This window comes from Melospiza melodia, chromosome 3 (assembly GCF_035770615.1).
Source record: "Melospiza melodia melodia isolate bMelMel2 chromosome 3, bMelMel2.pri, whole genome shotgun sequence".
NCBI classification, from domain to species: Eukaryota; Metazoa; Chordata; class Aves; order Passeriformes; family Passerellidae; genus Melospiza; species Melospiza melodia.
Genome location: NC_086196.1, coordinates 67,229,842 through 67,518,199, shown reverse-complemented (window position 1 = coordinate 67,518,199; position 288,358 = coordinate 67,229,842). Strand labels below are relative to the sequence as shown.

Here is a 288,358-nt window from a genome sequence, read left to right as displayed (position 1 = left end):
AGCTGGAAAAGCACGTGGTGGTAAACCTGGCATGATCATGAAGGAAGATAGTTAAAAGACAGAGCATATAAGTAGATCTTAGCTCAAGCAATTTCAACCTTAAAGGGAGCCTATAAGCTACATACCAAACCCTCAGACAGCTGAAAGCCACAGAACACACACCACATACCTATCAGAGGTGATAGGAAGGGCTCACAGGTGGCAATAACACTCAGGGGTTGTCCAGGAGTCCTTAGGCTCCAGCCTGGGAAGGTCTGGGCTCAACATGCATCTGGGAACTCTAGGACAACCTAGAGGATGACCCTGTGGCACCTGTTTATCAACAGCTGGCCATCAGATGCTCCAGCACATTTTGTCTGAGCAGCATCTTGTTGCTGGCCTCTTAACATGTCCCAGACATAAAAGTCTCAGTGGGAAAAGCTGTGTATGTGTGCTTGGCATTTAGCCAGCCCTAGTACACCTGACCACACCTTCTATCTTCTTTTCAGATAAAGAATTTTAAAAAGATCCTAAAGATGCAAAATTTTAATGTGTTGAAGAAGTGAAAATGTTTTCTAAGACAGTCATTGTGTTCCTTATGAGACAGGCCCTGAATCCAGTGGGTATTTTGCTGTCAGCTTCAGTGGAGCAGATTTGAGCCTGACACATCACTAAAAAATCTTCCCAAAAGGCTTGAGCAGGATGACTCTCCAGACTGTAGGACAATCTGGGAGAGCAGGATGGATTACAGGAGTTAACAGCAATACAGAGCAGAGTGTCTGAATGGGAGCTGTGAACACAAGCTTTCTAAGTATCCACTCTGCTAGGTCTCATCTTTATCCAAAAACCCCATAAATACATACATATTGTTAAGGAAATTGCAGGTCTGTTTGTGAAAGCTTAAATCACAGATGGGTTGGCCTAAACTGAGGGGGGAAAAAAGCAGATACTGTCCATGGATAGAATATTTTGTTGAGAGTAGACTATATTAAGCAGTGTGGTGTGCTTTGCTTTTTGCACTGCTTTAACTATGCAGTTCATCATATATTTCCTGTTCGAGGTTCAGAGAAGTCTGAGAACTGCTGAATGAAGTTGTTTTTCCTGGGTGAAAAGATGGAATATTTGAAATGCCTTGCAAGGTCAGCTAATATAGAAAGACATTCCCATTAAAAGATCAAATTCCATTCCACAGAAACTGATTTTCCCATTATAAGAGTAGGAAATAAATAAGACAGATAAGATAGACTGTGTGCAGTGAAGGAGGCTTCTCAGGGGCTGACAATAAGGCATCCCTTTTGCTTTGCTAGGATTGCTGTCACTTTTTTGTCAAGTAAGACAAAACAGCGCAGAAGAAAATGGGAAATACAACATGAGCTTTTTCTTCCCCTGTGATCCCTGGTCTGCTGAGGTATTCCCCCTGCTTGGGTTATCTTAGTTGTCTACCCATGCTAGCTACAGGTATGGTTCAGTTTTTTCAAAGCTGTCTAGGAGGAAAGAAATCACAGACCACCTGTGAGAAAGTATTGTTCCTTTTTCTCCTCCTGGAACTGCATTGCCTTTTCCCAGAGTATTTCCCTTCCCTGGATGGCCCATTTTACATCCCTCCAACACAAGCTCTGAGAGCCTTGACCACGGATGTACCTCTGGACTCTTTGAAAGACCGCAGTCATTCAGAAAATGCATTTTTCCTTTCATACACAGCTTTAAAACAAAATAGCAGGTTTTTCTCAGAGTGAAGCCAGATTTTTGTGCTTGTTTCTGGCTCCCTACCTATATACTCAGTCTGGCTTAGCTTATCCTCAAAACACAGGATTGAACTTGGGGATAGAATATTTGGCAGTTACATTTAAGATGTAATGAACAAATCAGTTTGTCATCAGTTTATAATGGTACAAACATTTGGAGTATTGCAAGACAGCTTGAATAATATTGTGCTCTCCAAAGTAAAATGTTAGCATTTGGTTAGTGGCAACAGTGGGTAAAAATGAATTCTTGTTGCTGGAATGTTACAGTTCTGTGAGGTTAACCACACTTTAGCCAGCATCAAGCCAGAAATTAGCCTCTCAGCTGCTAGGATGGCAGCCTAAATGTGCAGATTTGATAAAGAAACCCTCCACGGTTCCAGCTGTTTAAGCCCATCAGAGAAGGGATAAAGGAGTTTAGCATTAATTTAGATTTGATTTAACTAGGTCCAAAATTGCCCCCCGCTATGTTATTGATAGAAAAACATGGTACATCTGCTCATTATGATTGTATAACTTAATAAGAACCCAAATTCCTTCAATGAATTCACACAGCTCCAGGGAATGACAGCTGGAGTCAAGTTTGAGTGCAAGTGGTTGCCATCAGCTCTGCTCCTCAGGCAGGGCTTGCTGAACCAACAGGAGCTGGGGTTCCTGCATACCTCCCATTATAAGGACCAGTTTTTAAATATTTATGAATTTGCTAAATTTAAATCATTCAGGCAGAACAGCTTATTGTTGTAAAATTTGTTTCCACTTATACAGTTCATTTAAGCAACAAAGATTTGTGCACGAGTGTATATCTCAAAAAATCAGACCTTACTAATGACCCAGGCATGGTAACTAATTTTATGGTAAAGAAACATCTGTATTTTATCTGTTTCCTTTAAACATTTAAAGAATCTACAATAACTTTTTCCCCCTGTAACCAGTCACAACCAAGCCATGACAATACAAAAACTCTCCACATGCTTGCCACAGTATTCTTGAAGTCCTTCTGAGTCTCCAAAAGATGTTTTTGCTCTGATTGCTGAATTAAAAATTTTGTTTTAAAGGGAAAATAGTTCTTCTTTCAGCAAGATGAATCACAATAGTTTTGACAGAAATTTCTTTAACTCAATGAGAAAAATGGTTCATTTGTCATTGGCTTCTCAAAAAAAAAAAATAATATCCTTACAAGTATCTTAATGTTTGTCCCAGACAAATTCCTTTTTATCTCTGATTTCTATCAACTTATTTAAGAGCTTAATTATTTATGGGAACACAGATGTGAGTATTGTCCCAAATAAATTCTTACTAAATTAGGAAACAATACTGAGCCTTTTGATGCAAAAGAAGAATCTGTGATTCGATTTACTAGTTACAACAAAGGTTAGCAAGCCTTGAAGTGTTAATCTTGAGGAAAAGGTTTAAGAAGGTTGTCATATGAACACACTATTGATTTTTTTTGATTGCCCTTGTTTTAGCAAAATATACATTTGGTTTATTGATTATGAAAATAATCAGAATGCATGAGAAACTTTAATACATCATGAAGTATGCCCATTATAGGAAGGAAGGAAGGAAGGAAGGAAGGAAGGAAGGAAGGAAGGAAGGAAGGAAGGAAGGAAGGAAGGAAGGAAGGAAGGAAGGAAGGAAGGAAGGAAGGAAGGAAGGAAGGAAGGAAGGAAGGAAGGAAGGAATATAGACACAAGTATGCTATCTCACAAGAATTGCAAGGAAACATCTATAAATGTGACTGGAAAAGAATTGGAGAAGGGCATTTGCATTTAGCTTTTATACTTAGAAAATTCTATGGTATGGTTTTTGCATAGGTTTTATGGAAGTTTTAAGCAGGTCACAGAGATAAAAAATGAAATATGAACTAAAAGTGTTCTTTGAAAAATAAACAGCTAATTAGTAAAAAAGGCAATTGAATCTCCAGTGTGCAGCAATGCTTTGTGAAATCAAAATTGCTTTTGATTTCATGGGAGTCAATGGAAGGGAGGAAAATAAATTACTGATTACAAAGCCCTTCAAAAATTCAGGGCAGTTCTTGCTCCAAGTTAATTTGGAGCTTTGATTGTGTATGATTTTGCCCTTCATATGCAGCAAACAGGCAAAATTCCCCTGATCTGTTTAGACAGCTGTATACATAGTAATAAAAGAATAACCTCCATATTCAGACACTACCTACTGTCCATAACAGGATGCAAAATAAATTTCCCAGAGCACAGAGACTGATTTGAAAATGTGAATTTCTATCAGTATTAAGAAAACCTTTATTCAAATATAGATAACATGAGTATAGGATACACTAATGAACCCTGTCTAAAAGATGCCCTTTCTCAATAATTTTGGCTCAATTTCTAGGAGCAAGTTAAAAACATTCCTGTTTTGGTTTCAGCTGGGCTGGAGCAGATTTACCTCTCAGAGAACCAGCACCAACATTTGCCCTGGTGCAACCCAGAGTGGGGACACTGCTTCCCTGTGCAAAGGTGCTGCTGGCAGCCAAGGGTGGAACAAGAGGGAGGAAGGAACGTTTTAAGCTGGTGTCATCACTGAGTGTCATCACAGGTCCTGTGGTACTATTACACCAGGTCCCAGATAGTCTGTACTGTGCTGTGAGTTTGATATTAAGCAGCTAATAGGAGGTATATATTTTGAAATAGGACTTTCTCAGTTTAAGACATAAGTTTAAAGAAGTAACTCCTACCTCTTTCAACAAACTTGTAACAAAATCCTTCCCCCATTAATCTGTGATTGATTATAAACACAACTGTGTAAATAGCAATAGACTGCAAAAATCTCAGTTCAAAATGTTTGCATTCTCATTTTAAAAAGCATCCATTTCTTGTTGGTATGAAATGGAGTCATCCTTCTGCTCAGAGCTAGGAATCTACTCCGTGTCTTCCTAGACACTGGGATTATTTGTGCAGCAAACAAATACCCCGTGTGGAAGCACTCGTCCTGGTTTTAACCATGTGTTAGTCAGGCTCTGAGAGACATGAAGAATTATTATTTTCCCTCTGAGATTCTTAGTGTCACAGAATCTGGGTATTTCATGAGCATGACTGAATCTGTCTTTCAGCATTTATTAATATAAGGCAAAATGTTGTTTCTGTTTTAAAAATAGACATAAGCAGGAGTGGCTAAATACCTAAAAGCAGACAACTGGGAACTGACTTTTTGAAGTACTTAACATTTTATAGCAGGCTGTAGTTGTACATTTTTACAGCACAACTCATATTGACTCAGCTGCCTTTCTGAGAGCTCAGCACTTCTAAAAGTCAGACCTCAGGTATTTTTAACTGGGTGCTCAGATCTGAGGGAAACACAGTCAGTGACCACCTGTGAAAGTGCTGGTGCATAATTTGCCCACCACTGCCAGCAGCTCACCAGCAAGGCAAGGGACTGAATACAACTCACCAAAGAGGTAACTTGCTCTCTCAAGAACAAGATTTTCCATCCTCTTATTAAATATCTGTCTTACCTTTGGATTTATCAAGTTATGGACAGGAGTATTTTGTGATAGATGACTTGCAAACACTGATGGCCACTTTTGCTAAACAGTAAAAAATCAGTGTAGCTTTTCTGTATATTATTAGATAGACACAATAGATTTTGCAAGATGCTGAGACCTTTGTGCAAGAGAGGGGATGTTTCTACTTTCTGTAGTGCCTGACTTGTTGAATACGGCCTCAGTTGTGCTGACTGCAATTTTGCAACTTTCCATGCAAATCTCACCCCTCCATTTCACTTGTGCCAAGATTAAAGGAAGCCATATGGAAAGCACAAAGCAAAAATAAAAATAAGAAGTGGAATCATATCCTCTGTTACACACCAAGATATTTTAGTATTATGGGAAGTCATCCAGTGTTAAAATACTACATAAAATATTGACATGAAGCTGCAAAGCAGAGATAAAAGACAAATTCTGAAAATAGAGGTGACACAAACAGTATCCTACAGCTAAGCCCAAGGAAACTAGACTATAAATTCAAAAGCAACATTAGAAACATTTATGTGTTTTTCTTTTGAGAAAAATAAACAAACACATATGTGCAAACATATTATGAGAGAATTTGAAGTTTATGTTCTCCCTTTTTTCTTTTTGGTGCTTTTATTTTATTTTCTAGTATCCTATCAATAAAATAGCATTACTTCTATCATCCTTATCATTCAGACATCAATTATTACCTCATAAAGCCACCACACTTACATGGTCATGAAATGCTTTTTAGAATTGTTTTTCATGTATTAGAACTGACGATTCCTGTGTATAAGCTGGTTCAAATAAATTCGGTGCTCACTTTTAAGCCACTCTGACCAAAGCCTACATTTTCCCCTATGGTGTAAAATCTCTGATCTTAGTAACACACACACAAACACAAAGCTGTCCTGAGACACCAGGTCTGTGCCACCTGCAAAAACTGATCTGCCCAGAATAAGAAGAAACAGTCTTCTCTTTTTGTGACTGGTTTGGTGCTTGTCTGCATCCCTCCAGAATTCAACAAAGCCATGGCTAATATTGATATTACTGATTCTCAGCTTGTAAAGTGCTTTGTCCCCGCCAGAGAGCTGTTGAGTTAATCCCTTGCCTGAACAAATGCAGATAGTGTGAGATGAAAGCAGCGTGTGCTGGTGGAGCTGGCTGCAAAGCAACCTGCTCCCACTGTGGGAAGGGCGGGAGCGCTGCCTTCGGTGACAGCCCGCAGTCAGAGGGGCTTGGCCAATTGTGAAACCACAGCCTAAGCCTCCCTTTCTTCACTCCTGGCTGGGCCAGCCCAGAGCACAAAACCCCAAACCTTTACTAAAGATATATTGTGGCTGGGAAATGGAGCATGCACAGAAGTGTGGGTTTACACAGATATTGGTACGGTCCCAGCTCGGAAATTCACACAAGCTGCTGAGGAAAAGTGTAGCTGCTGTCTCATGGCCATTCCTGCCACAGCAGAAGATTCTGCTTTTCATCCAGAATCAGTGACCACATGTGAGTTAATTGCTGCAATAAGAAAATGCAGAAAATGCTTTTAAAATTTGAAAAAGTAAATCTTAAAAATCTGTGAAGTATAAAAGGAAAACGTTTCAGCACTAGTGATCATTTTTGCAAACATGCAGCTCAGCATTTAGTTTTCTTTTTTAGAGTGAGTTGCACATGGAACAATATCCATTGCTTTAAACCTCAAAATTACTGCAAGATGAAAGGGAAGAAGGAAGGATTTCCTACCCTGCTCTAGTCAGCCCCTTTCCTGACTGAGCTCTCTCTCTCTTCTGTTCCCAGTTTTGTGCAGCAGAGCCACACGAGGCTGAGTGTCCCAGCAGGGCTTCCCAGATCATTGCCATGGCATGCACGGGTAACCACTGTCCCCTTGCACAAACTCCTCTGGTGAGAGCCCAACTCTCCCTGGTCTGCTACAACCACTTGTCATGGAAGGAAAGATCCTTCCTATATGAGCTTCACTGTAAAGAGTTTATATAATTTTGTAACTATCCTTTAGTCACCTAACTTACTCACTGGTGACTAACTCACTTTGGTCACTTACAGCCCTGGAAATTGAACAGGATAATTTCTCAGAAGGGAAAATTAAGTTATTCAGTTCTGGCATGCCAGAGTATTGCAATAGCCAGTGATGAAACCCAAAATTCCCTGCTCCAAAACATGAATTCATGTCCCACTCATGCTGTGTCTCTGTTTTTAGCCCATTCTCTTCTTCTTTCTTTAATATTTAAATGATGGTAAGCATTATATATCCTAATTATATAAACCACTCTCTAATTTAATTTATGTGTCCCTTTCTATTACAGATACCTGTAAATAAATTTATTATTTACACTATTACAGCATTACCATTTAATACTGAGTTTTATAACTCTCTAAACCTACTAAGCCTATGACAACACTGCTCAAATAGCGCTAAAAATGCACCACAACAAAAAAGATGGGAACTTTTTTGCATTCTCTTCTAAGTGTTTCAGCTGTTTGGCCGAGTATTGGTAATGAGGAGACAACAAAGCTAAGAAGAATTGAATTTATGAAAATGCCTTCTGACAGACTGCATGTCAGTAGGAAATGTTTATGCTGTCATCAAGAAGAAAATATTTGGATATTTTTAATATTGAACATATTATGGTACATGGAGAGACAACAATAATAGCTGTTTTTATATATGTGATCTAACTAATAAAAACACACTTGTTATTTATGAAGCAGTAAAATAAGCCTAACTCTTCCCTGAGGTGATATTTTATTTAAGAGGTAAACTTATAAAACCATTTAGGTAACCATATAATTACTTTATAAGAAACCTGAGGGCTTCTACTCTGCTGGAAGTTTTGTATGCAGCCTTTCAATTTTCAAACCTTTGGGTTCTCCTCATAGAAAGACAGATCCTTTCTATCAGCAATAGCAGAAGAAGAGCACCCCAAGAACTGCTCTCTGAAGACTGGAAGGTGCCACCTTCATGGAACTCCATGGGGACAGAGGATGCTCAGCACCTTTCAAGTCAGCCCTGTCTCATAGTGTGTCCCCTGTCTCATTCTCTTCTATCCTGTCCAATTTATTAATCTAATCTGGATTCTGTGAATAAAATACTTATTCTGCAGTGCTTTAGGTGACATGCAGATAACACTTCTGTGAACAACTGAGCAGTCTAAACTAAAGTTTTTTAAACTGTTAAATCAGAAAAAAAAGGGTGTTATACCTTCTTGGAAGTACAATTTGAAGTCTCTGAAACTAAAACTATGGGTCTTCTGTGCACATAGGTGAGAGGAAAGGGAGTTTTCTCTTCAGACACAAAAGAGAGACAGAAGTATTTACTTACAACGTTGCACAGCCTTGTCTGTGCCCAGTTTGTTAGACTTACACCACAGGACACTTGACAGCATAATGATATAAAATTATATAAAATGTAAAGGAAAGCAAACACCTATTTTGAAGAAATACCCACTTAGCACTCAGTTCAAGTGCCTGCATCTCCAAGTTCAGCAATAACAAATTATTTCAGAACAAAGTATACATTCTGCTGGAAGGGCCATGATAAATAGTTCTATCACATTACATGCCTACCATCATGAATCTTAATCTTCACATTAAAGTCACAAGGGCTACTATTGTTCATATTCTTTGCATTTTCATCCCCCATCTGAATATGCTCTTCCATTTGGGAAAAAAAAAAGGCAAAATAAAAGGCCTTGACACATGCCTGGGCCCAGTGAATTTAAAAGAAAGAAGTTTGGTTGCTATTCCTCCCAGTTGTGAAACAGGAATTGCTTTTGTATGAGGCTGGGTCTAACAGAGTGAGACTAAACATTTATAAAATCAAGTAGGGTTTGAAATATAGCTTTGTGGTTACTAACATTTTGCAGCAGCATATCAAGTTTCACATTTCATCAGCTGAATAGAGTCTGTGTGCTGAGCTATTGTGGTTCAGTAGCTGACAGCAGTCAAGTAAGTGCTGCTCTCTTCCTGGCTTAATCATTTCTATTACACTCAGTGTCAAAACAATAATGTCAGTGAAATAGGCTTGCTGACATTATAGATTAGAATTGAGTGATTCTGAATGTCCTGTGACTGAATTGCATTTTATTTCTAGAAAATTACACATTACAATTGCAAATTAAAGAGCTTAGATCTCAACAGGCTGTATCAACAAATATGGAGCTGTGGACTCTGTACTGCTGGAGAGATGATCCATCATGAAATTCATGAGGTTTAATGTATCCTAACAAGAGAACAACTGCTGGAGTATTCGGCCATGTGTTGGTGAGAATCTGAAGAAAAATCTGTTTTGTTAGGAGGGATTAATTCAGCTACACAAGAGGCGAGAATCCCTGGGGTAATCTCAGAGATTTAAAGGATGGCCCAGAAGAAGAAGAAGAAAAAAAACCCTAGATTTTCTTTCTTCTATCCGTAAACCACCACAATATATGGAGACACATCTCCTGGGATGCACTTTAGCAATACATTCAGAGTTTAGAGAGCAGCCACAGTAGCAGGCTGCAGAAATTCTGAGTGACTGACAGCTACCAAATGACAAGAAGTAGCATTTAAAGACTGCAGTCATCAGGACACTCACTGAGAAAGAGCAGGGCATTTCTGTCGTCTGCCCTTTGGATGGCATGGACAGCAACTGTGGCCCATAACACTCTCCTACTCTAGTCTTATAATATCCAAATGTAAAACCCTTTGCCAGAATATGAGAAGCTTTGAAATACAAACCATATATTCTCTCTTAGAGTGTCCCTAGAAAATCAGCAAATCAGATATTACTCTTGAATTTATAAAATAATTTGAGGTTACCCACAAACAGTGAGTAAGACCAAGCTCAGGAAAACTGCAACAGTCAGTCACAAACACAGATAGAAATAACACTGACTATTTCTGATTTTTTGATCAGAGCAATGGGTCACTTTTGTTCCTCTAACTACCTTGTAACCTTCCAAAAATATCCTTTGTAAACATATGGAGCTTCTCAGATGACTAAAGATGGAAATTTCTAGTTATAGAAATTTTCTCATTCCACATTGTTTTGGTTTCCTTCTGTAGTAAACTTTCTTTAGCTATGCAGTCATAATTAGAAGATGAATTCCCAGGAGTTTGTATTCTATCAGCTAAGGCTAGAAAAATATTAGAAGATTTGTGTATTTGGTTTTATATGTATTCTTCTTAATGGGAAAGTACATTAATCTTGTCTGAGCAGGAAGTGAAATTTATTCACAGCCTACAAAAGTTCATATGAATTCAGTATATCATTTGCAAGTGCTGCCATACAGGGAGAAAATTAATCATATTGTTCATACATGGGATTGTTTACCTCCAGAAACCAAAGGAATAGGTCATCACATTCAAGGCTTTCTGAAAGCCCATTTAATCATTCACCAGAAATAAAACAATCAAACAATTAATGAGCTACAGATTCTCAAAGCAAAAACTAAGGAACACTTTACAAGTAAGAAAATATGAGTAGGAAATATATGATCTGAATGCAGTTCATAAATTACTAAAAAAATCTAACAGACACTCATGTGCCAGTGTCTTGTGAGTAATGGGGAAACAGAGAGGAGATCAAGTTTGTGGAATAAACTGTTCTCATCAATATCATGAAAAAATAACATTTGTGAAGAGCAATGAAAGAGAGCTGAGGAATAGAGCAAGACTCCATTAATTGACATAATCCATCGTATTATGAAATGAGCATCAAAAGTGAGTCATCTGTGTTGCATTGGAGAGCTTATTTAAGTTTTCAGCTAATTCTTAGTACTGTTGTTTTCAACTTGGTTTGAACAGGCATTGGTCAGTCAGCAAAATTATGAATTTATTTTTAAAAATGACCATGCTTTTATATCCTCTTCATTTACTTGATACTTTTTGACTAAAGAGTCTGCATGATGCGTTTTCAATATTTTACCTTCAATCAGTCATACACACTAGGCATTTATTTTTTAAAAATCAGCTTTTAGGTTAATCTGCTATTACAAGGTAAGATTTTTTGTTTGTGAAATTCCTGATGTAACTGAGAATGAGGGAGAATGAGAAATTCTAGTTTTCCTCTGAAGATGTCAGCTTCAATCCCACACATGTAAGGAATATATTAGTTACAGAAGATGTGGACACGTTTACCAACTGTGTTTTGACACGATTTTTGCAAAAGCTTCATTACTTTTGCTCCATGGATGATTACTGAGAAGCCACAGCTTTACCCAGTTATGTGACTGACAACCTCCCCTTTATAACTGAATGAGAAAGTTTGTCCTAATTTCATAGTTAGCAGAAAGTCAGTCACGCACGTAAAAAAAGTATAAGTTTTAGTAAGGAATAAAGAGTGCCAGAAATATAACTATTTGTTATGGATAATCCCAGAACATCTGTTGCTCCCTCCCCCTGGGTGGTCCAGCTCCAAAATATTCCTAGCTTTTGCCCCTTGTGCTCTGCAGATAAAGTAATGTTGTACAGTCTTTGGTTAGTGCTGCTTGCTGTTTCCCACAGGCTTATACTGGATTTCTGGGGGAACCATAAATTCTGGGTGAATCATAGAAACAACCACTTTAAGTTAAAAAGAGAAATTGCAAGAGCACACATGAATAAAAATACAGAACTTATCCTCCACAGCGGGTTTTGATTAATTTATGTTTACGGTTACAAATATGCTTTCTGCTTTTGTCTGTCACTGTTTTCCCAGTTCTTTGTCCAAAAAGCAATTCCTTTCTTCCTACTCTTACCCAGAGTGCTGGTGGTTCCTTGGGTCACAGTTAAACTGTTTGACTCCACAAGAGTAAGTGCAATACAATCTTTCAAATGGTCACTTACAGCATTTTAGCATCACCTCTGCCTTTCGTCTGCATCTGTCTTTTCCTCTCCTTGTCTCCCCCTGCCTCTCTCTCTTCCACACTCACAGGCTACAGGAGGACTCTTCTCACACTAAAGCTCTCTCCAGATGCTCCAATTACATCACAACCTGTGATTATCACTCCAGAAATGCGATGGAAGGACATTTCTTTATAAGGAATGTTCCCAATATTAAGCCTTTATTAATGTGAGGTGGTTCTTTTCAAGTTCCTATGGCAAACTCAGTATTAAGAATGAGAACAGAACGTGAAATAATAAGCTAAAACCCCCCTTGTTTGTGGACTGTAGACTGGAATGCTATTCTGTTATGGGAATGGGCAACAAGAGAGGCCTCTTGGATCTCTCAAAATCTGAAGTGCCTGGTTGCAGATGTGCAGAGTGACAGATTATGCACTTATTTTCAGCAAAGATCTACCAAACCCTCAAGCATTCCTCAAACATGTCTTTGCCCCTGTGGTCACTTTTACCTTCTTTTGACCCTCAAAGGTCAGTCAGTCCCCTCCTCCTGTCCATCTTCATTTTCATCACTTTTTCCACAAAGAACAGACACAATAAATTAAGTGGGCACATCAGGTAACTTTTGCAGTAAAGCAAATTATCTGCCAGATAGAGAAGCCAGAGAGAAGTAGAGATGCTGGGGACAAATTAAGGTGCTTGGCTTTAGCAGATTTTGGCACACCCAGAGGAAATGTAAAGGGCAGCTTTGATTTCCTCTTCCTCCTGCCCTCTCCCTGCCCAGGACTGGCTCTTTTCATTTCAGTGCAGTGGGAGGCATGGCTTGGGTGGAGTGCAGCTTCCTGGCCCCTCCTCGGACAAACCCATAGCTGTTGCTCACTGCCCAGCCCACCCTGTCCTTACACTGCCCAGGGGTGCTCACCACAGTGGCCAGAGGTCACCACCATGTCCCCGTGGCCTCCTGGTGTCCCACTGCACCACGGCTTGGCTCACCAGGTACCACTGAACACCCACGCAAGCCTTGGCAGGTGCTGTCCCCAGGACAGCCACCTTGGGACAGCAGCCCTGCCACTGTCACCTTGGGACCAAGAACATCTCCAAGGCCACCAGATGTCAAAACAAGCTGCAAAAACGCATTCAGGAATAAACCCTGCATCTTAAAGTGAAGGGGTTTTTACACTACAATAGAGCTTCTACTCTGCCATAAAGCATTGATCCACAAGCTAATCAACAGGTATGCTTTAAACAAGAATCCTAGGAAATCTATAAATTTTCCAGTCATTTCTGTGGGGAAAAAATAAAAATCAGATTTCATTTTCTGATAAAATATTATGACTGCATTTGTTTTCTTTTTCCTCACTTGGAATAAAAAGAGCAATGCTCTTTCTGAAAAGTGCTAATTAAGTCTGGGTATGTGATCTAGGAAATACAGAGCTGTGTAACCTGATGGAAACAATCATTTTCAATTGTCAAGACACTTCTGCTTCTTTTCACCCCAGTTTCAAGTACATCTGGTTTCCACCTGCTCTATATAAGATTGGTTCCTCCCTTTTTCAAATGTGTCATGCTCTTTGGTTTTGGCCATGACTCTCCAGCGGCATTTAACTCAAAAAAGTCAGTTCCACCTGGAATATGGATGCAGCAAGATGGGAAGGAGATGGATGTCACAGGAACTGTATTCTACTCATGAAGGGACATTACAAACTTCAAAAGGGGCAGTTTAGTTGGCACATGAATATACCAAGTCTCTCTGGTTCAAAATGTAAAATGCTTCGATTTTAAGAAGTAGATTTATATTTTGACTGTTGCCTTCTAAATATTTGTTTTGGTTGGTGTCCTTAAACTTTCATATCCTCTGCACGAGTTTTGCAATCTGTCTGACAGCATATATCCCATGTGACAGGAGATTTTCCAGGACAAAATATGTTTTCTGTCTCCATGAATATTTCCCAGAGGGTCTTCCCTTTCCCACCTGTAGTGGCATTAATTGAAGATTATTGCAATTTTGAGACCTGGTATGTAAAGATATCAATTTCATTTTAATTAGCCCTCATAAAAGCAAAAATTATGTCAATTTTAAATCCAGAACTGAATTCAGAACTGCAGCTGGAACATGAGAATTTCTCCTTAGATGTAAGGAAAACATTATTTACCATTAGGATCATTGGACACTGGGACAGAAGTTGAGAGAGGCTGTGGCCTCCATCCTTACTGATACATGAAACTCAGTGGGAGATAAAGTGCTGGGCACCCTAAGCTTTATGTAAGAGGAGAGAATTACAGACTTCTAGAAGCCCCTTCCCACCTACACATTTCTGTGATGTGATTTTCAGCATGGATTTTGCTCTATTAAGCAAAAATGTAACTACTGGGCAGACTGTGGTCTTTTTTTTTCTAATTTTTGCTTGGTCCTTTTCTTCCACCTGTAGCAGAAATATCTGCCCAGAGTCTGCAAAAGCCCCAGGAGGACAGGCAAAGCTCTTTAAAATATCAACCTGTAGATCCATCAATGTGTTCCAGCAACAAAACATTCAGCACTGTAAGGTTCAAGAAATAAGACAGATACCTAACACATCCAGGACAATTCCTTGGCCCTGTCCTAGAAATGAAGTTTTAATATCAGGTTCTTTCAGGCGAAACTGGATGTAATTGTAACACTAAAGAGGAAGCAGCTGTCCTCTGAGTATCATCTGGTAATGTGGAAGTCCCTGGAAAGAATCTTTTTCTGCTTCATATTGATATGATTGGGATGATTAGGGAAATCAATGTTTTCCCAGTGCAGCTGTGCTGATGCAACCACTGTAGCAGGCAAATTCCTGCTGTTTTCAAAATGCAGCTTAATCCTGATTCCCTGAAGTACAGGATAGTCCTGGAAAAATAGTCCATATAGCAGAGGTGTGTGATGCAGCTTTACAGTGTTACAAATACAGATAAAGTGCTGCTGCATCTTTGTGCAGATTGCTCTCCAGGTGCTTTTGCAAATCACAGCTTTGATGATGACACACTGAGGAATTTTTTTAAAGGACACTTCCTCATTTTATTTTTACTGTTCAGAGCATGATCTGTGCGCACTAATCAGAGTCTGGCTTGAATAAAAATGATTTTCAAGGCTGTCTGTGCAAGTCCAACACCAGGCAAACTGGAATGAATTTCGTTTCACACAACCTGAAGCAGTTCTGAAGGCAGCAGTGGCTGCAGCTGGAGTGTAGCTCTGGCTGATACCATGAGGACACCCATCACCCAGACACCCTCCCAGCCCTCACATCAGCCACACAGAGGGGGCACCAGGACCCATAACTGACTTGTCCAAGGCCAGGCAGGATGTCTGAAACCAAAACTGAATGCAGATACTTCAATTTTTAATCCAGTATTGGACATATGTTTCTATTTCTTCAGATTCTCCACTCTTTAGCCATTGTGCACATTTGGCACATTTGGAACATGTGGTACTGCCATGGAGTGAATGAGACAGTGTTTTTTCCTGGAAGAGACAAATACCTTGTGATCCCTTCAGTAAAAACCATATTGTAATGGTGTTGGATTCAAGGGTAGTGCAGTTACCTGGCAGGCTGAACAAAGACAATTTCCAGTATTGGGGTGATAAACATGGCAAATTTCAAGTTTCCACTACCTTTTGCAAAGGTGCTAGAACAATTAAAAATATCTTTAAACCTCTTTCATAATGTTAAAAGCAAAATGTCACCTTTTTTTGAAGCTATAAGCTATCTAGCCTTCCCTGACTTAAATATGGAAAATTGCACTTTATCTGGAAGCAGGCATGCTGCTGTGCAGCTGAAGCTTGGAGAAAAAATTAAATTATTTAAAGTAATTGAATTACAGCAATAATTCATTGCATATTAAGCAAATTACGCAGATAGAACACAGCAGAAAAGATCCCCATCACGGCCATGAGCTGTATTTGGTACCTCTATATTAGTATTTTATTTGTAGTCAAGACTATTTTTGAGAGAAAGGTTGCTCCCAGTCACTGTGCTTTAGTTTCACACCCTAGAATAGTCTTGGCATTACTATTGGTATGAAGTGGGTTTCTTGAGCTTCTTTTTGAAGATGTGCTGTAGGAGTGCACCTAATTTACTATAGCCAAGATTTGTCTTTTAGTCAATGGGAGCAGGCTGGAGTTAAAGTGAAATTAAGGATCTTTGAACATGGTTAGCTTGGATGTCAAGTGCCTGACATCCATTATTTCACTCTACACATCTACATTTGGTCCTTAATTTCTGCTAGTTAGAAATAGAAAAGACTGCTAATAAGTAATAAATGTACAATTATTGTGGATAAAGCCGCATACAGCATGATGGTACTATTCAAAATGCTTGGTATTATTTTAAAAAACTCAAACAACTGAGTTCCCATTGTAACACTGCTCCAAGTGAGTGCACAGGAATGATGAGTCTACAATGAAGGAGGCAGGAAGGAGATGCACCTGATTTGGTTGTCCTCTGATGACCTGGTGTGAGTAGTCAGATTCTGAAGTCATCACTTACAGAAGAGAGTTTCTATGTAATTAGACTGCTTAAAAGCATAGGAAATCTCTGAGCTAGAGTAAGAATCACAAACTGACTCTTCATTATCGCCATTTGAAAGTAAGAGTAGATGGAAAGTGTTGTCCAGAGATGTTGAACACAGCCTTCTGGATGCTCCCACCAGCATTTTCTGCCTGGGGTTACATAACCCCTGATGCTGGATGTGAGGCACTATTGGATCACAGCACAACAGATCTGACTGGTATCAGAAACAGGCAAATAATCACCTTTCTCTGGAAGTAACAAGAGAGGAAGTTTATTCAGAAACCCAGGTTTATGCTTTTATTCGAGCTGCACAAGGACATGGAACTTGTGTCCTGTGTAGCCCACTATTGCAAAGTTAACTCATCAAAAGTTACTGAACAAATTTGAAACAGCAAGTGAGTTCACACAGGATCAGCAATTTGCACTGTTTGGCTGTGGTATCTTTGTTCCAGTGCTATAAGTAATGGATTTATTATACCATGACTCTTTGGAGAATTCAGACTATTCGGAAAAATGTGCTCTCCACTAAACCAGCGGAAATCTCTGATTCACATCTGCTGTAGCAAGTGGTTATGTGTTTTATGGCATTATCGCTTTTCCTGCTGCCACCCGTGGGCCTCTGTTTTCTGCCAATAGCAGGCCATGGGGCCAGACAGCAGAGGAGGAGGTGCTGCACCTCAGCCTGTTTCTCCCTGAGGCTGCATCCCCCTGGAGGCTTGGTGGGGTGGCAAAGATTCCCGTGAGAGAGCTGAGGAGAGGCTGGGGACAGCCAGGCACACACAAGGTGGAATTGCAGATGTACCAGGCTGCCACAGCTGTAGGGGGCCACAGCCAGCCAGCCAGCCAGAAGGAGGACTGAAAACCAGATATATTCTAGAAAACCACAGGCTTTCTATGGACAATTTCCCCATGGACATGCCATGAAGAATGCTGAGTAAATCACTGCAAATTATTGGTTCTCTCAGATTTATGCCATCTCTGAAGCAGAAGACAGGAGGGAATATGGGACATTTCTGCTTTTTCCTTACATCAGATTTCAGGGTAGAGGAAGAGAAACTTGCTGACAAGATTTTATGTTTATTTGGTGAGAAGCAAATTGAAAGCACACTTAAAGAAAAAAACTAGGAAAAACAAAAATAAGGCAAAGTCAATCCAGCAGTTGCAACAGTATTTTTAGTCTGGAAAAATAAGTCCTGATACGCTCTAAGACTTTCATTGTTTCCATGGCTTGTCTATAAGTACACACACAAAAGAAAGACCCATCACCCAAATATATGAGAATATTTGTTCCCTCAACCTGATATTTGCTCATAATTAGCTGAGTCCTGTAACTCAGCATCATCTGGAAGGATGCCATTCCTCTACCTGGTCCAGTCAAGGGCTGTCACTGCTCAGCATGGCTTTGTGAGCATCTCTTCAGTCCTGATATGCATGAGTGGTGCTCCTTTTTTGGGTTTCTGGGAGGTTTTTGGGTCATAAGGACTCTTCTGGTGAGTTAACAACCGCTGTTATAAAAAGAACAGTTGCATTTCCTTTGTTTTGGCAATCTCACATCAATAATTAATTGCAGGAGGAGTGTATGTTAATGACTCCATAAAAGCCATTCCATAGTATGGCAGCAAGGCAAGTTTTATGAAAGGCTGCTGAAATGTTGTGGAATACATTCAAAGAAGTACATTATTTTACTTGGGAATGCAAGCACCATTTTAAATGAAAAGAAAACGTTTAACTGAATGTTTATTATTAATTAGAATGGACCTAATGATTAACTTTTATAAAGTTATTACGTCGCTCAGGGGCAAGCAGTATTACTTACAAATTCTCAAATGCACTTTCCTGTTGCCCTTCTTGCTGTGACTGAAACGAAATATTTACATCACATCTGGGGCCTCTTCTTGGCCCAGTCTACTATTTCTGTCATTGTTATGTTTCTCTTTTGGGGTGGGTGACCGTGCTGCAGAAGCTAGCTGGTGAATCCAAAATCCAGGTGGTACAGCCAAATATCATACACAAAGAATCAAAGCTAACCCAAGCATGAAGTCAGCTGAAATACATAGCCAGATCCTGATGATTAAAGTGGGATTTATACCATCAGCTCTCTGCTTGGCCTCCTTGGGTCTAAGAAAAGGTTTAAAGAGGAAGGACTGAAGGTGTAACACCATGTAATAAAAATTGTCATAAAAAGCATTTCCTCCACAGGAAGCCCTGAATTTCTGTGTCAACAGTAGTAAGCAAATACATATTGTGCAATCACTTAATTCTGCAATTTGGCACTTCTGTGTGATTATTTAAAAGATTTTGTAAGATCAGGTGAATAATTTACCCTTTTCCAAGTGGAAGGGCTGTGGATAATAATTTCAAAAACATCCCAATGCTTCAGAAAATCTTAGAAGTGACAGGCAATGCTTGCTAGCACAAACACAGTTTTTTTACTCAAGAGCAGCAAAATGTCTCTGAGCATTAAAGGAATGAAGTTCAAGTACAGCCTTGAAACAAGAGCATGGGAATGGGGGAAAACACTGAAAAGAGAGAGGATAATTACCCAGCAACACTGAAAGTGAAGATGAATAAATTGTAGCACGTGAAAGGCAAAAATAGTTCCTAAGCACCAAAAATGCAGAAATTCTGACATTCTAATGTTCACTCTTTCCAGGGATTGAAGGGGAAAGCAGTAGCCACAATGGGGAAAAACCTGTTACTAATAAAATATAGGCTTAAAATGCTTATTCACTGTACACACGTGCATATCTTGCTACTGCAAACCAAGATATTGTGAGGGAAAGAGGAGGAGCAGACACTGATCTCTTGTCTGTGGTGCCCAGTGACAGGACCCAGGGAGTGACCTGAAGCTGTGTAGGGGTAGGTTTAGGTTGGGTATCAGGAAAAGGTTCTTCCCCCAGAAGGTGTTTGAGCACTGGCACACTTCCCCCAGAGCAGCACCAGCCTGACAAAGCTCAGAAGGTGTTTGGACAATGCTCTCAGCCACATGGTATGATTCTTGGGCCAGGGTGTTCAGGGCCAGGAGTTAGACTTTGAGAGTCATTATGGGGCTCTTCCAACTTAGAATATTTTGTGATTCTGCAGTTTTGAAGAACCAGAGCAGCTGACATTGGAAACTCAGAGGTGGTTTAATCTTCAAATCTTGACCTTTCCTTGAGAAATGTTTTTCCAAGAGCTACCTAAGTCACTGGCATGGGGAAGACCCAGTCCACTCTGGAGGTTATGGAACCTTTGTGTCTTTAGGACCAGGATGGAGAAGCGTCCCCCTGATTTTGGAGTGGCTGATCTGACAATCAGAATGGGAGAAGAATAACTAACATATATTTGGTTCTTTCCAACTGGATTTTCTTCATGCTGCGTAGAGGTTTTAATCTGAAGTCATGCAAGGAAAAAAAATCATCTAATGCAACATTTAATGACTTCCACTACTTGATGAGTGAAATATTCATACTCGATACCTCAAAGCTTACTTTTTGTTGCTTCCATGTGCTGAAAGCCTGCTTCATACTGCAACAAAACTCAAATTATGTGTGTTCCAGTAAAGCAAAAACCCACTTTCAGCCTGTTTCAGAGGGAAGTGCGGGGCTGTTGGCTGCCTCCCGTGTTTTGTTGCTGGCTATCCCGCGGAATGGAGGTGGCAGGCGCTGGGAGGAGAGGCTCGCCAGCTCTCCGCTCCCAAAGCAGAGAGAGGATGCGGGGCCGGGAGGGGAAATGGAGTTTTTCCCTGCTCCAGCCGGGTTTAGCCGGGCAGCTGTTGCCATCTAATGGTGCAGGGCCGGCAGTGGCGCGTCCGGCGGCGCTGGAACCAAAGCGCTCCCGGGCAGGGCTGCAGGAATGCGGTGGTTCAGGGGCTCTCACACTTAGAGGTGGCATCCTGCAAACTCTGCCAGGCCTCTGGTGAGGACAAAGTGCGTCTAAAAGTTACACTGATGGGTGTGAAGCTCTATGTGGTTTTCAGTGCGGGATTTTTACTTCCAGCTAAGCTTCTCTTGAAAACACCAAACCAAACAAAAAAAAGACCTCAAAAACCTCCTACAAAACCCAAACAAACAAATAATAAAATACAGTAACAAAAGACACCGACAAAATCAAAAAGTCGAGCTCTCTTGGTCATTCTCTGGGAACTGACAAAGATTCCATTACATAATATTGTTATTTAAAGCTCAGAAGAATAATTGAATCAATCAGAAGTTGAAGAACTTCAAACTCAGATAAGAATACTAAATGAGATCAGTTCTCAAGGCCCATATGGCAAAGAGAAGATAAAGTGAGCCTTTTGCTGATGTTTGGCATATCTCCTGGAAATCAAAATCCACTCGTGGTCTCATCAGGCAAAACACAGAACTGTACCAAAACTGTACGGAGTGAGGTTAGAAAAACAATATAAACATGCAGACTCACCAACATACTCACTTCAGATTTATATCTTGATTTACACATTTGTATCTATTTATAGACTTATATCCAGTATATTTTTTTTTTCCTAATTGCAGCAGTTATCCTGGGAGTCTAATTGAGAACAGCCTCCCATGCATAGACAAGTTGGGAATGACCCAGGAACCCCCAGCCTGTCACCACAAACCCCCCACGGGTGCATGTGGTGATGCAGCCTCTCTGTGTGGCAGGTACAGTGTCTCTGCAGCCTGTCACTACAGAAAGCTGTGCTGGTAGATCGGGCTGCTATCTAAAGGCCACTAAATCTCCTGAAGACCCAGGAGCCGATGTCTCTTGTCCTCTGGGTCACTGACAGGAGCCCCAGCCAGACCACCTGGCCACGTGTGCGCTGGTGCCTGCATGCCGGCCGGATTAGGTGAACATGCACAGCTTGGTCTGGTGAGCGCGTGGGTGACAGAGTGTGAGTGAGTGAAAACAGTTTGGTCAGATTCCTCCTTCCCCAGTGTCTCATGGCTCAGCTTTCCATGTTGCTACTGTAATCCTGAAACTTTATTCCTACAGGGTTAACATAACTGAGTACACACCCTGAATGGTAAGAAGGGAAGTTTCTTTGATACTTCTCTACATCTTTAGGTGATACTCATGGGTGAAATACCTGCTCACTATGAAAGCAGTACAATAAAATGTATTGTGTAATAATTAGCCAAGAATGAGCCCTTAGACTAGATGTTATTCCAGAGAGAGGTGAAGCTCCAGAAACAGGTAATAATTGGATTGCTTTCCATCCAACCAGTTTTCTAGGCCTTTGGCTATCAATAAAAGTATTTCTGTACAAACATATGCAAACACACAAGAATAAAAGAATATGTTATTTGATTGTTGCTTCCAGGAATTCAATTACTCCTTGATTTAAATATAAAATTCAAGGTTAAATTTCAAGGCAAAATTCTAGGTAGTGTAAACTTACCTATAAGAACTGCCAAATGACTTATAGAGAACCTAAGCCATATATTTAAAAAAAAAAAAAGGGTAAAGTTTCCAGTAAATTGTTAAATGTCCTGTAGCTTTCTGCAGTAGTGCTGGAATTTGTTAGGATTATGCAAGACACTGGCAGGCTGTAGCATGCAGCATTTTCATTGAGTAACTCTAAACCCGAGGTTCTGAGCCCTCGGTGTATTATCCTGAGCAATGAGTGCCAAGTCGCAGCAGCCAGTGGCTCCAGCAAGGCATCACCAGCATTACACCCCCACAGACAACCTGTGGGACCTTGAAAAGCACAAACACAGGGGAAAACTCCAGGACTCTGCTTTTGTATCAGAATTATCAATACAGCCATATTCCAGGAAAAATCCTTTCTTTTGGATTTCAGGTTTGTGGCCTTTTTTTTTTCTGAGATTGGTAGATCCAGAGAAAGCTGCAGCTGGGCTGTACCTCCCCCCTCAGCCTGTGCCCACCAGGAGCTGACTTTGGGAATGCAGTCATACAGCGTGATGGCAGGGCAGAAGCAGCAGGGAAGAGCATAGCACAATGCTTATGCCCTTCCCTTGGCCTGTGTGCACCACTGGCAAGGATGCAGGGAGAGACGCTACAGGAATGGTGACTTGGTGACCTCCCTGGAGTCAACAAAGCTCAGAAATCCCTTAAAAACCTGGATGCTACCAGGATCCTTCCACTGCTTATTTCAAAAGCCAGTACATCAAGACAGGTAACAAGCTGGACTTTCCCTTGTTCCCTTGTTCCCTCCATTCTGCAGATCTTTGAGGGATAGCTGTGGCAGCAAACCCACATAACAGTGCTATACATATCAATATATAAACTGAAAACTGTCTGCATGTTTTGTTTCAGGCTGTTTGCATATCAGGAATCCTACAAAACCACCTCAGTTTGCTTGAGATCATAGAGTTATTGTGACAAATACCATGTCCTCTGAGTGACCCAGGATGTTTGTTTGTGTTGGCTACATGACAGCACATGGGAGACAGGGAATACTAACCACATTGTATGATTTGGTCCAGCTATAAAGTTCTCTTTTCTTTCTCTTCAGGAGAAGCAGAAAAGATTTTTAGAACTTTCACTTTATGGCAAAGACCTGCTGAGTTCAAACAGAAAAGGCAACATAAATTTAGTGAGATGACTGTCTTTTATCCACACCACTGGTATACTTGAAATAGTGTAGAGGTAATAAAATATGTAAAGAACATACAGTGTTTTTAAGAAAATTATCTTTTCACATATTTAAAAATGTTTTTCATTAAATGTCGTCATGTTGGGGTTTTTTGGGGAGGGGTTGGTGGGGTTTTTTTGGGGGGGGGGGTTGTTGTTGGGGTTTTTTTTTGCTATTGTTGTTAGTTTTTTTGCGGTTCTTCACTATCTTGAATTACACTTTTGATAATAATCACTACTGGGTATAGTTCTTTTACATGCAAAAACCTAAGATGGAATTTATTCTAAAATGACATCCATGGATGCTATATCCCCATTGCTCTTATTTAATAATTTACTCTTATCTAATCTGAAAGGTATCAAAAATTAATCTTGCTGAATCCCATTCATTTTTGCTCAATTGATATTCTTTTGTACTCTAAACACATTCCACTTGCATAAAAAGCACTGTGTCTGTCTCTCATTTTTATCTGTTTATCTGGTTCGCTTCTATAGTTTGAGACATTTACCGAATCTTTCTTGAGAAAATTACTAGCTCCAGATAATGTGATCTGCCCATGGGATTATTTTTTATATTACAAGCAGTCAAAACATGCTAGGGGTTTCTCCAAATGACTCACAGCAATGATTTCTGTCCCCAAAGCCTACAAGTTTGGGAAAGTTAATTTAGTGTCCAAAATGCAAGGCATGCTTGCATTTTGGACATTAAATGCAATGTTTTTGGACATTGGACATTTTTAATGTCCAATATTTTGGACATTAAATGTGCTGGGCATACCCACCACACAAGGGGATCTCCTTACATTTACAACTTCAGGGCCATCCTATCCACTCCTGACAGCAGATTAATCTGCTAGATAGTCTTAAGAAAGCCAAACCCAAACCTTAACTCCAAACCATCATCAATATATTTTAAGCTGAATGCATGAACTGGAGGGGGTAGGGAGAAGTCAGAGAACTTCAGACAGAAGCATTGTAGTATCAAACAGAGACCATTTGCTGACTTGGTAGCTCTGTGACCTTGTGGGCTACATCAAGCCATGTTCTCCACAGGATAATACTGCAGCAGCTTGCCTTAAAACTTGGCTTTAAATGCTTCTTTTGTTCTGAATGATGTGAGAAAGCAGAGGGGGAGAGAGGAGATAACACATTCTGAGGCAGAACTACTTTTTCTGCCCAGAGTCTAGTGAGTGCTCCCTGCTTTTCAGGTTTACAGAAAGATGGTAAATTGCATTACAAATAAATTCCAAAATACCATTCCCATTCCCATTCCCTGCCAGAGAATGATTGGAATAACATATTACCCCAGTCATTTGCAGGTTAATAACTGTAATAATTTTTCTTCCATGCTAATAAATATGCTGCCTGTATTTAAGTTTACAAAGTATATGCAGTAATAGCTTTGATTTAGAAATGTTATTTCTTAGGAGCGTGAACCTTAACTTTAAAGCTTTTTAAATGTTGCTTTGCAAATGATGCATCTACCCAGGGAAAGAAATGAATTGATTTTAGCTGTCTATGAAAAAAACCCCAGAATGAATCCATCCTTAGGACAGCTTTTGATGCTGTATTAAATAAATTGAAATAGATTATAGGGAAATTGTCATATTGGAGGTGAGTAGAAGATTGAAATCCAACTTTTAAATAGCAATTAGCCCTTGTTCACTCTTGAAAGTATAGAAATGCACCAGCATCTACCCAAGTCCAGTTTTCTAAAAAAAGTTATTGTTTTGGACAAAGAACTTCAGTATTATAATCTGAAAGGTGTCACAAACCCTTGCGAAGGTCTAAATTGGAATTCAAAAGCTCTTGATAAGTGGGGGAAGTAGCTTAAAATCTGCAGGCAACTCATAGTGGATTCTGGATTTAATGTGAGTCAGTGTGAGAGGCTACTGCAAACTGAGAAAAGTCATGCAACACATTATTGTGATTATTGTTAGTGTCCTCTCTGCTGGTCCGACCTGAGCTGCTGCTTTTGGCACTCCAATCAAAAGAGGTGGAAATAACTTTCCCTCTTGGGTGGTTTGTAGAGGAGCTTATCCCAATTTGGGGCAAGAACCCCAAGGAGAAAAGCAATATAGGGAGGGTTTAGCATACATGTAAATGAGATAGAAAAGCTGAAGGCTGCCTACCACATCTCTTCTGAAAGAGGAAACTGAAAGATTGCAAACTGACAACTTTCCGATGAGGAATACCACATGCTCACCTGTTTATCCTGACCACAGTGAGGATAAAAAAAAATCCTAATTTAATCAAAATTCAGTTAAATTAGCCATTAGAAAAATCTTGTCTGTCTGCAAAAATACTGGAGAGCATGAGAGGGCATGGATTTTCCAATTTTAAAATGTTTTCAATAAATACTAAACTATCACTGACAGATTTCTGCACTTGTAAGTTTGAGTTTATCCTTCTGCAGAAGTATAGACCAGATGACCTCTAGAGGTCTTTTCCAGTTCTTCACCTCTGTGAAGCTACAGGGAGCTCTGAGCTAGCAGGCAAAGGAAACTGCAAAAGCTACTGAGTAACAGCTCACTTGGTTGAGATTTTTTTTTTATTCCTGTCACTGGCACATATCCATATTTTGAATTTATTTGATGCTGAATTGCATCCAAATAAGTGTCTGCACATAGCTACAAATATGTCCTGCAAGCCAAAATAATTGTTTCTTTTAATATGAATCATCTTGAAGAGCATTTTATTATTATAAATGAGAAAGTTTCTAAAAATATATTATGCCCTATTTGGCATGGTATTATAAAAATACCATTGTATTAGATTTGAAAATGTTCCCTCCTTGCCAAGTCTTACCCAAGCTGACTTGTGTATCTGAGAGCAGAATTTGGCCTACTGTAATCGAATCCAAATGTTGCATCAGAGTTTAACTGATACAAGACTTGACTTTTTGATGTAAAGACAGTGGTAATAATTTTTTTTGTCTTTTTTTTTAGTGTCTTTGGACTGCAACAAGCTTTCCATAGGTTTTAATCGTGTGATGAACACGATACAAAGAAATGTGTCTGCCCAGCATGAAAGAATAGTGGGATTAGAAAGGTAGACTTTATAGCTAGAAGTGAGCTTTCCCTTTCTCATTCCTGCTCTGTGTTTATAAGGACCAGACCCTGATGCCAGCTGATAGAGAAGTTCACCTGAAATGAGTTGGTAATGCCCAACATGAATTCTGAATCCACATGTTCTTAGACATACTTGTCTGTCTCTCTAAGGGGAACTGCTGACCTAAAGTAACCCACTGTCAGTGGAACATACAAGGCTGTATTCTTCATCTTCTAAATTAATTTTGTGAGTCTTAAAAATTGGAATGGAATCTTCTTTGGGAAGTTTATCCCTCACTGTCATAAACCTTAGTGGTGCAATGCTGGCAGAAGGCTGGCATGGGATATCACTCCATCTTAGCCAGAAAGAGATTTTTTTATTCAGCATTACAAGAAAGGAAATAGATGAAGTAAGAAAATGAGGGCAGGGAAGAGAAAAAAATATGCAAAGGTAATGATAGGCAGGTAAGATAGGTAACAAAAGTTGAAAGAGTGAAGCTCTACTGTGTTACTTTTCCCACTTTCAACTAGTTTGAAATGCCTTAAATGTCTGACATTTTAAGCTAAAGCATAACACAGTAATTTAGAATAAGGGACGTCTTTTCCCTTTAATGTCTTTGCACCTGAAAAGAAACTTATTCTTAAGGATTTAATAGGACAAACTTGCTCTGAGTACAAAGAAAAGGGCAGATCCCTTCCATTCTACTGTATTTGCTTGTTCCATCAGTAGGGTTGAATCTGATGAGTGAATGAGGAAATCATCCCTAGGGACCATAAGACTTCTCATCAGAAATGGTATGTGCACATCTGCTTGGCACAGGTTGCCTATGGGGCTTTGTTATTGCCCTTACTGGGGAGTTTTCCCCAACCCTGTGGAGAACAAGAACAGGCTTGGTGCTGGTTGCCTAAAAGTCATTCCCAGCAATGCCATGGTTTGGGTTTGGCTCGAAAGAGCAAGTTTTAATGGGGCTGTCTTTTGAGAACTGCATGTTTATGGCAGGAAAAGTCTATCTGAAGGCATTACTTTTTTGACGGAGTACAGCTTTTGGAAACCATTTGGTCCAGGACAGAGCTCTCTTTTGCTGGCTTACAAAACCACTTTCCTCAGTACCCATGATGGGTGGCACATCAGGTAGAAGACTGTGGGATAAAAGTTGTAACAATTATACCACCTTGTCCACTGCAATTTTTGAAGGAATATTATAGGAATTGTTCTTTAAGCTAAAAAATAGATTCTGCTTTCAAAAGAGGTGTCAATTTAGCATTCAAGGGAGAAACAAAATAATTGTGAATATACTGTAACTGTGAAGAAAATTGAACTCACATGCTAAATAATAGAGAATATCTACAAAATCTGCTATATTGCATGCCATTTTTCAAAAGTAATCTATAACTTTATGATAATTTCATTTCATAGCTTGGGGAAAAAAAGGCTTCACAAGTAAATTAGTATGTTATGGAATGGAACGAGAATTGGATAGAATAGAATAGAATAGAATAGAATAGAATAGAATAGAATAGAATAGAATAGAATAGAATAGAATAGAATAGAATAGAACAGACTGCTTCAGCTGGAAGGAACTTAAAATGATCACCAGTACCACTGCAAAATATGAGCAAACCCAAAGGCAGCTATTCAAAATGTTTGCCTTTTCATGGATCACCTCTGTGTTTCAGAAACAGCCCAGATCATAAAACTTCATAAAAAAACTTCTGTCTGTTTTAATTGGTCCTGTATTAAAAATATTTAAATAGACTTGGCAGAACTAAGATAGCTGGCCTGGGATATTATTAGATGTACCCATTCATAGCAGAGTGAAGTAAGAAATTTAAATTACATTTACTTTTCTGTTTGCATTATTTATGAAAAGATCAAGTCCTCAGTCAAAAGAATTCTTCCAAAAAAAAACTCATGGGCAAAATTTTACAGGTAAAATATGGTTGCGTGGGAAAGAAATGAGCGACTCACACTAACAGACAATTAAATCCTAAAGATAAACAGAGACTGATATCAAAAACTGATAAGAGACTCTGACAAATATAGCAGCCCTCAAGAAATTCAAAAGAATTCCTGAATTCCCTGGATATATGTAAAAAGATACACTAGGCAATGTAGGGTGTCTATATCCCATACACTGAATTAGGAATGCTGCAAGATTGAAAGGGAGGGGAAGTGGAGGAGGATGAGAAGGTTCAGCAGTAGATTACATTAAGACTTGGAAAGATGCCTCTTCTGAGACATATTAAATACAGAAAAGGTCAGCATTTTTGGCATTCAGGCCAAATCTAAATGAGAAGGGTTCAGCGCTGCACAACCCCTGTAATATGCTGTCAGCTCTTTAGCAGCTAGAAAAGATGTTATCAGCAGAGGCATGAATGCAGAGGAATGTTCTTGGAGGCTTAAGGCAGATAAAAGAAAGGAATAAGATATCACTTTATATTTTTGTTTTCTGAAGTTAAAAAGATTTATCAAATACACAATTTTATAAAATAGGGTTCCTGAATAGAAAATGTTATTCTGAACGGAATGAAAAACAAAAGTTATGCCTTGAAATAGCTCCTCAGTCCATCAAAACTATTTACCTCTTGACCTTTTAGTCAGGATGCCAGTGACGTGCAGCATTAGTTGGTATAAATACAAGACTGGCCATGTGATATTCAGATATGATAGTCTAGTCACAGTAAATGGAGAAGTGGAAAGGATACACAGAAAAGTAGGACAGGATTAACAAAGCCCCCCAGACTTACCCTTTTGTGTATCCTTAAATGAAAATTTTATCTTTCAATGGCTCCTTTTTGCAAGTCTGGAGATATAAGGCAAAGTAACACTGTCAGCCCAAACCCTTTAGTAGGGCACGTGGAGATGTCTTGGTTCAAAATAACCAGCTAAGGCTCATTGAAAGAAGCAGCAATCATTGGATGTTCTTAACTAAGATAATAACACTCCTAATTAGAGGGGGGGATAAAAAAGGTATTTTTATATTTTCTAGTTAACATAAAAGTGGCCCAGAGTCTGGAATTATATTTCAGCCACTGCCCTTAATGGACTGCATAGTAGGTTACAACAGCTAAACCTTTGCTTCTATTTTATTGCCTCAGTCACAAGGTTTTAAGCTCTATTTACACAAGTGGTTTGAGTTATAAAACACACATTATTACTTAAAAGTAATTGAAAATAGCCTCCCAGACAAACAGAGATCTGGCCACCTGAACTGTAAGTTTGCCTAGGAAAACTATAATTTGATAGGTGTGCGACAAATGGTAGATATCCGGCACTAATTCTTCTGCTTGTCATTCGATACAAAGATGTAAGGAAAACAGTAGCAGAAGTATACACAGTTATTTCGAGTTTAAGTCACTAGGAAAATTATTGGGAAATTGCAAATGTCTCCCATTAACTTTTTAACTTTATTAGTATGTTTTCAATTTAGCTGACAAGCTCCTCCTTTGCAGGTCCTCCAGGAATGTGTAGAAAAATAAGGTACTGGATAAAATGTTTCCATGCAGAATTTGGTTTCAGCTATGCAGTAAAATGTACAGATTTAGGCTTTTTTATCTGGTGGAAACTGGAAATGTTAGAGAAAAGTTGTTTTGCTCATTGCAAGATAGGCTTTTTTAGTAATGCACCTTACATGTCTAAAGAGAAGCAAGTATGGAAACTAAAAGCTGCAAGAAGAAAGAAAACTAAACATACTAAAAGAGGTAAAGAAATTTCTGAGTCTTCTACTGACAAAAGACTCAGGACTTAATCCTGCTGTGGTTAAAGTCAAAGTAAATTATTTAAATCAAATTGGACCTCCTTCTAACACAGGAATAGGGCAAGTACATCTGGAGTTACTCGAATAAAACCTACTCCAAAAGGAATTTTCTGCGGCTAAAGAGGATCATGGCCAATTTTAAGTTGTTTCTAGTAAGCCTGAGTAAAACTTTCAAAATCAAATGAATGTCCTTGAAGTCTCACTCCTTCAAGAGACTTAGGCACTTCAGAAACTTTTACTCCATGCCTCTTTCCAAACCACTTTTGTGTGTTTGCCTCCAACATATGCCCTTTAAATTGATGCCATGAGTGCACTTCATACTGGAATGCAGCCGACAGTATAAATGGCTGCTCTGCTTAATTACAAAAGGAACATTGTTTTCTTCTAGAGTCCTTGCATCATCAGTATAAAAATCTTGTTTCATTAAATTTCAAATTCTGAACTTTAGCTGTTCACTTAAATACTTCCAGATATCTATTCTATCAGAAGTCATATGAATTTAGGATAAACATCAAAAAAGCAGTGTGTTTTCTTTGCTGCAGGAAGTGGCTTTCAGTAAAAACTGAGATAATAGATCTAAATCTCCATAATCAGCACAGTTACATGTCATGCTAGCAATTGTTCCCTTTCCCTTCCACTCCAAAGAAACAGCCTGCTTTCAAATTTTAGTCACTGTATTGCCCTCCCCCAGTTAATACTGCTGCCCATAAGTACTGTGGGCTGTACTACAGAGGGTGACCAGCAGCTCAGAGCAGCTTGGAAGGGAAATGCAGTTGTTGCTCCTTTACAGATGGTTGAAGAGAGTCAGAGAATGAGCTATATGCTTTTATGCTCTCCATCAGATCATCCTGCACACCACAGAGTTGACTTTTCTTATTTCCTTAACTCATTCACTGCATAATAGAATTTTGTGTGTATGTGCACACAGCCCACAAGCCCCTAAAACCTAATTAAGATGCTTTCACTGATAAAATAAACATTTTAAGTTTTGACCGTTCTAAGCATTTCTCAGTCTACAGGATGAGTGAAACTTGAGCAGGGTTTGGCTAAGCAACTACACTTGGCACTAACATGAACTTTATTCTGCCCTGTGGAAGCAGATTAACACACTATCCTCATCCCAGTATTATCAAGTGGATCTGGGAGTGACAGGCTGTTGCACAGAGCTTTTCCTGGGTTGAGGAATCTGTCCTGTTTGGAATTGCTCAGGCATGGCTCCAGCTGGCTGAAGTGATAGCATTGCCTGAGTCAGGGCTGCCAGAGTGTCCTTGTTCGTGAGACTGCAGCCACCAGCCCTGGCCAGCCCGTGTCCACAGCAGGCAAATGCCTGTGGTCTTCAGGACCACCAAGAGGGGCTTGGCAACAACGGCACTGCCGCAACGCGTGCCACACGCTGCTTTTAATTAGTCACAGGCAGACTTCTTCAAACAGAACAGGGTGAAAGTTTCCCTCCTGGAAAAAATGCAGAGAAGTTTAACATTTCAAAAAGGCTTTGGAGCCTCACTGAACTGCGGCAGATCAGACGTTTATAAGGTGTGGTTTTACTTCAGTATTGCAAACGTCTGAGACAAGGAGGCACTGAAGTTTGATTTCCAGACCAATTATTTCCCAATAAGGATCTGAATATGTTATTTGACCAAACTCTTTTAGGTTTTCAAAGTTTTCCCACCCATCCCTCAGCAGCTGTACTCTTCAAAGCCCCGTGGTTATTTAATCCAGTGGCATTCTGAAATCATGCTGGCAAAGCAGGGCAGTTATGGATTAGCCGCCACAGGGTGATCAAATCCTTGCTGAGCATGAAGGAACACACACCAGAACCACATTTTCTATTTGGGGCATTCTGTTTCTGAAATCCAACTGTGTCATGGTGCTCAGTCTCCTATCATCAGTACCTAAACTTTAAGAAGACTGAAATGGTCTGGACAGCTCTGGGCAGCAGAGTCGGGTTCACACCATGCTATGCAGCCGGCACCTGGGGACAAGGGCAGCCAGGGCGAGGGCAACTGCACCTCTGGGGCTGAAGTTCTTCAGCAAGCTCTAGGTCTCTGCTGCTGAAGAGTGACCATAATTTGGATCCTCTGGAAATTGGGACTCTTCAGATATTGTAGCTATCATTCTGTATTCATTTTGTAGTCAATAAAGAAAAATATTTACTTTATACTACAATTTCATGAGGGTATTAACCATGCCCTCAGAGTACCTCTTCTTCTTTATTGTCCATAAAGTCCATGATTAGTTCACATGCAGGCAATAAAAACATTTTCTTTCAAAAATACTATCTTTCTAATTTTTTTTTTTTTTTTAGAATAGACTAGCAAAATAAATAGGAAGAATTAATGTAAAAAAGAAACAGGAAGTAGTAAAGTTTAGTTATGAGTGAAGAATATGCCCTTTCTGAGTGATCTACTGAGAATGCCCCATTGAGGAGGCTGAGCTGACCAGTTCAGATGCTGACACCTATACTGAAGATGTTAGATTTAGCTAGATTAGTCCATTCCATTTTGGCCACATTCACCACTTTTCCTCATCAACCACTATCCTCACAGCTCCTCCTTCCAGTTTTTCTTTCCCCAGCTCAAAACTCCTCCTCCTGCTCAGGAAGCACAGATTACATATGCATGTTATTCACCTGCTGTTGTTGTCAAAACCTCTTCCTTTCCTCTGTCAGGCTTTTATCTCTGGGGATCTCTGAACTTCACAAAAACTCTCCAAGACCTCATCTCTTGTCAGTCTCTTACCCATGGAGTGCCATGTCATATAACACTTTGGACCAGTTTGGACTGTTATTAGTGAGCATTTTCAGCTATTCAAAATCTTACAAACTCACTGGGACAATTCAATTCTGCCTATTTTTTTTTTTTTTTGTTATCAGCTTTTTAAGTGTTGAACCACAGTTTTACCCATACTGATGCTTTTGCAAGGCTGCCACCAAGAATTGCACCATGCAAGTTTTGATGCCTATGGAAGGCTATTCAGATAGGGAAAAAAAATCTCATTTCTAGGTTTATGACTAGAGGCAGTTTTGTAGCTACCTGTGGTGCCTAGAACTAGAAGAGATGTATTTGAGCCTTCGAGTCCTCCTAAACTGAATGTTCTTAGCATAAATATACAATAGGACAGGGAAAAAATGAGCTCTGACAGAAAAAAATAAAACTAAAATAAAAGAAGTCTCCTTGGAAATAAGAGGTTGGGACACCTTCAATTAGAATATCAAGCTGAAAAATTTGAGACATTTTAGAAAGCCTGGATAAGACAATTACACTTATTTGCCTGATTTGCATTTTAAAATTCTGGGTTGTGCAGGAAGAGACAAAATACCACAAAAGTGTTTATGTCTTAATTTTTCTGGCTGACTGTGACTGGGGAAATACCAGAAATATCAAAGGACCTTTGTCTTACATTTGCAAGTAAAAAAAGATAAAATGTAAAGAAAAACCCTAACAAAAAACCACAGCTCAACTTCTCCAATTAGTGCTGAGTTAATACCCATGACCTAAGGTTTCTCAGAGTTGAGTAGACAATTTCCTGATATTATTAATAAATCATATCAGGATGAGAGATGGAAGATCTAGCATAAAAAGCTGTGAACTATAAAACAGAAAGTCTGGGCTTCTCTTCTTTTACATCACTGTCTCTCTCTGTGACTTTGTGAAAGGACAAGTTCCCTCTTCAGCTGGCTTTCCCCTTGTGAAACAGGGACAATAACATTCTCCCATTCCACAGAGTGAGAATTATTGTGTGTAATCTGCATTCTTTTCATCAAATATAGGATATCTGCAAATATTTTTATGACTAAAAAATAATTTATCTTCTTGGCACAGCCCTTGGGTTGTCTTATTTGATTTGATGGCATTTTTTATGTAAGAAATACTTATTTTCAAGCTGAACAGTTTTAGTTCCCCTATACATTTATGGCTTCTGTAGCTGCCTATCCCTGAATTTAATTATTGATGTTGTCTAAAATACAAAATTTTAACAATGTCTGATAAAAAGTATGAAACAAGAACTGTTTTTAATGTAAATTATGTAAATCTATGTATTTTTTCTAATGCAAGAATCACTTTGGTAGAACTCCTCAATGTATGAAATGTATGTTCAGAGAACCTGGAGTCCCTGAGCTGAAATACCCATGGTGTGAGATGTGGCAGCCTAAGCTCATCACTCAGATGAACAACCACAAGGTGGAGATGTTACAAGCTCTTACTGGCAAATAGGAAGCATTGTGCCTAACAGTGATTTTCTAGTTTTTGTCTGGGGAAATAGGATCGTATTTTAAATTAAAATTGTCTCCAGTTAACAATTACAGTGCAATAAAAGTAAAGGAAGTCTGTAATAGCAAAATAATTAAAAGGAAGGACATTTGTATCTTGACCTTGAAATTAGTTCCTTATATTTTATAGAATTTAATGACACTAACTTGATTATTTCTCTCCATAAAGGAACATGATTTATGTTCATGAAATAAATTGTGTGCTTGATAATTATATCTCTAGACTGCAATTCAGCTTTGCACAGTCATCCACATATCCCTTAAAGCCCTTGCACAGCCATGCAGAAACTCTTAAACTGTAGGAGGGAGAATAGCAAAGAAAGAGCACAAGCTGGGGTGAGTTGTTTTTTAGCTCTGATGTACACAACTGTGTGAGGGAGTGCCACCAGCTTTGCCATATCCTCACCAGAGGAACTTTACTTCAAAAGAAGTAAAAGACAAATTTCACAATTGATAACATTCGCAAGGATAAGGAAGAGAAATAAATAATCCTGGCTTTTTTTTTCTTTTTAAATATTCTGTACCCAGTAGTCAGAATGCTGTGCAGGCAAGGAAAATGTGCCTTCAGCTCCTTTCCTGAAATCTTAAAAGTAGAGGTTTGACTACAACATCCTGACCATCTGACACTTAGAAAATATCCTTTTAAAATGGAATCTACAGATTCCAAGTCCTACTTTGAATAAAAAAGCAAGACCATCTAATTATTCTTTTGCAATAGGTGTAACCTTCTCCTGACCTACATGATTTTTAATTGCTCTTGTGCATCTATATCCCAACTTTTATATGATTCAGGCACTCATTTTGAAAAACACTGATCTTTCATTGCCCACATTTTTGGCAAGACAAATAAAAAAAGAGGGTTTTAAGATTGCTCTAATGCACTAGAGCTTACAGAAATTACCGATTTCTTTCCCCTTTTGGTCCATTTTCTAAATCCCTGTTTTTTACATAGGCTATGGAGGTATGTCCTGCAGGACTTACCAGAATGCAGCATACTACTGTTGCCAACAATCTCAAGGTTTGTGAATGCAATAAATGCTTTCTGTCGAAGTAGAACTTAATTTGACCAGGAAGAAGTACAGCCTATCATCCTGAACTGTTTTTACATCAACTATCTTGAGACAATTAAGTCATTCTAGGTATTTTGAGACATGAGGAACATCTCTGGGGAGCAGTAGTGGTGTTATCTACATCTGTTAAATTTATAACTTCAGAATCATTTAAACTTAAGCATAAGTCATCTGTTCTTTTCCTGGAGATACAATCTGATACAGAAGGAACTAAAAAGTTCAGGAATCATAACAGCTTTATGTCTCTATAAAACATGTTATAATGCTATATAACTGTTGGCTAAAAGTTATGTATATATTACATATTCATTTAAATTTATGTATAGCTGTAACTTCTGGAACCAACTTCAATCAAGCACATCCTTCAAACCAGCAAAAATTACCCCTGTGGAGTTCTCATATTACAGAAATATTATAGCTATGTTATGGGAAGTAAAAATGGGGGTTAAGAGAAATTTGCTCCTGTGATTCGCAAATACTATTTGTGTACCTCCAAGTCCTGTAGTAATTATGTTATTCAGAATTAGGAAAACATGGATGTGTAGTTTATATTTTATGTATATCATTATCTATAGAGAGAGTTATTTCCCTGATTCACTTTTTAAAACATCTTTATTGTTCCTAGGATGCAAGAATCTTTTACTGCTAGTATGTTGTACAGCTTGCTGTTATCCTGGCAGAAGTAGAATGTTACCATTGCTAGTATCAAAGCTTAGAAATCCCCCACACTCACTCATGTCTGGTTTAAAATGCTGGAGCCTTACTAGTCTTTGTGATTACTGTATACATTGGTTTGGCTTTAAAAACTGGCTAATGGAGGTAGAAGAACTGCATAATACCAAAAGGAGACTCTAAACTGTTAACTTCAGGTGAAACCCGCTGCCTTGCAAAAGCGGATGACTGCTGCAGCTGGCCCTCCACACAAATTCTGCATCAAGCCCCAGAATGAAGTACTTAAGGCTGATCCAGACAACTAAAGGGTGGAAATAAGAAGAGCCTTACTGTGGGAGGAAGAAGCATATTTGGTTTATTTTCTTTGTTTTTTCAGTTGGTCTCCATATCCAGAGCATTTGCAAACACAAAGGCCCGAGTGGTGTCAATTTTTTCTTATTATCAGTGCATAAACCCACAATTACACATTCATTATGAGTCACTACACACTTCTGCATGAACAAATGGAGTTAGACATTGTTCTCTGAAAAGGGAAAAATGCACCCACAGCTATTTCTAGCCCACTTAAGGAGGCCCACTGAATAAATGTCTATGTGTGTTTAGACCAGCAAAGACCCTTACAAGGCAGCAAATCCTTAAAGTCAACAGAAGTGTGAGCTGGTAGCTACTGTAATTGCAAGCAGTGAGTCATGTTAACTGAAAAATGGTGAAATATAGCCTGTTTTATTATTATTATGAGGGGCTATAGCTAGATTCAACTGAAGAATATAGGACTCATGGGAAGCCTCATAAACACTGACATAATCAAGTATTGGTTTTAATACAAATTCATAAATTTTTATAGGTGTCGAGTTGTAAGGCAGATAATATATGACCAAAATCTGAATAAAGTATACAGAAAAAAATCATTCCAGAAGGACTGCAAATATAATGTGATACAGTGCAACGCCACTGAGGACTGCAGCTCTGCTGGAGTGAGCAAAGGGGCACACAAAGCATTTTTGAGCAAAGGGGCACACAAAGCATTCCAGGCACAGCCTTTGAGGGGCTGGCCTGCCCCTGAAAGCCTTCTGTCTTCAGAGAAAGCTTCCTTTAAATGGTTAACTGAAGCTAGCAGAGGAACATGAGCCATAAACATTCTGAGTGTATTTTTCACAAGATTTCTTCTTTCTTCTTTACAAAGAAACAAGGATTATTAGGCTGGAAGATTTGCTGAAGGAAGAGATGGAGCCTTGCTCCAGTAAGTTGGAAGGCTGGGCTTTGTCCAGAGAAGCAGTTTTGTGTGCATCTATTAGCTGTGCTTCCCCAGTCAGCAGCAAAGCCTCACACAGTGTGCATGGAGCACCCCGTAAAAGATGGCAGCAGAAGGAGCACAGATCACCTCACTCTCAGCTTTAGGAGTGGCTTTCTAGCTCCACAGTCAACACATGCAATGAGTGGGCTGGAGGAATATTCAAACAGTGGCAGCCCACACTGGATAACAAGTAAGGGGGAATAAAGCCTGAATGACCCCTGCAGCAGCCAGTTTTACATTGTGGATTACATAAAGGAAGCATCTAGGAGTACAGATGGCTGCAGCTTCTTCCTGGCTCTCACACAGAAGAATGCAAGGCAGGGGCCCCTTTCCTTCTCTGCTCCATGGCTGCTCTGCTTGCCTTGAAACTCCTCCTCAGTGCTGCAGTGTACTGGCCCTGAGCCACTCGCTGCTTCCCCACAGGCAACTACAACTGCAGTTGCAGGATGGAGGGTGTCTTGCCAATTGTGAAATATTATATTCTGACTTTATGCAACCTCTCCATGTAAAAGAAAAATGCATGCAATCAGCAAGCAGAGTGGCTAATAAAATGAAAATAAATGGAGGGAGTCTAAAGAGACAGAAATTCTAACCTTGTTGAGATCAATGGCAGAATTCCCACTTTTTTTAGTGAGCCAAAATTTCACCCTAGGTATTCATAACCCATTTAAGCTGCATTTTAGATAACTTGGCAAATTCTACAGCACTTCATGCCATGTGTATAACTTTAACGATTTTTATTCAACTGATTACGTTTGGGCCCTTTTACTTTGGTTAAGTATCAATTCCCATCTAAAACTTATTAGTGCATGGCACAAATTTCAGTTTTTCCTAAGAAGTACTGTTTTCTTGGTGCTTGGAAGAGGTAACATAGGTTATAACTTGGTTCCAAAGGGTCTAAGGTGTTGATACCCAGAGTCATCATTACACAACCAAGGGCTTCTGTCTGGTCTCATGGAGTCAGCTGCCCTTTGCCTGTCCCAGAGTAACCACCATTGTCCCCATGCAGCGCGTCCCTGACACACCGAGATCCCGCTTGTTACGTGGCAGCTCCACTGCAGCCTTCAGCCTTGGCTGCTTCCTTCTGAAGGCACTGTAAAGACCCATCAAAGCCCAGAAGTGATGCTGCAACTTCCCTCTGACAGAAAATTTTTCTATTTTGATCAGTGTCAAAGATAGACCTGACACAGTGACCTGTCTGTGCATAAACCTTGTCATGCACTGTGACAATTCAGTGTATCTGCTGTTTCAAGCTCTGCTGGTGCTCAAGGACATCAAAAGCTAAGTTTCAGGACAGAAGAGAGAAAGAGATAGGGATTTCTGGAAGTTATCTGGACCTATACAAATCCACAGCATATTATGTAAAAAGGAGCCCAACTTTTATAGAAAATTATGCCTCTCAGCCTCAGAAAGCTTGGCTGGAAACAGCACCTAGGAGAAAAACTGAATCAAGTTACCTGATCCATTTTGCAATCCATCATGTGCCATGGTGCTTGTCTTCAGTACAAAATTACCCTTCATCTCAGACTGGGAATGGTTAGCAACCTTTGTTCAAACTGAGCAGGAGAAAAAAATTCATATCCAAGCTTGTGTTCTTTTAATAACTGGGTCTGTTTGATGAATTTGTCTACTTTGGACTGTGCTTTGATCATTTTTCACTTCAGACTCTCTCTGAAACAACCTTATATGTTATACTCTTAAGGAGAGACAACCTTATAATTTATACCAGTTAAATATATATTACAGTACCTTATAGCTAACATAAGCCTTTTGTTTTCCCTCAGAACACTACAGCAAGCCATATTATGAGTCAATAAAATCTGCTGCCTTTTCCCCTTGTTCAACTGCATACACTTGGGGCTGGGGCAATGCCAAAAAAAATCAACACATACCAATGGAGGTCATAAAGAAAAAAGTCTTGACATCTTCTCCTGCCACTCATTTTAACATAGTTAGTCTGGCTGGACACATAATTGACTTTTTCAGATAATGTGCTAGTTGATTACTATTGCTTCCCTCTTAGCAGATATTTTGGTCAAATTTCTGCATTCTCTGAGCTGATACTTGTATTGTATGAATACTTGTTGGGCTAAAAAATATCTGTAATAAAAAAGGGCATTTTTTTTTCCTTTCTTAATTTGTCTGGAAGTGAGAATTAGGCACTCTGAAGCTCATTCTTCAGAGAAAATTGAGGGGGGAAAAGACAGCAAATGGTAGAAAATTTTAACCCTGTGGGTATTTCTTATTGAAAGTCCACAAGAAATAGCATCATTTAATTTAGGACTAAAGGAAAATCTCTCACACAAAACATATGTTCCTTGTCTAAACCACAGCATTTATTAAATGTTGCGAACCACAGTTCATAGTGTATGTGCTTACTTTTATGGAACACCACTTCGTCACACAAGGCTGTGCTTTTGTAAGCAGACTGTCAACACAAAAAGAATATTCACTTCTGAATTTCACTTTCCAGACTGTTCATACTACAACTGCTCAGAAATTAACCAACTCTGTTCATGCTGGAGATGGTAGCAAACCTTGTATGTTCAACAGAAGCTGTTCAAAGGCTTAGCCAAGGATGAAAAGCAGTCAGGAGAACTGGATCTGATCTGGGACTGATTCCTGCTTTTCAACGCTTCACAAGAAAACACTGAAATTTCAGTGCTTGGCCAAAGCAACTCATTTAACATCCCCTGAAGTCTAACTCAAAAGCCCATATACCCTAATTTGTATCTGCATCTCTAATTAGCAAAAAAAGCCCATTGAAAACTAAGTCTAAATAACACTCTGGAAAGGCAGGCACTAAAGTACATCTTCTAAATGCTCCTCTGAATCATGGCTACAATAAGAAACCATAAGAAGAACCATGGGAAACCACGGGAAACGTGTTAATACTTCTAAATAAATATGATAAAAACTCTAAAATAATATATTTTACAATTTTACAGTTTGGGGAAATAACGCACAGCCATTTTAAGTGTTATATATTACCAAATCCAGAAAACCCTCTTCTCCCAGCAGTGGCCTAACAGTACACTATATTTATAATGTCTGGTTTATAGATCTGATTCTGCAGCAGAGCTACTGCACAGCTGCCCACATCACAGAGTGGTTACAAATGACCTTGCTAAGCACAGCTCCCCTGTCAGCTTGCCAGCACTTGCTGGATTTTCCTGTGGGCCCAGACCCATCCTGTCACTGTGATACTCCTCCCATTTACTTTCACAGTGTTGGAACACATCCATGCTCACAGAAAAGTTCAAGCAGAAGCAGGCCTTCAGTTTGCAATACATTTCATTAATGTTTCCTTTAAAAAACAAACCCTCATGAAAATGCAGAAAATGTTCTTTTGATATGGTCTGAATGTCAATAGAATAACTTCATTGCTTCCTTTTGAAAATGTGGCTTGGTGAGATTTTAGGCTGTGCTTACACAAACACTCCAGGTTGAGGGGAGTGAGCATTTTGTTATACTATTTTCCTGGGTTTACTTTCCTTGTATTAGTCCTCCCAGTTGTACCCACTACTATGAAGCAGTTAAAAGTGGGTTCATCCCTCTGCTTCTTTTGGAAGTGAACTCAAGCCCTTGAAGCACAAACCAGCACAGACACCAAAAGCTCAGAGCACACAAAAACCCCATTTTCTGATTGAGGGATAGTTGCTCACTTTGACAATTGTTGAGGTTATTTTGGACACTTTTTATTTTCTCTTTGCATTTTGTACCACTTGTACAGAACATATGAGGAGCCACAGCTGTGGTGCAGCTCTTTTCTAGACAAGCAACAGGGACCACTCAAAGGTATGCTTTCACCACACCAGACATAAGGGGTGACACCTCCAAGGTGATGAATGTAGGTCCCTTGTCACACTGCAGCCTCTATGAGATTGAAAACCTGCTCCAAGAAGGGTCTTCCGTAATTTAAGTCTGCAAAACCAATACCATTGAGAGAGGGGATAAATAACTTTTTTTGTCCAGAAGAGCTGAATGTAAAACAAAACACAGGTTTTTAGCAGCTAGAGCAACTGCTGCTGATGTGTGTAACCATTGAAGGGCGCCACCCTGATTTGCAAGACCATCTTGAATTAATTTATACCTCAGGGCATTCATTGCTCATAGCACTGTGATTACTTTGGAGGGGGCACCACACTATTCAGTTCACACACACTTATCTTGGAGCATTCTTTGACTGCTCCTCAGATGATTAAACTCCCTCAAGGATATTGCTGCTTCCATAAAAGACATCTGCTAGGAGGGCAATGGGAGGTATGAAGCTGGCCAGTGTTCTTCTGTGCCAAGGACACCAGGTGCCAAAATCATCTTGGATTGTCTGAATAAACCAGGACCTAAATGATTGCACAAGATAATTTTCTCTAAATAAATCATGATTTCCCCATTAACTAGTCAATGTAGGCTTTTGAATAACAAGGCTCTACATGCATTTGCTGTTCTAAATTTGCTGCACTTCATTAAAAATGTTGAGGAAGCATGGTCCTCTTTTTCCTCTCTCGATTTTCTCTCCAGTTGCTGTGAATCCTTACAGATTCTTGGCAGCTGACTTCTATCCATAGAAGTACCAAGTACAGCTAAGCTAACTGAAACATTGCCTTCAAATGAGAAAACAGAGGAAATCGTAGAAAAACCTATTTTGACTTTTCTGTGTTTGAGAGAGCTTTGGCTTAGTTTGAAAGAGATGCAAATTCTTGGTTTATTTTAAAAGTAACAATGTTTTAATCTGTTTTTCTTCCAATCATGTGGCCAAACAAATACCAGTAGTCCCACCAGGATCCCCTTGGCTGTTCCACGAACTGAGGCATATTTGGTACGCTCCTTCAGGAGTGGGTTCTCATCACTTTTATACCCCAAGATCTTCCTATAACTTTACTGCCATAGGTAGCAAAGAGAAAAGCTAATCTGATCCAAGGATGGGTTTTGTGCAATGTCCTTCTGAAGGCTGCCATTGCTGCAGGAAGCCGAGGACAGTCCTGGGGAAGAGAGGATCGCTCTGGGCTCGAGTCAGCGTGTCCAGACCTGCAGTGACCCACCATTCCCTCATTTCCTCTCTGCCTCCAAGTGCCCAGGGGTGCTGCCGCTTCCTATCTTGCTCTCAGCCTGGTGTGCTGCTTCCTGCTGAGTTTCTGCAACTGCAGCATTTTGGGGTTGCTGCAAAAGCCCAAGGGGGCTTAAAGCCTGATATCAGTAAAACTCTGCTGCCTGTTTGATGGGCATTTTGCCACCTATCTTCAAAACATCTCCATCTGTCAGATATCCAAACGCCATTGGTTCTAGGAAAGTGTTGGTGTGTCTGTCCTCAGGCAGGCGGGTGAAAACTGTCTAATCAACATTAGCCTGCTTCCTTGCTGGTCTAGCAGCATCCAGAAAAGACTTCCAGAAATTAGTCACTGGGTGATGCTATGTAACTTGAAGCAAATTTGGGTATTGCCTTTTGCTATGTGGAAAAACTGGAACATTCAAGCTAATTAATCATTCAGTAAAAAAAAGTTCTAGTGTCTTCTGGTAGAGAGCAAAGAATTCATACTGAATAAAATGTAGACATTTCTAAGGAGAATGAAAACACAGTTTCAAACAGGACAAGAAATATTTGAAAAGGATGAGACCAGCTTGATATTTTTTTACTCACCCTAGCAAATAATTCAGTGAAAACCTCTGAGAGAACTCTTCAAAAGTACCTGCAACTTTTATTCCACTGTAATCAATTGCCGCATCAGAAAACAGAGTTTCTTGGTCCAGAATATCATAGTGATAGAAAATGAACTCTGTTTCTCACTAGTAATCAGTATAGGATTTTTAGGGCCACATCTCAGTTATTGATTCTCCCTGAACAGCACCATTATGGTTAACCTTTTCACCCAATTTATCTTTTTTCCTGTGTTCCTGATTTCTCCTGTGTTGTAGAATAAGAGTTGTCAACCAGATTTGAAGACCGGTTGTTTATAGGATTTGGTTAATTGTGGAAGAACAAATTCTATAGTTAAAATGTCAGCATTTGAAGAAAGCCTTGGAGACACATGAGCTGCTGCTATTCCTCTGGAGCAGTATGGACCTGTCCCGTCCCAGTCATTTTCTTGCTGTTTTCAGTAAGGGTGCAACTTGGGCATTGCTTGGCACACCTTATGGCAGCAGACTCCTGAAGAAGAGGATTGTTATGGCATGTGGCTGCAAGGGTATGCTTACTGGATCCTGGTGGACACAGGTTTGGACATCTGCAGGCTGGAAAATGCCTTGGTCTTCAGTAGCCTGCTCTGATGTTACCTGGAGTTGCAGTTCCTGGTGACGTTACTGATGTAGGAGCTGCCATGACAGTGGAAAGGGAGAGTGGTGAAAATCTAATGGAAAAACAGAATTTGTCCAGAGAAAGTCTTCAGCTTTGAGATTTTCAAGCCATGAGGCTTTTCTGTTCTTCATTGATCAAATTGGGCACAGGACACATGCAGCACTTTGTCATAAAAGCTCTCCTAAGACACAGAGGTGCCTTTTATGTTAGTTCCAATTCTGTTGGCAGTACATGGCGTTTATGAGCAACAAGATTGCTGTAGGACAAGAAATGTTTTTCATGAAAGTATTTAGTCCCTGAAGCAATTGTTTTGTGATTGCCTGGCAAGGACATCTCTGCCCCTGAGCTTTCCACTGGAAGGCAGAAACAATTCTGATGTGAGTGTAAATACCCTGCTGTAAAAGACTTGACTTTTTCTCAGTTGTTAGGGATCCCGTGCTTTCAAAGTAAGCAATGTGTCATTAATAATTTTGTGACACACAGAAGAACTGGGAACAAAATGATCTTTATTTTCTGGCTGTAGTAATGTGACATTCTTCTGGGTGAGGTTACAGCCAGTTACACTTTATCCAGTGGCTCTTACAGTTATTGTTATAAAGCTTTATCCTTGCTATCATCAGGATGGTGCTGAATTAATTTTTTCCTATTCTCACAGTGTTGCAGCCAACAAGGCTCCTATCATTCTGCCAGACATGCTGGAATTGTATTGTGTGGTTTAAAGCAGATTCTGTGAGAACCTTTAGCCCACACAGAAAATTTTGCTTAGATTTATTCCAGTATAAACCAATACCACAGTTCAAAAAAAACAGAGTATGGAGTTGCATGTTTGCAAACTGAGCACAATGTACATCTGTTTACAAAGTAGATTTTAAAAAAATTCCTATCATTTTACTGAGACTATATTTACAGGCCACCAGGCACTTTCCTATCTCCTGAGAGTGTGGAGATAGTCTTCAAGTGATCCTTAGCTTTACAAGGCATAAAAATAAATTTGGAGCTAATATGGGCAGATTCCTGGCAGGATTTTCCTTCACTCTGCCCTACCTAACTATGAGTGCAAGCCAGGGCTAATGTTTTTGGCTGTAAAAAAGGGAGCTTATGAAAACAGCACCACAATGTTTTGTTCAGGGTGTGTGGCCACAGTCAAGCTAAAATAATAGCACCAGTATTATTGCAATAAGCTGTCTATGCAAAGAATTTGCTGAAGTAAAATGGTAATTTTTTAAGAGTTAACATTTGCAGTAGGACTGGTCTATATGTTCAAGAATATTTATTGCACAAGATGAGAAAATGAAGGATCAACCACTCTTAAGGACTTATGAATGTTACAGTCAAATTCCCATCTCTGCTTGTGTATGATCTTTTTCTAACAGAAGAGAGCAAAGCAGGATCTCTCTTTTTGCAGTTCCAACCTCTGCCATTTTGCTGTAAGTAGGACACACTGATACCCCCAGTTAAGACAACTTCCTCTAATCTTAATGGGACAGATAGCCCAGATTTGTGAGAGCCAACATTCCTACTTCATTCATGTCCTCTTATAGAGTAGGAGTCCTAGTAAAATATATGTATTGTATAAGAGGCCTGAGAGCTGTGGAGGAAACATGGCCTTTGAGTCGAGGAGTTGTGACAGCCAGGAGCTGTGAGAATATGGCCTTTGAGCAAGGGGCTGTGTGTGTTATAAATGGCCTTTGAGTCATGGGGAAATGTATGTATTGTACTTGAATATCTATATTCTATTTGAATATCTGTAAGTAAAAGTAAAGGGGGAAATATAGTAGGAGTCCTAGTAAAATACATGTATTGTATAAGTGGCCTTGCCCCAATCCTATTGTTCTAAATGGGCTGCAGCTGTGATGGCCTTAATTGGGTGGCAGCTGTGGCTAATGAAGATAACTGGGATAAAAGGGGGTGGGGCAGTCAGGGAGAGCCCTGGAGGAGCCCTGATGAAGAAGCAGGAACAGCATTGTTGTGAAGAGGTGCTTGTGAGAAAACCACCCAGAAGGTATGGGACTCTAGAAATATGATAACAACAATATGAATGTAACACTGGTGACCCTGATGTGATAGAAGATAGGACAGCTGAGAGCTGTGGCAGCCTGAGAGCTGGGACTCTAGAAATATAGCAACAACACTCTTATCAGTTCATGTTTTCATATTTTGCTTGGCACTTAAGAAGCTCTAAAGAGCAGATTCAAAGTTTACTCTTTCAACCTTGCACACCTTCTTCCTCTCTCTGAACTGCCAAAATGGAGATCTGGAAAGTGAATTGTTTTCTCTACGCATTTAAAAACAAAGCGCACACAGGAAACAATTTCTGGGGAATTGATAATAGACAAAAAGTATCTGAAAGCATGCACTGGAACCTCTCCTGTCTTAAATTTTTCCACTCACCAGGTGTCCTTACCCACACATCACTTGGTGGAATGAAACTTGATCCTGCATTCTAGATAACAAATCACTTGCAGATATCCTTCATTTCATGCAGTGCTTCAGCATCCACCTGGACATTCCTTCCAGGAATGTATCTGAGTACTGTTCATTTCAACTCCACAGGAGGTTCTCACCCTTTTGTCTTTGTCTTTCATCACTTTGTCTTCTCTTAAAAAAACTTCATGGGTATTGTGAAGGATTTTCCAAATGTGTGTTTTCATTTCTCTCTCTCCCCTCCTCCACAAGTTATGCTTTTTGTCTTCAGAGAAGATTCAAATTGCAAGAAAAAAATTCTGCCAACACCTTCAGAAGGGGGATTGGCCTCACTGGAAATGGCAGAAGGATAAAGCAGGGCAGAGCAATGCTGTACAGAAGTCAAGGCTTCCTTGCTCTTCTGCCTTTTGCCATCATTGTCAGCACCTACGCTGGGAGCACTGCAGCTCCGGGAAGAGAAATGGGGCATTTGCAGGGAGGGTTTCAACACCTCATAGTGGTCTCTGCTTTATAGTTTGTTTCCTTATTTGTTCAAATCTCTCCAATAGCAGATTGTAAATAGGCAACTTCACCAGTTCTCACCCATCACCACCAGGTCAGTGCTTATCTTTGTGCCTTGTCTTGAATTTGGCTGCTTGCTGCTGCCACTGCTCCCCCTGGTTGAGTCTGTGTTGCTGAAGGCTCCTTAATGTCTGTTTGATTTCGTATCTCTCACACTATCAAAAACTGTTGCCTTGATTATTTTATCTCCAGGTTTGAATTAGCTGATGCAACATTTGCTGCTCAGTAACTTCTGCAAGTGTCCTAGAGCAGAATGCATGTAGCTGGAGCAAAACTGGAGGACAAAAAGATTTAAAAAAACTTTCATGGCTGCAATTTCACCTTTTGCCAAAACTTGGGTGGCAAGATGTGAAAGGGCCTTTCCTTCCTAAGAAGAGAGTCCAGATACAGATAGCCTAGAAAGGAGCTGCCTTTAAAGAATTGAGGTTAATTGAGGGAAAGTGGAACATAATTGCTGATGAACAGCTAAGGACAAAACTAGAGAAGAATTAATTTAAAGAGTGTTTTTTAAAATAACTTGATCTTAAAAACAAAATAGCATGAAAAATCTGGAATTTGCTGTTTTTCACAGATAGGTCACATACCTATGAAACACATGAGTTTCTGTTTTGGTCATCATTATGAAACTGTCAGGCTTTTCAGATGGGTTCTTTCCCCTGTAGAATCGGTTCCAGGTCATTACAGGGTGAGGTGTGGGTGCTGTACAATGTGTTCTAAGAAATACATAAAAATTGCTTTGGCTTCATTTACAAGACAAAAAGGGGTGCAAAAATCTTTGTTCACTGAAGTTAAAATCCAGAAAGCTACTGATTTCTTCATGCACAAAGAACCATTGTGTGCTTTTTACTCAAAACTACTTATTTCAGATAAAATGGAAGCATGTGAGAAAGAACAAACCTCAGAGGCCCCAAGAGGGAGTTCAATTCACTAATTTCTTTTGGAACAGGCTGTCTCAGCTCTTTGCACAGCACACCAAACAAGCAGACTCCATGTTTCATTAAGGGCTCAAGGCAGACAAAGCAAAAGATGAGCAATGATGAACAAAGCCCCACTGTGCAGGGTGTATCTTACATACTAAAGGAGATAAGAGACATTGCCCCAAAGAGGTCACAGTCACAAAAGATGTATAGCTACAGAAGTCTCCTTGCAGCATAAGGCATCAGATGTATTTCCAACAAAAATAAGTTTGTTTTTTTTTTTCTCAAAAAAGCATCCTGTCTACCCAGATGTGGTGTTAAAAAAAAAAGAACGTAATCCATATCTTATGGAAGAAAATTCTGTACAGTGTTAAGCGGGCAAAAAATATTCCATTACAGCAGAGTTCTGGTATCTGTATATCATCTCTGGCATGTTCTCCTCCTCATTCTTTATGTTGATTCTGCAGTAATGCCCTTGTGCTGTCATTTTGTGCTATATGTTCTTCTTTTTACAGCTCTGCACAATATGTTCTCATACGAAATGCTCTTATGGTTGTACTGAATAGGCTGTGAAATAGCTAAGTATTCTCTTTTCAGATCAAGGGTTGGCATACTTGATTTACCAATCATGATAGATAGATGGATGTAGAAACATGATTTTTAATAGATATTACTAAAACTGCAATTTTAAAACACTAACTTAAAAGTGGAGAAATTAAAAGCTAAGGCTCGGAGAGCAACATAATTTAATCTGTGTTTTTAATTATTATTTTATTCTTTTATGCTCTGGGACTGTAGGGACACATTTCAAGGGACTCCTCAATACAGAAGCACTAATTCAAAATGTCACCATAGAAGAACATTGCAAAAGTCACAGACATTTTATTCTATGGATTAGAATTCAAAGGAAATACCTAATATCTGTAGATTGCAGAGGCATTGGCTAAGGCTTGAGCTCTCACAGGTAAAACAGCTTGCTTTAAAAAAGTAATTGGCATGAATCAAGACTTTATAAAAATATCCATCCAGAGTTTTATGCAAGAATTCCACATGAATTCACCTTCAGATAATGGAAAATTTTCTAAAAAGTCCAAGGTACCTGAAAATCAGTTCTATGTACAACATGGCCTCAGCAGTTCCAAAGTGGCCTGTATTTCCATGGAGTTTTACATCCTGGAAGAATCCAGAAAAATTTTAGAAATTATGAGATGGTCTTGACTCTGTGTCCCAAGAGTACACAATGTTATTGTCCAGGCAATGTTATTGAGCATTTTATTTAGTCTGTCTTAAGGAACCCCAGGTGAAGCCTGCCCATTTGTGTGGTAACACACATAGGAAAACTCCTCAAGACAACGCAAAAATATCTCATCTTCTTGAATAACTAGGAAGAATACAATACTCAGAATACAGCATCCCATATGCAAATTTGGATATCACAATAAATAAACTAATTCTGCAATGGAATTTCTTCATTAAATTTAAATTAATTTATCTAAATGGATAAAACCTGGAGGTGTTGGTACTCCCTTTGCTGAGTGTGTAGGCTGGAAGCCTGATTTGATACTGTTGAGGTGGCTTTTAGGACCCTCTCCAACATTTCAAAGCCTTGGTAGAGTAGTTTATTCAAGTCAGCTAGAAACCAACACCCAAAGAAGCTGCCAATCAGTGCAAACAGTTCAAGCTGTGGTACAGTCAGCTGCAAATGCTGTGCACAGATTCCCTGTGGGACCATTAACTAAGAATTTTACAGTATTTTCATTAAGCCAGAAAAAAAATATTAACTTTGTGTTTCTGAAATGTTTCTTGGAGTTGTTTTGAGTGTATTTTTGAGGTGACCTTTGAGTCCTAGTAAAATATCGGTATTGTACTTGAATATCTGTGTATAGGCCTTGCCCTGGTAGGTCCCAGTTGTTCTTGATGGGCTGCAGCTGCAATGTCCTTCATTGGGCTGCAGCTGTGGCTAGTGAAGATAACTGGGATAAAAGGGGGTGGGTTGGCCAGTCAGGGAGAGCCTGGAAGGAGCCCTGACTAAGAAGGAACAACATGCAGAAGAAGGAGTCTGTGCTGTGAAGATCTGCAGCCATAAGAAAATACTGAGGAGGTATGGGACTTTAGAAATCTGGTAACAACAGTATGGGACTTTAGAAATATCATAACAACAATATGATAACAACATGACTGGACCATAGAAATTACTTTGAATGACAGCAGTACTACAGCCACCAGTATCATGATTCAAAAGCAGTCAACAATTGCATTGGTCACAAGACAGTTCACTCTGGAAATAAACCAAATCACCACCTGAACCTTATTAAATTTTAAAATGTAGAACATCAGTTTGAAAGTTTTGCACAACAGCAGATGCGATGGAGCTTAGGTGACTGCAGAACCTGATGGAAAGCCTGTTCTGTGCTCTCAAACAGGAATACTTGAAAAAAAAGGTAAAGCCATGTTCTCAGTTGGAGGTTTGGTTTTCCAATTTAAGAATTTTCCGGAGTAGTATTCCTAAGGGTAGCACCAGCCATTCTTAATCCCAGCCTTGAGCCTAAGGCTGTGTTAGGCTCTGGCTACAAAATGCCTTGGAAACTTCTCTTCAACATCGAGTAGACAAGTGCTGTGAAGGACAGACCACCTTCCCCTTCATAACCCCTTTTCTGTCTCTTTCAGACTCTGTTCATTAGAGATTTCATGTGTTTAACCATCTGATGAATCATAGCTTTGATCCAGTATCAGATCCAGACATTACTGGGATCTTGCCTGCAACTAATGACTAAAAGGGAATTTTTTAAAACTGAAGGGGGCCTCATGTGGCAGTCACAGAGTCTGGAGCATTAGCAGGTACTGAGCACAAGGGCTATCTTTCACTCTATAAAAGGTTCTGGCTCATGCATATACACACCAGTACTAAAGATATTATGTTGTTTCTTCTCCTTTTTTTGGGGGGGGAACTCCTTTCACTTTACAGCCATGCAAGTTGCAACAAAGCTCTGCTCACATAACAATCCAGCTGCATCCCACTATGACAGTAATCCAAAAATCTAAGACCTCAAAACTTCAAGAGTCCTTGCCAGATTTTCCCTCACCCTTCCTGGGTTAGCACTGCAGCCAGTTAAAACCACATTGAAATTACCTTTTAAACATGCCCTTAGGCAAAGAGCTAAAGCAAAGGTTTGGCAAAGCTCATCCTGTTCTTAATGCTCTAATGCCATATTATTACTACTCACTGAAAAGCTTAATGCATTTAAACTCAGCCCTCGTGCCAAAATACACTGACTATTTAAGAGTTTGCCATATAATTTGAACTGATTGTGTATTTATTGTTGGAGCAGTCTCAGACAGTAAAGCCTCCTGGTTTCCTCAGAAGTGCTTACTCCTCTCAAGCTCTGATAGTCTCTTCCCACACAGTTGTTATTCACAGCAGACTTCAGGGAATTCTTTATTTAATAGAGAATATTTATATTTCTTCTGCCTTCCATCACTAAAGTTTTAAATCTAGGGTTCAGAGATTTCCTGCTAAAAAAGTAACAACAATCTGCTGCAGCAAAAGATCTCAGATTCTCCTGTATCAATACACTTCACCCTGGTGTACCCTGAGGAGCAAAAGTGCCTGAACAACTGCATTTTGGATGTGTCTATACATGCACTGGGATAAGATGATCCCCTTTCTTTGTGGAAGGTGTAAAACCAGTGTGAGCTGCAGCAAATACATTCTAGGGATCCTTCTTTAATTCCTGATGCCATTTTAAATTTGAAGGGTAGATACTGAGAAACTGGGAAACTGTCAATGGCCAGCCATTCTTTCAAAAACAAATCCACAACCCAGACATCTGGAATAGGAACATGCATACTCAAGAATAGAACATGCAACAAAAGTCTTGGTATCTGTGTGAATAAATTTTTTTACCCTATCACTTAAATTCCTCCTTGCCCTTATTTTGGTACATGCTTTTTACTTCTGAGGCAAATTCACAGTTGGTAGCAGAAAGATTGCATTTACAGAAAGATGCACTTTTTGCAGCAATTATAATACATCAAATGCCAAAAAATACCAGCTATACCCTCAAATTCCACTTGGACAATTTGTCCAGTGACAGTAGCTCCTACCAAACCATTCAGTTGACCCAGTCTCTCACAAAAGTCTCTTCTCTTCTTCCTTAATTTTCCCTTTTACTTTCTGCTATTCCTGCATACACTACACAACACCCAAGAATTGCTAACTACTGGATGTCTTTTCCCCATCTGCTTTCAGGAAATGCTTCCTTTTACTAAATTATGAGCTCATCTACTTGAAATACCCAGAAGTAACCTGACTTGAAATGACATGGAAACACACCAGTGCCTTTATCATGGAGATGAAGATAACTCTGCTATGGCACAGACAGAGCTGTTCAATACTGCATCTTCTCTGCCTGCTTGGAAAGCCCCTTTGGCAGTGTGTTGAGGGAGAGAGGTGTGGGCTGGGCTGCAGCCAGGGAGGGCAGAGCAGGTCTCAAGTGCCCCCAGTGAGTTCCTGCAGAGGTGACTGGCAGCAGGGAGAAGTGGGCTCTCTTACACTATGGCTCTCCAGATGGCCTCTGTGCAGGAAGGCCAAAACAAGCATTTGACCCTCTGTGTATTTAAAAGGATCTGTGCCAGGAAAAGAAGAAAAGAGCCCACACGCAGTCTGCAAATTTATCAAGTATCTTTCCAGAAGTTAGAAACAGTGAGTCTTTCTTGGGTGACAACTGTGCCTGTGTTGTAAATCATCTCTTCCGCAACTGAAGATGGTACAGAATTCACATTTCTTTTTATTTTTCCTTTCAAACTTTTAGTTCTCTACCTTGCAAATGGTCAATTCACAAGCAGCTGCAGAGTCACCAAATCAGGCCTTTCTAACTGAGATGATTTTTCTATAATATTATCCATCAAGCATCATGTCCCTTGTGCAAAAGTGAGACTATAAAAGAGTTAAACACTGAAGTCTTTAATTTCTCTGGATATCCCACTGATGTCAAAGAAAAATACATCTGCAGGCTAAATGGAGGTACTTATGTATTTGAAGGGGATGGTGCTACTGAGGATATGGGAGGCACGAAAAGAAACAAGACAGAAACCAAAACATACTGAATCATGCTGGTCAATTAAAGACTACAGCACTGTCATCCAAATGGAGGGCAGCAGGAATCCATGAAACTCTCAGCTTTCACCACATCCAAACAGGGATATTTCACAATGGAGGCTTCTGTAGGGATCTGCAGTGAATCTGGAGCCACCCACATATGAAGTATTTTGTTTGTTTTAAACTGACATGCTCCTTTCCTGGACTGATAAATGAACAGGAGATGGAAGTGAAAGGGAATAAATAAATCTCACATGTAGAAATAAATACATTTTCATCTTCATAACATCAGGAAAAGAGTTCTTGCCAAACTCTGAAAAGTGGGATGGCAACTGTGTGTTGTTTTATCATCTGAAGCTCATGGAGATGACTTTCATTGGAAAAATAAATCAACTTTGTCACAGAGTTTCTTTCAGCTCGATTTCTTGGCACTATACCAGCTAATACAAATTCACTTATGATATCAAAAGTCAGAGGCCAAGAGCTACAAGAACAGCCAAGAGATAGTATTTCTTTAACATCTGGAAGTAAAGAACTATACATTTTCTTAAATGGCTTTTATCAAACAGAACTGTGAAGAGGGACTTGTGTCCTTCTTTGCACTCAGACACCCCACTCTGCTGAATGCCTCTAGTATTGTATAGCTTTGTAATCTGTAGGCTAGGAGAGATTTTTACTAACTCCTTAGTAAGGCAGCTTTGAGTGTAGTGGAAAGTTGTCATCCAAAGAACAACAGCCCTCTGTGGATGAATCCTTACATATCTCTCTAGATCCTACAGCAGAAGCTGCTGCTGCCTGGCCTGGATAACTCAACCTTAGTAAATGTTTTTCTGTGATCTCAAAAAATTTGGGTCACAAAATTTCCTTAAAAGAGAAAGAAAATTACATTGAACAAGTGTGTTAATACATCTGCTTTTAAATAGGCAAGGTCTGAAGAACAGACCTAGACCATTTTCATGAGACAGTGATGATGACCTTATCATCACAGTTTTTACTAGTCCGTTCTCTGCATTCAATGTGCTTAATAAATTTCTCCCTTAGAGATTACCAATTCAGATCCTATTTTTTAAGTTTCTTTTTCCTTTGACAGATTTTTCATGAAAAGCAAGTCATACCAACCTTTCCCTGAGGAGATTTTCATTCCTATATCTTTACCTCCAGACCATTCTATGCAGTGTTTTGAGTTTCAGTGAATCATAAGAAAAGGAAGGATGGGATCTGCCATCTGGAAATGATTATGAAAACCTATTGTACTGCATAAATATGCTTCTATTTTTCCTTGCTAATTCCAACACAAAGCAGCGATACTGAAACAGATGCCAGACTAAACAGTGGAGAAAACAATGCAAACATGAACTTTGCCACCAGCAACTTCAGTATTCAACTTGATTATAAAGGAAAGCACAAGCTGGAGTGCATGAATATTCTGAGGTGGGTGAAATGGTCTATTAGGGAAGGTAAAAAGAAGTTTAGGTAGGATTTTTTGGGTTTTTTTTCTTAACATCAGCATAATTTGATATCATTGAGAACTAGCTGGACTTAAGCTGCTGAAGTGCAAAATCACAACAGAAAGGTTTAGTTTCTCAAAAAACTCTAGGAAAACATGCATCTCTAGCACAGAGGAAGTCAGAAGGAAATCAGCTACAAAGAATGTCTGCTCTATTTCCTCTGAGACAAAGGTATTTCTATCTCCAGAAAAGGCGAAACAATCACAGCTTGCCTTGGGCCTCAGCTCTCTCAGCCAGCTCTTTTTTGGATTTTGTAATATATTTGTTGTTGTTGTTGGGATTTGAGTGATCTGGCACTATGATCATTCTTCTTTTAAAAGGATTTATTTTTTGTCCAAAAAATCACTGATTCTACATTTAGCTGGGAATACGGCATTGGATTGCTTGACCTTATTGAATAATTCTTTTGTGTCTTATTTGAATGCCTACAAACTCAAATAACATTTTGCATATATTTTCTGGCTCATTTATTCTTGATTCAATGAAAACCAAGTCACCAAAACTATCAACAGCCTTCTAAGGCTGATGACACAGCAGTGCAAAGCACAGACCAGGGCTCACAGTGTTCAGTACAAAGAGGTACCAACCTGGGAGACTTCATAGTCATTGCATGCAAGTGGGAGTGTATGGAGAGGATGGGGAGAGAAAAATTATGCCTAAAGATCTGCTCTGGGTGCAATCAGCTCACCAGGTAGGGAGGTAAAAGCACAAAGGTTTTAAGTACTCCTTCCATTTGACATCTGATTTTTGTTCACACTAAGTAACCTTCACCTTGCTGTTTCTCTTACAGGTGCAGAGGTGATCTTACTGGTACAGATGTGTAGGCACAGCTGGCAGGCAGAAGGCTGGATTCACTTCTAATTTTCCCTTCATCCTTTTTCCTCAGCCTCCCTCTCCATTTCCAGACTTCTTCCACTTCCTTTACCTTTCTCAGCCCTGTAACCCCATGGGACCTGATGATGCCCTAAAAGTGTGGTGAGCCCTAGTAAATAAGCTTACTGTTATTTATTAACTGTGTCTGTGCTTCTAGCTGTGGCACACCTCAAGCAACAGGCTCCTGTCCTGTCCCATATCCAATCCCCAGGGGCAGGATCCATGGTAAGCAGCAAACACAAGACCCTCTCCTACCCATGTATGCATGGCTGCTGCACAGGAGCCCTGTAGAATCTCTTCTGCTCCTGCCCCATGGAAGAGCCTATATACACAAGGTCTTTAGATTTTGTCCATGCTTTTCACATAATCAGAAGCTGGACTTGCAATTCTATTAATTACACTTACTTTTATGGAGAGATTGAGGAGAAATTAATGGCTGGTAGGCATAGAGTACTGCAAGTCAGCTGACATAAGAGCAATCTACAGATTATATATCAGGGTATAGCCTATCAAGATATTCAAGTATTGATGTTGATCACACGCACATTACAAATATCAGATGGCTGCTGACCTCGTAAATCTGAAAAAACATGCCTCAGCTTATTTATCACTCAAAATCACTAGGATGTGACGTTATTCAATTTGATCTTCTGTGTTTCACTGAAATGTCAGAATGAGCCAATTCTCTGTAGCAGTATAAAAAGTAGCAGTTATGAAAGCATTAAAAGGCTATGAAAGTATAACTTTTCTGTCTTGCTCCACTGCCTTTTATCAGTGCAGCAGGGAGCATTTAAAGTTTGGAAATTCATATAAGCAGAGATAACTCTGGTAAGCAGACAAAACAGCCCAGGAAATTGGTTAGCTGGGAGTGGCCACACATTGGGATTGCACAAGCTGTATCCCAGAGTGTCTTTGTTAGCCATGGCCAAATGTGGCCTCAAGTCACCGGCCCAAACTGCCTGGAGGTCTGAGTGCTTGGCAGGGCACAGTTCAGGGTCAAGCTGGTTCCCATGTGGGGCTTGGATTTTCCTGCCTGAGAAAACACAGTTGATTTGCCTGAGGCCAAGCTGAAACAGGAGCCAATAACAGGAAGTGAGGATGGTGGGAGAGCCTGGACTCAGGCCATGAACCAACATGCAATTAAGCACAAATAGCATCATGTCAGAAAGCACTGCTGAAACCAACAAGTCAGCTCTGCCTGGAACTACCAGGGTGTTATCAGGCAGTTATCTGGGCAGGTATTTAACTGGAATCACATTATCATCTGATTTCTATGCCACAGAAGGGAGGGGGCTGATTGCCCTTGTTTTGCAAATCTTCAGATATGACTAAGACCCAGAAATGAGAAAATTCTCGAACATCTCACCCTTAACATAGAGACCCAAACCAGCAGGAACAGCTTGGAGACAAATCACTCCATCTAGTGCATCAAATACCCCCATGTGCTGCTTTCATTTATCTGACCACATAGAGGAATTCAAGTGGGAATTTTCAACAGCAGAGTGCTCAAAAGATATGTTTTGAAATTGCTACTCAGCCTCAGGATTTTCAGCAAAGTCCTGCAACAGGTCAACTGCCCAAACTTTTGCATAAATGCCTTTCTATTCCTAATGGCCTGTGGTTATCAGTTCTGCTATTGGCATCCAGGTGCCTAAACCCCTGTCTGGTTAATGTCTTAGAGCTAGGGAATATCTGGAGCTTCTGCCTCAAAGGAATGAGCAAACTTTCAAACAAGAGCAAGCTAAGTATAGGACCTTGAACAAGAAGGATGAATGGGCTTGAACAGACATCTCAGGCTCACCCAAGTAAGTGGCACAGCTGAATGGGAAAGAGATTGGTGAGGAGAAAGAACAACATAAACTGGACAATTTGTGAAACAAGAGGAACACATATGGGTGAGTAAGGAGGGCAAAACAGAAAGCACAACACAGAAGGAAATTAAATCTGGACAAGAGGTGGCCAATATATTCCCAGAACACCACTGAAAAGACAAAACCTAAACTCAGAAAGAGCAGGGCAAATTGGCAGGAAAAGGTTGTTCAACAGGAGTGGGGTAAAACAAGCAGATTAAAACTTTTAAGCTTATACAGCAAATTGTGTCTTGTACTCCTATGAACTGTAAGACAAGCTTTATACCTGAATGCTGCTGGCCCTTGAACATCATCCCACAAAACCAAACAGAGCAGCTCTCCTAGATCAGACAGCAATGGAAATCTCCTCCTGACTCCGAAACCACAGTTTGTTGGTTCTGCTTAGTCCTAAAAAGCCCTTGGTGAGGATATCACACATCTGCATTGAGCTATTTCAGGCACTGAAGTGCAGTCCAAAGTCTCTGGTCCCTTAGGAACAACTCTTTGTCTGCAAGCCTCTCAATCAGACACCTGCAGAGCTCTCTGACGTAGCAGTCCAAGCCTAGGCAGGAAGCTTTCATCCTACATATTGGCTTTTAAACGTGCAAGATTTATAAATCAAGGCAAAAAACTACTACCAGCCTAGTCATAGCCAATTCTACTACAAAGTGCAGCATCTGGAAAACAAATTCCAGCTTCTTAATGGTATTTGATAATGGCTAGTGGCACCACACATTCCTCTCTGTATACTCACTGCTTAGCAGAGGAATTTCAAAAGCATGTTGATAAATTGGAGAGGCTGCAAATGTGATTTGAGTGCTGGAGAAAGCACACTACAGTGGGACTTGGCAAATTCAATCTGTGCATGTTATCAAAAAAGTGGAGGATGAGTTGACCATCACATAAAAACTTTCAAAAAAGACAAAAACAGGGATTCAAGGGCTCTTCACTTTAAGGACAGAATGACTGAGATCTCTGTGCAGCCACAGGAGCCAGACAAAAAATCAAATTATACTGCAGGAGCACATTTTAATTGTGACAGTGATAAACTACTGTGATGAAACTTCAAAGGATGTGGTGAGTTCCCAAACTCTTGCTACTTGTCATATCAAGGGTAGATGCTTTTCTGGAGAAGAAGATTTCAGTAAGCAAATTAGAAGTGCAGTGCAGATCTGAGCCAAACTCTGCAGCCTTTGTTATGCAAAAAGTGGGGCAAGATTGTCTGACGGTTCCTTTTGGCCTCAAAAATCCGTGTGCGGATTTAGGAACCCCTTTGCTCAGTTCTGTGCACGGACAGGAGGAGAACTCCAGCGCTGCTGCCAAGAGCCCCAAAACCCCACGGCTCTCGCTCTGCACCCGGGGAAGTGTCGGCCACCCCAGCCCTGCCTGCAGCCCTTCCCACGGACACGGCTCTGTGGGGACGCACGGCTCTCTGAGGACACACGGCTCTGTGGGGACACACGGCACTGTGGGGACACACGGCTCCCTGGGGAGCTCTGTGAGGACACACGGCTCTGGGGGGACACACGGCACTGTGGGGGGACACACAGCTCTGTGGGGACACACGACTCCCGGGGGACACATGGCTCTGTGAGAACACATGGTTCTGTGGGGACACGCGGCTCTGGGGGGGGACAACCAGCTCCGTGGGGGACACACGGCTTCGTGGGGACACACTGCTCGATGGGGACACACTGCTCGATGGGGACACACGCTCCGTGGGGACAACCAGCTCCGTGCGGGACACACGCCTTTATAGGGACACACGGCTCCGTGGGGACACACGGCTCCCAGGAGAGCACGGCTCCCAGGGGGACACACGGCTGAGTTGGGGACACACGGCTGCCCAGCCGGTCTCCAGCCACCATCCACGTCCCCGAGGGGGCTCACTGGTTGACATATGTGGCACATACGCACGTAAATGTCCCCAAGCTGACCTCCAATACTCGGGGCGCATTATCCGCGGGGAGCCGGCTGCGAGCTCCTGTCGGAGGTGACTTCGCCCCTCAGCGCCCTCGGGGCAGCGGCCGCCAGGGGGCAGCGCCGCGCCGCCAGCGCCGGGCCCGCGCCGCCTGAGGGCCGGGGCAGCGGAGGCTCCGAAAGCCGGGACTTTTCACCCAAAACAGCCGCAGAGCGGGGCGGCAGAACGCTACGAGGTGGCTCCGGTCACACCCCGGCCGAGGCAGTCGGAAGGGATGTCACGGAGCTCAGGGAGCATTTGCCGCTGCCTTGTCTTTGCCCGCCGAGGCGAGGAAAGTCTCCCACGAGGGGAGCAGCTGTGACGCACGGCCGGATTTATGTTCGCGGGGAATATCCGTGGGGAAACACAAGTTGTAAATGTCTAATTCTTCGGCTTAGGGACTGGTATGTTCTCGGAATTTACTATCCTTGTAAACTTGGAGGATTTGGAGCTTTTGTTAAACGACCGTGTGGTGAGCCAGACCTGCTGTCTGTGTCACGCCGAATTTATGTGCTAAGCGTCATTTCTGAGCCCATAAATGCCAGCTCCAAAGCACTTGCAGAACTTGCTACACAACAGCGGTTTTGCTCCCTTCACTCCAAACCCAGAAAATGTGCAGTTTTACCATAGTGTGAAATTTGGCCTTTATGTTTAGCACACGCTGAAAATTGTGGCAGAAATACAGTGGCAATGGAAGTTTGCAGCACAAATATCCATCAACTTCCAAAGCACTCGGCAGATTTCCAGAATTTGTACTTGATACATGGCAAGACTTTAAGACACAGTAGGGGTGGAAACATCCTAATTGCTCAGAAGATGAGGTTTGGCCTCTCTTTCTTCCCCTCATGCTGTGATTTTTGTGTTTATTAAGAACAAACTATCAGGAAATTAATTTAAAATTTAAAATTACTATGCACTCAATGCCTATTACATAAAAGCCCAATCATTAGGACTTCTCACTGTTCCCAGTTAGCCAAAGTGAGCTGTCTTTGCCATTGCCACTTTTCCTGAGCAGTCCATATCCACGCCTTCCTCCCTAAATCCTGCCTGGCTCTTTCTCCTTCACTGATAAAAAGCAGCAGGAGAAATGACTCAATTCTTTTATCTTTGGATTCCTTCTTTTTTTCAAACACGTATTTTTCACAAAATTTGGACCCAGATCTTGAGGGGATAAGGAACAAGAAGAGTTTTTTGCGTCTTTCTTCATTTTTTTGTATTATATCACTAAAGTTAATTATCTTTTCCTGCAAGTTTATAATCACTAAAATAGTTCCTTTTAATGAATAGTTTCTGATCGATGACAAGTTATGTTCCCTGTACTTGAAAGGGGAATGACTACAAATAATTACTTTTAGAAGATAAAGCAACAGGAAAGAGCTATACTTCAACATCATGTGTAATTTTTCTTTTTTCTTTTTTTTTTTTTTTTTTTTTGGTTGGTTATTGTTTCCTGTGACTACAGTTTATCTGGAATGAAGGGCTACATGCAGTCTTTTCTAAATGAGAGACTTCATTAGCTTTTTTGGTATTGTTTGTAGATCTAATGTCACAAATGTGCAAATCAAAAATCTCGCTCATTTCAAACAATCTGAAGGTTCCTTCAGCCATTGCTGCTACCTACTCACTGCCCCTTTGATACTGGAACAGTTAAAAATGTCTGCAATTTCTTGACTGGGCCAAATTGCTCCCTGGTGCAATTCCACAGAGCACATCAGGGATGAATTTAGCACCATTTCGTCAGCATTATAAAAGCTGTATTGAGTCATTAGCCGGCTGATAAATTATTCAGGAGATTTTCTTCCATGTGGCTCATTAGGGATAAAGAAAATCCTTTTGCAATCAGTCACTGTCTCGTGTTTATTTTCGGTACAAGTTTAAGCACACGCACCCCATTAGCGAGTGATGGATGTCACTGGCAGGCAGTGGCGATGGACCACCGCTCCCTGCGTCCATGAGGAGCTGCGGCTGGAGCCCACATCCCGCTCCTAACGAGAGCAGCCCGGTGTGCTTTCCTGCTCCCAGGAGAGTTCCATCCCACATCAGCCGAGGGAGGGATAGCCCCTCGGTGCCCACTGCAGGTGCCTCTGGCTGCTCGCTCCTCCCTGGCGTGCTCGGCAGAGCTGCCCAAGCGCCGATTAACGCTGCTCCTGATGGGGAGCTCTGGTGAGCACGCAGGTCTGCAGCAGCAAATCCTCACATGCCAAAAGAGATAACTTTCTGTTAGCACTGGCAGAGGCCAAGGCCAAAGCTGTGCAGTGAAAACAGAAGTGAAGCTTTTTTTCCTATTACAGAATTTGGGAGATGGACACCGAGCCCAGCACACGCAGTTTTGTGAGGAGTATGTGTGAGGAGTATGTGTGAGGAGTATGTGTGTCATTGCCACAGACAGGTGGGTTTGAGCTCAGGTGCCAAAGCCCCACAGTGCTGATTCTCCTGCTGCCCAAACCCTACAAAGGCCCATATTCTCTCAGAATCAGCCTCTGCCTGCTGTGTCCAACACAAGCACACATGACCTGAGCCCAGAGCTCGCTGAAACATCCAAATGCTTTGCAGTTTTCACAGCTGCTGGATGATTATGCCCATTTCCTTGCTATTCATGTTCTAATAATAGTCAGTGAAGACAGGGAGAGAAGAGGCTGTTTTCTCCATTCCTCCCTCTCCAACCATCAGTTCTTGAATGACTGCAACAACCAGCTAAATAGTGGGAAATCTCAGCTAAAATCTCTCTCCCACCAGCTCTTTAAGAGCAGGACATCTAACTTCAATCTTGCCTCTCCTTGTCATCAACTCTGTGGTGAAGCGGTGCTGGATTCTTTGCTGAATTGTTTTCATTTTTTTGTTTTGTTTGTTTGTGGAAGCTTTTAAGATACAAACCAGAAAATGGGGAGGGATTGAGGTCTCCCAGATGAATGTCCAGGATATGGGGCTATGTGCTCATTGCCCTTCAAATTAAATAGTTAATTGTACTGAGGAAATGCCATCAGGGACTAACATGAGTATCTGAGATAGGTAAGCAGCCAAGAGGGAGTGAATTCTTCCTAGTAGCCCAAGAACAATGCAATTAAGGTGATTAAAGGCATTTTTCAATTTAATATTAAAAGAAACCAAGACAAACAGAACTACATTTAACTGTATACACTAACTGTATACACAGAGTTTTATTTGAATCATTTGAAGCAGGCCTGCCACATACATTAATGTTGAATTTGTAAAATAGAATAATACAATTGATCTTTTTCTGAGTTCTCTTGCTTCATGGTGTCTAAAAAGGAATGGAAAGTTTTCCATCTGCCTGTCAGGGATGTCGAGAAACTGATCTGCAGAAAATGGAAAAAAATTAAAACTATTTCTGAGTTCAGAAGTGCAGCAACTTATAGGTGAAACATTCACATCCAATCAATCCTGATATTTCAGAATTGTTATATGTTGTAGGGAGGAATTACAGAAGTTTCTAGCAGGCATAGAGGGAACTATGAACTGTACTAAAATTGTCTCCATAGAATGTCACTAGTTTGATCCCCATTTGAGTTGTGTAATTCTTTTCACGTATTCATACCACAATATAAATGGCTGGCCCATGTTCTCTTCTATGGAAAGAACAAGCAAACCCGAGAGTCAGGATATGTCTGTCATACCAGTTTGGGCTCATTGCACCAGGGCCCAAAAGATAATGCCCAGCTCTGCAGCACAATACTCACTGCTCTGTCATGAGGGTGAAATTAATTCACATTAGGAGATTGAGTTGCACACTCATAAAGCCAATAACCGTGCCAAAGCTTTGATGCATTATATAAAAACTCAGTATCAGTTTTCACTCCCCTTCACTTCTGCCTTACTTTAAAAATTCCCCACTCAGATCTGTTATTTCCAATCCAACACAAATTCTTTGCAATATAAGCACAGAGCTCCATCCTCTCAAAAACCAGATGAAATTTAAATTAGCTTCATCTATTTGCTTATTTAAAGCAGCATGACAGCAGGGATAGCTGAGCTCCACCTTGATGGTATAATAAACTTGAACTCAGTGTTATGTGCAAGGGGATTGATTTATGCTGTTGACAGATTCTAGGCTTCAACAATGAATGTGTTAGAGGGGATGTATATGCAAATGGCCACATGGTTTCCTGAAGACATGAGGGCTCCTCGTGGTCTTATACTAATCACTTCCACATTTAGCTCTTATTTTTCTCTCTATATGCTCCCTGTTTTTTCCCAGCAAGGTTATGACCATTCACACAATGCATTTATTCACCAAATCAAAGGTTTTGGAATAATGGGCATTGATTCAAAAAAACTGAACCCCCCTCCCCCCCAAAAAAAACAAACCCCCTTCCCCCCCCAAAAAAGCAAAAATAATTTCACTTTCAGGAGTATCCCTTGAAGATACCTACTAATATGTGCTAGACCATGACCCTGACTAAATGAAAACTGACATAGGGTAAAAATCAGTATAAGAAATGTCAACCTGCATTTCCTATGTTGACACAGATAAATTTATACTCTTTTTTTCACCACCTCCAAAAACTTCAATCAGAAAAACACATTTGTGATGACAACCTCAATTTTTGCCAACAGGTAGTGTTGGTTTTCCCTGGTTTTGTCAGCCTTTGTCACACTCCCATTCTTGAGAACCATGGAACAGCCTTTAGTGCCTCCTCTCAGACTGACTTTCAGTGTGTGGGTGTTTTGGTGGTGGCTGGCAATGAGACAAAAAATTCCCAAGATGTTGTTACCCTTCCCCAGAATTTCTATCTTGCTCAAATTAAAACATAAAAAAATTTTGAGCTATAGGAAACCTGCTAAAAAAGGCAGGAAAAGGAGAAATCCTGCCATCTTAGCACTATACCTGCCCATTGAAAAATGACTCAGTTCTTATCAAGATAATGCAGCTTTGGCCATGCTGCCGGTGTGGTAGGAAACACTGTGCACCTGGAGCTCCTGAGCAGAGCCTCCACAGCCCTGTCCCAGAGCACTGCCCACCGCAGCACCCAGCTCCTTCCCAAAGCCCAAGTGCTGCCTGCAGGCATTGGTGTGCTCGGCCTTTTGGGGAAGGAAATGACCTTTCCTCCGAGGGGGCGCAGTCGCAGCCAAAACCGCAGCTGCCGTTCTGCAGAGGAACCACCGGGACCTCAGCTGATGGTGCCTTTTTTTCTAACTGATTCTTGCACTAAAGGAAACAGAATGCACAAATTTAGAGGAATATCTTGAATGGAAAGAAGTAATTGAGTTTTCAAGCCTCTGACACAGCTTCTAGTGACGTAAAGAAAATTATGAAGGCAAAGGGCTTGACCTTGTATGAAACCGGTATATTGCTTTGTGAGGGAAAAGAAGTAATGGCAGGACAGACAGAGCTGTCCACCCAACTCCAGCCTGGCAGGCAGCGAGTACACACAGCCGGGAGATCATACCAGCCAGCAAGAGGTGCCCACAATTTCCAGCATGAAGTTATTTCCTTGGTTGTTTCTATACTGGCAACCTAATAGCTCAACCCATCCTCTTCCTCTGTACTCTGAAGGAAGCAAATGCAAGTGAAAGACTCTCAGTTTCTCTGTGGAATCAATGGTCAAAATTAGTCTTACGAACTCGTGATTTGTCCATGCTGTTCTCAGTAGCATTTTGTCAAAGTATAAACATCAAGGGCTCTGTTTGCCCTTGATCTTGAAACTTTTTGTCTTATTTTCATTTTTAAAGAGATTTACTGCCAGAATTCCAGAAAATGGAGCCTTAGGCTAAAACCAAAAAGGTCACAATGTTCACAATACCCTTGATAACTCTGAGCACTGCATATCTTGCAATAGCCTTGCAGTCTCTGCTGAGCTATCGTGTAAAGACTCATAGAAGAAAAGATTTGGTTTAGCAACACCCAGATTACAAGAAGCCAATCTTTCAAAGCAAAACAGGAAGCCAGATCTCTGTGCCAGCTACCTGACTCATGGCAATGGAACCATTGGTAAAGTGCTGTTCAACACCCAGTTGTGAAGGCCTTCTCACAAAAAAAAAAATAATTCAATGACCCGAAAGGTCACTGCTATGTTTTTTATTCTTTTTGCATTATGTCTTGTTTTTATTATTCAGGACAGATTTACTTTCAAAAGACTTTTATATGCTATGGGGAAGTCTATTAAATCATTACTCTGCACTTCCTTGTTCTAACATTTAACCTTTTATAAACCTGAATTCTCATGGTGTTCTCAAATCAGGCTCAATCTCTGTTTTAGAGAAAAGGAAAGAAAGCAGGTCACTGCAGTCAAGGCCAGGATTTGATGTCTGAGTCATGATTATGACTGTGGACCTCAGCCTGTCATTCATCTGTAGTTAGGAATGGTCTGTGGTGAGCAAGGGTCTGTCATAGCAGGGCAGCATTTTGAGCTTCAGCCTGAGCTTGCAGGGAAGGTGAAGTTCTCTACACAATTTACAGAAGGGTTTTAGAAAACCAACAGTTAAAGTAAAGTCAAAGTTCTAGCCAAAAAAGAGAGCAAAACTGCAGTTTCATTATTCTCAGCTGTTTCTAAAAAAAACCCATCAACCTGGTGCTGGTGTATAACACAAGTTTAATCACCTTAATAATGCCCAAAGAATTCATAGCTTGGCCAGGTTTAGAATTTAAGGAACTGTTGTTTGTGCAAACTCTGCTCAGAAGTGTTTTGCTGTCAAAATCTGGAAAACATCCCACAGACCAAAACCTCAGACACTGTGTTCATTTGCCCAGAGCACAGTTCTTGGATACACTTTGTGTGACCCACCTTTCTGAGGCAGCATATGCATCATTCTGCCTGGAAAGCAAAGCAGAGTCACAGAGGGCTCAGAGTTGGACAGTATCAGATGAGCAAGAAGTCAGCAAATGAACAATTGAATCACATTCACTGTGCTGGAGTAATTAGGTTGAAATAGCCAGTGGTGCTGCTGTCTTACTGGGCGTTCTTTGTGACAGACAAGGGAGATGAATAAAATACTTTACTCTATTTTAGTTTTAGCATTGCCTGTTGCAATATTGCAACTTGATCAACACTCAAAACTGCCTTAAGCCATTGTCAGCAGAGTATCTCAAAGTAGTGAATGCTTTGTATTGAGACATTTTGCATAGTCTAATAACTCTGGCTAGAAAAAAAAGATAAACCTCCATTTCTCGCATAGCGCATTCACCTTAAATCACAATCCTCTGAACTCTCTAAATTTTAGCAAAATGGTGGAAAAGGCACCTCTCATTATTTCAGCTTCTCACTATCCTTGCTGTAAATCTCCACACAGACAGCCTGGATACCAGCACACTGACTACTGTGTTTTTTAAATCATGGTTCATGGAAGAAGTTGTGTATGCTCTTGAAGAAATAAATTAGTTGAATGCCCATGACTACAGGATAATCACTTTCTAAAGTTTTAATTTTGTTTATAGAAGTATCACCATTCATCAGTTAATTATCTTGCTTGGTATTGCTGTGATTTATTAAATGTTCTTTTGTGTTTTGATCACAGTGTGGAAACACAAAACAGGTACCCTGGGAGAGACCAAGATTCCTGTCCTTAACTGTAGGTGGCATTCTTCATCTGTTCTTCTAAGTTATTGCTGAAGGAATTTCAATATTGCTGAGACAAATGAGTTGTTTTCATGTTCCCTTGATTAATGTTATCAGTCTTCTCCTATGTTTAATTAAACAGTACTTTTAATTGGAAGGAATGCAGGTTCATAAAATCTAGAGTTGCATAACTATGTTACTTGGAAGGATTAGAACAACTTTCTGCTGTTCTTGCCCTAGAAACTGAGGAAATGACATGTCTTTGAGTGATCTGGACTGTTTCCAGATAAATTCTTCCACCGTGTGCTATGAAGAAGAAAAAGCTGTAAGGCCTGAAGGCCTAGAGACCATTTTCAATTACCTTGCAGCAACAGTGAGTAAATCCAACTACATTTTGAATTTTCAGTGCTATCTCTAGAGAAATCTCAAATAATTTCCTCTAGTAGGTGGATTTTGGCTTGCCCAAAATTTCTCATGCATACTTGGTTATCTGAGACAACTCTGCACTCTTCTAACAGGTTTAGAAAAGTTACAAGGGGAAAAAAAGAAAGAGAATTTTTTTTTCTTAAATTTAGCAAAAAATGTAGTGAGATTAAAAAAGAGAACTAATCATGCTTTGCTAGAGTCAGACTGAACTACAAGAAAGCAAATTATCTATGAGCATCCCATGCAGCTCTGAATACATTTTGCTCTCTAAGCTTTTCCAGCCATGATCCTTCTTCTGATGTAATTGCATCAGAGGTATCAGATTATGTACATCCTTCATGATGCAGGCAAACATCCACAGAGGAGTAGACTTAAGGACACAGGGTTCATATGCTCTTGTGACCTGGGAGAGGAGACAGCTTCTAATCCTGGGAATAAATCTTCCAAATAGAAATGCAATTCAATTAAATTATTCATTTCCCTTCTCAGCTTAATCAAAGATTAAGCTACGAGAAATACGTACTTGTGCCAGATAACTGAAAACAGATGGCTGAAATTTGTTTAGCTCACCAGAGAAACTGGTAGGTCAAAGACATCAAGTGCCTTATATAGAAGGCTTTGTTTTATATAAAACAACTTAGTTTAGGGGTGACTTATTTGATATTTATATTTTTATTTCTGTTGTGACAGCAAGGTGTGGTCAAAATTGTTAAATGATCTGTTTGTTATCTGCATGGATGAGGGGATTACAGGAAACATTTCACAGGGATGTATTAATTTTTTCACCTTTTTTTAATGTGTGAATAGTGTTATCAAAATATTAATTTCAGCCTTCTTTATGACTGAAACCCAAGTATTTCAATCCTATTGAAGGGGAAACATTCAGATGGACCTAAGTAAAATATTCCAGAAAGTTTAATTTTTTTAATGGCAATTTGGGGCCCAATTCAAATAAAATAAAACACTGAATTCAGCTACTAATATTAGTTTTGATCAGTTCTAAATATTATCACTTTCTATTTCTATTTCTACAGCACTGATCAACAAACTTGAAGGAATATGAATTCTTTGGCTCTTATGAAAGTTCAGCTGGATGATAGTGCTGTTAAATTTCTTTTGTAGAAAAATTAATGATTGAAAGATAAAAATGACTTAACAAACCCCTCTCCAGGAGCTCTGCTGAGATTTCACTTTACTTTGTATGGATTTTCTTAACACAGTGAAGGGAGACTAAGTAAACTGTACTTATCTTTTTCCTCTGTCTCCCATTTTTACAGCTTGGGTCACTGTGCCTTCGCTGATAAGGGACAATGAAGAAACTGGAATGAGTCTTGTCTCTCCCATTCAGAGTGTTGCTGGGTTCAGCCTTTAGCTTATAGGAGCAGAAATACAGTCACCATAAGAAAACTGGGAAAATCCTATATTATTCCTGAACACAACACTTAGATACACATTTTTCTTCATAGCTAGAAAGGTTATGAAGAACACTGTTCTTGTTTATGGTTTATTATTATTAGACACACACAGAATGCTGTATTAGAACTGAGGAAAAAGGCAGTTAATAACTGGTTTTTGTGTTGGTTCATCTGCTAAGTAATTTTATAAAAACTTGAGACATCTGCCCATTGAAATCCAGCCTTGGTGGATGTCACACAAAGAACTGCATCCCCAGGCACCAGGTGAAGGCTGGACTGCAGCCTGTAGGAAATACTATGGGAGTGCAGTGTATGTGTGATGACTGAAGAAGGCGGGCTTAGATTTGCTACTGATGAGCACAAAATGGCAAAATATTTCACAGAGTTCACTAACATCAAAAGGATTTTAGAATATTTAGCTCAGATTTGTGGACAGAAAACGCATTACTAAAGCTGGTTCTCTACCCTGGTGATTCCATTACAGTGCAAAATCCTGACCATGTTCAAGCTCCAAACTGCAACATGGTCCCTAAATAAGTCAAATAAAAAAGAGAATTGTGCAGCCCAACCTGTCTAAGCTCATGGATGATTTAAATCTCAGTCTTTCTTAGCTGGGTTTTGTAAAGGGTCATCAGAACAAGTTCTTTTTCAAATTGGACCAATGTAAATGAAGTCTTTAGCAACCTGGCTGATAAAGATGAACAGCCATATTCTGTGAGGAAACACACCACAGTTATATAAAGTCATCATCTTGTATGTTTTACAGTTCCCTGTATGTTCTCAGATCTGGAAAATATGCTTCACAGTGACAGTTTAACTAGTGTACTGTGAGCTGAGGCATGCAACAGGTTTCTAGGTTTCATTTCAGGCAGAGAACAAAAAAAAATAGGTTTGATTTTTGCAAACATGAGCCATTTTGGTATTAGCTCAAACTTGCAACTAAAGTCTGTTTCAGATACCTGTGGCTTTGCACAGATCTTTAGAGGAAAGCAGCATGTCAGTAACTCCCTCAGCAGCACACCACCATGCAGAGACAGCATATTTATAATATGCATTCATAAATTCACATTCTATAGTGCAATGTTTTTATCACTTCAGTGAGGATACACCTGATGTGATGCTCCAGATGAAGTCATCTACATTACAATTCTACAGCAAATCTGAGGTTAGCAGCATTGCAGCCACCTTGGCTGCCTGGGATCATAAGCATAAGTATCTTTAATTAATAAGCAACTTTGCAGCTATTTGGAGTCTACTTTAAAACAGTGCCAGTGTCTTTCCTGTGAACTGTTACAAGGGCAAACATGAACAAGTCCAAGGCAAAATCCATCCTTACTGGGTACAGTTAAATCCCACCTCAGTCATACCCCTTGACTGTGGAGATGGATTCCCCAGGCTACTCATATGGTTGTAATATCTCTCCATTTTGCACTCAGTAGAATGGAGAAGAGATGGTCATGGATGCTCTGCAACAGCCTGGGAAATGAGCCAGCACATCAGGGCAGCACAGAACCTCATGCTCTGTGCCATGACATGTGATCCTTACCGGTGATTGTGGGAATTAGTTCACAAACCCCTTTTCTCAAGTCTAGTAAATGTATTTGGCTGAAGTAAAGATCACCATATCATCTGGAGACAAACATTCAGAGGAGTCACCACATTGTTGATTTAGTAATGCAGTTTCAGGTGACCCACCTGGATCATATCTTTGCAAATCTTGCAGTGATTTTTCTACATCAAATCCATTCAGTGTTTTGAAACAGTGCCTTGGGAAAGGAAGTTAATGATTCTTCTTGTAACATGTGAACTCTGTGTAGGCATATTTTCTAATACCATAAGAACAGATAGTGCACTTTCCCACTCCCCTAGAAACTGAGTTAATGCAGAATGACTAATGCATCTGTTTGGACTGTCAAAATACTCATTGTAAACTTGATGCATAATTTAGCCTAAGTACATCACAGCAAAGGATGCAGTCCAAGCAACACAGTTTCTTTTCCCTTGATTAATAAAGGCTGAAATCAGGCTTAAGAGCATTCTGTGCTCCCTCAAGGTCAAGAAAAAGATGCAATACTTAGAAGTATTTCATTCTGAGGCATTAATCAGTACTTTAGCTCACCCCACATTGCTCAATAATATGCTTTAAAAACTTCCATGTGGCTTCATCTACCCTTCCCCTCTCTCTGCCCAATGTTTTGTTTCCCTGTCAGGGTGGGCAGTGCAGACCCCAGGGCTGCCCAGGCAGTCTTTGTGCCACAGTCAGTGGTAGCTGGACAGAGCTCGTGGAACAAAGCATGCACTTCAGTCTTCTGTAAAGTGTCTGCTTCATAGGAAATATTGTGCAGACCTCTGACAGAGACTAGAGCAAACCCCCAAATTTATTTGCCTTTTATGTATGATTTCTTGAGTTTGGAATTTGCCACCAGATAATGCAAGCTGACTTCATAAGGGCGATATAAAACATAGGGAAAGGTCAGGATTTGCAGGAACTACAAGGTCAGGTTCTTTAGGAACTATGTGCAGCATCAGCAAACATTTTCCTTACGGATTTCTTCCCAGCAAATTATTTCCAAAATAAACTGCAGTGATTGTGCCAGTACTAAAACAATCATTCCCCTGACTCACCAGTGCTAATAAACTTTCTGACACACAAAGTACAGGGGATGTTCAGACAACACCAGATCTTCTTCTGTCATAACACTGGTGAATAACAGTAAAGAGAAAGAAAATATTTGTGAAGAAAGACTACCAAACCAATGAGCATCACTTGGGACTAACCCAACTGATGAGGGAGAAAAAAGCTGGATCGAGGAACAGCCCCCATGAAAGCTCATGGGGACACAGTGCTGTACCCAACCCTGGTGAGAAGGTGAAAGCCCACTTGGCACAACTGAAAACTTACCCCTGTGACACAGCTCAATGGTGAACAGCACACCTGCAAAATTCAGAATTTTATACCTTCCTAATGCTTTTTTGGGGTTTTAGCCATTTTACAGAAAAACAGTGATAACATGGTTCAACAAGATCTCCTGTATGTTTGTTTTCCATAGAATCTTATATAAAATTTGTTAGTAAGTCTGAAGAACTTGGCTATAAATAATTTAAAATTGTTTGTTCAAATGACAACACACTGAAAGTATATTTTCTCTCCTGTGAAAAAAAAAAAGTCTTTGAGTAGCTTCTATAATATGCAGCACTGAACATCTTGATTAATGAAACCCCAAGGGACATAGAATAGAGCCCATATCACAGGAAAAATTGGAAGGCCCAGAAGCCTATTATTTTGTAATAATTACTAAGAAATTACAAGCATTAATTGCAGCATGTTCATTAGCAGCATTTCTATTTTATCATCACTGAAATACTCTAATATATGCTGATGAGCTCAGAAATGTGAGCTTGATACAGGAGGGAAACTGTACTTTTAAAGGGTGGAAAATGCTCATAGATCTATCTCAGGAGCCAGTTTGAACATACCAGGCTAACATTGCTGGTTAGAAAGGAAGAAGCTTGGACCCCAATGACAAACATGAATGTCAGCTTCAGGTTTGTCAACACAGCATCATAAAATCAAGTATTTTAAGTACTCCAAGTAGCCTGTGTACTTCAGGTGCCTTCTGTTCATCAATAAAAGGATAAAAATGCTAAAAATTGAGGAATTGTTTTCATTGCATTTATGAAGTTGAAATACCAACTGAGAACAGCTGCAGTATCTTTTTACTGCTCCTTCAGGATTTATCAATCAGCTTAAAAAGAAATGATAACCAGTTTTGTCATTAGAATAACAAATAGCTGTAAATAAGAAATAGTAAGGAAAAGAAATGTGCATAAAAAACCCATCAATTTCACATCGTAACACTTATTTCCAATATCCCTTTATTCAATTCCATATTTATCTAACCATATAAAATTAAATAAAAAATAAACTAGAGGCAGATAGTCATTATGTGAACAAAAGATATAACTTATTTAGTGAAAAATTATAAGGATTGACAACAGCAAAATACTATGATCAAGGTAAGAAGAGCGAAATAAAATGCTCCTCAAAAGTAAATGAAACTTTAGTTAAAGTGTGCAGTGGAAAAGAATATGGGAAAGAAAAGTTCAGGAAAAATGCAGTAAAGGGATATGGATAAAACAAATGGGAAAGAAAAAATAAACAAGGAAAATGCTGTTTAAAAAAACAGAGCTTGAAATATCATATTCCCCCTTCATTGAAAACAAATCTAGTGTCTATTTCTTTTATATGCAGAAGGGTAAACACTGGCTGAAACACGCTGGCTTCCAAAAGCATTGCCAACATAAATACTGCCAGGAAACACAAGCTGTCCCTTGCATTTGCCCTGCAGTTAATTCTGTTGTTCTGACTTCCACAGGCACAAATCTCTGTGCAGGTTGTTGGTTAATGCTACACCTGAACAACAGGCATTAACCCACCCGCTGCTGGGGCAGGCTCGGGTGTGTGCAGGGCTGCTCAGCAGAGAGGGGTACGTGAGCTCTCAGGTCTGTGTGGTGCCCTGTGGGGCAGCAGCCACAATCCCACAGGCTCCCTCTGGTCTGCTCGTTAAGCTGTGCAAACAGGGTATCTTTCACACTTGGCATTTCACCTCAGAAATGCAGGAAACCTACAACTGCATCATATTTCACATCAGTGTCCCCACAGCTAAGGAGAGTCTCATAGCTGCACACTCGAGCTAAAAACTTCTCTCAAATCTTCATTAGCTGCCTTGTTTCTCCAGAATGCATCCATCTACACATGGCTAAAACAAATTGTCTGTGATCAAGCTTCCCTACTGATAAGTGTGTGATAAAATGCTAGAGTAGGAAACCACAGAAAAATTTGAGGACTTTAAACAGATCTTTCTCAGGTCAGTTATAAATTGACTGGGTTGCCAGGTATGATGAACTACATGGAAAACCTGCCCACTGGGGCACAGCTGCCAGCACCTGCTGCGGGTTGGACATAGAATCATAGAATTGTTAGTGTTGGAAAAAATCTTTAAGACCATCGAGTCTAGCACTAACACACTTAACCTAGCACTAAACCATGACCCTAGGTGCAACATCTACATGTCATTTAAATAACTCCAGGGATGGTTACTCATCTTCTCCCAGGGCTAGCCTTTTCCAATGCCTCACTACTCTTCTGGTGAAGAATTTTTTCCCAATATCCAATCTAAATTTGCCCTAGTTCAACTTGAGTGTTTCCTCCTGTCCTGTTTCTTGTCACCTGGGAGTAGAAACCATGCCAACTTTTCTGAAGGCTTTTCTGGCTCTGTCAATATCCTTTTGCTTGGTGACTTCAGTTCCTTGCTAAGGGAGCAGGCAGGGTGGTGAAAAAGCAGTTCTCATTGTTCAGAGATTCTGCATAGGGTCCACAACATCTGCCTGGCATTCCACATACCTGTTCTTTCTGGGGCTGGAATATTTTTTGCTGACATCAGTTTAATTGCCCTCACCTTGATATATGAGTGAGATCATGGCTCTGTGGCCAAAGAAGATCCAGATTGAGATCAGGTCCTCAAGCAAACCTCCCTGAGGCTGGGATGTGCTCAGTGCCAACAGTCTGTCCAGCAGCACCCATGAGCCAGTCCCTGCTTACCAGTACCATTGGGACAAAATCTGGCAAATATAAGGTTGTTTTAAGTTTAGACTATTACTGAGCCTGGATAAAAGCCACATTCCTTTTCCTTTTTTAGAGAATTGCTATGGGTCCTTTATACCCTTAAGACAATCAGCACTACAGTTATTTGGGGAGGAAAACATGAAATGCTTTTATATCATGTTTCCACTCATTTAAAGAAAACTTTACATGTCATGGCTTTGCCTTGAATATTCTTTCTTTGATGTAGGAAACAGAGGTAACATCATACTTGAAATCTTTTCATGGATGAATGTAATATATACTGAATCTGTGTCAGGAGCAAACATTCCTATCCTTCTTTCTTGCTTCACCAATTAATTTTGCATGAAATGACAACATTTGCCTTATTAAAATTTCTGTGCTTGTGGAACAAGTAAAAGTGTGAGTGACTTTTACAACTGAAAGTTTGAGCTAAAAATCTTGACTTGATTGCTGTCTCCTATATATTTGAAAAGGTAATGTATGAAGGTAGTCACTGAACCAAAAATATGCAATGATCCATGAAGCACTCAAAACTATTTCTCCCATAGTCTAGAATCTGGAAATTAATTCAAACTAGAAAACACTTAGATACAGCACGTAGACAGGTAGCAAGCAGAGTTTTGAAATGACCTGTAAAGGTTCACATACTGCTCAGTATTTTCTTACTCAGGAAGCAATGTTCAGCCATCTCAGCTCTTGAAATGAGGTAGCAAATTTCTGTTGACAATTGTGAATGCACTTGCAACTCAGATTTCCCTGCAGTCCAGGTCTTGACTCCACAAGACTGATTTCCTGTGTCACCAGTAAGTAAAGTCATTATTTGATGTTAAATGTATAAAGGCAAAATGCAAAAAAAGCAATTAAGTCGCATGAACATATCAATACAAAAAGGAAAACCTATCTTGAGAGAGGACTGGCCAGCCTGTTACCAAGCAAAAATATTGACAATGTTTCCCAGAGTGGTAGAATCACTTTGTTTTTTTCTCATATCCTAGCTTGAGAATGAGCAAGAGACAAATAGGACAACATTTTTAAAACCAGCCAGTGCTACTGTTTTGAAAATACCAAATTTCTGAATATTCAGAATTAAAATTGCATTAAAAATAATTTAAAATACATGCATGCATTGCAAACATATATGTTTTAAGTGTAAAAATAGAGTGCAAAATTGATGCATGACACACTGTGCAACCTCTTGGCAATTTTAGAAGGGAAATCAAGATGTCTGATGTTTTTCTGTTCGTTCAAACATAAACAAACAAGATTTCAAGAAATTTTGTTCTGTTTACTTATTTGTTACTGTTTTTTTAATTGCCTTTGTTTTCTTTACCTACATTCTCATTTAATTTGTTCATAGGTAAGCATTCTACATTTATTTCATTTTTTTTAAAGCCAGGCAAGATCATAAAAAAAATAAGATTAGTGGAAAAGAAATACAAGCTGTTTTAACTTAGAAACTCAAGAAAGTTAGAGTAATTGTTCCCAGGTAACAAATTCCAGATCTTTCTGCCTGCCCTCTATGTTAGTTGCTGCTTCTTTCTCCTTTCCAAGCAGTCTGAATTTACAACAGTGAAAATGCAGAGTAAATACTGCTGAGAGTGCTTGACAAAAAAAACCCCCAAGCTGTGTCTCAAATGGAAAGCTTAAAAAGATACTTTTTAATGGCAAAGATTTTGCAAAAAAAAAGTTTGCTCTTATAAGCCAATGATTCAGTAGCATTTTGCGATCAGGAAATCCTTTCTCCACAATGGATACTTTGTCATGCCAAAAGACAGATCTAAAATTGCATTGTGACTCATTCATAAGGCATTCAAACATTTTTATTTTCTTCAAATGTCTGGAGTTTGAATCATCCAAATCTCCATAAAAAAAAAAAAAAAAAAAAAAAAAGGGCAGCAAGCAAGCACTCTCTCCTTTCAGATGGGATGTTTTGAGGAGAGGCTACACCTTTCTCCAGCCAATGTGGCCACATGTGGCACCCAAAGTTTGGTAACAGCACTCAGTGGTGTTTGCTGTATCCTGGGGGCTCAGGGGCTGCTTACCAACTTGTCTCTACAGATTTTAACCTCTAATAGAGCTTTTCAAAGAACAAAAGTACTTTGGCTGGGGTAAGGTATGTGTACATCATTATGACTTTGTACAAGCTATGTACTGTTGAAATTAATCTGTTTAGACAAGTTCCTCATCTGATTCACAGCTTAAGTAACATACCCTGAAAAGATTTTCATGAGGTTTTATTAATTTCCTGTTTTGGTTCTATTCAAGTATTGCTGATGTAAAATTTTTAGATTAACACAGGAACAGCAAAGATCTTAATTACTAACATTTATGAAACTCCACAAATTGCTCTCAAAAGAGATTTTATTCTCTGGTATGCTATGTATTCATGAAAGCACCAATAATGAGTTCTAAGGGGGCTGAAAGAATAAGTGCACAGATATTTTAAGTCTATTCACTTGTGAAATCTTAGTAGTAATCTGTGAGAATTTTTGTTTTTATTCCTGAGAAAACCTACCATGTTTTTTTTGTTCCTCCTTTTGTTCCTCTGCTGGTCTGTTCATTGCTGAGCGCTTTTCACTTGCACAAAATAGAAAATGGTTCCATATATGGAGAAAGTTCATTTTGGTATTTTCTACTTTTTTCTTCTACTTGGGAGCAATCAGGTTTTGATAATAAATCTAAGAATTACCAGACACAATTTATTTAAACTTTATATGACAAGTACTACACAGTGTAAAGAATCAAAAATCTTGCTTTTTTAATCAAGTGCAAACAATACCATGCCATTTGTTGATCAAGAACAAGTGCATCACATCGCATGAAACAACTACTCAGCTCACACAGTTTAAACCAAATCAGTATTGAAATGGTTGGTAGAGTGACTAATGGCCACGGTTAACCTGTGATCACAGATTCAGGATCAATATCTTGTCAATACAACAGATACACTCCAGTATCAGGAATTTAGGAAATGTTAATAAACACCTGAGTATTTCTAAACACATTTCTAGCACAGTTGTAGCTACTGCTGTTTCCATCCAAGGTCCCACCACCAGATGCAAATCTTCATGCTTCTTAGACCATCCACCTCTCCCAAAACGTATTGTAACTACTAGTAATAAAGAACTGTGAAAGATATAGGTTTTTGCTCAGCCAAGCAAATTAACAAAGTTCTTACAATTTATCCACTTAGCTGGCACTGAAATGAAACAAAACACTTCAAATTTCACTGATCTTACAGATTCCTACAAGCCTCTATAAGATTGCCTAACTTTACCCACAAGAAGCAGGTCTATTTTGGCATGGACACACAGAGAATAACGAGAATAAAGCAAATGTATACATGTTTGCTAGATTGGTACTCCATGGCTCAAAAGTTGGTATAAGGTATTAAATATTTAACATGTTGATTACCTTGACTTTATTTTAATGACAATTCAATTTTTAGTCTTTTCATTGCAACAGAGATGCTACAGACAAGAAGCAGCTGCTTGCTACAAGCCTTAAAAAGTATTTTAAAGTACCTAGAATTACACCATGAGGTTTTATTTTTATTAAAATTTATTAATTTTATTTTATTAAAATTTATTAAAAATAGCGTGAATATTTGATTAGTCAGTTCACAAATTTTAATTAATACACACAAAAAGTTCCCTCATTCATAATGAGGGAATCTAAGAAAAACCCAGCTGCTTGCACACCTTGGGAGCTGGTATTTTCAAACTCTTCAGAGGCACAAAAGGGCATACCTGAGATTCCAAGCCTTGGCTTTACAAGATTTCCAAGCCCTTAACCTTAGAAAGCCTTATGAATAGAGAGTACAGGCTCTCCACACCCTAAATACCTGCTTCTGGCTCTTGCAAAGCAGGCACTCAAATGCTGTGAAGATTGGCATGCACAATTGTTGGTTAATCTAAGAGATATGCCATGGCCCCTATACCATGCACCTGTCTGCATTTCCACAAATGTATCTGTCTGCAGCACAGTTTTGGAGGTGTTAAATATCTAATTCCATATTTTGCAATGTAAAATTAGAAAGAAGTTGGTTTTTTTTCCCAATTTGTCTCAATTCTAATGGGCCTTAAAAAAATTAATTTCTACATAGCAGTTATGGTATTCACCATCACCTAGAACATTGCAGAAAAACATTGTACCTTTTTCTACATCGGGCTATTTGTCCAGCAGAATTACCTTTTCAGGTTTAGAGATATATGTGCAATATACTCTTTCCAGCCTTAGTTCACCTCTGTTTGGAGCTGGAACAAATCTATATAAGAGTTGCCAACCAGAAAATACTGGTGGGGCAACGGATTTGCTGAGGGCTGGATTACACCATGCAACCATAAAAACCCCAGGAGCATGTTTCAGCCACTCTCTGGAATAATTTGTCCTTGTCTACTGTAGCAAGTCGAATGAAATATAGAGCTAGTTCAGTGGCAGCCTTTACTGACTGTGACCAGCAGCAGCAAGTGACATTTTAAGGTAGATCACTGTAGGTAGATATTTTAAGGTAGATGATCCTAATCTTAGTCTCTGTCTCTGGAGTCGCCATTGACTCCAGTGGACAGGGATTGAAAGACGGTTAGATCTGAATTGCATTTTTTTGGAAAATAATTATATTTCAGAATATTTAATGACAACATAAGTTGACACTTTTGATAGGCAGCATTTTAACTTTCAAAGGAAAGTTACAGCCAGTGAAAATCACTACTGCTTGCCACTAATTTGCAGAAAAACTGGCTATTTCCACAGTGTTATGTATTCAGCTGCCATTAGATTAGGTGGATGTTTTCCTTGTGGGGCTTTTGCAGTCCATACTGTTAAGAAAACCTGTGTAGTAGTGGACTGAAGCTTGACTCATTGAACTGAACTGTAAACCACAAACTTCCCTGGAACAGAATATCTGTAAATATACCAATCCATCTTAAACAGCTCATGAATGGTTGTCACAGCACAATAAAATTGCTTTGAATAAAAACCAATTAACTTCCAAACACTCCAACTGAAACTAACCATGAGGTCTACACAATAGTAGAGCCAGCAAATAGAACCTACTGGGAAAGAGCTTAGGCTATCACAGCAAGCCATGCCACGTAATTTCCTCTCTACAAGCCTCATGAATCCATGAAAAATAATCAAAACGTGATTAATTCCCCTCTGCAGTCCACCAGTCTCCAGGTACCGGATTGTCTGTGCCTGTTGGTTGCTAGCACAGGCTGGAACAGAAATCCAGATTACCTCAGCTGTAACAACAGAAAAAGAACAATGCCACTTGAGGAAGGAAAGCTACAGTCTCTGCTCATCCTCCCGTGGCCCTGCCAGCTTAGTCAAGAAAAGTTCAGTCCTAAAATACTATGCAACGCAGAGGAATAATTTTGCATTCAAAGCAAAATATGTGATGAATATACCCACAAATAGCTCAAGACTGACAAAGAGCCCAGGAGTATTACTGCTAAAATGCTCCTCCAAAGGGGGACACGGGGCATTCTGCTGTTCTGAAATGAGTTATACGTAGTACAAACAGCCCCTTGGTATTGATCAGGAAGCTAAGTAAGAAACTCACCCTTTGTGCTGTAGGAAATATATAGTGCAGCTCATTTACTTTTATGTTCTGCTCCTAACAAGAGTGATCTGTCTCCTGGAAGAAGGCACTATCAGTTTCTTTGGCCAAAAGACAGATGGCAGGAATTTACTTCAAGTACTGCAGATGGCACAGTGGCCCCCGTGGACCTACCAATCCTCCCAGCTACAGGGTTACCCAAAATAGGATTCTCTAGGGATCATGGGGTGAGTGTCTTTCCAGATCCATCACAAAGCAGGCCTTCTGATCTCTGATACCAGCATAGGAAACTGGCAAGAGGAGTCTTGGTCTAGAGAGAGTAAGAAGACAAGCAGAGAACTTTTGAAAAATTACAAGCAATTACTCATAAATCTGTATTTAGTCATTTATGGAATAAGATGATCATGGAAAAGTTACCTTTTACTGTATTCTGGTCATGCTTTTTGACCAGATTCTTATTTTAGAGGACCTGTCAGACCATTCCAGAAGTAGACATGGCATGAAGAGCAGCTCTGGCTCTTACCATCCCCCATGACCTCTGCCTGTATAATTCAGTGGTGCTAGAAAGATCCAGAGGTTGCTGACATCTTTGTACCCACATACACACACAACAGCCAGGCGTGTTTTCTTTTAAGGAAAGCAAAAAGTACTCAGGTGAACATGCTCAAGCCAGGAGAGAGAAAGTGAAACATGTCAAGCCTCAGTTATTTTCCAATTGACCATTGCTTGTTCCTGGGGACTTTGGGTCATCCCAAACCAACAGAGTTTCAAATGGAGTCATCTCATTTTCAGATACAGGGCAACAGGTTAACAAGACATTAACCTTGTTAACCTTTCCTAAGTAAGGTTAAACAGCCTTACTTAAAAGAAAATAGATATTTTTTCACTCATTCTTTCTTTTCACTTTACTGTGTGTGCTAAAAACTTCTGTACTGTGGCATCAGTAATTGCAAAGCAAATATGCCATGCAATCTTATTCTGCAGCTCTGTTGCCTCCATGAATCTCAAAGCACTGTAGGAAAGGAAGGGAAGTATTGCTATTCCTATTTAAAGTGGATGGCTCCTATTTCACAGATGTAGTTACCACAGCACAGGTTCCCCTTAGACGGCAGAAATGCCTCCTCAGTGCAGCTCTAAGCATAAAGAGAATCATCCCAGTGATGCATTTGGACCAAGACACACAGGAGAGATGAATACCTCAATGAAATGCCTCAATGGCTTGAGGCATTTTATTTCAAAGTCTGTGTCTCTCGAGGACACATGAAGAGAAGATCTTTCTCACAGACACACAAGTGCAAACACTTGTATGTTTTTGGGCTTTATTGTACATAATGATTTCTTTTTCCCTTCTGTTTAACAGCACATCTTCCCTACAACTGGAAATTGTTAGAAAACAGCAGGAAAGTGGGGTTGGGAGGGAAGCAGGGGAAAAACAGAATGTTTGCATGCTGCTTTAAATATTTTCCAGATTTGAAGTTTCAAGGTGGAGGGAGAAAGAGGAAGGGTCTGTTTTTCTAAAAAAATGTGTGAATTCAGAAGTCAAAACCTTTATATTTGAAATGCCAAAATTCAGTGGCATTAAGTCAAAGCAGATGTTTTATTTCAGTTTTGCATTTTTAAAATGGACATAAGTTTGGATATTGTCACGTCATAACAAGAATTTCTGTTTTAAAAGGTCTATAAATAACTTAATTTTCCTTTTTCTGGAGTTTTTTTTTGAAGAGGGTGTTCCAAGGGAGGTCTTAGCAGGAAAAAAAGAAAGGTCATTCTGATCTCCTCTACTTCCCAACCTGACTTTAATCTGCAATGAAAACAGCTCATCTCATAATCTCTATTATGCTCTGCTCAGAAAAAGATGACCCAAGAAGGTGTTAGAATATTCCCTCTTGGAAAGTAGATGATGATATACTGTATTGTGGACAATGCAGACAGTACCTTTTATCACTTACAAATTATGGAGAAACTACAGGATATAGTACAAAGTAGGATATAAATCTGAAGAAGGGGAGAATACATTTTTTATTTTGCAAAGCAAAAATGTGTATTTCTTACAAATGTATAGGTCTGAGTTGATTTTATTTTTCTAATTTTTCCTGATACATTTGTCATAATGTTTAACAAAGTTTTTATGTTCAATGCTTGACATTTGACATCTTAGTTGCATTTTTTTGAACGACGGTATTATACTCACTTGAAAGAATAATAGAGCAGACCATGCAACCATACATATGCAAAGGCCCATGCCTCAGTATTTTCATTTTTAATCAATTTAATATAGCATACTGTAATACAAAGGGCGGGAAATAATTATAAAGGCACATTTTCTTAACTGTGTGCTATATTGAAAATATAAAAACTTTGTGAATTATATAGTTGTCATATTTGTATGGAAATGCAAAATCTTTTTTAAATTTTGGAACTAAGCACCTGGCTTCTGCAATCCAATTCCTTTGAAAGGATTCCTGCACCACCACAGTGATATTTATGCAAATATGCCCTCTGAGATGAGCCTGAAAAACTGGGGAACAGATAAAGGGATTTTTTTCTACAATGGATAAGAATAATCTCAGAGGAAGAAAAATACAGTTTCAAAGCGCAGAGCTAATGGTGTGGATCCTGTGCAGAGAGAGGGAGCAGGGAGGGAGAGAAGGGAATGTGTCTCAGGATTTAAACTGAAAAATACTAGAATTGCTTTGTGAAAGGCAGAAATAGCTCTTGTGTCTATTTTTGTCTTTTGCAAAGTAAGTTTAAATAGCACAGTAGAGCCTGTGGTCAGATTTTTAAAACACAAATGATGTAGATAAGACAATTTGGGTGCAGAGAGAAGTGTGTTTCTGTCATCCAACTCCCTTTGAGAATCATGAAGTGAGCAACCCATTTTAACTTTAAAAATCAACCCTCACCTCCATGGGCAGAATAATATGAGAGAGTAGCATTTCCTCATTAACATGTTCTTCCATAACCCTTCAAGCCATGCTCGTGTCCAAGACCCATTAGGCAGAGAGCAGAGTGCAGTAAGGCCACCACAGTACAGCAGGACACCACTGTTAAATCTGCACCCTCAGCTGTCCCTTTGTTATACAGTGCCAGAAAATGCCTCCATTATGTTGGGTTCCTGCATAGCAGGGCTGAGCCTGTGATTTCACAGCAAGAAGAAAGCCTGCAGTTTTCTGAAAGAGTGACTTTTGCTCCCTGTGTCTGGACCTCAGTCCCACGCTGTCTGCAGGGCTGGGGCAACCTCATATTCACCCATGAATTACCAAGAATCAAACTTCAGCTTCTGGTGGGGTTCATTTACACATGACAGCATTTCCTGGGGGTGATGAGGTGGCTCTGGAAGTGGCTGAGTTGCAAAACCCAACTCCTCCAAGGAGCCAGCACTTGTTTTTTGGTCCCAGATAATCAGTGATGTGTCACCCAGTGGGGAGGGAGGCACAGGATCTGTGGCAGCTCTCTGCACTCCAAGTCAGCTCCAATCCAGGCTGTCAGTGTGGAGATTCACTACAGAACAATGTTCTGTTTACAATTAAATGTTTTAGCATTGCTGTCCCTGTGGTGACTCTTGATTCAGCTTGCTGCCTATGGGGCAAATAAATCCCATTTTACATTGGCAGCATGCATTAATGTGGGCAAGGTGGCTTTTGGTCTGAGACTAAGCAAAGCGCTTCTGTGCTTGGAAAAAGGTCAAAGCAAGCAGCAGGTCTGTCCCAAAAAGCTCTCTCCTGTTTTTACTGGGATATTTTCTGTTCTCATGCAATTTTCAGAGTAATCAAAACCAAATGATTCCAAGCAGCAGCTAAATGAAGTTAAGGAAGAGGTTAATATAAATGACATGGAAAGATACATTCTTGAAAGAGTTTTCAGTGTAAGCAGAGAGACAGTGAGATGAAGGAGAGCACATACCTCATTCAGCAGGGAGCTGGGGGGAGTGGTACAGCTTTCTGAAGCAGAACTGGAATGTCACTCATTTCCCTAAACCTATGTGTCACAGTCCCCTATGCCACTCTTCACTGGCTCAGAAGCGAGTCTTCAATTCACATTTCAGTTTGCCATTTTTCAACTTAGTTTTTATTGTTTGGGTCAAACTTCCTCCTCAAGTGTGTGTTAAGATAGGTATTTCTGATTAATTAAACACAGTATGTTCATATGTGCACTGTGTGCTTCAGGACTGAAGCCTTATTTCAGTGTTTACTAATATTTACAGAACACTATTTACAAGTCTCTTGACAATCACAAAATTGTTGTTACTCAGAATGTTCCCTTTCCCCTCAGAGTCATCATTCTGAGTTCTTTTGTTTCTTTCTCCCTGGCTTGTTTGCATTCCCTTTACTTTCCGAACCCATCCTATTTCCTCTCAGGTGATTTACAAAGTCAGTGACCTTCCAGTGTTCAACTATTGTATAAACTGTCTTGACAGAATTGTGGGCCCTGAGGAAGGGGGTAGATGGAGGAGTCTGGCTTTTTGGCCTAGGGTGCAGCTTCCCCAGAACTTCAGTTTGGGCCGTACATTGTTTGCAGAGCTAAATTACATCCTTACCCACCATTAGCTGCCCAAAAATTAAGCTGTCTGTACCACTACATTCTTGTCAATCCCTTTGTTTTGACATTACCCCCTATTTTACTGTAACAGGGTGATTGAAATATTTCTTGTACCATTTCATCATTACTCAGAGCTGAACAAGTGTGGCCAATGACTAATGGCACATTCGTTGTGGGTCATGGATACCTGGTGATGTGCATGGCTGCACTGATTTCCCAACGTTTACATTTCCCACTACATTCAGAAAACATTGTGCAGAATGGGACCTTTGTAATACAGATTTTAAAAAACACTTCTCTGAGGTTTTAAGTGTGTTTGCTTGCAGTGTGTTTGTGAGTAATCATGGCTATTATTCCTGTGCTTGTCTGGAGCTGTGTCTTGGCATCTGCATGCAGACATTGAATATACATACATAAAATATATATACACACATATATATATGTATGTACAGATCACATTTAAAGCTGCTCAGGACTGGACTAACTGTTGCTTCCTGGCATTAACAAATTTATTGGCACAAATAGTCATTAATTAAAACAAGTCATAAGTGGCTCTAATAGAAGTCTATATTAAATTGGTGTAATGTAAAATCTCAGTAGAAGCCCAGTTCCCTGACATACAGACATCTGATCACAGAATGTGCTGGAACACTTGCATCTAGTAAACACAAACTCAGCTTCACATGTTTGTATGATGTTGAATAATTGCAGAGAATTGATATTTTGTAGCACCACTCTCCAGCCTAAAATTCTTTGTGCTCCTGCTACAACACTCTCCCTAGTGGGCTTTCCATCAGCCTACAGAAGAAAACCTCTCCCCCAAAACAACCCACAAAGAGAAAGGACGCTGCTGTCTCTGTTGCTGGGGTTGCTCTGTTGCTGGTCCAGAGAGGAACTGATGGATTGTAGCCCCAACAAAGAAGCTTCTCCCCATCCCTGCTAGGTGAGCAGACTCAGCCACTGTCTGCTCTCACATCTGGTTGTCTGCTCCAGCTTTTGGCACTGAGTCTGCATGGATATTTGCAGTCTGTTGAGGGTGTGATGAACATGTCAATATGACGGTCACACATGTCAGCTTTCATTTCATGTAGCATTGCCAAAGTATGTTTTTACTTAAAGTAAGGCTATTTTGAAACTCCCTTTCATTCTCCTGTGATGTCTCACAGATTATTGAAACTCGTTTTGGGAAGGCTGAAGTGGCCTTGAGAGCTTAACCTCCATTTTTCATGGGCAGTTCAGGGAATTTGCCACTCTTCCCCATGCTGAATGCAGCAATCAGCAGATAGAATGGCTTTCAATGTTAAGCTTTGCACATGCAAAAAAAAAAAAAAAAAAAAAAAAAAGCAACAAAAATTCCAGCATTGTTCACATTTTGCAATGTTTATATGTAAGTGCAGAACAGACTTTTTCCCTGTTGGAAGGGGCTGGATCTGAACAGCATAAGAGCTGTCCCACAACAGGAAAGTATACTTCAAGTAAAGACAGTATATACAATAAGGAAGGAAAAATGTACAAATTAGGACACCCAGGAAAGTTAATTCTTATTTTTCTTTAAAATTGATTGGTTAAACTAAATTAAAATCTCACACAGATGCTTTTTCTCTTCCAAAGGGATTAAGTAGTGGCGGCCACAAAGGTGTGTTTAACACTATTCACAGAACTGTTCACAGTTTAATTTAATTTAATTAATCAATTTCAGAATTCACTCTTTAATTAAATTCAAGCTCACTTTTAAAATATATGATCTGTTGACAAGCCCTAAATGAATACCCCTCCTAACAAGTTTTTTTTTGCTAACTTGAGAATGGGAAAAATAATTCTAGAACACTGGTGTTGCTTAAGGGGAAGGAACATTACAAGGCACTAGTACAAGAGAGTGCTTGGCTTTGCTTTAAATTACAAACCTTTTTATGACTTTTCCTTTAATTTTTCAATTCCTGCCTCAGGTTTCTAAGGAAGAATTCAAGATGTAATTAAATGATAAGAATGTCTCAGTTTGGTGAGGAATCATTCTGTTTTGGTATGTCTGTAATGACTTGAAACTTATCAAAAACAAGATCAAGCACATTCCTTTAGAGAAAAGTGTTTCAACTGGAGCCTGCTCTTCCCAAGGTTCCATCCCAGGTACCAAGGATGGGCAGAAAGTATTACATTCATTTTTGCACAAAGAAATGCCAGCACTTTTAGTTCAGTGAGCTGAAAACTCAGTGAGATCCAAGGTCTGTTGGACAACTGGATGACTACAACTTCTAGGAAAAAGAAAAATAAACGGAGTGACTAATGACTAGTTTATTTATGGTACAGTATGGTTTTTATGCTTATGGTTTGAACCCCCAACCTGTGGTATTTCCAGGATGCACAAACATATTTGTGCATAGCAACCTTCCAAACTTGTTAAAAGGCAGATATTGAATTGAAATCTTCACTTTCTTGAATTGCTATTTATTGTCTGAACAACTTTGGTCAGCGAAAATATGATTCCACAAGGAGTTATTGGACATTATTTTGACCCAATGCAGCACTTCAGCACCAAGCTGAAGAGCTCTGCTGCACCTTTAAGCCAGAGGGCTCTCCAGCACCTTGGATATGACATCTGATGTGAAGGCTGCTGGGTGAGGAACAAAGAGATTCCAGTCCTCTAAGAGCAAAGCAAGGAGATTCCAGTCCTCTAAGAGTTAAAAGCACAGCTGCAGCATTCCAGTAACAACATCCTGGAAACATCAGCTCCCATAAGAGCACATTGACCACAAAAGTCTGTCAAACTTAAACACAGCAAATTGATTATTGCTACTTTTTTAAAAAGCCCTGTCTAGTGACAGCACATTTATGAAATAGATTTGTAGCTGCAGTTATGGCAAGTATCAAGTGAATTTCCTCTCTGCAAGGAAAGAAGAATAGCAGCAGTGTCCTCCAAAGGTCTTGGTCAGCCTTTTCTTTCGAGTCAGGAGGAGGGAAGGTGGGCATCAGCAGCCACCACCTTCCATAGTTATCCCAGCTTTGGTTCACCCCTAGCACCATCCAGCCAGTTTTCCAGCTGGTTTACCAACCTAGCAGCACAGTAACTGTGTCACATTCAACACCCAAGCATGAGCTAAGACTGAACGAAGCCAAACTTTACCAGACACCTGATCCAGGCTAACAATGAAACATAAATGGGTAGGTCAGAACCCAATTTATTTTAAGCATCAGACCAGCAAACCCCATCATCTCAGTCAATGCTGTAGCACTTGTAGCCTAAAGAGAAACCATTGTTATCCTCCAGGACTATTAATTGGGTTGGTTGTCCTCACAAGGAGGTGACTTGTGGGCCAGCGCAGAGATGTGCAGGAGAGAACTTGACCTGCCTCGGTAGGAATCTGTGAGATGGGAAACTGCCTCTTTCTGGGTGGTATTGATTTCAGCATCTCACCTAACTGATTCTGCCATGGCACCTTGACAAAAATCAGATTTATCCAGATTCTGTCTGGCATTAAGTACTTCAAAAACACGTACATATGCCAAGACCAGCCTGAGAAAAACTGTGTGTGATCTGAAGAATACATGTATTTTTCCTCCTTTTGAGATAGCTTATCTCAATGCTTATCTCTTATTTTTAATGATTACAGCATCAAAAGGCTATGATGTTAACAGAGCACAGAAGCATCTAGAGAACAGAATTATGCAGCAGTTGAGGTCTGTAAGCAGAAGAAATAAATTTTATTAGTCTTGCTGCTGCTACAGGAAGAAACAAATAAACTCTGGCCTGTGTGCACTGAACATCTTCTAAACATCTTTTGTTTACACTTCCTTCTCTACAAACTATGCCCTTCTTATATCTTATGTAATAGAGGTAGGTTAAACAAGCAATAGCAAAAATGAGAGGAAGAAGTCAGTTCCATCAAAAATAAAACATACAAATATGTATAGTTATAGATATATAGATACAGATATGGATTATAGATATAGATTTTTTCAAGTGTGAAGATGTTAAGTAACAACTGGCATTCAAGCATGGTCCATTTACTCCACCTTAGGTTTTAAAATTTGAAATATGGCCCAGTCCATATTTTTGACTTATCACTTTGATTCTTCTGAAAACAAAGTAGCCCAAAAGCTGCTTGCCAGCCCTTCTATTTGTGCCAGGCATGGAGAAAGAACATCCTTTTCTGCTAGCTCTGTTTTCCGCCAACACATCTTATGCTACTCTTTAAATCTTGGTAAAGATCCGTGGTTCAAAGCATTATAACTGTAGAAAATTAGAATTGCAATCACAAAAGTGAAATATTTAGATTGTTGATTTGGAGCAATCTGTAAGCAAGAATGATTTCTCAGATTCTGTTTCTGAAATACATGCAAGTGGAGATGTAAAAGGAAAGAAACTATTTCAAAACACCAAAACTCACTGGTGATGGAATCTCACAATATTTCTTTCAACTTTGGCCAAATCCTTGCTTCTGGTAACACAAAGGAAATTTGTAGGATGCAGGAAAACAATAGCAAGGAAATTCTTGCCTTGCAATTGTTTGTTTAAAACCCAGTTCAGCCACAACCTCTAGTAGGTGAAGAAGCACAAGAGCTGCCCTTTCAAGAGTAAGGCACTAAATTCAAATACAGTGATCACTGAACTGTAATTTACAGCTTGATCTGAAACTTTCCGCAAGCAAAACCACAGCGGGTGAATCAGAGTTTCCGCCAGGGTACCAGCATTGCCACCCTGTTCAGGCAGGGAAATGTCTGAACCTGGCAGGGGGCCAGAGCCTCGCCCCTCGCTGGCACTGGGGACACTGACATGGAAAAGGTGCCCAGCAGCATGGCTGATGACCCAGATCCTGGTCCCTCTGCTCACAGGTGGCCAGGCTTTGGGACATCGCTGAATGAAAGATGGGGCCACGAGAACTGCCTCCAGACTTTCTGGAGATAAGATTGAGGGCTGACTCAGGGGGAAACATGCGCCTACTTATTCTTGCAGCACCCGGGATTTTCCCTGAAAACTCCTGCTCAAAAATTCACGTGGATCTCCACCAATTTATGGGTGAGGAGTCAAGAAAGACAATGTCATCACACAGAATGAGAAACGAGATCTGCTTACTGGGCTTTCTCTCTTCGATTTACACTTCAGTTTTTACTCAGTCAAGCTACTGTAGATGTCAAAGAAAATTTTGCCTGTGAATCATCTGGTGCTGCTCTGAAGTACTTTGCAAACCAAACTGCAATTTTTCACTGAAATAATCTCAGTTTTAGGGGGTTATGGAGTCATCCTGCTAATGGCCCATTCCACAAATTGAGCCTCTGTGATACATATCCTTTCGCCTCAGTAGGCTTCTTCCCCAGATTTGTAATTGCATGGGGTCACCTTCCTTCCATGTGCACTATGAAATCTTTGCATCACTAAATAGCCATTAGTGATAAGTACTGGAAGTGTTCTAAAAACTTTTTTATTAATGATGTTGTTCTTTTACATCTTCATCTGCAGAGGCAAGTTACTAGATCTCTTTTTTGGTGCCTGATTCTGCTCTTGTTTACATCAGTGTTAATTTTTTAACAGCTTTATTTACTTTGTTTATCTGTATTAGTATTTTATTGCACACAGCAGAAATTGGAACCCTTTTTTTGACAGCTGGTGAGCCAAATTGTACTTTCTTACATGACTATGCACCAAAAACAAACACTTGCACTAATTCATTGCGTTTTGCAGATTCTCTTTCAGAATTTTCAGTAGTAATTCCAAAGTATTATTTCCCTTTGCATGAGACAACAAATCTCATTTTGATCAGCTTGAAAGAGCCTTTCCTTGAGAAGATAAAGTGTCAGAGCCCTTGTACAAATTTGCAAGCTAACAAAACTGCCCTGCAACACTATGCTTGATGCTTCTGAAGCTGACTGAAAGAGCTGAGTGTAGCCCCAAGTATTTTCTGGATGCTTTGAGGTTGTTTAATTACAAATTCAAATTTTATATTGCAGAGGATTGACACAAACAGATATCTGGGTAAAAGGTTTTGCATGTTTTGTCTGGCCTGGCTTTTTGACAAGGTACTGATTATTTTTTCCACAAACAGACAGAAACACTCAGAGTAGAACTCTGTGCAAGCCCCTGCTGTGAAGAAGGTGAGTGCTCTGGATTTAGATTTAATCACATTCTGGTGCATGCTCACTCATGTAGCAATTTGTCTTTTTACATTAGGAGTAAAATATACAGCTTGTCAGTTTAAAGCATGCATTTACCCTTCTGCTTCTGTTACTCTTTCACTGGCAGGCTGAGAAGTCCATATTCTGAAAAGGATTCTAAGAGTTAGGGTATGTTTTCTTTTGGCAGATGAGATTTCAAAGCTTTTCTCCTAAACATGTGAGATCTGAAGTTAGATAAGCCTCATTCTCTTGAAAACAGGGCTACAAAGGGGGCATAAGAAAAACAGAAAGAGTCTTCCAGAAGAAAGGGGTCAAGTACCCAGAGAGGGCATGGTATCTGTTGAAAAGAGTTTTCATGCTATCACATATTCAGAGCCTATTTTTAGTTGCAAAATTGATTGACAATGAGATGGGTTTTGTTGTCAGAAGCAAAATGTCTTTCACCTTCCTTTTACTTTGAGGTATTTCTGTCTTCTGCCAAACCCAAGAGAAGTCAAGTGGTCAGAAAGATCACTTGCTGCTGATGTAGGGTCTTTGGTATTCACAGCAAGTTTGATGGCTACCCCTCTTATGGACGGGATGAGAGGACCAAATGACAGGATAGCATGGAGAAAATATTCCAGCTTGTCTTTCCCCAGCTTCTGAGGGGATGTGCTCCATCCTCAGCCTACTCACTGACCCTTCATTGGGCATCAAAAGGCTGAAAGTTTGTGAAGCTGAGTTTGGGGATACATCACACATACAGAAGAGATGAGGTGGAGGAGAAGACCACCCTCTGTGTAATTCATTGACTCAGTCTCCTGATAACACCCAGCAACTCCATTATGCAATGCAATCTCTCACCCTGTAATTCTTCACTCCTTTTGAGCTGTGTCCCATCAGTGCTACGTGCTCCTGCTCCAGCAATTTGGAGTTGCCTTCCCCCACAGCCTATTGAACAGCTCAAGCCAGTTGAACAACTTAGAAAAACTAACATCACTTCTAGCTGCACTGAAAGCTGCTAAATTACTTTTTCAAACATCTGCCAGAGCATGGGGTTACTTCCCATTTTTGTTAGTATTCAGCCTTCTGGTCATATTCTCAGCTGCTCAGTCTTCATCCTTCTCCCCTCAAGCCTGCTTTTAATTTCCTGCCACTCAAATCCAGTGTCTCCAGCCCTCTTTCTGAGATGAAAAAAAAGAAAATAAAACTATCAGAATATCCGTTCACAAATTTACAAAGAGTAAACTTATCTACCAATGTCAGGCACCAAAACTACCCTCATCTAAGACATGCTTTTACTGGCATACTTAGCAGCAATGTATAATATCTCAGAAAAATTCAGAAAGAAGGGAGTTTTTTTGCAAAATCTGAATTTCCAGCTGTATACTTATTCTTTCCTTTTTTATCCCTGCATGGAAATTAGTGTATAAAATTATTTTTATATATTTTTATTAAAACAAAATACAAAGATCACTAAGTTTACCTGTATCAAATAATGTGATTCTTCTTTGATCTACAACCACATCCATACTTAAGCAGACAAAAAAAGGATAAAATTTCCTAACAGCCACAGGGAAATGAAAAAAAGGATTGCCTATTAAACAGCACCAGCGTTGATGAAAACCAGTGACCTGATGTTCACCTGGCTGCACCACTTGACCAAACATATTTGCTTGGGGCTGAAATGCAGCTTGATCAGCATGGGGCAGCTTTTACGGAGCAAATGGCTGTAGTAGGAGTCCAAGTAAAATCTATGTATTGTATAAGTGGCCTTGCCTTGATCCTAGTTGTTCTAAATGGGCTGCAGCTGTGATGTCCTTAATTGGGCGGCAGCTGTGGCTAGTGAAGATAACTGGGATAAAAGGGGGTGGGCTGCCCAGTCAGGGAGAGCCTTGGAGGAGCCCTGATTAAGAAGTATGGGCAACAGAACTGTGAAGACTGCAGCCATAAGAAAACACTGAGGTAAGGTATGGGACTCTAGAAATATGAATACAGAAATATGAATGCAACAAATGGCAATGGAAGAGGTAGCAAGGCATTAGTCAGTGTTGAGTTTCCCTCACAAACCCATGAGCCCATGTCAACTACTACTAAAAGCAAGAGAGAAGTCTGCTGTGGCAACAAGGTGCTCTTGGTAACAGACACCCAAATAATGCCACAATAGTCATTGCAAGAGTGTCTCTCAGTAGCAGATGGGTGTCACTGTGGCTATGAGGATGGCAAAGCTTCTAGGGGAAAACAAATAATTTTGCTAGACGACTTGGTGTCCTTGGAAGAAGTGAACAGGCTTTGAGGAACACAACCCCTTCTTCAAGGCACAGTCTGAAGCCACTTTCAGCCTTTCTTATCTCAGCCACTCCTCACTCCTCAGGCTCCCAGCTGGGCTATTGCCACACCTGTGTTCCCAGCCTTGGGCTGCTGGAGCTGTGGCCTTGCTGTAGCATGAGGGGACAACCAATGGACACAAGAGAGGGGCAATGCTGGAATGACAAGGGGGTTCCTCGGCTCAGGAGCACACAACAAAGCCACACCTTGTGGTTCTCCTGCTGTTACCTTCAGGACTTTCTCTAGGGCTCCTGGGGGACAGCTGTGCACAGTGGTCCAGCACAGCAGGGAGATTCCTGTGCACCTCCTTCAAAGCAGAGGCAGAGAGAACTCCACCTCTTCCTGGCCCTAGGGAAACCCACACCTGCCACTGTCCTAGCCTTAAGGGGCTGTCCCCTCCTCAGCACGCCATCACTTTCACCAGGTTCAGCTCCTTCAGGGCCCTGCCGGCAGCACCTCAAGTCCCCGTCACATGTGTGAAGTGGGGAATTTTTCTGTACAGCTGCAGGGGAATCCCACATGGCAGGAAAGCCAGGTGGGTGGTGCTGGCTTGAGCAGTGCCAGAACCATGGTGAGGAAAAGTGCTTCCTTAAGAATAAAACTCCCTGTCTTTACGGCAGTGGAAGAGCTCCTGTCACTGCAGCAATGCACACATCTTGTTTTCCAGGAGAGGAGAGGAGCGGAGTGGAGGACGTGTTTGAGGATGGCTGTGCGTGACCGCCCAGGGCAGGTGCCACAGTGCCAGAAGGATGAAGCCTCATTCCCAGCCTGGCTCCCAGGGAGGGGCACAGCTCCCAGAGAACAACGCTGTGCTTTCCCAGCGTGCTGGGGAGGAGACTGTTCTGGCGAGCTTTCACACCACTGTCTGTAGGAGATTTTCTCACTGGGGAGCTGGCAGCTGCTTCCAGCAGCCCATGCACTGCTCTGCCTATGCCTTTGACAGTCCTCACCCTCTCTTAAATACCTCCTTGGCTGAAATGCCAGGCTTGTGTTGCAAGTACCTCCCAAAGGCCTTTCAGGTGCCCTTTTCCTGTGTGCTGAATCTGTGAAGTGAAGCCTGTCCCAGCTTGCATGCATCCCTGTGCTTCCCATCCTGAGGTCTGACCTTACAAATAAGTTACATAATGCAGTTATCAGAGACTCGTGCAGCTTGTAATTTTCCCAAGATCCCAGGTCTCAGCACAAAGTTTTGGTTTTCTGCTTTAACAAGTGTAGTTCTAGCCCATATAGAGGTAGGATTACTGAAGATGAAGTGCTGTCAGTCCAGAAAATAAAGGACAACCAAAATCAGAATCCATAGTTATTATTATAAAAAATACAGTGTCAGATGGTGTCAAGATTTCTAAAGGCTTGGGGTTGGCAATAAAAAAAAAAAAACCAAACAACCTGCCTCTCATTCCTTGAGTCTGGAGAGAGATGTATCTGCACTGCCAAAGCACAGCAATAGAGATTTCATTCTCATCCTGTTATCATCCATCATCACTCTGCCAGGCACAGACACACGCAATTTCAAGCAGTCTGGGCCACATCCTTATTTAGAAAATAGTCTCAGCTTCTTTGTACTTTTGCTTGGTGCCTGCTCATGCCATGCAGCACATTAACATAACAGCTGACAGAATTAAGCAGCAGTAATAAAAGCATTTGCATGACTTGACCTGTATAATCTATTTGAGGATATCTCTCTTTTGCCGGCTCTTTCACTCACCCTCTGTGTTTATGTCTAGTTCACTTATTCCTACCCATCATCTGCAGATCGATTTAAACGTGCTGCAGCACTTGGGTGATTACTGAGCTGCACAGCAGGAGTTACTTTTGGCAGTGGCTACGCAAACCAGATCAAAGATAGCTGCAAAGCAGGTTTTAGGCAACCTTTTTTTATTTTTCTTTCTCTTAATGAAGACCTGTATTGAAAAGATGTCACCAAAAAAATGTCCTCCCCTCCCTCCAAAAACCCAATTAAGTTAAAAAGAATAAACTAAGAAATGAAACAAAAAAAAAAAAAAAAAAACAAAAAAAAACCACACCAAAAAAGCTTCCCCCAGACTTGAAAACAAAACAAATAATAAAAAAACTAAAGAAGAGAAGGAAAAACTACTTCTTGGAAATGAGCACAAGATTTATTACACATGATGGGAGATATCTCTCTTGTGCCATGGTATGTTATTGTTGTTAATGAAGTATATTTAATGGAATCAAAGAACACAAAAGGGAAATGTTCTCACTAGGACAATGAAATTTTTTACAGATCTGTGGGCCTTCCTTACAAGAAGAAATGAAAATGCCTGACTTTATTGAATTTGCAATGAAGTAAATGAGAACACAAGTAATTTCTGTAAAGGACCATTCAGGAAGAGGCAAGGCAACAATTACTGTTTCAGCTATAATGCAGGTAGAAAGATGGTTTTCTGCCTGGGTTGGTTGGATGGAGGCTAGTCAAGCAGCAGGAAATTCCTTCTTATGAAGCTACACATATACATATTTTCCCCTGGGAATACTGGTTCATGTTGCTTCCTGAGGGCTTACCCCCAGAGAGTTGTACTGGTGGGATCATCTGAGGGGAGGTGCTGCATGGCATCTCAGCTGGCAAGCAGTGAGAGCAAACCTCCAGCCCTGCTCTGGCTCTTCCTGCTCCACATCCAGCATGTGCCAGGAGAATCTGATATTGTGACTGACATGGAAAAGGATTTCTTTCTGCCCCTACCTTCTCATGCACATGGTGTGACTATCTAACCTTTCTCAGGAAAGTTAAAGTACAGGCAGATATAATTCCCTGTTCTACTTTTAAATATGGAAGCATGCAAGTAAGGCATGGCCCAGGAGACCTTGGCTGCTGCCAGGGTAACGCTGCATATTTGGGGGTGTTCCTTGATTAGTCAATTACATAAATGCTCCCCTGAAAGAGCCTAATGATTATAAGATACATTCTCCACCTGAGTCAGAAATGTATTTCCCTTCCTTCTCTCCATGTTGTTGTGTTGATAGACCATACTTGCAAAATTTTTGCCTATGAAAGTATTGCAGATGAAGATGAATAAATTAAACCCTACCTTATTGAATACACTTCCTGTTTGTTTAGCTTGTTTACTATCCATTTCCAGATGCCAGTTTTTCCAACTGTGTTTTATTGATAAATTGGCTCAGAACATCTCTTATTTCATGCTTGGTGCCGTGCCTGTGGAGCTGCCCAGATGGAGTTGTGTGGGGCAGTGCAGAGTTGCTGTTTGCTGGCTCTAGGAGATGATTAAGCTTCTAAAGAAGATGAGCATTGTCAGGTCAGGTTCTAGGAACAAGCTCAGTCCTTTGAAAAGTGCACATCTTCGCTGTTAGTGTGTTGCAAAGAGCAAACCTAAAAAGAGAATTTCTTGGGATTTTTCTTTTCTGAGTGCAAACAAAAGGAAAGGATTTTTGGTACAGAGAAACAAATTTGGAATGGACAGGAAATGGTTGTGTTTACTTTGATTTTTCCTGTGTACCATCTCCTGGCAGTCCTTATTGAAAAGTCTCCTGTGAGACTAAAGCTATTGATCCTAATTGGGTTTGTTAGAAATACCAGCTTTTTGGATAGGCACTCTGGTGTCTCATTTAATGGTTGAACCAAACCATTCACCAATTGAAGAGTTTCTGCAGGTATTTTAATTCGCTTTAAATTTCCCACGTTGCTTCTAGAGGCAGTCACACAGTGGCCAGTAACAGTGCTTTTGGACTTTTCTTTCCTGCCTCCAGTTCTCTTGGTTCTTCTGAGTTGGCTGAGCCACTTCTGGGTCCGCTGAAAGCTCCAGTGATCTGAGACTAACAGAGAAAGAGGTCTGAAGGGGTCTTGAACAAACATATTTAGAGAGCATCACTTGCTTCAGTTCAATGTGAAAAGAGCTGGGAGTCTCAACAATTTGCATCCAAGTACATGGAAGAGGATAAGCCAATTTTTCATAGGGTGGAAGGCAGAAAACAGCCATCAAGCCATGATCATGAAAGGGAAAAGAAGCCTCCAGTAGCATCAGCAGCACAGACTATGTAGAAAGAAGCCTTGACATTCTAAAAACAAGTGCAAGAAAAAAGGAAATGCATGAGAAATTCATCTCACAACACATTGTAAAACCTTGAAAAGAGGAGCAAAAAAAAAAAATTAGGGCCAGCAGACATAAGAACGGTGAGGTCTTTAAGAGACTAAGAGTAAAAGGACTAAGTTGCATGTGTTGGAACAAATGGTCACATCAGTGCATATGTTGAAACAAATGGGTCAGCTTTGAGAAGATGGCCAAGTTTTTGACAGTAATGAACAAGGGAGCATGTCTCATATTAGTGGGAAAGTTTGGACAATTTCTGTTCAAGAATTTTACAAGAACTGGCTGAGAATTTTTCTGAACTCCCTCCTTGAGTCACTTTTGGTTCTGGGTTTTTGTTTTTCTTCAGCAGCTGTTGAAATGTAGGGGAAAACCTGGGAAGAAAGATAAAAATCTTTTGGGGTTGTGCCAATATTTAAAACAGGTAGGTAAGGTGAAAGTTATTACATGGGCGCTTGTCTCTGAATCTTAAAGAGAACATATCCATATATCTCTCACCAGGCTTAAGAGAGTGTATCTGTATTGCACAGTGCAGCTCTTGGCTGAGATAATATCTTAGTTTCAGGAACAATGTAGCTGTATCAGTGCAGCCTCTGCCCTATTTTAATTAGCCTGGGCATACCACTGTGCTGATGCAGCTGAACTGTTCCCAGTTCTGGAGCTGGTTCAGTTGGAGTTATGTCAGGTATTGTAGCATATTTTGGTATTGCACCATAAAGGCAGAAAGGATAGAATCCATATGTCTGGCCATGCAGTATAGTGCTCAGGGAAGGAGTCATAGTTGCACCAGAAGAGAACTTCCAGTTAGAACAACAGGCAGCAACACAATATAAGTCTCACTATCCTTCCAGCAGGGTAATTTGTAATTGTCCTCAGCAATCGTGCACTTGCAGTGCTACAAACAGTGATATATGAGCATTCATGTGAAATGTAGTTCAGATGTTGCCACTATATCATGTACTACTTTGCACAAGATTTCTGAGTGCAGATGAAGTCAACAAAGCAGTGCCAGCTGTAATGATTTATGCACACAGAACAAAAAGAGAAAATAAAAAGTTGAGACAAAACTCTTGATTAGAAAGGCAAAGAAAAATAAGGGATACATAAGAAATCACCATGCAATCTGGTATATGGTCTGTTGAAGAATAGAGGATGAGATCTTTCATCTGTCTATAATTTTGTTGTTTCTTTTCTGTGGCTGAGTCTTTGCTGGGTCTCTTGGAGTCTTATCGTATTTCTTCCACAGTAACTGCCATGGAAGTTATTATCCTAATTGCACAGATAATTTGTGCAACCCACAGGCTAGTACTTGGACTTGGCTTCTCCCTCTGCCAACTTTTTCCCCAACAGATTTTCTTCCTTGTTTAGTGCCACACTGCTCATCTTTCTTCTTTCCTCCCTGCTGTGAAAGTATGTTTCTTTTCTGCTCTCTCTAAAGCTGCTCTTGCCTGAGAAGATCTGGGGTCCTGCAGAACCATCCACAGGCTGCTCATAAAGGGGAAAGCAGCACCTGCAGGTTCTGCTGCCTGCCTGGGGCAGTTCCCTCCTGAGTTACCCCATCAAAGCCCTGCCAGCTGAGAAGCATGGCTGGTTATTCCTGCAGGAGTGGATATATGGCTTCTACTCCTGAAAGTCAGCGCTTCCTGCTCCAGGGTATCCTTGTGAAGCTCACTGTGCCATGGCTCAGGCTTTGGCATCACTGGGGCAGCTCTGTCTGTGCTGTGCTCAGGTGGCAGCTGGCACAGAGGGACCCCCTGGCTCTGCATGTGCATGGTCCCTTCATTTCAAAGGGCCTCAGCGCCCTGACTTGAATTTATTTAATTGCTTTTGTCACTAAAATGACAAGCAGATAAAATTCGTGGGAGCACAGACTAGAGGTAAGCCCACCTGGGCACAACAACTGATCCTCCCTCCAAAACAGAACAGAGATTACAGACTCACATCATCTTCTCAACATCCAAGAACTTTCACCCCTAGTTACAAAACATACCTCCAACGTCCCTGAATGTGCACATAAAATCTTAAGAACAAAAGAATGAGAAAGAAAAAATATTGCCTGTATCTATAGCTCCTGCAATGAAAGGGGAAGAGGGAGGTAAAGTATTAAAGGAAACCTAAAACTATTTCATGGTGGCAGCAAGGCTTTCTTTCCCAAGCTAACACCCAATCTGCTTTACCACGAGATTAAGGAAGAAAGAAATACAATCTGCATGATTAGTTCCAGAATTTGCAGAGAGATGCTTAGCTCTGCTCTCACAGAAATGCTTTTGTGTCTCTGTGTATGCTTTTTTAGGTCTTTGGCAACCTCCCATCCCTACAATACATTGACTGCACACATACGTGTCATATTAGGAACTTATATTGTCCTTTACCTTCCCTCATCACATCAGCAATATCAACTTCTGGAATTAATTTGATGTCCTCCTTCTCCATTCTTCTTGTAATAAACCAATCCTTCTCAGCTATTTTTGTAATGTTTTGGGTGTATTATTTCTAACTCTTACAATTTGAAAGTTTTGTGTTTTGTTGGTTTGTGTTTTGGAGGGTGTTTTTTTTTTTGGAGGGGGGTTTTTTTTTTTTGGTTTTGGTTTTGGTGGTTTTTTGTTGTTATTTTTGTTTTTTTAATTCTGGTTTCTAGAGTCCTGAAGGTTTCACTTGAAAATTATCTTGCCCTCGGGTTTACAGAGAAAAGTGGAAGCAAAACTGAAAACTTCCAACAATCCAAAGCAAATGGAAAGAATTGCACAGCTGGTATTTTTCTATCTTGTGATTTTTTAGACCTGCCTAATGATTTTTGGACCTTTGAATGCATAGGGCTGGTGCCTGAGCTTCAGTCCCCGTTGAGCTGAGGGGACATGTTGTTCACATGCTGAAATTCTGGCACTTCCTAGGGAAGAAACCTTTTCTCCAGAAGTAGCTCTGCCTGTAGTTCAGGACGCTGCCCATGTAAAGAAAGGAACAAATGCTGGGCAACAGAAGATCCAGCTGAAAGAAGAGAGGTGTTCTCTTTTCCCCCAGTAATTGTAGTTGGATTTTGTTCATCACTTTTCTGCCTGTGGTTTTTTGCTCTCTTAATCATTACCTCCCTGCCTTTGCACTGCAAGAGGCTTACACAGAGCAGGCATTATTACATAGGAATAGTCCGTTTCTGCAATTTGGATTTTAACCTCACTGGATCAAAAAAGAACTTACTCTTTATTTAAATCCTTACAAAGTAGGAACGAATTGGGTTTATGTCAGCCTATGTTTCTACTGATTTTTTTTTATTTTTGACATGTAAGGTGTCATTACAGCTCTGTAGGCAGACCCCAGGGTCTGTCAGCACAAACTGCTGGTTTATCTGTCCTGTGGACACTCCTGCACTGCCAAGTCTCAGCTCTAAGCCAGTTCCCAATACACACACTGTACTGTGCAGCCCAGTACATGTGCACAGTGGAAATAAAATAAGTCTTTTCATGCATTCTCTGCACGTATCTCTGTTTCATGCAGCTCTGGTAGAAGTTATTCCAAAAATGAAGGTGCTAAAAATATCAAGACTTCAGAACTGAAATAGCAACCACATACTACAGCTTTTTTTCCCACGAGGTATATATCCTTCTTATCAAGAAATGTTAATAAGACTCTGTACACACCCACATTACAAACTGCACAGTATCACACTTTTTTTATAATATATTTTTAACAGCATTTACACAGACATTTGCTAATAATCATTGGAAGACATGGCACAACGCTACCCCAGTTCTTGTATTTAGAACCAAAAAGAGTCTTTCTTTCTCTCTTCTTTACTTTCATAAATTAAATACACAATATGCCCCTTTTGGAAAGTGCACACCACACTTCCAACATTTAGTCCTAATGAAAACCAGAAGGCCATAGTCTGGCTGCTCTGGAGCGCGTGTGCACTGCAGAGAGGAGCAATAAGGTCCATTTCCTCTGTTTATGTGTCTCTTGTGAATGAAATGATGTCTCTGCAAAATGGTGGGGTTGGGAGGCTGCAGGGTCCTTGTCCTGAGATTCAGCCCTGCAAGCCTGGCACTGTGCAGGGTCTCTGCTCATGCTTCAGTTCTGATGGACAACAGGGATGAGGGGAAGAAAAAAACAGGGAAAAAACACCCACTTTTGGATGAGCAAAATCAGATCCTAAAAGCTCTGGGTTGGAGAAGTAGGAAGTGTCTCTCTCATCTCACATATATGTGTGTCATGATCCTCAGGAGCACATTTTGGCACCAGAGCCAAGTGCTGCAGAGGCAGTGGGCATGATGGAGGCAGTGCTGGCAGAGAGCTGGGGCAGCCTCCACACAGCTGAGCAGTGAGCAGGCTGCCAGAGACGTTCAGGAGAGCCCTGGCACTGCAGGGACTCGGGCAGAGTCACGGCACCATGGGCTCCTCACCAACCTCCCAACTCCCCCGGGCACCCCTGATGCAGCAGCACTTCCACAGGCAGCTACAGGAATGTGGATGTCCTGCCTGCAGTACAGCTCACCCATGAAACAACAAGGAAGTGGCTGTTATGGCCCACAGAATATTGGAAAGGAATATAGCACGCTCTTTAGCTAATGTACCTAAAAGTCTGCTGAAAGCATAGGAGGCAGCCAAATACTTTTCTCCCTCTGTAAATACATATGATTTCCCTCTGTCTGTGCATGACACTGCTGGATAAGAACAGCCACACACTGTACCAAGATGTACTTTCCAAACAGTAATCAAATTTGCCTCGTTTATATTCACATGCTTTTTGGATCTTCTTTCTGAAAAAATCCATCTAAAAAAATTCTTTTTGAAACTGCTCGTCTTGAAAGAAGAATGTTGTAGAAATTCATAAAAGGGACAATGTGGGGGTTTGTAAGTGAAGAATTGCAGAGAGTAAGGGGTAGGCTGAGACAAAAGTGTCCCAGGCAGGGATTGCTGGGCCAGGAGCCAGGTGCCAGGCTGGCATTGCTGAAGTGACACCAAGAGCTGGTGCTCGGGTGTCTCTTTCTCACTTGGGGTCTGCCTGTGCAGAAATCCACCTCCTGCACCTGCAGTGAACTGACAGCATGACTGTGTGGAAGAGTGGCTGAGCCAGAAATAAACTCTGCTGCCTCTCAGGGAGACCAGGAGCCCTTTTAGGCTGCAAATAACTCTGTTAAAGAACACGACTGACAAGGGAAGAATCTCATGGTGAAGGAACGATTTGTTGCCTCCTCTGTGTAACAAATGGAAAGCTATAAGAAGGAGAGAGCACTAAATTGCGTCTGCAATGTGCTTGGAGACATGGAAAGTCAAAGGTAATGTGCAGTTGACAAGCAAAGCACAGGAAAAAGAAAACACTCTGTTGTGCTAAACACATTACACAGCTCTCCAAGGGCTCACAGGAGAGAGCACTGAAAACTACAAAGGATGCCAGCATGAAGTGAGCAGGGCTGAAGTTTATTTTTTAGGAAGTTTCTCAAATTCAAACATAAGATTTTACAAAATAATGAAGGGACAATTAAAAGACCACTAGAAGAAAGAAATAATTCCAAGAATTTTATCCATTTCATCTGAAAACAGAAATTAATGGTGTGACTGGTTCATCCAGATCTAAACTCCAGATCCCATTGTTTAAATAATAACTGTGGTTACTCTGCTTGCATAGAAATAGTTCTTGCAAAGTATTTTCTTCATAGATAAATAGAACAATCCCTACATTCACAGTCTATAAGGGAAATGAGAATTACTTTGGAAGTGCAAATAAACACATAGCTTTGGTTTGGCACTATGTGCTGCTGAAATGCACTCAGGTTTGTGTGCACCAGAGGTGGATCCAGATTCTGGCAATTTTTAATGCTACTTGAAGCTAGCTGGCAAGGCAGATCTGATGGTGTTGTTGCCATCTATTTGCCAGTTTGGAGTAAGCACAAGGGATCTATTGTTCAGCCACACTTCCTGCAGTGGTTTAGGAATAAAGCTCAGGTTGCTGTTGCAGGGAATCCATTGACATGATTAGGGCATTACAATGGCAAAAGAGGAAAAGAGATTTTTATCTACCCATTATCTCCCCAGCTCTTTCTGCCAGGTAACATTTTCTTCTGCCAGCTAACATTTTGTGTATGCCAGATAACATTATCTGTTAACTTCTTAATCACAGATAGACCTGTCTTAATGTGAGAATAAGGATAACATCTATATTTAGGAGGATTTAGAAGTCATTATATTAAAAAAAAAACTTTAGGAATGGGAGCTTTAGGAAAATGTCAAATAGTTAAGATATGGCCAAGCAAATTGTTGTTATTACATCTAGGCAGAAGACTGTGAAAAATGATTATGGAGATTTCATACTTGTAGTCTGGCTACAAAGGGAGGATATGAACAGTAATGGAGAATGTGAATTTATAGAGCACCAATTATCCAGCACTAACTCTCTGCCCAGACACCCCTAATGCATAATGGATATGACATACCTTATTCCACTTTTTAAAGTAAAAGTGGTAGCTTTCCCATAAATACATAAATCCAAGACTTTGCCCTCCATAACAGAGTGATGGAGGGAGGGAAGAGGCAATTTGCAGAGAAATGCCTGTTTCTAAACTGCTATGACACCCTTGTCCCAGATGAAAGCATGTGTCCCAGCAGGTCCTGAGGAGGGTTCAGCATGATGCAGTGAAGAGAAAGGACTAAGGTGAGTGTGAATGCAGGTAAAGTGAACTGGTGGGAACACAGAGCTCTAGGATATGAAAGGGAGTAATTTTTCCAGAAAGTAGTAAAACTGCAAAATTCCTTAATTCAATGCAGAATTCACCCAGCAATAGTTTTCAAGGATCATACATGTCTTCTTCATGCAAATCCTGCTCTAATTCAACCCTATTCCAAATAAAAAATTGTCCCACTAAAACCAAACTCTATGTGGTTTAGAAATACATTACATAGTTCTTGGTGAAGAATAAATTCCTCTTTTGAAGGAAGATTAAAAACCTGACTTGACAGCCAACACAGAAAGAAGAGCATTCTTCCACCCAAGATAATAACACCCAAAGGACTGCAGGGATTTCTGTGAATATTAATATAAACAAACAGATACTGTAAATTTATAGCTGGTATTTATTTGTGAGTTCAGGAAAGAAGGAAGGAAAGGAGGGAGGAAGAAAGGATAAGTAACTTTAAACTTCCATGGTATGATTTTAATTCTATACTAAGCCTATCAACTACAGGTGGAACTGTAATGATAAATAGAAGCTTGGAAGTTTGAAGAGAGTGAATGTGTTCTACCAAGACATTTATTCAAACAACGAAAGGGCATAGGCTGAGTCACAGTGGGTTTTCAGTGGAGGTAAACACCTAGAAAAATAAATTCAACTGACACAGATTAGGAGGTGTGTGTTAAAATCTTCCTCTGTTATTTTCTTCTCATATTCACAGCACTCTGCCTGAAATGCGAAACTCCAACTGTATTTACTGAGATTCAGATTATCTTGACAATTGATGGCCATCCCAGCATTGTCTTGGCAGACTGAGAAAAACAAACAAACAAAAAATCTCTTTTAGAAAATAATAGGGAAATATTAGTAATTTCATACAAAATGATATAATTATATAAATTTAATTAAATTTCATTTCTTTGCAATCATTGGCATTAACACTTACATAAAACTGAAGTTTTGTTATTTACATCAAAGAAATAAGGATTTCATCCTTAATTATATTTTTCAAGGGCAATTTTAGGGCCTAATGCAGAACCTTCTGAGAGTAACAACAAAAGACTGTGATTGATGTCAGTGGATTTAGTGGGAGTAGGTGGTAATTTAATGATGCATAAAGGAGCTATGGAAAATATACAAGGATATTTTCCAAATCTTCTAGAATGTCTGTTTCAAATTCTGTATGGTATATTGGTTAATGAGACATATATCAGTAATTGTGAGTGAAAGGAATATTTTAAAGTTTGAGCCTTCTGCTTCTGGAGTAAGTGAAGTTTTGCCTCCCACTTTTATTGGAATCAGTCCTTTATAAATCAGCAAAGCAGAGAAAATAATGAAGTACTTGGTAAAACTGTAATGCTAAGACAAGATTTTTCATGAAAATTGCTCATGTGTGCTAGACACAGTCCTTGCTTCTTTTTTTTTCAGTTTATTGCAGAATATGCTTACCTCAAACAATTGCTGATTAACAATATTAAGCCACATTTCATTAAATGCTCACCTGGTAGTTTTAACTGGTTCAAGAAAGGCTGGAAAAACACATTCATGGGAGGAGGGTGTGGTACCAGATTTGGTGTCTTTGCTCTTCTTCCTCTTACTATGCAAATTTGTCCTTTTCAAAAGGTGATGAGGAGCCACATGTATTTATTCCACATGTATTTATCCAGACTCAAGGGCTGCACTCCTGCAGGCAGCAGTAGTCCTTTCTCACACCAGATGTCCCTGACTTCCCTGGGAGTCCCTCAGGCAAGGCCATGGATGGTGTCCATATCAATCACAGACAATTCTTCCTCATAAGGCAATGTTGGTGGGGTGCAACTGATAAATAACAGGTGGTCAGAGCAAAGGAATGTAGGCACATAACAAAGGCTGTATAGGGTTAAAACATTGGGATTTTGCCTGCAGCTGTCCACAGTAAATATGCATAAGTTCATTTTTTGCTTAGTTATGGATTCATCCACCTGTTTTCCTAAGAGTGCCAGACATTTTGAACTGTAATTATTACCAGGTCCCATCCAAAGTCCATTTCAGTTAGCATAAAAGGAGTTGTCAGTGATCTCAGGGAGCAGGGACCAAGCCATTTTCACTACCATATTTATATCACAGATTCTCATTTTTGACCTTACATTTGGTCTTTCTGCAAAAGACTTAAAAATTGTGTGCTGTTCTTATTTCCAGGTAGTTTTTGAAAACAAACCTGTGCTCCTGTTGAATTATTCCAACAGATATTGCTGCAGGAGCACAAAGTCAGCGGAGGGTTCAGTGGCACCGGTGAGCAGAGATGGATGTGGCTCTGCTGATGGCTCCCAGCTCAATTCAGCCTCCAGACCTCCCCAGGCCAACTTTTAGGCTCTCTCCAGAGCTGATTCAGCTGCAGCACAACATTGCCCCTAAAGCAGATGAAGTGCTGCTGCCACAGAAGCGAGCACACTTCCTTCTCCAGATCACCTTTCTGCTCCCCAGTAACACTCCTGACGCTTCCTACCTGTTCTCTTTCACTATGATCTTACCAGTTTGTGTCTGAGAATTTTGTCTCTATTGCCTTGGTTCGCAGGGAAGGCCATAGGGTATCCTGCAGGCAAATTTCATCAGGAAATCCACAGGTTTATATTTCACAACTCAGAAATATAACCTTACCAGGAAAATACCTGTAATCTGTGAATACTCCAGAAAATGTTGCATCATAATTTAACAAACAAAAACAACCCCAAATCAGAAAACAGCAACAGCAAAGGAGTACCTAGAGAATTCCGTAGGCAAAACTGATCAGCTCTGTAGATAATCAGATGTACAAGCTATCAAGCATTACCAGTTTCCAGTTAGTTTTGGGGTCCATTTTATAAATCTAGAATTTCATCACATAATACACTATTATTTAACAATACATGTAATTATGTAAGCCTTTATATTGTGCAACCTGGCCTTCTTTATTCTCCATTTTCCTTCTTAGTGAAACAATCAGTGAAGCAATTTCTTGAGCATGGATATTCTGAATCATTATGCTTTACTTTACAATAAAACCTCTAGTTAATCAACATCAGGCAAATCTATTTTTATGACTGTTTATTACACTGAAGATGTTGGCTAGCCCTGAAACTGAGGCAGTAGAAATGTGGTTTGCATGTTCCCTGACACCTCTCTGCACAATTAGGTTCTGCTGTGAGTCACTTGGGATGGAGATGTTTGTCAGCCAGGTTTTGGGAGGTTCATGGACATGATTAAGTGATGCTGTCCCAAGAGCCTAGTGCACACAAAACAAAACAAAATCAGTCTTCCAGTCTTGGCAAGTTAATAGAGGAAGAGCTGGCCTAGACTTTGTTCTTTAATACATCTTTAGTTGTTATTTAAATTTCTTCATTACTACTTTATACTTACATTAGCAGACTAAGCTAAAATATCATGCATCATTTTCCTTTCTTCAATATTTCAATTTACATCAGCTGTTATTTAGACCTATTTATGTGACCCATCAGTCAGTCAATGGTTTGAGAATGAAAAAAACAAACCAAACCAAACCTCCAGACCAATCAGGAAGATTATTTCCACTAATTGATTTGCTTTTTAAAGGCTGGAACACAAAATTTGAAATATCTGCTCTTAAAAATACACTGGTGAGCCAAGATGTATTTCCTTGCTGCTGACCACTTTTCATGCACACAGTCATGACTGTTTGAAGAAGAAGAGATGGAATCCCCCCACTGGATCTGGATGTGGAGTAGGGCTGCTTGCTAAGGGTGCCCCAGGAGAGGCTGAGGAGAGATCAGCTCTTGGTCCAGGTTGATGTTCACTTAAATGATCCCTGCTCTCTCTTTCTAAGTGCTCTGCCACCAAATCTTAGATCAGATCTATTCTCTTGACAAAGGTATTTTTTAAATTAGAAAGTGTGGTAATTTCAGCATAGAAACACTGTGCAGCAGTTTTAGCTTCTGAAAGTTGCTGCAGTTCTGTGGATGTCTATTTATTTACTCATTTATTTTTGAGACATCAGCATTTTAGAAAACACTGTATACCCTAGTTAGAGATTTTTATTGGAGTATACTTTAATAAAAGACCATGTATGTAATAGAATATTAAATATTAAAACACAAGGCTTAATGCATTGTACATGCATAATATAATTATTCCTGCTATTAATATAAACTATTAATTCTGTAAAATTGATTACTAAGTTATAAGTATTTTCCAAAGTCCTGAAAATAAGATATCTAATTACAAGAGAATCTCATGTAACAGTTAAAACAATTTCCATATCCCCAGGTGTAAAGAAAGCTCAAAAACCTAAGCTGAATGCAAACTGAACAGACCAAAAGGGAATAAAATCACACATATTTGTGAAAGACTTCTGCAAGCTGATTTCTTTCTGTGAGTAGAAGCCTGGTAATAGTCGATGAGACACATGATTAAAACTAATAACTACTAGCAAGCAAAAACTGAAACAAATCTTTGCATGTGTATGGAAGCTTTTACTGAACCCTGGGCTCAAATGCCTTTTAACATTTCTGGTATAGCTGAGAAATGTTAAGAGCCATATTTTCCTTTTAAACTAATACTCAAGAATAAAAGTACAATAGGACTTCAGAATGGAATCTCCTGGAAGCTGAATAATGCTTTTCATTGGAGTTTGCTGCAGCAAGTCAGACTGTACTTGCCACTGCTGAGAATTAAAAAGGTAATTAACAAAAACCAGGCAGAGATGCTTAACTGGATAAACTGGATTTCATCTGTACACTCATGTGTGATGCAAAAAGACTGCCAAGACAAGATGAAGAGAGACTTAAGACTTTGATTTGTATTTTCCTTGGATGTACAAATACAGGCACACAAGATTAAAGCTAGATTTTTAATAAAGCCCTATAGTTATAGTACATGATGCAAAATTGCACTCGACTTTAGGAGCCTGGCCCACAACATAAACTTTATGGATGAGAAGTTAGTAATTGATTTGGCTCTCTATTGAAGACAAAGCCTGATTTCTCAGAAGCATCAGCATAAGCTGTAAAGGGACTTGCAGTTTATGGGAAAAACATGCATTGAAGAAGGATACCGATTTTACCATAAGTGATCTGCTCCAGGAAGAAAGTTCTGCAAAGAAATATCCCCTCAATTCAATAAAAATATGAAGCATTTCTTCCTAGTAAGCCTGAACTTTCTTAGTTGGGATGACCCCATGCAATAAGTATGGAAAGAATCACCCTTAAAAACTAACTGGTCTTACTAAGCATCACTAATGATTATTTTAAAATCAGATACATATATGCAAAGAGAACTTATCAAACAAATTCTGAATTTTGCAGCAAATTATTTTCCTTGCAGATGAGCATCCAGAATAATTTCAGTGTAAATGGGCATCCATAAAAAAGACTTCAAGCGTTCAAAGCAAGAATTTATCCTTGTTTTTCATATTATTTCAAAAGTAATGATCTTAAGAACCTGGAATAGGATAAATTACCTAGTACTAACACTAGAAAATCTAGTTTTGTTTTGTTTAGTTAATGGTAGTAACATTGCTTTAAATGTGGATGCCAGTATTTTAATGATACATATCTTTGATATATATCAATAAATTTATTTACATTATAAATTTTATATTACAAGATTTATTTTAACAGTATTTTCAAAGAGCTTTAAATAATTTGAATAAAATGGGGTAAATCTAGTTCATCTGAAAATCTTGAGTTTTAGTGCTGTTCTGTTTGACATTTCTGTGTATCCTGAGATATTATGAAAAGATTTTAATATTCAGAATACGAAGAAGTAAATCATTAAGTATAATTTTTCTAGCAGATGAATTCACTGTTCACTGGTGTTGATACTTCATTGTTTTGCATCTGGTGTAGTCATTTAGAGATGTGCATAGTCAGTGCAAAACATTACAAAATTAGAATCACATTTTTCCAAATCCCTTTATGAAGGTGCTCAAAATGTAAGGCAGGAAACCGGAAAGTCACTTCCAGTGTCTTGTGGATCTCCTTTGGCTACTGGGCTAGATTCTAATTTTATTCAACTAAATTCTTCAGAACTGATCCTTTTTATTGTTAATTCACAGTCAAGGATGAGATATATGGACCTGAACTCTGGAGTTCAGCCACGTACAGCATGGTTTCTTTGAACAAAATGTAACCAGTGGTAAACAGGGGCAGACTCTCAGTTATTCTCCATGGGGGGTTTTTTAGGCATTTGCTGTAATTCTTACAAGAAGAGTCTGCTCTGTGTGCTTTGCTGGACAGAATAGGCACAAAAATATTTTCAAACTAAATGCAGCTGGTTCTAATCCTCTGATAATTCAATCTACATGCATCCCTAGCTTTAACATGAACCAAGCCATCTGTAAAATGTTAGTTACATTAGAAGACACAAATCTAGTTTTTGACCAGATCCGAGCCAATCAATAAGTCTTTCTTTCTTTGATCTTCGTGTTTTCTGGAATAATGGCAAGAAACCAAACCAAAGTCACTACAAAATCAATCCAAGCCTTAATACACTCTTAAAACTACTAGGAACAATTTTTGATGAGGGGCTTCACTGCTGGTGGAGTTTCTCTCCTTGAGACATGTATTCCAGTTGTGATTCAAATTTTTCTGCTGAAATGAGAGGATAAACTGTACTTGCAATCATATAGCAAGCAGTAGGAATCCTAAAAAGGTAATTTTCTTTTAAAATATATATATGGCCCTCCTTGGCTTATTTCAGATGAAATCCAGACCAATTTGTTTAAACAACCAGTAAAGACAATACAGAAACTAAATGCAGGAAGAATGCTGAGAAAAAATAAAACGCAGCCAATTCCAAGTACACTGAAAGAATTTTATTCATATTGCATATTCACGTTACATTCAATAAGCACATTCATGTGTTTATTCCATACTCTTACACTCCAGCTATAATGTGGTTCCAGTGATATTTACAGATAACCATTTGTGTTTAAAAAGCCCAGGGTTGTTTTATTAAAAGACAATGAATTTGCAGGAGAAATTAGATTCTTTTTGTCAAAGTCCCTATGCATCACGTAGTTTTCCTCCATTTGTGAGACACATGTTATTGAGCAGGATTTTCACTCCCCACATTTAAATAAGAGAGACATGGTGGAGTAGGAAAGAGCATAAAGCACTGCTGCTGGCAGTATTTTGGTTTTCTTTGGTGCAATTGTGCTAGCAAGGGACGGATGAACAGAGTATGAAACTGGTGCCTGCCCTCCAACTCCTCTCTGGACCTTGAGGAAAGGCAGTAACACTCAAAATGCTCTCAAGTAATTTCTTTTGGCTACCTACAAAGATGATTCAAATGCAGCTCTTCACTTTCTGCTGAAAACAGCATATTTTCAGCAGAATTCCTCCTATGTACATAAACCCATAAGGCACACAAGTCAAGAAAAAGATTACTAACTTGATTCCATGTCTGCTAAGGACAGGCTGGTCTATCCCTCTAGTTGTGAGGTGTAATTAATAAGTTTTCCTCCACATTTTTTCCTCCCTGTTCCTGCAGTCCTGTATTTTTCTTGACACCTTATTAGCTTGACAATACAGTTTTTGCAGTCCTCAAAATCAATCACTTTTTTTACTGATGTGGAACCAGCTAGAGTAATTTAATAGCTCTTCCAAACACCTGCCATCACAATCAAACTCCTGCTGCTTCATTTACCTGAAACCCTTATAGTCCATGTAGTGCTATTTCTATTTGAACTAGTAACTAAGGTGTACTACTGCCTGATGCTTTTTGCCTTTCCCACTCATCTGGTACCTTTACAGTCTCCTCTTAGAGCAGAGAACTGGATGCTCATTCCCCTCTTCCATGCTGGTAAAAGATTTGGGCAGACTCCATCGTTTCACCCAGTCCCCTGGTGTGGTGTGCCATGGAAATGGTTTTTCCCAGTTTTATGGTCAGTGCAGGTAACTGGCACTCCCTGCTCTGAAGGCTGACATAGGTAGGGGGGACGTGACAAAAAGAGCATTCAGTGCTGATCTCCTGGGCTTCAGAACATAACTTGAAGTACAAAATACACCAGCAATCAAACTGAAATTAGAAAAACATGAGAGATTTGTAAATTCCACCATTCCTATGCTGCCACCTGTCCTCTTCCAGCAAGATTCTGGTTTGACAGACTTTGTAGAAAGAGTAGATTTTGATCTTCAAAAAAAGTAGATTTTGATCTTCAAAAACTAACAGCTGGAGCTGCTCACAATGGCTTTCCACATGAAGAAAATGCTGGTGACATCTCTGAATCCTTAAATTTGGCAGAGGAAAATAGTATGTATAGCCAATATAATCTGTTTGGTGCATCTTTTCTTCAAAATGAAAATGTCATTCCGTGTCACGCATACTTCAACCCAAGCATGCAGAAATACAGAATGAGAGAGGAAACCTTTAAAAGGCTTACACAGAAACAGAGAGCACTGGAACTTTGAGGTCACTGTGAAGCCATTAGAATTTTTAGTGTTTTAATTTGAAACAAAGAACCTTCAGAGTATCACAGATGTGAAGTGGGACTGGAACAGGCAGTCAACCTGGCAGGGCAGTCTGAGCCAAACAATCTCTTCTATCTCATGGTAGAAGGGAAGATTGTGGAAGGATTGGCAGAGTATAGAGGAAAAAAAAACATTTAAAAACATTTAGAAATGTCTGATGAAGAGGACCGAGTTGGTTGTTCTGAAGTGTGGTAAAGAAGTATACAGAGCCTGAAACACCACTCATAATGTTGCAGGAATGGTTGAGACAATTTTTGCCAAATTTGACCCTGTACTGTCCCTGTTTCCCTCACCTACGAAGTCCTAAAGGAAACTTGCCCTTCATAGTTTAAGGTTTATTTCCTTAAAACATGTTATACCTCCGAAAATATGGAGCACAACCCAATGCCCATGTTGAGCTACCTGTGGAAATCCCACCTCCACTGGTTGCTGTTCAAAGGATGAATTAATGAATGAATGAAACTTTTGTCTTCAATGCCGGTCTCACAACTTCAACAATATTCGTTTTTGAATGGCATTTTTCTTCCTCTTACAAGAAGCATTGCCTTTGCCTGTGACACCATTTATGCATCACATGATGCTCAGGAAGCAATTCTCTCATAGCTTGTCTCCAGCCTAAAACATTCTCTGTACACAGAGTAAACCCTGGGAGCATTTTGTCAAAGCACCATGTTTTTGAAGGACAAATGTCCTAATTCACCAATATTATATTTTAAACAAAACAAAACCCCAAGTTTTTCTGGGAACTCACCTTTGCCTCCAGCACCATTTCCCAAGCATTACAAATCACATAAAAGGACAAAGGATACTTCAGTGCCAGTCCAGAGAGACCTGAGCCAAGAAATGCCTTTCCAGGAGGAAGATCACAGACATTGAGATCACATGCCTGAAAGAAGGTAGATTTTTTTGCTTTCTTATGTTTTCAGGACCAATTTGATGAGCTCTTAGCCAAGAAATGATTCAAAGCCTACCCACCCAAGTGAAGAGGGTAAACCTCAGATTTGGACGCACAGTCAGTGTTGCTGCCATCTGCTGTTTTCATGTGGAATGGAAAATTTCAATTTACTTTTTCCCCTACCACATTTTTTCAATTTTTAAATGCAGTCATAAAAGGAAGATTAGAGGGAGAGCTTTCTTTTTAACAATTCTTGATTTAAAAATTCTCATTTACTTATTGGACCAGATAAATTTTTCTTTTAGTTTTGCTGCCTATTTGGGGGCTGGGTTTGGGGATTTTTGTCCTTTTTTTTTTTAATATGAATTCCCATTTGGGATAAAGGAAAAGCTTCTTCACTTCTACAGAAAAGCAAAGAAAGCAGATTAATAGGGAAATAATGTATTCATTTGGGTGTATTATATACTTTCTATGACTAAATTTTAATTGGATGACTTGCATAAATGGAATGTAAATTTGTCTACAGCACAGCATGGATTTGGTGCTTTAAAAGCCAAAGTTCAACCGCTGATTTCATTAATTAGGAACTATAATTAGTAAATGTAGGGTAGGTAAAGGAAATGAAAACAAATGTGCTTCATTAACTGTTCTTCAGGCACAGGTAAATATGAGCTCATTCACTGCAACTGTGCACTGCATGCCTGAGACAGCCTTATTGGGAATAAAGTAATAACCTTTGACTACAGAATAGCTCACTCCCTGCTTACATTTGTTAGGGATCCATGACCAGGAACCACAGTGCAAGGCAGGTTTGAAGTTTCCTCTTTGAGCCTTTACAATTGTGACCCATAGAAAGATCAATTATCACTGTCCCTATTCCACTATGAGCCTGAATGACCTTGGAGGTCTTCTCAAAGCAGGAGATATTAAGATGAATGGTTTTGATGACCATTAAGAAGCCAAGATTAGAATTATATTTTCTTGATTAATTGTGCTGATAATAATATTATCAATTCACAAAGACACAATCAGTTGCCTCATTAGACTTTGCAAACGATACATGATTTCTGTATGACCCGTCTGAATGCTGTGTGTCCCTGAGCCTGGCAGAAGTTTCTTCCTACAGCTACATCTTCTCCTGGGGCAGAAAAGTAAATGTTTGATACTGCAGATAGGAAAATAACAACAACCAAAAGCTCAGTTGTACATTGTTGGTATGCAGAGAACAGCCTTGCCCTCAAACCAAGTTATCTATAGGTAGCCATTACTGCAAAATTACTATTTTTTGGATGGTAGTAGAGTTTCTTTGCACTTTATTTCAGTTTAGCCCATGCTGACCTGTTTTTGGTCTTCACTCTCCAGCCTGTGTCTTACACTGACACCCTTGTTGGTGCTCTCAGCCTGTAGAACAGAGGATGATCACTGTGCTGCTCACGGAATTAGGGTGCTACCATCATCATTCCTAAAGGAAAGCATCACACACCTGTCCTGCTGGCTAATAACCAGAAGAGAGGATGGTGGATACACCTTAAAAAGGTAGAAATGGAAATGGGAAAGAATCCTGAGGGGACAAGGCCAAACTTAAGAGCTAAACCTACTGCTGAGTATGGCATAGCTGAAAGACAATACAAGATTCCTTAAACTGGGCAGAACAACAGGACAAAAGACAAACAAAACCTCCTAAACCATGTCTGTTCATTCTTTATTATGGGGTGGGCTGCAGCCTGCCAGCCTGTTTTAAAATCAACACTTCACAGCAAGAAACTACAGAGCAATGTATCACTTCTCTGCAGGCACTTCCTTCCCCTGACAAATGGTTCAGGCTCAGTAATAGCTAAACCAGAACTGCACCGAGGGAGGAGGATCTGTAGGAAATAAATCTGTATTTATTTACAGACAGCACACAGCTTATTGTGCAGAGCAGCTTCTTATTGTGGAAAATGAGCTGCATAAAATGCAAAGCTACAGGAGATGTTTTAACACTCAGGGGAAAAAAATAAATTCCACATGTTACACTAATTTATTCTGTCCCCAAGGGGGATCTCCATAAACTTCTCAGTCACAAAAATCAGCTCCTCTTCCAGCAGTTTTAAGACTTACTAGTTAGCACTCTTTGTTAACATCACTAACCTACTAGCCTTACTTATTCCTAATTTTTCTAAGCAAGGAGAACAGAAAAGGGATTGTTTGAGAGCTCATCATAGGGCTCCTGAGTGCAAGCTGAAGCACATTTTTTCCTGAGGCAGAGAATAAACTGCACCCTAATGTAAATGGCTGATACAAAGCCAATACACCAATTTATGCCTCAGCTAAATCCTTAACTTAGCACTTATGTAAGACATTAGACTTTTATAGCACTTGGACCAAGGTAGGAATTCATGAGGAGCTCACTAATTTGAGAAAACAACTTGAGTGTGCTATTCTGTACGACAAACCAGACCACTTATCCAATTAGGGAGAGATGAAGGAAGATAAATTCTATTTTGCCAGATTTCTGAAATGTTTTTCAGAGTTCCTCATTTAATACAAGCTTGATATAAAGCTGCAGAATAACATTTTTAAGCTTCTCTCTAGTTAAAATGCTAAGCCTTTCCCCTCATGAGTAAAAAAATGTATTGTGCATGCAGGGTTTTAACTATCTCTGCTCAAATTCTGCCAATTTTTAAATGCTTAGGAATCACACTGAATCTGCTCATTCCCCACCAGGGCTGGTAAATGAATTAGCGCTAGAGCTCTGCTATTTTTCTCATACTCAGTAGTCACATTTGTAGGAGACTATTATTTTTTGAAACACATTAATGTAATGATGGGAAATTTAGCATAAGCTAACAGAGATTTGTAGGTTCTACACCTGAACCAAAATGCACTTTTAAATAGCACCCCAGGAAATGATGCTGTCCTCGTGAAAGTGTAATTAATGGCTTGGAACTGAAATGTTGGGATAATAACACAAAGAAGCAACTTGTAAGATGGATTTTTCAGGATATGGATGCTTAGCACATCCTCAAAATAAAGCCATTTCTATTGTGAGAGTCTCCATTATGGACACTCTCACAAATCATTACTATCTTTTAAAAATGTTTGGCTTTTTTGACTGACAGTAAATTGTATCTGTCCTATTAAATGAAGACATCTCCGAACATTTGGAAACAACTTTGCACATTGTGATGAAATAACAATAATAATAAAAAGAAAAACTAAATGTGCAGAAGTGAAACAAAGATCAGCTCTACATAGCTGCAAAAGTCAACCTCTATGAGATTTTATGTTATCAGCAAAGAAGCAGTAGCACTATAGAAATAAGACTATGATCCATTCTACTACTACAAAAACAAAATCTACCTAAACAGAACTTAGCCACTGGGAAGCCTTTGACAAACTCTAATAGTTTTGTTTTGGAGGACAATTTTTGTCCTTTTTAAGGGCAATGGGGGAAGATCAGGAGATGCTTAGGCATGTGTTAACATCAGACCTGTAGGACTACTTTATAAAAATTGCAGGAAGCATGTACCCAGCAATATTGGAAAGACTTGGTTTCTTAAATGCATTCCACAGGAGCAGCTTGGTGTCTTTAACAAAATGAATGAGGATAGACACAGCAGTTAATTCATCCTCATTTTAAAAATCCTAGTTCATATTTCTGTAAAACACATAATTAGAAGCCTTACTGGCAGTTCTCTCAGTTCTCCTCAAGCTCCTGACAATGCTCTTCCAGCCCATTCAGCGTTACAGGTGCTGATTCATGCCCCCGGGTAATTTAGAGGCACTGAACCTTGGGCTGCTTCTTGGGGGAGGCGAAATCCCAGCCCAGAAAGAAAACCTCCAGAGATTCTGTGATGAAGGTTAGAAAAGTAACCTCTATAAATCAGGAAGAACTAATTTAATTTTCTTCTAGGTCAGGCATCAAGTCTTTTCCCTTACATCAGTGACCCCTGGGTACCTGAGACTCACTTGGGAGAATTAACAGTATCCCATGCCTTATGGCAAGCCAACAAAATTGATCTTCAAAACAAGGCATCCTAAAGAACCCACCTATCTGCAAAGGACACCATCTCAAAAGAGCATGGGGAGAAACTCTACACTGATTACAGCACCAGCTGTGGGGCACAGCTGGTTACAAACAGCATCACCCTTTCTTCTTTTCCTAGGTCTGCAGGTAGAACAGGAGAGAGGCAGGATCAGACTCTGGGAGCTGGATCAGACCAGGCTTTCTGACTTCCATCTGGGCTTTTGCTACTCACCCTGAAGAGGTGCACCAGAAAAACTGCAGGAGGGAGAAGATGAGTCCTGTGGGAAGTACATTTCTCTTTCTAAACACTAAGATGAAATGGCTCAGGTTCAGGCTCCCAACTTCATGTACAAGAATCTCAGTAATTTAATTTTCAGTTGTTAATAATTTTTATGTTTCCTCAGTGGAAAAATGCTTAAATGTAATTTACATTCAAGCCACCAGAAGGTTATAAACAATTCCCAGGCTGAAGGCTGCCAAACTATGTCAATTCTAAAAACCAGCAAGACAGACATAGGTATTCTTGCAAGAAGTGCTGTTCACAAACCTGCAGTCCAAGGAAAACGTGCCACAGAAATGAAACAATGGGGAAAAAGCAGCCTATTTCCTTCAAGGGCTGTGTAAATATCTCTGGAATGTGTGTATTTCAGGGTGACCTCCTTCTGGGGTTTGCATTTTCCATAGCTTCCCTGTGGTAAGAGGGAGACTCGCTGTGCACGTCCAGGTGCCCAGCCAGGGTCTGTCAGCCCTGCCTGCTGCAGCCGGCAGCACCCAGCTGATTTAGTGCAGCTGGGGCACTGCCTCATTGCTCACCAGCTATTCTGAGAAGCAGAGCTCAGGCCCTGCCTGTCCCAGCACTGGTCCAGCTGCCTCCTGAACCAGCAGGAGTCCCAGGGGTTGGGCTGCAATGCAGGGGGAGGCAGAGCGGCAGAAAAGAATTTAGATCTCCCAAACTGTGAACCTGTCAAACTGATGGAAAAGTCCTGCTCTGTGGTATCACATTTATCTTTCTCAGTTTGCTATCTATATGTGCAATAAAGCACTGGATGTCTAGCTCATTGGAAAGTTAAGATGGGATATTCCAAGTTTACTCCAATCTTGAATAGCATTATCTTTCTTTGCATCAAAACAAACTAGAGGGAGACAATAACTAAGCTTGTTAAAATTTTGTAACAACTCTCTGGGTCACATTTTTGAATCACTATCAACAAAGAAACAGAAGTTAAACCCCTTAAAGCAATACACAATTCCTCCCTCCTCCAAGTCAAACATTAGTAGTATTCTTACCTCTAGTATAAACTAGAGGTAAGAAATCATCTTTTCCTTAGGGTTTGCACCTGGAACAGTCATAGTGTTAATCAGTTTACAGCTATGTTAAATAATTTGCCAGTACCTGTCTGAAATAGGCACAAATAAGATAATTTTTTTTATGTAAGTTCTTGCACTCATCAGCCAATTAAAATTGTTAAAGATTACATACACATGGGCCATATATGTATTTACTACACATTATTTTTCTGAAGTTCTGCCTGTGTATTATCTATACTGCAATTCCATCTGTTGTGTACACCACAAAGACAATCAATAAATAAATGCTTCAGTCAAAACCCCACCTAAATTTACATATAGAACTTGGCTTAGACTGAAGAATTTAACAGAGGAATTTAAAAGCTGAAGTTTGCCATATTTTGTTAAGTTCTGCATAGTGTTTGCTCTTCAGAAATTCCTATATCAAGTCACATAGAAGTAAATTTCCTTTCCAAAAGTCTCAGTTTTGTTCAGTTCCTTAACTCTGCAGCTTTACCTTTAAAATACTGGAGCCAAATTTTGGGCTTTCAACAGTACTCCAGTACCATACTCATGTTCAATATAAGATTATGGAGAACTGGTTTCCTTTGCAGCTCCTTAAGCTTTTTGTATACTTTCATGCAAGCTCTGCACAAGCCAGCTAATCAAAGCAATTCCTTCACGCTCCTAACCAATTTCAGTAGGGATTAAACATCTAGACAAGGATCTGTGACGCCATCTTCACTTCTGAACCTCAGTTTCCAGTCTACAAAATAGAGACAATGCTCACAAATGTAAGGATATTTGCAATACCTCACTCATGGATGTATCTGAAGGATGGTTTTGAAGAGCTGAAGAAGGCAGCTGGGCTTGCTTTTTGTTTGGTTGGGGTTTTTTGTTTAACAAAGCAGCACATCTGATGCACACAAGTCCCACCTGAAGAATTTGCATAAGGCTCTGTCTCTGGGAAAGGGACTTTTTTCCTGAAGAAAATTGTGCACAGGTTCTGAATTCCCAGGGCACTTTTCCTTTCCTAGCTTGAGGAGATTTCTCTCTGTGTTCTCCCAATGCTCTGAGCATCTTGGAAACCTGCCCTGAGGCAAGCAATAAATGGGGGGTGGGGAGATAGGACTGGAGCTGTAGTGCCTGGCTCTTCTTGCCTTTGTTTGTAAAATGAAGCATTGTAAAGGGAATTTTGACTGGACTATACTGACTGCAGGCCCCATTTCTCATAGCTAGAAGCCCATGAAAACAGCCTGTATAGAGCCATCCTACAACACACTCCAAGTGCAGGTAAGCAACTCTAACACCTGGTAGTAATTAAGACCGGACCTTGGCAGCTAATGGTGGCTCATTTATAGCAGATCGAACACAGGGCATCTTTTCTGACAAGACTACAGGATGTGTGATGATGGATTATTAATGTAGTTGGCTGGCAGCTGCACTCAAATTCATTGCTGTGGCAGCTGCTCAATAAAATTTGCTGGAAAATCCAGTGGAGATTAGGTTTTGATGAAAAATTTCAAGGCGCTTTTCTCTAATGTGAGCAAGCACAGAGCTCCTGGGTTTATTGAATATTGCAGATCAGCAAGATAGCGATGCTTTTGCCTAAGTGGATGGAAAGTGTTGGGAAATGTGGGCTGCTCCAGCCGGTCTGTGCTGCTCTCCAGCTCCGAGTGCTCCCCAGTCCTGTTGAGCAGCATCCACAGGCTGTCATTAGCGGGCCCAGCTGCAGATGCCAGGGCCGTGCTCGGGAGGCAATTACCCACGCCTCTGTGGAACGGCGGCACTCGCCCGGAGTGCATTACAGCGAAACACTTATGGCAAAACAGGATGTTGCGAGGGGCACGGAGCTTTTCCTGACCAAGGAGAAAGTGCGTCATGTAACTCGATGATGTTGCTTAACACACGAAATCGCCCTGGTTGAGCGATTTGATAGTACGTAGCATGGCTGACTCGAATTTCTGGTCCTACTTTCTCTTTTCCCCCGACATCAAGCACATGGCTGGAAGCTACAGGGGACGGTCAGGAACCCGGCTGACCGGGAGCAGCGGGAGTGACTGCTTATGCAGCCCAAGCTATAAGAAATTCAAGGGTAAAGAAATGACAGTTCCTCTGGCTTAACATCAGTGAGCAAAAACTTCCCTCAGCTAGCTAAACGAAAGTTTTGAGATTCACCTAACAAGATCTGTTGTGACTGCTGGCGTGGTTACATTAAGTCGCCCAATTAACCCACCCACAGTCCTTCCGACAGCACAAGCTTCTGAAGGTAAAGCGAGTGCTGCTCCCGGCTGACCCACGCCGGGGAAGCTGCGCTGGCCCCGGCGCTGCCGCTCCCCGGCCACAGCTCAGCCCGTCCCGTCCGGTCCCAGCCCGTATCATCCCAGCCCGTCCCGTCCCGTCCGCTCCGGTCCTTCCCGCGCAGCCCCGCGCCCGCAGCTCTCGCGGGAGCCGGCCTGAGGCGCGGGGCGCTGCCCGCCGGCGGCTGCGGGGCCGGCCCGCCCGCAGGGGAAGCGGCGGCTGCCAGGGCGGGCGGAGTCGGAAGCACGACAGCACGGGGCGCTGGGGCGGCGCTGCTGGCGGGGGCGGGAGCAGCTCGGCATTCGCCGCCGTGCTGGGGTCGCGGCGCAGACAGGGAGCCGGGCAGCGCCGGCCCCGCAGCAGCAGCAGCAGCAGCGGCAGGAGGAGGAGGAGCCGCCGGAGCCGCCTCCCGCCGCCGAGCGCGGGGAGCCGCCGGAGCCGCTGCCCCGGGCGGCTTGCGAGCGCCGGGCTGCGGCGCCGCCGCCGCTGCCTGCCGCCGCTCCGCGGGTGAATGAACCTGTCCCGGCCGAGCACGACGGCGGCTTCGCCTCGGGGTCCGGCAGCAGCCTCCCTCCGCGCAAGATGGACGGTTTCGCCGGGAGTTTGGGTGAGTGGCGGCGGGACGGGACGGGACGAGGCGCGGGCAGCCCGAGCGCGGCGGGGCCCGGGGCGCGCACCTGCGGCCGGCGGGGATGCCGGAGCCGCGGGCTGGGGCTGCCCGGGGCCGGCCGGGCCGGTGAGTGCGAACACCGCCCGCGGCGGGAGGGGAGGGGATGCCAGCGCGAAATCTGGTCAGCTTCAAACCATCTGTTGCGAGAGCTCCGGCTGCACTTGCCTTCTTTGTTCTTCCCTCGCCGTGGGTCTGCGCTCCCCCAGAACTAGTTGCTTGCCTTTGGGCTGATGGTTTGGCTTAGGTTGTTTGGGGTTTTTAAAAATGTTGTTTTGAGTTCTGGCTCTCCCTTTTGCTGCGGGGTGGGAGGGACGCCGTCGGTCCGGGTGCGGCGGGCCCGGTGTCGCGCCGGGAGCCGCGGGCAGCTCTGCCCTGTCCCGGCTCGGAGCGGCTCCGAGGGAGCGCAGCACCCCTGGAAACTTGGGGGCGCTGGCGGCATCCGCGGGAATGGTAGCGGGGCAGTTCCCGGTGTGCGAGCATCGTCCGTGCGCCCGAGGAAGCCGAGCTCCTGGCTGCCAGGGCGGCAGGTTCCTCTGCCGGAGCCGTGGCGTGAGCGAAAACATTTACTGCTTGCTCGTGTAAGTGCTGCCAGAAAACTGATAGGCTGCACTGCTTTCAGTATTATGAAGGCTGCGGCAAATTCCCACCAGCTTATTGAAGCAAAAATCAGCCTAGTCTTTTACTTTTTCCGGGGACAGATTGCGTGTGCTACCAGGTGTTGCTGATTACACGTGTGAACTGAATATACATTCAAATGTTAGAGTTGTAAACCATGTAAGTTTCCATTTCTGCAAATTATAAGACCATCGGCTTTGCAGTGCTGCCTACCTGCTGCTCTCACCGTATTCACTGCCGCTGCATCTCTTGCAGGCGTTTCGTAATCAAACTCACTCCATCTCTTGTAGAATAATAAATCTGTGCCTCTTAAAAATAAGATTAATTTATTTTTACGTCACTCCCGTAAAATCTGCAGTAACAGTGAATAGTTCTCAATTTTCTGGAAAAATTGACTCATTTAAATACTTCTGAGTGTGATCCCAACCTTTCAGGTTTTTGAAATGTCAACTCCAGCATTTTGGGCATCTCTCCAACCCAAACTGGTGCACCATAATTAACAGTATGCTTTGGTAGCTTGGCTCTTGGCCAGGTATACTGTCCTTGCTCAAGTGACTGCTATGGCCATTTCAGATCTGGGGATCAGGAAGCGACACATGGAGGAATTGTGCGGGTTCTGTTCCCAGTTTTCCGAGGGAAGATTGTGCCTGTGGGTGACATATGCAAATGTGCCATGGTTAATATTTATGAACCTCTTAACCCAGCAGAAGAACTGATCACCATATCAAAGCGCACCGATATTGCTTTTAACTCGTGCACTATTGGTCCCGAGAGAGGTCGATATTTAGAAATAACTGGCTTTTGTTGGAAGTAGGAAAAACTCAATTACTGTGAAATAATAAAGCGTTGCTTTCTTGCGCAGGGAGGTTCTCAGTGAGCAGCGCCGTGGGACCGTCGGGTGGCACAGCACCTTGTGCTGGAGCCGTGATGCGCTCATTGGGGCACCCCATGTGCCTTATTAAGGAGGGGCTCCATCTGGACCTTTAATTTGTTTCACTGTTTGTTCAGGAAGGCGCTGTGATTTTATGTGAATTTAATGAGGATTAAGCTCAGCTCAGCCTTTTAAAATGGGTATTATGATATTCACTGCTAGTTGGCCTTTGATTTTGCTTTTGTGGCAAGCACTGATGCGCAGAGGTTTTCTGGACTTGGGCTAAGGGGAGGGCATTCCCAGAATCTTTTGCTTTGAAGTATGAAACTTTTCGTGACTTTTTTGTTTCCAGGTTTGAATCATGCTGCTTAGTCCTCTTCTGTATTTATAATCACTTGTTGGCTGTTCTAGCTGCTAATGAGCACATAGAGTTCACAAAGATGTGTGAATTGTTCTGAGACCCTTTTTTTTAAACGTCTCTAATTAAAATCTAATGGCTTGGATTTAATTAGCTGTCCGCTAAACGTCTTTTAGGAAGGCCATAAATTAAGTAATTTAGAACGAAATGTAAAAATTAATTAAAATTATTGTTGGCAAAACTGTGCTGTCTATGTATGTGCATGCTCAACCAGTCAAGCAAGCTTATTAGAGAGCGAGTTGTCCTTTTAATGCCTCTTGTCATTATCTGGAAGGCAAAATGTTATTACAGATTGTGCCCTCTAGCAGAGGCAGAAATACCTTCTTGCATGTCTCCTGCAGTTGAAAATACTTTACGCAGCTGTTTTCTTTTGGCTTCCACATTGAAATTTTTATGAGAATAAACAGATGAAAGAAACCATTTCATATGTAATTTAGAAAATTGTTTTGGTTATTGGCTTAGTAAGTGCTTATGTAGCACTCTACTTACGAATATACAATTACTGTATACAGTAAAAAAATAAATCTATATGCTATGAGTTAACTTGCACAGTTGAAATAAGTATTGATTATTTTGATAAAGCACTGAGTTATTTCCCGTTTGCCGTGACTTCAGTACATTTAGAATATCACAGTGCTTATTGAATCCCATGCATTTCTCAAGTAGGACAGTTGTATCTCACATTTGGCATTACCAATGTGATGGTTGTCAGAGGTCTCAATGGATTCTGGCCATCTGCTTTTCAGATGCATCCCTCCAAGTCAGAGAATGTGCTCCTGAATGGGAACAAGGAGTCTGTGAGCCTGGGCTGGGCGCCTGGGCTCTGCCTGGTGCCCTGGCTGAGGCAGGAGCACAGCATGGGCATCTGGCTCTGGTGCTGCGAGTTCCCCGGCCTCTCAGGGTCCTCATCGAAACAGATCTGCATCAGGGCACAGGAAGCACTGCTCATTCTGCCAGAGGAGTCAAGCAGAGAGTTCTAGCACAAGGGAAAAAAAGGGCAAATAGAAAAGCCCCTGTGGGAAATAGTGCAGCTAAGGCTGTCAATGAGTGTTGTCCTGCTTCATCCCTGGCTCCCGTTCGTTCTGCCCTGCTGCCCTGAGTCTCTTCCACTCTCCCACTGGTGCCTGCGAGCCCCCGGGTGAGCTGGTTCAGACCTGCCCATCAGAGGGCTGCAGGGCTGCAGAACACTGACAGTTTTGCCAGTAATAATTTTGGGTTTTAGGTATCATCAGAGATTATATTACTTTACTGCCTTGCTGCTTGCCCCTGCTGTTTCGGTGTGTTTCTGCCCGAGTTGGCGTGTTGGGGAGTGGGAGAAGCGTGGCAGGTGTGGGAGGGGAGCAGAGGGAGCCTTCACCTGGGGGCAGGCGGGACCAGGTGGCGCTGTCAGCTCCGAGAGTGACTTTGCTGGGTCACTCTGAGGTGCCTAAGGTGTGGGATCTGCTCGATTTAGGCTCGGGAAGAGCCAGCCGTGACAGGCTGCCTGGGGCTGCTGAGCAGGGAGTGCTCTTGCTGGACAGTTTTCCATTGCTTTTAGCAGCTGTATTGTTCTCCCTTCTGAGAACGCTTCTGCTCGTGGAACTCTGTGACAATAACTCGTGGTAAACAAAGATATGGAAACATTAACCAGATTGTAGTAAATAAATCACGACACCCTTTTCCAAGTTTGTCACCAGTGTGTGATGACAATGTGGAAGAGAGCATTTCAAAAGGACTCTCTCCATTATTGATGTCTGTGGCAGAATAGCAACTCGTAAAAAAATGGAGAAGTTTCAAGTTCTAATTTCAAGCCATGGCTTTTGTGCAGCTGTGCAGGATGCCCTGAAGGTTAGAAGGAGTCTTTCTGAAGGATTCTCTATGGTTGAAAATATTTTCACAGAGAAATTAAAATCACTCTTATCTTGAAGTCTCAGGCAAGCGGAATAATTTAGGAATTTTTTAAAAGATTTTTGAGCCTGTGCATTTTGTTTTCAGAGAACTAGAAAGTAAAGGACAGCTGAAATTATGAAGCAGAGACCAGTGCTTTGCTCTGCTGTTGTTGTTACTGGAGGAAGAACTGGAGGCATAATAAAAGAGAACAAAATGTAGATATTGCACAAAATGATAAAAAAAGAATCTGTGTATGTAATGCTACTAACTGCAGTTTATATGCTAACCACTTACTGGGGGGTGACATGGAGGTAAGTTCATATCATTTTGCCCCATTTCTTTTCCTGGGCATCGTGCAGAAGCTGTCTGTGTCGGGCAGGTTCTGAGGCAGTGTTAGGAGTGTGTTCTGCTCCCCAGCCCTGCAGGAGCCAGCAGTGCCTGTTGAACCTGTGGCTTTGCTAAAACCCAGTAAGGCTTCTCCAAAGCCCCCAGTCTGTGGGGGCAGAGCTGCTGCAGGGCTCAGGCAGAGAGGATCTTGTGGTCGCTGGTGCCGTGAGCCTGGAAAGCCTGTGTGCATGATGATTCATCCCTGGCTGGGCTCACTACCGAGAAAAATGAGTGTGTGGAGTATTTGTCATTTATTTGGGCTAGAATATTAGGTTTTATCGTTGCCCGTCTAGACTGCAGAAGTGGCCGTGGTGCTGCAATGCGATTGCTCGTAGCAACAGCGAGCTCAGCCCAATTCACAGGGCTCTGCTCGTGGGACTGCTCTGTGCTATTGTCACTGTGCTGCTCTTCAGAAAAATAAAAACTTTGGCAGGACATCATTCTCCCCTGCCTGAGAGGGATGGCCTTGGCTGGTGCCAGGGGAGATTAAACTCCAGCAGCAAGGAGGGAACAGGCTGTTTGCTTTAGAAACTTGGTGGCTGCAGCTCACCTTCTGCTAGAGTTCCTTATCCATGTGCAGTGAGGAGGAACCCTTTGCTCTCTAGCCAGCTGAAACTCAAAGGATTGTGTGTTTAAAAAACAATTCTGTTTTGCACAGAGTAATTGGCAATATTTGCTCTCGTTGTGAGTAGTATCTCAAACACAGGAGCCTGTTAGAACTCCTTCTCTTAGAATTTCTTTCTCCTTTAGAAGGGCTTTTAATGCTTGGGATGCTTAGAATAATTTCTGTCCTTGCAGTGTGTTTTTCATATTCTGTAACTGAATACTTTTGATATGGCAGTTGAGTTATCTGACAGGGTTGTCTCTTGCCTAAAGAACCTACTCTGAGGATTTTTTATGCTTTATATCATGAAGTACGTAAGAGGGGAAAATTGGGCAAGAACAGTGTTCTTAGAAGTTCTTTGAAGCAGCATTTTGTTTTGTAAACATTATTATTATTATGGTGGATTGTGTTGTTAGTAAGTACAGGGTGATCTGCATGTCGCTCCTTGCTCTTCTGAGCTGCTTCCCTTCTTGGTGTGGTTTGTATCAATTACTGAGGTTTATTTTTCCTGTCTCTCTTTAGGTCCTTGCTAAACCTAATCCTTAATGAATGCGATCATAAGGCCAAGAATGTTGTTCCTGTTTTACCCACACATAATGTAATGGGAAGGCTGGTAGAGGATAATTAATTTTATAGCACGTGGCATGTATGATGACAGTGCAAGTCTCATTGCTCTTGCTGGTGTTGAGCATTTCTAGTAGGGACATTCTTCTGTTTAGGAAGTGAAAATCACCTGATAAATAACTTATTTCATAAGCTTCATTAAGTTCCTTTTTAAGAAACCTTTCTGCAGTAACTTAGGGGTTCAGATGGAACCACTGCTCACCTCACTTTTCTTCCTCCAGTGAGCACCAGGAGTTAAAAGAGGAATTGCTTGCCTCTTTTTCTTCATCTGCTTGCTTAAATTCATGCAGAATTCTAGTTTCCTGGGCTTTTCTTTAATTGAATGCTGAAGGATGGATAACTGGACACCACATGGTGATGTGCAGTTTTTTCTGAAAGCCTGAGTGCTCTTTAGAAAGTGCACACATGGGCATTCAGCTTGCAAAAGCTTGAGTCCATGCAGCAGTTTGGAGTCTGAACAGATCATTCAGTCAGTGCAAGTGGATGGGTGGTGCTGATGAAAGGATGGGATGTGGAGAGCTACACCATCACCATTAAAAACCTGAGTTTATTGCTTAATCTTGGAACATGCAGAAAGTTTTTTCTCATTTTGCCTTTTTCTTTTCTTCCTCCTTCCTGCTTCCTTTGTTATTTTTGTGTGGCTTTTTTTGCTCCCTGGTGCAAGTATTCATGTTACAAACCATCAGCGAGTGCTACAATATTAAGCTTTCTGCCCTGAGTCTCCTTACTGGGTTGAATGAGCTAGGGGTTTTTAATCAGTTTTTTTGATTGTTTTGCCTCTTTGTGGTTTGCCTCTTTTGCTTATCCTCGATAGTTTCAGCCTAACTTGTTTACTAAATATAGCTGTGTCTTCTTGTTCTTTAACTGCTGGTTTCTTGATCCCTTTCCTGACTTTATTGGCTGCATTGCTCTGCTTTGCATGACAGTGCTGTCCATAGGGAAGGACAGGCACCTTTCACCAAGCGTTTGCAGAATCCACCTTCTTTCTTTGGTTGGTGGTGTGATGTGGAATGCATGCTCCTGTAGCTTCTTTAGCCAGATATTTTTGAGTGCAAATCTGTCTTATTGTAGAAGTAGGCTTACTTTTTGTATTTAATATCTCTTTTTCTGGAGCTGCTTGTGCTTGTGAGTGACTCTTATGTGTAATAGAAATGCAATGTGGAGGGCAAGAGCAGGAACAACAGCTGTGCACTGCAAATGGATGTGATATATTTTGTACAGTTACATGGGATTTTCTATGAATTAAATTGGAGAAAAATACTCAGTGTTGTCTGTCACCTGGTTCTCTTGTTTTGCTGAAGCTCCACTCATAGCTCTAAAGGCAGTGTTCCAGCCTGGAGTTGGTTCCCATTTCTCAGGCCAGTTTTGAGCTTAAAAAGTGTGGCAGAGGGAGGCTGAAACCAGACTGGCTTATGTTTGATTGTATTTTGGATTTGTGTAAACAGTCTTAAGGCATCAAGCTAAATTGGCAAGCTTCCATAATCCTCTGGGAAAACTGGGAGTTTGAAGCCCAGTGGATAAATGAAAAAAATGATCCTAAGCCCCAGATTTGGCTCCCTAAAGGGATGTTGTAAATTAGTTAGACCTAAAAATGTGGTTTAGTTAAAGTAAATGAAAAAGTGTTTTCATGAGAACCTTGTAATTTTAAAGACAAAAGAGTTGGGTTTCTTTATTCCGAGTTGAGACACAAAAGCGAGAAAATGGCTGTTGACAAGAAATTTATATTTGCTGTCCAAACAAAGAGGTAATGATTTCACCACTTTTTATGGTTTTTAATGAGATCATGACGTAAGGGTACTAGAAATTGTTTTAAAATGCTTAAATTACTCATTGGCTGAGGTAAGCAAGCCTGCACATTCATAACTAATTAAACAATGACAAATATACATAAGATGAATGGTAGGACTATTAGTTTCCTTGCAGTTTACTATATGTTAATTTTCTTCTCTATTGAGAACAGAAGAAAAATGTTGCTTTTTCATCAATGTTCTGACAAGCTTTGTGCACATCTCTGTAGGAAAGAACAGCAGTAGGATGGGCTTGTTTCCATCCCCCTTTTCCTGGTCACAAGCAGACCACGCCATTTCCTGCTCTGTGTGCATTAAATGGATATTTCCTTCGTTAGAACCCAAGATTTGCATTGCCACTGGTACAGTTTGGGAGTTGTTTGGATACAATTTGATTGAATGGAATTTCAGAAGAGCATTTCTAAAAATGTGCTTTTCAGTATTTCCAAAGAGAGGTGTGGAAAGGAGGGACCTCCAGAGGTCAGAACCATAAATTAAACTCTTTCAGCTGCAATACTCATGCCTGTGTAGTATCACTTAGCTTCTTTAAACAAGAGCTCTAACAAGGAGGTAATTACAACTTTGTTTAACTATGAAATTGTGCATTGAGCTGCTCTCCCCTCCTCTCCCAGAGTGTGTTGTGCAAATGCCATCAGAGAGACCTGGCAGGCAATCAGTGGTTTGTGTGGCTGTGGTGCTTGCCTTCTGAATTCTAAACATGTCCATTAAACCATGAGGCAAGAGGGACAATAACAGGCCGTACAAACTCTGGTTTTGTTTTTTATTTTATAATTTGATTTTTTTTAATATTCTTTCACAGGTTAAGCAGGAAGCAGCACTGAATCCATCTGCATGTCTATTTTCTAAGCATTTAATGATGGCATTTTTCCATGAAAATTATATGACAGATTGAAGAAAGATGACGTGTTGGCAGCGCTGTTCTCCAAATCTGGACTTTTTTCTGTGTTTTCTATAATCTGTGACTGTAGTATTTTCTGAGAGATGCTTGGAGGGATTAAGTGTTGGTTCTAAACAAAGAGTTGGGTGATTTGAGATATTTTCAAAGGAGCTATAAAAATAGAAATAGCCTCTCTTCCTCTTAAGCATAGAGAAAAGTGGGTCTTAGGTATGATTGTAGAAAACAGTTCAGATTCTTATAAAACAGGTTTTTTTTCCCCCTGAACACTTTATTTGGCTTATCAGTGGCTCATTAGAAATAGTATTCCAGCATGGTAGCATTCCTGTACTGTTTGCTAGAATAACTAATTGGAATTGTTGGTACAAACTCTAAACAGGAATAAACAAATGCTGGCCCCCAAGTGCTGTAGAGTTTTTGGTGGTGCATTTCCAAAGTCTATCAGCATATTAGGCAGTAATGGTGTTACAAACTGATACACGTTTCTAGGATTCATTTGGACAATTGCTGCAGTGTGGAGATAATTTCTGTGTGAGGTTAACATCGTGCCTCAGGCTTTTGCCTGCCAGCTGGTTTAGGTGCAAAGAAAACAGATAGAAGCCGGCAGTCTTCAAATTTGTAAACTCTGAAGATTAGAACCAACCCAGCCAAGAACTGAAAAACAATCCCACTTTATTCATGGTGTGGACAGATATGGACTCAAAGTTATTGTTTAATCACAGAATGGTTTGGCTTGGTAGGGACCCTGAAGATCATCTAATTCCAGGTATCCCTGTGGGCAGGGACACCTTCCATTCAACCAGGTTGCTCCAAGCCTCATCTAAAGACAAATTTAATTCTGAAGTAGACTTCCATTTTTCATTTTCAGATGCCAAACCTTTGGGTGTTAATAGTTGTTAGTTAATTAAACTCTGGAGGGATTCAAGCTGTGGGCATCAGGTTGGTGGATGTTACCAATCTTTGATCTTAGTGTACTGCAGAATGGTTTATTATGGGTTAAATGTCATGGTGTGCATTAGTAAATATTTGTTTGGAGGAATCTTATATTGCTTTTTCATTGGGGTATTTTGTCAGTGAGCTGGTGTGGTGTTGTGTGGGACTCTAATCTGGCATCCTACTTACTGAACTGGAGATAGGAGACCGGTTTTTCTTTATATCAAGTCATATGAGTTTTGAACAGCTATTTGATCATTGATTTTGTGTGTGTCTGCCAGGCTTGTGGCTCTGCTACAGGAATGTTTGGATGTGTGTACAGTATTCTGCTTGTAGAGGAATATGAGTTTGGGAGGGCATTTTATTTGATTTTTAGTAGTCAAATGTTGAAGTCATCCTCCACCTCAGAAACAAAGAGTGTAAGCTGTTTAGTACTGGATTAAGATATTTGAAGCATTGTTAGAGTGGAGATTTTATCTTTTTTTCCTCTCTGCCTATCAGTTCAGTTATTGCCTAGCTAAATAATTCAGGTTTTTGTGTAGAGATTCTTGCTAACATGCTTTTAATTATCAGCATTTACTTAATTATTATTTGCAGTAGAAATTTCAATTTCCTGCTCCTATAGGTACAGCAGCTTTACCTGCAGAAGGGCTCTAACTTGGCTGCTGGTTTTTGTGAAAGAAAGGCAGTGTTACTGTTTGTTTCCCGTAGATCAAAAAGGGGTGTTTTTTTCCAAAGCTGTAGATGAAATAACAGGGAATTGCAGGAAAGTGAAAGAGAATTGACAAGAAAGCTTACGTAGAGTGTTTGCAGCCTAAATTGTATTTGTCAATTCATGCAGATTTGTGTTTGATAAGATCACTTATGTCTGTCTTTCAGCCTTTAATTGAAGTTAATTTAAACAGATAAAATTTTAATAGTCCTTATTTTAGTTTCCAGAACTATTTGGGGAATTTCCAGACTGTGGTGGCTGCCTATGTGTATACATAATAACTCACTGACATCCCCCTACCCTCTCCCCCAGTTTTATTTACAGAATTCAGAGTCTGGCCACCCTTCTAGTAAAGGAGCTTTTCCCAGTATCAAATCCAAACCTGTCCTGATGCAGTTTTGTGTGTCCTATCACTTGTTTCCTGGCAGCCTGACCCCCACCTTAGATATAACTTATCTCTTATGTAATGTAGCCCTATCTGGACTTACTTTTTGTATGTGTGATTAATGCACCTTTTGGTTTCCTGTCAGTATTACTGGATCTTGATTATCTTAAGCATTGCAGAACGTATTTTGGTTTTGAAAAACTTTAGGCTAACTTTGAAGTAGCTTTATTTTTTTTTTGCTCTTTGCCATGTTGCTTTTTATGGAGTCTTTTACATGCAGCATATGGGTTAAAACTCAAAATACCTTCAAAGTTAAACTCATTAGCCAGGGAATTTCTAGTAAAAAGTGATTTGCCTCAGATGAATGCAGCTAAGAAGCTACATTTTGGCAAACAGCTCTTCTGTACTATCATACAATCTTTGGGTATGTATTTTTAGAAGAAAAATGGGTAGGATTGATGTCGTCTAAGACTTCGCTGTTGGCTCTGAACCCCAGTTTTCTTCATCACCGTAACTGCTCTGGGATGTTACCAACCCTTGTGTTGCAGTACTGGCTTAACAGCCTTGGGTACTGGTTCCTGCCTTTGATCTGCATCTTTCTTTGTTGAGAAATAGTGGTGCAGAAAGAGCCATTTCATAGTGATTTCCATCAGCCTCATCAGCTTTCACGTGTGTGCTAACACCCCCCTTCTCTGTCACGAGCAGTTCCTGTTGTGTCCTACATTCTCCTCCAGGCTCCTTGGTGGCCTTGAGCCAGCCCTGTGCTGCCCATGGGCATTGTCACACTGGGGAGCAGAGCCAGATCCCGCTGGGATTCGGGGCAGGACCCTTGAGATGGAAATCATCTCTGCTTCTCTCTGCTGGTTCCCCTGTAGATGTGGTCCTGAGGGGTGGTGTGACAGCCCAGACTTCCATGGGGTTCAGCAAAATAGGGGTAATGCTAATAATTACATCTCACATATGGTTTTGACTTTGTGAACGAGCAGTTTGGTAGCAGGGAAGGAAAGGAAAATGTCTGCCCCTGCAAGGAAGGCCTCTAGTGGGAGAGTGCAGGAGCCACCCTGGTGAACTCCCTTCATGGGGGTTTCATGGGGATGCTGACGAGCTGCAGCTGCTGCAGGGATGCTCTGCAGAGCAACTCGTGTTTCTGCCTGTTGTGTTAGACTGCTGTGACATGTGCTCCTCACTGTGGGCACCCAGATTGTCCAACACTCTGTAACTTTGTAGAACCATCCCCTCTCCAGTACCTCTGTGGATGCCTTGTTGTGATTGTTTGGGGATTTTTTAATCTTTTATTCCATGCGGAATATTGTTTTGTTTTTTTACTGAATGCCATTTAACTTCAAGTTTTTGCTGGAAAGCCCTTGAGGTTGTGTATGACATGCTTGCCATGGGCTACTTTTGTGTCACATCACCCTTTTTCTAACCTGTGCTTCCCTCAGATGCTGATTCTAGTGGTTTCAGTGTTATAGAAGCAATCATCTGTCTCTTGGAAACAGGTGTTAGAGTAGGTTTTGGTCACTTAGCTCTTGTGCTATGTGATCCATTTGTATTCTCGAAATGGAAAACTCAATCACCTTGATGTCTGATAACTGATGTCTTTCTGGGCCACTTCCAGGGATCCTGGAGCAAGAGGGTGCTGCTGCTTGTTGCACTATGCTGGCTGTTCAGTCCAACAAGATTCTGCTCCTTGGTTCTCTTCTAACAAGAACCATCCCTGTTATTCAGTAAGATAATGGCTGCCATATGGTTTTCTTCATTACCCTCTTCTCTTCTAATTTTTCATGTGTGCTTATGTTCTAAAAGTTTTGGGGGACCATCTTCCATGCTAGTAGAACACTGAAAGTAGGTAAGTTTCTGCATTTAGAAACTTGTTAGAGCTACACTTTTTCAACATATAGCAGATAACCATAAAGGCATTTATATTAGTTTTTTATACTGTGAGGTGCATTCCACTCATTTGTTAATCATTATTGGTTTGATTGTTTTGTTTGACGTAACCCATTTTTCCAAGGACTTTTATTGCAGCAATTACACATGTACAAGGTGAAACTTAGAAGGAAGTGCCGCATCAGATCACTGGAGATTCTCTGCTGCTTTTACAGCTAATTTTTGTGTTTTGTGGTGTTAAAGTTAATGATTTCTTGCTGTGCACACTGTTTCACAGGCATAGTGTATGTTGTATCTGCTTTATTACTGAGAGTGTTTTTTGAACCCACATGTGTCAATGTAATTCATAGGAAACTTATCTTTTGTAAGATAAGTTTTGTAATTGAACATACAAAGTTGTATTTAGGTGCTTTCTAGTGCTGCCTCTTTTATTGCTCTAGCAAGTGGCTCGTAGCAGTCATACAGAGTTGTTATAACTACCAAGAGGTACTGCAGCTCTTCTGTTACATATTGTGATCTTTTTTTTTTTTGCCATGTGTGGTGTTCTGCTCTCATTTTGCATTTTACTTTTCTACTTCATTTTGAGTAAGCTGCATGTTGAGCAGTTCATCTACTTTCTACCTACCATAAAACCCCCTCAATTTTAGTTTTGAGGCAGTAATTTGTAGTTCTTTAGTAGGTTCCTATTTGTACAAAAACATTTCTGAAGGTGTCAGCAAGAGCAAACCAGATGGAGTCAAGTTCTGGTGGTGTTCTCAGTGCATTCCCTGCTTGGAGGGTGGACAATGTGCCGCTGATACGGGAGTGTGCTTTGCTCTGTGTGTGTGAGATCATCACCATGGTACCTTGCTGTGCTGGGGGGAGAGCTGGACCCATCCCACGGCTCAAACCATGGGTGGTGATGGAGCTGTGTTGGGGGACGCTGAGAGACTGCTGTGGCAGTAGAGAACAGCAGAGTCCTGTGTGCGACTCTTCTGTCTTGGGAAGCAAGACAGAAGAGTCTTGCTGTTTCTGGTTTTTTTCAGCCTGCTTTTACAACACCCCTTCAGGTGAATACTGAGTACTGGCTGTATTTGAGGGCAGTAGGGTGAGGAAAACAAAAGGTGAGCACTTGAAGGCCAAATGATTCCTTGTATAAAATACTTAGGATTGATTAGCTGTGTGCCCATCAACATGATAATGCGTGTGTTTCTGCAAGAAAATCAGCTAATTCCTGGTCTGAGTTTCCAGGCTAGATGGTTTATCTCATGGTGATGGCTTTCTCACATCCAGGGTGACAGCAGGAACTCTGTTCTTGTAGTCATGTTGGAGAAACCCTTGAGTCTTGCTGAGGAGCTTTGGGATGCTCAGCAAGACTCAAGGATTTCTCCCTGTCCTTCTGCTGTCATTCTCAAAAAGGGTTTGTGAAAAGACAGAAAGAAAATCCTTTCTCAAAACCTTCTGGGAAAGCCTGATCTTACACATCCACCTCTGTCATTGTGTCTTCTCAAAAATCAAATATAAATGAATATTGTATTGTTTTCTTAATCAAACCAACCCCAAACTTGATCTAATTATCCCATTTAATTATCATTGTTTGTCTTGCTGTCCTTATAAAGGCAGTTATGCATATCTTCCAGATGAGAAAATGTGTTTTAATTTCATTTTACTGTTGCTGTATGCTAAATGAAAAAATAAGCCAACCTAATTCCCTTAGAATATATATTTTATGGAAAACATATATTCCCTTAGAATGTAGATTTATGGAAATATCTGAAATTAAGGAGTCAATAATTTAAACCTAATACTTCATTTATAAGACTTGATTTTGAGTTTCATATTCTAAAGCTAGTGTGTTGTAGAGCAGGTAATCATAGGAAAGGCAAATAAGTATCAGATTACAAAACTTTTCTACATTAAAAATATGACCATATGTGCCTCTGAATAATTCCAGATGGAAGGCTGCTGGTTTATAATTTGCTTTATATTACATTTCTTCAGAATTCTTCGCTTCTTTTTTTTTTCTTTCATTATTGTTGCAAATCCAGAGATATATTACAAGCAGAAAAAAGTAAAGAGTGCAAAATAATAGTTTATGCCAGTAGACTTTTAGGTTGGACATTATGAAAAATTTCTTCACGGGAGGGGTTGTAAAGCATTGGAATGGGCTGCCCAGGGAAGTGGTGGAGTCACCTTCCCTGGAAGTGTTCAAAAAACAGTATGGCACTGGAGGACTTGGTTTGGTGGTGAGCATGGGTTGATGGTCAGACTTGATGAGCTTAGAGGTCATTTCCAACCCTAAGGATTCTGTTTCACTTGTAAATCCCATTCCCAAAGTCTTGGTTGCATACTTGAACTAGCAGGGGTGTCAGGTTTAGATTGGTCATCCAGACTTTTTCATACATTATTATTTAGTCCTGAGTGATCCCATTTTAGAGTACAATTCTTTTTTAATATGTATTTTAAGAAGCATATTCAGATGCTTATTGAGAGAGTTCCCAAAGTGAATGTGAAATCTTTCAAATAAAAAGGGAAAAACTTGAGAAAGTTACAAACTTCTGAAAACGTGCAAAAAATATTATAACAAAAGTGGTTTTGCAACCTTGGCTCTCTTTGCTGACAGTAGTGCAGCATGGAATTCCTTTTGAAAGAAACATACTCTTGGAGCTTGTCAGCTTACTCTGCTCCATGAGACCTCTTAACAGTCTTGTGTTACAAAAGGAACCTTGGAAATAGGCACAAGCTTGGTTCATTTTGTCAAAGGCAGTGGTTGAATATTTTGTCTCAGTAATTGCAGCTGCACTTTCATGGCAAGGTGAGAAAAATGTAATTTTAGGTTTTAGTTAATGAAGCTGTAATCGTTGCTGTGTGGGAGGTCACCTGGGGCTCCCTTTGGGGGTGGGTTGTAATAATCCTCTTACCCTCCTGCCCTGGGCACCTTGGTCAGTCCTGATCCCCACGTGGCATGCCTGAACTGCAGCTCTGGTCCTCAGTAGTCCTTGCTTGCTTGCTCTTTATGGTAGGTACTCTTTATGGTAGGTACTCTTTATGGTAGGATACTCCTCTTTATGGTAGGTACTCTTTATGATAGAGCACCATCAAGTTCATTCAGGATGATCATTTCAATTCTTACTATTTGTGTCTATCCTATAGCATTTTCCTTGCATCTTTTTGTTTACTAATTTCTCACACAGTATTTTAACAGTATTTCATAAATCTCTATTGTAATATAGAGGGATACCTCTATTGAAATAAGAGGGATACCCATGTCAATAGATTATTTATGTTTAATTTCACTCAGAACATCACATGGAGTCCATATGCAATGTATTAATAACACAGATGATGAGCTTGGCATAAAAAATGCCTGTTCCAAGTTGCTTTTTCATCTATATCCTCCTTGTTTTTATTTATTTCCCCAAAATCAAATTTCAGGGCTTTAAGAAACCCTATGTACTGTATTTACTTGATGGCAGAGGAAAGTATGGGGTTTAGTTTTGGCCATGGCAATCACAATGAATATCTGGAACATCTGAATAATCAGAACAATCAGAATATTTGGAAAACTTATTTCCATGTCTGGAAACTTTATCCTTCTTTTATTACTTCTTGGGGCTAAATATTGATTAAATTACTGATTATTCAGGAGTCATGTGAAATACAAAATGCTTCAGAGCCTTGTGGTTTTAAGCCTTTAGAAGCTTGCCCCAGTGCCTTTGGCTGGGCCATACAATTAAAGAGATGTTCTTCATGTGCTTTGCTGGGGTATTAACTGCTTCTGTCTGCAAAATGGGGATTTTCTTTTTGTCGTGCAGGCCAAGTGAGTTCTGTGGTATGTGCTTTTTACAATAAGTGCAAATGTGTGTATTTAAAAAAAAATCAGATCAATTTCAATGGTGTAACAAATATCTGCAGCTTGAGAGAAATCATCTTGATTTCTCAAAGAGCATCATCTTTGTTGCAAAGTGCAGTTTGAGTAAAATAGTTTCTGGAGTACAGAACCTCCTGTGCAGTGCTATTTCTGAAATGCTGCTAGGAAAGAGGCCAGGATTAGAAGGGGAGCAAAATTTAGCAGTATGGAGGACTGAGATTGCTAATGGTAAGCTTTTTCTCATGCTTCTGACTGTACCATTTTTATGGTCTTTTAGAGAGGGATATTGTGATACTTTTCCTAGGCTCAAGAACTTCTGTGGTCATCTTTAGCTGTGGTTTAGGTTCAAATTCTATACTTGTAAAGGATTTTACCACTTTTCTATGAAACCTTTGCCCTGGTCCTTTAGCATTTTAGATGAAAGCTGTCCTTTGCAGCTAGAAATTCCCATTAACTGGGAATTTCCTCTTTCTCACACAGAGTAAGTTTAAATGTATTCACAAGCCCTAGTGTATAAAGAGGAGGTTGTCTCCTTGCAGTTGCTTTGAGAAAACGGGAGTAAAGGAGCTTTTGCAATATCAGCCTTGTTTGCTCAGTTGCTGTTATACCAATCCCCTCAGAATTGCTGCTTTGTAAATGAGGCCCTACCTACTGTTAATTATTTTTAATTCTAAAATTAATTCAGTTTGGTGAGCATTTAACCTGGAAGACTTGCCTTGACATGAAAGCCCAATTAGCTTGCATGGTGTGGTGTTCTTCGCATGCGTTTTTTTTATTTTTTAAAGAGTTGATGTAGCAGCAGTAAGTAACAATCTGGCATTTCTTAAAATTTGTGGTGATTCCTCTGCATTAGGGTTTCAGGAAGACACTGTCACCACACCCTCCAGCAGCTCCCTCTTCTCTGGGGACTCTTTTTCCTGGTATTTCCTATGGTGCCTGTGAGATTCATCCTTTTGGAATTTGACGGAATTTGGCAAAACCTGCCCACCTGTGCCTTTGTAAGGGATGGAAGGCTGGGCTGGGATGTGTGTGTGTGATATCTGGGAGTTAGTTATGACAGAAACTGTATTTTGGAGTAGAAATGAGTAGCTCAGTCAGTTACATCAGCACCAATTTTCTGTGTGGAGCATGAGGGAGATGGTGTGGGGTGGGTGCATAATCAGTTTAAAACATGGCGGAGTTGGTTATTCAGTCTTCCAGCAGGAGTTGCCTTTGAGTAGAAATCAGGAATGAGTGGCACAGGCCCACATGGAAGTGATTTTCTGCAGGTATGAAGATGTAAGATGTGAAAAAATGAGAGGGATGCTGTAAATGTGAGGCATGCCTGCCTCCCCCAGCCTGTCCTTTCACACAAGCTAATGGTGTTTCCTCAGGTGAAATGTGGGCTGGCACAAGGCAGCAGACACCATTAGATCTTGAAAGAAACACTGAAATATTTAATTGAAAGCAGATGTGTGGGGGAGAGGATGCCTTAGGAGCACAGGTGATTGCACAAATAACCAAAATGTGTTGAAAGAGAAGGTGATGCATTGCACAAAAATCTAGAGGATTGTTGAGTGTTAAAGCTCAGTGATACAGTTGATTTCTTCATAGAGAGAGAAATTCCTCAGCATTACTCAAAAAAGCATGTTATGGCTTTTGGTATGTGTATCTTGATAAATGGATACTTTTTGGTCTGAAAGTCACCTTGTGATCACTTTGCCCTTTCTGTATGGGTATGTTTGAAGTTTTTAGTGTGGGTGAAGAAGAAAATGGTAGGTATGTTCTTGGTTCTGAAAAACATTGATGCTCCCTAATAAAACTACTAACTAAGGGTTGTAGTTGTTTAAAAATTCCCTGTACAGGTGTTCTCTGGTGAAAATGCTTAAATATAAATGTTTCAGATTTATGTTTCTGTGTCTGGATAGATAATGGTTTCTCCAGATCTTTTTGGTGGTCTAATCTGCTTTAATTGTCTAAATAAGCAAATCTCAAGTGACATGGAGATGACTGTGGGTTGAGAGTGCAACTGTACAATTGTTTTCTTGTTATTTTTAGTAGACATGCCTAAACTTCTTTGTATAACCTTCCTAATTAAATTAATGAACTCTACTGATATTGTATGTAACTGCATACTTTGTTCAAATGTCTGGTTATTCAGTTTTTCTCTATTTTATAAATGAATTACTCAGATATATGTATTTAAATCCTATATTTCTGATGCTACACTATCTTGATTCATGGAGTCTCATTTGCTTGGGCTGCATTTTCATAAGTGACACTTGACAAGCCAGCAGACAGGAATTTGGAAACTGATAAGTGTTGGCATCTTTAGTTACTGATCACATTCTGCCACACATGCCCTCACAATGGGTTTTTAGGTTTTTGGTTCCTCCCCTTGCATCTGTTCCTGCAGGGCTTATTCTTTGCTTGTTGGCTGATTTGCAGACACATGTTAGTTGAGTTATTTTTGTGTTGTATTTCTTTTCAATCAGGGAGCCTACAAAAACTGTGGCAGTGAATGTGTATTTGCACGTAGCTTAAGCTATGCATGTAGGTTGCTTTGCTTTGCAGCAATGTAATGCATGCTCAAAATGTTCATTTGCAATCTGGCAAGAATGGTGAGGAGTTCAGCATTTAGCATCTTTGCCATGTTTCTAGTAGATTCAAGCATGTTTAGGATTTTTTTTCTTTTCCTTCTTTTCACGTATGTGATTGTTAAAATGGCACTCAGTTCCATAACTGCTTGCACAGCACATGCAGAAACTCCTACAATACAGGCTGTTTTCCAAATGTCAGAGATGCATTCTTGGTAATGGTGGAGTATCTGCAGGATGTCTCAACCTCTATTTTTATTATACATTAGTGCATGAATTCGCCAGTATTTTAATTCTGAAGTTATTTTCACCCAAGTCCATTCACCTCAGTCTTCATGATTTGCTTGTGGGCTTGTTTGAAAATGCTCACAGCCTTAACCAACATGGAGTGAGTGAATTTTATTTGGAGGTGTAGTTCTGGATGGATGGGCCTGTTTTCTTTTTGTCTCCCTTCGTTCTTCCCCACAGGCCATTAGTGAAAATTAAATTCTTCAAGATATTACTTTTCCAAATCAAAATAGACTTTTCAGTGAGTAGATTAGAAATGTTTTTGTGACTACAGGAAGAAGGAAGATCTGTGTTTGTGTAAGAGACAGCTTATTGCTGGCTTTTGTCCTATTGTTGGGTTCTACTGGCAGCTACACTTTTCATCAGTTCCACCTAAATTATGGCCAGGTTCCAGCCTTCACAGTAAATTTCAGTTAGACTTCTAAAGCTAACTTGAACTTTAGACACACAGTATCTTCATTATGTTCTTTAGCAAAAAAGTAATTTTTTCTTCTGTGTGCTATGTGTGTAGAGTAGACTGGTTTCACATTCTTCAGAGAGGAGGCAAATTCTGTCAACTTCTGGTTTAAATGATCAGATATTAAAACAAGTAATCCCTTGCCATGTTCTTGACAGACTCTCTGCTGGGAGGACTGTCCATCAACATAAATCAGAGTTATAACATCAGACTCTACTGAAGTTTTTTCAACATGTGCATTGAAAGCACAGCAGGCCAGGTCTCCTCTCCTTGATGGGGTTCTGTTGATCGACATCAGCTGAATTTCTGACCCAATATGTGCAGTGGTCTCCATTTCCAAACACAGCCCTCCTGGCTCTGCCAGACGCCAGTGCCACATTTATATTGGAGGGAGGTTTGTTGTATCAGCTGTGTTACAGAAAATCTGTTTTCCCCAGGCTGTTTGTTACAGATTGTTCATTGTGACTTTGGCTGGCTATCAGATGCTTCTATTTAAACAAACAAATTTCTTCTCCTAGTTTTCCTCAAGATGTCCTGCAGTGAAGTACCTCTGACTGAGACAAAATGAGTGATACATATATGCAAAAAGTGACATCAGGATTTATTCAAACACATCAATAAAGCAGTCATTGAATTGTGACTCCAGAATAGGCCCTAGTGGCAGTAAAACAGCAACTAGAATCTCTAAAAATTTCCAAGACCCTTACCTTTTGTCCCAGATGTTTTTCCCCTTCATGCCAGATGAGTGCCACTGCATGTGTACTATCTGTGTTGTTGCTCACAGGTGAGCCACAGAAAGATGTGATCTGCCATATTTAAGGTCAAAGTCCTTATGTACAGATATGTCAAAGCAACTGAGTGTTTGCATTTCTGGATTTTTTTTCCCTTTTTTTCCCCTTTTCCCATGAGTTTTGACACAGCATTTTGGAGCATCTCCTGACAAGAGTATGTCAGAAGAGCATAGAGTAGTATCTTCTATTCTTGCATTTTGGCTGGCAGTGTGTTTTGGCTTGCTGGTGTATTACATTTGTAATCCTATACCACGCGTGCTGTCCTAGAATAGATCATAGAATCACTGAAAAATGTAGATTGGAACCACTGGAGGCCATCTGGTCCAACACCCTCCAGCCCCAGCAGTGATGGCTTCAGAACCAGATAGTGTTACTCAGGGCCTTGCTCCAGTTGAGTTTTGAATATCTAGAAGAAAAAGAAAAAGTTACAACTCTGGGTACAAAGAAAAAAAAAATTTGGTTGAGGGTGTTTAAAAGCTAAAACAAGTGTCTGAGTTAGAGTTTCCTTTATTGCCCCTTCCTTTTGCACCTCTGAAGAGAGTTTGATTCACTTTTTTCCTGTAGTTGGCACTTCTCAAGGTAGTGAAGAATTGAGTTGGCTCCTGCTTTGACTTTTCCCACAGCCTCTGGTCATGCATGATGTTCATCCTTACCACTGACTCTCCAGCTGGCCCATCCCCTCTGTACTGGAAGATACCAAACTGGACGTGTGTCCAGCTGCCCCCCAGATGGGAATAATGATTTCTGCCAGTGTGGTGCTTGCAGTTCTGCTCAGACAGCCCAGTGTGTGGGCAGCCTTGGCTGCTGCAAGGGTCCCTTGCTGAGCCCTCCCAGTTCCTTCACCTGGATCTTCAGCTTCTTTGTGCTGGTCATCCCAGCCTGAATGGCTGTGTGGGATTGTCCTGCACTGCTGCAAGGCGGTGTTTGTTTTTGCTGAATGTTGTGAGACTTCTGTCAAACCGGTTTTCTAGTTTGTCCTGAAGCTGGGGAGCAGCAGCCCTACACCCCACCACTTCAGTCCTCCCCAGGGTTGATGTCATGGATTCACAGAGTTGTTCAGGTTGGGAAAGACCTCCAAGGTCAAGTCCAGTCATTGATCCAGCACCGCCAGATCCACCCCTAGACCATGTCCCTTAGTGCCACATCTGCGTGGCATTTAAATATCCCCAGGGGTGGTGACTCAACCCAGAAGTAATTTATATAATGTGATCTGAATTTTTTCCTTAAACTGCATTAGGAGTGAGGTATTGATTACTCTTAAATAGGATGAGGGTGTTTCCATCCCACTGGCCAGATGAAGCAGTGTTGGCCTGGGCACTGACCCATGAGGGGGCAAAATTGAGATCAGCCACCAGCAGGAGCATTAGACCACAGCCCCTGCATCTGAAGCCCGATGACCCAGCCAGTTTTTCATAAGATTACTTTTAGGCATGGGATATCTTCTTCTCTCATCCAATCCTTATATTTGAGCAATGCAAATTTAGTAAACAGGTTAATGGAATGGAAATTGTTAATACTGTAGACTTCTAAAGTGCATCATTGCGTTTAAGAAGGAATTGGGAATTGTTTGTGGAAAGACAACAGTCAAGCAGAGGGATCTTGTTATCTAGTTTTTTAACCAATATAGATTTGTGAAAGTGTGACATTCAAAGTGATTTGAGCTGAAAAGAAACTAAAGGGAAAATTGCAATTGGTTTGAGTTAATTTTTTTGGCACTTTTTTATGGTGTTTGAGCTTTATTGCACTGGCTGTGTGTGGAGGCCGTTTATAGGAAAAGCAGCTGAGTTAGAGAGGATTTAAGGAGAATGTATGGCAGTAAAAATGCAAAGCATCATGAGGGTTCAGCATATTGGAATTATTTTTAGATCATTTATGCTTTAAAGTCACTGAAATTTTAAAACTGTTAAATGTACAGTTTAATTTTTTCTTTACACTTTGTGAGACTCTTTTCTGGACATGACGGCAAAGAATGGTTTGTTATTTAGAATTCATTTTGCAAACTGTTCCTCTTTTGAAAAGGACTTTGTGTTTGGCTTGGATCAGCCCAATATCTATAAGCACAACAATCCTGAAAGACTTGGGCTCATCTGAGCCTTGAGGTGCAGCTCTGGGCAGGGTTTGGTGGAGACAGGGCCAGGGGTCCTGTTTCAGAGGGCAGTGAGGCAACTTGAGTGGGTGTTGGGAAGTCACAGCTGAACACCATGGAGCTGTGAACTTGCTAGGAAGAAAATGGGAATGGAAACCAGGGATGCCTGTGAGCTTTGTGGAGAATTTTCCCTCTGTGTCATTGTGAGGAATGGAGTTGCAAATAGGGGAGATGGCTGTGTGGGCAGAGGCAGGGCTTCCAGCTTTGCACAGCAAATTAAGGCAGGAATAATTCAGTCCAACACTCCTGTCATAAGGGGGAATTGGTATGATAGTCCTATGTCATGGTGATTGCACAGATTTTATACCACTTTTGCTGCTCTTCCTCCCTGACACCTCTCTCTCCGTCCCCTTTCCCTTGTCAAGCTCACCCAACACCCACCACAGTGTGATGCATTGACAGACCTATTCTAACAGGTATATTGTATTTAAAATATATGTCCACTCTCTGCATTAATGCATTAATTTTGCTCATCTCACTCCATTATTATTTACATGTTCTTTCCATTTCTTGTTGGTTTTGAATTTGAGAAGGTTTGCACAACCAAAGATGCATTTGCTTGCTTTTTAATTAAGCCAAGCAGCTTTGATTGTCAAAAAATACACAAGTATGTTGACTTTGCTAGTGCACAAGTGTTTGGTAGATGACTTACTTTCCTTTCCATATATTTTGTGGAATTTATCTTCTGAAAGGCACCTTAATGAATGAACATAAATTTTCCGTATGCCATAAGTATTGTATTAGCACATGTAGTGGTCAGAACATCACCTGCAAAAGAATGTGGTTGGTGGCTGAGATCAGAACTGTGTATGCTGGAAATGAGCAAAAAATTGTTCTTAAAAACTTGCATATGCTTGTTTTTGTCCTAAGTGTTTATACAATGTTTTTGAAAGTTGTATAAAAAATAGCCTTTTTAAAAAATTGTGCAAAATAAAAACCTAAGAATTATTGGAATGAATGTGGAAAAATTTATACAGCTGTGCATGGTACTAGAGACATTGAATTGCCAAATGTAAAAGAATACATAAAGGAGTAAATACAAACGGAGGTGCATTGCCCTTTTATCCTTAAACATTGCCCTTTTATCCTTGAGTTTGCTGGAAGTACAGAAAATAATGATCAGTTGCTCAAGGTGCTGGATGTATAGATTGAAGCCAGCAGGAGTGCCTGCAAAAAAGAGAATACCTTCAGTTTTGAGTAGAATTCGTACCTATCTTCACCATACATTGAGGGGTAGCCACTCTTCTGAAAATAATCTGCTGTCAAATACAGAGAAAAGCTTGCAATTTAGTTTAACCTAAAGGAAGATGCTTATCATCTTTAATTTTTTTTTGATTGTTGACAGTGACGAGTGGGTGGGGGTTTTTTGGGGTGTTTGCTTTGCTTTTTTTTTTAGTCTTTGTTTTGTTTATTTTTGGCTTTTGGTGCTTTTTGGGAGGGCTTTTTTTCCCCCTCTCTCTACATGTTGCCTGAAACTCAGCTTGCAGTGGTTGAATATGGAATTGAGCAGCAAGCTGTATCTGCTGGAAGGGGCTGTAAATTCACCTTAAACTGCTTCTTCAGTGAGAGAGACTTTGGTGTTGGGGAAAATTGGGGCAGGGTTTTGAGAGGGAAAAGCTCATGTGCAGCTGGGAATTTCCCCTTCTGGTGCTGCAGGGAAGAATCATGTGTTCTGTTTTCACTGTGTACAGTCACTGGAGATCTTGGTCTTTGTGGTGACCTAATCAAGATCATGTGCAATCTTAGAATTTCTGATACTAGTCAGTAACTTCAGTTCGGAGAAAAACACTAACTTTTAGGCAATTCTGATGTTCATCTCTGCCCCTGGGTGCAATCTTAAATTTGCAGTTATAAAAGTGTTTCTTGGTCTGTCAGTGTCTGATTGAAATTCAGCCATCAAATTAATTTTGGAGAATATAATTTCTTTTCTAATAATTCCTAGTGATGTAGTCATTACTGTGCAGCTGCATCACTTCGAGGAACAATTTTATTGAGCTTTTGGTTAATTTGCCTTTTGTGCTGTTAGAAATAAGCACAAAAAGCTTGTGATAAAAATCTGGTCCTGGTCTGTGAGTTTGTTAGGTGAAGTTAGTGGAGTTGAGTAGAGACGAAGCATTTCAGTTTCAGTCTCAAAGATTCATCCAAGTGACATTGCAGTCACTTTCACCACAAAGCAAAAGAGAAATACACAAGTTCCCACTCCTTTCTTCAGTGTTTTTTCCCCTTGAAGATGTAAAGTGCTGACTGAAGTTTGAGCAGCTCTAAGTGTGACTACCTGTAAATGAAGTTCAGACTGCAAGTAATATTTTGTAGCATCAGAAATGAAGAGCTGGAAATCTTGCTCTGTGATTCACTGGCATTTTCTCCACCATCATCTCTTGCTCTACTCCATCCCTCTGCTTCTCTGGCTTGGCTGCTGCATTTTTTTTTATTTTCCCAGGTACAGGCAGGTACTTTAAACAAGCAGCTGGCAGGGACCAGCAGCTTTTCCTCTGTGTTGGCGGGATTTGGTGAGGTCATGCGAGCACTTGCTCCAGGAGCTGGGAAATTGCGTTGCAGTCTGTTCCAGTCAGGTTTTTGTGAGTAATTGCAGGCTTCCCTTATCTCAATTTTCTTAAGGGTATCTGTTTTTAATTGGTTCAGTTTCATGAAGCTGTGACAGCTGTGATAAGCCTCACCATTTTTACTTCCAGTTAAATGTTTATAAAATGTGAATTTCACTGTATGTGGCTCGAAAGTCAGATGAGAGCCTCTGAGTGTATTTGTTTAATTGTCTGTAGCCAAGTACAATTAGCATGTACTGTACAGGCAGTGTAATTATCCTGTCTAACAAGCATGCAGAATTCTTCCTTGCTGGAAGATTGTTTTATTATTCCCTTGGTGTAGCATGGGGCAGCAGTTGGATCCCCATGCTAAAAATAAGAAAGGAAGATGTGCATTTTATGTATTGCATCAGCTTTCAGCAAGCTTAAAATAATGCATCGGGCAAGAACACATCCTTCAGCTGATTCCCTAAAGACTATTGAAAGTTTAACTTCTGTGAGCCACACACACCTCCTGCCATGTGTGGACCCAGAAATAACATCATTCAGCTTATAAAATAACTCGTCAGTTTTTATGCATTGGTCTAAATGCAGGTGGAATTTGGATTGTTTGTGTGGAAGAGAAGAGGTAGCATTAGCTTTAGCTAAAATATAGTACTCTGCATTTGATTGATTTGGCATGAGTGCTGGTCTAAGTAAGTGCTTTCTGGAAAGGTTGTTTATGTGTCCATCTATATTCTTGGGTTTCTTTGTTTTCCAGGGAAGGGAATTGGAGAATGAATGTGTCATGTGAAACAATTTTATTTTTTTTTTTTAATGGATGTGCATCGATACCTTTTATTTGTTTATTTGTTTTTTGTTTTTTTTTTACAAGTGATGTCATATATAGGTGTTTTGGAAAGTGAAATCTTGTTTTATTGGTTACTTTGGAAATTATGCAGTCTTATTACCTGTTTCCAGGGAAGGACAAAAAAAAAAGGAATTGGTGCACAGTGGGGAAGAGATCGCTGTGACACTGCAGTTTGCTGTTTAGGGAAGAGAGACTTTGTAAATCATAATTGAATGGGTGGGTGATTTCCCTTGCTGATGTTTGAATCAATGCTGACCTACAGCTTCTAATATCTTTTATATTGGCAGTGGAGCAGAATGAGCCCATTTCATGGAAAGACTCACGGGGATATTTTTCATTTTAACTTACTGTAACAGGACTAATCTGAAATCATAAGTCTCTTTAATTCTATATACCAGAGACAATCTCTTGATTGCAACTCTTGAAGAATCAGCAATAAATGCATCCCAAATACCAATTATGCATTACTGCTTGTACTTGCTCATAAGTTGACTAAACAACTGTAGTAATGTTTGTAATATCTTGTACAACAGAGGTGTATTTCTGGCACAGAGGTGCTTAGAAATAATTATGCGTTCTTTTCCCTTTTGCTGTAGAATGATATTTTTGTTCTCTGCTTTGGTGAGTTTTGTGTGTTGCTCCATATAGTGAGCATAGTGCTGCCTCCTTATAGTTAATACTTAAAGACAGAGCATGAATGGTGGTTCCAGTAGGCTAAGTCGCTATTGACCTAAATGTTTAAAGCTTGTTTTGGAGGTGTGAGATGAAAGTGTAACTTCCATAAATGAACTGTCAGCTTTGGTGTTTGAGACTTCTGTTTATTTTCTGCTCTGTTTCTCACTCTGGGGTTGTTTTTTTTTTTTTAAGCTGTAAATGAAAAGAAATGGCATCATTAAGAAAACAATGAAAATGTCATTCATATCTGTTAAGGTAGTCACAAGTTTGCTTGGGCTGTTTCTGTGCATGTGTTTGCTTTGAGGCATTCATCCCCAAGGTTGGTGTGGAGCATCACTGCTCGTTCCAGTGCTTCTCTCATTTCTTCTAAAACAGATATGGCTCTAAACCATATCTGTGCAGTCCCAGTGTCCTTTTGTCTGTCCAGTACTTACTGCTGTGATCTTCATCTGGCGTTTCTTGGGATGACAGAAGTGGATTTAGAAGTGTGTACAAACATCTGAACTCTGACTTGAGTGACCCAGCTGTTGGAAATACGCTGCAGAGTTGCAGAGTAGGATTACTTCTAAAAGCATCAGTTGATAGCAGTGGTAGGTAGTGGACTGTGGAATATGTGTGCTTGAATAAACAGGATTACATTGAACTTGGAAAAATAAAGGAAGCAGCAGAATGAAATGTTTAGCTTATGATTCTAATACTACAGAAGAGGAACAGTTGCAGTTTTACCCAGGTGATTTATTCTGCCTTGGAATCAGGGAATAGGTAGCCATGAAACACGTAGTCTTCACCCTCTAAAATGTTAAAAAGAAACTAGTTCTGAATAAAGTTGATTTTTTTTTTTTGGTATGTGGTGTTTTTCCATTTGTTTGTTTTTGGGGGTTTTGTTTGATGTGTGTACGCTTTCAAAACTTGCATAGAGAGCTGACATTTCTGTCTGAGCATTTGTGAAAATCTGGCACATCTACCAGAGTGAATTGAGACAATGAATTGAGGGTATTTGATGGCAATTGTTTTCCTTACTTGAATCAAAATTTCAACTTGAGTGTAGTCCACAGAATGGATTCAAAATTGCAAAATAGGTTTTTATCTCTAAATAATTAAAGGTGTCCATGTGAACAGGAGCCTGAGATTGCCATTACAATCTGTTAAACTGTATTAAGACCAACTCCATACATGAATGTCCAGAGTAGAAATGACACTGCATCTCATTGGCTTTTGATATTCTCATGAATTTTACTAGTCTATAGTTAATCAAATGTTGATTCATATTTGTTTAATTTTTTTGTGGTTTTTTTTAAATCAAATTATATTACAAGGGGCTTAATCACAAGCCTTTTGCTCTTTACCTCAATTTTTTTGCTGTATAGTGCTGGGTCTTTTAAACATAAATAAATGACCTTAATCTACAAAATAAATGTTGCCAGACTTAGCTAGTTACTGAAACATAGACTATCAGAGAGATATAGTTAGAGCTGTGAATCTTTGGGGTTCTTTCTGGTTTTGTTGGAGTTTGTTTGTTTTACTTGTTTTTGTTTATGGATATGCCATTCTCTCATACTTAATTCTGGCTAGCCATAGAATTTCAGGGTCTTAATTTGGTATGACATTTTCCCTTTTTTTGTGTTCTGCTACTCTGTTTCTAACTACACTGAGTGTGAAGGAGCAGTATTTTTTGCCAGTATAAGAACTGTTTTACTCAATCCTGCATTAAAAGGTGATCAGGGAATTTCAGCAGTGGTACTTACCTGGAAAGATGAGCTAAACTGCACAACCTGCTTTAACAGGTTCCTGCAGTTGTGGATGCCTGCCTTTCATATGCAGTAATACAGAGGCAGCTGATTGGGGTTGGCTACATCAATTGTAATTACCTAAACTTAGACATGCCAGCTGGGATGTGAAAAAAAAAAATTAAGTAGGTCTTCCTCCTCTATCTTCTGTCTCTTATTTAAAGTAAAAGCAGATTACCTCCGAGTCGAAAATGTTTTTAAAGTCTTTGTGAGAGGAAACTAAGCCATGATGTTTGTGTTTTTTACATGTGAGAGGTTTTTACGAGATATTTTCCCAAATACAAGCTGAAAGAGCACTGCTGAAGTGATCATCCTGGGCTGATAACTGCCCTGCCCAAACAAGCCCAGTGAGTTTGTGGAGGAAGGAGCCTAATTCCCACCTGCCTGCCCCTTCAGACAGGAGTGTGCCATCAGCAGTTTGACTGCTTGGGGAAGCAAAGAACCTTGAATAATTAAATTTGGGTCATAAAAGTTTAAGTAACATCCGGTCTCAGAAAGGATACATATGTCTGGAGGGGGTACAAAAAAAAAAAGACAAAAGGGAAGCAGGAAGAGAGAGAAGTACACCAAGGTTGAGTGAACAGAGGCCCTTCAGAAAAGGGGAATTCAACCCAAAGGAAAGCAATACAGAAAGCCATAAAATACATCAGGCAAATGTATGGGAAGGAAATCAGAAGGGTGAGAAGTCTATGAAGCAGATGTCTGCTTTGTAATGTCACTTTACAAAAAGAGGAAGTGAAATAGTTCCTTCTCTCTATTAGAGAGTTAAAGGAAAAAAATATGTGAGGCTGTGGACATAAGTGCTCTAATTCTGTGGGGGTGTCTTGTCTTGTTTGTTTGGTAGTGTGGTGGTTTTTCTGTCAGTGAGAGGGAGTCACTGTCACACTTCAGAATGTTGAACAAAGTGATATTCCAGCTGGTGCATTGAAACACAGCAAACTGTTGTGACCAGTTGGATATGCCAAAGAATTCTGGAGAAGTCAGGGATGATGGGGTTGTTCTGTTCCACACGTGCATTTTGCTGTCAGTGTGAGCATGGTGAAAGGACAAAAAGGGTAAGAAAAGTTATTAAATTGGCTGAAACGAGACAAGTTTGAGACAATACAGACTAACCTGATGAGGCAGTATGACTGAGCAAGGAGGAGACAAAGAGGACAGCATGTTGGGCTAGGAGGATTTACTTTACTAGAGGCTTAATTACTGTCTTACCTTATTTAGCAAGGGGGCAGGATAAACACGAGTTTACAGAGAAGAGGACCTCCATGTAGATTCTAAATCTAGAATTGAGCAGCCAAACTTTAAGTGCATGGAAGAAATTAGAATGCTTTATATTAGTGCTTGTCTCCAAGGTATCAAAAAAAAAAAAAAAAAAAAGGGGTGGGGGAAACATATGAGACAATGGAAAGGTAGAACATCTCCTGTGAACAATGAACACTTAGCAAAGCTAAATCCAAGGAAAAGGAAATACTCCCACCCACTCTTTTTTCCTTATCCTTGTTCTCACAGAATCAGTGTTTACATTGAATAACACATCTCTTTCAGGGGCCACTGAAGCTGAGAACTTTTCTGAGAATTCATATGATTTTGACATTTGTATGAGTAGCAAGTATGGGATGTTACAGTAAATAACATTTTGTTTTTAGCAAAAGTGTAGAATTATCATGGTTTTGGACATTGGCCAATTTCAGAGGTGTGATTTTTAGTTTTTGTGGTTCTTCCCCCTCACCCCCTTCATGTATAAAGTATATCTGAATGTGTTATCAGCATAAATGGAGAAGCAAATGCTTTCCCTTTTTCTGATACTAGCTGTAGGAGAGACTCACCAGTACTCTTGCCAGATTGATTTTTTTTCTGAAGTACAGCCCTACCACATGGACAGCTTCTGACTTCAGTGTCTGTCAGGGGTGATGGAATGAACATTCATTACTTCTTTTTAAAGAAAGAAACAAAAACAACCAACCTTCCCCTCTGCAACAAACACACAAAACCCCCAAATCAAATGTGTTTTATCTTGTTTGACTTGTGCTTGGGAAAGCCTTTAGGAACTGTTTGTCTTATGAACATATGAATATTTCTCTCCAGTGTTTAAGAAGCTGCTATGAGGCTGCAGCATCAATGGAGATGATGTGGGCTGTTATCTCTGTGAATATAAACAGAATTAAAAAGGAATTGCTCTGGCTGGAAACTGAACTCCCTTAGCAGTTCGAGTGCTTCCATGCACTGGTGGCTGTTGGAGCCACAATGCCTTCATCTGCTCAGTTCCACCTGCTTTGCACCCACTGCTGTCTTCAGCAAGGAGGCTTTTGAGGAGCTGAGATCTGCCCTGTAGCACGAGAATTTCCATCTCAAATATGCAAATAAAAATCTGAGGGCTGAGCACAGTCTGGTGTACGAGAGTCAGCCCTGAAGCTATCAAATACAACTGTTGATTTACTTCTTTTTTTGTTAAAGAGAAATGCAAGTCAGTTGAAATCAGGTTGGCATGTTGGATCTTCTTGTCACTCCTTGAGATTTCCATCTGATCCAGTGTGGATGGTGGCTGCTGGTCATGTCTCCCTCCTGTGGCACGGGGAGCTCCATAACTCATGCTTATGAAAGAAACCTTTCTTTAAAGTTTTTGATGGTCAGGTTAAATCCTATTGGTAAGCATCAAATGCAATGGAATGCTTTTTCAGAGGGGCTTTAAACTTTATAATGCACTTAACAAGTATTCTCTCCTTCAGTGTGTGTTACCAAGCACATCTGCAAAGCACTTTACTTGCCTATTGTATTTATAGTGGATTAGTGATGTTTTTTTACCTAGAGGGGTATGTGTAAATCCTTGATGTGTGAATTGCTTCTGCAGATGTGTTCAAGTAGAAGTCCCACACTTCAAAGTCTGAATGTTATGGATGTAAAGTACCTGGGGCAAGAGGAGGCCCCGTGTCAAAGTGTTATCTCAATAGATGGTTCTAGGCTTGCAAAAGGAAGGTGCTTTAGCTTGGACTTTCCTGCTTGGGGGAAGAAAGCTGTCTTTTATTACTGTTTGTGCTGAATTATGGGAGTTAATCATTGTTCATGTGTGTTTGCATTGAGAGAGAATGTGTTCACCAAAGGCAGTAAATCCAACAGTTCAAGTTTTCTTCTGCTTGGTGCACTCAGTGCAGTATTCAATAATGATTTTCCCATGGTATGTGCTTTGAAAGCATTTTAAAATACAATAATCACAGGTGAGCAGTGTTTTACAAAACATGCTCTTGCAATGTTTGGGTAATTGGTTTATAGTTAATTATAATATAGTTAATATAGATGCAATATAGTTAATATAGATGTTCTAGTTAATACAGATGTAATTGTATTTCAGAATGTACAACCATACATCAGCACAATAAAGCTGATGTATGGTTGTTCATTCTGAAATACAATTATATCTATGAAAGCATTAGATATAACAACTCCTACATTGGTCAAAGGCAAAATACCCCCAAAAGTCACATAATTTTCTTCATTTTCACTTGGTCTTTGGTTGACAGTGTTCAGTTTGTTGTAAGTGAGGGATGCAAAGACAGGTGAGTTAAAAGGAGGTGCTGATTTTGACCATGATGTGGTAAAGCCCATAGTAATGGTTTCCACACACCTGGTGACCTTCAGTGTGAGAACACGCTGTTGTCTGTCCAGTGCAGTGTCTTTTATCTAACTTCAGGCATCAGCAGCCTCTTTCAAAAAGGGTGTAAAACCTCTCTGCCAGACAAATGCGGGATCATCTTCCGCCTCATTCTCAACAGAGTTATCATCCTAAAGAAGGGTGTTTTGTATCTCTTATAAAGCTTGTATTTATTTTCTTTATACTTTGTGTGCCATGTCTGGTTTTAAAACCAGCTTTTCTTTGTGTTTTTTTTTTCATTATGTCTATTTTTGTCAGTGGTAATCTAAATGCATTTATCACCCTCCTGAAAAGAATAAGGAACATTTTTAGGAATGGTTGAAACCTTTGGCATTATGTTTTTTAGAAGTAAATGTTTTTATTAACATAAATATGACAGCACTTGTAATTAAAATGCTGTTGTGTTTTTAAGAATATTGATGTAGTCTATATAGCTTATATGTTAACAAATACAAAAATGCTTCTTTTGCAGTAGAGTTCTCAAGAAAACTAAGTCCCTGTTTAATATTTTTCTCTTCTTAAAATGGTTTTGAAGGCAAAATTTTCTTCTACTGAAATCGTTAAAACAAGAAATTTGATTTTATTTTGCCAAAGTAATAAAAACTAATTTTGGTTGTAATGAATGTTAAAAATTAGGTGTAATAGAGAAGAATATGAACCTATGAAATAATAATTGCTTTTTTAAAGGGTATTTTTGTTCATGTTTTTTTGTGGTCAGTTGGAAGGAAGTAAGCACTTTGTTTCCTGCTAAGTGTGGAGGGCTTTAAATATATAGTGCTTGGTGCTAACTTTTTTAAAGCATTACTTATGACTGACACATCCTGGTGTAGTTTGCTCTTCCCGCTAGCGACCTTGAAAGCATGTCTGTGCAATAATTGCTTATTGCTGGAACAAAAGATAGTTCTGTCTTTGATTTGTTTGAATTCAGGAAGCTGTGTTTGCCAAAGTAAAATCTTGGTGACGCAACTGTGTGAGGCTTCAGCAGCCACACCTCTGCTGAGCAGTTTCAAGTTTTTAGTTTTAACCTTTGTCCATAGCCATCTTCCTTTTCCAGCAAAACATCTGAGGTGGTTTGCTTTCTTGCTTTTGCACTGGAGCTGTGCTAAAGAAATGCCAAGTTAGAAGGAAAAGCAGCAGCAAGTACTGTTGAGGCTTCCAGCCCTTCTGTGCTAAGGCAACTGGATGGTTGCAGAATAAATGGATTCTCTTGCTGATCACTGTGGTAAGGTTGATGCACAACATTCTCGAGTGTTGGATGATGTAGATTGTGTGGGGTTTGGAGAATAGGATTTTTTAACGAGCTAGATATGCTTGATATCTGAAAAGCAATATAGAACGCCATCACTGAGCGCCAGTTGCCTTCCATTGAGAAGGGATAGTGGATCCAGTTAAATAGGTACTTCTTCACTGCTGTAATGCAGTTTTCAGCATGGCTCTGAGGTATTGCATGAACATTTGTCTTTGATATTGGTGTTTAATGTAAGAATGCATTTCTAATGAGCCAAGCTGCTGGAAGTGCTCCCTCTAGGACTGTGTGAATGTAGTTTTCACTGCTTTATGATGAGGATTTGCCTTTGTGTAATTATGGATTTGTAAGAACCGCTCCAAAATTAATAGGTTTTGGACAGCAACTAGAGTTTTGAAGTGTGTATTGCTGTTAAAGTGCCGAGCTGGTCCCTGTGCTGTACCTGCTGCGTGTCCTGACCTCTGCTCCGGACCGAGTCTCTGGCGAGTGCCATTTCTCACCATTATCAAACTGCAAGCAAGCATTTAATTACAAATTAGCTGTTTTAACTGCTTTGGGGGAAACAAAACCCCACGGTGTTTTGAAATTAAATCCTGAAGGATCAGTATTTCAGAAGCAGATCCGTCTATTCCTGCCTGCAGCCGTCCATATTTATGTGTGTGCTACACGTGTGGCTTTTAATTATCAAACACCAAAGTTTCGTGTTGAGATTTCTGAAATTTTCTGAAATTTGACCCTTGGATGCAAATTCTAATTTTTTGTCAAGCTCCAAAGTGCTTTAAGCATCATGTTTGAATGTTTTCTGAGTGTGGAGGGCTGGAATCAAGAGTCATGGTCTTGGAGAGCGTTCAGAGCTTTGTTAATTCTGCTCTCCAGTCAGATGCAATGCCAGGGGTCAAATCTTTGTTTACAGCAGAAGTAAATGAAGCAGTCATTTTACAAATGACTTGTGAAGAAATGATAGTGGTGGCGTGTGGAGCCTCTCCAGTCTGTTTGTTGCTGCATTTAGCCGTGCCTCAGCTTTGTCCTGCCCGATTTACTGCCAAATTATGGCACACCTCCCAAAGACCCTCACTGAAAGCAGTTTGTGATCTTCTACCATGTGCAATACCACATTCATCATCACAACCCACTGTTCATGAGTTAAAATGGGCATGCAAAACTTGTCATTTACAAAAATAGACTTATTTTCCTCCCTTCTAACTTGTTAATTAATACTGTTGTGTTTCTTGCTCTTCTGTGCCTGCTTTCTGACAGGACTTCCAGAGCTAATCAGCACCACTCCTTTCCTAAGTCTCTTGGAGGTGCTGGTGAAGGATTCAGGCATATTCTGTACCTCAAGAGACTAAACTGTATTTACTGTGGCTTTTAATTGGGGAAAAAAAATACATTTCCTCATTGAATGTGTTTTCAGCCATTGATATAGGCAGACTTGCCTGCTGCAGTACAAATAAATATCATTTGTGTTCAGTGTGATCTGAGTAGCAGACTAAGTATCTGCAGAGAGAATAGCTTCAGCGTGCTTGAAGTAAAGCTATGATAGACACAAGATACCTGAGAGATCCAGATGCTCAAGAGCAGTTTCTCCTTAATGATTGTTTTGGTTTAGAATGGGAGGAAATTTAGGGAAGTGATATAAAAAAAAAAAGTTAGTAATTACCCACACTAAAACCCACTCTACTCATTACCACATTAGTTAAAAAGATCACAAAATTAAGAAAATCTAACAAACCAAAACCACTACAATGATAGATAAAAGAAAACTGTGCGTGCCTCAGAAGAAGTTGGGAAATGTAATTCTGTCTAGAATTGGGAAAGTTGTTCAAGTGTTTGACATGTATTGAAAATTTCCTAGAACAAATTTTTGTCTTGTTGCTGTATTATGCAGACTTCAAATTGAAATGAATTTTAAAAAGCTTTCTGGTGAAGTTAAGAGGTATACAATAGCTGTTATACATGAAAAAAGTCTTTCAGCTTCCAGGATTGACTAACTGTTGCCTTCCCCTTGGGCTACAAAGCAAGTGGTGAATGCTAAAGTAATGTGAAAATGGGATGGTAAAAGACTTGGAAAAAACATGAAATAATCTAATTTAAGAATGTTTTAATTGAGGCTTGGTCTTCTGGCTGCATTTAGATATAAATGATACCCATTCATTTGGTATGTGATAACCTCTGAGAAAGGACTGGAATGTGCAGTGAGATTTTTGTGCTTTGTTAGGAAATACGTAAAATTAAAAGTGTTTATGATTGAGTACTTAAAGTTATTCTATGCAGAGATGAGCCTTTTACTTGAAGACAGATTTACGTGATATTCACAGCTCATAAATCATTCTTGCATTGCCTCCCTGCTAGACTATTGGCAGTAGAAGGCATTTCTCAAAATATGCCTGTTTTCAATTAGCTCAAGGAAAATTCTCTAGTTACAGAAAGAACATCCATCCCTATTACCTGCTCCAGGAATTAACACTCAAATACGTTTGCATGAAGATTACCAAAGCTTAGTGTGTGTAAGCGATGATTAGGGCTGATTTTTAAATAGGGGAGGATAGGAAGATTTAAGCCCACTGCCTTTGAAATGTTTCTAATCCTGAGGTTCAGAGTTGTGATGGGCTGTGGAACAGCTCCTCAGACATGGAGAAATGCAGCCCAAAGCACGTTGGGCTGGAAGGCAGGAGGGTTTGAGAGCCAGTGTGGTGTGGCTGGAGCTGGTCGGGCTCTGGTTCAGGGGTAATGGAAAGGCAGGATGCTGCCTCGCTCGCCCAGGTTGCTCTGCTCTCCTGGGCAATTGTGCTATTTGTTGTTTTTCCTCTTCAGCAGCAATTTTCTGTAAATTCTGTGTACAGCCTTCCCCTGTTTCATCTCTGGGCTGAGGCAATTGTGAGCTTCTTAGTTCTGTTTCATTGTGTCTTCTCTGAACAGCCCTCAGACGCCCTTGCCTTTTGTTTGCAATTTGCCCGCTTCATTGTGCCTTGGTTAAAAAAGGTGCTTGTGTCCATGCAGTTACAGATCCCTGCAAAACACAGCTTGTTCTGTGCTCTCAGGATATTCCTTGCATGGTGAGTTCCACCTCTCCTACATCGACTTTGTTCTCTTCACTGAAGAAAAAGCAAGGGATGCTGCCAGCTCTCACAGAAAGCTTATTTTCTTCCAAGGAGCATTGAAATAGTTCTAGTCTGTGACTTTTTCTATTGAAAACCAGATTTGTGTGAACTGGCATACTTGGGATGAACAATGTCCCATTAATGTGGTCGATCCAAAATCCCTTTTTGAAGGCAAAATGGGTGATCTTGATATGTGTGACGTTGCCAAAGTAAATGTCACTCGAAGTCATTGGCTTGCACTTAGCTGGAACAATATACCTGGCTCTTATATAAAGCTTTTTTTTTCACTGCCTGATCGTGGGTGAAGAGCTAATTTTATTCTGTTTTGCTGGTAGTGAGTGGATTTCTAAGGTACTGAGTTAATCGGAACAACTCTTCTCTGTATTCCCAGAGAAGGAAGCGTGTACTTCAGCACGTACGTTTGGATGTGTAAAATGACAAAGAGACAAAGTTTCTAGGAGCATCTTGTCAGCTCCTCTGGTGGGGAGGGCAGGTTTCTTGAGAGCATGTGTGTGTGTGTTTGTGTACATTTGGAGAATCTGTGTGAACATATGTCAGCTCCTTCTACAGAGCGAGCATTTCCATAAATTGTTACCAGTGTCTAGATTAAAATGATGCTGGTGTGTATTTGGGCTGTTAGGGCAATGCTAGCCATCTAATAATTTAAGTAGTCACCTTTTCACTGTGGTCAAAAGAAGTGGGTCATTTTACAATGTTTGTACAAGGAAAAAAATGTACTCTGTGGCATTGAGACTGTGACACATTTTTCTGCTACTTGTAATGCATTGGGGCTTGGTGCTCAGGCACACAAAGGACAATGATAAGGAAATGCTTTGTCTATAGCCTATATTGGGAATTCTTGACATTTTTGTTAATAGCATGTAAGTGTGTGTTTATGGGGCTAGAAAATCACTTTAGAGATGCTCACAGTTTGTGGCTGTGTCAGTACAAACCTGGGCTTTTATTAAAGACTTGGTGGACAGTTCTGAAGTGGCTGGAGTTTGTCACATCCACAAGTGCTCAACAGGAGGATCTCTTCTGATCAAACAATGTATGTGTCCAGGGATCTTTGTCTGAAGGCATTCCATGTGTCAAAATGCAAAATGTTCTTTAGTAAAATTAAAAAGAAACAGACTGTGGGTTGAATTCAGTATTTGTAGGAATAGCATCTTTTTACCATACTTTTCAGCTGGAAAGTGAGATGGGACAGAGGGAGGATAGCCTTGGCCATGCTCAGCTGACCTGTCTGATGAGTCAAGGAGTAGCAAGCACCATTTTGTCCCCACTTTTTAAAATCTTTTATTTAATATATCTGTGATCTCAGGCTTTTGAAGGCTGAAGGAAACTAATGCCCAGTTTTTATGAATTTATGAATGTAGTAGATGCCTATCTCTTTGCTATAGGGTTTCTGGAAAATGTAATTTCTCCTTTACTTGCATAATAACTCTTCCCAAATTAAAAAAAATAATAAAATTATTACTTAGCTATAGGTTCTGTGCTTTAATAAGAACAATATGCCTCCCTTTTACAAATGCTTTTATGCTCCTGACTGTTGCATCCCGTGATGTAACTTTTCACTTGAAAATCTTCCACATCCAAAAACCCACAAGAGGTTGGAGGCAGGAATAGGAAGAGAGTATTTTAAAGAGGGACCTTACTTTGTTCTTTATAATAGTACTTATAAAATGTGCATGTTTATTATATATAGATACATATAAATGTATTTATTTATTTAAAAGGATAAATATTTATATGCATTATTTTTTTGCCAGCTTACGTCAGTAACAGTTAAGAATGCTTTTGTGTTGTGTTAACCATTTCTGTAAAATCTGAAGAGAAGCAGCATTAGGGTTGCCTCTAGCTTGGAGGAAGCCATGGTAGGGAGCAGAGGTGCTGTGTCTGAGCAGTGCACAGGGAACAAGGAAACATCACCATCAAACACAAGGTGCCATTTGTTTCACCTGGTTGTTGTAGTGCCAGCAGTCAAATCTGCTTCAGTTTTAGTAATAGTGTTTGAGTTGAGGCTAAAAAATGAGAGGTCCTGCTCCTTTTGGAGTTCTACCCTTGATTTCTAGGGAGGAGAATGGGGGAACTCCTAGAATAATTGTAATGTCTTAATATATTATAGCTGTCAGAAGTATTTTCTGGAAGGATTTTTCTGAGGAATTGCTGTATTATCACCACAGCCCTAAATGGAAGTTACTTAGAATGAGTGTTAAACTGAAATGCTACACAGGGTCATGGAAGATAGGCAAAGCTAGCATAATGCTTTGGGTTGCTGTTCAGACACTGATGGTGCTCCTGAAAAAGCTCCTTTTTCTGTGCCTTCCAGGGACTGATTTCTGAATTTATCCTGTCTCTTCAGGCTGTGTGGCTAGCACTTGCACAAGCTTGAGGAGGAGACAATTGATGCTTTGTGCATGAGGAAGCACTCTGTTTAACATAGGCAAAGATTAGTATGTGCCAAATACAGAAAAGCAAGAAAACTGCTCTCAGTTATTGACAGCTTGTGTATTTAAGAACGGGGAAGATGAATAAAAGGAAAGAAAAAAAAAAAAATCTTTGTTTTTTTTCCCCCAGTCCTGACTGATCGAATATCTGTTTAATAAGTAATTTGTGAAAAGGAAATAATCCTAATGGGCTCTTGGGTGATTGGTTTATGGGCCTGGCTCCAGGAAACCTTGGAGAGAATAATTTAGTTAAAAGGATGACACAAATGAGGCAGAGAGGGAGATGCTCACAGCCTCACTAGCAGGGTGTTGACTCTTGTCAGTACTGTCTGTCCCAACTCCACAGAGTGGGGGATTCCTGCTGTTCCCGGGCTTTCCTTGGCGGCACATGGGAGCTCTGCCTGAGCTCTCTTCTTGTCTGGGCTGGCTGTGTTTGCCAGGAGCCAGGACCTGTGCATCCCCCAGGGTTCGGGCTGGGAGGCACGGGGTCCTCACTGAGGTTTCTGGATTTGAGGTGGTGCCTTTTGAAACTCAGTGTCCTTAGTTCTGTCTGCCAAATCCGCCAGTCGAAGGATGCTCCTTTATGTTGGTGGGAGAAATGGTGGGAATGCTGGTTTAGATTTAGTTTTAGATGTCACCTTACTTAAACAGTGGTGGTGATAAACCCCATATTTAGCCCCTTGCATCTAAAGAAAACAATTTATGTATTGGTTTTCTGTGAAAGCTTTCAGAGAGTATCAAGTGAATTTCTCTTCCTACTGCTATGTGAAACTAACAGCTTTGTTCAGGACAAGTTTTTCTAGGGGGGAACTGGGGTTTGTGTAATTATCACATTTGCTTTTCCCTACATGCCAAATTAACTTATTGTAGTGTATTTTCAAAGCTGGTTTATAGCAGATAGAACATACTGACATGCTGTCCAAAATAACCACATGTTCTTTTGAAGAAAGAAAAGAAAGGGAAGGACAAAGTTCTTGTTAGCAGATCTAACTGCTTTCTTATAAGGCAGAGAAAGCTAGTTAGAGAAAAATATTACTCTGAAGAGTTTTGATTAGGTTGTTTATTGTCCTTATTTATGCCTTTCCTAATTAAAAAAAAAAACCAGCAAAGTAGCACCACTGCTCTGCAAGTTCTGTGGAACATTTCTAGTACTTCTATTAAAAGGCAAGTAAAAAAGAAAAACTAATTCCCGCAGTCAGAAAGTCTTGAGGTTTTTTTAAGCTGTGTGTCCTACACGGCTACTTTTCTTTGTGTGATTGCTTACTTTATGAGGTTTTGAAGAGTAGAAATGTGACATAGAGGCAAATGACCTGTAACACTTCAGCATAAAGTGAAATAGAAGAGGATATTAACTCTAGCAGTATTCTTTCAGGTTCTTATATGCACATGCTATCTTTTATATACCAGTCCTGCCAGAACTTTTCTGTGAGGTTTAGACCACATTATTCATACATAGGAAAGAATAAAAAAATTAAAAAAAAAAAAAGAAAAAAAAAGCTGAAGAAGACTCAATATAACTTTTGCCCTTTCAGATGGCTTTTTTTTTGGGTTTTTTTTGGGGTTTTTTTTTTTTTTGGTGGTGGGGTTTTGTTTGTGGTTTTTTTTTTTTTTATTTGGCTGTGGACTTGCCATGTAGCTGGGATAAAAGTCATAATCAGTTGTTCAAATCAAGAGCCCTTTCCTCCTTTCATAGCTCATCTTGTTGCTGTAGATTCAGGAGTAGGCTGCTGCTTTTTCAATGGGGTGCGTTTGCCAGGTGGAGAAGGCGATATTTTTCAAAGGTAATTATTCCAAAATGTTATAGGATATGGCAGTCTAAACTTGTGTTTAAAATAAGCCAAGAAAGGCTGCAGGAAGGGGGGTGGTTTGGCAAAGATGACAGGTTTGCCAGAATAGTGTCCTGCTTTCAAGTAAAAGGGGAGACTTGAGGACATGACACATGCAAAGTCATATGTAAATTTGCTGAAAACAAATTATTTTGGGCATGCATATGATTGCTGTTGAAGCATCATAGAAATATCCTATTTAGGTTTTAATGCCTGCTTTACCCAGAATATTAAAGCAAGTAACAGCCTATATTCATATTCTACCAATTTAATGATTAAAAATAAATTTTAAATGGTACTGCATTCTGTATTAGACCCAGTGCAGGTAGTCCTGTGTGCTGGATGCCTTGCAAACTTGGGAAGAGAACAAAAGGCATCATGAGGCATTTCTAATCAAAGAAATACAAAAGATGTGTACATTTTGTTGGTAATCCAGGAGAGTTATACAAACCAAAGAATGTTGTCTGTAAAATGGAATTGAAGTTACTTTCCAACATTAGAGTTTGTGTCTGTGAGCTCTTAGTTTGTGTGAGCCTGTTTTTCAGTGGAGTAAGCTGGAGAGAATTTTGGTTTAATTTTGAAAATTTATTTGAGTTTGAAAGGCAAACCTAAATAAACATTTCAGTTTTTTTTTTTCTTTTAGCACTGAGATTTTTAGCAGTGGTGGACTTCTTGTCAAAATGCTTAGTGCATACCTTGTAATGGAAATTGTGGGAGAATGTGAATAGAACAGAAATAGACCCAGCGTTTATCTGATAGTTCAACACAAAGTAAATATTGAGATTTGTTTCTTCTCTTGTAATGGACTATTAAAGTACAGCTGACTTGGGAATGGAGGGCTGAAGGGGACAATTTCCCCACACAGTCATGTAAAAAAGAAAAGTTTAAATCTAGATGGGCCTGCTGCTCCCATTCCCCATGTGTTCTAACACATCTAAAGCCTTTATAAAATGACAAAGTGTGAATAAAGCATAGTGTGCCCTAGGGAGGCAGCAGAAAAGTTCAGATACATTCTTTCTACCCCTCTGTTATAGCAGGAAATGTACTAAATGCAAATGCCTGGCCGAGTGGAGGAACACACCATACCTGAGCTGCACAGGTCCCACCCAGGAAAAATTCACTCAGGCAGTGGTGAATACATAAATGAGGTGCTGTGCAGAGAGTGCTGAAGTTTGTTGTCAAGTTTGTTGCAGTTCAGCTTGCCAGTCCAGATGGACTAATCCCTCAAGCTCAGGGGCAGTGGGAGTCCTTGCACCAGCCTGTGCTTCCCCCTCACCCCCTTCCTTTTCCTGAGCTCCATCCTGCCTTACATAAACACCCCTACAGAGCTCTGTTGCTTTCAGCTCCTAATTGCAAAGCTACAGAATCCCAAGTGCTTTGGCTTCCCTTGTAAAACAGAGGGGTTTTTTTCTGTGCTCTGTTTTCTGAGTTGTCTTGTCTGCTCCTGTTTCAGGTGAATTGGTTTTGGGAAAGGCAGGTGGTTTGGTTTTGTTTTGCTTTTGATTTGGTAGCTTCAACTCTATGTATAAAACTACAAGTAGTGGTTTGCCAACACCTTAAATTGATCATTCTGGTTTTCTGTTGAAAATAGGCATTTATTGTGTGTGTATATAGGCACTGCAAAACATCAGTCTCAAGCAGCAGTTGATACTCTGATGGCTTCTTCTCCCCCTCATCTCCTGTTACCTGATCATAGCAGAAGTTATTATTCAGAGTTGCCTTTCACTTAGTATGTTTAAATTTCCTTGCACTAGTGTTGCTCCAGCTAGCTCAAAGGACTGTCCAGTTCCTGAGAGATGCCTTTGGGAACAGCTAATTCTCCAAACTTTGGTCTCTCAGAAGTCATTATTGTATACCCGCTGTTTTGTGACATCAGGGCTATGTGTAAATTACATAAATAACATGGTTATTTATGTAATTTACACATAGCCCTGATGTCACAAAACCTAAGGAACACAGATCTTCTCTTTGTTTGGGTATCTTATGTCTCTGTTGCCTGTCTTTAAACCGGTGCTTCATTCATCTTTAAAATGTTATATGTCTATACCTTAAATACTACTGTTTATCACATCAGTTCTTGCTTTAATTCTGGATTATGTTCACTGCTGTAAGCTCTCTGGTTCCTTTTTTGAGGAATAAATTACTCAGGTAAAATGAAATTTGCCTTGTCTTCATTTCACCTCTCAATTACATTTCTCTCATTTCTTTTGTTCAGATCTTGTCTTATCAAGGTCATGCTTTTGCACGTATAGCACCAAAGGTTGATCTTCCTGCTCTCCCAAACGATTTCCTTTCCCTCTCCCTCTTGTGGTGGTTTTTGGTATATCTGTCGCTGTTGTGAGTGCCAGTTATTTCAGTATTGTGGAACAGAGATTATCCAGATCCCCTTCTTTCTTTATTTTTTGTCTCCACACTGTATGTGGCAATAACCATTACCCTCTCCTCATTTTCAGTGTGTCATTTTGTTGTCTTTATAGAAATGGAAGGCAAAACATTTTCTTTGGTGTTTGTTCCAGGTTGTTTTTTCCCTAAATGATCTCTTACCCCTCAGTGTGTAGTAGGTGTCTTTCTCTCCTCCTTTGAAGCTGCAGTGCATGGGAGCAGCAATGCCCCAGGATTTCTTCTGCATAGTTCAGCTGAAGCAGGCTCCCAGTTGGTTTAATCGTCTGTTGGCACCCTGTAACCTTTAAAACATGCTTTTCTTTCTCAAGCTTTTGTTTAGTTATGGAAAGAAAAAGGTTTCCTGCTTATTTTTAGATCATGGGTTATTGTGGTGTGCTGTGGAGCCTTATTCCAATAATGGGTCAGGTTTTTCTTCATCCAGGTAGTCTGGGTTCCTCAACAGATTTGTTCCTTAGCTTGGAAAAGAAACAGAGTGCTCTCTGCCAGGCTGTTCACTGTGTCTCTGGGAAGTGGTCAGGAATGGTCAGGGTTGGGTTGTGATTGCTTGAGCTGCTGGTCATCTCTCCTGTCCAACAGCAGGAGATGCCTGCGACAGCATCCCTACTGACCTGGGACTGATCGTGGCCTCTGACCCAAGGTGTCCTTCAGCTCTTATGTCTGTGCCACTGCTCTCATTCATGTTTGTTTGGGCTTTTCAGAAAATAAAATATGTTATTTTCTCAGGAGTTCACCCTTCCCTTTACATTTTATGAGAGAGAAATCTGTGGACCACAGATGTAAATCTCTGTAGGATCCCAGCTGCTCTCCAAAGTGATAATTGTCAGAAAGCTTATGCTTCAGTATTTCTCTTCCTTTCTTTCTTTTCCCTCATCCACTACTCTACGTAGCAATTCTGGCCTTTGTGTGTGAGTATTGGCCACCTCTCAAAGGTTATGGTTCTCTTACCCTACTTCTTGTGTTTCATAATGTGGCAAAGACTTGTTTTCTTGTGAGGCTGATGCTTTTCCTTATGAATCTCTGAATTGTCAGCTGTGGTAGGACACTGTTGCTAGCATGTGGGAAACAATGCATCATGCAAGAGAAATGTGTGGCCAAATTATTTGTATGTGTGTGTTTATGAAAAACAACCTTTTCTGCAGGAGATTGTTACTTCAGGACTGAAGGCTGCGTGGGAGAGCTGAAATTGCTGGAAACATGTTTATAGGGGAAATTCTGGCAGGTTTTTAACTGCCATACGAGGCATGTGGCTGTCTAAAAACAAGAAGTTGTGTGATTCTTTTTCCAGATGTGATCCCTTTACCTTTAATTGCAATTTTAGCATATGAGAAGGTTTAGGAATGGAAAGACTTATATGAAGTGTCTGATGACACCAATTGTTGGCTCATGTTGTTTTCTAATTCCATGTGCACAGTAATGCGTCTGCTTGAAGGTGCTTGTGCTGTATAGGCAAGTGTTCCTGGTTCCTCCCTGTGGAAGTGGGATGGAGATGTTAATGGTGATGTGTAACTATGCAAGCTTTGAATGGTTAAATGTTAATTGTATGCCTGGATCTGCTGTGTATATTGTTGTACTGTTGAGTTTGCTCCTTTCATTTCATTGCCCAGACCCTCTTCTGTGTTTGCTGGGTGTTGTGGCTTTGTTCTCTGTGTTTGCTTTATTTTACCCCTTTTCTCTTGCTTTTTCCCCTCTTTTTTTCCTTTTTTCTTACCCCCTCTAATTTTTGTTTCTTTGGTTGGGTTTTGTTTGTTTCTTTGTCTAGCTTTACTTAAGCTCCAGAAGGGGAAGATGTCATCAGGTCTAGTTATGGGGCTGTAGGCAAGGGTGTGCAGAGGATGGGGGGTTTTTGGTTTTGTTGCTTGCTTGTTTTTTTGTTTGTTTGTTTGATTCTGATGAATTAATGGTGAGGAGAAATGGGCAGTGGGAAAGCATTAGCGAGTAGTGATGCCTGGCAGGGGTTGATTACATTTGAAATAACTAGTTGTGATTTATGTTGTTTAGTTTTCAGTGAGAAGGAAGAGGAAGTGGGACACATCCTGTCTAACAACTTCTTTTAATGCTCCACAATTTATCTTTGCAGCATGTGCAGTAAGACTGTTCAGATTCTTTTCTATGTGAAAAATGTTCAGTACTGTTAACTGTTGAGACTTCTGCCTAATGTTGGCTGTAGACTTTGGTACTCAAGTAGCCCCAGGTATATTGTTACTGCTGCTTCCTTAACAGGTGGGCATGTTTTTAATGTTAATGTAATCTCTCCATGCCAGAGAAAGAATCTCAAAGGTTTTGAACCGCAAACCAACTCAAATATAAATAATTTTGTTGTCTCACTTGACAGAGTAATTCCTTTCCTTTATGGTCGCTGAATAGGTGTGACTCATGTTGTAACTCAGTTAATTTTGCAGAAATCAGCTCCTATCTTGGTGCTGCTTTGTCCTTCATGACCCTCAATGAGGTGCTCTGAGGGCCAGGTCAGTGCCTGGCTCTGTGGGTCATGGATGCATACAGACAAACCAATCTTCAAGGCCACTTCTTGGTCCTCTCTGCAGGTGGCATCTTGTTTATCACTAAGGAGCCTGCTTAACCCCACAAGCAGGTGGTTTTTGAGATGAATACATGCTGAGATCTAGGGAGTTTTGTAATCAGGTTTTGTCGAGAAAGGGAGCCTTTAGCCTGTATTTGGAGAAGTGCAGATCTTGTTGAGTTCTATTATTTAGCATTTGACAAAAGAAGAATTACTTGCCAGATCTTTCAACTCTGTTTTTAGACTAAGGAAGAGGGAGAAAAACAAGAAATAAGGATTTGAAATAAATGTTTTTAATCTTTGTTGTTCCAGAGCTAGGTTTCACTTTTGTCAAGGTTTTTTTTGAGAGTCAAATGAAGTATGAATTTTAAATCTGTTTTTTTTCAGTCTTTTTGATGTGCAGGTGGGACTGGAACTGTCTGTGTTGTGAAAAATCCTGGACTAAGATTATTTGTTTCTAGGCAGAAATACTAGGAGAAATTTACTAGATTAAAAAAATAAAAAATGTTCTTTCATGTAAGCACCTCTTTTAGCACTGTAAGAGCCTCAAAACAGTTCCTGTCATCAACAATTCATGGTTTAAATAGGCAAGAAAAGCAAAAACAGGATAAAAGGAAATATTTAAAGGAAATAAAGGGTTTTTTTGCCATCTGTTCTCCCCTGTTTGCAAACATCCCCTAAATTTTATTTCCTGCCTGATCCTTAGTGTCAAACATGCCAATATGATGCCTCCTCTCTTTCCAAACATGTGGAATTGGCACCTTTGTGCATGTTGCCAAAGGGGAGTAAACAGTTTCAATGTCATTATTTAAAGGCAGTCCCTGGAGGAATTTGGAAATAGACCCTCTGTGCAAGGAACTTGTGGCTTTTCCTTCCATGGTTCCCCAGGAGGTTGTCCTTGCTTTGGGGACACTGTGGGGCTGGTGTGTCATTCCTGTCTGGCACAGAGCTGGAAGCAGCTCCTGTCTTGTCTTGGCAGGAAACTCTGTGCAGCCAAGGGTGCCCTGGAGGGGCCTTGGTCAGTGTGGGCTTTGGGAGATGAAACACTGGCTGAGGTAAGGAAATCCATCCCATCACTACGAGGGTTGGCAGAGCGGTCTCTGTTCTTGTGGCTTGTGTGTTGGTTTTCACTTTGTGTGTCTGGAATCCTGTTGTGGATCTCTCATTTGTTCAGCATGGCTAATAAATTGCTGCCTTGCTGGATTTGCCAGTGGATTGGAAAATGGACTCTTACTTTGGGAACCCCCCCCCCCCCCCCCGCCCCAAGTTTGTTTTCATTGATATGCTTTACTTCTTTGTTTTCATAATCTACAAAGGAGTTACAAAAGTGTAATGGGCACAAAATTTCAGCTTACATCTAGAAGAATGAATAGAAGCAAAAAATACACAGTCTTGTCTGGCTTAAACTGGAACTTTAGGAATTTTGCATTGATAATTCAGATGTGTGGATTTGCTGCGATTGTGCAGCCCCTCCTAAATGTTCTGGGAATAATCCAGCAATGTCAGCAATGCCTAGAGCAAGTTGTGTGGTTATTTTTTTATGAACCTAAAATTGTGTTAATCTTTGTGAAAGTTAGAAAGGCAAACTCATAATTCTTTTTTATCACTTATATGTTTTGAAGTGACTTTGGTACCCCACAAGCCCGTGTGTATCACTGCAGATTATTTTTCAGAATGGCTCATGCTTCAGTCCTTTCTGATACAGCCACTTGCAATTCAGACAGGTTAAACAGAAAAGAGTTTTAAAGGCTTTCTGCTTAATGCTCCAGTGCAATTAAATCCTGGCTTTGTTTGTAGAAGATAGGATCAGCATGCATTGGAACAATTGTTATGGCCCATAAAAATAAGAGGCTTTTGTTCATTTTTGTCATGAATTCTCAAGTAAACCATAAGTGAAGGGAACATTACCAAGAGATGCATACCCAGGAGTTTAACCTTCTGGTAGAAGAGGCTTTGTACAGCTCCAGATGTGTTAGTGGGGTTTTTTTTGCTTTGGGGTGTTTTTTTTTTTTGTTTTTGTTTTTTTTTTTTTTTTAACATTATCGGCTCTACTGCTAATGGATAAGATTTCATGGGAATGTTTTAACAGTTTGGTTTTCTTTAAGGCCACGTTTGATGAAGCTGTGAAGTACAAGGCAGAGAATTTGTGTGTTTGCTTAGCAAAACTGGAAATTCAGCAGCCCTCAAAGTTGCAAAAGGAAAAAGCATGAAAATCAGACGTGTAGGGGAAGTGATCCTGAATTAACTGACACAAGGTCAGAAACATTGCCCTTTTCCCAGTAAGCTGGGTCCTGATGTTGGCTTCAGCACACAGTTTAAACAAAGATAGTTAATTTAACCCGACACTGCCTGGCTGTCCTGTGCAAGCTGCATCTCTGTGAGCAGATCCTGCTACCCAGTGGCTCTGCCCAGCAAACAACCTCACTCACCTCTGGGAGGCTGCACTCTCCTCCAGCTACACCAAATATTGAAATACACTTCTGCAGTTCTAGAATAAACTCCCACCACCACCTCTTAATAGGAGGCTGAGATTCATCCCCTACTCCTTCTCTTTTAACAACAGATCATTTCAAAAGCAAATCCTGTACTGTACTCTAATGCAGATTTTTTTGTCTGGAATTCAATTAAGTCAGCATACTACTGGTTTTGTCATCTCAATGAATTTATTAAGCTTTTTTTCCCCTAGAAAAACAGTATGGGAAATCAAAGTACTTGAATTTGCAAAAGCAATGTTTTTAGCTGATGGAGTAACAATATTAATAGCCATTCTTTTTACAAAAGTGACTCTGATAGTCACTGGGAACATGATGCCTTATATGAAGCACTGAAAGCATCACTTAATATAGCCCAAGTTGTCCAAATGCTATTAGGGTATGTTTTTGATAAAATGTTATTTTTCTGAAGACTTTTGTCTCTATGAGGATACCTACTGTAATAACTTGTTGGAATTTGCCATGTCATATTAGATGGTATTAGAGCATAATACATGGAGTGTAATAGTCTGGGGGTGAGTCCTGGTTCCCTTTTCAGCCAGCTGGAGCCTCTCCCAGGTTTTTAGCCTGTCCCTCACCTTGCTTATGAGGTGGTTTGTGTTCAGAGCACAGCCACCAGCCAGGCTCCTCCCTGCTAAATTGTGCAGTAGGATCTACAACTTTCTTACCAAATCAAATCTTCCAACAGTGAATCCAGTTTAAACTGCTAATTTGCTAATGATCCAGACCAAACTCCTGACTCAGAGGTTTGTGCCAAGTACGTGCTATTTCCACGCTTAATCCTTTCAGTGGAGAGTGGTACCTTGCAAGCAGTTATCTGCAAGTGTTCTCTGGCCTGCTTTCAGGAATGGCTGGCTCCATTCCCACAGCCACTGCCTGACTCCATCCTGTCTGCAGGAGAGTGGACCTGTGCTGGAAAGCCACCCTGCTGTCCCCACCTGCATCAAGGTGCTCCACACCACATAGGTGTGCAGGGGTACAGAGAGCACGAGGCATCGCTTTGAGTTGTGTTCTTGTAGGCTGGAGGGCTTCATGGAAATAAACAGCTGTTTAACATTTAAACATTATTGTGGCTATAGATTAATGCTGTTTTAATTTCTGAAAAAGTAATTTCTTTAAGTAGACTAAATGCTCATCATATGTTGATGTTTACACGTGATGGCCTTGCTCGGTGGTCTCAGATGTAGCATGATTGCAGATCACTTTGTGTGGCTCTTCAGGTGGGTGATTAAGGTTGGATTACAAACTCAGCTTACTGTTTGCTGGTACATCCTTCCAATGTTCCTTTCTATCCTGCCTAAGAATAACAAATGGTTTATAAATGAGAACAGGAAGGAGACAATGCGAATAAGCCATGTTCTCTCATGTCCTTTTTAATGCCATAGATCTGATTTCATCAGTGAAAACAGTAAGATGCTTCCTCCAAATTATTGGTTAATTTAATTCTCCTCTTTCCACTTCTCCCCATATCCCTCCAATGCACATATCCTCTATGGGCTTTTAGGATGCTGCAAGAACAAACTTGATTTCATCTGATTGCAGGTATGCTTGAAAACCTGTAATTTGCCTTAATGGAAGGTAGTGCTGACCTCTTGATAGCAATGAAGCAGATAAAATCAACTGCCTGATTACCCATCAAATGAGTTACTCATTAAATCAAGTAATTATCCTGATTATGAGTGATTTGAATTCTGTCAAGAGCTTAGCAAAGAAAAGCACTGAGGTATAAATCTTCTGTGAAGAAAAATCTTGAAAGATATGAAGTATAGTCATTTGCAATCCTCCACTGCTCTCTCTTGACTTTTAGAGGAGCTGGGAGGAGCTTCCTCCTTGTGAGCCACCTTGCCAGGGTGACAGACATTCATGCAAGGTGGTTTTGATGGTTAGTTCTGCAATACAAATGTGTTTATGTAAATTTGTTACATGTCTGGGCTATGCAATTGTAGGAAAGCTGTACAAGTGACTTGTTACAATTCATTAATTCCTGGTTGCTGTAGTAAAATTTTACACTTTATTTTCATGAGGGTGGCAGAATATTCAGCCATTTGACAGAATAGTGAAAAACCGTATTTGATGGGGAAGAATGTGCTTCAAATCTGTTACATTGCCAATGGGATGCATCCTCAAATGATGCCTAAAGAAACATGCAACATTTAGTGAAGACTTCAGAAACGGAGACTGGAGTTGTCTTGGTATTTAAGCCAATCTTCTCCTTGCTATCTAATACCATCCTTCTGTTCTGATGTCCTCCAATATCATTTGGTAGTGCATGCTTTACTGTAAAAGCCTTCATTTGTGTGGAAAAAACCCTCAAAACCAAACAACTCAAAAAACCAACACATGTTCATGCTGCAGATACAGGCCATGGAGGAATAGAATAAAATGTCATTGCAGATTTGTTACTTTCAAGCAGATTTTCCTGTGGGCTGTGTTAAGATACTAAGTCACTAGCAGTTGAAGGTAATAGCTGGGTCTTCCTGTTTATAGAGGTAGCAGGCAAAAACATTGCTACTAAATAAAACACAGAAATGGTAACATTGTCTGGTGCTCAGTGTCCTATAAGCTTCTGTGGTGATTACAGACTTATAGATAAATAAATCTCTGTTACTGTTTATCTTCTTATCTTGTTTTGACTAAAACTTCTTGAACGTTCTATAAATTCTTTTGGCCTGAGGATAGGAAAAAAGAGGAATGTGTGGTTTTTGGGGAATTTGTATATTGGACTGAATAATTGAATGATCAAATGTAACGTCTGGTATGTATGATTTGAAAAAAAAAATATTTCTGTTAACTAATTTGGATCATTTTACTAAGGTTTGGGCATCTTTTATATCTCAAGACTGTCTTGAGGTCAGATGTCACTTTAAAAATTTGGAATACTAGAGAGCATCATAGATGCTCATTACATAGATGCATAGATGCATCATTACATTGATTACATCATTACACTGATTACATCAATGTAATGATACTTTATTATTTCTATAATTTAAAATCTGTGTAACCATGTGCATTTAAGAGTTCTGTAATTCTCCATTTGGTTTTGTGGAGTCCTTTAAACATGGTGCAAGCGGATATGAGAGAAAGTATTTGTAAGTCCATTTCATTGCTTATATTTCAAATGGAAGTTGTATGTTCAGAACTTAGTGTTAAAAAGGCAACACACACAATCCCCATTTGGATTAAAAGAAGCTATGTGTAAAGGTGTTTATTAGGTTTCTGTCTGAAACTCTTGTGCTCATTACTCCCCTATGAGGAAAGGTTTGGTGATTTGGGATTGTTCAGCATGGAAATGAGAAATTTTTAGGGTGACATGATTGTTATCTTCCAGTAACCAAAGGGAGGCTGCAGGAACAATGGGGAGGGACTTTTTATAAAAGCCTGTAGTGACAGAACAAGGGGAAATTGATTCAAATTGAGAGTAGAGATAGATTCAGTATTAGGAAGAAATTTATTACTGTGAGGGTGGTGAGGCACTTGCACAGGTTGCCCGGAGAAGCTGTGGATGTCCCATCCTTGGAAGTGTCCTAGGCCGGGTTGGATGGAGCTCTGAGGAACCTGGTCTAGTGGAAGGTGTCCCTGCTCATGTCAGGGGGTTGGAACTAAATGAACTTTAAAGTCCCTTCCAACCCAGACCACTCTGTGATTGCTAGCTCTGCATGCTAGAGCTAGTTAGATGAATACTGTGACCTTCGTGCTGTTCCATATTAAAAAAATACAGATGCTTCTGTAGTCTGTATTAAAAAAAAAAGTTAGGACATGAAAATAGATTTTAAAAATTATTTTAGTTTACTTTGTATGCAAGTAAATAGAGTTTATTCCTTATCCTAGGATGCTGGGAGCTTAGAGCACTCAATACCATTGTGTCTTTTGTTAGCAAAGGAGTTGCTTTTAGTAGCCCCATCACCCCATGTATTTTATTCCCTTAGCTCATGAACTTTATCCTTCTCAAGGAACAGATGGGTAAACTCTGCATTTCAGGCTCAATTAAATGCCTTTTAAACTTGTGATTTCAGTGTCTTCTAGAGTGTTCTCTTGTTTTCCAGCTCTTATTCCTTGATGGTAGCTAGGCAGATCTGGAGTACAGAGTTTCTTGTGGTGAAGTAAGTACATGGTGATCTTGATCATATGTTGCCATACCATCCCCAGCTCTTGGGGCTGGTGGTTCCACAGTGTGTGGAAATGCCTCTTTGGTAATAGGATACTGTCAAACTCCTGCTGCTTCTGACCTTTAGTCAGTCTCTGAATCTTTGGTAAGCTGGATTCTTGAAAAATACAACTGTGTTTCTTAAAGCCATCAAGGACCTTCTCCATTTTTTGTTGTGTGATGTTTTTCCCCTGTAGAATGGTGTGTCCTTGTCTTGACACAGCTGTTTAGTCTGTCACTTCCCTTAGACCTCTACTGCACATCACAGCTCCCTCCTCCTCTTTCTCCCTCTTTGAAATCAGCCTGTTTGCTCCTTGCTTTGACCTTTAGCTGTCATAACAAGATGGGTGATCCAGAGGAAGAAATTATTATTTCTGACCTACTGAATGTTTATTTTCTGGCAATACCAACACACTTCTGTAGTCAAGAGTTGACCTTGGTCTCAACTCCTGTGAAAGAGCTACCAGTTAAAATGGTGGGGTGCCATTACTCTGGTCTCTTACTGTCCTTTGGTTACTCTCCAGAGAGAGGGGCTGGCAGAGGTGTCAGTTGTGCCAGGTTTTTTGTAATACTGCTATTCCTACAGGAAGGAACAATGTCCATATGTTAATATCTGTGGTGTTACTCAGGCTTTCAAGTAAGCATGACTTGTAGTCCGGCAGATTTTATTTTTAACTTAGTTGAAAGGTCTCTTTTGCCTTCTGTGTGTGGATCAATGTGACTCCTTCTAAAGACAATTTTTTATTAAGCAATTTGTGGAATTAGTATGGCTTGTTCTTCACATTGTTTGTTCACCAAGTTTTAGGATACTGAGAACACTACTGAAAAGCAAGAGAAGTAAACAGGAATTTCCACACTTGCCTTTTTGAAAAAAAAACAGAAATGTGCATCTTGTGTGTTTTTCCAACAGCATAGGTCGTAAACCCTGCCTGGGGATTTCACAATAGTTCAATCCTACATTTATAAATAAAACATGGTGTGCATTAGTGTGACCCATTTTCCTTAAGAGTACAAAAATCTTGTTGTCAACTAAATTTAAAGGAATGACATGGATATAAAGCTGTTTCTACAGATTCCCTTTAAACCACTTTGTTTGGTAGTCTGTGCCATCAGAGGGGTAATTAATTTATGGACTGTACAGCTGCTATATATACCATGTCAAAACTGTGTGGCTGTAAATGATCTTTTGATAAGGTCAGGCTCTGAAGTGGAGTAATAGCTTAAGGTCTGACACCTACATCACAATTGCATGTACTAAGTAACATTTAATGAGAGATGCTGTGTTTCTGCTGCATGATCACAAATGGGGACAATCACCCCACCCCTGGGGTGGAAGATTTGGGTTATGCTGGCTGTGCAGAAGTCTGGAGCCAAAAGCTGTTCCTGTCAGTGTGGATGAAGCCAGACCGGCACCTGTGAGGTTTGTCCCTCATCTCCATGGCTTGCCCTGTGTCTGAGCCACCCTTTGGGATGGGCTGGGGTGATGGCAGTGCAGTCACACGTCACCCCAGTGCACAGCTGAGCTGGTCACCCACGGTGCAAGCCCTCTGTGCATCCACAGCTCCTGTGCTGGACATCCTCAATCAGAACTAGTTTTGTGGGAAGGACTGTGCTTTTTGGTGGGAGGTTTTTCATAAAGGCTTTTCTACCTCCTCAGCACTTCAGAGTGGATAGTAAGCAAAAAACTTGTTGGTCTCAGTCATAAATAGTGTGCTCTTTCAAATTCTTCTGGTTTTTTAACTCCTAGTTTATTTTTTATGACTTTTAAAAGCAGTAAAAGTAGTCACCATTGCAGCAACATGTTAATGGAAACAGCCAGCATCTGGAGATGTTTTGACATGCAAGAATGACATTTAATCATTTTATGAAAGGATACACAACTCTTAAGCAGTGTCATATTTCTAGAAGCAGATATTTTATTTTGTAAGTGCTTTATTGGAAAACACTTTGTAGATGGTTTATGCACTGCTGTTTCCCTAGTTCTGCGTGGCGGAAGTAACATTTATCTTTCTGTTGGCATAAGCTAAATAATTAAACAACAGTCATTTCACTATAGCTCATCCATAACCATAGCTTTGATATAACTACGGCCACCAGTAAGTTGTCATTATTAATCAAACTTTTGCTGATCACTTTCAGAGAATGGAAATGAGTCATACTGAACAACCTTGTACAATTTACCTGTACTTTTAAAAATACCACTTATGCAAATCTTGTGCGTTTGAAGCTCCGCTCTTGAGCTCTGATTATCTCCTCAAAGGTACAGACTGTATCTAACAAGGATGCCACTCTTCAGTCTCTGTTTCCTCATGGACAAGGTTGCACATTTTCATGGGCCGCTACCTAGGTTACGTGGTCTGAACTGTGGTCTGGAACTTATGCCTAGCATGAATTTTCAGGAGAAAAACGCTTTTGTGCCTGTGTTTTAGATATAACACTTTTTCACCTTGTCTACTGGATGGGCAGGAAGGCAGCTGCACGCAGTCTGCTGTGCAAGTGCCCCAGGCAGGCAGCGGAAGGCATGCTGCAGCTGTGGTTTGGTGTTGTGTGCTCAGGGAAATACCAGCCTTGCACATTGCCAGCCTTCCCACCCTCCGCATCAGCCTGCTGCCACCTCCGTGCTGTTGGTACAGCTGCTGCAGCAGCCAACCCCCTGACAAAAATAGGCATTCCTGTGGTTGTTCTTAAAATACGCATTTGCATTTGGAGGGCTCTGTGTTGTTTGCAAGTTTTTCTTTTTCAAATTAGGCAATGTGGTTTTGGGCAACAAATATAAAATTTTCTCATTTGGATCACTTTTCTAGGCTAGTTGACCTAGGTTTAGTATGGTTTAGTTTAAAGCTGGGTATGGTTTAGTTGTGGAGGACACCTCAAGGCAACTTTTCAGATCCAATGTACACCTCTTGTTCTTGTGTTTTCTGCCTGCTCATTTGAGAAAAATGCCATAGGATGAAGGAGCTCAGTTTAGTCTAGGAGGGGGTGATGAGGGAAGGGCTCAGGCACTGCTGTGTGTTCTCTGCTGCATCCTGCCCTCGCACTGCTTGCCTGGGGACTTCACTCTCTTCTCTATCAGCTCTTATTTTGCTGGGGTTTCTGGCAATGAAATGTGATTTACAAATGTAGCTGTTTCACAATCTCCTTAAGTCATCCACGGGCAGAGCTGCTGTTGACAGACACTATTCCCACCACTCTTTCCAGAGGGTGCTGCCACCTCCCTGCTGCTGCAGCACGGCTCATTGTGCCATACACCATGTGACTGGCCTGGTGAGTTTCCCTGTTTTGATGTTGATGAGTTCAGTTTCATGCTGCTCAGTCTCCTGGTGTGCTTCCTTGTGCAGCCCCATGAGCCGTGTTGGCAGGAACAGGATGAGAAGGGGAAGGATGCAGGAGAAGGGCAGGGATGCTTATTTTAGCAGTAATGCTGCTGTATGCCAGCTCTAAGTGACCTTAATCCTAGTCAAAGGTCCTGCTTTTCATCACTCTGGGAATTAATGCTTCAGAGAATGGAACCTTATTAGGGTTTATTACAGTGCCTGGAGTGAGGAGGAGCGAGCAGCGGCTGCCACGTCCCACAGGTGTTAGTGGGAGCACTGGATCCTGCTGGATCATCTTTGTCCTTCTTAGCTCACTAACCAGCCTCTGAACACCTCACAAGTACAGCTGGAAACAGGCTTGATGCAATGAGCATCCTTAACCAAAGTGTGTCTTGTAAAACTGTTTAATTACTTTGTCTCACCTGATGAGATGGTTTTGGTCTGTTGTGCTTGCTGAGTGATAGCAGATATAACATGGGTTTAAAAACAAACTGAAAGAAACTTTTTCCTCCTAAAGATAAAGCAATCAAATTGGGAATTGGGTAGTTATTAAAGAAATTACTTTTATTCTCTTTTCTGTGGAGTAAAGCTAATGAAGGCAGCTGCTGAAGGGTGATACAGTTTGGCACTGAGGCCAAAAACATTGCCAGCTGAAACATTGCTGCAGTTTCTTTTCAGAAAGAAGAAAGCAAAATAATTGAAGGATCATTTGCTAGTGGAAACATGATTGATTTCATATATATGAGGACACAAAATTAACTAGTGCTGCCCTCTTGCAGTTCAACAGCAAGACAGGCGTTAAACTAGTGTCGCTGCAGTTCAACTTTGTGATGTTTATGTGCAATTGCAGGTTTTGTGAATAAAAGGTAGATAGGGAGAGTTTCCAGTAATCTTCTGGATGGAATGTAACACTGTGATTTCTTCATGCAGCAGCTCTTGGATCTGAAGTCTCCTAAATCTAAGGGAAATTAAGAAACCCTTAATCTCTGAAAGCCAATTTCCAAAATTCATATGGCAGGTACTTTCTTAGGAGCAGTATGACTTGCCGAGGAAGCTCAATAGGTAATCTTCCTCTCTTTTTTCTTTGAGTACTAAAAATGTCCTGGGTACAAGTGTCTGTTCTGCACCTGAGGACATGGTGACTTTGGTGGGGGCGCCTCTGGTTTCCTCAGTTAGCTCTGGGTGACTGGAAGGTAATTTTTTGGGTATGGACCCACAGGGACCTGCTTTGTCCTCATCTTCACGTGGAAGTGGTTATTCCGAAGATTTCATGCCTTCCTATGGCTGTCTTCAAAAGCTGGAGAAGCCATTTCCTCCCTCCTTTGAAGAGAAGGCACATTCGAGTGTTTTTTCATTCCTGAAAATCTGAAGTATGTCTAAAAAAATTTGTACAGTCATAAACTGGTGCTGCTGCAGTCTTTGAGACATTCACTGTTCTGAACAACACCAGATGTGTAGTGTTCCTAAATATGTGTATGTTGGGGATAAACAAGCAATGAACTAATCTGTACTTGTACAGTGTGCAGAGCTCCATGGTCTTTAACAAGCTTTTTTATTTTTGTCAGAGTGAAGAGTGTTTGTTAGTTTTTTTCATGGTGTAGCAATGCACTCCGCACTGCTAATAATCTGAGAGTTTTTTCCTAAACAAAGACTTACATTGTGTATGAGTTTTATTTTGGTATGTGCCAAATTATAAGGGTTTTTTTTTTCATTATTTATGCCTATCTAAAATACTTCAAAGAGCACTTCCTCATCACTCACTATTCATGTTAAGTAACAGCAGGGAAGAGGAACCTGAGATGGTGCTTAGGCTTGAAAAGTGTAGAGATAGACAGGTGTTGAAGATAGGTGGCTTAGAAGGACAGGTATGATAGAAGGGCCAGAGATAGAAGAGTGGAAAAACCTAACAAGGAGGTAAGGTTATCATGACAGATTTAAAGGCAACTTGAGGAGTTTTGATCAAGTCTTCAACTGAGCAGGGAACAGAAGATGGGTGGGTTGAGAGTCCTGCTATTTTCAGGGGGAGCTGTATACACTGGGCCTTCTGAAATCTTGTTTCAAAAGTTAGAGTTCCAAGGATCATTCCAACAGCACTCTGACATTTGGTTTGGTTCCTTCTGCCTCATCCTTTTGATGGAGCAGACACTAAGCTCTATTTAAGATACCCAGAAATAGCAGTCTTGTACTCACTTTACAGAAAGAGAGCCTAACTCTTTTAATTTTGTGTGCTTTACTTACTTCAAAATTGATGTATTCTAAAAGAAATGTGTTGGTGTGAACTACAGTGGATGCTTTTTGCGAGTGGCATGTAACCTGTCACTGTTCAGGGCACTAATGGCCACTTAAGATTGCAATCAAGCCTCTTTCTGCTCTTGGCACTGATCTAACCAGTACTACAGTGTCTGTTTGGCCTCATGGGGCACTCTGCCTGTCATTTCTTCCAAGGCTTCATAGTTGTATTGGGAAGCATGTTGAGTTTGAAAGGATACCAAAGTGTGTGTGTTAAATTATTCCATCTGCCCAACCCACCCAAGATAAGACTCAGTGTTTCGTCTTGCAGTTAAGATTGTTTAATGACTTGATGCAACACAGGAGTTGAGACAAGTTGGGAACGTGGGTTCTTGGTCAATCCCAGTGCCACAGCTGTGTATTGAGTCCCATGGCTTCATTAGGGTCCTTAGTTGTGTGCCCTTGCCTTTTAGGCTTCATCATCTTCCACCAGGCAGTTTCCTAGTCCTTTCCCCTTGTATTAATCACAGTAGTTGCCTGGCTGACTTCATGCTGCAGAGCTGTGTTCAGCTGACTGCCATCTCTTTTTTTAGATCACTGCAGAGGTCGATTCCTCCAGTCGATCGGGAGCTGCTGGAAAAGAAATACACTACTGTAGTTATGCACATTGTTAATCCTGGGGAAAACACAGAAAACCATTTGTGTGCTGTCCTAATGTGTTCTTATGAACCTATTAACCTTATCATCAACCGTTTCTGATGGTGGAAAAAAAGTGCTGCTCCTCCTTGTTTTTTGAATGGAGACACAGACCTCCCCTCCCCCCACCCCCTTTTTTTTTAACTATCCCACTGTTGTCTGGAAATCTAAACTTTAATCCAGTAATTTAATATGCTTGCAAATCTCGAAAATAATAAACTATTTCAAGTATGATAGAAGAGTCAAAATACATGCAGTACAATATTCACAAATAGTTTTGTTTTGACATTTATCTTGCTGTAGTCGTTCTGCCAATTGGCTTCAGACACAGCTACCAAAAGAATGAACACATGTTGCATTCATTAGTTCTCATCTGACTGTGCTTCGTCTTGCAAGACAGACAAAATCATGATCACATTAAATAGATTGTAATGCATTTGTAATACGAGTTCCCTTCTGCCGAACAGAATGATAGCTTTGCGAAGCTGCTGCTTTTAAGCCATGATATTTTGCTTAGTTTTCATATAATGGATATGAGTATGTTGCCAGTGATGTCATTGCTTTTTCGTCTCGAAACGATGTCATGTGAAAAATATTCCAATATAATACTGAGCGAACTGCTGCCCCCTTGTTCCCCCCCGTGTGAACTCCGCGTGTCGCTGCTCCTGTCACTCCTCGCGTCGCGCCGTGGCTGACGAGAGATGGATGCGTGCCGTTTCTGACAGACAGACAGACAGACACGCTTTGAGACAATAATGGTTTATCTGCATCTGCCGAGGGAGGGTACTGTCGTTAGGGCTGCTGGTTCTTTATGCCCGAGCGCGGACGGACGGACAGACGGATGCTGTGGGCTGCTGATGGTCCGTGCGGCGCTGTGCCCCGGCCGTGAGCCCCGTGCGGCGCGGTGGCACCGGGCCGGGCTGTGGGTCCCGACTGCTGCGGTTCCCGGTGGGGAGGGCGCAGGACCGTGCCCGTGTGCGGGCAGCTGCCGCTTTTCGTTCGGGAGCGGCCCGGCGGGCTCCGCTTCCCGGCCGAGCAGGCCCCGGGGGGCCGTGGCCCCCAGCCGGTGCGGCAGCGAGCGCGCCTGCGGGCGGCCCCTCCCCGGGCCCGGCCGGCCCGCCCCCGCCTCCCGCGCTCGCTCCGGGCCAGGGGCACGGGCGGCGGGACCGGCAGGGCTCGGTGGCCCGGGACCGTGTGCTGGGAGCCCGCCGGCCGGGCCGGGGCGCGGGAGCTCTCGCTGAGGCGCGGCGGGGCCGGCTCGGCGGCGCTGGCGGCCGGGGGGATGGAGGAAGGCTTGTCCTGCCTGGCCGCAGCCTGCGACCCCTCGGCGCTCGCCGCCTTCTGCACGGGTAAAGTACCGCGCTGCGCCGGAGGGCTCGCTCGGGGGGAACCCCGGCGCTCTCCGCTCCGCGGTCCCAATCCATGCAGGGGAGGAAGGGAAGCCTGGCAGCCCCGGGCAGGCTCTGCCCTGCGAGGTGCGAGAGCGGCTCCGCGCCCCTCGGCGGCCCGCAAGGTGTGCCTGCCCCGGCGCTGAGGGGCGCGCTGCCGTGCGGCATCCGCACCGCCAGAAAATCGACAAAAGAAGGACGAGTAAATAAAATCGGGAAGTGTGCGGGTCGCGGAGGAGGCGATAATGAAGCTAATGCTGGCTGGACAGGAGGCGCGGAGCAGCGCGGGTCCCTTCGGGCCGGGATGGGACAGGGAAGAGTGTGGATCGAGGGACCCTCGGCAGCCCCCGTGGAAGGGCGGGCGGCTCTGGCGAGTCCTGCCTTCCCTTTGGAGCGCTCGCTTTGCCCTCTCCGAGGGAAGAGCCGGAGCGGGACTGGCCCGGCCTCGGGCAAGCAGGCGGCAGTGCAGGCTCGCTCAGCCTGGTGCGGCTTCCTCTGCCTGGGGAACCTGTGCTTGCCCTTCAGAACTAAGGGCTGCTTCCTCGTCTCCCTTTGTTTTTACCGGTGTCATAGTAAAAATGAAATATTTCGGTGCATATCTCCTTTCTTTAGACAGCTGCTCTCAACAACTCAACTCTCTTGAGTGCGAATCAGGTAACTAATTGTAGCACTCTGACTGTAGCTACCAAAACTATGGTTTTGAAAAGACCAACCAACCAAATAACCCTAACCAAGAAATCCTATCAGAGATAAAGCGTGTTTCTCTTGTACACCTCTTGTCTGTTTCCCTGCGAGTGAGGCAGACATCAGCGAGCGCCCGTTCTTTGTTTGCTGATTCATGCCGTGCGATCCGGATACAACCGCAGCATCTTGCCTGTGAAACTTGCGGCCGAAAACACGGTGGTCCACAGAAAAGTTTTCTTAAAAATAAAAACAAACGAGTGCTTAATGGATAGATTTCTATGGGCATTTAGTGTAGGAAAGGAATGACCTTGCGTGTACTTTGTTAAAGTGAGTGATGTGCACTGTACTTCATCTGCTTCAGAATTCAAAGCATTTGGTTTAGAATTCAAGATGTTGCAACCCTCAAGAAAGAGGGGAGGGTAAATTGGAAATGTTAACATTTTAAGTGCTTCGTGTGATTTTTTTTTTTTTTTTGCAGTCTTGAAGGGATTTTTACCATAGAGAAGAAAAGCTAATGTTTAGCTGTTTGTCTTCAGAACAAAATTCAAAAGAACAGCATATTTTCTGGCTATAGCTTGGGGCTTTGTTACCAATATGTAGAGGTTTATGTGACCAACATTTCCACTGACTTTAATGGCTTTTAACTGGGGTTTCTGTGATTGTCTGTACAAGATGTAATAGTGTCTCAAACTTCAGCTTGAGGCGTATCTTGAAGTTCCAAAGTGAGTGGGACATTATGGGCTTACTTACCTTTGAGTTTTGTATAGAAATTCAACAAAATAAGATGCAAGAAATGCATTCTTTTCTGAATGCACATGTTCTAATTTAATTTTTTTCTGTGCCTTAAGAAATTATTTTTTCTAAAATCTTGATAAAAGACTGAGCATTTTTCTGGATAACAGCTGGCATTTGTAATTAAAAGAAAATGTGGCTTTGGATATTCTTAGCAGGCTAGTGTGTTTTGTTGTTTTAAAACTTGATTCCTACTTGTACACTTAAACTTATTATGCCTTTATATCCAATGACCTGTATACCAGGTTTTCCAATGACTGTATTTTGGGTTGTGTGTAGAGTGCTAAGAAACTGGTATGATGGAGAATCAACAAGTGCTTTGTTCCTGTGAAATTTCTAATTTCAGCCTTGAGGGCTTTTAGCAAATTTGCACTGGTAACAAGTATGGAAATGCCTGAGATTAAGTTATAGAAAGTATCTTTTTTTTCTTCTTTTTGTTGGGCTGGACATGCTCGTTCTTGCTTTGTTTAATGGAGCTTAAGGTTTTATGCTGACAGGAGAGTAGGGTCAGGGTTTTGCATATAATTTTTTTAAATAAGTATCCTATAGTGACATGCTTTTCCATAGGAGCTTTGCTACCTATAATTGTGATTTTTTTTTTTTGTGCGCTGGTGTCATTGTACATACCTCTCATTGCTCATTTCTTGCCAAAGCTATAAGTTAATTCCTAATTCAGCAGTAAAGAACTAGCATTTCCTTTTAATATATAGGGTACAAGTGCTGATAGGCAGCTTAATCAAATTTTTTTAAAAGCCTGTGTAGTGTCAGTAGGAAAGATTTTTTTTTTTCTAATTAGCTTTTTATAATTAAAGCTAAGGCAAAGATATGTCCCTTAGGAAGAGGATAGCTATCAGATTGGATATGGGCTGGAATTTATCTCAGACAATATACAGATCAGGATAGAAATTTTCAGTTTGACCAAGGGGAATATTTACCTGCAAACAAATGTCCAGTTGGCATGCTTCTAGATTAAATATTTCCTTCCAGTGGCACTTGACATTGAAATTGGTATTTATATAGGGGGGAAAAAACCAAACAAACTCCAACATCCTAGTATTTTTAAGCTTGATTGCTTTCAGACTCTTGATTTGTATGCATTTGTCTTTAATGTTAAGACTAGTGGAGAGTGTGCTTAGGGTTTTTTCAGAGTGGGGTTGGCCAGTTGCTGGAGGCATTGATGGCAAAGGTGGGGTTCTGTCTGTGGCTCTGCAGGGTTTCTCCAGGGTGACGCTGAGTCTGCCCTGGGCTTTGGCTGTCACTGTGCTGTGGAGGGCACCTCGGCTGGCAGTGGCTTTGCCACCTGCCTCGCTGGCAGGCAGTGACAGTGGCTGGCACGTACTGCTGTTCTGCTGCCTTGCTTCCCTGCACAGGTGCTGGTGCAAAAGTATTTTATTTGAATTAGTGTCTGACATAAGGGACTGTGCTGTAAGCATTGGGGTGTTGCAAGAGCCTTTTTCTTTCTGGTGCATGCAGGGCTATGTGTACACAACATAAAATTTCAAATACTGTAGAGGTCAGGAGGGGTTTTCATCTCACACTATTTAGAAGCCCAGTACCTTGCCTCAATAAAGGTCACGTTTCTTTAACGTCATAGTTACCTTTTAAAACTGGAGTGTCATTTTTGGGTAAGTTTTTTTCTGTTTTGCCAGTTAAGATCTCTAGCTGACTCCCAGCAGGAACATGTATTAGTCATCAGAAGGGGGTTGAGGGGATAATAGTGACTTGTGCAGGGTAGTGGTAAGTGGTTTTTAGCAGTTGCAGAAAGTAATTGCAAGTTGAAGTAACTGCAAGCCACACTTGGAAGTTGCTGAAGTATCGGAATTGGTGAAATGTCAGAGGTGGAGTTGACGCAGCAAACTTGTCATTAAAGGTCAGCTAGAAAGGTTCTGACTGCAAGCACTTTCTCAGCAGCAAGTCTTTGCTCTCAAGTTTTGAGTAATGCCCCGATCAAAGAAGTATCTTTATGAACGCTACATCACACCCCTGCTTGGCACAGAGAAGTGAGTTCAGCCGGAAAGAGGCGGCATTGGAAACTTCCCTCTTGCAGCAGGCTTCTTCAACCTGCTCCTTCTTCAACCTGCTCCTTCTGCACAGAGCCAGAGCAGCTTTGAGAGCAGAACTTGCAAAGAAATAGGGGGAAAGTGCTGGACATGCAGCTCCTGCCCTGTGAGCAGGGAAGAAGGAATAACCAGACATGACAGCCATTAGTCACAGCTCTTCATTGCATGGTGAGAAGATACCCTTGTGCATCTAAAAACAGGATTTAGACATGTCTTCCCGCTTTGCTCTACCCTTCCAGCACCTTTTTTGTTTTTTGTATGTTGTAAAAATGCATGAATTTGTTGGGGTTTGCCCTAGTTTGCCTGTGAAGCTCTTCAGAAGCATTTAAAACCATGGGAATATCCACAGTCTAATTTCTGATACCTGTGAAGTGCATCAAAGGGAGTGTTCGCTTCCATGAGAACCTGGTTTGACTCTTCAGCTTTTTGCATGATTTGGCTTATTTGGTAAATAAATGCCACGATGTCTTGATCATTAATGTATTTTTTGAGATTGCTTTTCTTAGATGATAGAAGTGAAAAAATCAGAGCTGCAGGTGTCACCCTGAGTGGTTTGCACTGATGGTGTGCAGTTTCTGTGCTGGGATTATGTTGTGTGTGTCATGGCAGGGGTTTGGTGGAGCTGGCCAGTGAGCTGATCCAGCTGGAAACTAACTGGGGGTGCAAAAAGTTTTCTATCGGGTAGCCACCAAAAATTATGTCCTGAAGCAGATACTGGGGCAGAAAAAACAGCCTGATCCTTCAAGGAAGATCACTCCTTTTAACAGCAGCCCACAGTTTGACTGGCTTAAGAGCAAGTGAAACCATGCCCAAGACAGTAGCATACTACAGACTGAATCAATATTAAAATTAGGACAATTTGTTGTTATGACTTTTGATTTGATCTTAATGTATGGAAACAAACTCGGTGTCTTCCAGTGTTTCTGCTTGCTTTCAGCTTCAGAGTCTTGAATGATTATTTATGAACAACATTGAACTGAAGAAAATATCTAATGGCTTTCACTGAAGAAATCTGTTTGCCCATCTTTACAATATTCTATGCATTTTTGCAATCAAGAAAACCTTTAGGCCTGTAATGACATGAAAAACTGCTGAGAAGAAAAAGAAATTTGACAAACTTTTTTCTTTAAAGGATGCAGTTCAAACTTTAAAAAATATCACTCTGTACTATAAATAATTCTAACTGTTTTGTTAGAATTTTGTTCAGTGGGGGCAGAGCTGTGCTCCAGGTCCTGCTGTGGCAGGGTCACTTGTCCTCTCCACCTTTCTGGGAGTGTTCCCCAGCTCCCCCAGAGGTACATGCTGCATGTCAGGGAGCTCTGGCATGAGAACTTTGTCCTGTGCAACTTGCAGGCTGCAAGAATGGTCACACCTGCTTAGTGTGGGCTTGCACAGGAGCTGCAGAGGGCTCAGTGAAGGCAGAGACTTGGAGCATGTTGACACAGTGGGTTAGTAAATGTGGATTAGTAGGTTAAACAAGCTGGCATTTAGTCTTGAGTAAGAGCAGTGTGCTTGAGTAGTTACAGCATGGAAGCTGAGATGCTGTTAACTCTGTTGTGCTCACTCCCTGCTGATTTATTTGGCCATACCTCATGTTGCAACCCAAAAGAACATATTTTGTTAAAATTAAAATAAAAGTTGTCAAATGAGATTATGGCAAAAGTTACGAGATGCTGAAAAGAAATAAAATAATTTTGTTTCTGTTTGTGTATTCTGTTGTGGTGGGAGGAATATTTTTCATGCATGAAGGATCCTGTTATTTTGGTTGGCAGTATTATGGGGAAATAGTATCCTCCTGGATGGCTCTTTTTTATGTATAAATAGCTGAATTAGCATAGCTAATGCTTAGTAAGTGTACGTGGAATTAATCAGTCCTAAAACATAAGCATTAGTGGAATGAACTAGATAATTCAGTGGTTTAAGATAATAGCTGCTTTCAGAGTAACTATTATCTTTTTGGCTTTAGATTGTTCCCCGCACAGTTATCAAACAAATACAAATCTCCAGTGTTTAAAAAGGAGAATGAAACTGAATTGCAAACACTGGAGACCTACAATATGTAGCTTTTTCCAGAGTACTTTTCACGATGAGTTGGAGCGTATTAGTAAAAAATCTGTAAACTGTATTTCTGTGGGTTCAGGCAGGCCTAACCTAGCATAGCTGTTCCTGATGTGTTACAAAAAGCTGGAAGTGTTACCCAGTGATAACCAGAGAAGAGCTTTGGCATGGATCTGCGAGGCGCTGACAGCTGATGTGGCAGAGGCTCTCTGGGTGTGTTAGTGCTTGTGTACTTTTGCAGAAAAACCTGATTTTTTTTTTCCCTTAAATTGTCTTTTAGCAAATAAAAATTCCTCTTTCTGAGGTGGCTTTGATTGTTATCAGTTCTTGATTGATTAATGCCTTTATTTCGAGGAAGAAGAAAGTAAGTGGGGAAAAGTGCAACTTGCAATTTGTGACACTACTGTTACTTAGTCCCAACCATATTCAAGTCTTGTTTTCCCGTCAAGTATTTGTAGCACTTGCAATATTTGTAGTACTGGGCATATCCATGATCAGTCACTATTGCTATTCACAGGGCTATGTTTCTTTACCTAAAAACTGTTACTTTGTACCAAATAGTGGGAAAAGAAACCTGAAGATTTTTTATGCTTCAGAGACCCCATCACTGTAGGAAGATCAGATAAGTAATAGGTTTATGATGCAAAATGTGATGTATTTAAGCAACTTTGATAGATATATCCCTTTTCAGTGTTCCAAATTTGGCAAACATTCCACACAGAAGTGTGCTTTCCTACAGGGTCCTTTGAGAAGAAAGGAAAAAGCATCCTTATGGAAAGGCATTTTTCCTCCTAAGCAAATACCATGCACACCTGCATGTGATTTATCAACAGTGACTGTGATAGTTCAATTTTGTGTAGGACTTCTACATAAAATATCTTCAAGGTGAAATTTTAGAAGGTCTTAGCCTGCCTATGCCAACCAAAGTGTTCTGCTCAGTGATTGATTTTTCTCTGGGAAGTTGTAGCATCATGTAACACTGTTAGCCAGTGTTTGTGCTTGCTTTGCTTCAGTTCTGAAATCTGCTTTGTGGTTTGGCCTAAATAAAGGGGAGACCTAATTCCTCCCTTTTCTGGGGAGTTTTCCATTTTAGGTGTGATAGTGCCAGGATTAGCAACTGAAATTATGTTTGAAACTGGCTTCAGTTTTATGTATTAATTTCTGCAGAAGTGGCCTAACTGCAGCTTTATAAAATATGTGTGCAGTGATGTCTGACAGAGATGTCTGCCATGCTGTTCAAGAGTTCTTCCCTGTCATGAATTAAATCTCTTTCATTTCACAATTACCTCATTTGTTTATGGGGCATTTGTGGGGACTTGTTGGTAGTGTCCTTGCTAAGGAGAGTGCAGCAACACTTGGTGACAGGTCTGCAGTCTGAATTGTCTGAAAGAGTATCTTTGTAAAATAGCAAATGTTAATATTGATGTTTCTACAGCACTTGAGAAGCAGTTGTTGCAGGACAGTCTCCTGTCAGGCAGCAGCAGCCACAGCAGCAGGAAAGGTGTGAGCAATGCTTTCCACCCACACCTTGTTTACAGCTGTTACTTCACCAGGGCTGTTTAACTGCCAACACAACAAAACAAAAGACCTTAGCTAAAGAACCAGTCAGTTTAATTGTATTTATGCTCGGTCCCCATTTTTGAGGGTGGCTGTTGAATTTCACTTGCATAGACACTTCTTATTGTTCTCTGGCTTGTGTTTTCTGCATATAATGTGCAGATATTCCATTTATTTCTCACTAGTTCCTCCTGTGTAGTAACCCTATTGGAGACTGTGACAAATGAGTGATGAGTAGTTGTAGGTACCACCTTCCAGGTTGGCTGTGTGGGAGCCATGTGCTCTATCCTTGAAATCAAGCAGATAGCTTAACTGAGTCTGTAGTATGGCTGGTCTTTATGGAGGTGGGTTAGTTCTTTTCTATGCAAAAAAAAACCCCAACCAAACCAAACTGCTGTGGATTTGGTTCCACCTGAAGTAAATATGAACTGGTGTAGAAATGTTCCTCTAATACCAAAGCTGCAAGCAGCTGCAGAAGCTGTGGAAGTTTCTTGGTGGAGGTAAACAAAAGCAGGATTTTGATTGCTGCTGTTGCAAGTGCTGTGTTGGATCAAGTTTGTGATTAGAGTGCTTTAGTCTCACATACCTAAGAGAGAGTGGATTTTTAAAAATATCAAAACCAAGCCTTGTGTCTGTTCTTGCTTACGTGACAGAGGGGAGGTAGAATGGCTGTGAGATGGTATCCCCTGCATCAGGGGAGGGTAACATTTGTGTTGCAGAGCTGGGATAAGGGTGCCTTCTGCAGGAGATGCTGCCCAGGGAGATGGATGGAGCATGATGGCTTTGCAAGCACAACCAGCTGCTCCTGCCCTGCTGCAGCAGAATGAACGCTCCCACCTGGAGTACTGGAATGAACGCTCCCACCTGGAGTACTGGCATGAACACTCCCACCTGGAGTACTGGCATGAACGCTCCCACTAGAAGGCTTGTCTCTTAGAGGCTATTTTTTTTTGTCAAGGGAGGGAGCAGATTGTCATCCTTAGGTTTTGGATAAGAAGATACAAAGAGGGACAGTAGCTCTTCAAGGTCACGTCAGCTTGGAGTGAAGTTCACAGTTGGTGTTTTACTGAATGGGCTCTGGTATGGGGAGGTAATAAAGCAGCGGCCACATAGGGCTGTGAGTAAGTGGAAGGAATTCCTGTACCTGAAATACCAGAGAACTAAGATAAGGCAGCAGTTGGTGAGTCTGTTTCAGAGCAGGTTTTCCCTTTATCTGAGTCCTGTGACTTGGCGCGATAAGAGCTGTGAAATAGCGCTGTGTGCGCCAGCGCTGGTGCCTCCCCCTGCTCAGGGGTAAGCACGTTTCTGCTGAGCACAGAAATGCTCAGATCCTGCTTTTTCCAGCAGTGCTGAAAGGGAAGGCTTTCCCTGCAGGGTAGATGAGTGTTTTGGGAGAAGGAGGTCTGTATTTCTTTGGGAAAGGAAATTAATTCTACTGGCCAGGTTTCTGTTTTTCTTGATGGAGTTTTGCATAGTGGCACTTAGGATAGATTGGCTTAGAATAGCACAGAATGAGATCAAAGAAACGGTTTGTAGAGTGGCATTTTTGATGTTACAAATTAGATATTTATGAGTCCTGGGGGAAGGAAATGCCCAATGAAGCAGCCAGTACAAAATTTAAGAAACGTTCCAACACTTATTTACAGGGATAATGTCTAACTTGATTTCTAGATAACAGAAACTAGAGATTATTAATTTGTGTGCCAGGATTTGAGATTAGTAGAATTTTGTAAGTAAACATTGCATGGTACAAGATAAAATGTATCCATAAAAGAAGAGGCTATTTTGCTTTGCCTGATGTTATCTCACTTAATGATTTCAGTGCTTTTCTGTTTTACTGCTGAAATGGTACTCTAGAATTGATGAGATTATAGCAATCTTAGAGTAGAAACTTCTTTCCTCTAGGGCAAAAATGTACTTGTTAAAAGCATACCACAAACAAAGACCCGGCTAAGTTAGTTGGCCAAATAAACAATAAATATTTAAGATATTGGAAGATTGCCATAAGTGTCAGATTGAAAGTATGTTGGTACTACTGAATTCAGATTCTTTGCAGCAGAGGAGATGTGCTGCCAGTAATGGGGAATGTTGGACTTTGCCTGTGTTGTTGCAATCTAAAATTGAATGTTTCGCAAACTTGGATTTATTCACATGTTACTAGAAAAGTTTATGTTTTGGAAATAGAACTTGGATAATCAGAGGTAAGCTGTATGAATTGGGGCCTAAATTCTGAAAAAAAAAATATTTCTAAATACATAGACATTTCTTTGAGCATGAATTAGCACCATCACTCTGGCAAGAGCAGTTAAAAAATAAGTGGTACTGCATGGAAAGAGGGGTGCAGAGACCGATGGAGAATCTGAGATTACTTTGAGTGCTCTTTTTTCTCTCTTTTTCCCTCCTTCCTCTCTCCCCCTTTCCATTTACAAGCCTCCTCACCAACTTGCATGCCTGCCATATAACTGCTGGTACCTGTCTGTGCAAATGAGTTTGCACAGTACTCCAGGAAAACCCATGTTTCAGATGGTCCCGTGTTTCTCTGTGCATTCACTGGGCTTTGTGATGTTTTGGATAGCAGTACTTTGGTCTGAGCCTGACTGTGGTTATCATCATTCATTGTGTAGGGCAGATCAGTGACAGTTAATGCTGCCATCTTTTTGTAGATTTGGGCATGAAAGACATAAAGTTAAAGAAGAGTGCTCCAAGTGGGAAGTCAGGCTGAACTTACTAGTCAGAATTAGGGTTGTCCTTCAAAACTATATTGAAACCATATAGGTAGTAAGATGCATGGAGGAAATCATAGTCTCTTCCAAGTTAGAACTCTGAAAAGGTGATTCTTCCTATAAATGTAGTTGGTTGGTATTTTGAGTTAACTTTCTTTTCTTTGTGCGTCTCTCTCTTATTTTTATGGGAAGGCTCTTAATCTTGCTCCTTGAGAAATTGCATGCATTTAAGTGCTGACCTTGCTACAGCACTTAGGGTACAGCCCACTAGTGTTAATTAACCTTTCGGCAGTGTAGGATGATGAATTTCATTTCATTTAACAGATGAAGAGTGCCGTTAAAAAGAGATTAAGGTCAAAAGCATCTGCTAATTACCTCATTTTATAATTAAGTAGTCGCCTAATTTGAAATTAGAAAAGCTTGTTTGTCAAAGTGCATAGGAAGCACTGCCCTGTACATGTCAAAGCCTGGTTGCTCCTGGTGGGTTTACCTGTGAGAGCCGAGCACTTTTCCACACGGAGGTCTGGTGTTTTGGGTTAGGCACAGCCTGGAGGCTCCTCTGCAATGAGGCTTTGGGAGTGCAGGAGAGATGCTTTCCTGTTCTTGGTGTCTGTCCTGCTGTGGCCACCCTGGAGCCCCAGGCAGTGGCTGGCTTTGTCTCTGTCCTGCAGAGCTAAGGCCTGTTGAGTTTGTCCTTAGGGTGGCTTGGGTGCCATCTGCTTTTGGTGCAGAGAGCTCAGTGGTGGCCGAGCCCTTGGTGAAGAGGTAGACTTTTTCAAGATGTGGAACCTCTTAAGCACAGGAAAAGTTGTTTTCTTAGAAAATTTTAGCTAGATCAGCTTAGGCATTAGGGAGGATGGGGATTAATTTACATAATTTCTTGCTCGCTTAATTTGTCACTTTTAAATTAGCATTTTAGAATGGAAGTGTTCTAACACTTCTTGGACAATATGAAATATTTCCAGTGTAGGAATCCTAATCTATGTGTGCTAAAGTGTTAATGCATGTGTAACTTGCAGTAGAGCAGTTTATTGCAGCTGTCTCTGGTTTCTGTGTGAATTTCCAAGCCTCTGTGTTAGAAAAGATGCCCCCTGCCCCTCTCCTTACTTTGACATGGAAATGGGGCAACACCAAATATTGATAGGAGCTTGGGGTGGCTGGGATAGCTGCTGGGCTATTTATATGGGGGATCCCAAGTGGGTGCCCATATAAATAGCCCAGCAGAATCCCCCGTGGATTCTGTCTATGGGATGTAGAGGTCACTGGCTTGTAGCAGAAGCAGTATTTTGGAAGAGGAAGGGCTTGTCTTGCAGGCTCAGGGCCAAGCATTGGAGAGCAATATCAGGAGCATGAGGAGGCAAGCAATGTTAGGGGAAGAAAAGTACTTAAAAACCACAAGGTTTTTTAAGCAGTGGGTGGGGAAAACCCCATGAATGGTCTTACTCTTGAGATGCATCTCAATGGAGGTGGAGCTGATGGGAAGTTGGGGAAAGATATGAGGCAGTGCCTGCATAATTATCTGCCTCTTCAAGTAATCAAATGGATACCTGTGTCAAATATGAGAAATGTCTGTAAGTGTTTGTTCTGGTTTTGCAGTCTGCCCATCAAAGCTAGTATCAGCAAGGATGAAATGTAAAATTTTTGTGCCCAGTAAATGATACAGTTACTGGAAACTTGGGCAAGCAGACACTCATGCTGATTAAATATGGTATGGGTGGGGCTATGCCCTGTGAATCTCATGCTGATGTATTTCTAGATTATCTGTATTAAAACTGAGTGTTTGCAGCAGTAGATACACAAGCTTATTACAAAAATATTTGTATTTTCTGTAATTTGTGGTTATTATTGAGTTATTTTTTGTCAGGATGTTTTTGTGTCATCTTTTTATCTTTTTCCTTCCTTTGTTTTTTCATGTCAGAAAAATAAAAATATACGAAAGCCTATGTGCACAAATCTGTGTAGCTTATACAAATAGAGCTACTTATTGTTAGATGTGAAGTGGTAAATAATCTTATATGTCAGAATAACTCTTTCAAATAAAGTTACTTGAAAACATGGATCGTGTTCTTTATAATGTAATGATGCAGGCTCACAGACATGAGCGTGCTTCAGACTGACCATAAAGCAGTGCACAATACCAAAGGCCAGTAGCAACTGTTGCACTGCAGAATATTCATGGGCTTCAGCAAAATAATCTCATGGATCATTTACAGACAAGTAAAATACTGCTTGCTGTGGACTTGTGATCAAAATGCTTTGTGGAATGGCTAGTGCAGAGTAATTTTTTTATTATTATTAATTACTTGTTGGGGATAAATTAGCTGGGTGTATGAGGCATTAAAAACATTCTCATGAGCTGTGCAAGGAAGACAGTCTTGACGTGATGGTCCTCGTGCAACATCAATCCTGAGCAAATGAGTGGAGTGTGTTCTTGACACGTGTTCATTCAAGACAATTGTTCTTCCTGAAAACCTGAAGAAATGTCTTTGAAGAAGACAAATTTAAGGTTTGGCTAGTGTTGGAAATGTTAATATACTGTGCTGTCTGCAATGACTTACCTGTACCTATCTCAGAATGTCTGCATTGTTATTCTAAAAAGAAAATAAAGAATTTATGCTTTTGTCACCAGTAACAAGTGTGAGATCAAGCAGTGCATTGGTTTTAATTTGGTGTAGGAAAACTGGAAGGTTAGGGAAAAGAATGAAAAACTAGCAAAGGAAGCCAAAGGTGTGAGGGGATTGAGAGAGTGAAAGGCCAGAGTCTTGCACTTGCAGGAGGGGAGAGCTGGGAGAACTTCCCACTCCACTTCCATGCCATAAGCGCTAGGTTCTAGGATAATGCAGTACTTTTGGGTTGTGGGGGAGCTCTTTACATCCTCTGTGTTCGTGTTGTGTGCTTTAATTACTATTCTTGGATTCTTCCCATGACTCACATCCTTTACAAAACTGAGATAATTTGTGCATGTGCTGGCATTTGGAGGAGATACTGTGAGCAAAAGTATGGAGCCTTAATTCTGTTTTTTTTGTTGTTGCTAAAAATTCTGAATTACAGATATGGAACATGATTCTTGATCTTTGCACCTTGTATAAGGTACTCTTAAGACAGATGATCTGCAGAAAACTGCAGAGTTTTCTTTCTCATAATGTGTAGGAAAAATAAATTTGTCTGTTATCTCTCTGGAAATATAAGCCTCATCCAGAGTCAAATTTTTCAGTGCTCTTTAGAACAAAAATTGGAAGTTATACAAATACATACTTTCCCTCACACGTGAGTGGATCATGGTCCTCATGAGAAAAGGTTCCTTGCGGACAGTTATCTCCTGAAATTGTCAGCCAGATCTTTGTACCAGTCCCAGTAATTTCTGTTCCTTTTCCCTAATAAAAGACTCTTACCACTCTGAGCAAAATACAGAAAATGCTGTGGGTGCCTTAACAGCCAGGGGTTTAAAATTACCTGTGGTTTATGTGGCTTTATTGGATAAAACACAGGATTTTCCACCCTGTGATTTAAATTTCCATGGGCTGGAGTTTGTAGAATTTGTTTTTCTGAAATGCTGCTTACGTCTAAAATGAATTCCTTACTTAGATTTAGTCAAAGCTTGGAGGAATTGACTCAGAGAGGTGATAATGGATGCTCTGGATTTGTTGAGGGTGCCCAGAATAGATGGTTTAGAAGTAGGATTTTTTTTTTTCAAATGTAGCCAGTTCAACATTCTCATAGGCAGCAAATGATGAAGGGTGATGCTGTTCGAATGCTGGTACCCTCACATGTCTGCTGGATGAAGTGTGATGAGTGATATGTGGTTTGGAAGGTTTGTTAAGTACCATGACTGTGTCCTGGATACTCCTTTTGGAGCTCCCGGCCCAGGCTGAGGGGCAGTTTGAATTGCTGCCTTGGTGGATCTGCTAGGAGGGGTTTGGTGCCTGTGGCTGTGAGGAGTCCCACACAGAGTCACCTGCTGTTCAGCACTGTGAGAAATGAACCCTCATTTCTAGAGTCATCCCTGAGTCTCATGAGTACCAAATACAAGCATCCCATGGATATCCCTTCTTACTCCAAAAGCAAGGGAAGAATTGATAAACAGCTAAAAATAAAAAATCAAACTGTTGAACTGTGACAAAGAACATCTTGTTTTAAAAGTTGTTGTACTGTATGGTTAGACCTAACATGTTTTTACTGTCATTGAATGCCAGTACTCTTACCTTAAACCAGTTTTTAAGACTGAAAAACTCTGGATTCACATCTATGTGGGTGTCTCCTCACTACTACCAGTGAGCACTGTAGATGTTGCTTTTTGTCCACACTGGATCTTGTTCCCAGCATGTCCCTTGAAGGCATAAATCATCAACAGCTTAGAAAACACAACCAGCACATCAGAAATTGTGATGCTTGGTTATAATCAGAATAACCAGATAACTAAAAAGGTATTTTTAAAATGAATCAAATTAATTAATCACTAGTTGACTGCACTTACAAATTATTTGCTCTATTTGCCTAACTGGTTTCCCTTTTAAAATTAATTTCTCTCTGGTTTAATAAAAGAAGAGCAGCTTATGGAAGGCTTGGATAGATGCGTGTCTATGTCAGCACGAGGGAAAGGACAGATGTTCAGTAGTGGGAGAAGAGGAAGGGAGGAGATGGAATTTTGCTTCCCATTGACTGACTTTGTTCTTGCATAAGAGCTGTTTCCTCTCTGAAGGAGGAGGGCATGTCCTTGAAGGAAGGTTTTTTTTCTTGCTTGAACTTCTTTTGAAGTAGTTCTGTAGATTATAAAATATGTTTTAAATGAAGGAGTAATCTGGAAGATACTTTGAAAACGTCTGTGAAGGAAAGGTGTAATTGTGCAGATTTGTCAGAATGATCTCATGGATTCCAGCTTTGTTTACTTATAGGGCATCTTCTTTTAAGATAATCCCTGTTGACTTACTTTTCAAGACACTGCCAAGAAGGGCATGTTGGAATTCAGTTGAATGTTTGCTGTAATGGGTGAGATATTTGGATTGGGAATTATTAGTTTTAATTCTCTAACGGTTGCCAGGGTAATACATGCTTGTCATCACTTGAAACAGATGCTACTTCTGTAGAATGATAAAGAGCAATGAAATGTCTTCCAAGTGTGCCACTGTATTCTTTGATCAACCAAATTAGTCTTGATTTCCCAGTGATATCCCTGCCCTCCAGCTTCTTTCAGTGTCACCTGTGCCCTCTCTGCAATGCAGAGCAGCCGCTGGTGGTTTGGAGCCTCCCGCTGTACAAGAGGACACATTGCTTTGCCTGGTTTGGAATCAGCTGGGTGGCTTAACCTTCTTGGCTTTCTTCTCATGTCCCATTTCCATTTCTGACAAGCTGTTGGGTTGAAGTTGAGTTTGAGGGTCCTTCTGCCTGTGTGTGCTGTGCCAAAGCTTGAGCTCCCCGAGGAGAACATTGGTCAGCACCTCTGCTGTCTCACCGGAGGAGTTGAGGAGGTCAGAGCATTGCAGCTCACCCTCACAGGGCACTTGTTCTTCAGAGTTCTAGTTAGTGACATGACTGTGCCTTTGGGAGCTGCAGCAGCCAGCTAATGTGGCTGCAGCACCCCAATTTTGGGGTGCTGGGGTTCAACAGCAACAGTCTGCTCAAAGTTAGTAGTTTATGGGAAATAAAGGTGTCCAGGGATGTGCAGAGCATTTGCTTCTGTACTCATCAGAGAGACTGATCAGCAGTGGAGCCTTTCCTGGTTTGGTAATTACGCTTGTTTGGACTCTACAGAGGGAGCAGAGTAATATTTGGCTTCTAAAATGATGATTTGACATAGCTACTTACTCCTTTTACAAGTGTTTTATAGTGATCTGCTGTATATTTATGCAGCCTGGGAACATATCCATAATTTATCCATTATAATGGATAATATCTATTAATTGAAGACACTGGCCAACAAAAGAAGCAAAAAAAAATTAAACTGGGAGGAGTTTCCCCCCCTTTTTTTTCCCCTCCTCTTTTTTTAAGGAAATGTCAAACTGCTTTTTTCTGTTTGGACTGCTACTCAGTCTAAGAGAAGTTAAAATGTTTATAATATTTTGAAAATAATTGTTCTCTGGAGTGTTCATTCTGTCTGGTCCACTGCAGCTAATACTTGCAGGACAGTAGAAATATGAATTATATGGTATTTTAAGTCCATTTGCTTTCCTGAATTAAAAGCTTTTCTTCATGGATTAATGTACATTTACCTTGGTTCCTTTTTGTATGCCACATAGGTGTGGATGCACATAGGAACTTTTCCCAGCTCCTTAAAACTGATGGGAGTTTGTTTTGAACATGAGGGTTTTATTAAAAGAATCTTACACAGCCCTTCCCAACCTGGGGTAGGTGTCACAGGTCTGGGTTTGTAAAGTCCTGCTGAGAAAGCATTGTATGTGCTGGGCTGTGGGGTTATTAAAATCAATTTTCTGTGTATAGGGAGGTACAGTTATGGATGGTGGGATTAAAGGTCTTTTTGTTGAGTCCTAATCTGTTGTCTCTGGGTCTTGATTTGATTATGTACCTTATTAATTAATTAATTCCCTTGCAGTTCTTTTCATCAGCCAGAATGAATATAGTACTAACCATGAAGTGTACGCTTCTGCTTTTGCATTAACCAAATAGTGAACTAAAAATATATGCAAAACTATGATTTAGGGGCTGGATTATTATTGTAACCTGAAGTGTTCCTTTCAGTTCAATAATAATTTTGGATACATTTAATTACCAAAGGGTTTTTAGGGTTTTTTTACTAATTAATTGTAGGAATTCTGTTTGTATTGTGAAAGTATTAATTATGGTGCTTTATTTTGGTTGGCTCAATTCTTGGTCGTTCAGTAGTGAGAATCGTGTTTTAATGGAGTGGAAGTTGGCATTAAACTCCTTAATCTTTTCCATAGTGAATTGCAGGAATTTGGCTCAGTACTTCTTTTGTTTACATGTATTTTGGAAGTGCCCCTACTCAAGTATTTCAAAGATCAAGACTTTTTTAGGGGAAATCAAACTATTAGGATTGTGGCTTATATTAAATTTTTTCTCCTACATATGTCTTCCTAAGATTAATGAAAAATCAAGTTTAGATTTAATAGAATCAAAGTAATAATACCAGCTATTTACCTTTACATTTAAATTTGCTGTATTTATTTTGTAGACTATGAACTCAGGTGAGCTGTATAAGTGAATTTTTGTTAAGCTATATTAGAAGTTCCTTACTGAGTTTTTAGGAAGCCTTAAACAGAATGGGTAAGGAATTCAGTACCTTATGACTGAGCAGCATATTCTTTTGCAGATTTTTTTTTTTTAAGTGATTGGCCTATGATTTATTAGAACAGCCAAATACAGAAATCTGTTGTGTGTTATTTTGGCTTGGCAGAAATAATGCAAAGAACTGTCAAAGGCAAAGAGTAAGCAGAAGCTGTAATTTCCTTTTTACCACTGAAGAATAGATTTGGCTGGGTTAGGCCTTCAATGCTAATCTGTCTCTGTGTGGCCAAACAGATTTTTGGAACCTTTTTGTAGTGCATTTATTTTCTCTTCATTTCAGGCCAAGTGTTACAAGGTTGTATGTTTTTTGGCACATCGATGGTGGTGATGTGAAAAAAAAATAAAGAGAAGAAATCAAAATTAAGAAGTCCGATCCTAGACTGTTTAAATTGAGATTGCCACTTGATGCAATTAGGTCATTGTTAACAGTACTTGTATGTTCAGCTGTGGATTTTTTTTTTTTTAAACTTTGAAACTTGCTTTAATATTAAGAGTCATAGTTAAAATTCTTCAACAGTTCCACAAGAATATGTTGCAGAATTTTATACATTTTTGGTTAATTTAGTTGGTTGTTTAAATAAGGTTAATTTCAGCCTTCCTTCTACTTGTAAGGATGTTTTTCATAGGAAGCACGTCCTGTCTTGTGGTTTTAATAGGTCCACACTCTTTAAGCCTTCTGTCTTAGCTAATGATTAGTAATGATTTCTGTCTTGAAGCACTAATTCGATGTTTGCCGTAATATCTGTTCCTTATTTGCCTGAACTTGTTTGGTAGAATGTCTTCAGTATTTCAGAAGGATGGGACAGACATACTGGTTCTGTACATGTCTCCTTCTGTGGCTTTTAGATCAGAACAAAGCATTTCAGTGCCTCTTTCTGCTCTGCTTTTGCCCTGCACAGATGACAGCATCTCGGCTGCCAGCACCTCCGATGTCCAGGACCGTCTCTCAGCCCTGGAGCTGAGAGTGCAGCAACAAGAGGATGAAATCACCGTGCTGAAAGCAGCCTTGGCTGATGTGCTGAGGCGTCTTGCTATCTCTGAAGACCATGTAGCTTCTGTGAGAAAATCAGCACCAAGCAAAGGTAAGCCCAAATTTGGTAAACTCTTCCTAGAGTCAGGCTGCGTTATCAAATCAGGATGCTCTCCATTGGTCGCTTGTTTTTCCCTTTACTGTCTCATTTGGGAAGGCCGATCTATTTTGAGCTGGAGGGGTTAGGTTTAGAATAGTGGCTTAAATATATACAGCCAAGAGATATCTGAAATATGCTTGGTAACATTTTTATGTTCTTGATACCCCTGAAAATTGTCCTTACTTCTCGCAAAAGGTTCCTGTTTTAATTTCAATTATGGAACATTAACCTGCCACTGGAGGTTCTGGGGCTTATTTATGGACAGTTTTGAGTCTCAGCTTTGACTTTGCCTGGAAATTACTCACCTGAAAGGGCATATTAGAGATTACGTTTTCTCTTGCTCCTAAATGATTACCACAACAAAAGCCAAAATACATTGCCACCAAATAAGAAGGCTTTCTGAATGTAGTTATTTTTTGTTCCAGTACAGAGATAACTTACCACGGGTAGATCTCATGTAAGAAATGACCATGTAGCAGCAATATCTCTTTTGGTTACTCACTAGTAACTTTTATATTGTAACACTGATATATGTAGGATTGTTTAAAAGTATAGAAACTAGATACTTTTTGCACTGATTTTTATAAGCTTCACCCCCATCCCCCATGAACATTTCATTTTGTGTTCTGGAGAAGTATTTGAATTGAGTTTTGAACTTACTCCAACTTAAAGTTGTGTATTTGAAGAGAATTATGTCTGTGTATGTTTCTGGCATATATCAGATTATATAAAAGATTAGATCATATTTTGAATAAATCACAGTTTTAATTCACCATAATTGCATGTAACCACGTCATACCATGCAGCATAGAGATCTCTGGGATCAGTCCCTGTGTGAGTCTTGCAGTGCACTAATTGCAGCAGTGCCAGTATAACACTGAAATGATATGATGCGGCCTGTGCTTGTTTGGGTGACCGCTTCATATAGGCTGAAAATGCTGAAAGTTTGAATTATTTGAGATGTGACAGAAGGATCAAATTCCTTAATTAAGTGTTTTTGCAGTCTCTCTGCCAGATGGAAGGAAGTCATGATGCTTAATTGGCTTGGGCTCTGAATCCTGCCATTCTCTCTTGCCTGCTAAATGGTGGACTGCTGTCATCTCTGCTTATAAATGCAGCTTTTATCTACCCAATGTACATGTCTGGTCTCATCAAGATTGAAGCTTCTTTTTACAACTCTTCTTAAATATAGCTTCAGTAGATATTTTTACTTAATCACTGCTGTCTGTTGTCCATTATGAGAAAGAGAAAATGTCCAAGTGTAAAACTGCGTGCACCATAGTGCTTTATTCTTCCTGTTTAAATGCAGAGGAGCTGGGATGTGCACAAACATGGCTAAAAACCTTTGGCTTGGAGTTGTCTAACACCCAGCAAACTTTGTGTACAGGCAGGGCAATCTTCCTGTGTTCTGCAAAGTGCCTTGGGGCTATCTCCTTTCTGCGGGTCTTGGGACCATACTCAATTCTCTAGGTCCATTTGTTTGGTGAGAAATAAGCTAATTCTTTGGGGGAGGCAGAGCAGAGGAAGGGTGGAATGTCTTTCAGTTTGGTCATATTATATATCTACAAATGAATGGCAGCAGCTTGGAACTGTGAAGAAAGAGATGGGAACAGGGACAGATACGTCCATGTATGATCTAATTCACTGGACTTAAATGAATTATGACTAATTGTCACTGTATTTAATTGGTAATGGATGTGTCCTCATTGTGTTCAATTACACAATATCACCAGACAACACATTAACTTCACTGTTAATCATGAAATCAGCTGTATATAGAATTCACAGAAGAAAATGCTTACATACAGAAACTGGAATTTTAAGAGACTAAAATTAGACTTGAAGCATAAACTTGGGATTAAAACAAGTTCATGCATTGCTTTTTGCAACACCCTAGGTCTACTTTTGATGTCTGTATTTTTAAATTTTTTCAATGGCCAAAAAACTCTTGAAATGTTTTAACAGAGATAAATGTGTAATTTCTTTGAATAAGTAGGATTAGAAGATGATCTGAATTGCCATTAAAAAATAATAGTCAAAGAAGTTACTGTTAGGTTTTCTTTAAAGTTTTATGCATGCATGTAACAGACTCTTATTAGTCAAGTCATGATTGCTGCAAAGGTAACTGTATTCCTCCAAAACTCATTTTGGTGTTCGTGATCCTGTCAAGAATCTGGATTTCTGCATTACAATAATTGCACTTCCATGTAAAATTTTATAGGTAAATTATCTTTCAAAATAAATGCTGAGGCTTTCAATCACAGAAATATTTTTTTCTGCAGCAACCCTTAAATACATACTGACATAAATAGTGAGTAAAGAGAATAGATGTCTGTACGTCCTTCTGAATACATGGGGGGAGATGTGTTTAATCTGAAGTATGGCAACACAGTGAGGTAAATATTTTTAAAACAAACTGAACTCAACAAGAATAATAGTGCCAGAAAACACCATCCTGAGTCTTTCCATCAAACAAAGGAGTTTCAATAGAAGGTGATTACTAACCTAGTTTGAAGGGTGACTCTTCTACTTATTGCTGAAATGAGTTTTTTAAAACCTCTCCATTTTTTTACTTGTTGCCACCTCGGCAATGTCTTTGAAAATACATTTTTCATAGGCTAAAAATAAGTGTTGTGAGCAGACAGTGAATCACACTGAAAGAGACAAATCCATACTGATAATTTTTCACTGATTTTTCTTATTCTGAAGTTGATGGCTCGACTTGGTGAAAAAAGTGGCCTCTCCATCCTTTGTCTAATTTGTCCGCATGGCACATCTGGCCATCTAATTCTGTTCCTAATTTCCTTTATTTTAGAGTGACAGATTGAAACAGTAGCTGAAGAGAAAGTTTTTTGCATTATCCTTTAAATCTTTGTGTTTCTTTTTTCCCCTACATTTTTGTCACATGCATATTTTGAGCTTAGTCCAGTCTCCAGTGAAAAAATTCGTGTGATTTTTTTCATAGATTTTTATTTCTAACTCATGGGCTCTCAGTCAGGAGGCTGCTACCTAGGATCTTGTGTGTAAAGCTCTGTCTCAGAAATAAAAGGCTCTTCATTCAGGGATTTGTGAACTGTAGAAGATAAGATAAAGGGCAAAATTTTTTAGGCACCTTAGTGTCTCCTGGTAAAGCATGCAGTGGAGAGACTGTGTAAGGAAAATACCCGGGTAGGGATTGCAGCAGGATTAGCACTTGTCTGTATTTCACAGTGAAAAGCGGGCTAGGAGTGTTTGCATGTAACTTCCGAATGCAAAGTTATTCTAAATTGAGCAAATCTTTTCAATATAAAAAGATTGTGATAGTGCTTCTCCATCTCTGCATGGAGCTAAGAATAACTACACAAAGGAGAAATTACCAGGTCCAAAGATAGTGTTGGGGGTTAGAAATGAGAAAAGGCTTGGTAAGGGATCCTGTCCCCAGCAGCTATGGGGCTTCTTAGGATCATAGTGTGGGGGTGAGTTTATGGGTTTCATTTATTTTCTTTCTCTCTTTCTTTTCTTTTTAAATAGATGGCTTGGTAAGAAGAATTTCTTTGGTGGGAAATTATTTGCATTTGGCAGCTCTGCACTCTGTTGCCACATGCCTCTGCTGTTGATGCATGATTGATGCTGTTAGCATTCACAAAAAGTTCCAAAAACAAAGATTACCTGGACACTGAAGAAAAGGAAAGCAGAAAGCAGTCTGGTACTTGTGGCTGCCAGCAAGATAGATTGGCTCCCAGCTGGTGCCTGGTAAAAGTATTAAAATCTTCCAGGGTGTCAAAATGTGTGTAACAGGAGAATTCATCCCTCAGGCTCTGGGTGTGCAGACAAGTTTGTGGCACACTATGGCACTAGTGAAATATCTCAGACTAATCATTTCACTGGAATATGAGCCTGAAAAAGTACATCTGATGTCTGCCTGTAGAGAAACAAGGAGTTCATGTCCTTTTTCTGGACTCAGAAATAATGAGGAGACTTGACAAAGGTCTAAACCTTTGGAGGAATATTTCCTATTGCTTGGGCAGGAATTGATATTAAAGAACTCATATGCAAATTCGGCTCACAAAGTGAAATTGGAATAGTGAATGGCAGTTTGCAGAGAGGGTTTCCCATGACAGTGAAGAGTGGCAAACTGAGAAGCATTTTATTTTACTTAAAGCAGTGGTCTTGGGGACCTGGAAAATCAGGTATGTACTGGAAATGCAGTTGATAGGGGTATTTTTACTTTTTGTTTTTCTTTGCTTTGTGCAGTGGGCTTTTATAAGAGGAGCCTATTGAGTTTTCCTTCTTTTCCTGCTCCCTTCTCTTGTATGAAATAGTATATGTATCTCATTGCACTCATGTAAGCAGAGTACTTCAGATGTAATTTTCACCTTATCTTAGTAATGGCTTCATTTCACTAACATTAAGTTATTTGGTTTTATGTTAACTAAAATTGGCTTTTCAGGTGTTGAGCAAGCTTCATTAATGAAAGCATAGGACAGATTTGAGATTTTTTAGTCCTTACACTATTCAATAAGCAGAGTTGTTCTAATAACTCATGACATATTTATGTTGTCTAATCAGTAAATGTTAAAGAAACAGAAAATAAAGTATACATAGGAAAATGCTTTATGGTAGTGGTGGGATATAGGTTCTTATCCAGAGTATTAAAACTAGCCTGGCAAGCTTGTATGTGGGTCATTTTACTCATGGGGATAGTCTATTGAAGTCTGCAGGCTGCATGCTCACATAACAAATAATGATACTCTTGAGGTCTTAATGTATTTCCCAGGGATTGGTTTTAGTGCCATCTGTTCTTTCTGCATGTCTTACAGTTTTTTCCTGTCTTCTGCTCTGACTTACTGAATATTTTATTTTCTTTTGTTACACTTACCTTTCTGATGTTCTTCATATATTTTTCTTTATTTAAAAAATTTGGATCTAGAGGGCTGTAATGAACTAAGGGTCACTAACCAGCTAAACCAAGGTTAGGATGGAGGAGTGAAGAATGAAGTTCAGAGGGTTTTTTAAAGTTCTGTAACCTAATAATCTTGTTCATTGTAGAGGAATATTTTCAGTTGTGGTGATAAGTATCCTTATTCTTTTTCCATATGCTTTTTAGAGTTTTGGGTATGTTTTCTGCATCTGTGTACTTCTTTTAGAACAGTGTGAGCAAATTTCCTTGAGTGGTACTCTACTGTTCTCCATGATGCTTCTCAAACTAAGAATTGTAATGTTGGAAGAGTTCAGTGTTGTCACTAACTTTTCCAAATGAAAACTCCCTATTTATAACACTTGAGTGGCTTTTTCATCTCTTGTTTTCCAGAGTCTATCAAATTGTTTCAAATTACCATAGTTAAAATTTTATTTCCTCGGCTTAGAATTAGCCCATTTGGCAATTGGTTGAGCATGTAGATGGTGCCTCTGGGCAAGTATAGCAAAATAAGGTAGAAGGGAGAAGGAAAAGGGCTGTGTGATTTGAATAAGCAATTGGCCAAACGAGTCTTTCAGTTTCCTGTAACATGTTTTAAAATGCCTGCCCAAAGAACAGAGAGGTGCCTCCCCTAACACCTGAAAAATTAGTTTTATATCCCTATGAGGATCATTTAAAGTTGGAATTATATGGGTTAAGTCACTATTTATAAAAATCTAAAAATAAATATTTAATTACCCTTAACATCTAAGTTAGTTTATCTACCTACTAGGAGAGATAGCTGTCCTTGGAGCTCAAGTTGTTTATGCATTAGCTATGCACTCTCAAACTGTTGCTTATTAACATGCCTCTATTTGAATAGTTCTTTTCCTTTTAACAGGAGATGACAAATAATGTATGTTTAATAGCTGTCTGTTGTCTGTTAAAATCTGTGAAATTGGGCTTCCATTAAAAAATATAAAAAGAGTGGGTTGTTTTTTTTTAGCTAGTTGTAATTACTGTAATAAAGTTTCTTGAAACTTAACTATCTTAAAATTTGATTATTAAGCAAGATGAAGCAAACCCATAGTTAGAGAATGGAGCTATTTATCCTGACTTGTTCTGTTCATTATTTGAGACCTAATGTCTCGCTCTGACTTCTTTTCATGTGAGAGAAGAGGAGGACATTCTTTCAACCTAAGAAGTTTTAATCAAAATTTGACTCTTTGTATGTAAGCGAACAGAATGCTGAAGAAAATATTTCCCTCCCCTTCAGAATGCAGTAACTCTGTTTGAAAAGAGTTTTGGGGCTCCCAGGCTGTTTCTTTGCCAGCATCTTCCATGGGCTGGGGGGTTTGACATCCTTTGAAAGCAGAGCCATGACTAGAATTAGCTGCTTTTATACAATTCATTGTAACTCCTTGAACCAAGTCTAGGATTTGTCATAATTTCTATTGATTTTGATGTTGTTCTATTAGGAAGGAAGTGCAGATAAAATCTTACTTTCTGCTATACTTATAATTATTTCTGTCTGGTTTTCCACAGCTCACTCTGTGGGCTCTCTGGAGATTTACACACACTGTACTCTTGTTTAGTAATAGTACTAAATTGGTTTTCTGTCGTTCCAGGTAGAAAACCCCATGGCATGTAATATATTTATAATCTAGAAATCTTTGTCACGTTTTGCTGGAAGTCAAGTAGTTTAAGATTGTTGAAGGAGTTGATAGTCTATGCCTTAATGGAGAAAAAAAAAGAAAAATCTTCCTTCAAAACATTGCTAAGGTGTCATTTCTTGAGCTTTTTCTTCTAAATCCACTTGAATTAAGTGTCCAGAGAAATAACTTAAATGTAGCTGCAGCTACTTATTTTAAATTGTAATTACCTGGAGAAGAGAAAAAAGTGTTTGGTTTTTCCATGTAAGAAAGGCAGTTTCCTTGTCAGAATATTAGCAAATACGAAGATATTGAGAAAATTGTTTCAGGAAATATATTTGATAATAGAATCAACTGCGTTTTAATGTAAAATATTCTGAGTTTTGGGTTTGGGAAGAAAAGTGAATTACTAATTGATTCTCAGCTCCAGCGCCTTATAAGTATGTTTGGAGGAAAAAGCTATCATGTTATCACAGGACACACATTTTCAAACTTACCACGCTCAGCTTGGCTTCATTTTTTCCCCAGTTAGCTAATCAAGGCTGATAAAGAATTGGAAATATATTTTTGGTTTATTATAGTCTGTTTTTTCTAATCTTACTTATCTTTCATTCACACATTTGTATACTTGACAGATGTTAATAAAATGTTTCTTTTGAACTCTACAGATACTATTCTATGAAAATTATCAGAACAGAGATGAATCTGTCCCATAAAAGACATTTTTACCACTTTGATCTCTGACAATTTGTCTTTAATCCTGGTCACCATACACTGCCTTTCATTCTGCTTTCAGTTTACATCTGGCTTTTGTTCCAAACTGGCAGATAAAGCTAAGTGCTATTCAGTCTGAAATATTTCAGACTGCCTATGCTAGCAGGTGGCGAATGACATGATATTGGCAGAGGTGTGCAGCCCCGTGCTGGGAGAGCTCAGTTGTTTGTGTATTGATCTGGAATTTCTGTTCTCCTGGGCCACTTCATTATTTCCAGGTCTCTGAAGCAAAAGCACTTGGTTCTATGAAGGATTATCTCTGCTGTGGAGAAGGTTATAGTGTTTTTAATTTTTGACATCTTTTGACTGCAGAGATGCCCTGGTTAAAAGTCATTAAAGGAGGTGTGTGGTTTGGACTGGTGGGTCAGCTTCCTTGGACTTCTGACCCAGCTGGGAAGATCCCCCTTGTGTGTCTCTGTCAGTAGCCAGGTTTCACTGCCTGGGATGTGCACGGGACTTAAAATTCACTTTTCCTTTTCATGACTTAAAATATAAATGCATTTTCTTTACTTATAAATGCTGATGATTAATTGAATTTTTTTCTTCCCTTTAAAAGTAGGCACTCTAAAGTTTTTGATTATCTAATTAACATGCAGTATATAGAGAATTTGGAAGGGGTCTTGTTTCTTAGGGGGGTTGAAAATGGGGTTTGGGGATTTTTGTTTGTTGGGGGGATTTTTGCTGCTTTTTTTGCTTTTTTACATTTTATTGCACATTGAGTGGGGCACACTGACCAAGATTTTTGTTCTGGAGTATAAGAAAGCCTGATATATTTTTGACACTTGAAAAAAAATTGTCACTGCAGTTTTTAATCTGGGTTATGTTTAATTGTTAGTCATTTTGCAAAAATGGTTTTTACTTCAATTCAAAAATCTTAATCTCAGATGTGATTTTGCATGTCACATGTTGACATTTAGAAGTACTTTGCTGATCTACCATCAATACCCACCTTACTGGAAAACAATCCCAAAGCTGCAGTCTGGATCCCTTTTTTTATTGTTATTGTGTTCATCATTGCATGGAGCAGGGCATATTCCTGTCATGAGTGCATACTGATGTAGTGTTTTATTTGTAATCAGTTTTGTCCCTGGACATAAGCAGGAGCTAATGCTTTCCATACCTAGTAGGGGAAATTATTCTAGATGTAGCCAGTTAAAAAAAAAAATGGCATGCTCTTTGCTCTCTGAGAGTGTGTTCCCCATCTTAGCAAGTTCCTGTATGCTCTCTGTAGCTCTGTTGTGCTTTACACACCCCACTGAGTGCCTTACCCACCATGCTGGGAATTACTGCTGATTCTCCTGATTCACGTTTCTGGAAAGCCATGCTAGAGCCAGTTGGAGAGACATTAATCTATTACAATGGGCAGACAGAGATGTTAAGGTCATGTAAAGTTCAAGTGTGAATCATAGGCCTTTATATTATGCATCTCCACAAAGAAGATGACTTACTTTGTCACTGAAAATAAAAGAAGCTAATTTATAGGCTTCTACAGTGAATGTGCTTTCTAAGCTCATGCGCTTTTGTTCTTGAGTCTGAATTGCATGGGGTAAAAAAATCTCTTGAGCTTCAGAGGCTTTATGCAGTATATTAAAACAAATTCTAAAACAAATTTTGTATTCTAAATGTTTATCTTGCAAATAAAACAGTCTGTAAAAAGTAACACTTGGAAAGAATCATACCAAATTGACTTATACAGAATTTAGGAAGAACAATGATCTTTGATCTGGTTTTGGATTTTAAGTGTGTCTTTACTTTCTTCAGCCTTCTTTTATTCTCATTTCTGCCTGAGATATTCCACATTCTCCTTTTGGCTTTCCTGATCTGAATTTCAGATGTGATCACATGCTGCTTGGTGCATTTGAAGCGCTGTTTGGTTTGTGTAGGCCAGCCCATTTCTGCATTCATCCAAATAGTTCTGAAATCTAATATTCCCTTGATGGGTATCTCTTGTATATAATGTGGTAGCTTAAAATAAGAATCAATTTGCCTCTCAACCCGCTTGAAAGAGCTGTGCTGTGACACATGGCTGGTAGTGTTCAAATGAGGCATCTGTGTGAGTTTGTCCTCTGTGCACAGAGCTGTCCATTCTCCCCAGCTGCTGTTTTACTCCTCGCTTTTACCTTCAATGTGTGGCCTCATGCCTTATCTGTCTCGCACTATTGTGAGCCTGCCACGAACACAGACCTGTTATTTTTCTGTCAGTCGTGTCCTCCGTGTTTGTTGCTGAAGTCAGAGTGACAACCTTATGAGATGCAATAGAAATTTGCTGTCTGTGAAATGGGCATGTGGCACAGAGGGGCTCAAAAGTGACCACTGATTTTTGGATGCTTAATGTGAAATTACCCTGGCAATCTTTCTCCCTTCAGAAGGGAAAAGTACAAGTCTAGCACTTTAAAGGAGAAAGAGCAAAATTCTGCTCCAAGTAATACCTTGGAATTAAAACAGGTTCAGAAAAAGAGAGAGACAGTGGGAAAGGATGAAACATCAGGTTTAAGTAAAATGCTTTGTATTTCACTGGCATTCTGTGGAAGAGTCAGGTCTGGGAGCTAATTGCCAGGCTAGTGTTCAGCTCTGAAAATAGAAGAGCCTTTGATCCCCCTTGTCTTCCTTGCAATCCCCTCCCACATTCACTGCATAGTTTTAAACTTCTGCAATGAGTGAAGTGGGCATCTGACAGACAACAGCGTTCTTCTCATATACACTCTTGATTTGTCCCTGGAGAGAGTCTGTAATGCTCACTGGATGTGGCAGATGTTCTGCAGAGTGAGCAGTATCAGAAACTTAATAGCTATACCATAGGGCATGTACTGAAAGGTATTTTAAGATGGAAGGGGCAGCTGAAATGAAACTGCAAATCTTGAGATTTTTGGGGGTTTTTTTGAATCTTTAGAATCACAATCCTTAAGTAACTTAATAATTCTTTCATGACATCATAGCAGTAGAGGAACTGACCTCTATCACAGCATATTCTTGCCTGCCTTAGTGTCCCAGATTTCCTGGTTCCAGCTGCTTAGGTTAAGGTTTCGTGGATATATGTCACCGGATGTTTGTCCTCAATGCTCAGGCTGCTGCTGTGGGATACCAGGTCCACAACTGAGAGCTTTTTGTTGATCATGTGGACCTTTGGATGTAGGTATAAAACCTTACATTCTTTAATATTGCTTTTTTCTAGGTCAGCCAAGCCTCCGAGAAGCTATCTCGATGTCATGTATAACAAACGGGAGTACAGGAAACAGGAAAACAAGCCACAGTTCATCTGTTTCTGTTGCCAGAAAAGAAACACTTTCATCTGCTGCTAAAAGGTATCCAAATTGTTATTAAAATTCAGATTTTTATATATTAACCCCAAAACCAAACAGGTCAAGAGTTTGATTTTTGTATCTGCACAACACTCAGCAGAGCTGCCTGAAGTCCAGTAAGGCACAAATAAACTTTGGAGGTTTAACATGTTGTTGGGCTGTGTACAGAAGAGTTCTAAAAAGAATTCAGAAGTGGAGAGTATTTCTGTGGTGTGTAGTGTCCAAAATGAATTCTCACTAAGGGAATAGGAAAATGTATTTCCAGTACAAATGGAAAATTTTTCCTTCTGGTATTCATATGTGCTTTTTTTTGTTGTTTTTTTTGTCCCCCCTCCTTCCTTCCCTCAAGGAAATTAAAGGGCAAAACTGACTTCATTGTCTGGAGTGTAAATAGTAGGCAATAGCGAAATAACTATGAGACAATAGTAAATTGTGTAAGATAAGGGTTTACATTTTTGGGTAGAAAATCTAACCCAAAATACAGCTACTTAGTCCTTATGAAGAATATCTGTATCAGATGTCAAATGTGAAGAAATTACATTGCTTGAGTAATTTAAGTTAAATGAGCTAGGAACTAAACAGTAGTGGTTTTCCTCCATGTAATACTTTCAGCTTCACACAGTAAATGAAATGTTTGCTTAGCTGCTTTTTTCTGTGAGTCTGTTAGGCAGTGATTGCATGGCTTTTTCAGCAGTAGGTTTTGTACCTATTCTTGTTTGTTGTGAAGAACAAGCTGCCAGATATAGCCACAGGGCAGAGAATGCTCTAATGTGTAACTCCGGTAAGTTATGTGAACAAATTCTTGGCCTCTGTAGAGTACTCTGGTAGCTCCAGTAGCTGGTTTATCTTCTAGTGTGGATGTAAATATTGTGCTGTGCAGCAAGACAGGGAAATTATATACTTCAGAGAATAAAAATGCTGCAAGCAAATATAAACTGTATGAGAACAAACCAGAAGAAGCTCTAGTGCCCTTAGGAATTTGGAAAGCGAGGGTAGTGCCCCGCTCTTTGCTCTTATCCACTGTGTAGCATTGCATAACTTTATTTATATCAAATTCTTACATTTACTTTTCAACAATAAATCAGACAAAGATCAGTGTATGTCTCTATCTGCTGGTGCAAGAGGCACAGGGACAAGAGACATTCCTGCAGGAAGGTATTTCTTAGTTAGCACTTTTCCATTAATCTTAGCCCTGTGGCTCTTGGCACTTTGATGAGAGCCAGTCCGGTTCCCGTGGTGTTCAGCTCGCATTTGTGCTGAATCACCTGCTTGATTCATTGGCTGCTCAACCCTTGACTACATAGGAGCAGAGTGGAGTGGCCGGCATCCCTTTCATCTGAGTTAAGGTCTTTAAAAGGAGACCCGGGTAGGCCAAAAGAGAAAACCTTCATTTGCAGAGGGCAGCTCTCCCTGGGCCCCTGAGTAACTATCCAGGGGAGGTGTTGGTGGTTCCAGTGCAGCTGAAGACACACAACTCCCTTCATCAAGACATGTTTTAGAAAGGCTTAGGAAGTTTCTGTTTACAGGAGTTCCTTTGTCATGTCTTTTTTACTTGTTTGTTTGCTGTTTGCAAGAAACAAATTTGCCCTTTTGTAAAATTACCAGCTCAAAAAAGGGGAAAGGAAAGGCAAGTAAATGTCAGTAGTAGTCCCATCTGCTTGCAAAGGCAGAGTAACCACGTTTATTTCTAATATTTGTTGTGTTGAAAAGGAGGGAGGCCAAAGGAGACTGGAATGTTTCACCCCACTTTATCCAGGCCTTTCTTCAGGCTGAAGCTTGAACTGGTGCAGCAGGTGGACAAGGTCATCTGTTGATAGAGAATTAACCTTTAGGTTCTATACAGACCCCATAGCCTGCCTAGGACTTTTCATGTTCTAAGTGTATGCAGCCTTACATCTAGCCTAAATACCCAAAGGCCTACTTGTGTCCAAACTGTAACTGGTGTTGAAGTTCAGTGTGTGAATTTCTTCTATGAACGAGCAGTTTCATTTCCTAGACTGTTTAATCTTGTCCTATGAACCTGAACATCGAGACCATGGATATAATCACCTGCCTCAGTAGCTCCACAGCAGTAGGATGTCTTATTTCAGCAATGGCATGCTAAAATACCTGCAGTCACAAAAATCAGAGCCCAGGAATGTTCCCTGAACAGCAGGTACATGATGACCCATTAACAGAGATGAAGTCATGGATGTGTTGAGAAAATTTCAACCCTGTAGTTTGGACTGGAAGCAAAAACCAACCAAGGACTGTCAGAGACCTGTTTGATCATTTTCCTTAAGACTAAACAGCATCTGATAACAATAGTCTTGATGTTTCAGAGTGACCACCATCCACAGTAGATGCCAGTGTGTTGTGGTCCAGAGGGTGAAACACTGTACTAAGTGAAATTAGAGAAGCTGCAAATCAGAACAGATAGTAATAGCTGTCAACTAGTCACTTGTAGACTGAAGAAATGCCTCATCAAATTGGGTTTTGGAAAGAATTTTTGGATGCATTAAATGACTGCTTCCCAGAAGAACCAGTCTTTAGAAACCCACAGGAAAAGACACTGGTTTTGATTTGATTTCAGCAGTTACACAAGACCTACTAGAAGAGGTATTAATGGGAGAGCCACTCTGTACTAGCCAGTCATAATACAATTAAGCTGAAGATTTTAGCAGAAGTGAGCAAACCAAATAAATTCAGAGCAAAGATATTCAGTACTCAGACTGCCACTTTTCTGCATTATTTCCTTCCAAATGAAAATGCCAGTCACAAAAGAAGCCTTCTTGCAGCCTGGTGGTAGATGAAAACACTTTGTTGGAATCCATATGTACCTTGTGCTACAGTCTAGAGTGAAACCAGAGTGGTCAAGTGATTCTCATGGCCCAACAAAAAAGGAGTGAACCTCATGGCAAAGAAATGGATAATACACAGTGACAAGCTCAGTGACGATATTCCCATGCAAAATCTGTGGTTTCTAGGAGACAGATCCGATGAGGTTGGGTAGGAACACAGAAAATATGAGACTGAGCTGACAAATTAGATTATATGCTGCTGTCAGCAGGTGGCATTCACCTGAGCCTGCTGGGGGAGTGCAGAGGTGAATTGCAGAGTTGCTAAGGTGTCACTGTTCAATAGGACATTACAAAAAGTGGTGTGTACCTGTCATAGTAGGAATAGAGAGGACTTCTGTTTGCTTCAGTGAAAAGAGATTCCGAGAATTTATTCACCATACTGCATTTCTAGCAACAGAATGCAGAAAGATTAAATGTTGTGTGCTTTGCATCCAGCAATACAAGCTAAGTATTCTGATTAAAAAATAATAATAAATTTCTATGCTACCAGTTAATTAAGGACCTTTGGCGATAAATTATTGATCAAAACGCCACAGTTCTCCAAGCTTTGGTCTCTGTGATCACATATACGCCCTCAAGGAATGTGAAAGCTCTTTGTTTTGTTTTCATCTGTTTGTTTTTTTTTTTTGAAAGAAAATGTCACTGTGATGGATTATATTGACATTTTGAACTAGATAGTATGTTTTACAGTAGAAATCCTGAGTGATCCTTACAGATTTGTCTGGGTTTCATATTCATGTTTTGACCTGTTTTTCAATGCATCTCTTCTCTGAAAGCAGTTGGAAAAGTTGAACTCCTGTAAGCCTTGGGGGCTTTGCTTCAGTGGTAGATGATACAATTTAACTGAAGTAACAAAAGAAGCAAAAAAAAAAAAGTTCCTAAGAAAGATATGTTACAATTGGGTGCCTATATTTTTTTGATTTTGAATGATGCTTTACTGTTTTCTTTGTGTTTTGGGAAAGGGTAAAGAGAAATACAAATAATTATGGTAATGCAAGAATTCAAGATGGCGGGGAAATTGTTGTGATGGAAAAAAAATTGGATTCTCATATTCAGAAAGATACTCTTTCTTTTTTACTTTGCAGGTTACTTTGACCGCAAGATAAAAGTCTTTCTATTACCTTTTTAGCTGTTGTTTGTATTTTGCTTTATTTATTCACTGAAAAATCTATCTTGGAAGATATAATTTTATTTACCTTAAAAAAGAAATAGGCCATGCACTTGAGAGTACTGTTCTCTTCTAGGTCTCGATATTGTTTGTGTGATTCAGTATATTACAAATTATGTGACTTCAGAGAAGAGCCTTTAAATTAATCTTTCTGTTTACCCAGCAAACATTTGGTTTGCGTCTTGATAGATTTAAGTTTACTAATGATATGTATTTAAATCTGTTTCAAGCATTAAACTAATAAATACAGCACTATGTAAATAAAGATGTGTTCTTGGCTCTTGTGGCTGAAGGCATTAAAGAAGTGGCAAGACAATCTGATATTGGTCAACTACAGATCGAATCAGCCAGGAGTTTTCAGGGATGGTTTCCTTTGAACTCTGGTGCAGCCCAGGAGAGCCCAGGGACCAGCAGCAGCATTCCAGGGCTTTGGTGGCAGCTCAAAGATAGCAGCATGGATGCCCACAAATACAGTTTCACGGTGGGCTTACACTGATGAGAGACAGCAGAAGTCACAGTCCTGCCTTGACTTGCACTGAACCTTGGCTGGCAGCGCAACAGTGTGGTCAGTGAGCTCTGAAGCAGAGGATGGTTTTGTCCTGAGGGACAGCAGATTTGTGGAGCATCAGTTTGTGTCAGCTTTGAATGCTGCAGGGGAACCTGTGAATGAAGGACACACTCAAATCAAAGTTGTATTAATTTTAAAATCATAGCTAACATAGTACAGCAGAAATATGTAAATTATCTTCCATGTCTCCCTGTTTTTTATTGTTGGAACTAATGGATAAACCTTATTTCAGCAAAATGCTAACATAAAAATATAGAGTAAATAATCAAGGTATTCTTTTGGTGGTTGTTTATAGGAAGTTGTTAAATGCCTCTCCCATCTTTTCACAGAGGACATTTTCTCCCACCTTGCTAATTTATTTGCTTGTTCTCTTTTTTCCCTCCCTATGTTACACTTTCTTTTACAGCGGTACAGAAAAAAAGAAGGAAAAACCTCCAGGACAAAAAGAAAAAAAAGAAGACTCTCATTCTAATGATCAAAGTGCACAAACTCAAGCATCACCTTCTCCCCAGCCCTCCTCACAGACTCTCCAAACACACAGGCAAACTCCAGAAAGCAAGAGTTCTGCTCCAGCTAAAAGGTTTTCACAGTACCACAGTACAGAACTAGAATTTACTGTAATGATACTGAGTTCATATTTGACAACAAGTCATGTGAAATAGTTCTAATCTCATGATCAAGCTGAGGTTTGATACTTTTTTCTGCTAGAGGAGATGCATTCAATATGCATTGCAGCAGAACAAATACGTAAAAATGCATGGGTTTTTTTGAATCTATTTTTGAGATTACAAAGTTTTTTTTATTCTCAGATTAAATTCCTAATTTTAACAGTAGATTACCTCTAATCAGCCATGATTGTAAAGTATATAATGATCACTCTGACTTGATTCTTCTCAAATACACTTCATATATTTTGTCTGACATAGCTGAATTATGGAGTGTATTTTCCACATGGCCATTCTTATGTCTCATAGCAGTATTTTTTAAATACTAGTATCATTGCAACCCTTGGTTCAGAAATTTTTACTCTCAAATTACTCCATAAAGTGACTGCAGTTCTCTTTTTGTTGGTGTATTTTTTTAATGCATGGCCCTTCCCTTTTCAACTCCTGCTAGGTTGCAGGATGGCTTTACTTTCATTCTTTACATGAGTGAAGTTCTGGTTTTATACCCAGATTACAGAACTACTTGATTTGAGTAAATGCTGAATTTTATTTAGGATTGCCTCTTAAGTTCCCACTAATTTTTGTGGGAATTAGGCACAAGAAAAAAAAAAGATACATTTTAGAGATACTAGATTGCATTTTGAAATCAAGAAATGGCTTTTAAGTTTTGGATCATAGCTTCTGAGTTTTAAAGCTATGCAGATCACCTGGCATAGTTTATTTTTGTTTTGGTTTGGTTTTTTTATTCATTGTCACCTTACTGTTTTGGAAGGTGTGCATTTTTTTTTTTTTTTTTACTCTCTGGCACTTAGAGACTGAAACAAAATGTAAATTAAATTTATTACTCTGAAATTTACCCGTTTGGTTCACAAGATTGTTGTCTTGCATCGCTTGAATTCACAGCTCTTATAAATATTTAAACTTCCACTTGACTGGTGCATGTTATAACACTCCATAAAGGCTCTGTCTCCATGTCTTGCACAAACCTGTGAGTTGTCTGAAGCTGAACTTGCAGCCTGTTCTCTTGCCTGGTATCTCCCTGTAAAGATGTCTGAAGTCTTGCTTACTAATCTTTTGCAGTGTGGGGAAAAATAAATGCCTTTTTCAGTCTCCTAAGGGTTTAACTTGATTTGATTAACTTGTTTGTCACAGGACCTTTGAGCCTCTTGAGGTGCTGTAGAAGGAGCTTGTCATTTCTAGGGTTGCATTTCAGGACTTAACTCCTGCAAAAAGCATTTCTGACAGGATGAAGTGTGATACTATAAGCAAGACATGTGCAAACTCTCAATCAGCTGGGCTAGGTAACTTTTTGAGCATGTATTCTGTGATTAAGTCACATGTGAAGTTATTGAACTAGTGACTGCAAAATTTGCAAGTTCCCATTAGTGTAAATTGGCTGCAATGAGATTGCTGAACAATTACGTCCGCATTCATGGATTTAATTGTCTGTAGTCTCAGGCCAAACCTAGCTTGTCTTACTCATGCAAGAGGTTTGTAGACATTTGTTTCAAAAAGATTAAAGCCATTAATGTGATTTAGTATGTGCTAACTGCAAAGCTTCTATATGAAACTCTAATCTGATAGAACTGTTCTGCCTCAAAATCAATGTGCTTAAGCTGGTGAACAGTTAATCAGGGAAAAAATACATTGTTATCTGCTTAATTGATTTTTTAAATATAGTTTATTCTTTAAGGCTTATATACTTAGCCTCATTTTTTCCACTACTGTAATTTGTTAGTGATGTAGTAATGAAGTATAGAATTATTTTGTTCAAGTCTTTATGTAAGAGCATTTGGAAATAGAAAAGAATAGATAAAACATGTGGCAATTGTCTTGCTCAATTGTGTTCATTCATCCAGTTAGAACTTTTTGACTAATCTTTTTTCCCTGTTTCATGCTGCAGCTTGAAGGAAGATCTAGCTCTGCTTTTGTCTCCTGCTGCTTGATCTGTCCATTTGCATACGAGTTCCAGTTATTGTTACACTATTGTCTTGTAATTGTAAAACTTGTTTTTTTTCTTCTAGCATAAAGAAATCCTTGACTGTTGAAAAAGCTCACGGTGCTTGGGAGAGTTCAGATGACAGTCGTAACAAGCTGATGAGAGTAGCATCAACGTCTAAGTTAATATCAAAAGTGGCAAAGAATGCAGACAAGTATGTATTGGTTTGGTACATAAAAGCAAGAGAACTTGAGAGTCAAAATATTACGAAATCACACAATTCTATTGAACTTACTGGTGTATATTATAGGACCTTTTGCATCTTTGTTTTTACTATGAGTACTTACATAGCATGCCTACAAGTTTTTACTATGAGTACTTACGTAACAGTTTGTTGCTCTGGGTGCTCATGGAATTTTAAGATTATTATAAAGTAATTCTTGTGTAAATATGTTTTAATATTGCCTATTTGGATTAGCAGAATTATGGCATTTTATGGCTTAATGCCAGTGATGTGAAACTTCCAGCTGGCTTTTTCTTCTTTTCCTAATTAAAGCTGATTTGAAAATGCAAGTGCATTTCCTTGGAGTCAGTTTCTGGATTTCACATAGGATATCTTTCCACAGTAGACTGTCGTAGGAATATACTTTTATGATTTCAATAGGTTTCTCAATTTCACTGTTTAGCAGGTTCCTGGTTGCACATTCTGATGACAGGCAGGGATCTTTTTTCAGTGTCACCTTCAGCAGGTGATGTGCTGTAGCCAGCTATTCCTCTCACACCTTCCTCAGCAGCAGGTTTTCTTGGTTTGGGGTCTCCAGTCAGTGCCTCTGGGGATGAATAGCACAGAGTAGTTACTTCTGCTCCTGTCAGCACAGGGGGGACATTTTGCTTTTTACTGTAGCCCCACACTGTTGCCTCCTGTTGTGACCCACTCTTGTCCTCAGTACTCTCTGCCATTTGGGTTTCCCACTTTGTATTCACACAATTTCTATTCTTGACTTTGTTGAAATTTTGCTGAAATTATTGCGTTGATTTTTTGACTGATTCTTCTCATGTTTGGCAATATCCCCCCAGTGTGCTGGCAGATTCTACCACCTGGGTGTTGTCTGCAGATTCCTAGATCTGTTCATTAATCTTCATGCTAATAGCCCTTGGCTGGTCCAGGGCAGAACTACCTGAAAACCCGTCCCATTCTGAAATAAAGCACTTCAGACCTTTCAGAGGTCTGAAGTGCTTTATTGCCAGGTTTTTATGGTTATGTCTGTAGTGCTCTCCTTAACTTGGATCTAAGACTGTCAAATACCTAGTCAAGAGTGGTGCAAGTGCATTCCTTCTTCCCTGGGAATGGGAAGAACAAAACAAACTAATCTTGGGTGTGGATGGCGGCACATTTATTAAAAGCTTTATGCTTAGCCTGAAGAGTTTTGCAGAGCAGTGGAGTGCTATGTGTGAGGGGATTATGTGTTACATATTTTGCAAGTATTTCCTTTCCTTTTATAATTGGTTTTCACTGCTGGAATTTAAAAGCCCTTTGGCAATTTAGATTATAGCATGGCACTACTGGATAATATTTTGGAATGACAAAACCCTCTGCCTTGTTTTTTTTGCTGGGCTTTTTGCTATGCTGCTAAAATTACCTTTTGCAGTGTAATACATATTTCAAATTTGCTAAAAGTAAAAAATAAATTTTACTTTTGTTGATACTTTATATATTGGTCCAGACATGGTCAAAATAGAGGTATTTTATTTCATTTTTCTGTGATTCTGCTTATTTCTGAGAGATCTCAAATGTTGCCTTTCTACAGTCTCTAATGGAGAATAAAAGTCAGTTATCAAACAAAAGCATGGAGAAGAAAAGATTAGTTTTAATTCTTGAAAGAGAAAGCTGTCTGTTCATAACTTGAGGCTGTTGTATCTTAACTATATTTGGCGAAAAACAAAACCTCAAACATGAATTGTAGACCATCACCTTGAAGTGATGCTTGAAGTGTGGGTGTTGTATTGTTGTGTCCCTTGTTCTTAAGCTGAGATTTGTAACAGAGGCACCGTTTGCATACAAAGGCATACATTAATAATAATTTTTTATTCACATTGTGTGCCACATCTCCATAAGAACTAGTTGGTATTGAGCAAAGATGTATTGTTGTATTTAATTTATTGTTCCCAATTATAAACGTTGGCCTCATCTGCTTGAAGCTGCGGAGGTCTTGTGCAAGGGAACAGAGCTCAGCCCCTGATGTGGCCCCAGGACAGAAATGTTTTACATATGCTTTGCACTATCAGCCCAGGATCTGAACTTTGTTTATGCAGCAAGGTCTGTAAGGCAGCACAGGGCTGCTGTAAATCAGTCTGATAAGGCCCTAAGAAGGAAGAGGGTTCCCATGCAGCCATCATTCAGTTGTTTTCAGGCAAGACTGGAAATCCACTTTAAATTTTTCACTTGGCAGTGTGGCAAAGGGTGATTCCACCAACAGCCAGAGATTACTTTCCTCATGCATGTGCTTGACCCTTTGTCGCTGTTACAAAAATTTGACCTCCATCCAGCTAAAAATACTGGATGCCACTCATACCTTTCTGCTGAATTTCAAATGAATTCAAGAGGGTGTTTTATGCTGCGCCTTCTCCTATCAAGGAGTGTTATTCTGTTAAAAAGTAGCTCTGATGCTGGAAATTAGTATTTCTTCTCTCTTCACAATATAAAAAATTACTGAATTTTTTATGAGTAACTCATTTCTGGCTCTGGTAAGGAGAGATGTCTCAGCTACGCTCTGTTGAAGACTTAATGTTGCACATCCAGTAATGCTGCAGAGATCTGGTTTAAGTGAAACTGCAACTTGTGCAACTTGCTTACATTTAATCCATGTGTCCAACAGAGTTAATTCCTAGAAAAAATTGTGCTGTTGTGTGCTGACAGCTTATTTTGACAGGTGTTAAATGCTTTGCATGCAGGTCTGAGGATATTTGGCAGCTTAAAACATTTGGTTATTACAAGTTCTCATTCTCAAAATGGAATTTTCTGGCAAAAGGAACATGCCTTCTATAATTTATTTTTAAAAGCTTTTTTAATTTTGTAATTTTCAGAGTAATTCTTAGAAGCCCTTCCCACAGGGCCAAAGACTAAATTACTTGAAGGGTACAGTGAGCTGCATAGAATAATGTATGAATAAAAATGCACTACAGTGATCAAGATTAGCTGTTGAGCATCATATGCTACAGTTACAGCGTACACAGAATTTGATGACATTGCCAAATGCAGTAATGGGTAAAAATGGATGGTATTGCCTTGATAAGCATTTTGCATATTATTAATGATAATATTTTGAATTTTTCCACAGGCACAAAGATGTCGTTGTCAGCCAAGGTAAATAAAAACATTTATTTTTAAATACTGGATGAAGCTGAAAATATTTGCTTTTGACTGAATAGTATTTCCTGTAAATGAATGCATTGGGACGTATGCTTTAGAAGCAGGGGTTTAGAGGTAAAATGGCATTAATCAACTCCAAGAATTCATTTGGCAAAAAAGTTACTCCAGACACATATATGAATCTTTAAAATTATGGAGAAATGCCTCCTCAGATTGGATCTTTAGTAAGTACAGATGTTTTTGGTAGGTGGGTGGTGGGAGGATTTGATTTATTTTTGTGAAACACACCATTTTCTAAAAATTATTTTCTCTATGTATATGTGCATAGAGAGAGATTATAAAAATAAAAATCTAAAACTTGACCTATGTGCCAGTCTTCATCCAAGCAGATGTGAGTGAGACTTTAGAAATAGTTTTAAGATATTTTATTTCTGTCCCATAACTAGCAAAAATGTCAACTCGTGAAAAAAACAGCCAAGGTAAGAATGAAGCTATGCCCTTTGGTCGCTTTCTTCTAATTTAGCACTCTCACAAATCTTTTATTTGGCTTTTCACCATCAAAGAGCATCAGTCTCTTAATCATTCTCTTAATATTTCAACTCTCTTCTCATGGAAATTTTTATGCATATGCACATTACAATCTGTATGGGGACTATTTGGGAATAGTTAAAATAAATTATGACACACATAATTTCATTGGAGAGGAATATGTGTTCAAATAGAAGTCTTGCATTGTTGCCTAAGATATCAGAGTATTAAGAACTGCCAACTAAAAGATTTGTTTTATCTCAGCTTTCTGTCTTGCCAAAATTACAACATATAAATGCTGATTAGACAAGAACAGAGACTGAAGGTTTTAATAGTCTCCTGAAATGAAAAATGGGTCTCTTCTGAAGTGTATGTCTTTGCACCAATGAATCTTGCATTCTGTGGCTACCTGCTACTGCTGGCTTGTTCAGTCAGGAAAAGGAACATCGTGGGATGTGACAACAAAAGAAGTCCACTTCTGGTGTTGCAAAACTGCTCTGCTTTGAATGTCCTGCAAACTGTACTGAAGCATGCAGTTTCAAAACTAAAGCATGTAACTGAGTGCATGCTGCACACAACAGATCTGTGTACAGGGGTTTTGTCTTGTGCGTTTTTGCTGCTAATTAAAAAATCTGTAGTCTTCAGATTCTGTGCTGTCAGCAAGTTTACATTCGTCACATTTTGATTGCTTTTGGTCTCCGTCAAAAAAGAAAAAAAAAGCCCTCTGATTTTTTGAAAGTTAATATACAAATTGCTGGAATAAAAGCAAAAAGCAACTTGGATGCAATTGCTTTACCTTGTTCTAGTTCACAGAGAAATTACAGGTTTAAAAATATTCTGAACTCATTCTTAACAAAAGCATCTTCAGAGACAGGATGTGTGAAAGAGAATGAATAACTATCAAGAACAAAGAAGAAATGTTTCATTATGCCATGGTGCTTAACACCAGCTGTAGAACAGTACATATGTGCAGCACTGGCTACTGTACAAGGAAAGCTAATCAGTGGTGGCCAGACCAGCTGCAATTTAGCTTTGCAAGTTTTTGACTAAAATTATTATATTAAAAATGCCTTTCCTAGCAAAAAAGGGCTTTTCACAAAAAGAAGTTATATATAGCTAAAATACCTTGACCCAACTGGTCTGGAAGCTGAAGAGTTGCACAGACAGTTAGCATCATGTTTCTCAGGTAATCCTGTGGACTTGGACAGTGTTGTCTTGGATAGAGTGGGATGAAGAGTTGCCCTTGCTCAGGGTGTTTGTACAGAAAATTCCTGATCTGGAACGCAAGAACAGAAAAATTTACAGCTGCTTTAATGCTCCTTTGTGGCTTGCCAGCCTTTGCCTCTAGGGGTGAGCAGTCTCTAGCATGGTGTTAATTAAGTTACAGCAGCTCCCCTGAGCTGCTCATTTCACTGAGCAGTGTGTAAAACACTGTGTCTGCTCCCAGCACTTATCTCCCTTAAGGATTGCGTCCATGTTCTTCCTAGACCTAGAAATTCTGTGAAGGAGGCTCTTGGGAAAACTGCTGGTGTGCAAACTGCCAAGCTTCAAAGCAAATCTACAGTAAAAATATATCAGTGTCTTTATACACACATAAAATAAGTTTGGAATCACTGTGAAATTGCAGATTTTCATAGCAGAAGGTGTTTGCATAAGATAATGGGATGGAAGATGACAATTTTGTGCTGCTTGGAACATCCTGGAATCACTTTGTTTCCTTTTTTGATTCAGCTAATAAAAACCAGCTTTAAAAATGTTGGTATGGTATAGTACCACAAAATACAGCTGAGCATATTTTTGCATGCTTAGCTCTCAGAATATAATTTTTCTAGCAGCAGAAGATACTGCAATTATATCTGTCTTCTGATACTCTGTAGATGCATTGTGGTTTCTGTTGGTGTTGGTATTAGCCATTAAAGTGATAGACTTGGGGAGCAAGTGAGAGTCATAGTTGAGCTTGAGCAGTGAAAGGCATTAGCTGTGGTGTCAGAATTGGCTGTGGTTTGGTGTGGAGTGCCCCAGAGAGTGCTGCCTGTAAATGTCAGCAGGACCTAGGCAATTCTCTTCTCCTGCCAGGAGCAGCAGCAGCATGGGCAGCCACAGCCTGCAGCTGCCTTGTGGGCAGCCACGTGGTTTTTTTTTTTGTTTATCTCCATGCCAAAGCCACAAGTGTTGCAGTGTCATCTCGTACCTTCTCAGAACCAGTTTGTTCCATCATGACTCTGTCTCCCACTCAGGTTGAATTGCATATGCTTCGAGTAACGTTAGTCCTGAGCTTTATGCTTCTGGTTATGTGCTGCAGCAGAGGTCATAGGGTCAGTTTGTTTGTTTGTCCTTGTCAACCACCAACTTTTTTACAGTAAAATCCAGTTCTAAAATTCTGTAAAAATCCAATAAAGCTATGGGTGAAATGAACAGGTGCTTACTACAGCCCTCAAAAGACCCTAACTAAAGTTACTCTTTTAAATTCTTTACCAGCAGGTGTTTATAATTCCCTATTAAAGCCATCTTGCTTCTCACTTCAGCAGAAACATTTTTTAAAGTATTAATCATAAGGCATTCATGTTTTTATACCCAGAAGTTAAAGACCTGGCTTATTTTGAGATAAAAGGTAATTTATTTCCCTGAGATTGTGTTTTTGAGTTTGGTTTTCAGTGATAGCAGCTCCATATATGAATCACTTGTTCACTTATTATAAAGTAATGAGAGACACTTAAACTTTTTGGATGGCAATAAAAACCATATGTGAAAGAATTAATGAAAAACATGTACTACATTCCTAAGTTTTTTGGTTGCCTTTTCTTTTTTTTTTTAAATTGTGTTTTTTTTTAGTTTCCAGTGCTTTTTCTTCTGTTAGTTTAACTGTGTTATAGTTTTAGCTTCATGGACAGAGCAAGTGTGGAGCACACAATGGAAAAAATGTGCTCTGCTGACAATGTGTGCTGTCTGCAGAGAGTGCGGAATTCAGTGGCTACCTCAGACTGCTTTTTCATCAGACAGTGATTTTGTATCAGGCTGTTGAAGGTGCTGCTGTACCTGAGAGCAAGTGGAGACCCCATCTATCATTACTGGGCTTCTTGCTCTTGTTCAGGCACAGTGCATATTATTAAAAACAATCAGTACTATCACAAAACCAAATTGTGTACTTGGGAGTTTTTATCACTGATTTTTGGTGAAGTCAGAATTCTATGATTTAAGCAGGAAGCATTTAGATAGATTCTTATTGAGCTTGTTTGGGTCCAGTATTCCTTGTTTAGTCTTTGTTTTTCTTTTATAAAAAGCTAGAGTTTAATATTAAACTTCAATTGTTTCAGTGCTAATGGTAGCTGTTGATAATACCTAGATTCATAATGTCACCCAACAAATGAAAAAGCAAAGTTCACTTAATCAGATTATGTAAAATTAATAACCAAAGATCTGTTAAGAAATTTCAAGGCAAAGCTGTAAAATCATTCCAGATCAGGGCAGCTCTCTTGTCTCATCTGTTGTATTTGGCTGTTTGGCTGGCAGTGCACCAGGGCTCTGTAACAACAGTGCATGTCTGTCTGTCAGGTTCAGCAGGCATTGGCACATGATAGCTTGGGGGGAGAGATGGCAGAGCTGCAGGCACATGGGAATTCCACTGTGAGGTTGAGTGTAACAGTCTGGGCTTGGTGGCTGAATTTGGGTATTCATCTCTGTGCTGTTAGCACTGGTTTAAATTAGAAACAGGCCTCTGAGCTCTTGTCCCTCAGGTTAGTGGTCCTGCAGAGTTCTTGGACACAGGCCTGAAAGCAGAAGGCTTGTGGGAAAGAAGCTATTTGTAGTTTTAAAAAGCATAGCTTCACTGGTCAAGCAACTAGAAGGTGAAGACAGATTAATAAATGTACCCTGGATGTGGTAGTTTATTGTATATTATTTGAGTGTTCTGCATGGCTAAGCTAGCTGGAGTCTTTTGGGGTTTTTCATTTGCCTGTAAATCACTTTTTGGGTGCTGCTACACATAAATAGAACTGAGCTGGGGTTTTAATGCACCAGCCTATGTTGAACTTTCAAACTTGAGGGGGTGGGACCTACTGAAAAATAGTCAGTAATAATTTACAAAATTACTGTAAAAATTCCTTTAGAACTAAACATCTCTGTGTATGTATATAATCTACCACATGCTCATTAGACATGCCATTATGTACACTCTTACTAGCTGAAGAGCAGTTAATTACAGCACAGACTTGTGGGACAACCTCAGTGTCTTGTCTAATGAGGAATAGTGTAAAATAGTATAAAATACATTCCCGAATACTATGTCCAGTCTTGTTGAAGAAATCGTTAATTGAGGGTGAAGGTTTCTCACATGCCTGTACAAAACTACTTGATGATTTTTTTTTTGTGGTATGTTTTTTGGAAAACATGGGAGGATTTTGTGGTCTCACTGTCTTCAAATTTCTGAAGTATCTGAGTAGTAGCTTTCATGTCTTCTGAATTGCTTTTTGCCCTAGATACTTCTGAGTTAATCTACAAAGACTTCTTTGATCTTTTTTTCTCCTCTTTTCCTATTATTTTTATTATTTTCCTTTGCAAGCCTTTCATATTCCCCTAAGAATAGGATTGAGGGAAAGTAATAAATCTAAGTGCCATTGCACGAGTCTTTCTGTGCTGGCTTCATGGAAGCACTAATTTCAGCCTTTCAGATGGTTTGAATTACAATATCTTTGCTCTCTGTTATCACTTGCAGGGTTTTTCATTGGCCTTACCTTCCAGCTTGCTTTCCCTGATTTGCTGGGTTTTTAACTTTCTTCCAAAGGTGAATTAATAGAAATTGTTGGGAGTTGAGTTTTAATGTTACTGAGCTGCTTTTTCTTATTTCTTCAACTTTTTTTTTTTTTTTTAATAAGGCCTGATTAAAAGCTTATTCATGCTAATGGAAATCTGCCCTTGGTACAAGAAGGCTTTGCAGAAAACTTTCAGTCAGTTCACTATTATTCTACAAGCTTTATTTGGCCATAGTTTTAGTCAGTTCTGGATTGCCATGCCTTGTCAACAGGTTGCTTGCATGCAAGGTATCTGTGCTGGCTTACAGTCAGAGAAAGATGCACTCATTTCCTTGCAGGTCAGCCAGGCTTCTGGAGCTTCCTCTCTCTAGCAGCACCTTGTTTCACCAACATATTTATTCCTTGCTTCTCTGTCAGGCTGTAAACTTCCAAAGAACTTGCTGTAGATACTTTGGTTGCTAACATCTACCTCCAGCCTGTTGGGACCTATTTGGTTTAGTGTTTACACTAATGAACACAGGAAAGTAGAAGCACTCACATTTCACTGATGGCTCAAAGCTGGGAGGCCAGACTGATAGAGTTGGAAGGTGAGATTTTAATACAGTAAGACCTAGATGTTCCTGAGGCTGAAGTAGTATTAAAAAAACCTAAATTATTCATGCAGAAGTTGCTAGCAATGTTCTAGCTATGAACAGCTGCTTGCAAGAATTAAGTGGTAGGGGAAAGGGCTATAACATGCCACTTAATTGTACAAAGGTTGAACCACACACTTATTTTGATAACACAAATACAGTCCCAGGTTTTATCAAAAGTAATTCTAATGGAGACAAAGGCCTTGTGGAAAGTGTTAATGCATCAAAACCCTGGTAGGTTCTCCTCTGTAGTACTGCATGCACGCATAACCACAAAGGGTAAATGTTGTTGTGCTGTGGCGACAGACTAAACCCTTGTTATACAAAAAGAGAGTTAAATAGCTGGCTGTTTTTATTTTTTCAGAAAATGAATGCTTGGAGGATTGCTGTTTTCATGCTCACCCAATTCATTTTCTGACAGCAGATGGGCTGAAATGAGCAGTCATGCTGTCACACACACAGAGAAAGAAAACAACCTGGCCTTGTATTATTGTCACCTGGAAATTGAGAAGTTCCCAGCTAGTAGGAGGAGGTTTTTGGATGCTGTTCTGAAATCAGCAGTGTGTTTGTGTGTCTCAGTGACAGCCAAAGCTCTGCTCCCAAAGCAGGTGCTGCAGTACTCTGCAGAGTAAAAAACATCAATGCAAGCAGAGACAGGGAACTGGGAGCATGTTGGGTATCTGTCAGGCTGGACTAGGCTGACTCATTACAATAATTTGCATTGATTTTCAAAGCCACATGCTTGAGCAGTGTTCAAGACTACCTTTAGATGTGCTCTCACTATGTCCTGGCTTCTCTTTTGGTGTCTCTCCTTCTGAGCAGTGTTTTGTGTCACTTCAGCTGACTGGGGCTACATTTTAGTCAAATTAAGTGTTTCTGCATCTTTGGGACCATGTTAATGATTTCCCCAAACCTCTGGGGAACCCACGGAGAGCCAGGTCCTGCTTGGAGTCTGCTTAGGTCCAGCTCACCCAGAGGGCTGCTATGCCTGAGCCAATCCTGGGAGCATAAATTGGGAGTGCTGATCCTGTGTTCCCTGGCACTTGAGTAAAGAGATTGTTGAGGCTCCAGAGGTGAAATACCGTGGAGCCAAGCAGAGTCTGGCAAGGGCTGTGAATTTGAGCTCAAAGCTGCACAAAAAGCAGCTACAGCTGTTCCCAGGGAAGAGCTGGCCCCTGGAGCCAGGGCGCTGCAGCTGCTTGGTGCTACCTTTTGTAGCAACTCTGGGCTTGAGCTGTTCCTTTCTGTGTGCTGTGGGTAATCCATGGCACCTGGGTGTGCTACCTGCAGAGCCTCAGCTCTGCTTTTCAGTGGGTTTGATCCATATTTGAAAGCATTTATAGGATGTCTGCAGTTGCAGATTAATTAACTTAGCAAGTGCCAAGGGTTCTTCATGATGTGCCCTCCTGGCCCTTTCCACACACATCCCCAGCACCCCCTTCCCCAGATGCTTCTGCTCAGTGAATAGTGGGATCTGAACATCTCTTTATATAGAACAAAATATTTTTACTTTCATACCTAGTGTTTTCAGGCTGGTAGATACCAGAATTTTCAAGGATTTTTTGTTGGTTGGGGCTTAGTGAGTTTTTTACCCACTTTCTTCAGAAGTTTTGATTTTTTTCTCCCTTGTCATCCCTTATGTACATATCTATCATAACATGACAGGCTCTTTTTTCCCAAAAGAAGGAAATAAAAGTCTAGACCTGTTTTGTATTGGAAAATAGTGAGGCTGCAGGAAAGGATTGTAGTCTAATGCTCTTGATCATTCACTTGAGCAAGTATAGTATGAAAGAGTTAAATTAAGAGTTAAATAAAGAGTTAAAGATTTTCTTAACTTGCAAATACAAGAATTTGGCCTCAGGCAATTCACTGCTGTTTGAGAATGGTGTTGGTAGCTGTCATACTCTCTAGTATTTCAAAAGATTTTTACATTAATATTATATCTACCCTACAGGTTATTCTAGCAAAAGGAAATTTACAGTCTTAGACAAAAAAGATCTTTCAATGGGCTGTCTCTTTTTCTAATCCTTCTGCTTCTTTAGGGAGAGGCTTAATCAAGTTTTACCTAGCCTATGTCCTTCTAACAAGCATTTTAAATATGTATCTTCAAAGGTAATCTTGAGTAAACACAGCTAGTTAAAAAGGTAAAAAAATGTTCTTTCTTTAATGGGAAACTTCAGAGAGCTAATTTGTATCTGAATGCCCTGTAGATATTCTTTTCCCTAAGCTCCAGGAGAGCCTCTTCTGCCAGAGGCTTGACTGAATTCCTCTTGGGCTCTTCATGCCTCTCATCTGCAGAGTCCAACAGGTGCAACTGCCTTCATCCATAAGAATTTCAGTTGCAGGTTTTCTCCACTGTACTAAGCAACAATGATAAATTTGATCCTAAATTTGTGGTGTCATTTTGCACTGATCTTGTGGAACCGGAAGTGTCAAGCTCAGTGTTAAATCAAGAATTTATGGACTAACAATGAGCGGTCTTTTGTAAATACCCTCAGGCTTTAATTTCTAAGACTGTTGGTGCCAGATTTTAATAGAAAGGTCATTGTTAATACATTACTCTTGGGTTTGGCCAGTGTTATTTTATCTCTGAATATACATACTATAAAAAATGAGACCTGGTTCTAGTTTGGAGTAATTATGTAAACATTTATGTCAAACTAGTGACAGCTCCAATCTTTAGCTTTTCTTAGCGATGCAATTAAGCAATGCACATGTGGTAAAATAACTGTTGTGTCTAATTTAGCAACCAGAGAGTGAGTTTCTTTGTTCCTTTCTCCTTTATCTGAGACAGGTTTTCTACTGTTCTCAGTGGAGACACTCATGGGGTTCTTGTTCAAAGCACCCATGTTTTTTCTCAGAAAGAAGTGAGACAACTGTTTTTCATCTTTTTCATATTTGTTCCTTTTGTACTGGATTTCTGTGGCTCAACTTTCATTGTATTAATATGCTAAATTAGAAAAAAACCTTTATGTATTTGTTAGTTTTAAATTTTTCAATTGTTGTAATTATTGACCTGGTTTCTTTTGCCTTTTTACATCTCCAAGTTTGACTTGATCTGTTAAGCTATGATTCTGTGGAAATAAGTCTGAGTTTCTCATAATTTCAATTGCAGATGTTTTAGGGAATGCCAGACATAGATTGCACAATTATGCAGTCTGAGTATTAATCTTATGCTTAATTTGGGAAATATTTCCAAGCATTCCTTGAGGATTGAAGGGAAGTCTGTTTCATGTTTGTTTCTTAAAGAAGTACTAAAGTAATTGTTAAAAAAAATCCTAATTTTAGATCTTAACGTTTGTTGCGTCAAAGGTGATTAGAGTTTTCTTAATACCATATTGCTAATTTACAGTTATTCTTCTACTCAACTCCTCTTCTAGTCCGCTTCTACTCAACAATTCAAATTTTGGTTTGAACTCTGAGTTCCCTGTGTCTGCTATGATTTTCAAACCCTCACTCGTAAAAAAGTGTCAGTGTTCCAAATTCACAGCAGAATATTATATTACTTTGGTTAATATTTATGCCATAAATGGATATTAATTAATAATGAAGTTGAAGAGCAATAGAAGTTACTACTTCATTGATGCAAAGTTAGTGGAATATTTGGCTCTTTGTCATCAGTGCTTTTTGAAATGGAACTGTAATTTTCCCTGGTGGTAGGGAAGCTCACATTCCTTGAAAAGGAACTCCTGAAGGCTTCCAAAGTTCTCAGATTCCCACAGAGATGAAATACATGTGTCTTGTCACAGCTGTGAGCAGTATTAGCTGGAGTCATTCTGAGCTGTTGCTTTTTTCCTTGTATTCTTCAGGACACAAAGCTTAATAACGCAGGTTGCTGTATTAGTTTGTGATGGTATATAATTCTTGATTGTATTCATCTGCAAAGCTCTTGACACTTTTTCCTGTGGTGTTCTCGTGCCTTAGCTTGGCCGCTAGGATTTGGAAAAGTGTGTGGGGCAAAGAACCAGTTGGAGAGTTGGCCTGGGAGGGTTGTGGTTACTGGGTCATGCTGTACCTGGTGGCCAGTAGGTGACACAGGGAGTCTGCAGGATTCTGGTCTGGCCCTGCCCTGCTCGTTGTCTCTAGCAATGGCCTGAGTGGGTGGGTGACACAGGGCACTCTCAGGTTTGCAGTGACAGCAGACGGGGGCCCAGTGGCTGTGCTGGGGAGATGGGCTTGTGGGAACCTCATTAATGAAGCAAAGATAAATTCCAAGTCCTGCTCTATGGGAAAGGCCCCTGAGGTGCTGTCAGGTGCCAGGAGAGGCTGTGCCATCTCCATCCTAGGAGTTTTTAAAACTGCGTTAGGCAAAAGCCTGAGGAACTCAGTTTGGCCTCATGTCCAGGCAGAGGTTGGACTTAGACAGCTCCTCAGGTCCTTTTCAACCTGAAATACCTCATCCTGTAATGCTGTGACTAGTTATTTATTCAGTTTCAAATTTGAATTTTGAATTTTGCCTGTATAACTTAACTTGCATGTCTAAAATGCTACATGCTCAGTCTTTTCTATCAAAAATTCAACTAACGCTTGTTCTGTGTGCATTTAATGTTCTATTAAAAACAAAAAAAAAAAATCTGGGCCTTTACCAAGCTCACATTTCAAAAATAATTGTTAAATAACCAGTGTGATTTGCATCTCTGTACTTATTACTGTGCTTATTACTGCTTATTCTTTTGTGTAAACTTGCCACATGATTAATGTGCCTTTTTGTTTCAACAGAGGGAGAATATATCAAGATGTTCATGCGAGGCCGACCAATCACAATGTTCATTCCTTCTGATGTAGAAAACTATGATGATATTAGGACAGAGCTGCCTCCTGAAAAGTTAAAACTGGAGTGGGTGTATCCTTAATATCAATAACTCCTCACCGTTCCCTTTTTGTCTTGTCTTGCATTTGTCCCTTTTACAATCCAGTCTTGTCTCTTCTCTGTTAAGAAGTAAAAACTAAAAGGTGATGGAAAATGTTCAAATTAACATAACAATGTAAATGGTTTGTAACTCCTGTATAGTACAACTTTAAATGACAGGCTACATAGGAATGGAAATACTGTACTTTTTCTTTGTATTGCTGTTGACACTAATTCTAATTTATTAACTGACTTATATTTAGTGCAAAAGAAAGCATCTTTGGAAAGTTACACAATTTGAAAAATGTCCTCCTCTACCTCCCGCTATGTTAATGTAGGCTTTGCTTCAGGAATAGTTTGTTTTCAACTATGGAAGATGTTGACTTTGTGTCCTTTCATATGGAGTGAGGATTGGAGAATTGGAGAAATTTGCACTGCTTCTGTATTTCAGCTCCAAGGTGAAATGGTTAATTTCTTGGAACCTATTTTTGTATTAATTGCACTAAATTTGTCATTTGAGGAACTGAGTAGGTGTGTGGCTGATGAAAATTCTCCAAGTTTACTAGATCAGACATTAAGTTCATTTTAAGAGATGTGCTTTTGCACATGTTTGGGTCTTCCTGTCTCTCCCCCATCTCTGCAGATTTTTCCAGTAAGCTGTTATTGTGTAAGTAAGTTTCTTAGTACTTTAGTAAAATAACATGTCTAGGCAGCACTTGAGTTGTTGTAATAATCTGAAGTTTTGATGCTCTGAGGTTGCTGAAAGCAGGGAGATTTTTTTGGAGATGTTGATGATACATTTTCACATGTCAGGAAGAAAGTTTTGGATTAAAGTCTGACTGGAAGGAAAACAGAACTTTTATTTATGCTTTGTAACACTGTGGTACCCAATTTTCCAACCATCACAGCTCTTGGTTGCTGATGCTGGTACACATGTGGAGTGAATTGCGTCAGTCAGTGATCTGTCTGAAATGTAATCTCTTTTTGTGAAGCTAATTTTCAAGCAGGACCAATACATTAGTTTGATTTGCCTCACAAATATGCAAGGACTGGAACTGGTATGCTGGAGAAACATCAGCTCGACTTTTCCAGCATCAGTGAGCAGCTTGGACTGATGAAAACTGATCGTGAAATCACACCCTCAGTTAAGTAGGTGCAAATCCCAGTGTGGACACATTTAATGTCCAAGAACCTTAAGTTCAGGTTAAACCAGCTGGCTGCTGAGGTCTAATGAAAGTGAAATAAATCTAGTTGAAAGAGACTGTCCATATGTTTTGGAATCTGTTAAGGAAAATGTCATCCCAAATCATATCAGTATATTTATGAGTGCAGGGTATCTTTTAGATGGAAAGGTGAAGAAAATGAGGAAAAGGCAGTAAAATTTATGAGGACTAAATACTGGTCTCTATGAATTTGAACTTGAAAAATTGCTCTTCAGTTGAAAAATGCAGCAGCAGCACATCTTCTAATTTATGCTTAGGTTTAGCAAGGGAAACAAATCTGCAAGGTAGCTGTATCTTGCAGATATGATGGCAAACTAAACCCTGTACACCTTATTAAAAAGGCATGGGGACAATGATTTACTGAGTATTTTACTAATGTCAGTATTTTACTGATGTCACCTGAAAGCTCAACTGAGTGTTGAATAATAGGATTTGTTTTGAATTCTTATAATTCTCCTGCTTTCTGGATGATTTTTATAATTAGGTTTTCCTTTGTTATTACTCTTCTGAAAAATGCTGGTCAACTATGACCAACTGCAAGGAAACAACTGGCAGATTATTGGGGTGGGTTTATTTTGGTTTATTGGTTGGTTTGGGAGGTGGAGGGGGTCTACTTTTTAGATGTTTCCATTAAGTTTATTCAACTCCTGCTACCCTGTACTGTAGATTCAGCTAGGGAAACTTAGCTTTTGTCTGCCTTGCAGATTATTGCCATTTGAAGAAATGCCTAAGCTGCTTGGCAAGGTAAAGTAGCTCATGGGCGAGTCTGAGCTTTTGACTGTGTCTGGTTCCTGAGTGATAAGTTGAATAATTTAGTTTGAGTATCCCTGCTTTGTACTGCAATCTTTGCTCATGCACTTCAGAACTGGTTAAAGCATATCTGACATTCCTAGGAATAGCAAAATTGGCTTATTTTGTAGCTTCAGAGGTCACAGTCAGTGCAGCTTTTGACAGTGACTTTGTAGATTCTTTCTCCCAGTGTAGGAGCTCAATTTCAGGAAGGTATTTCAGACTCTGTTTTATGAGATTATTTTTAGCAGTAGTGCACTTCTTTCTAAGAATAATTGAAGACAGTTGTAAATATACTGCTGAAATCTGGTGTACGGTAGATCACTTTTCATTGAGGGCAGTAGCTATTTTTAGCCATTTGAAACAAAAAACAAACAAAAAAGCCCCAAAACTTAAAGTTTTTAAACCTGTCAAATGTTGTGACAAAAACAGTTCTTGTAATTGGTGAGAAATAATCACAATATCAAGGCAACTATCTCGTAATTTCCATGATTTAATCATCAGTTTCACGGAAATATTAACATTGAAACTCGGTGGAAATCAAGCATCAAAGTTGTGTCACCCCTTTTTCTGAAGAAGTGCAGTCAATTATTGCATTAATTTTGTTGCATTAGTTGTGTTGCGCTGTATATGCTGCTTTGTTCTGCATGTGTGGAGCAGGAAATAATGCTGTGGAGCAACAACCCCTCTTTTTTCACTCAAGATAGTCTGGAATGGAGAATGAAGAAAGCAAAAAAAAATTGTCCTACAAAACAGGTGGTTTCTTTAGGTGTTTGTAAAAAAATGTGCTTCTAGAAAATGCAGCCACTCTTTGGTACTTAATTTGGTAGGAGGGGTAAAAGAAAGGAAGGTACTGAGAAAATGTAATTTTTTTTCTGACAGTTTCATGAATGTCAGAACTCAGTGGTGGGTGCCAAACTATTTAGCTCTAGCTTGGCTAAGCAGGGAAGACTTATGCTTTGGAAAGACGTGTTTGTGTAAATCATTAGTACTTTTCTAGGATGAATGTTCAGAGACGTCAATCTTATTAAATCCTTATCAATACATTCCCCATTGTGTACAGCAGATGAGCAAAATCTGCCTTTCTCCTCTGAGAAGGTACTTAAAATAGCATTCTTAATGCTTCAGGGTAGAAAAAATATTTTCATTGGTTTGTAGCCCATTGCTTTTGAAAGTTCAGTTTAGTTTGTTATTTTTTTTTGTAAAAGGGCATTCTGGAGGTCTCTTTTAGTTCCATCAGCATTTTAAAGAAGAAAGAGGAATTGAGTGGAGAAGTAAATAGTAATGGAGGAGAAGCAGAGGCGTCCTTTCTTTCTGCCCTCAGCATTGTGTTGTACCAGCATTGCTCTGGATATTGTTTGCTTAGCAAGCCAGTGAATAATCTCTGCTTCAGAGGAGCCTTTGTTTTTCTGCCCTACTAAGGGAAGGCAGCAAGATATGGATCTGGTTTGTTTTCCACACTCCAAAGGGTTTAATTGACAACTGAATGCAGTGTCCCTCTTTGAACTATTGTTTAGCTACAGCATGGGTTTTGTTTTGCAAGTGTTCCTCAGGTCTGGTGGCACTGCAGAAGAGGAAGGGAGGTGAGGTGGTGAATGGAGCATTTTTGGGAGTGCAGCGCTATTTTTGATAGAAAGGTGGCCCTTTTTATGGAGAATAGAGATTAGGAGATACCAGTTTAGATATTTCCAAATCTGAACTACTGCACCAGCCTTCATTTATGAGGAAGGGCTATCTTCATCTACCCGGCTTTCTCCATGTGAGCCTTTCACTTCCTTTTATTTACCTTACTAACCAGGACCTGAAGCTGGAATCCTTTAGCTAAAGCTGCATAATGTGTTTCCCATCTTTTTCTTGCTGTTGCAGGTGTATTAATTGGCACTGAAGTGGAAAGCTCTCTAAAGTGCGCGACATAACAGGAAAATAATATTTTTGGGGCTACACAGTTAGATGTTAAAGTGTGAGTTATGATGTTAATTGTTCCTGGTGACCCAGGGTATTGAAATATAGGCAGGCAGCCACATTAATAGTCTAGAGGAGGAGAACTGCACCTGTTCCAAAGAAATAATGAGTTGTAATAATGTTTGATCAGTGCCAACCAAGGCTCATTCACAGTGTGTAAAACTTCTGAATGTCATTAGGACCTGTGCATGTTCCTACAGAAAACATACATTTTATATATTTTGGGTAGATTTGGATAAAATATTTTTTACTGTGTAAATTCCTTTTAAGTTTGATTTGTTTAAAAAATACTCTTAAAACAGTGTAAAGAAATCTTTTCTGAACTTGGCAGCTGCTGTGCAGAAGCTTGCCTTTTTCTGTTAGGGCATCAGGAATTGTTTTAACAGGCCAAATGAAAGCAACAATCTGCTGCCCAGCCTGCTGATACACAGCTCTGCTGCTGTAAAAAAAGGTTAAATTAGAATAGCAAGTCCTGCTGTTACCTAATGAAATTTCACATGAAAATTTTTACAATACTGCTTTTGCTTTACTACTACCATATTTTATTTTTAATATCAGTGATCATAATTTCTTGAGGGATTTGGGTTCTTGAAGTACAGTTGTATGGGAGTTTTTTGTTTTCTTTTTAAACCGTATTAGTGAAATTGTGCTGTAGTTCCAGAGGGAAAACCTTAAAGAGCGTTTGCTGATGTGAGAGGTCTCCAAGAATCCTTTAAGGGGAAAAAACAATTAAAATATTTTTTAATTGGTTGGGTTTTTTCTGGTATTCAGTGATTATGAGATCCTTAACTAAAAAACATATAGATATGGGTATCGTGGAAGAGACTGTCGAGCCAATGTTTACCTCCTTCCTACCGGAGAAATTGTGTATTTCATAGCCTCAGTGGTGGTACTGTTCAACTACGAGGAGAGAACCCAGCGGCACTACTTGGGTCACACAGACTGTGTTAAATGGTTAGTACACAACATTTGCATCTAAGTGTGTTGGGTAATAATGCAGAAATATTTCTTTTCCTCTCCTGCTATATGTACAAGCTAATTAATGTCACCGTAGTTGTAGTTATTTCCTGTTTAATCAGTCCCAGTAGATATCACTGTAGTAAACACAGCACAAACAAATGGTGTTAGAGCAGTCTATGCTAGTTTAGGATGTCTGGTTTACATGTAAAGCAGGGGATATGTATACAATCTAAGAGTGCCTGTTTGAAAAAAAGGATCTTTGCATAAATTATTCCAAATAGCTGTCCCAGAAATTAAAAATTGCTGTTAGCCTGAGTCTAAATCAGTTATTTACAGACAGTATGGCAAAAGTGCAATCTTAAAGGAGAACTAGAAAACCGTGTTGAAAAATGAGCAGTCATACTCTCATTTTGTAAAAGATACATGACCCAAGTATAAAGAGAGTCAGGAAAATCAGAAAGAAGTTTGCAAAAAAACCCCTAGAGAATGAAAATTGAAGCCATTGTCATTGTGTCAGGCAGTTACAGAATTTGCTAGGTCAATCTGAAGAGTAGTGCACATAATGTAATGATGAACATAAACTCTCTACTGTGCATAACTGACTGGAGAAAATTTGACATCTAAAGCTCTCTTCTCTTGTCTATGTAATTGATTCCTGAGGGAGGAATGCTGCTAGTTTGTGTTCTTCACTTTCATTAAGAAAATTGAACTGAATTGTAAATTTTTGGTGTCTGTCATTAAAACATCTTCAGGTTTGCCCGGGGCCCCTTTAATCTTTCAATGGCTTTCTTCACCATTGCAGTTTTACAGAGAAAGCAATTAAGTATATAGATCAAAAAATCCCAAGGACTGAGAGGATGTATTCTCTAAAATCTGTTTTGCCACATGAGCTTCAAAGCAAAATGTGATAGGCAAGGACACATTTTTACTTCCACTAGTGGTGCACCACACTGCATTAGTACAATTACATCAGTAACTCATTTCAAGTGGTGGTAATCCTTGACTCCTGGGTGCACAGGCAAGCCCTCAGACAACTTTTCTGCCTTTTTCCCCCCAGGTTCATGACATCTCTAGGTTCAGGCATAGAATACACCGTAGTGTTTATAACTATGGCACATAACCATGTGTAGGAGGTGCACTACAGACTATGTAGATTGTGATCTCCTAGTGTAGTGCAAACCTGAGATGTGTCAGGGCACGTGTGGCGGTGGCTCTTCTGGCACTCCTGGCTGTGTGTCAGCAAGCAGTCAGTTCAGTGTGGAATGAAATATCTGATGAGAAACATTCAAGTTGTCTCCTTAGAAGTGGGATTTAGGATCATAAGTGTCTTCATGGGCTTTTGTTGAGAAACAAATAAAAAATTTACAAAACACCTCTCAGTTTTGGAGACGTATGACAGCAAAAGCAAGTCATATTTCTGTCTGTCTTAGTCTTGCAGTTCATCCAGACAAAATTAGAATTGCAACAGGACAGTTAGCTGGAGTGGATAAAGATGGAAGGGTAAGTAATAGAGCTGTTGAGCAGTAGTATCTTGTTTTGAAAATCAGGAAAAAGTGGTTTGGGGATTTTTAATCATCACCTTCTGTCTGCAGTTTATATTAAGCACTGCATTTACTGAGGTATTTTGAGTTTCTCAGGTAACAGCCTGTATCTCTAGCAAAAGACAGTGACAGAAACACTCAACCATACATTAAAAAGAGCAGAAGCTCATAAAGTCCCATATCTGCAAGCAAACATGAAGCTTGTAATTGATTTATAAGGCCACATCATTTCTGTTGTGTTACTTTCAATATGTGTTCTCCCAAGGGAGAGCAAATCCCCAGTTCTGTGGGTCAGTATAGTCTTAAGGCTTCATGGAAGAGGAAACCAACTTTGAGAATTCGTGGAAAGTATGCCAAACTTTCCTATAAACTTGCTCATTTAAGAGCAAGTATATTTAAATGCTGCTCTCCACCTCCTAGCATAATTCTGTCAGAAGTTGAATAATTGGATTATTTTCATGAAGTTATAGAAAGAGGGGGGAAGAAAAGGCAGATTCTATAAAGTGTAGAAGCCTGTTAAATATAACTATTTTTCAGATGTTCAACCCAATTTTTTATATTTTGTAAGAAGTTTATGTGGGGGGTTTTGTATGCATGATTTCCACTGAGCATTTTCTGAATCTTGTTAGAGCTGTTTGGTTTGTTTTTCCATCAGTACAAAGATTTGTCACTTTCAGTGGTGAATGCTGTTACTTAGTTATTGTTTCTAAGCTAATGTGGGATACTGGTTGTATGAAATATAACCATGGACATTTTCATTGAGTTGGCTGGTGGTGGTTAAAAGGCTCAGTGCACCAGGTTTTGTTTTTTTACTTTATTTCCTAATTTTTATATATATAAGCCCAGATTTGATTATTATTTTCAGTTGTTGCATAATATCTCTAATCTGCGTTCTCAAATGCAAGATGACTCTTCCATTATTTGTTCACTTAAATTGGTTAAAGCATTTCCACAACTACCAAATGCCACTCTGCTGCCTCAATGGCACTGCTGCCACGCTGGTAGCCCAGACATAAGGAGCAGCATTGCCTGACGGTCCCCTTTATAGAGTTTGAGGGTAGTGCCCAGCAGCACGATCAGCACAGGCCACCCTGCCTTTACCCTGCAGTTTGTAGTGCAGGCAGCAGCCTGTGTTTCCCTGCTGTGACCTGTCTGTGCTGTTGCTCCCCACGCAGCCCCTGCAGCCCCATGTCAGAGTGTGGGACTCGGTGAGCCTGGCCACGCTGCAGGTGATCGGCCTCGGCACCTTTGAGCGCGGAGTGGGCTGCTTGGATTTCTCCAAAGCGGTAAGATGGGCGCCATGCCGTTCCACAGCACATCCCGTGTGTGGGATCTCAGCACCTCAGGATGAGGGTGCAGAGTGACCGAGACCACCCTTGGGGGGCTCGGGAGTCCTGGAATGTTGCCAGAAGTGTCTGGTGGCAGGACTTTGATCCTACACAGGAGATGACATCTGTATGAGGACTGGGAGGATTTCACTGGGGTGAATGGTGAAGGGATAAGTTAGTTAGAGTATAATACACAGGGTTTAGGATTTCTGTACAGGGGGGTCTAGAGAAGTAAGATGGAGGAATTGGGGCGTGTCCTGTCCTTCTTCTTCTTCTTCTTGGCCTCCATCTTCTGTGGTGATGGTGGCACTTTGGGACTGGTCTTTACTAGAAGTGCACCGGTTAATAAGGGTAGAAGGTATTGGAGAAAAATCCTAAATATTGTACACGTAACTTCGAGTATAAAGATAAGTGACCGCCCCAGGGGCTGCGGGAGTGTGCCCATGGCTGACTTGCTGTGCAGACCTCTGTCGGGCTGAAAGAAAATCTTTTAGATAAACAATTAATAAACACCGAGACCGAAACAAGATCAGAAGTCTCTCCTCGTCCTTTGAAGCACCGGGCTGCCCAAGGCCACTCTGGGCCTTTCCAGGTCTTTGAAACAGCCGAGAAACCGAGCAAGTGGCATCCCTGAGCTATCTCCGGACACAAACCGTACATAAATCAGCCAGCAGGAGAAACAGAAAACCGACAAGCATAAATCAACTTAAAATAAATCAGCTTAAATCAGAAAAGAGAAAAACATTGAAAATCAACACCCGTGGAAATGGGGAGAAAACCTCTGAAGAGTCTCCATGTGGTTATCTGTATGTCTTTCAGTATTAGAAGCGTGTCACTGAAGTTTCTGTATACTTTATAAAAGCAGCTGACAGCTGGGAAAACAGGAAATGGCACATGTAAAACCAAACAGCACGAAAAATAAATAGCAGGCAAAACAAGCCCTTAAGTAGAAATCGAAGTCCACGCTGGGTTTGGTGGTTTGGTTTTGTTTGTGAGGAGGTTGGTTCTTTTTATTTTGATGTTAAAAACAAATTTGTTTGTGAGGTTTGTGATGACAAAATTTAGTGAGTTCTGATAGGAGGGTTAACTTTTTTGCTTTCACAGCTGGAGTAGGTTTTTGTCCACCAACAGGAAATTTAAAAAAAACAAAACTTCACATTGTCTTGTACTATTTTTTCCCAAGGAATAGCTTGTTCACTTTTTTGCCACTTCTTTTACACAGAAAATAAATAGAGGTCTTTGTTGCTGGACCCATAGAATTTATCAGGAAAAATTGGTATCATATGGAGATGCATTGTTTATCATTCAGAAAGTTCTCATTTCAAATTTGTAAATTAGTTGGGTTTGGTTTTGGGGTTTTTTTTGTAAAATATGGGCATATTTTAATCTTTAAGCTGCCTCTGCATTTTGCCAAAAGACAGACATATCAGACCTCCTGGAAACCCAGGCTGGATTCTTGCATTTCATCAAGAGGAATTAATATCAGTAAAAAACGGAAAATGCAGAAAAACAATGTCTGCGGTATTTTGCTAATAGAGGAAGAGATTTACAGGACAGCTGAGGTGGGAAGGGATGTCTGGAGATCACCTCATGCACTGTCCTGCTTGCAGCAGGTTCTGTCAGAGCCGGCTGCTCAGGCTGTTGCTCCAGCTGGCTTCTGGGAACCTCCCAGAATGGAAACTCAGCAGTGTCTCTGGGTGACCTGGTGAAAAGAAATTCCTGCACTCTCTTGCTGCAGTTTCACTTAGCAATTGGAATAAAGAAAGCAATTGAAAGAAATTTCATAGCATTGAAATGTTGCTGTGTTAGATATAGTACATTTTGTGTTTCAGTAAATAATGTGAAAGGAGTGCTGGCATTCTTGTCACTCCAACAAAAAAATAAAATTTACATACTTGGATAGAGGTCTTTTTCAGTGTGAATAAGAGTGCATTCCATCATTTTAAAAGCAGGGAATTTTTGGGGGGACTGGATTTTAGCTTTTATTGATTCTGTTTTGCAGCTAAAACTGAATTAGATTTCTTACTACAGTCTCACATGATTGCTCACTAGACTGAAACAGTTTGTGTGCAATATCTAGAGCTGTGTTTTTACCACAGGATTTATTAACCCCCCCAAGAGCTGCGTACAGTGCCAATGCTGTCTTCAGTGTTCTTTCCCACCCAATAATTCACATGTATATTTGCATATTACTGCTCAGAATAGTGCTTGGGAATAATGGCTTTAGCCACTTCTATTTTCATAATTTGTTAGAGAATGAAGTGCAAGAATCAACTTTATGATAATTTAAGTCTCCTCCAAATCTTCCTACAAATGTCCTTGAAACAGCTGCTTTGTGCAAGTGTGCATTGCTGGGAATAAGTATGGTTTTAAGACTTTTTTTTTTGTGTTCCTTTAATTGCCTGTGGCCATATATTTACCATTTTGTTGTCAAATTGTTCAAAATAAGTGGTTTCAGTTATTTAATACTGAAGATGCTGCTCTGCCTCCTCTGTAAGCACTGTTTTGTTCAGAAGGTGTTACTTCAGCTGCAGTTTTACCAACTACATGATGAAACTGCTGGTGCTTTATGACCCATAAGGACAAAACTATGCTTACAGAATCTGATAATGTAGTTGTGTGTATGTGATGGTGGCATTTAGGAAAAGAAAAACACAAGTGGAGCTGTGTGTCTGTCCTCTGAGACCTGAGGAAAAACATAATATTTATAAGAATAGCAAAAGAAATCTCTTCGCTGTCAGCGTGAAATTGCAAACAAGGAAAAAAAACCACAAACAAAAAACCCAGCATAAAAACAAACAAAACCAGAGTAAAGGCTTGGTAAAATACTTTTAAAGCTTTCCTAGAGTGTTATTTGAAGCATGATCGTTTTTTGTGAGATTATACAAAAATTTATGTCTTTTAAGAAAGACAAAAATTTATGTTTTTAAGAAAGAAAAAAAGGAAAATTCCCTATATTTATTGAGGTTGTATATACTTTAAAAGGACTTTGTTAATTTATATTTCTACCTTTGTGGATTTTTTAAAATACCTCTTCCTTGCCCTGTTTGTCAGTACTTCTTTTTTTTTTTTTTCTTTTTCCCTTAGGATTCTGGTACTCATTTGTGTGTAATTGATGACTCTAACGAGCATATGCTTACTGTGTGGGATTGGCAGAGGAAATCAAAAATAGCAGAGATAAAGGTAATTTTTGCACATGAACATTCTGAAATACAACTGGTTTTATTGCCATAAACACAAGTTTGTGAGACATGCTTTTGATCTTACTTGGAAACTGCAGCTGTGTAATTCTGATGGGTTGTTTAAGGGTTCCACAGAAATGTGTTCTTTACTTGTTTATTGGAAGCGGTTGGAATATTAAAGGGTTTGGAATTGCATTTTACCCATCCTTAAAAGCCAATGCAAATAAAGCAATTGTCTAATAGTTTCTTAATTTAAAAGAAAAATAAATCCTGGGAACTTAAAGAAACTAAACTGATGATTCAGTCTGTAGTTGTTTAAAAAAATAAACTACTTCTCAACATTCCACATTTCAATTTTGTCTGAATCAAATTCCAATTATTGATTCTCAGTATGTGTCTCTTCTCATTTGAAGTCATGAGTACTTTTGTGGATTTCAGTCATGTCTGCTTTTCTCTTTCTTTTTGAAACTTTCCAAATTTCAGAGCACTGAGATGTTTTCAGAGATGCTGCACTCACTGCTCACTTAAAGTTGATTTCACTGGGAATACCCAATCCTTTGTGCTTCCAGTATCAAGCAAGCAAATATTTCATGCATGTGGAACTGAGTATTTGTCTATTTTTAGAAGTCATGCTCCACAAGCATATATGTCTATATCATTCCAAACTTGCCATTTCAGATAAATCATGTTGGTTTGACCTGTTTTCTCTAGATTATGTTGACCAATACAAGCGTTTTTCTACAAGTTTAATTTAATTCTATAACAGTATTTTCATTTCCTTTTTGATATTTATGTGAAACTATTTGGCATATGCCTTGTATTTCCCGTTCACTGACGTTATGTTTTGACTGTTTTTCACTCAGGGGAGTTCCTTGGTGTTTCAGAATTGGCTAAAAATTATTTGGCAGGGACAGCTCGCCCTTCAGAACTTATTCAAATCTAGGACTTGGTCTTACAGTATCTTAAGCACCTTCTACAGAAGATGGTGTGAGCAGAGTTGCATCTCTTGAGCTGGGATGCAAAACAAAAGCTGTTTCTTAGCAGAACTCCATTAAGGTTTTCAGTCCTTAAATTCCAAATGATTTTTTTGACATAGCAAATTTGCTTCTGTGAAAACTCTGTGAGAAACATGATTCAATAAATATGGCTATAAACAACAACAACAAAAAAAAATTCTTTTTTAAAATAAGCCAGAAGTTGTGAAGTTGTTCTCAAAGTTGTGGTTTAACAGCACTCTTCTGTACAGATGACAGAACAGCTGGGGTTGGAGGGCACTGGTGGAGATGATGTGCCCAAGCTCCAAGCTACAGCAGGTTCCCCTAGAGCAGGTTGCACAGGATCCTGCCCAGGCAGGTGTTCAGTACCTCCAGAGAGGGAGACTCCACAACCTCTCTGGGCAGCCTCTTTTGAAATCCTGTAGAAATAAATGCATTTACTTTCTTGTTTTGTAGCCACTGCCTGCAGGGGATTGGAACTGTCTTCAAAGACAGTTTGGTTGAGTATATATTAGAAGTTAAGTAAATGACCCGTCAGTTTGTTATGTTTATAAAATCTATTGGTAAAATATGAAATACTTCAAGATGTTGGTAATTCAGTAAAAGTAGATGAAGCCAGTAAAAATACAAAGGTGGGACTCTATATTTAAAAGTTTTGAGTTATGCAGACTTTTTCTTCTTTGTGAGGAGGAAAGGAAAGCAAAGAATCCAAAAGAATCTTTACAGAATTTCAGAAAGAGAATGATGAATATAATCCTACAATGTTATCATTGTCTTACTTGCCTCTGTCACAGCTTTTTTATCCAGAATAGCAAGCAGTCTGTGTAAAAACTAAGCAGGGTTTTCAATCCAAAAAAGTGTCTTTTATACATTATTAACTTTCCTTGGCAGAAGTCTTAGCTATTTGAGAGAGCAGAAGCTTTTTGTGTTTTAAAAGGGAATGTAAAACCCTAACTTGTGTACCAAAGTTTAATAAAGATCTGTTATGTATGTGAAAAATCAATATATATAAAATTATATGTGCAGTCATTCAGACAGCTGACTTAGCACAGAAAACTTTAAAAAGCTTTCAAGCATGCGATGAGCTATCTAGTTTTACATATCTCTGTTCTGAAACTGGGGGTTTACATGTGTTTCTAGTAGTTAATGTCCTATCTGAATAAATATTATTTCTGTTATTATTTCAGACTACAAATGAAGTTGTTCTTGCTGTGGAATTCCATCCCACTGATGCAAATACCATAATAACATGTGGCAAATCTCATATATTTTTCTGGACCTGGAGTGGCAATTCATTATCAAGGAAGCAAGGGATATTTGGGGTAATAATATCTTGATACCAGGACAGTTTTAAATCAATGGAAATCACATTTTCTGTGCATTTGCTTTGTTGTTACTGTGTACTGTCTAATCAGAGAGGTAAATATACAAAAAAAGGCTAAATTCTGCTTGTGTATGCAGGGTGTAAGAATGTGGGTGCATTATTCTAATTATGTAACAAGTAGGAGCAATTATCCCTTTCTCTTGCTTATTTTGTTTCAGAAATATGAGAAACCCAAATTTGTTCAGTGTTTGGCTTTCTTGGGAAATGGAGATGTGCTCACTGGAGACTCAGGTGGGATAATACTTATATGGGGCAAAACTACTGTAGAAGCTACTCCAGGAAAAGGAGCTAAAGGTAGGACATGTTTGGGGTAAATTGCAGATTTTGCATAGTCTGTAGAAGACAAACATAAAGGTTGGCATTAGGGAAGGAATAGAGAAATAGGCCTGACTCAGAGCATACACTTCCTGTCAGTAACAAAGTCTGCAAGTCCTGTGAATTTGCTGACTTAAGAGCAGTCTGGAATTTCTCTCTAATTAAAGAGACTGTGCATGAAATGAATGAAAACTACTTTATCTAAATGTTTTGCATTTTTAAAAAATGTGATCAATCAGCTCTCCTTTGATCTGGTGATTTGCAAAAGGCTGTAGGATCAGTTTAAGGATTCTGCAGGCTGCCTTTGCCTCTTAAGGCTTATGTTGCCCTATGCTTAGTCTCAGAGGAATTCCATTAAGTGGTGGAGCTGACATTAATAGGACTAGTATGTGAAGTACAATTACAATGCTTAGTTGTAGCAGTTACATGAAAAACAGTTTCTGGTTTAGCAGACCCTCAAGTCTTGATATACTTAAAAAGAAATAACTTTGAAATTTGAAATTGAACTAACTCTTTAGAGCAAAGCTTTTGTGAAAAAAAAAAAGGAAAATTATTTGTTACCCAACATATGCAGACCTGGCACAGTTGAGCCCTCATAAATTCAATGATAATTCATTTTACTTGGCAGCTATTTCAAACGCTCTGGTTTAAATTGGTATGCCAGGAAAACATTCATGTAAAAAGTACATTTTTAACAGTAAGTCTGATTTTGTAGGTAAATCTTTTTTTCATCTTTCAAGTTAACTGCAATGGAAAAGTAATTCAGCATATTATCTGATACTTAATTTTCAATTTCTTGTTCAAAAATAACCTTTTTTCAGTATAACCCTAAGTGTTATCAGATAGAATATTTATTTACATTGGCTTAACTAACAGTGGGGTTTTTAGTTGTTTTATCACATTAGATTGGTCACAGGACCTGATCTCATACTCTCTCTCAGTGTGAGAGCACACTCATTTGAACTGACTTGAGGCAGAGTCAGCAAAGTTCAGCTCATAGCTGGGTGCTGCTCCACTTTTTCGGTGATTGCTATTTGAAAATATGCAGCACCATAATCTTTTGTTTAGCTTTTTTTTTAATTTTCCAACAGTAGTTCTTTTGATGTGAAGACCCAATGAGGATGGAAAAGGCTTCTTTTGCTACCCTTGTTGTTTAAATTTCTCATCTCTTTCATGCTTCCAAGTATTTTCCTTTGGGTAGACTGCTGTCTTGATAGATGCCAAATGCTGGTTGTACTATTTTTATGTGTGGCAGCACATATCCAGCTTTAGATATTAGGTTCATGCATCCTGGAAACTTTGCTATAAATAATTGGCCTTTTATTCCCAAAAGACTATAGACAACAAGTCTTCTAGTTTCTTTTAATAAAGTAGCTTTACTTATTTTCTAATAATGACTTGCTAAATATTTTTTGACTCTAAAAGACAATTTCTCTTGCATCTGGAAAAACTGTGTTCCTTTGGAAAGCAGAGAAATGAAAGCATTCTACTAGTTGTTGGTTTTGGTTTTGCCTTCTCATTTTGTAGGACAGTCAATCTAAAAAAGTTTTTCTTGAGAAAGGAGGGCCCTTTGTTTTACCTTTTTATCCTGTAAGAAAACACTACCACCTTGTGTTTGCAATACTAAGAGCCTGACAGTCCAAGTGTAATTATTATTTTACACTTCCTTTATTCTTCTGCCTAAAGGCAGAGCTTCTTGTAAACCACAGGTAAAAAAAATGAGAAGTGTTCTTTCCTATTTTCTTTTTTCTGCTTATAGGAGTATATCAGATAAGCAAACAAATCAAAGCTCATGATGGCAGTGTGTTCACACTCTGTCAGATGAGGAATGGAATGCTGCTAACTGGAGGTGGGAAAGACCGAAAGATCATCCTGTGGGATCATGATTTGAATCCTGAAAGGGAAATTGAGGTAAGAAAGCAAGAGTGACAGGGAAAATTGCCTTGAAGAAGGTATTGGCTAGCAAGACAGAGCCTTCCTCACTCTTAGTAGGGAAAGCTAGGATGAAAGAATACCTTCTGGTTGCTGTTTATTAAGTGGATTACAATGTTTTATTATGAAAGTGTTTAAATTTTAGCCTATAAATGAGCCTATATGGGACTCAGTTCTCCTGTGTTTAAATTGAACAGAAATTTTAAGAGTTTTCTTTCTTCAAAACCCTTCTTTAGTTGTTTGGAGTTTTTTTTAATTCATCCTGTTTGAGAGGACGTTTGAGGATATTCTTTAGTATTGCCTGTGTTTTTAAAAGTTTGCCTCTCTGGAGAAAGACAATGTCACCAGCATCTGAGGGTTTTAGTAGAATGTTTGACATAAGGTAAACAAGGGGTAGAATACATATTGGAATTCTGTAATAATTGATGATTAATCAGCTATGATGAGGAACTTCTTTTAAATTTATCCTAAACCAGGTGCTCAGCGAATATGTGTTATCTTTGTGATTTGGCAATATGGCAGTGCTAGGTCAGTTGAATTGGAAAAGGAATGAATTGGAAAAGGTCATGTATTTTGGATTTTAAAAACTTGGGGTTTCCCTTACCTTGAAATAATGTGTTCTCCTTAAACAGTTCTTTAAACCCTGGTTTACTCCACTTACCTATTGTCCATTTGTAGCAGCATTTTTTCCTTAGTATTTATGTGAGTTCAGTCTAGAATTTGTTACTGCCTTGAATCTAATACTGACATTTAGAAAACATGGCAGTGAGGGTAATCCTGACTATCATATACAATTCTTAGCCTTAAGTAACACACTCCCTATTCCTATTCCTATCCTATTCACTCTATTCTATTCCTATTCAACAGTGTCTGTTTTCCTTTTCTTAATAATATTATATTAAAGCTAATTTTTACATTACCAGAGTCCTGACAGATTGATTTTTCTATCTTATGTTATGTTATCACTTAAAATTAGTGTATTTTCTCAAATAATTTAGAAAACAAACAATTACACATTGTAAAAAAAAAGCAGTGTCTTAGAATTCAAGCCTGCAATAAACAGTCATTAAAATTCAGAATCATTGCTAACATAAGGCATATGAACATTTACTTTAGGCTCATCAGGAAACATTAAGAAAATCAGGAAGCATTTACTGTGTGCTACAAGATTTTTCTTGGTTTTCAAAACCTGTTTTGGAAAGTAAATAGTAACTGTATTATTCCTTCCCTTATAAGATGAGTTGTAAGGCTGTGGAGTGCATTTGTTTAGTGAATTTGACACTTGAAAGCTATTTAATTTAATTTGTAATTTTTTTCTACTGAAGTTATTAAAATGATATAACTGTGATTGTCTTGGACTGAGATCTTGTATGCCTGTACTGAACGAATAGATGAGAGAGGTTTCCGGTCAAGCCCTGGTCGAGGTTATAATAATTGGATTGTTCCTTTTTTCTGGGAGAACTCCAGTTCTGATACTGTCACTGTGCTCTATTTGTGACCTGTCAGGATGCCTGATGTGGTTTGACAGATGTTTCTTTTCCCAGGTTCCTGACCAGTATGGAACAATCAGAGCAGTAGCAGAAGGAAAAGCTGATCAGTTTTTAGTGGGTACTTCGCGAAACTTTGTTTTGAGGGGAACATTTAATGATGGTTTCATAGTAGAAGTACAGGTGAGCATAACTTGTTACTTTTGAAGTATAATCAAAAAATGTAAAGGTTTTCTCTGCTGGTGTGTTATTTGAAGAATCTTAATTTTATTAATTGTTAAATCACTTGTGGTTTCTTTCTAGGGACATACAGATGAACTCTGGGGACTGGCATCTCATCCTTTCAAAGACTTATTTTTAACATGTGCCCAAGATAGGCAAGTTTGTATGTGGAACTCTGTGGACCACACACTGGAATGGACCAGGCTGCTAGATGTATGTCAACCCTTTAATTTAAATATAAAGCTAGAAATAGAAAAAACCATTCAATCTCTGAAACACTCTTGTCCCACCTAATTGCAAGCAAAAATCCTGCAGTTATGCTTTAAAAAACAGCTATCTGAAGCTTTGATAAACTTGGCAAGGTTCATCAGACATTGTGTAAGATGTAATCTGGTTATCATAGCTTGATGTCATTTTGACAAGCCAACTTGAATAAGTCTTAGTCTTTTATTCTTGTTACAGTTTATTTTTTTTCCCTGTTATTCAAACAATCTGAAGAGGGTATTATACAGTTCTGAAGGTTTGGCTTTAGATGTCATTTCCTTACTGTCATTCATTTTGTAGTTTGGCTAGTTCTCTGCTGTTATCCAAGCAAAATTAGTTTTTACACAGAAATGTCAGCCTTTTAGTCACAAGGTGTTCTTGCAGTGCATGTCACTGATACTCTGAGAGAAGAGCTGTCTGAGGGTTAGCATGCTGCTAAGTGGTTGGTTTTCCCTGTATCAGCTCAGACCTTTAGGACAGCTTTGGTCCGAGGAGAGGTGTTGGCCCTGGGGATGCAGCAGGGCAGTAACGTGTCTGTGCTCCCGTGCAGGAACCCGGGCACTGTGCGGATTTCCATCCCAGCGGAGCAGTGGTCGCCATAGGAACCCACTCGGGCAGGTAAACGCCTTCCAGCCGAGCTGTGGTGACAGAAGGTGCAAAGGAGACACTCTATACGGTGCACCTTATAATTGAAGTTCATTTGCTTTTTATTCTTTTTGCTTGAGGTTACGGAGCCTAAAAAGCATGGCAGAAGGGGGCAGAGCATCTTATGTGTCTTAGACAAAGACAGAAGAATTGTTTGGTTGTTGTTAGGCTGGTTTGGTCTTTTTAACATGAAATGTTAAATGAAAGTCCAAATCTTGATTTATTTTTTTTTAAACTAATTTTTTGCAGAGATTTCTATGAGCACTCCTTATTGTCTGTTCCAAGTATCATATATTTCAATGTTATGCGCACATTACATTTCTTTTTAAGACAGGTACAGTATAGATCTTTGTCCTTCCCAAATCAAACATACTTGCAACTTTTAAATTGAGATGGATAGGCAAGTGAACAGACTGGTATTTTGATTTTTGTGTAAGACAGAGTTCAGCATGGCACACTGCTGCACTGAAGTGATACTGAACTGTTCCTATTCTTCCTTTGCAAGCTGTCAAAGCACAAACTGAGTCTTTTTGACTTGGGCTTCTTACAGTGGGAGAAAAAAGTTACATTATTTCAAAGTCAGACTCTGGCTTGGCATCATCTCCCAGGAAGGGAGTACCAATGTAACAATTAAAAGAAAAAGCTGGTTGTTCATGGCATTAGAAAGGTGAGAGGAGCACATATTAAATCTACTAGCATTTTTGTTCTGTGTTTCAGTTATACCTCATGGTTGATAACTTGATGATAAAATCATGCCTGGTGCATGTAAGAAAATTGCAAATATTTAATTTACTAGCTAGAATTTTTTTTTCACCTAACCTTATGCCTAAAAACCATCTGAAGTTTGGTTTTTAGAAACTGCTGCATATGTGCAACACCCTTAAAATTTCCTGGAAAAATGAAATGCTAAATATTTTTAGAGAGTTTCCTTCAAGATGAAGATGCAGTCTGCACTAAATTCATGAGGTATACTATCAGCCTACACAACCTAGTTTACCTTCTAGTAAAAACCTTGCGGAGCTCTTGTATACTTGATTACCACGTTGAACCTTTCCATCTTAAAATTATAAACATTAAGTTGAACTAATATTTTTGTCTTCATTAAGCACAGCAAAATATACAGGCCTAAGAGTACTTTAAACAGGTAAAAGGGAAACAGTGTCAGGCTATGTTTCTTCAGAGTTTTTAGATGTTTTTGAACTTAAATTAAAGCACAGTCAAGGCACGTTGCATGGCCAAAGCATCCAGTCTGTTACTTGCTTTTGGTTGACTTTTTTTCCCATTCTCCTGGAGCTTTTAGTGTTATGTTTTAAGTTTGGCACATTCAGTTTAACTTCTTATTTTTAATTTACTTGAGGCAATGAATTTATACTGCGTTCAAGAAGTTTATGATGATGGCCTTGGAGTTTTTTGGGGTTTTTTTTTACCTTCAATAAAAAGAGTTTTTAAGCAGTTATATTTTCACCATTATATTTTAGTGTGTTCTGAAATTGTATAGTTCAATGATGGGTTAGAGATATACAAATGAAACTGAGTTGAAATGAGACCTGGTAAGTGTATAAGTGGATGAGAAATAAATGGAGTTGAGTCAAGATAAACAAAACAGTTTTAAAATTACTGCCTATGCAGCAGCATCATGCAGTGCTTTCTCTGCCAGAAAATCTGGTCCAAGGGAATTATTTCCCAAGGAATGAAGGCTGTATCATATATCTCGATTAACATAAGAAAAAATAATCTCAAACCCATAACAAATATTTTAATAATTTGATTAATAGCCTAAAAATCTTAAAGCAAATATTAAATGAGCCTAATCTGTTTAGAACTAAGTAAACCCAAACCTTGCATGTGTCTGTTCTAGTGCTGCTCAGCTTTCAGCACAGAAGTGAGTAAGACAGGGACAAGGAATGGAGCACTAAGAAAGTTGGGTTTGTTGCCTAAAGTTGAGATATCAAAAGAAAACTGACTTTTGTCCCTTTTTCTCTATTCTTGTCTGTTGTTTTACAGTGGTGTGGTTTTTATCAGGTCAAACATCATGCTTTTGCTGGCTTTTTCACATATCACTTTCCATGATAAATATCCCAGTATCATTTCCCCTTTTGGGCTGTCTGCAAAGGGTCTACTGCAGGTTTTGTTGCCACTTCCTTACATACCTGCTGTGGACCTGATCATCAGCTGTTTGGCAGTACTAATTCTTTCTGTGGATCCTGCTGCTTGCTGAAAAGGCACAGCTGGAAAACTAAAAAACTTTTTTTTGAGGCACTTTTCAGATCCTTTTGCCATGCTTCCAGTGGTACTATTTGCTGGGAACTAGATCTTTCTGTGACTAATCATGTAGAATATCTTGTACTAAGTACTAAGCATATGAGTAATCAAAGGCACTGTGGAAAAAAAGACTAAAAAGATTCTAACAAAAATGTTAATATTGGTAAGAAAACTGAAGGCTGAAGGGCAAGGTTGGTGTAAGGCAGAGCCATAAAGAAATAAATCAGGCAATAGAGGCAAATCAGGTAAATATTATCTATTTTCCACTGGTTCTGTCTGTCCTGGTTATTCAGCAGTCCATGCCCTGTGGGATGGGGGGTTTTCTATGTGTGTTTTGTTTAATATCTTCAGTGTGGCTCTCTAACTACAAGCTGGCTTGAGCCATTGGGACCAGGCTTTCCAGATGCCTAGCTGTTGGACCCTGGATGAGCATGAACTGGAATCTCATCCCCACCCATAGAAAGCAATGTGTGATGATGTTCCTGGGGTTCATTTTGCAGCTTTGCTGTGGAATAAATGGTGCCAGGTTTAGCAATGTTCCACTGAGTTCACTTTGAGACAGAGGGTGGCCTTCCCTTGCTCATTTCCAGTGTTTGAACTTGCCATTAGGGATAGAAACCTGCCTGTGGCATATGTTCATGGCTGTGAGAGCAGAAGTTTGGAGCAAAGAAATTAAATTCTGAGTACAGCTCCAATGTGTTAAGCCATATTGGCACCTTCTGTTTCATGATCTGTGGGTGTGAATACATATTTTTTTAAATGGTCATTGTCTCTGTGTTGCATTGTTCAGTGTATTTAGGAGTTGGGTGGGCATCAGAGCCATTGCAAAATGCTCAGTTTCTGCCCATCTTGCATCTTGCTGTCAGTGGCCATTTTGGTCTGTGTGCCAGTGAGTTTTTGTAAGCATCTCACATGTGTCTCATAAATAATAAACTGAAGGTTAAAAGTTATTGTTAAATAATAAAAAATGCAATTAATTACCTTAGCTATAAATCATCCAAACAAGAAATATAAAATAAAGTGCTAGTTTATGAACCATCAAATTCTAGTGAATTCCTTTCTAGTTATTCCTTTCTTTAATAAAATTATTCATAGAAATGAAAATGATTGAGAGAAAAATACCAAGATAGAATAGAACTTGTGTTTACAATGAGTACAGAAATGTTTTCCACTTACTTCTACTACTTCTATTTTTTTTATTAACTTTGCTTTATAAAAATTGAAACACCAGGTTTTATCTCAAAACTTATCTTCAAAATAAGGAAGCAGAATGAAACTCAGATTAAGGCTTAATGGTGATAAGATGCAGTCTTATTTTCTGTTTAGTAGCATGTTTAATGTCCAGTAGACATTTTGGTGATTATTACAGTGTTCAGGAAAGGGGGGGGAAATTGAATGGTATTTAGAATCTTTCATATATTGTTCACTGAAACTTATCTTGCTTTGTGAACCAGAAAAGTGTTCCATTAAAAACAGATGTTCTCTATGCTGCCCTAGAGGGGCTAGCAATAGATGATGAAGGCAGGCAGCAGTTATGGCTCTTTTACTTGTTCTTTTTGTTTAGTGGAAGTGATACTTACTGGCATTCTGCTCTCTCTAGGTGGTTTGTTTTGGATGCAGAAACGAGGGATCTGGTCTCAATACACACTGATGGCAACGAGCAGCTTTCAGTGATGCGCTACTCAGTAGGTAGGCAGACTTGGATAGTCAGAATAATTCTGATAAACCAGATGGATGTTCTGTTGAATGGTGTTAAACTAGTCCCCAGGCACAGCTTTGAAAAAATTGTTTCAAATGCTTAATGTGTAACTGAGGATTTGTTTACGGATTTGTTTGTGTGTACTAAATCCTGGAATTTTGTAACTGCAAACATCACCATCACCTTTCTCAGCTTTTTCTTCATGTTGAACTCTGCTGTCATAATAAATGCTAGCTTTGGTCCCCCAAAAAAAAGTTCTCAAATAGTTGACAGGTTAACAGAAAAGTCTGTAAAAAGCTTAATATTTCAGTGATATTAAAATATCCCTTTTAGTTAGTTTTCAAGTTCATTAATGCAAACCCATAAAACTAAGTTTGTGTCTGTCTGGAAGTCAGAGCTGTTTGTGAAGTGTTTGCTCTGGGATTACACGGAGTCCAAACCAGTGTTGAGTCTCCTCTTCAGACATGATATGACAAATAGTCAGAGGCTGACTCCTCTCTGTTAAAACAGGATGGAAGAACAGACTTGTAAATCTTTTTTTTGTTTGCTTTTGGCTCACATGCAATGTCAGAGCAAAATGTTCTTTTGATGCTGCCATGTGTGCCAAGCACAGCAATTTATTTTACATCACTGATATTCACTGACACTTAGAGGTGTTTGATTGTGATTTAGGCAGCTCTTGTCCACATATATTTTTAAAGGGAGACAAGATAGAATATAAAAATGCTTATAATGTTTGAAAATTCCAGATCTTTGTATGTTTAGTGTTGATTTATTTGCAGTCCTCACCTCCAAAGTTAAGCTATCTGTAGACTAAATACTCTTCTGCATTTTTATGGTGCATAAAACTCAAGTCTGCCTGATGTCAACAGCTTTCACAAATCCGGTGCAGTCTGAGGGTTTATATCCTGTCCATTGAACACTGATTCTAAAAAAAAGCAGAAGTGAAAGAACTTGTCCAAAAAACATAACCACAAAGTAAACAGATACAGCTGAAAAGAAACATAGTGTAAACTGTTATAAGTCCTTCAGTACAATTCGTAAGGAGTAGTTTAACTGAGACTATTGTCTTAGCAATAAACCTGAAATAATTAAAATTCACAAAACAAACATTCTATTTATTTTCATCAAATATTCTATGTTGCAGATGGCACCTTACTTGCAGTTGGATCCCACGACAACTTTATTTACCTCTATGTAGTAACAGAAAATGGAAGAAAGTATAGCAGATATGGAAAATGCACTGTAAGTTTTGGAGCATGAATAATCAATTACATGATTATTACATCTTGTACATGCATTTTGATGTTATACATGCATTTAGATGTTAAGCAGTGAAACTCTTTCCAGATTCATGTTTTTCCCTTTTGGTTATATGTTTTATAGGGTTTTGTCAGTATTTGGTTGATTTTAAACTTCAGTCTCTCATGGCTACTGCATCTCATAGTGTGCAGTGATCACTTTTGCATCAGATATGACTAATTAATCAGATTATTGCCTTCTTTCTCTGAAATGGGAAATTAGCAGTAAAATGGAGAAATGCCTTGTACCTATATGCTGAAACTGGTTCAAGGAAAATATTACATTTGTTTGGGGATTTTTTCCTCCTATTGGTAAAGTACTTCTTGAACTAACATAGTATTAGGGTGGTGTAATTCCATTAGAATGTGTAGTCTCGGGGGCTGAAAATATACACTGTTTTCAGTTGCAATTGTTACTACAAAATTTGAACTTGAGGGATCTGGCCCAGGGTAAATAGATCTAAATGTAGCATGGGTAGTGGAGTCTGTTGGTTTTGTGACATTGGATGAGGTTGTCCCTGTGCTAAAAAGACAGACTATTTTTCTGTAAGTGTTTAGTTATATAATATTCTGGCCCTAAGTTCAGCTATCTTTCAAGGTTAGTGAAAATATTTACATTAAGAACAAGTGAAACTTATTGAGATATGCAAATTATGTCATAGGAATAGTTTCACCTTTGAAATGTGACACACACTAGAGCACTGGGGGTCAGAGCAGCCTGTGTGCAGCTGATGTGGGGCCACAGGGCAGCCAGCAGCATTGGGTTTGCCCCATCCCTGCAGAGCCCACAGGGAGCTCAGAGCAGGGTCCCAGTGGGGCTGGTGGGGGTGGCAGTGGGATGTCTGCACCTTAGAAGAGCATCTCATCTCAACACTTATTTTTTTAACTATAGAGTATAAAATCACTCAGAGATGGCTAATCCTAACATCCATAATATTGAGCTTTCTATGTATTTCAAGGCCTTTAAAGATATTTAAGATCATTTATTTCTATGCATTATGTATGTGGAGAGAGCATATTGCAATTTAATCCAACATCTGGATGTCCCAGCTGCCTTGGCAGGAAAGAGATTCATAGAAATTGGTGTGGGGGAATTGAGCCTTGTTACACCCAGGCAGAAGTGTCAAAGCTTCAAAGCAGTTTTCTGTTCTGCTTTTCCTTTCAGTGTGAGTGACTGCATGTAGAATACAAAGTCAGCAGCACGGTTTGAGTCAGGGCTGAGCTCCCTGCCCCTCCCGGCCGGTGCAGAGGGCAGCGATGTGGAGCTGCTGGCCAGAGCTCGCTGCGAGGCTGCAGATCCAATTTCACTTGCCCTGCGCCTCCCCTGTGCTCCCTGCCAGGCCCATACCAGCTTGATGCTAAGCAGGGAGACACCCAGGCATGCTCAGGAGCCAGAGCACTCTCCTGGCACTGCGTCCTTCTGGCGTTCTGTCATTCGGTAGCCTCACGGGTGACCTCCAAATAGTGTGACTCAGTCCTCCTGGTAGTTAACTTCTGCTTGTTTCTTCCAGCTTGAATGCATTATTTGAATTCTTTCAGACGGATTTTATCTACTGAACCAGAATTAGCTGGTTCATAAGGGCTGTATGCCTGCTGTTAGGTTTAAATCCCCTCTCAGTCACAGCCAGGCATTCTGCTGCTGCTAGAGAGGCAAGACTCTAGACCTGTGGGCCTGTTTCCACAGCAAGGGATAGTGTTGGCTGTGATCAGAATTTCAGATGAGCCAAAACAACCATTTTGACTAGTGCAGCTGCTTTTTGAGGGCTCCAGCTATGCAGTCAGCAGTGTGAAGGTGTGGGCTGGGGCAGAACTTCCAGCAGTGCCCGGGTAGCGCTGCTGTCTCTGTTTGCCTTACATCAGAGACACCTCAGCACAACAGGAGTCAGTGCTGGGCATTTACTCGCAGGGCTGTGGGGTGAAAGCCACACAGATAGCCACTCTGAAGTATTTGGTACTCTAGGCTTAACCTGTAGTGATTAGTGTGCCTGTCCTAGAGGCTGTGGGCATTTTGAACCTTGCACCACTGAAGTCTGAAATAGATAAATACTGCCAATGGAGGAAGAAGTTTCCATTTAGATAGTTTTCATAGCTGGTAGTAATATGAATCATTCATTGTATATAAAGGTACACAGAAGGAGAGAGTAAAATATTGCCTTATTGGTGGCCAGCTACAAAAGAAGGATTTTAATAGAAAATGGGATCCTCCTATTGCAAATATGATAACAATGTTGTGCTCCAGGTCGTCATTTGGTGATCACTTGCCTGAAGGGATTTTGCAGCCTGGAGCCCCCTGGCCAATTGCTTTGTTCCCTCCCCCCACCAGCCCCAGGAATTTTAACAGCTGCCAAATGTCTGTCAGGATTTAATAAATGACTGACCGATTCTTTTCCATGTTGGAGTTCGATTGCAAATTGGAAGACTTGGAAAAGAAGGGAGGGAGAAAAAAATCCCAGCCAATTGTGCACTTTTTTTTTTAGTACCAGGTTTGCATGTCAGTATCATATGTCTCACCCATGACTGCAAAGCAGTTATGTCAATACACAGTTCCTCTGCTTGAGGCAGAGACTCCTGCATAAGTAAACAAATCATAAAGGCCAACTTTTCTCCTAAATGTTTTTGCAGTCTCTCCCAGACGGCCTGGGAACAGGGAGATGGGACACGGGTGTATTTCTACATGTAATTCTGGAAGTAATCAGGATCTCTTAGAGTTCTCTGTGGCAGAAGCTGGCGTGGTGGGTGGTTCAGCAGCCAGTGCAGAGCTTCTGCATGGCCCTGGTGTGGCTGCTGCAGGCTGTGCCAAGAGATCCTCTGGGGGCCTTAGGAATATCCTGTTCATAATGCCCACTGAGGGAGGGACATGGATTGATGTCTGTCAGTCAAGAATGCGGCAGTTTGTTTCCTGGCAGAATGACTATGAGAGAGAGAAAACAGATGGTCTTACAAGGGGAAAAGGAGCAGTAAGAAGAAATGAAAGGGTGCCAGAGGAAGAGTGACATGGATGTCACTTTTATTAATTTCCTAGCCATGATTCCTACCTTATATAAATCTGTGGCTTCTCTGGAGCCTTTCATAGCTTTATTATTACTGTTATGATTACTCTTAGTTACCTCAAAAGAAGTTTGTGCGCAGAAAAACTACTCTGTCCAGCTGCATCTGTCTTCTTCCCCCAAACCAAAGCCAGGTGCTTAACCCTCAGTGTGCTCAGTGATAACTAAGCAAGTAGACCAAAGGGTTTTGATTTTCAATAAACATGAGCAGTGCCTGTAGGGCAGACACCTTTCAAAGCTGGTGCTAACATGGTGCAGAGCCTTTCAAGAAGCTTAGAAGTGTATTCTTGTAACTCCAGTCCATGATCTTATACTTCTGCATGGTGGTTGTTAAACAAGGTATCCTAAGTTTTTAGGATGAGCAAGGGTTATTTGCATGAGTGTGCATTTAATGGAAGTTATTTTAAATAGATAGAGAAATAAAGAAATCCTATCTGTCACTTTTTTGTTGGGATCTAAAAGTGATCCTGTGCACTTTACTTGCCTTTTGCAATTAGGAGCAATGTGTATGTTCCTAATTCCAGTATAAATTGGGGCTCATCCATATTTCAGCATCATGCCTTCTAGGAGTAGATCATTCTGGAGTCCAAGAGGGCCAGGCTTTACAAGGGAGAGCTGGAGAGGCACGATGCCCAGCCTGTGTTTGTTTAGCTGTTAGGGAGTGTGGCAATGGGACTAAGGAGCCTTTAAAGGCACACAAGTGAATTGCAGCTGACCTGGGGCATGTGGGAAGGTGATTTTATTTTTTCTTTTGCTGTTAGCTCTCCCATCTGTGGGTGCAACTTCTGCTTCACTTTCAATTAAAATCAAGTGTTTCACACTGGTGTTACTGCATTCTTCTTCAGGGACATTCCAGCTATATTACACACCTTGACTGGTCCCCGGACAACAAGTATATAATGTCAAACTCAGGAGACTATGAAATACTATACTGTAAGTATGAAATTAAATACACTGGAAACAGAAATATGTATTAGCTGTCAGAGTATTTAGAAAAGTGTGTTTGATCAGGACTGTACAAAATGCTTACTGACAAAGGGACTGATTTGAACTTGTGTAACCTGATATCTTGATGTTATTCAGAGCTGTGTGTTACCTAATGGCAATGCCAAATATAGCTTACTTCTTTACAAGGTCATAAATCAGTTTAACAGTGTAGAATTTACAGAACAAGTGGCTCTACAACTTGATGTTGGCCAAAAGTTCTGTAGATTGAAAATAATATATACAGTTGTCTAATTAGTGTCAACAATACCAGTTATTTTGGGGGAATAAAATCAGTGGGCTGGTGCCACAGTTCTCTGCTGGGGTTTCTTGTTTGAAACATTATCTTGGCTGCTGGTGGTGAAAACTAAGAAAAGCAGTAATGCTACTTTAATGAGTTAGTGGTGATAATGTTTTTGTGTTTGTCTTTTTTTAATATGTGAAAACATGAATGTAACACATAGTGATTATGGCAGAAGTTCAGCTTCTGTAGTGCATATTAATTTTTTTTTAAATTGGGCGTTTTTATTCCTGTCTTCTTATGGCTTTAACTTGGTCCAAGAGGATTGTTGGTTTTTTTCCCTTTACAGGCAAGAATTACCAACAGTTTAAATGTCTGTCACCTTAACATATTTTTTCTGCCTGTCACAAGTTAGGTTTAAAATCTAGATAGTGCAGTCTGTCAAAAGGAAGTGTTGGTGCTTACAATTTCATGTACAGGGAAGAAAAGAGCCGTGACCCATTATTACTGGCTTGGTGTATTGCAAGGCAGTCTTCCCTTTTCTAGTTAAAAGTTGTTATGCAGTCTGAGGCTTCTCTGGCAGTAGTTGCTCACTGTTTTAAGAACACAGCTTCCTGAATGATTTACTGAATTCTAGCACATCAGTGGAGCTAGTAGGAAGAAGAAATTATTATATTACAGACTACATTAAAGCATTTTGTAGAGTTAGTAGCAGGGTACTCAAGTTGCAGGGAAGTGGTTTTGAGATTATGCTATCAGAAGAGGGAAATGAGAAGTAAATGTGACTCATAAAAACCAAGTAAAGCTTCAAGTATCTGGAATTTTATAAAGGTGCTGATCTGTCTTTGCCTCTACAATTTAATTCCATTTTTTTACTGCATTAGCATCTCTTCAAAGAGCACCTATGGAAATAAATTTTGCATTCACTTTTTTTTACAGGGGACATTCCAAGTGGCTGTAAGCTAATCAGGAATCGTTCTGACTGTAAGGATATAGATTGGACAACGTACACTTGTGTGCTGGGCTTCCAAGTGTTTGGTAAGCACTCTTTAACTTGCTTTTAAGCTACTAACAAAGCTACTAACACTGTACTTTTGTGGTTTTGCTTGCTTCAATTTCTCATTGAAAGTACACTGTTAATGATTATTAAGCGATGGTGCTGAGATCACACCCCAAAGTGACTGACCACAGTATTTGTCTGGGCTAAAGTGCACCAAGTGTTCTCTAGACAATGTACAATTGATTTCTATTTAGTTCTTGAAGTTAGGGGGTTGACTCTCCCACTGTCATTTTAGGCTACCAGTTATGGAGGCACTGAAGCAACAGACTTATATTTTAAAGTGCTCATATGGCACATGTGCATTCTCCTTTGTTTACCTTGTTTTGGGACAGGAACAAGAGTGTTACAAGTGCAGGTTATAGTTCATAAATTACAATTATGACAGTGCTTTGATACCTGTAGTCAAAGGTGAGTAATATACTCTGTTTGTAAAGAATAAAAATGCTTTAAAGCATGAACAGATTTCTACCTACTAGTTTGTTTTTAAAATATTCAAAAACAATTTTAAAAAGCTGACAGATCTGCTATTAATAGTACCATTTTAGACTGTGGCAAAACAGTTCATGTTGCCTTTTCTGTAGGCATCTCTATTGGCCATAAATGAGGAACCCCGCTATGAGTGGTACAAAAGTAAGGTTCAGCCTCCCAGTGAAGTTGTGTGACCAGGGTTGGGAACATCTCTCTTCCACCACTGAGATCAGGCACCTGTTTCTGTTCTGGTTGAAATACCAAAAGCAAATAGAATAGATCAGCAAATTCTTTAGAGGTGAGGATTAGATCTACAAATCTTCTCTTCACAGCTACTAGGAAGTCAACTTTGAATACCAGTTTACATGCAGGATAGAAGAAAATCAGTGAAGTGTGAGTCCTTTCTGTAGCTTCTGACATGTCTTGTGTGTATTTAAGGGCTGTCATGTGCTTAACAAGCAGGTAGCCTCAAAGGATTGAGGTTGGTGTGAGGGCTAACACTGACACACTTGTGTGGCGTATTGGTTGGGTGGGGGGCATTTGGTGCTTAATAGCCAGGCATGATTTCCTTTTTGGATACCATAGATCTGAGACAGAATAGGAAAAATAAAGGGGTCAGAGAAGGAAGCTAATTGATAGACTGCATAAATATTTCTGATTTCTTTGGAGCTTGGTGTATAGCCGAAATAAAAAGGAGCGTGCTCTTTCTGGAGCTAAATATTGTTGCTTATTGCTAGTTGGATGAAAAGAGTGGCTTCCATTAAGCTGAGAACTGTGAACCAGACTGTGTATTTGCAGGTGTTTTTATTCAGTCTGTCTCAGTGAAGTAGAAGCATCTCCTGATGCTCTGATGCTGATCTGTGAAGCAGAAGCATCTCCTGATTGCTAGTGTGAGTGCAATAACAGTGCAGCACAAAAGCCTTTTTTAAAACAGTATCAGAAGATTCAGGAGAGGCCACAGAAAGTGAAAAGCAAAACTCTGATGCTAATATGATGCCTTTCACCAGGAACAAGGAAAACACCTTGCAAGGACTGCGTTTTCCTTATGGAATAGGCTTGGAGCTGAAACATTTTACATTTTTTTGCAGAGTACTTAAATCTACCAGTAACATGGACGTAGCAGACTGTGTTACTATGAACTTTTACCAATACTCTTGGTAGTAGAGCAGACAGAATAAGGGCAGCAGCTCTCTGAATCCCAGGGCTCTCCCAGAAGTGTCTTTTACTCCTGACCTAAGGAGGTGGGATGTGGGAGTGCAGAGAGAGTTTGATCTCACATCTAGACCACTGGCTTTGTCTTTTTGACAGCTGTTAGATAGAAGCTGTTATTAGTGGCTGGGGCCAGGCTGGGCAGGAGCAGCTCCCATAAACACTGCTTTGAGAAACCATTTTACTTATTGCTTTTGGAAGTGGATAGGTCTCCTGATCCTGTCTGCATTTTCTTTTGGATTAATACAAATTTCAACCACTCTGAATTAGCTTCAACTACTCTCAAAATCTTCAGTATGCCAGAGGACCTGGGCATGACATAGATAAAGAGATAATGTGATGGTATTCCAGAGCACAACAGAATACATTTAAACTTCCTAGCCAAGACTCATCATGCCCTAATTTTATATTGTCTGCTAGTCTGACACCCTTTGCAGAATCTTAAAGTTGTGGTTTGACCTGAAACGAAGGGAGTATTTTTCCATTAAATCAGACAGTGCAGCTAAGCCAACCTATCAGACATTTGCTAATCTGGCTTTGACCCAAGGGTCAGCTGGCTCAGGGATCCAAGCAAGCCAGGGGCTGCTTGCTGATGCTCAGGAGAGAGGGTTGAGTTTGTGGGATTTGGATTTTGGGGGTATGTGTTTTACAGTTCAGCTCTGTGGGTAGTGTGCCATAGGGTCAGGCATCACAGTGTTGTCAGCAGGAGGAGGAGGAGGATGGAAATGTGTGGTGTGGATGAGAGAAGCATCACTCCTTTTGGCAGTGATGCTACTGTTGGCTCAGCAGTGTCATTGCTCTGCACCCCGAACTCTTGAAGTCACTCTGGGCTTTGCTGCACATTTCCCACAGTTTTGCCTGAACAGATTCTTTTGAGAGGCTTACTGCTGTCAAGCAGAATTTGTTAAAAATGAAATACTGCTCTTGTGCCTTATATAAAGTCCTATTACTTTTGGGGTTTTGTTATTTTTACAGTTATTAATTTTTGCAGTTATCTTAAGAATTCAGGACTCAGTCATATTAATGTCTTGGATTTTTTCCGTGCTTGCCTGATGCATTGAAAGCAAATCATGCTGTCTTATGACAAAGCAGCCTTACCTTTGGAGCTGCTAAAGGGCTTGGCAAACATAAAAGATGTTTAATAAAAGCTTCAATCTTGAATATTAGTCCTTTTAATCTTAAATGAAAAAGAAAAGGAAATTAAAAAGAAGAGGAAATTGCATAGTTCTTTGTCAAAGCCTGCCTAAGGTGGTAGCTGAAACTTCAGGCATTTATTACTCCCACATGATAACAGTATTTCATATATAGAATGAATGAGGAAAGTTAAAATTCATTCATGTTGAACTACTTAAAAATTCTTAAATAGTATAGATTTTTTCACTTTTATTTCATTGATGTGGGAAAATTAAAATGTTTCTGAATACTTTCCTTAGCACTTCATGTCATTATTTAGTAAATTACCTACAATGTAGCTTATTGGCATTGTAACAAGTTTAACAAGCTTCCTTTGTTATTCTTCAGAGAAAATAAAGTTCTTACTCCACCCACTGAAAAATTGGAAAAAACAGCTTTAAAGTTGAACTCTCTTTGCCATTTTGCTTGAAAACAAGAAGATAGGGCAATTCTGAGTTGGCTTCTTGTGCTGTATAAAACAGTAGACAGTGCATAATTTTTTTAATTGAAGTCAGAAACTGTAAGGGAAGAAGATATTTCATATCTGATAATCAACAGCCCTCTTGATCAATTGGGCACAGAGTTTTTTGGGGTGGGGGTAAAATTTGAGGGGGGAAAATTACAACTAACTCCTAGACCTTATCAGAAACTCAAATCTGATTTTAAAAACATGGTACCTTTGGCATATTTTATAATTCCTTGCTTACCTTTTGTTCAGCTTTTCATGCTGATGTGAATTGTCTGTTTTATTATGGAAATCTGTAATGTCTTTATGTTTTGTTAAAATAATTTTGTTTAGAGTCTCCCCCATCCCAAATTTGATCAGTGTTTTTCATCTAGGAAATGTTGTTATTCTTTTGTCTAGACATATCTGTGTCATTCTTTTGACTTAAAACCATATTGGATTGTACTTAAGCACTTGACAGCACTTACATCTATGAAACTTGCCCAGGCTGGGTTTCTGTGCAGAGTTTCAATAATCAGTTATCTTCTTTGAATTACACAAATACCAAGATTTAAAGTACAAGAAGTCAAACAAATGAAACCACAGAAGAAACCAGTAGGACCACAATGTGCAGTACCTGGATTTGCCTTGTGCTTCAGTATCACTGTTGCATTTAAAATGTCTGTGCATGAATACAGTATTAAGAGTTGCCAGTTTAGCAGCAAACTTAAAGATAAGGTTTAAACAAGACTGAGATTTTGAACAGGAAACAAATGTTAAGCCCCACAATGTTATCCTGGCTGAAACTGAGGGTTTGGGAGAGCAGAGTTGGGGGAGCAGCATTAGACTAGCAAAATATTAATGACATTTAATGCAATACACGTTCCATTTTCCATCTGAATTTCTGTCTTACCTTTTGTTCATCTTGCCTTTTCTCACAGCTTTATAGATTTTATTTTTGTTCCTGAATTGTCTGTTGATTTGTTTCCAAAACCACCATTGCTGAATATCTGCTCTGCTCTTTCCTAGGAGTTTGGCCCGAAGGATCAGATGGGACAGACATAAATGCCCTTGTCAGATCCCATAACCGAAAAGTGATAGCAGTGGCTGATGATTTTTGTAAGGTCCATCTCTTTCAGTATCCCTGTTCCAAGCCAAAGGTAGGTCTAGACCAGTCTAGTCCATGTGCTTGTTTACCTTGCCTGAAGCTTTCCTTGCTTCCAGCATAGTTGTTTTGGAGCCTGGCAGGCAAATACGACTTTTATAGTAGTACCCCCATTAATTTTACATATAAAATAGAAAGTGTAAAACAGTATAGATATAAAAATATATACCTAAAAGAGAAGTGTTAATTTTTATCCTTGAATTCTGGAGACAAGGCATGATGCTTTGTGTTTCCTGGCCTTAGTGTGAGGTCCATTACTTTTTCTATAAAGATCTAAATCTGTTCCAAGTTGCAAAGAAGAGCGGAAGTATTGTGGGAAATCTAATATAAATATAATTCCTTACTCTTTTGTGAACTAAGATCTCTCTTGAAGGGCTAAGCAAAAATATTAGTGGTTTTAAATTTCCGTATCATGTGCTCTTCCAGCCAACATGTGATTTATCTTTCTGCTTGTTTTCAACAGGCCCCAAGTCACAAATACAGTGCTCACAGCAGTCATGTGACAAACGTCAGCTTCACCCATAGCGACGGTCACTTGATTTCAACTGGAGGGAAAGACATGAGCATTATTCAGTGGAAACTGGTGGAGAAGGTGACTCTGCCACCAAATGACATTGTCCTGGATATCGGTGCCACCAAAGTGCCCATCCCTGCCAGTGAGAACGTCGTGCAGCCTCCGGCGCATCTGCCCCAGCCTTTTAACGAAATGAACCAGAATGAAAGCGTAACTGGCAGCTCTCCGGCTTCCTTGGAGAGCAACTTGGAGCAGTGTGCGGAGCAGAGCGAGGAGCAGAGCGAGGAGCACAGCGAGGGCAGCAGCCTGGACCCTGCTGAGCCCAGCTACGAGGAGCCCTCCAACGAGCTGAGCGAGGAGCACAGCGAGTCCACGGTCACGGAGGAGCAGCAGGATAACTCGCCGCTGTCCTAGTGCTCCCAGCTCAGGTGGTTCTTGTTTCCCCGTGGTGTGCGTGCTTTCATTGCAAGGGTGAGGGTTCAAATAGGGAAGAGTAGCTGAGATTCATGACCACTCCAGATTTTGAGTTTCAGTGAGATTTTTAGTCTGAGCTTCAGTTCAATGTGTGGAACCATCCCAAGGGCCTGGCTTGATGGTCTGTAGCAAGATCTGGTCGCGGTTAGTAGTGGACATTACTATAGATCCATTTCAGTTCTGAAATTGCTGTCAGGAAGTGGCATGAAATACATACTGGAAAAAAGGTTAGCTCTGAGAATTAGCTGAAGTAGACCACCTTAACTACGTGGAAGTGCTTTCCAGAAGAACTGAGCTGATGGGAAGCGCTGAGCTGTTCCAGCTGGGAAGCACTGTGCTGCTTTTTCCAGGTGCAAAGACAAACAGAATGAAAAAAACAACCAAAAAGCTCTTTGTAGGGCTGTTTTCCTTTTTTTTCCTTGAGAAAAACAGAGGAAAAATAATGTAACAATGCCACATGTATGGCAATGCCTTCTTGATCTAAAACATATGCAATTTTCTAACACTACTAATTCCTCGTGGAGTCTGGATGTGTTCAAAGTTGGTCTGCCCTGGGTGCTGCTAGTTCTAAGGTAAATCCTGTCGAGGAACGGTGTCGACTGTTCCATTTTCACAGACTCTTAACTCTAGCAGACTAACCAAATACTGGCATGTTTCACTTTTCATGACCTGAAAGTTGACTTAAACTATAGGACATAATTGTCTCTTCAAAGAATTGCTTGCCTTGAGAGTCGGAAAGTTGAGAGAATCTTTTACAGTGACTTTGATGTGAACAGCAGAAGAAGCATGACAAGAACACAGAAGTCAGATGGGCTCCAGAGTTAAACTTTAAGCCTTCAATCAGAACTTGCTCCATCCCTAGTATGAAAAATATAAATACAGTTAACTTAAATTATTAAATTGGTGCTTAGAATTAGTGAGTTGATACATTTTTCTTCTGAATTTTTAGAGGTAATTCTTAAAAATCGTTAAACTGCAATCTCTACTTTCTTTTTTTCCCCTGGCTCCTTTAGCAGTTGTGATATAAGCATACAGTAATTTAGATGATGATGATGATGTGATTTTTTTTGTTTTCCCTAGACTTGCTTATCTATTGTTTTTGTGATTTTATTTCCACCCCACCCCTCCCCAGGTTGCTGTAAGCCATGGAGCTCTCATGTGGCTATACCTGGCCAGTTACGGGATATCTTGGCATTTGTTATGCATTTGGAAAGTACTTTTTTTTTACAAAGTTTGTCAGATAGCTACATTTTTTTCTTAAGTGCATACATTTCCTACTTTAAAAAAGATATAGATTTACTGGCAGATATCCATTTCCTATGTACTTGTTTATATTTTGATTACATAGAATTTTCTTTTTTTAAACTTGCTGCATTGTGCTGGTATTTTAGTTCTTAGTTAGAATCTCATGTTTAGAAACTTTGGATGAGTTCATAAGTCTTAATTGTGCAAACGTTTACGTGATTGTGCCATTCCAAAGTGCATCAAAACTGTCATTCCCTTTCTAGTATCTTCTCAGGAGAAATGCTACAGATCAGGTATTTAGTCATCATTTGGAAAGATAAAAACAAATGGACTCCCAAAGGACATTTAGAACATTTATATATAAAATATATAAATATATATATACACACACATATATATATAGAAAAAAAAATATCCTCTTGTTTACAACAGTTCCAGAGAACCTCAAAGTAGTTCCCTTCAGATGGAGGGAGATATGGATTCCAAGCAACCCATCTGTTTAAACTGTGCTCTGTACATAGAGTTTTACTGGAGAGCTCTAGTATGCCTGACTTGCAAATCTGCCAAATAGCAGCAGTGGAAGGTAAAGTTCATCAGCTCATCAAAGTTCTTGGTTACAAATGAGGAATATGCTGTAGGTTTAGAAAATAATCTTTAGTAAAGGAGAAGGGATAGTAGAGCTAACGAGGCACAGAGAGCTCTCTGTCATTTTTATGAACTCCACATAAGCAACACATTTCTCTTTGGAACATCTGTCACCTGGGGTTGCCATGTAAGTGAGAGTTAGAGTTGTGATATTCTTGTGTAGTTCAGAAGACTCTACTAATATGCAAAAAGCCTTACAGCTTTCAATTGCTGGCAACTACTGTTTAACAAATAATTAAATCTGTGATAATGGATGGAAATGGGATTATGTAACTGTAGATGTTTTAGAAAAATAATTGTGAATGAATTATGATTAAGAGTGTTTCATGTGAAGATGTTTGAGCCATTTCTATCTATCATGCATTCCTGTCTTGAGGCAGAAAACTTTGAAGATTAAAAAAATAAAATAATCAAAATAAAATATTGCAGTGTCTTTCTCCATATCTGTTCTAGTTCCTTCTGTACATAAAGTGGATGCTGCCGTCACAGTTGCAGTGTCTGGATTTGTGATTTTGAAAGAACTTTCTCAATGTATGCTTTTTTGATAACTTCCCAGGCTGCCTAAAAATAAATTAACTCAGCATCATGTATACTATTGTAAGATCTGAATATTGCTCTTGTTTATGTCTCATGAGTTCTATGACATTTCCGTTTTTCATGAACAGCTGGCATTATCCTTCTGTAGGTAATTGATGAGTGGCAGTGTTACAGACAGATTTTTGTCCTGCTGCAAAGTGCAGTCTTCCTTCCAGGGTTCTGCCCAGAAGCTTTCTTCTGTAAGTCAGGAGAGAAGTACAAACTTACTTTGGCTATAATGTATTAAATACCCCAATGTTTCCCCATTCCTCATAGTCTCTGTCCAGCTGCAGGTGCAGAAGGTCACAATAGTCTGTATGTGAGATTCCATCTTTTCAAAGGCTTTGAATCATTCCATTTCTTGCATCTGGTTTCTGCCCTTTGCAAAAGGGGAGGGTGAGTACCAGAAGGAAGAAACCGGCAAGAAAGACAAATACCTCGTGTTTATCCTCACTTAAAGGAAAAGCAAACAAACACCACCATTGCCACCCTGAGTGGGGCTGGAAACCTTGACTCTTCCACCAAATTGTCTGGAGAATGCTGACACCAGGAGAATGTTCTGCCATGAACAACAAGCAGATGTCCCGAGGTCATGCTCTGCTGTCCCCAGCACACCTGCAGCTGTGGAGTGCTGAGCTTTTCTATGCTCTGCTCCCTTTTTCTCCAGCTCAAGGCTTTTGCTGCCTCCTCTCCTGGGATTCTCAGTAAGGAGTCTTCCTGAAGAGCAGGTGAGCTGGTGTTTGAGTCCTCCTTAGTGAGGCAGCTGGGACACGGCTTCCAGGTGCCCACTCTGCTCACCTGGGTCAGCAGCAGCTGCTGTCACTTCAGAGCTGCAGTGATGGTGTTTGTGCTGTGGAGATGAAGCTCAGGGTGGAAGCACTCCTGAAGCATAAAACTATAACTGCAGGATGGAAAACTTAATGTCCATAATAAAATGTTTGTATGGTTTCATAGTAAAACACTGGAAACATAGTAAAAAACATAGTAAAAAACATAGTTAAAGAGTGCCATGCTTATGGATTTCTGCGTCCATATGGGTGAATCAGATAAAGTGATACTGGGTTTTGTGAATATAACCACGTATCCATATGGGGTTTTATTTTCTCCATGGAAGCTTCAGGATAGGTGAGGAACAGGCTGGGTAGTGGTGAGTGATGATTTTCTTTGGTTTCATCTGGCTCATCTATATATTATTTGTTATATAAATAACAAGTACTTGTTTTTGTATATGATGCATCTCACGGTCTACCTGCTTACTTTTTTAGTCATCCCTAGAAAGCAATAGTTCTGATTTTGTCTATGAAAATGAACAAAAATTTTATTTGGATTGTTATATTGATTAGTCTGCACTGAACAACATGCTGTGTTTTCTACTTTGTACTTCACTGCATAAGATGTTTCCTTCAGTGGAGTATTTCAGTTGAGTCAGGATGAAGTAAGTAGAATGTCCTTGTGAAATTTAGTCTTGGTCAAACCAGACAACCAAAAAATTCTCATTTCCACAGCCTCATGCTAATAAAATGTGGGCTCCTGGCAGTGGAAGGGTTACTTTTACATGAGGTGGATTTTACTTGAGTGATATTTGTGCTGCATGTTTGCTTTCCTCCTGAACAAGTCCAAGCCCATTGCCTAATCTTTATTTCTGACAGATGTTTTATGTACTAATACTTTAATCAACTGAGAATTAAAAACTTCTTACAGTAGGATTATACCCTTTAGAACCCTGGCCAGTGTGCACATTTTAATGTATTTAACACACATGGGGTGGCTTTGTGTGCAGATACATGTATGCAGTCATCAAACGGATAATGGATATGGGTGCTCTAGGCCTTTTTTTTTTTTTTCTGGCTTGAAAGGCAGATGTGGCTGACTTCACAGTTAATTAAGAAGGTTTAGGAGCACTTCTCAACAGAATGGTAAGGCAAGAGGATTGGGAGAGGAGGGGCAGTGGTGGAACTGGTTTTACCAGAGCTGTTTCCTATGCTGGTTCCCCACCACACACCTCAAATTTCCCTCTTCTAGTTTTTGTCTGTGTGCTAAAGTCTATAAAAACTTTTCCCTTCTATTGCCTGATTAAAAGGTGGGTTTGAGGAAGGAAGTTTATGAAGATTTTTGCTGAGTTTTACTTTTAACAAATGATTCTAGAAAACAGCTTTCTTTCAAAAAGTTCTTCCAGGGAACCAAAATCTACAAACAGCCTACATCTTTAATGGATGTCCTTGTGATTTTTACAGCCCAGTATCCTTTTCAGTAGGGGGGCTCTGGACACTTCCCAGCTCTCACTAATTCTCTAGCAGGGCTGTCCCTTGTCAGCAGCCTCTGCTGTGTAGCTCTGTGTGGGTCACATTATTTTTGCTCTCAGGTAACCACCACACTTGTTGGTTCCTTGTAAAAAAAAAACAAACAACTTTCTGTAAGTTCCTGTAGGCTGTCCGAATCATAGTTACCTTGTCCCAGCTTTATCTTTTGAGATAAATCTTTTAGGTTCCTAACTCTAGAACATGCTTTTGTCTGGTGAGCCCAGTGCTCCAGAGAGCTCCTGGTCTGCTCTGTTCCCTCTGTGGATGTTCCAGCAGTGCCATGTTTCTGTCGGGCATTGCTTGTGTTGCCAGCTGACCTTGCTCTGAATCCACAGCACCAGGCTCCTCACCCTGCCTACATCGCTGCCCTCCCAGGCTGCAAGCAAGAGGAGACATTTGCTTTTAGGGCTGCTTCAGAGTTCTCTCAGCTTCCTTTAAATGCTCTCTTGTCAATCCACTTAGCATCTGTATCTCTGTGTGTGTGTCCCCTTTTTATCCCCTTCCACAGGTCTCCCCCCTCACAGTTCAGTCCTTGCACTGGCAATAGTATTCTTCCTTTTTAAGTCTGTTCACACCCTGCTGTGCACCTACAGCTGCATGCAGGAAAATCACAGAAGAGGAAAGTCATAGGCTGTGTGCATCAGACAATGGATACAGCTTCAAATGCTATTTGGATGTATGTATAAAAATTCCTGGAATTCTGTGCTCTGACAATGAGTGTCTCGGTTGTTGGGGGGACACTGACAATGGAGCTGAGAACTTACAGAACTATGTATTTCCTAAGTAAAAGGAGCTTGGAGCTAACCTTGGTGTTGTTGCTACATCAGGGAGGCCTGGGGGCTGACCTCATAGCTCAGGAAAACAAGGCAAAAACCCCCAGAAACAGACAAAATTATAACCAAAGATTTTGGCTTTAGCAGAGCAGGCAAAAAGTTTTCCATCTGACAGCAAACAGAGCTGTGATGTGTGTGCACAGAGCTGCCCACTCCCTGTATGCCAAAGCTGCTCTTGCTGCATTTCCTCTGCTCCAGAGTGGGTATGAGCAGTACCCCTCTATCAGTGGGCACTCTCTTTTCTCTGCTGCTACAGACCCTCCCCTGGGCAGAATTTCTGTGGAAAACCTTGTTTTCAGCATTGTGTTGATTGGAATTTTTACTCTAAGAGCCAGACAACGCAGAATTGAGAGCAGAGGGAGAGGCAACATCTTGTCCAGACACAGGTGTCCTCCAGTGCTAATGCTAAACAGAGATTTTTCGTGCCTGTTTAATGTGAAATGGCTGTTGTATAGACACGGCTTCTGAAAGGATCCCATTTACCCCAAGTCTGGCAAAGGGAAAATGAAATGTCAATTGAGCGTGCAAAGCCGGGTTTCTTATGTCAAAAGTTGTAATGCATTTTTAGATTGATTCACAAATCAGGAGATCTGCAGTTCCATGGGTTTTCTGCCAGCTGGGAAGGAAACAGATGTGGAGCATTTTAAACTTTCAAAAAAGCATACCTATGAGGGATTTTTCAAGACAGATGTCCATTCCACCCTTTGCCAGGACCATATGGATATGCTTACATTATATTTTGTGGGGGTGTTTGTAGAAATTCTGCTTATGTTGGAGTATTTTGTATTAGACTCAATAATTCTCTAGGGAAAAAGACAAAACCAAAACCACAAACTGCTTGAATAGCTATCTTCCAAATTGCTCTCTCAGTGGCCTTCCTAGGGTTGTACCTCTGAAACACCTTTCTCCGAGTAGACCTCTTGCTCTGATAGATTTTCTTTCAATTATACATAACATTTCAGAATGTTTTTTTTCTCTCTTAAGAATAGGACAACCTTAAGGTTATTTCCAGCAATTAAATCAGAGTCATTCTCCCTATCAGCAAAGAGGGGAACAGCTTCAGCATGCCTAGGACTTGTGTCTTCAGAAGCTTTTGACTAAGGCTTCAGCTGCCCAGGTGATGTTTCCCTGTGCTGATGCTGCACTTGGAGGCTCCAAGGGCTGGCTGTGTCCATGGGCTGTTCTGTATCCTTATGGAGGCTCCAAGGGCTGGCTGTGTCCATGGGCTGTTCTGTATCCTTATGGAGGCTCCAAGGGCTGGCTGTGTCCATGGGCTGCTGTGCATCCTTATAGAGGCTCCAAGGCTGTGTCCATGGGCTCCCGTGTATCCTGATGGAAGATCCAAGGCTGTGTCCATGGGCTCCTCTGTACCCCTTTGGGAGTGGCAGGAGGTGGCTGTGCAGACTCTTCCACCCCCCATTCCATGGAATGCTGACAAGCTCATGTGTCTTGGTGAGCCTTGCCATCTTCATTGCCAACCCAGGTGGTGTTCCTGCAGCAGTTTCACTTCCTTGGATGGCTTTCTCCTGGAGTATTTGCAGTTTAGCCACAGCATGCAGGCTATTGCAATCCATAAATTTCTCAGAAAGGGAAAGGAGAGGATTTGGTATGCAGCCTTCTCATTTACTGCTTTGATTTTATTTTTTTTCCTTCATTCCTCCACGGATTTAAATCTGTTTGACTGGAAATGAGTGAAGGAACACTTTGACACAAAGACTGACGCAGGTTTGACTGGAAAGTTTATTCTTAAGTTCCCCCCATCACTTTGGAGCCTGACCAACATCAGAGATTTTAATGTCACAGATAGCGTGATAGAAATTCTGGCTTAGCTGTGCTGCAAGGAAAGATCAAGGGGAACTATGGCCTGTGTCCCATTTTTGGGTCCTGAATTATTGCCAATTATAATATCTCCCGCTGCAAGCACTGTCTCCCCAGAATCAGCCTGTGGGAACTGATCAGAACTCTGCAGCAACGAGCAGAAGGAGGGTTTGTGCACAGGGGGAAGGGCTGCAGATGGGGAGAGCTGCCATAAATGGCTTAGCTGACAGTCCAGCTTTTTGCTGAATTGAAAACTTGTCTCTCTGGAAATCATGGGAATCGGCTTATGAGTTTCAGGCTGGATGCATCTGCATGGGGCTGTGTGTGCAAAGAGCTTGGCCTGGGGGTGCTGTGCTCTGTGCACATGGTCCTGCTGCACATCTGATGTGCCACGTTGCTGTAAAATATGGAAAATTGAATGGAATGTCCATGGAACAGAGGGAATGAGTATCGTGTGCAGAGTAATAAGCAAGGTTTTGATCAGCCCAACATGCGACCCTTTTGTCACCCTTATCCTGATTTGTTTGTTTTGCATTCTTCCTCCACATTTTCAAAGGCCCTTCAGGAGGTTTCTTCCCAGTAGTTCTCGAGGAGTTTCTGCTCAGAGTGATTTTCAGGGCAGAGCCCCATTTAAACAGCAGTAAAGTGCACCATTGTTCTGTCCTGTGATCCAGAATCAGTCAGCTACAGGCGATGGAGCAGGAGATGAAACATTGCAGGAGTGAGGCTCCACAGGTACTGGCTGTGGTTGTGCGAAAAAGCTCATCAAAACAGTGGTACCAACTAAAAGCCCAGTGCAGTACAGGCACACCCTTTCTGCTGCAGGTATTTAGGTGTGATGATTAGACTTGTTCCCCTTAAGTACTTCCTTTGGCTGAGTAATGCTGATGCTTGCTTCTCTTTGATTCACGTGCAGCAACCACTGCCCATGTATATATATATACATATATATATATAAAAAAATTAATGTAATTTTAGTTCTTGGCCCCTGACCTGTAGTCCTGCATGGGAACTTGCAGCTTTTTGTTGATATTCATTTGGAAAAAGAACCTCCTCTTCTTATCATGAATATGGAAGTTTCACACTAGGCAAATTCTAATCTACCATTAAAAATAGTGACGGGCACAAACCTAAGTTTGAAGTGGAAAGGTGACTCCAAGAGTTGATTATGGGAAGGAAATAGGATGATACAAAGAAGGAGGGGAATGCACCACTGGTTTTCTTAATCCTAACAGACCAGTGGTTTCCAAACACTGGCATAGAGAGTGGGGTTGGTTCAAGGGAATATGTCCTAGGAGATAATTTTTTGTTTCTTAAAAAACATAATAATTTGAAAACTGAAAGGAGGGAGAAAGCTGTAAAAGGGGAAGGATTTGCCTGGATGGGTCATCCTACTCCTCTTGGCAAAGAAGTGTGCTCAGCACTACAGTGCATTGCAGGCTAGATGGTGGGTTTGTGATTCTCATTCTCTAAACTACAAGAATCTGACCTTTCAAAAGGTTTTCTTCTAGAAGAGAAGAGGCAATAGGACAAATGCAAGGCAATATTTTGTCAAAACCTGTTACAAGGCAGACTTTCCTAAAGGATTTTACTTATATCTATCCTTATGTCTATTATATTTAAAAAAATGCTTGTGGGGTCAGTCTGTGGATACAAGCCCTCTGTTCCTCAGAAAGTATACCCTCACCTTCCCTGCACCCTATGGGAGGCTTGGATTTCATTATTTGCCTTTTCTATCCAAGGTTTCAAATATCTCCCCTCCCTCACATATTCTGTGGCTCTGCAATAGCACTTTCCTTAATATACAGAAACTAAGAGTGGTGAATTTGACCACTGCCCTTAAAGGAAACACATATTCCTGTTTTTCAACTTGTGCATCCAGTGTTCCCCTGAACACCCCATCTGTGACACAGGCTATGCAGGTTGCCTTCACCCATGAGATCCTGGGCATTCTGTGTGTGGCCATCCTGGTTTTCCAGCTGTATTCCAGTGTCCCTCATTCATCTCTGACCACCAGCTTGGTACAAACTGGAGCTGGGCTGATGGCTGCCTGTGCTGCTCTCTTACCAGAAGGTGAAAATCTCCCTGGATGGAAAGAGGCTCTCACCTCCCAGCTTAGACCTGGGAATTACCTGTACCCACTGATAACAGGAGGAAATGCAATAAGACAATTTTGTACCTCTTGTTGGAGATAATGGATAGCTTGGAAAATGTTGCAGCTTTGCAGAAATTTATACAAAGACATTTCAGAAATGTTTTAAATCAGAGTTTCCCTTTTCTTGGTGAAATACTTGGATTAATTTACATTGCCTTTGTCACAACTGTGATTACCTAAGTTGGCTCTGTAGGCTTGTACTAACACTGAAACCAAGCAGTGCTGCACAGTTACGTTTTAACTTGGAAAACATTTTCCAAAAATATATCGTGTTCTGCATGTAATTTTGTATTTTTTATTTCTCATTCACTTGCAGAACATCTGGTATTTTAACTTGCTGCAGGTAGAAACTGATTGTATTATCACTGCCAAAACTTTGACTCAGTGGTGAATGGTATCAGTTATCGGGATCTCTCTATCTTTTGGGCAGTGGCCAAAAAGGTGTTTCTTTCTCTTTTTTCACCAGAGTAAACAGTGACTGTGTGAAAATAGGATTTTGCCTTTCAAGAACATTTAGAAATGGGGTTTTGGCAATGCTGTTCTTTGGTGGTGGTGGTGGCTTGAGTATTTTTTTTTAATTGGATTTTTTCTAAATTAGCAAGTTGTATTTTGATGTAGCTGGTCTCTCAGGTTTGAGCTGCTCACTTTCTGGGAAGGAATGCCATGGGTATCCTGCTAGCACTGGCAGTGTCTTGTTGCCACATTGGCTTCTGAGCAAGCACTTCTCTCCAGCTCAATCTCTGCATTGCAACAAGCTTTGCCAAGAAACTGCAAAGGACAAGAGAAATTTCAAAAAAATACCTTCAGCAATGTATTAAATCCTAGACCTATGGAATCACTGAGTTTGGAGAAGACCTCTAAGATTATTGAGTCCAACCATTAGCTGCAAGTCCACCACTAAACCATGTCTCTGAGTGCCTCATCTAGACATCTTTTAAGTACCTCTAGGGATGGTGACTCCACCACCTCTCTGGGCAGCCTGTTCCAATGCCTGGCAGCTCTTTCAGTGAATGAATTTTTCCTCATTTCCAATCTAAACCTTCCCTGGCACAACTCAAGGCCTTCTCCTCTTGTCCTGCCACTGGTTTCCTGGGAGAAGAGTCCAGACCTCACCTCCTTTAGGGAAATAGAGAGAGATTATAGAGAACGATTATAGAGAGTGATAAGGTCCTCACCGAACTTTCTTTTCTCCAGACCAAAGAGCTCCAGTTGCAGTTCCTTGCAGGCCATGCAAACCCACTGCACTGGTGAGATGCAGGTGTGGGATCCCCAGGTCGTGCCTCTCACTGTCAAATTTGTTCTTTGTGTGCACTGTGAGCCCTGCCATGGTGAGCAGCTGCTCCCAGCCACCTCCAGGGAGCCTGAGCTCTGCCTTGGAACCCAAATCCAGCTGCTCAGACTGATCCTCCACCGTGTGGGACGAGATGTTTGTGTCGCTTTGGATCTTCCTTTATGCAATATGCTTCTGCTCAACAAGTTGCCTCCATTCAGCTTTTCCACTGAAGGAGGAAGGCTGCACCTTATAAATTCAGTGAGATGTGCCTGTGGCTGTCCAACCAGGCAGGTGCTGCTGGCTGTGCAGGGGTGTCCCAGCAGGGAGGACCATGCTGGTGCCAGGCTGCAGGGCGCAGGAGAGCTGTGCATGGGCTCTCTTGGCTGACATCCCCTCTCCTATCAAATGCAAAATCCAGACACAGACCTTCCACAGGCCTCATTGCCAGGGCAAGCTGTAGATACCTGCTGAACATAGATTTTTCTTCTTAATGCACTGCACCTATAAAATTTTTAGCTAAGGGTAAAGGAGGGAGGCTTATATCCATTCCTTTGCTGAACTTTTCTGATGGGCAGAAAAGCCATTTTAACAGACAGCTCTCACTCTGCTTCTCCTCAACTGGGAAAGGCAGACTTGTTAGAGAATTAACTGGTTTATTTTTTTGTAGGGACCATGGTTATGTGAGGTAGTAATGACTGAGTACTAATAAGTTTCTTCTCAGAGAGAACAGCCCTGAAAAACTGTAAAAGGTTTATGAACGGGTCTATCTGCATGGACATGTGAAATCAGGCCTGCCATCCTAAAACTGCTGTTAGGATGAGTGAGGAGTCCTGCAGGGAGCAGAGCCAGGACCAGCCTAGCCCTGTTTGGCAGCTGCCCTCTGGGCTGGCGAGGCTTTTCCTTGCCCTGCCCTCGGAGGTGATCCTCCTGTGACAATGGGTTTTACTGGGAGCCACGTGGCTCACCCTGAGCTCTGCCACACTGCAGTCAGTGTTGAAACATTTAGCCACCAGGGATATGACTCAGATGCCTGTGCTAGATAAGCAAAAATAAAATAAGAAGCAAAAGGAAACCCTCCGGAAGGAGGGGAGGGCCTGCACGCAAGTTTAATTGGACAAAAATCAGGCATTTTAAAGTCTTGCTGGGAAAAACAAGCCTAAGCCTTCAGCTAAAATGCTCTACAGCCATTCCCTCAGCCGTTTGGACAGCCATTCCCTCCCCTCCAGCTGATATAACAAATGGAACCAGTTTCCTCCCCCATCCCTCTTTTATCTGTTTCCTTTCAGTAAAGTCTGAAGAAAGTATTTCCGCTCCCTCACCCTCCTTCAAGCAGGAGGCTGCCTGATATCCCCTTGATCCATGGGAAGTGGGATGAAAACTGAAATGGGATGGTTTGTTCCATTACAGATGTGCACAGCTCCTTCACCCCCAAGGCTGCCAGAAGGTGACAGCTCTGTGTGTGCCTGCAGCTGCCTCAAAAAAAGGTCTGAAATACATAGATGTTGTGGGAGAGGGGTTTAAGCACACATTTATGAAAATATGAGAGCTTAAGAAGAATTGGGTCACATCTGACTGCTACCATCTGGCCCACTTCACTCCAAGATTACCCAGGAATGTATTTCACATGTGCCTTTGGAACAAGATTGGGAGCTGCCAAAAAGAAAATATTTTACAGCTGAGCGCTGGTTTTCGCTGGGAGCAGCTCAAATGCAATATCCCAAGGAGGAGGATTCCATCGGCAGGCAGGGAATTTGGGCCCAGTCCCTTTGTTTTGTCTGGGCAGTTTTGTAATGTGGGACTCCTTGATGTTTGCTGGATTGGTTTTAAAGGTCCTTGGTTAGAACAGAAGCTTCCTAATGGAGAGTGGTTTCTTAAACCAGAGCCCTGGGCAGGCAGCTGAGCTTGTGTTAAACCCGAGTCACAGCTCAAACAAGGAGTCTGTCCGTGTGAAATGGCACCTCAGGAGAGCCCATGGCAGGGCTGTGCTGGGGGAGACAGCTTGGATGGAGGCTGGAGATGCCAGAGTGCTGCTCCCCATGGGCAGCTTCCCTCAGTGGGGAAAAAGGCGTCACCCGTGTGTGTTTCCCTGTGTGCAGCATGGGGACACCTCACTTCTGTACAGCAGGTATGTGTCACCATGATATTCTCTGAAAAATCCCTTTGCTAGGATTTTTCTCTTGAGAAGCTTCAGAGGAAAAGAAAAACAATAGTTATCAGTTGCTGTGGAATGCAACAAGTGCATTTTTGATTGGTTTATGTTGGTTGTTTTTAATTAATGGCTAATCACAGTTAGCTGGCTCGGATTCTCTGAGAGTCACAAGGTTTTGTTATCATTCTTTTCTATTCTTTGCTTGCTTTCTGATGAAATTTTTTCTTCTATTTTTAGTATAGTTTTAGTACATGATTTTCTTCTAATATAATATATATCATAAAATAATAAATCTTCTGAAACACAGAGTCAAGATTCTCGTGTCTTCCCTCCTCCTAAGACCCCTGCGAACACCACCACATTTGGTGACCCCAAGAAAGAAGAAAAGTTCTATAGGTGTGCTGCCTTGCCAGACTATATATGTAGGTAAATGTTATCTGATGTGTTTTGAAACATATAAAAATAGGCTTTGTGGTGATCTTTGCACACTTGGAGAGATGCACATGTTTCTCTGTGGCACACCAGCGCATGGGACAGAATTTCACATGGTGAAAGAGCTCGTGGCACCTGTTGCACTTGGGCTGATGTGTGCTCATTCCCAGAAAAAAACAGGGAATGTGGGAAGAGCAGCACTTCACTTTGCCTCTGTCTGGGCACCCTGTAAGAGGAAAGGGAGCTTTTTGAGTGTTGCTCTAACGAAGATGGAGTTAATCCTCTCTCTGCCTCAAGCAAGGTTTGCAGGCCCAGAGAGCTGAACCAGCTGTGGAGGTTTCATTTCTTGCAGCGTGCTGGAGATTATGGACTGCTGAGGTTAGTGACAGATACAGGCTGGGGTAATCCTGAAATGCTGGGGGAGTGCATCCTTGCCTTTTGTATATATAGAAAATTAGAATCAGCCACAGTTCATTTTTTGTCTTAATTATTGTTATAGGTTTGGAGTGAGGGGACTTGAGGTGTTTTTGAGGGTCCCCAGGACAAGGTGAGAGATGAGGAATGTTCTCAGAAGACTTATTTATTATTTTATGATATTATATTCTATTAAAAGAATGCTATACTAAAACTATACTAAAGAAAGAGAAAGGATGTGGACAGAAGGCTTAACAAGAATGATAATGAAAAACTCGTGACTGACTCCTCAGAGTCTGACACAGCTGATGGTGATTGGTCATTAAGTAAAAACAATTCACAGGAAACCAATCAAACATGCACCTGTTGGTAAACAATCTCCAGACCACATTCCAAAGCAGCAAAACACAGGAGAAGCAATCAGAAAATTGTTGTTTTCATTCTTTTCTGAGGCTTCACAGCTTCCCAGGAGAAGAAATCCTGGTGAAGGGATTTTTCAGAAAACATGACAGTGGCAAGGACTTCTGATTTTTAAGATGTAAAAGGTAGGGAACTCCCATTGTTCATGGGGTAGGAGCTCTGTCACACAGACTGCAGTGTGAAAGGGTGTGAGAGTGCACAACAGTTTTGCTGGCTGGAGCCTCCTGTCCTGAGCTTTATGTGGTGGGAAAGGCTGCAGTGGGACCTGCTTCAAGCATCAAAAGTGTGATTATGAGCAAGTCTTGCCAAGGCCACTGGCCTCAGGGCATCCCCACATCCTGCCGATGTTCTGCTGGGCTTGCAGCAAGTTCTTGCACAGGTTAAAAATGGGCATTGCCTCAGTGCAGTGGCACTTCTCTCATCTTTTGAGGCTTTTGGGTGAGAGCAGATGGCTTCTGGTTGTCACACAAGGAAAGTAGTTCCCTTTGCTCCTACAGCAGTTGCACAGCAGAAAAAGGGTTGAAATTTCTAACACTGTTGTGTTTCATTCCTCTCAAACTCAACTGCTTTTAACAAAAAATACCAACCAACCCCCTCATGAAATTGTGTTCTGCAAGGCTGTATTTTTCATATTTAGAAATAGTTACTAAGCAGCCATGAAGTCTTGTTTGTCCTGTAAACCAGAAAGATTTGATAACTTTTATGCCATGGTCCACACTTGTAAATTACGATGGGCTCCAAAGGCCAACGGGGACAGTGAGTTTTGTGACTTTGCTGGAGTCAGAAAGCACTGAACAGGATGAGAGAAGAGCTGGAATGGTAATTCAGAATAATTCATTATTTCTTGCTCCATTCTGCCCATTTCTATTCGCCTAAATATAGGCTGTGGATTTGGCAATAATTGTCAGTTAATCTCAACTTTTTCTCAAACACACCCAAGGAAGAAGACAGAAGTGAGCAGCAAATAGACTTTACCTCAGACTGTGTTTTCCTGGGAATATCTGTGCTCCACCCCAAGTCTGTCTGAGCCAGTTGTTCATTACCACATGTAGCACTCACCAGAGAAGCGACTGAAATTTCTGTACTCTGGCTATCGTTTTCTGGGAAATCTCATTTTACAAAACACCTGTTGTTGGGTGTGTTAGGAAATTAAAAAAAAAAAAAAAAAGCAGCCCATGTAATTTTTCCTTTGTTGGTCTCAGAGAATAAAATCTACAGCATGGGAACATCATCCTAGCCAGGGAAATGCTTTCTCTAGCTTAACAGTAGGAAATGCCTAATATCTGTTGGAGCTATCAGGGAATTTCTTCCTGCTCCCACACTCTGCCAGCCTAATACATCCCTTTGGAACACCAGTAAATGCATTTAAGGAGTGAAAACCTTCGTCCCTCTCATCTCTGCTCGTGTCCTTTACCATTCTGAGAGCCCACAGGCAGAGTTTTCACCTCATGTCTCCTCAGGGAGTTGTGGGACATAGAAATACTTTGGTTGGTGTTTGCTGTGGTCAGTAAATGCCTTTCATCTGTAATACAGAAAATATTCCTGGCTTGTGTGATTTCCTCACCTCAGCCAGGGGTTTAGATTGTCTCTTGGTGGGACAAAAAGTCAAGCAATGGAGGGCACATGTGACTGAGAAAATGCACTCACCTACAACAGCAGAGAGTGCTAGTGGCAGAGCCTTGTCAACTTTGCAAAGAACATAATTAGTACAGACTCTTTTATTATTCATTATGATCTAATAGAGGGTTTCTTACACTGCCAGTACAACTGAAGAATTAATTTCCAGTCAATATTTTCTTATAGATAAGAGCAGGCCTTTTGAAATCAAACCTGCTTAGCACTAGGTGGCACTCTGCTATAATCTAAATTAGTTTGCTTTAGTTTTGGAGTTTGGTAAACATTTCAGCAATCACAATAACAAAAAGAGATTAAATTCACCAGCAAGTTGCCAGGATGGGCACCCATGTTGTGAAAGGAGGGGAATTTTAACTAGATTGTAAAGCCTCTCTAATGTCCACTGGATGAGAGGGCAGGGTGGAAATGAGATCCATGCCCTTCTCCTAACAGTGCCAATCGCTGCCCTTGCTATTGAGAAACCAGTGTGGTGTTTGGTGGGGTTAATAATATGGTGCCCTCTGAAGAAATGGAATGGAGGTGCATAATTCACAGCATTGTCAGTAGAGAATGGAGTGGGGATTGTGGAACACCTCCCAAAGGTGCAGCTCTTCTGCCCCATTTGTTCTTGGTGCATTTTGTATCATGGAGGGCAGGAGAGTGAAAGCTGCACTCTTCATAGTTTTCATTGGTTTGCACTGGTAAGGTTTTTAAAATTTATTTTAATGGACTGAATTCATGGGGTGTGTGAAGATTCAACAGACAGGTGGTTTCTGAGTCAAATATTGCCTGAGTGGGTGTAGGACGAGCTCTTTATCCAAGGGGAGGATAGACTTCTGGAGGTGGGTAATGATGGGGGCATGTTTGCAGAGTGAATCCCTAGGGGAGGAAATGGAATTGAGGGGTGTAGGGCTGGAGTGTAGGGCAGGAACCCAGTTTCTAGCAGTAAAGAATAACCCAGAAACCTTGGAGTTGCACTGCAGTTCATCCAGGCTGTATTCTGGATGAATATGCATATTTGTATGTGTGAGCATTGAATTTGTATATGGCATGAATTTGTATACATATGAATATTTATATGATGATTTCTCCTCATCCACAAGAAATTGATAGCCCTAGAAAAACTCAGGTTGTCAATGCTGTTGAGAAAAATCTATGACTTGGAAAATGACTGTCAGCCCCTGATCTGTGAGTTCCGTTTCTGGGCTCTCTGAGGAAGGGTGACCCGTGGCTTGGGACAAAAACCCAGCCCTAGGATTGCTGCTCTGGCAGTGGAAGTCTGGCAATCCAGACTTCCTATGGGACCATGAATGCAAAGGATGGATTCAGTCAAAGGCTCATCTGCTGCAGCCTCCTTCACCCTCCAGCTGGCAGAGCCTGTGCAGCTGGTGCAGGAGGAGAATTCAGCCTCTGCTGCTGGCCAAGGAGAGAGAGCTGCTGGTCAAGCTGAGGTGTGGGCGGATTCTGTGTGCTCAGCAGAGCTCCAAGCATTCTGAGGCTGCTGCAGGCCCTGTCCCTTGGGAGCCAGAGGCTGAGGTGTGCCAGCAGGGAGGCAGCTGAAGGCATTTGCTGGGAAAGCTGACCTGAACTCACTGCTATCCTAGAAAATGAGGCTGGCAGGGGAGGAGAAGGGCACAGGTTTTTCTGATCTAATTTAGGTATTAGACAGTTTTACCTGGTGTCCTGGGGACCCTGGGCTGTCCTTCTTCCTTGGCATTTGGGATTTTGCTGTTTGCCAGGAGAGAGCTCCAGGGCACCTGCAGGGCTTCCACCTCCTGCAGGAGCTCAGGACAGCAGGAAAAGGGAGACAGCCTGGCCCAGCTCTGTGGTTTGGGCATTTATTTGGGAGAGAGGAGTGCGCTTCAGGTGCCTCCAAATGCCAGGCTTTGTCAAAACACCAGACGTGTTTCATGTGAAATGTGTGTGCCTCTCTGTGTGTGTCTGTGTGTTTCTTGCTGGCAAACACTGACTTTTTAATGCTACTCTGTGACCTTCATGGTTTGGGTTCTGTCCCCAGTATTAAAGGCTCCCTCCTGAAATACCTTCTCTTGTTCTCTGAGTAGACCAGTTGTTATCACCCCAAGTGACTGGTGCCATTTTCCTTGGCTATCTGGGCATATCATCTGTTTAACCATTTTCTTCTATCGAAGAAAAGTAATCCAGTAAACTGTCAGTTCACTGGAGTGTTTTCTTTTCCTCTGCATTTTAGCCCAGCCCTCGTCTTGTCCTATAAGGCAGCTCTGATATTTTGGAATGCCTTTATTATTTGTTCCCCTTCAAATATTTGCAAATAATTAGCTTATGTTTTTGTTCCACAGCACGTCTTTGGTTGTTTAAATGGCAAAAAGGGAAAAATTTTGCAATTTTTTTCTTTTCTAAGGGGTAAGAAAGATCAAGACTTCTGTGTTTCTATCTGGAGGCATGTGTGCAAAGCAAGATAAAGCCAAATGAGAGAAAATGGCTATCCATACACTCTTGTGTACAGGCTGAGGGCTTTTCTCTAGTCTTTTTGGGAGCTATTGCTTCCCTCCCAGTAAAGATTACATGACAAAATTTTCCATATAAATTTCAATCTTTCTGAGGTGCTTCATGATGAAATGTGCCCTGTTGAACTGTTTTTGTGGAGGAACACAACTGCAGTTGGTGGTTTCAAATCAGTCCAACATGTGGTGGAGCACTGCTGAAACACACAGCCTGTCTTCCAGTGTATATTTCTGCTGGCAGAGACCCTAGATCTCCTTGGCCAAGCATTCAGTGCTGGGATAAAATCGAGATTCCCAGCAAATTCTCAATTAAGTGCAAGATGTTTCTTGAGCACGGAGCCAGAGATCAAACTGAAATAAGGCTCACTCTGAGAAATATTTTGAAAACTGTTTGAATAACCTAGTGTATACAAATATTTTAGGTCAACTATCATATTCTCTCAAGACTTGTAGGCGTTTCTGTATGGGTGCCAGCAGCACTGCATCTCTAAAGAATGGAACCAATGCTGAATTCTTACTTCCACTACTGTGTCAGTGAATCCACCCACAGCTTGATAATGTCAGTGCAATGTGATGGAAAGTTTTAATTATTCTTTGGCCCTCGTGTTGTTTTAGTGATATTTTTGTGTCAGCTTTGTGAGGAAAAGGAGAGGAGGGTAGTAACCAGGGATAGGAAAGTAATCCATCCAGCTCTTTGAAGGAAAACTCACCTTGTCCCAGTTTGCAAAGTTGTGCTGGGATGCAGCTTTGCATTTTTTCACCTTTAAAACTTTGTGAGCCTTAAATGAGAGGAGAAACCAGCCTAGACAATTTCTTCTCCTTCGCTTCTGAATCTGAGTGGTGCACACCCACCGAGTGCCTTCCCAGAGGCACAGACACATTTGGATAGTCTGTTGGTGGCAGCAGATCTGACCGGGTTTGTTGTGTACCAAGAGATGAGCCCTACAGGCTGTCCCCTGGGCAGCTGCCAGCCTGGCGCCCTGCTGGCGCAGGCAGGGCTGGAGCCGGCGCCTCGCTCCATCTCAGAAACCCCCGTGCAGGCTGCTGACCAGCCGTGCTCAAGGATTTCGGCAGAATCCTGTTCAACACTGGAAGGAATGCTTTTAACAGTCTGCATTTCTCCTGGAGGCCTGCATTGGGGGTGTAGTTGCCTCCCACGCGTGCACAAGTCTGGTTGGAAAGTGGGATATGGCATGGATGTGCGTTGTGGCTGGGGGATGTCAGCAAGACAGATTTAAAGTACTGCTGGAGGAATGACAGAAGAAGTATGCAGACCTTTCAAGATCAGAGGCCAGATCCATATTTTTCATATATGAAAGCAGCAGTGACTTTGCTGAAGGCAGGGGTGTTACTGTTCTCTAATGCATGTGAAGAGATTGTGCATTATTCATTATCTGAACCAAAGCACATCCGTGCTTTTATGTCACTTTGATAGTTGGTACATGGAGCTGTGAACCTCCTCAGGAGGCACTTGCCAGCTGCTGTTAGTTTTTATGCAGGAGAATTCATCTTATCCAGAGTTCTTGCAGCAGCTGATGACAAATGCACTGCTGCTCTGCAGCCTGTGGTGCTGGAAAAGGGAGAGGCTTCCAGACACCTCCAGTCAGGCTTTTGGGGGGGTTGAAAAGATACCTGGTCACCTTCAGAGTTATTTGCAGTTAGAAAGAACTCTCTGGTTTGCATGTACAAAGCCTCAGATGTTTGCAAATACTGTAATGGGGCTATGTTGGCATGTTGGATGGATGAAAGGGTTGTCAGCCACAAGTATTCACAGCTTAAACATTATTCTCTTCTCTCCCTGCCTCCCTTCCCCAGTTAAACTACAGTGAGAAGAATTTATTTTTATATTAAATACTTTGGCTTTTTCTTATTCTTTAAATTTTTTCTGGCTTACAAAATGAAATTATGCTCTTGGATTGCACAATAATAGCTTCTAGGACTCAAAACTTTTAAAAGACAAGCAAAATGTAACTTAGAGTTGAAAGAGAACTTATTTCCAAAAGCTGCTGATTCCTAAAGAGGCTTGAGGAAAGTACCAACAAAGACGACACCAATATTCAGAGGCTACTGATAGGACTTCAGGAAGAAATAAAGGCTCTCCTTATTTTTATATTTTAAGAAAATTATTGTGTAGAAGCTAAAGCATGAGCAAAATGAGCAGAGAGTCAATTATGTCAATTTGAGCAGAACAAACAATTTTCTGGAAAACAGTGATAGAGCAAAAACATCTGGAAAAGGGAATGTGTAAACTGTGATCCTGTGCATCAGAATTTTGCTGAGCAGAGGAAAACATGTTTTGCTTGGTGGGTAAGTAGTGCATCACTTCATGATACCTCTTTTTCTCTGAAGGATTAGAGAAAGCATCAGTCTGCTTGAGTTAGGTGATGTGGACCCAATCATACTCTGCAAATGGGAAATTTATAGCAACTTAATATTTTGTGGCACTTAAATATATTCCCATAAAGAATTAAGGAATCATATGCTGGTTGGTGCTGTGGATTGGACTTCTCTTTTTGGTATACATTCTATCAGTTGCTGTAAGGAATGTGAGCTGTGGTTGTCTCAGCAAACCTGAATGTTTTCAGACTGCTGACAAGCCTTTGAGTTGTCTGTGTTGGTTATAGGCTGATTGCTTTTTGGCAAAACAATGGTTGAGCATAAGGAGGTGAACTTGTGGGTAGGTGATTTCATCCTGAGGAGCCTTTGCAGGGAATTCTGCAGCACACCCATGCCTTTGACAGCACCTTGATGAGTTAGAAAGGATTTCCTGGGATGAAGTTGCACCCCTAGAGAGGCTGACAGCCCCACCTCTCCCAGCAGCAATGGTGGGGCTGGCTGGCACAGCAGCAGATATGGAAAGGAGGTTTACTTTGAGAGAGGTGTATTTGTAGCTGGGAGATTGCACATGAAAAAGTCAAAAGAAGGTGAATTAGGAATAACAAAATGTCTGTGAGCAGACAACAATAAGTAGAATACATCTTTTCACCTTTCACCTGATTCCTTTTCAGATTGATTTGGATGAGCTAATTATTCCTCTGACGCTGCTGTTAACAAAAAGTGCTCTGCACAGAGAGATCTGTGTGGCAAAACAGTGCTGGGGAGTCTGATGTCTGCAGCAAATGCCGAGGGGAAATTTATTTTTGAATAGCTCTAATCTGATCCTGTTGACTTGCTGCCCACTAGCACAGTGTGTGCACTCCTGGAGCACATCACCCTGCTGAATTTAACTCATTAGGAATTAATTGTGCCCTCGGGGTCAGGAGCACAATCCTGACGAAAATCTCTTGGTTGATCCCACTCACTTCATTTTTTGGTTTGCATCCCAGAAATTTCTCCAGTGAGCACAGGGTCACTGCAGATCACACAGTTTATCCTCTCTCCCTCTTTTGGGAGAACTGTGCCCCCTCATGTCTGCTCATGTGTCCATCTGTCCTGCAGGAGGCTTTGGGAAGCATGGCCAAACACCTCTGCTGTCTGCAGCTCCATTGTGCAGAATGAGGGATTTCTCCAAGTAGGATTCCACCCCAGGCAATCCAAAGCAGGACCTTCTGGGTCCTGGCTGCTCAGTTTTAAGTATCAAATCAGCACAAAGGGAATCAGAAAGGAAGCTCAGATCAAATCCGCTTGATGTTTGCTACTGCTCAAGCATTCCTCTCAAAGCCTGGAGGCAGGAGAGGGAAGGCTCACCTGCTGGCAGCATGTTACTCCCTATATTTTAATGCTGAAAACTCCCATGCAGGATCTAAAAAAATCTGCCTTTTTCATATCATTAAAAAACTGTGTGTTCACTTCATCACAGCATGGTTCCCTGTGTTAGTAAGTCCTGAAACTGCCTTCCCTATTGTCTGAATTTCCATTTTCAGCTTACGTTTTTTCTATTCCTGCAGGAAGAGGCTCCCCACTTTCATTTCCATGCAGTGTTGAAACTGGGAATCCCATTAGCATTGTTCATATGACCTACAGAATGTGAGTAAATGTTTCATAGCTGTGTATCCCCTTGGCTGCTCTCCAGGGCCTGTAATTAACTCCACATATATTCCTCTATCTATCATGGGGCTTTAGGTCTGACCTAATAGAAACAGTGAAAGCTGGAATATAAAGCAAAGCTTTATGGAAAAAATCAAAGAAGGTGCTTTGCTTGCTGATAAGACTTTAAGTGTTTACTGTGCATGCTCTCCTTTCAACAAGATTTCTCTCCTAGGAAAGCACTGAAATACAAAGCAGCCCTTTGAAAGGATGATGTGACTTTCAGTGTGCAAGAGATGCTCAGGCATCCTTTAATTTTTTAAGCATGATGTGAACACGTCACCTGTGAGTGGGTTGAATTAATCTTTATGGGGGTAACATAATTTTTTAATTTAATAAGTCATTTAACTATCTTGTCATCCTGGCTAACTAGCACAGTTTTCAAAATTAGCTGCTTTTTAAGTAGTATACTTGTCTTTCTTCCTTTTATTTTCTATCATATATGCTTCTGAAAAATATTAATTGACTCTGTATTTATCTTAAAAATTACATCAAGTTTTTGACAGGACTGTAATAATTCTATACCTGGTGAGGAAAAAATGGTAGCATTTATAAAAATATAGATACAACATGCATTCTTTGCTGGGATTTCATTTAATTCTCAGCCTATACTGAGATTCAGGTCTTTGCTATGTAAATCTGGAGTAATAACACTGGAACAAGTGCACCAGCAGAGCTGGAAGTTGAACTCGGCCTTTGTTTTTTTAAGTACAATATTAGAATTTCAGATCTTTAATCCATTTGGTTTTCAGTTAGTTCAGTGTATCTTCCATATCTAATTATGTATATTTACACCTGATTAGCATAACTGCTCAGAAACAAAGGCTCTCTCATGATTTTTAGGCTCAGGCTGGTAAGATGCTTAAGGCACTGATTGTGGAGGAATGTTAGTGACCCATCCACCCTTGGTATTATATTCCAGTTGATGGCTTTTATGTATGTCATTCACCTGGAACAGATGTTTTCCCTCTTGCTTTAACTGTTCCCCAAAAATATCTGAAAGGAATTTGAAAATACAATTAATATGCATGTCTATCCAATTAATTTAAATAAATTAGCATTAAAATGGATTCTGGATTTATTTTGACACTTTCTGCAGCATCCAAAAATAATCTTTATGCAGGACTGAATTTTGTCAGATGCCTCAGTAAACAGCAGAGACTTCTGTTGAAAAGAGGAATCTTTATTAGGAAATGGTAATTCAGTCCTAGAGCTCTGCTTTTTGTGACCAGTGTGAACCCTGGACTTTGGTCTGCTGTGAAAATGTTGGAGGAGAGCAATACCTTGAAACAGGATCAGATAGCTAAATCTACTGAGGTTTTGGGAGAGGAGCAATGCAGATCAAATGTTGTTTTACAGACTACTTTAAATTTCTGCACTGAGCACTAGTTAGTCCAGCAATTCCTAGGCTAGAGGCATTTCTAACATGCTGGAAATATGTATTGCAGGTGTTGGAGGCTCAGGTAAGGAGAATTGTCTGTCCAAGCTTAAAGGATTTCATATCCAGGGTGTCAGGTGGCTGAGCAGAATGAGGAAAGGGGATGGAATTAAAGCTTTTGAGGAGGATGTGCTTTCTTTAAGG

At 40.2% G+C, this 288,358-nt stretch overlaps 1 protein-coding gene across 6 annotated transcripts; it reads left to right on the top strand.

Moving 5' to 3' along the window:
* The first annotated feature begins 119,545 nt into the window (after window positions 1–119,545).
* Window positions 119,546–266,892, top strand: EML4 (EMAP like 4). 6 transcript variants are annotated; one of them, XM_063152099.1, is made up of 24 exons: window positions 119,546–119,647; window positions 197,984–198,166; window positions 208,689–208,818; window positions 213,798–213,971; window positions 216,081–216,209; window positions 219,334–219,359; window positions 219,812–219,844; window positions 229,993–230,116; window positions 234,901–235,050; window positions 236,487–236,556; window positions 237,773–237,883; window positions 241,013–241,108; window positions 243,290–243,424; window positions 243,645–243,780; window positions 245,561–245,712; window positions 247,278–247,403; window positions 247,524–247,655; window positions 248,257–248,324; window positions 252,214–252,302; window positions 253,460–253,557; window positions 257,506–257,593; window positions 258,825–258,923; window positions 263,270–263,400; window positions 263,869–266,892. In XM_063152099.1, the coding sequence occupies exons 1-24, from the start codon at window positions 119,554–119,556 to the stop codon at window positions 264,331–264,333; spliced, it is 3,039 nt and encodes a 1,012-aa protein (XP_063008169.1). In that variant the 5' UTR covers window positions 119,546–119,553; the 3' UTR covers window positions 264,334–266,892. The 6 variants fall into 6 exon arrangements, with proteins under 6 accessions (XP_063008169.1, XP_063008173.1, XP_063008174.1 ...); XM_063152103.1 differs by lacking the exon at window positions 119,546–119,647 and adding an exon at window positions 120,346–120,460; XM_063152104.1 differs by lacking the exon at window positions 119,546–119,647 and adding an exon at window positions 153,179–153,362.
* The last annotated feature ends 21,466 nt before the right edge of the window (window positions 266,893–288,358 follow it).

What these genes read in the sequence shown, in the direction of transcription:
- EML4 (XM_063152098.1), top strand. Translation starts at nt 197,860, where the DNA reads ATGTCTTCAGTATTTCAGAAGGATGGGACAGACATACTGGTTCTGTAC. An exon ending in AGATGTCGTTGTCAGCCAAG is followed by an intron (nt 219,360 to 219,811) that starts GTAAATAAAAAC and finishes TCCCATAACTAG; the next exon opens with CAAAAATGTCAACTCGTGAA. An exon ending in ATCCTGAAAGGGAAATTGAG is followed by an intron (nt 245,713 to 247,277) that starts GTAAGAAAGCAA and finishes TTCTTTTCCCAG; the next exon opens with GTTCCTGACCAGTATGGAAC.